General features: G+C 38.8%; 1 protein-coding gene across 2 annotated transcripts; it reads right to left on the bottom strand.

Annotated features, from left to right (window-relative positions):
- Window positions 1-1404: 1404 nt before the first annotated feature.
- ITGB8 (integrin subunit beta 8) lies at window positions 1405-120776 on the bottom strand. Of its 2 annotated transcripts, XM_074268496.1 has the most exons (14): window positions 120328-120776; window positions 86375-86460; window positions 72271-72445; window positions 63467-63713; window positions 61207-61372; window positions 58161-58319; window positions 40624-40719; window positions 37860-37949; window positions 32956-33090; window positions 25347-25752; window positions 17783-18008; window positions 14243-14349; window positions 9354-9514; window positions 1405-9242 (listed from the first exon to the last, which is right to left on the bottom strand). In XM_074268496.1, exons 1-14 carry the CDS (start codon window positions 120458-120460, stop codon window positions 9120-9122), a joined length of 2310 nt encoding a protein of 769 aa, XP_074124597.1. In that variant the 5' UTR covers window positions 120461-120776; the 3' UTR covers window positions 1405-9119. The 2 variants fall into 2 exon arrangements, with proteins under 2 accessions (XP_074124597.1, XP_074124598.1); XM_074268497.1 differs by lacking the exon at window positions 32956-33090.
- Window positions 120777-220582: the final 99806 nt, after the last annotated feature.

The raw sequence follows: 220582 nt of genomic DNA, 5'->3' as shown, positions 1-220582 counted from the left end.
TAGGACCGATTGATAGGAAAATATTTTCTTAGGTAATACTCCCTACCTTCTTGATATAGGTGTAGAAGATTAACTATTCTATTACCATTTTTGATGGATTGATAGGTTTGCTGATCTAATCTTTTTTTCATTTTTCCCCTCTTTTAAAATTTTTTTCTAATAAGTTGAAGTTGGGAGAACAAATAGGCAACCTAGGCAATGCAAACAGGAAATCAATAAAAATTTGTCAAAAAGAAAAGTTTTTTCTTTTCCCCATTTGGAATAGTTGTTTATATATAGCTCACATTAAAAACAATGGCCTCCAGATCCAGAACTGACCAGGATGTGAAAGCATTCTAAGAAAAAGCGACCATTCTCCCTCATCCTCCAATAGCCTCCCCCTTTAATTCCCCTAAAAGTTTAATTTTAGAGAATAATCAAATAGTCCTGAATTTTTCTAAGCTCTTCACCTTCCTTCTTCCCTTCCTTCTTCCCCATTCTCTCTCCCTCTTCCTTTTTTTGGAAGTATGCTAGAGATTAACTGCCCTATCTATGCTGACTTCCATCTCAAGGGATGCTGAAAACTTTTGTTGTCATAATTTCCTTGGGAAGTCTGGTAAAATCTACATAGACTTTCTTAGAGTATGATTTTAAATGCACAAAATAGAATACATAATACTATAAACAAAATATATTATATTTCATAGGTAGATTATATTTATATTTTTCTACACACACACATATATATAGATATATCTCTCTCTATATATAAATAAAAGAGAGGTGGAACAGGTAATAGAGGGAGAGTTCCCACACCCTAAGTTATGAATCCCTTTTTTAGAATAAGCCCAAATAAATTCTGTCTCTGCCTCTGTCTCTCACACACACTGCAGTCCATCAAAAGTTTGAAAACAATTTCTTTAATGTTCCATATTTGTAGGTACAGTATTTTAGAACTGAAAAAGACCATAGAGATCAATTAGTTTAAATGCCTCTTTTTACAGATGAGGAAATTGAGGCTCAGAGAAGCATAAGGGATGTTGCCCGGAATACTACTTGCCCTGTGATAGGTTAGAACTTGGTTAGAACCCAAGTTTTAAATCTTCTCTTTAATTACTATTGCTTATCATGAAAGCAAAGGGCGAATCATCTAGGGTAAAAATTATTCCGAACAATTAATGTTTCCAGGCCCTCTTCTATTGCTTCCCTATGGGTTATCTCCTCACTTGACCTATAATATACATAAATATGTTTTTTAAAAAAAAACAGACAATGTTTATGGTTCCTGATCAGTGCAAGGCACCCTCCTATGTCCAGGCAAGATAATGGATTATCTCTTGGTGTCATCAGTTGTAAAATGGGGAGTGTTGCAGGGAGAGGGGTGCCATAAGTCAACAGTGTATAAACAAAGATACAACAAAAATGCCTTTAGACCTTTATATTTTTATTTAAAAACAGACAGGATTCAATCGCAATTAAACATTGATTTTTAGAATGTTCCATCCACGAAACATGGATCTCCCAGTTGTTATAAGCTCTGTTAGAAAAATAAACATCTCACAGGAAACTACAGTGTCAATTCATTAATAAATACCTCAAAATAGAAGTTAGTAGTCAGCTAGAATTAAAAGTCAGGCACATAAATGACATTAGGGGAAGTCAAGGTAGCCATTGCATTTTTTCATTGTCATTAGAATTCTATAATTTTAAATATCATTAAAAGGTTTAAATGAGAAATTTAATAAGGACCTGCTTCTTTTCCTAGGAGCTATTTTAAATTCAAAATTCTTCCATTAGAAAAAATGAAGAGCTATATTAAATTTATTTTTTACAAAGGTAGTATAGGTTAAAAATGTGAAAATTCAATAGACTAAAAGTTAACCTATTGATAATTTAAAGATATTTATAAAAATAATTTTAGAGGTTGAATTTTAAATTCCTTCAAAACAGTGGAAGTTAAAAGTAAAATAGACTTTAATGGCATATTAAATAGAGCTTCAATGAATTTCTGTCCTAATTTGTGCAAATTCTATTTTTCCATAATTTAAAATTCAGACCTCATATCTAGTCAGCATTCATGGTTGTGATAGATGGCCCATCAGTGCTGTATGCTTTTGCTATTGTGTGAATTCAGTCTTGTAGTCAAGACTACACAAGAAGAATCCATAGATGGAATGGAATTTTAATGAAATAAAAAAGAAATATGTCATGGCTAAAAAGGAGCATGAGGTCAATTACAAAGACCTCCTTAATGTCAAGGGAAGAATAATCATTGACCAATGGAAACTGAAATCATGAAGATCAAATTTGGCTGTAATAAAAGGTATAAGAAGACACCCTCCCTGACATATACTCCTTCCTTGAGGTGCACATCTACAAATGTAGAACATTCCACACAATGCCATTTTTAAAATCCATCCATTTTGTTGAGATTTTTTTCTTATTTTCTTTTCATTTTTAATTTTATGGAATTTAAGAAGGGAGGAAAGAGGAAGAAAAAGACAGGGAGAAGTATAGATAATTTAAAACACAAAGCAGAAATGATTTTAAAGAACCAAGTCCAACTGACAAATTCAATTCAATTTGCTAAATATCTATAAAGTACCTGCTACTATCAGGTACTGGGTTAGACACTGGAGATATAAAGATAAAGAAACCATTCTTGCCCTCAAGAAGCTTATATTCTACTGGGGGAAAGCTCTCTTACCCAGAAATGAATTCCAAGAAGTTCATTGGGTAAAGTCACTTTTAGCTTCTTCCTGCCCAGGGCTCCAGTGCATGTAGCCCATGATTCAGGCATTTCAAATAACCTAAATGTGCGTTAGAAGGAAATGATAAACCAGAGTTGTATCTGGACTGAGGTGGGGGGGGAGAAGAGAGAGGGTAGAAAGAAAGGCTGAGGGGAAGACAGGACCAACATACTCGCCCTGAGTACAGATTCTGTCGTACCATGCTGGCTACCTGTCAACAAAATGGAAGACAAGAGAACTGACATGACATGAAGAAGGGACAGAAGACCCAATTTCCAGTTATATTTTGGCTTTCTGATATAATGGGCTGCCCAAGGAAATCTATCTTAAAGTTTATTCATAAATCAGGTACCAAAAGAGCAAATCTTCAACAAAAACTTAGGTGACCTAACCTAACTCTAACTCTAAGTGTGTGCATTCTATAAATAAGACTGGGAAATAGCTTACATTTCTACAGCATGATAGGTTTTGCAAAGAACTGACTATAACCTGGCTTTGGGTCCTGCTTCAGAAGCCAGTGGCCCTTGAAGAAAATGTTTGACTTAGAGACCAACAGAATTTTACCTAGCATTCCCCAAATTCGAGAGGTGTGACTTTGACCTTGAAATGGGAAATTCTGGAAAGCCAATAGATCCAGAAGAGGCCATGTTCTGGAGGAAAAAATGTGCTACTATTGACACCATTCTCTCTCTAATCCAATGTAGCTTCTCCCACAGTCACCTACAATGGCTTCTTTCATAGCAGCCAAGAAGTAAAGACTCCTGGCATTCTATTCCTTCTTCCCATAAGCCTATTCCAGTTCTGTCATGGGCAAACCATAGAATCTGGGAAATATTAGATAAAACCCATCTGGCCTCTTGACCCATTTACTGCTCTAATCTCTGGAATCACTGTCCCTTCTGGGAAAAATCAATTATTTTTTTTTTTCTTATTTGATCCTTACAATAACCCTGAGAGGCAAGTATTATTATTTTTATCCTTTTTTATTGATGGGTTGAGATGCTAAGTGTCTTTCTCAGTCAAATGGTCGCTAAACAAGCATTTATTAAATGCATACTGTGATATACTAGTAAGCAGATGTCCAGTCAAGCCAGAACCAGAACTCAGATTTTATTGATTTGGAGTCAAGCCCTCTCATGCCTCTATTCCTCCCATCTAGAAAATTTATATGGGATCACAGACAATGGAATAGCTCTGAGTCACCTCCTCTCTATTAGGAAAGGAATGACAATCCTTTGCATTATTTTATTCCTCTGAAGTAGTTATCAGGCAGGCTCTGTGGTGACTTTACAAACATCTTGAAGAGAAATCACACTAATTGTCATTCATATAAAAATAGCACCCCTCTCATAGGGCTGCTATGAGGGTCATGTGACACAATAGGGTGTAGCTCAAATATACTTCATATATATACACATATATATGCATATATGTGTATATACATATATATATACACATATATGTATATATATATGTTTATATATGTATATATATGTTTAGGTAGAAAAATAAATAGGTATTCAAGGAAGAAATGACCCTCAAAGTGAATTCTTATGGAGAGGTCTCAATCTCTGAGTTCTTTTAATAATGTTTCTTCACTTGAATCAACTTAAGCTAGAATGAATAACTGAAAAAAATATGTCTCTGATAAAATATTAAGTACAAAAAACAACATTTCCAAGCTGAGCAGTGTAGTGGGAAGAAGATACTGGCTTTGTTACCTGTGTGACCTTGGGCAAGTGACTCTGGACTTACTTTCCTCATCTATAAAATTAAGATGGGGGGAATGGACTGGATTATCCCGGAGGATCCTTTTGTAATCTATGTTTATGATAGTATGTTTCCTTTCCCAAGAAAGGAAGGCAGAGAAAAAGGAGGAGAGGGAGAAGGAGGAGAAGTTACAGAGGAGAGGGAGGAAGGAGAGAGAGAGAGAGAGAGAGAGAGAGAGAGAGAGAGAGAGAGAGAGAGAGAGAGAGAGAGAGAGAGAGACACACACAGAGACAGAGAGAGAGAGAGAGACACACACACAGAGACAGAGACAGAGAGAGACACAGAGAGAGAGAGAGAGAGAGAGAGAGAGAGAGAGAGAGAGAGAGAGAGAGAGAGAGAGAGGAGTAGAAAGGAGGAAAAAGAAGAAGAGGAAGACAAAGGAAGAAGAAGAGGAAGGGAAAGGAGGAGATAAAGGAAGAAGAGGAGGAGAAAGAAAGGGAGAGAACTAAAAATGTAGATTTCTTTGGAACAAATGTTAACTAACCATAGAAGCCTCCCCTAGGAGAATACTACTTTTGGCTGTGCTTGAGAATTGCTCTCTAATGAACTTTCCTTTGGGTTCAGATCAGCTGCCATTGCAGAAATGTAGGCTTGTGGTGAGAATTTTGAGACAAACCTTTCTGGATGCAGTGCTTCACTGGATCTGTAGTAATTAACTCTAAGTCAGAGCTTTCCCCTGAGGATTCCTTTTCCTTTCAAACCCTGGTTCCTTCCCCCGCCCTTTTATGGGTTTATAAGTAACTGAATTGGACAGTTGGACAAAAATCCAATTCTCTTAGGGACATCTGAATTCTTGAGAAAATTTATATTCCTCATTAAGTGACTTTCAGATAACAAACTGAAGCCTGACTGCATCCCTGACAGAATTCTACAATAAATCTAAGTTAAAGGAAACCTAGAATCATATATCTAGAAGATATTTTTGAGGCCACTGTGCACAAGCTTTTCATTTTATAGATGGGAAAATAAAGTTCTGGGGAGGTAAGAGACTTAACTAAGATCACACAGGTAGTAAGTGTTAGAGGCAGAACTTGAACCCACATTCCCTAGGTCTAAAGCCGAAGCTATCCCAAGCTATTCCTGCTGCATGACATTGCTTTATGTAGTGTGTGTGTGTGAGAGAGAGAGGGAGAGGGAGAGGGAGAGGGAGAGAGAGAGAGAGAGAGAGAGGAAAAAATATTTCTATGGACTTATTTATCTGTAGGAACACACACACTGTGCCATACCAAAACATTCTGCAAGGTCTTTATAAAATGAATACAAAATTTTCATTTCAAAGCAAAGGGTTACTTTTCTTTGTTTCTGTTACTCCTCTCCTTTAATCAGAGATACAAAAGTTTTCTGTGGTAATATGAGTAGAAACTAGGCCCTAATTACATATGGTAGTTAATCTAATAATACCCTGTTTTCCCCTCACCTGTTAAATTAATTAAAAAACATGAACATCTTTTAAATCAAAAAAAGTCTAAATAATTTAAGTAAAAACAAAAATTAAACTAATAAATAATTATATATCTAAAAGAACAAGCATTATAGGTAATTATAAAATGGAGACAGTTAAATAACAGCATTTCACTCTTAAGAAAAATGGCTTCCTTTTTCTTCTTCTTCCTTTCTTTCCTCCCTCCTTCCCTTCCTCCTTCCCTTAATTTCTTCCTTCCATCCTTCTTTTTCTTCCTCCCTCCATCCTTCCTTCCCTCTCTCCTTTTCTTCCTTTTTTTCCTTCCCTCCCTTCTTCCCTCCTTTTCTTCCTTCCTTCCTTCACTCTTTTCTTTTCTGACCCCCCTTTTTAATTCCTTATTATATTTGTCAGTTCAATGAAAGTTTTCTGGTGTAGCTGCGTTTTGGTGCTGAGAGTTATTTGAGTCCCAGGCCCCTTCTTCAGAAGGCTAAATTAACACCATTACCACAACTGCCCAGATCTAGGGGATGAATCTAGAAGAGTACAACTGGCTATCAAATCTCACCAGTTTTTACTTTCAATCAAAGTTATAAGTGAGAACATTCTTTATAATAATTGAGAGTTTTGCTCATTTAAGGGATTTAAACTTTTCAAGAAGCCAACCTGGGGAAGAATTCAACAGTTTGACAAAAAAGAATAAACAAAAATCTAAGATGGAAACGTACTCATATTGGGATGCTGTAGAGATACACTTTGGGGGCTTCCCATCTATAATTCTACGTGATTAAAAATAATACCCACACACACATATTTGATACCATTGACATAATGATTGTCTGGAAACAACACCAATTGCCCCAATATTTGGAAACTCTGGAGTGATAAGATCTTAAGCATTTTTCACATGTTCACCAAGAAGGTTGGTTCTGTGCACATGTGGCCATGAGCTCTTGCCTGGACTTTTGTTCAGTTGAAGATCTGAGCTTATTTTAAATAGATCGGGAGAGCGTGAACTTTTTGTCAGGTTGACAAGGAACTAGAATTTAAAGTGACTCTTTTGTTATGTTTGTTCTGGACCTGTGATTTAGCTGGCACAGGGAATGACTAATAGGCAAAATCCCTGTGGCAATGAATTGCTGCATCGGCCCAGCCAACTGGAGACAGAGACAGACTTACAACCTGGGGCCTGGGAGAAGGCAAGTACCTTACCCAATGTCACCCAGCCAGGCTGTTTTGGGGCAGGAACTGAAGCCAGGCTGTCCTGACTCCAAGGATGACTCTATCCACTACACCATTCTGCCTCATTTGAACATGTTTATAAATACATGAAAGTGAAGGTGCTGTTTCCAGTGAGGAAGTTATTAAGGAGGTAAACAAACCGGTAGGAAGTTTAAGATAGTGGTAAATTCCTTTTGTTAAGAATTATGACTTGAAAGATGCTGAGGTTTTTTCCAATTCTCAAAGTCTGTGATTATCCAAGAGTTTCTCATATATTACAAGTTTTTTGGGGGGCACATGTTTCCCTTATCTCCTTAATTTTATGCATTATTATATATATGTATATATTATATATGTTACTATATGCAATTGTATGTATGTAAATATATGCATACACATACACATATATACATATATACTACCTCTGATAAGGAAATTAAAAAAAAACTATTATATTTTAATATTAATTTAAAAGATTTAGGAGGTAGCTTATTGTACCAAAAGAGAGAGAGAATAAAATAATGAGATTGAGAAGACTTGTGACCTAGATCATATCATCTCTTTGGTTCTTCCAATTTCTAACCAGCAAAATATAGAAAAGGAAGAGAAAGTCCAACTACAGAATCTCTAATATCCTATGGGTTTTTTTTTTTTAAAGAATCTTTCATAAGAAAAGGAAGCTCAGATCCTATTTCGACAGTAGGGAACATCATCAGTCCTCTGGGTAGTTTAGCATACTGATGGGAAAAAATATTGAAATCCAGTTTATATGGCAAAAGTTGACTATTATTTTCTTAAGTAAAATTTTTAAAAGATGCAGTCACTGGCTACTTTGCCTGAAGCACAATTTTCAGGTAAACTGTTGAGGTTCAATTTCACCTTCAGGGCAAAGGAAAGTCTAGTTGATTAGGTAACCCCAAAGCAATGGGAAATGAAGGGATGGCATCCCACAGGAAACGGAAACTTCTATACTGGGTCTTTTGATCTACCATTTAGTTATTCCCAACAAGAAAATAAAAAAAAAAAAAGACAATGAAATTGACACTCAATATCCTTGGTTTTCCCAGTGGCAGTAGCTAAGCACGTCCTTGATCCAGTAATCTGTGACATGCATCAAAATGAAAAGCTCAAAAAAAAATGAGGAGAAACCTCTGGAATTAGAGTTTGTTAAAAACAACAACAACAACAATAACCCCCAAACAAAAGACACTTAGATAAACAAACAAGCAACAGTAAACAACAACACAGCAACAACACCATCCTAGAGTTTAGAAAGCAAAATCACTTACTATGAGATGAAGGTTACACTGACCTACCACCAATTATCTACCATCACCTATCACCCAAATATCAAGATATAGAGTAAACATTTCATTCTGGATGTTTCCACTGTTCACTTCAATTCAGTCCAACTTGCAAGCATTCTTACTGAATGCCGGGCTGTGGGCCAGGCATTAGGATCCAGAAAAAAAATTTAAAGTAGTGCTGGCCCTCAAGGAGTTTACATTCTACTTGAAGTTCAAATATATATAAAAAAAAGTGTAAACACCTGGTAAATGGAATTAAAATAAAAACCACTTTTCATTTGGAAATTTGGTGATGAATGACTATAACCCGAGAAAGGACTGTACCCTTGTAGTATACAGTGACGCCAGAGTCATCTCACAAAGATTGTCCTTTCCAGCAGGGAAAAGGGATGGAGGTTAGCTACCTGTAAAGTGAGATCAGTGCTGTTCAGATCTACATTCTATGCTGTAACTAAATAAGTTATATATTACATTAAAGTGCTACGACAACACTAGTCTCGAACAGTAGTAAGCCACATTTCTCTTTCAAAAAATCAGCAGCTATCACATCCAACGGCCACGTCCCAATATGGAAGTTTCTGCCACTAACGGTGTGACTGAAGAACGTTTGGGCATCTCCTGCGACTTTTCAATGTGAAGACTTCTTTTTAAGAGTTGGTCATGGAGAAGGTTTCTAATGGAGCCCCCATTCCTTTAGAAGTTGCACTTAAAAGTTTCGTGAGGGTGCAATTTACTGATGTCGATGTTTATCTCTTCGGGTTTATCACGGCGATATGTGACCGTGTGCGTGCAAACTGCAGGCAGAAACATCTTATCCTTCGGGAAGAAACCATAGGGATATCAATGAAAAACTGGGATATTCTCTGCAAAAACTCAATGTACATCCCCGCATCCCATCACCCCAATGCCTTTTCCAAAGCTAATTACCTTCTTTGATGTGGACACTCGGTAACTGGCAGATTTCACTTTATTTCTGGTCCTTTGGAGGATGATCTGTCTGATGATGAGAACCTTCAATAATCCAATAAGGAATGTGATGATGAAGATGATGAAAAATATTCGAAAGTGGCTTGGGCTAGAGAAACATTCTGCAAAGGGGAAACAGAAAGTTGAAGCTTGAGGGCCATGAAGACATCAAGAGATGCTACTAAGTCAATTTTTTTTTTTTTGCTTTTTCACCTGAATGTGAATAAAGCAAGTTTATCTATCCCACATGCACCTCATCCATACACATATGTAGTTTCAATTCAGACAAGCAATCATTTAAGGCACCTACTATGTTTTAACCACTCTACAAACCCATGTATCAGTCAATACTAAGGCCGAAACAGAATGAGATGAAGGTTATTATATTTAATAGGTGAGCAATACTAGATAAGTTTCCCTTAAGCTTTCTGAGACTTCCATTTTATTATTTGTAAAATGAGTAGATGGGGCTAATGTCTCCTATATCTAGTTCTGAGACCTTGAGAGTCTGTCCTTTACAACCTTTACCCTAAATTCAGGAGAAAACGTGGGTCAAGAACAGTGACAACAATCAATAAAAAGGGACATATCATGTTAATACTATTGTTATCCATGTACTTCCAAGAGATGAGGGGAGGATCCCGGCCATGTTGACCGGGCAGGGTTTACAGGGAGGAAGACAGGGACAAGGCTCCACAGATGGGAAAGCATAGATGGATCCCTATCTGACTTATTAGAAGGAACATCCATGTGGAGGAAGTCACAGATCCATGGAAATTTTAATAAAAGTCATCTGTTAGAGAAGGCTCTCCACAGTCATGGAGATCATATCTTTCCAACATTTCTCTTTTACAGAATCAGCTGCACATGCCTGAGGCTTTCAACTAAAATTGATGTTAATTATGACCAAATGACAGCATTTGTGACGGTTGTTGATGTTCTGGTGAGTACACAATTACGTAAATACAATCTTGACAATTCTGGAGATTAGAAATTCTCACTGGTTTCTCTAGCTGTGTATTCTCCCTATTTGTTCTGCTTCAGTCATATGAAATAAAGTTAATATCCGAAGAAGCCAAATCAGCACTATTAGAAAAGATTTCTCTAAAAATCTCCCTTGAAATCGCTGTGTCGGTCTTCATTAGTGTTGGCTTCTCCAGTAACTGGGAGGATCTCATTAGGTCCTGCCTGCCAAACCCAGTTCTCTTTGTTCTTTGTCTTTCACTTTTTCTTTGGCAAGAAATGAATTTTTGTTATTTTTTTAAGCATTCACAATCTATTCTTTCAAGAGCAAATGAATACTAACTGGAAAGGAGTCTGCTGTGTCAAGAAGCTAGCCGCGCCGAGCCTCCAATTTAGGACCAAACATTTGGCGTATCTTGTTTGGCAGGTTTTGTGAGGCTCCCGAGCCAGGGCCATCACCCAGATACTCTGAGGAGACGGTTTCATAATACTCTGAGAACCCAGAGGTGGCGTGGAATCCCCCAGAGTGCCCTGAGTTAACTGCTTATCCTGCCTATCCTCTGGGTGAATTCTTGAGTTTCTGGGGGTCCGGGGTTGAGGTTTACTTACTAACTAGACTTCAAGCAAAAACCAGACCACTCTTTGCTGTGTATACTATAGAGGGGGAATCCTTTCATATAGAAATGACACTCATTGTTTCCTAAGATCTCTTCCAATGGATCTATGATTCTGTGATTTTCCCCCTTTCCCCTTGAGAGACTCAAGGGAGAGGATCAATCCTAGCCAGCACAACATGGAGTCAAACCAAACATAGATAGTTTAGGATCTTGAATTATGGGTAATTTCCCTGAATTCTTTGAAATGAATCAGAACACAGTAAAAACAAGATTAATCCCAAATTATTTGGGATTACTTATGATGATCAACTAAAAGACTCAGCTATTCTGAATAACACAATGATCCAAAATAATTCCAAAGGAGGACCCATGATGAAAAATACTCTATCTTCCGAGAGATAATTGTTGGACTCTGAATGTAGGTTGAAACAGACTTTTTAAACTTTATTTTTCTGGTTTTCATTTGCAACATGGCAAGTGTGAAAATGTTCTGTATAACTTCATATGTATAATTAATATTAAATTGACTTCTTAAGGAGGGGAGAAAAGGCAGGTAGGAGGGAGAGGATTTAGAGATCAAAATTGGAAATTACTATATCAAAAACTGTTTACATCTAATTGAGAAATATTTAATAAAATAAATAAAGATGTTAAAAAATAAATCACAATTCAGCAGTAAGGGAAGGGTTGCCTTATCACTGGGCCGTGATTGGCTGCAGCCCAGGGCCTTTGCAAATCCCTTTTAAGAGTAGGAAAGGGATATGGTTAATGGCTGATAGGAAGGAGTGTGCCAAAGTTTGCATGTGATGCTTGATTATACCCTAAGTGACAATTAGCTTTAGTCTCTGAGCTTTCTTTGGGCATGCACATCCCTTCAATCTATGACCCTACAATAATAACAGGCATCTAATAAGTGACATTTCAAGTTTGCAAAGCACTTTATACAAATGAGCTCATTTAATACTCCTAACAACTCTGGGAATTATGTAGGATCTTTGTTATACAAATAAGAAAACTGGGGATTAAGATGAGTGACTTGTCCATATTCCACAGATAATGGATTTCAGAGATGGGATTTGAAACATGTCTTTGTGAATCCCAAGCCATGGATTTCTCCATACAGGAAGGAAGTGCTTTAAAATGCTCACTGAATCAACACGAAACTGACTGGTGTTTCTCTATAGTATGTAAGCTCCTTGGACATTGGGCCCCTGGGTCAAAATAGTCACTTAATAAGTGCTTGCTAAATGAAGACATGTTATATTTGTCAATAGATTGTAACCTCCTTGAAGGCAGAAACTTTGATTTTTTTCCCCTTGAAATGAATATTGATAAATTGGTTAATAGAAGTTGTCGTGCTTGGTAACCAGCTCTTTTACTGATATCTTATTTGGTTCCTGTTCCTGGATTGGAATCCTGCCTGATTTATAACCTCAAGACAAGGAAACCCACTGAATTAAGGCAGGTTGGAGGGGAAATTGTAGTATATGCCAGAGCAAATGAGTGCTCTTTCCTTGTGGGCCCTTTGGTAATGAGCAGAGAGCAGGACTGCATTAGGGGTAGAAGACATTTTCTTAGCTTGAACAGGAGACCTTTAGGATATTGTTAGGAAGGTTATCCATGCGGCTTTGGCTTCCCCCTTGGGGTGGGGTGTCAAGCAACAGCTTTTGCCCATGGCTTGTCAAGAAGAAGCTTTCTGTGGTCACATGAGCCAGGAATATTTGCTTACTTGGTATAATAAATGGCATGGTAATGACCATGAGCTCTGATCTCTGTGTTCTGAACGATAGAAGGTCCAGCTGGAGGCAGATGGAGCTCGTCTTGGAGCCAAGTGCATATTGGGAAAGCTCAGGAGCAGGCTAAAGGCTTGGGGGAGAGGATGTGCCGAGCAATATCTCGGAGCAGAGGGCCAGCAATGCCGTAACACCATGAATGGTGTTTACTTAGTGCTCAAAGGCAGGCGAAACTCTTTGTAAACAACCTCACAAGAACCTAATGCAGGCCTAGAGAGAGCCAGTCTGACATAATGGATAGAGTGCTGAGCTTGTAGCTCTGAAGGCCCAGGGCCCAAGCTTGCCTCAGACACCCCCATTAACCCTTAGCAAATCACTCAATCTCTCTCTACCTTGGCTTGCCCATATAAAAATGGAATTAATAATACTTATTTCACAGAATTTTTAAGAGAAAGTTTTAAAAATGGTATAAAGGGCTTTGCAAACCTAAATATGTTACACGGCAACTATTTTCATGTTTATTTTTCCTCTTCATTTTATAAGTGAGGAAATAAGTGTACAGGGTCACTTAGGTGTCCGAAACAGAAAGCAAATTCAGGTTTATTAATGTCTAGGCCAGTATTCCAGCTCGTGTGTGTTTGTGTGTGTGCATGCATACATATGTGTACTTGTGTATAACTGAGTAACTGAAGGTAACAGAAGGTCAAGGTTTTCTAGTCTTTATGAATCAGTAAAACCTAAGATGAGTCAGCTCTGAGCAGAGTCCTTATATTTTCTAGCATGGAACTGCACATTCTTTTTTTGGACAAGCTTATTAGTTCATTGGCTATTGTTCACTCACAGGCAAAATGAAGTTTTAAGAAAAATGATGCATTGAGAAGACTACTGGAAGTTCTGGGTTGAAATTTTGGCTCTTCTATTTACTACGTGCATGACTTTGGAAAGCAATCTCCTTTCTTTGATGAGCTATTTTCTCTTTTGTAAAAGAAAAGGGGGGCTAGCCTTGACACCCTTGAGATTCCTTCTAATTCTAGAGACACATTCCATGGCCCTAATGGCATATCAGACAATTTATTTGGCCACATCTCAGGGGAATTGGACTTATCAATGGACTTATTAAGTGTCTGTTCCAGGACCCCAAGACAGAAAGTCCTTGCTCTCCAGAAGCTAGAGTTCCAGCAGAGCAGGTAAGCATATAGCACTGTATATAACGGATACTCAATATATGCTTGTTGTCTCGTCTTCCCATTAATGTGGCAATCCACATAAAGAGTTGGGATGGCAACCAAAATTCTCCACTCTGACCCAGCCCAAATCTTTGCTAATGGCCAAAAGGGTCTTTTGGAAGACATTCAAAATAAGGCACTTCCTGGGATGCTCTTTTTTGTACTTTTCTCAGCACCCACTCCATTTAACACGGTAATGAATAAATAAATGCATGTTGATGGTGTGGCTTAGGCGTATGGCCTTGTCTGGGAGATTAGAAGGTCCTCGCCAGCCCCGTGAACCAATTAGGATGAAATAAGGTGTGATTTACCTTCTATTTGGCCAATATAATGGGCTCTTGGAGGACACGAGCCTCTGCATTGATCAATAATAGCTTGAGATAAATTGTTGTGAGGATGGTAGCATTGGACACAATTCCTGCAAAGCAAGAACAAAAGTAGTAATGTTTACACATTTAGAAAAAATTCCACTGCTGGGTTTTTCTTAAGAGATGAGGTCATTAAGAGAGCGCAACTTTGGTATCATGGCTTCCTGATGCCTGAAATAAAGCAAAAAAAATTATTTGTAATCAGGAAAACATGTAGGATCAGGGCTCCATTTTACATCTAAGTGACCTAAATGACCTGACTTATATGAGGATATGAAGAAAAAGAGTTCTTGTGGGAGACCATGCTTTGCCAGATGATTACTCATTGAGAAGAAAAATAGTCACAAAAAAGATCCTATCACCTCCTAAAACTCGAGAAATAGGTATTGACACATTACTATTTTACTTTTCTTTTAAGATCCCACTCAGTTTCTGAGACCTCCAAGAAGACTGGGGGTCCTTAGTATTCCCTCCCTCCTCCTTATTATCATGCCCTAACTCTTCTGTGTAGATTTCACAATTTTTCCTTTTCTTTCTTTCTTTTTATCTTTCTCTGTTCTTTCTTTCTTTTTTTTTTTTTGTATTAACACAGTCTTTGACACTTAGTAAATATTAATGAAAGGCTGGTATATTAAACTGAATTTCCAGCTTGATATGAATGAGACCAATCCTTCAGAAAGATGTGCAGGTCAAATGAATTTCTATGGGAGAAGTTGAAATAAAAGTATTCTGAAAACAGGGCCGGCCATCAAATAAATATCAAAAAACCAGATTCCTAGCAGAGGAGATCTTTGGGGATGAGTGATCTAATCTTTGCCTCTGATAGAGAAGGATCATGGTCTATGAGGTCTAAAGAAGGAAGGGACCTTATTTTAGAAAAGGGAAGGGCCTAAAATCATGGAGGAAGTAAGTGGGACTGGGATTTGAATTGAGGCCCTTTGTCTTCAAAGTCGGAGCTCTTTTCTTTCCTCCCTCAGGAAAAGCCTTTAGTGCCCAGACTTCTTCAGGTGATCTGAGTAAATGCTTCTCAGTTCCCACTGATCCTGTTTAGTTTCTGAGATCAGAGGAGATGGATATAGTTAAGACTGGCATAGCTGTAGATATTCAGGTGAGTATGGCTATAAAAAGAGAATTATTAAATTATTAAATAGAACCATTTCATTTATTTATTTATTAAATACATTTCATTTATTTACTTATTAAATAAATCATTTCTTTCTTTATTAAATAGATCATTTATTTATTAAATAAATCATTAAGGTTCTTAGCCATTATTTTTATATTTTAAAGAGTCATACTTCATTATGGCTTTGATATTTCCATACAAGCATTTATTAAGTACCTACTATGTGCCAATGCTGTGCTAAGCTCTTTATGCATTTTCTCTGTAAAGGAAGGTACTATTGCTATTTCTACTTTGCAGATGAGGAAACTGAGTCAAACAAGGGTTGAATTACTAGCCTGTATTTGAACTCAGGTCTTCCAGTGCCAAGCCTAGCACTCTATCCAGCATTCTATCTCACTTCCTCTTAAAGCTTTTCCAAGAGGATCATGGCCAAACAAGTGGGCCAGACCCATCCATGGACAAGAAGCAGAACAGCCTCACCAAGGAAGCCCATCATTACATTGACTACAAGGTGTCACTGCTGTGACTGTAACAACTCTCAAAGTTCAAGTCAAGGAAACATTGTATTCTCAGCTGTTGCGGGCTTTAGGCTCCCCCAAACAAACCATATCCCAGGCATTTGAAAAACCCCAGAATCCTAAGTTTATTTGGCAAGAGTTTGTTTGTGTCTTCATCTCATTGAGGTTTTAGTCAAAGCTCATGGGCTGAGCCATGGGATTCGGCATCAGCAAGATTTGGATTGTCCTCTTTCCTGAGCTATTTGCTAGCTGGAGGTCCCTGAAGCTTTTTGTCTCTGAATATTCATCTATAAGAGGGAGGTTTGACCAGATGGCTTCCATGTCCTTTATAGCCCTATGAGTCTATGAAAATTAACAGCACAATTTATGGGACTGTGTCATGTGTCCTGTCCTAAAACTGGCACTAAACCATTACTACTTGGTCCTCACTTCTGGCAATGGCCAACTTCATGACACAGTAGAAGCATTATCTTGGGACTTACATTCAAACTCCTTTGAAATTTCCTGAATGACTTTGGTCAAACCTCTTTAACTCCTTATACTTCAGTTTTCTCATTTGTAAAATAAGGGTTTTGAACTAGTTGACTTAGAAGCCTTATCCATCTCAAGAGGAATGGGTAAAGCACTGTTCTGGAGTCAGAGTTCAAATCCAAGCTCAAATATTTGCTAACAGCATGAATTTGGGGACCTAATTTCTCTCTGCCTCAGTTTCTTTATTTTATTTTTATTTATTTAGCTTTTTAAAAAAATATATGCATAGTTTTTAATATTCAAAACCTTGTATTCCAAATTTTTCTTCCTCCTTTCTCCCCATCCCCTCCCTTAGATGACAAATAATCTGTTAAAATATGTAATTCTTCTATACATAATTCCACAATTATAATGATGCACAAGAAAAATCAGATCTAAAAGTCAAACAATGAGAAAGAAAAAAAAAAGCAAGTGAAAGCAATCAAAAGGTAAAAATATTATGTTGCGATCTATACTCAGTTCTCATAGTCCTCCTCTCTTGGGGTGCAGAAGGCTCTCTCACAAGTCTATTGGAATTGGTCTAAATCACCTCACTGCTGAAGAGAGCCACATTCAACAGAATTGATCATCATAAAATCTTGTTGTTGCTGTGTACAATGCTCATTTGGTTCTACTCACTTCTGACAGTATGAGTTCATGTAAGTCTTTCCAGGTTTTTCTGAAATCAACCTGCTGATTGTTTCTTATGGAACAATAATATTCCATAATATTCATATACCATTACTTATTCAGCCATTCTCCACTTGTGGGCATCCACTCAACTTCCAGTTCCTCACCACTACAAAAAGCGACCTCAGTTTCTTCATTTGTAAAATAGGAATAATATTTCCTATTTAGGATGGTTGTGAGCATTAAATAAACCTAATAGTATAATATAAATGCTAACTATTAAGAGTATTAGTTTGTACTTAGAGGTTAATTTTATTGCTAATGTGTTGTACATAGCCACTGTCATCATCACAACAAATCTAAGAAGTTATTGATGAGGGTATTCATGAATTTTAGATTGGGAGAAAAGCTTCTAATTGGGAGAACAGCTTCTAATATATGGTTTATTGAGTTACAGCTGAGTTGACTTCTCATTTGATTTATATCAACAAAGATGTAATGGCTATTTATGCTCCAAGTACTCAAGATAATGAAAGCCAAAAATACAATACTCTCTTTACTCAAGAAGATTAATTTGTCCTGATATTTTAAGGCACTTATTGTTAAAGAAGCTCTATAAAATAAGAGAAAATTTGGATGCTTTCAAATGGCACAAGGCACAAGGCACATGAGGAGTAGGATGGCGATTTTGGAACCTACCGGTTTTCATCACAGGCTGTATCACAGGTGGGGCAATATTCACAGAAACGGCCAACAATCCGAGGATCGGTGCATTCGCACTTCCCACACACACAAGCTCCTCTCCCACTGCACACCTGGCCCTTGGAATTGACACAATGTTGGGCAGAGGAGGATGGACATTGGCAACGGTCTCCTTCCCAACCATGGAAACACTTGCATCGACCTCCTTCACATTCCCCATGCCCTGTGAGGAAAAATAAATTAGGACATAAGTTCTGTTCTCTCTGGCTTTAGGAATAATTCCAAGACATTTATTCCCTTGTATACTCCATGGAAACCCAATGACAGGAAGATGAATGAAGCCAGCCTTCTTTACTATTGGCCTAGCATCAATATTTGCTAGGTCTAGAGAGTGTCTGTTTCCAAGGCCATTCAACCAGGAGTAATCTCATCCTACTTAATGTATTGTGTTGACAAGCGTGAAGTCAACTCTCCGTTAGGTTGGCATCAAGGCTGTTTCTTTCTGGGCCTGTTGGAGTCATTTAGACTCTGCCTCGGCTCAGAATGAGATCTCCTAGACTACTTGATTGGCACTGAATCCTACTTTCGAAATTAAAAAAAGAAAACAAAATACAAGTTTACCAACAAGATCCTGAACTCATGTTAATTATCTGAATTATAACCTGAAAAGTCAGGACATTCAGTTAAAGGTCTCCACGGTATATAGTGTTATATGTAATGTTTGCCAGGAACTGAGAAGACAGGTCCATGAGTCCATGAGTCAGACTTTGTTGGCATCTGGGGATAGATTCTGCAAGTTCTCTGGTTATTGGTTAAGCCTGCTGGGAAACAAAGTTAACTCAGAGAGAATAATAGCTTATTATTAGACTAAGTCCATTTGTTACAGCCAAAAGCCAATAGGGCAATGTTCATACCCACCCACTCTCAACTCTGATATATGCTTTTTTGTTTGAGTCTGTGTCATTTCCAGAGTTTAAAGTCTTAATCTGGGCCACTTGCTTGTAAATGTGAAACACTGGTTACAGAAAAGACTTTATGGAAGAGGGGATGGTCAGCAACTTAAAAACAAAATAAAACAACTTTAAATATATGCCCTCCTGGCAGTGGGTTAAGTTATATTGTACCTCATTTGTATAGGGAAGACAGTACATTGATATTTGAGGCTGAAGAGAAAATAGTAGTGGTTGAAATCAGATTTAGGGTGGGACCACTGAAGCAGTATCCTAGAGTTCAAATTTTGAAGGTGCTGACAGTATTTATACAACTTTATAGAAACAATTACAATGATCAAGTAGTTAGCAAAATACTCAAATGCCCCAAGGAATCTGTGATCCCATTGATTTTGAGGTTTCTTCCAACAATGTGATTTGCAATCAAGAGTTGTTTCCTGATTTTGTGCAGCTGCCATCTTTGTCTTCTTATAAGTTTACCATATAAAAGTCCACCTAGCATGCTGGTGGCCTTCTTGCTAACCAAATGGGGCACTCTAGCCATCCACTTGTCATCCTTCATTCTTGTCATATGATGAAGATAATGATGACAGTGATAATAACTAAATAATAATAGCTAACACTTAAATGGCACCAGCTGTGCCATATGTAGAAGACACTGTACCAAGTATCTTACAAATATATTTGTCTGCTCCTCACAACAAACTGAGGGGGAGGGATGGTTATTATCTCCATTTTGCAGGCAAGGAAACTGAGTCAAATCGAAGTTGTGACTTTCTCAAGGTCACATATTATAAAAATTGGAGGTGAAATTCAAATTCAAACTTTCCTGATTCCATGTATAGTGCTCTACCACTGTGTGACTAGTTGACCAAATCAATTGCCCAATCATTCAGATAAAAACATTATCAATCCTTTCCTTTCATTTTTCAGAGCTCCTCATTGGTTGTATATTGCACCTTACATTCACCACATATCACTCTATTTCCCTTAGGAGTGACTATCATTTTAAATTATTTAAAGACTTGAATTTTTTTTTTTTGCTTTCATGCAAAGCTTGGGGATATTTAAAAAAAATAACAATACTACAGTTGGCTGAAGGTGATCTGGCTGGCTCTTGTTCAATTCTGGACCCAACATAATCTACATAAAACATACAGGATGATAGACATGTTCTGTAGGTTCCCCACTCAAATCCATGTTATAATCTGGAAATAGTCATTCTTCAATCAGTTTGATTTTTTTTCTTTTCTGCTTGGATGATCAGGCCAAATTCATTTGAGAGATTATAGATCTATTCTCAAGAGCTCTGCAGGTTTCTGAGGCTTGACATAATTAATAATTATAATTAATAATTAAACCTACGAGATGATAATCTCATGCTTCTCAAGAAATATGATCCAAATATGATGGAACCACTATGCTTGATGGAGAAAAAGGTTTTTTTGTCATGAATCTTACAAATATTTTCCATTTTTCTTTCTCATAGTACTTCTTTCCTTTTCATCCTTATATGTCCTTGGGATGACTTTTGTTTACTTGCATATCTTACCAAACTTTTTTTTTCTTTTGTTTTTTCTTTTTCTTTTTTTAAAATTTTATAATTATAAAAATTTTTTGACAGTATATGTGCATGAGTAATTTTTTATAACATTATCTCTTGTATTCATTTTTCTAAATTTTCCTCTCCCTCCCTCTACTCCCTCCCCTAGATGACAGGCAATCCCATACATTTTACATGTGTTACAGTATAACCTAGATACAATATATGTGTGTAAATCCAATGTTCTTGTTGCATGTTAAGTATTAGATTCCGAAGGTATAAGTAACCTGGGTAGATAGACAGTAGTTCTAACAATTTACATTCACTTCCCAGTGTTCCTTCTCTGGGTGTAGTTGTTTCTGTCCATCATTGATCAACTGGAAGTGAGTTGGATCTTCTTTATGTTTAAGATATCCACTTCCATCAGAATACCTCTTCATACAGCATTGTTGTTGAAGTATACAGCGATCTTCTGGTTCTGCTTATTTCACTTAGCATCGTAAGTCTCTCCAATTCCTCCTGTTGGTCATTTCTTACAGAACAATAATATTCCATAACATTCATATACCATAATTTACCCAACCATTCTCCAATTGATGGACATCCACTTATTTTCCAGTTTCTAGCCACTATGAAAAGGGCTGCCACAAACATTTTGGCACATACAGGTCCCTTTCTGTCTTTAGTATCTTTTTGGGATATAAGCCCAGTAGTAGCACTGCTGGATCAAAGGGTATGTACAGTTTGATAACTTTTTGGGCATAGTTCCAAATTGCTCTCCAGAATGGCCGGATTCTTTCACAACTCCACCAACAATGTATTAGTGTCCCAGTTTTCCCACATCCCCTCCAACATTCATCATTATTTGTTCCTGTCATCTTAGCCAATCTGACAGGTGTGTAGTGGTATCTCAGAGTTGTCTTAATTTGCATTTCTCTGATCAGTAGTGATTTGGAACACTCATATGAGTGGTTATAATTTCAGTTTCATCATCTGAGAATTGTCTGTTCATATCCTTTGACCATTTATCAATTGGAGAATGGTTTGATTTCTTATAAATTAGGGTCAGTTCTCTATATATTTTGGAAATGAGACCTTTGTCAGAACCTTTAACTGCAAAAATATTTTCCCAATTTGTTACTTCCCTTCTAATCTTGTTTGCATTAGTATTGTTTGTACAGAAACTTTTTAGTTTGATGTCTTACCAAACTTAAACAACAACAACAAACAAATGAGTTTTGACTTTCATTGTTTCTCCCTGCTTTATGAGCAATTGTCTAATCTTTTTCACGAGATTTTACAAACAAGTCTGTGTTCTAACCAAGTACTGCCTTCAGTAGTCATCTTTCCCTTTGGCAGGTAAAGTAGATGTTGCTAAGTAAGGCTCTTTCAAGGCTTTTAAAAATTCCTTTGTTGTGGCAATTAATTTATATTGGTTAAACTTCTGGTTGAAATTATTATAATCAGTGTGGATATCTCTTCTGTTGTCTGTTTTCCATGTTTTTGTCAATCATTTGTATAAATAGTATATGATTAAGATGTTTCAAATGTAAGTCAAAGATTTTTCTCATTTTCTTCTTACTTTTTACTTAATCTTAGTCTTGACAAATTGATGGTTTTCCTGGTCATGGACAGTTCCCTCAGGGCCTACCAATAACAAATCTTTTTTTTTTGATTATTAAATTATGGTCTACTTAATATATAGTATTAGAAGGTATATGCTATGGCTTGGTCCAACCAACTGTTTTCTTGAAGAGAGCACTTGTCTTATAAATGCAAAGCAAGAGATTTGTAGACATTCTTCTTGAGCCATCTGTTTTATATATATATATATATATATATATATATATATATATATATATATATATATTTCCTCTTCCTCTTCTTTTCTTACTTTAGCTTTGAAATGAGCAAGTATTAGAGTATATGTTGACTTAATTTGTAGGGTGTTAAAATTGTTTTTGTAGAATTTCTCTACTACTTGATCTTCAGCAAATACCTGTATCTATATCTATCTATATATATCTACATAAAAGCTACAATTACTTTTGGATTGGGCTTTCTGCAAATATTTACCATTAATATTGCAATATATGTTGGCTAAATACCCCATGAAGCAATGCTTCATGTTGCCTTTAGGAATATGATAAAGCCTATTTAGCAAATGTTATTTTTGCCTCTGCAAGGAGTAACTATAAGCCATCCATTAATTTATCTATAGTGATATAAGGACTACTTTTATTCATAATAATAAAGTTAAGATTGACATGATTCAGTTCCTCATCCATAAGTCCCTTTGTGTTGGTCACTGGAATCTTACACACAAATAATCAACTTGAAGTGAATAAACAGTCTAAATTCTTTGTTATTCTTAAATTCTCTCTACTCATTTCTTGCAAGTCGGCATCCATCACTGGAGAAGTAGGAGACTCCAGAACACTAAATGCCAAATAATCTGTCACTAGCAACAGTCAAACTATAGCAACATGTCCCTCCATCTTTAGCTAAGTTGGTCCTCTGAAAACAAACTCAATCTGTTGTAAAGACTATACTTGAAACCCTTCCATCTTGGTAAAGTCTTCAAATTCTTGTGCTTTATTTGAATAGTTTTGTGAAAATAGTCACCTCTATGCTATGGAAAAGCATAAGAATGAAAAAAAGTGTCAAAAATAAATTACAAAATGATAAACTTACTCCTCCACTGACTATATGTTTAAGTGATTTTCTCCCCATTCTATTCTATTCCCTTCTTCCTTCCCTACTAGGACTCCTGTGTCTTATAGTTATTTTCCTCACCATTTTCAAATGAATTTTCTTTAAAATGTTGACTTAACTTGAGGCCCACTTTATATTCACCTAAGGAATCAAAATGGATGGTTAGGGTCCTGATGGTCATCTAAGTGTTGAGAGACATGATGGCAATCTTCAGTAACATTCTCTCTATGATCTATTCCTTAGAGTCCAAAATGAGATACAGAATAGAAAACCCCCAGCTAATAGGACAAAAGGATGGCTACGACTTCTTTCCTTTCTGAAGCATTCCTACTCTCCCTACTAAAATAAAGCATGGCAAGGTAAATATCCTGAATACAAAACATCTTTAATAAAAAAATGAACACAAAATATACTCTCCAAATCAACATCTATATAAGTTTAAAGATTCATAGAGTATGGCAAAGGTTATTAAATCATGGCCTATGAACTTGCTTTTATTCAAGTACTTTAATAGCAATTTCAACACAATTAGTTTCATTTGTAATCCTTCTATATTTCATTTCTAGCAGTCCAATAAGGAGTCCAAAGGCTTCATCAGACTGTTAGAGATCATTAAATTAAAATGTTTAAAACTCCTTGAATTACTAAAATGGGAAGAAACAGAGAAGCTTGATGATCACTTGTTGGCAGATGTTAAGGGAAGTCTTTTTTCCTCTTTGGGTTGGACTAGAAGAGGCTGTTGAAATTCCTCCCAAACTGAAACTCTTGTGACTCTCTGAAATCATATAGTCCAGCACCTTGATTTTACAGATGAGGGAACTGAGACCTCAAAGTTACACTTCTACTTAGTCCCCAAATCTAGATTCAAATTCAGGTATTCTGGCTCTTGGTCCACTGTAACATACTGTGTTTGTATTTCATATGAGATGTGCCAAAGTTTTAAATCGAGACAAGACTAAGGAAGAGTACGCATCATAGCTTTGTGGCATTTCCCCTCTTCAAATAATGAAATTACTCACATAGTAATTTAAATGAATTAATATCATTTACTATTCAGTTGCTAGATTTTGTTGAAATAAATAAACAGATGTCTTCATGGTAAATGATTTCAGAGAAAACACATAATTTTAATATATTAAGCTAATCACAACTGAAACTTTCTTAAAATGGCACAAAATGGAGTTATTCTATTTCACCCAATAACCAAGAATTTTATCTAAATCCTAGATCTTTTGTCTTACCTCTAGATGGCAGTAAATATGATTAGATAAAGAATTTATTAGCTTATTATAATTTTAAAATGTTATGTTTATGGAGCAAAATAAAGGAACACTTCAAATGAAGTGCTTGACTCATTTTCATGAATATAACCTTTGTACTTGACTATGACATTAGGATGGAAACATTTGGTTTGCATAATATATGTTTTTACACATAGAAATAATACTAATAATAGCAACTCATACTTATAAATCACTTTAAAGTTCCCAAGCTACTTTGATCCTTTCCTCAATGGTATGTGGTGAGAACTATTCCTATTCCCATTTTATGCTTGTAGAAACTGAGGCCCAGAGAAGTTATCTGCAAACAGTCATACAAGAAGCAAATAATAAATAATTATTTGTATAATATGTAATAAGTTATATAATTATTTATTATGCTCACTCATAATATGTGTGCAAAATATCTGTAATTTCATCAGCTTCTCAGGATGAGAGACCTTCCCTCAATATAAGTTATAACCAATTTATATGTTCTAAAGAAGTACCTGATGGACACAGAGATTTCACGATTTGCTCAGGGTGCCACAGTCATTATTTGATAAAGGAGGGATTTGAACTCTCTTCTGTACTTCTTGCTACAGTCTACAAGTCTATGCTTTCAGAGTTATTTATTGGAGACTCAGAATCTGTTTTGTTTTTCCCCAGATTTTTCCAAGAATGAGAAATGAGTTCACTTATGTATAGCTCCCAACAATTCTGAAAGAAAGAACATCCTTTAAACTCTCATGGAGAGGAAATATTTATGTGTGCTCAAATGAGTTGAAGTTAGTACATCTGATTCTGGCAGCCAGGATACACATGTCAAGAATTACTTGGGATTGGCCCTCTTATTTCTTCTCCCTGTAAAAGGCCAGGCAAAGACAAGCGTTCCCATTTTGAAAAGGTTTAACACAAAGATGTCTATGCCTTGTGGTACCTGACATTTTTTTGGACACGTCTCTCATCTTAAGCCCTGACAGTCAGGCCAAATCCAATGATGCTAAATTTACACATGGTAATTTAATGCAATGTTAACACATAGACCATTGCAAAAGAGAACAGTGAAAGGGTAATTAAAATTTCAAGCTCACCAGCACACAGGTTTCCATGGTGATACGGGCAGGAAAAGTCATCCATTTCACAGTATTTTCCATATACTTTTCCAAGTTTAGTTTTGTGACAGAAACATTTCCCACATATGCAGACACCTTGACCACTGCAAATGGGCTGGTTTTTGTGTGCCTTGCAACTGTCTAGAGGAGATTTGTCTTCATCAAATTGGCATTTGTCACCATCACACTGGGGGCAAGTAGGCTCTAAGAGACTCTCATCTACACATTTCTGTTTGGGGCTTCTACCATCATCACATTGGCAGCTACAGTTCCTATAGATGTGGACTTTGGTACTTTCGTTGAAACCAATAGGCTTGATGATGGCATAGTCTCTCCCACCAGCTCCATCGCATCTGTCCATGGTCACAGAGATATTAAACAGAACCTGGGGAAAAACAAAGCATAGTGATGATCATTACAGGTTCCAGATGTCTCTCATCCCCCAAACACATCTATCTCGATGTTCCAACCAAATGTGATAGTGAAAGCGAATAAGTAGATCTTGACTTTTAAGCCAATGCCATCAAGCATTTATTATGCACCTGCTATGTTCCATATGCTGTGCCAACAAAGGCAAAACATACCATCAAAGAGCTTATGGTCTAATGGGCAAGAGAATATCTTAAACTATCTACTCGATATCTCACACTGTAGGTATCTATACATATGTACAGCTTAAACTCAACATTTGCAACCTGAACTCATCTTTTTTGGTCCACCAAATCCTTCATTGTTCCAAATTTTTCTACCATCCTTCAGTGAGGTTTGGAAAGTAGATGTCATCCTTGACTCCTCACTCCCCTATCATACTCAATTTCTATATTTAGTGCCAAGTTCTTTTAATATTGTTTCTAGTTTAATTTCTACTCAGATGTTTAGTTCATCTTCCTACCCAATAAACTACAGTGGATCCCTAAAACTCCCCAAATCCCACCTCTTCCTACTCTTACAGTCTTCTATCTCAACCCACCCCAGTCCCACCATATACATATCAACCCAGTGACAAGAGCTTTTTTTCTATTCCTCCTACAAAACCCTGCCTCTCCAGGCATTTGCTCTCCCTCTCTTCATCTCCTGGATTTCTTGGATCCATTCTAGCATAAATTGAAAATCCCAATTTCTACCAAAAAAAACACCTTCCCCAATCCTTTTTAATGTTAGTGTTTTTCTAATGATGATTATCATTAATTTATCATCTATATAGTGTGGACCTAATAACTTATGTGTTGTCTCTGCTAAACTAGGAGTTTCTTGAGAGCCAACTCTTTGGATTTTTTTTTTTTGCCTTTTTTGTCTTGAGTGCTTATTACTATACCTGGTTCATAGTCAATGCTTAATGAATGCTTGTTGACTCATTGATGACAAACCAAATCAATCCATAAAATATTTGAAGTAATCAACAGGGGAAGGACTTACTATTCCAGGCATCCAGACATGTATCTTGCAGAAGGGAACATTTTAGATGAAGAACGAAAGCAAGGAAGCTAAGAGATAGTCACAAGGAGGGAGAAGATCTCAGGCATATGGGAATAATTGGTGAAAATGCTAGCAATATGGAAATGGGAATGATTGAATGGCTTATTGGGTAGAACAGATGTGGAGGCCAATTTTACTGACTCAGAGAGTGCATGAAGAAGCATGAAGTAAATAAGAATATTTAAATGTAGCAAAGGGCAGGTCATTCAGGGCTTTAAAAGCCCAAACAGTGGATTTTATATTTGATCCTGCAGGTGATAAGAAGTAACTGGAAAGTATTGAATAAGGAGGAGAAAGCAGGATAATCAGATCCCTTTAGGACAATTAATTTGATAGATGAAGGGAGGAATGACGGGAATGGGAGAGAACTGAGGCAGGGAGCAAAATCAGTGGACCATTGAAATAGTCCAAGAGATAAGACAATGAGGGCACCAGGGCAGAGGCAGTAGCAGAAGAAACAAGGGGCCATACATAAGATATCTCATGAAGATAAATCAACAAGATTTGGCAAAAAATAGATACTGGAGGTTAGCTAGAATGATGGAGGATGGGAAAGCATTTATTAAGTTCCTATTATGAGCAAAGCACTAAGTTAATTGTTTTACAAATACTGTTTCATGATAGCTCACAATAGCTCTACCGGGTAAGTGCCCTTATACCCATTTTTAGGGACTGGGAAAAATGGAGGTAAACTGAGGTTACATTATTTTCAGAGCATCACACAGCTAATAAATGTCTGAGGCTGGATTTGAATTCAAGTCTTCTGGATTCCAGGCTCAGTGTTCTCTCATGTAAAATAAAGAGGTAAGGATGACACTTGGGTGAGTAGGAAGTGGAGCCCTTGACAGTAATGAGAAAGTGAAGAAGAAAGGAGGATGGGAGTTAGAAGACAATGAGTTTTGTTTTAAAGACATTGAGTTTAAGTTGTTCTACAAGATAATCGATTTGAAGTGTCCAGTCTGTGAAACTGGAAGTCAGTCAGATAGCTAATTAAATCTGAAAATCTTTGACTCCTTCCAATAACTCAGTATTTGTTTTTTGATTATGTATTGAGAGTGAGGGAGAAGAGATGTACAATGAAAGCACCAGATAATCAGTGCTCTAGAGGAATATCAGAGTTTGGAGGATTATAGATCAGCCTACATAGAACTTTTGAAATCACTTTCTTCTTTTATAGAGTAGGAAACTGAGGACCATGGATCCCCATAGGTAGCAAGTGACAGAGTTAGGATGTTACCTCAGGACCTTTCATGCCAAGTCTGGTACTCTTTCCACAATAACAAGTTACTCTTTAGTTAAAAAGGATATCAGAAACCTTTCAGCCCTGAACATCTCCTCTCTGCTACAGACACAGGAAAGTGTCTTGAAGCTCTTCCTATCACCTCTCAAAGCAGCTTCTTCTACTTGGGAACAATTTTGATTATTAAGGAGCTTTCCCTTACATAATTCCCAGACAAAGATGGCCAGCACCATGGTTAGGTCCATTCAGAAAAGTTAATATAAAGTTATGCCACGGGAATTGAATAGAATAAGAAGGCATTGAATGCCTTGAGATCTACAGTGTTGTCAGCAATACTTTTCCCCCTTTATGAGATCCTGGAAGCCCTGAAGGAAGAACCACTCTATGCTTTATCATGGAGCCAAATTTTCAGCCATGGTAATCTCGGTGCAGAAAGACCTTCCACTGATTTAGAGCAGTGCCTCCTTCATAACTTATGGTTTTAGAGAATTTCCAAGGGCAATGAATAGTGCAGTGAACTGGGTCTGGGCACATTACTGGGTTGCACCAGAGGCAAGCCAGCCAAGGCTGGTTCTCTCAGCTCAAATGATATGGGCTCCGCTGAGTAATCACCTCTAGGTATTACTCCCTTTGTGACTTGGAGTCAGTTATTTCAGCTCCCTAAGCTTCAAACTATTCCTCTATAAAATAAGGGGGATAGATTTAATGGCTTCTGAAGTTGCTTCCAGCTTTAGGGTTGGCTCCTATACTTTCTATTCGCAACCCCTTACTATTCTGGAGCAACAGATTAAGAAGAAACTATTGGTGTCCTTCCTTCTCATTTTGAAATTAGGTGGTGACTGCTGTTTTCTGATGGCAGCGTTCTTACTGACTCATGAAATCCAGCAAAAGAGCTAAAGGTCTGTTAGTAACTCATATCATGTCATGTGACTGGGCCTGACCTTGGGTACTTGCCCTATTGCTTTGGATAATGTCATTTCCCATGCACTTAACAGTGCCTGGCACATAGTAGCTACTTAATACATGTTTATTGATGATGATCATTGAGGATGATTTCAGAGGATGCCCTTAGAGACAGACTGAAGTCAAATCCAAATCTCTGTGCAAGAAGTCTTTCTTGGTCTTCCTTTATTTAAGTGCATTCCCAGTTACCTCCCATTTAGCCTGGGTAGGTCGTGCATGTAGATAGATGTTTACAGGTGGTCTCCCCATTTTAATGGGAGCTCCTTGAATGGGAGCATTGTGATTTTGACCTCCTTTGTATTCTCAGTGATTAGCACAGTGGTATAGCAGGTGTTTAAGTTTACAGATGAGGCTTTTATTCCATCCCAATAGGTTATTATAAACACCAGCATAATGATCCATAATAGACTGAATATAAGGAAATAACAGGAAGATAACTTGTTCTGAATGCTTCTGTCTGAACTCCATTAAAAAGGATAAACATAAATTAATAATAAAAGTTACCATAGCGATCACACCATCTTTCATTTCTATTGTACTCTAGGAGACTTCTCATAGCAATCCTTTGAAGGAGCTGTCCAAGTGTCATTAACCGAGAGGGTGGGATGGTGGATCATAATGGGCTAAAAGGCTGGTTATCGTAAGTCCTGGCTTGGCATTAAAATTAACCTTCTTTATTTTGGGGAAATGACTTCATCCCCCTCCCCGAGCCTTCTCTTATTCATCTGTAACGCAAAGTGGGTGGACTGGGTGACCTCTAAGGTCCTTTCCTAACTCTGAGTTCTCTGAACTTTGGAAGCATTAAGTGACTTATCCGTGGGCACAGAGCTGGTATATATCCAAGCTGGGATTTGAACGAAGGCCCCCTGGCTCTGAGCCCAGGGTTTTCTCTACTCAGCATTCAGAACTCGCCTGGGTAAAATGCAGGGTCATGGACTATTTGGTGCAGTGGATTGCTTCCACGGGCTAAGGTGGAGGACTGTTCCCCTGTGGCTTCTCCAGTTGGCTGAGCAAAATGCTCTAACAGACGTTCCTTCTGTTCTTTTTTTCCCAGAGGCCTGGGAGGAAGGCTAAAAGCCCCCATTTTCTTCTCCTATTTTGTGCCAGATTAGGGAGAAACCTCTACTTTCTCTTCATTGGGGAACAAAAAGAAGTAGTTTCTCTTGTATAAGAGCAAGCCTTGTTTCTCATTTGAAATGGGAGTGAAGCTACTCTGGAAGCTCCAAAGACCTCTTTTTTTTCACCTCAGAGAGCCCCAGGTAGCATGGGGGAAGGGAGAGCAACTGTTCTGAATGGCTTCATCTCCTTGGTGGGCATTGCTAGGCCCGGAGGGAAGTATTTGGGATTGGCATGAATCAGGCATCCTGTCATGGCTTTTTCTTGCCAGTCTCCTCCTCTTGGCTATCTCCACGGGCTCCATTGTTGGCTCACCCTTAAGCCTTCAAACCTTTGAGCAGTGCTGGAAAAGGGAAAAATCCTCTTTGCCGGTCTGGCTCCCACTACAACTACGGTGCACAATTTTCTTTAGTCTTTCTTGTTGGTCCATAGGCCTTATATTTAATCAAAGATTACAAAACTAAACCTACTCCATTTAAAATGTGTTAGGTTGACAGAGGCTATTTTTTTTTCTTTTTGGATTCCTTGAAAAATCACCAGAGTTAGATGTTGCATTTAAAAGGCTGTATTTTTTTCGTATCCATGAATCCTAAGGATTAACAGATGTGTGGGGGCACAAGAAGGTTTGTAGCATAAGGTGCTGCCAACATTAATAGCGAAGTCTAACTAAGGAGTTTATGTAATGAGGAGGTCATCTGAGTTTTCCCGAGAGTAATGCTGTTTGTACTACTCGGCTGAAGGAGAAAGAGAAAAAGAATTAGACAAAGAGGAGGAAGAATGAGAACGAAGGAAAAGGAGCCTGCCAAGCCCCAACTATTGAAGGAGGCTTGCATCTAAAAGGTTAACCCTTCCTGAGCGAGGGCATTTCAAGAACGTCTTACTACATATCTCAGTTGTTCTTTTCCTTTCAGAAAAACCTGTTTAACAGAGTTAGAATTTGAACTGTTGCAGTTGAATGAGAACTAGAAGATGAACCTAATACAGCCTTCATTTTCACCTTACAAAGGAGGCAGCTGAGGCCCAAAGAAAGAAAAGCACTTGTTCAGGGTCATATGAATTTGTTGGTGGAGCTGAGAATAGAGTATGAAATCTTCCAGATTTACAATTGTTAGAAAATAATAAAAAATATAGATGGTGATCAAAGAATAACCAATAAGAATCATAAAACTGCAGGAATTTTAAAATATATACACACATATACATGTGTATAGCTATTATATTTATATAAAATTTTTGATGGAGCTTGGAATGGTCTGTAACATCCAAAGATTCTATACTTTCTGGCCAATCCTTGGGGAAATTATTTAAGAAACGAAGAACAAGATTCCTTCTAATGAAGTCTAGATGTATTCTCTAAAAAGAAAGGTGAAAATAAAATGTTAATAGTACATTCCCAGGTATCAGGGTCACCATTTCACAAAGACTTTCATTATAAGTATTAAAACATAAAATAGCATCATTTGTACAAAATACTTCTTTGGAAATATTGAGGAGAGAAGGAAAGAAGAATAGAGAGAAAAGAAGGAGGGAGGGAGGGAGGGAAAGAGGAAGGGAAAAAAAGGGGGGGGAAAGAGAGAACTTTGCAAATCATCAATTCCAAATTTTATTGATAGGGAAACTGAGGTCCAGAGAGTTTCATCAACTTAGACAAGGTCACCCATGTATATAGGGGGTTTCAGAAGTTTTTTTTCTATTACCCCAGTATTTTCCCTTTATTCGCATGACGCCCTTCCATATGAATTTTATTTTCTTTCCTTTTCCCTTAATCATTGTACCAGTAATCTATTTAGGTAAACTGGAATCAGGGCTATCAATAAAAATGATCTGAGGACTTAAATCTAGTTTCTGCTAATTCTTGACCCTTTTTTCATTCCCACCTATATTTCAAGAGATTTGTCCTCGTCTTGTAGAATTTTCAGAGTAGAAGCTATCAAAGTGATAAAATAATGAGATTGATAAATCACAGACAAAGATTTGCAGCTGGAAGGATCCATGGAGACAACCTAGACCAATCCCAGAGCATATAAGCTACTTGAGGGCTGCCTTCATGCACTTCGTGAAATGCTTGTTAACCCAAGGCCAGTTTTTTCTTTTTATGGATGAGGAAACTGAGGGAAAATGAAAATGACAGAATTCTTCAATGTCATGAGTAATAGGCCTTTTCTGCCTCCAAATCCAGTGCTCTCCTTATCACACTACTGATCAGAAGACATTAGTGAGTTAAATTTTCCAACTGACATGGAATGTTAGAAAGGCTCTCGTCCCCAAATTTGGCAGCAATTTGAAGAATATATCTATATTGGCTCTTAGGATACAAAGACAAGGACTTTGGGAGTTCAAGAAATCATTTTATGTAACTCAAATATACAAATTCCCTCAAAAATAGTGTGCCTTCCAAATTCTCCATATTGCAGTAAAATCTGCCACTTTATGAAAAAAATGTGTCTCCAATTTCCCCAATGGGATCAAGATTACTTGGGATGAGACAGAACCTTGTAGTAGAAAGTGTCCCAGCCCAAGTACCAAAAGACCTGGATAGAAGGCTGAATTCTGCTGCTGGCTAGCCATATGCCCATGAGAAGAAAATCAAGTATTTATCAAGCACTTAAGATGGACCAGCACTGTGCAAAGCAGTGAATGAACATGTACATTTCTGTGAGCCTCAGTTTCCTCAGGGGTAAAATGAGGACAAACAATCTGCGAAGGCCATCTCCAAGGTTCCTTCTAACTTTGACATGCTTTACTTGAATCCCCTGAAGGGGCTGCGAGGGGAGGGTCCCAATGTCTACCTACTTCATCGTTGCTGGTCACATTTCTGCATCCTTCCATCCCTGTATGTCTGCTCCCATCAGGACAGATGGCTGTGATGGTAAAATGGACTCCTTGTATCTGATTCTCCACCTGAATTCTCACTTCGGAAATCAGTTTCTGCAAAGGACAATACCTTCAATTACAGGGCCCCGAGAGTCCCAACGAGAAGTGAAGAAGCAGTCGAGCATATTCAAAGCATGCTTGACTTTATGGTTCTAGCACAATCAAAGAAAGACTGTCTGTCTGCAACAAAGGAATGAATAAAAGCATTGTTTTTCATCACAGAGACCCAATTGTGCCCCAAATGCATAGGGGAGAACAAGTAACTCCAAGGAAAAGGATCGGGACACCCCCGTTTTGATCGGTCTCTTCGCCAATTTGTGTGCCTTAACAATAGTTTTGCTCCGTCTGGATGTTCTCCAGATGGGCATTGTTTCTTAATACTAATGCTTCTCTTTCCGAGTATGGCTCCAATAAAACAGTGGGGAGCCCATCTATCATCATCGAGGGTAGAGAGCCTTGACAGCTGGAAATCTGGAGCCCACAGCTGCAAAAGAAAACATTTCACTTTCACAGACTTGAGCCCGTTAGAAAAGCTCGTGGACTTGATTGACAGAGATTTGACAAGAAACTTTCCTTACCAGGACCATTTCTACTTGTTGCTGCCTCAAGAAGGAGATGTCTGCACTTGCTCCCACCTTTTTATTTCATAATTGTAAGTAAGGGATTTGGGAAAACCTCTGGTGCCTACCATTGACTGCCATGTCTGTTTAAGCCTCCCACCGTGGCAAGGTCTCCGACGGGGTCAGAAACATGTTTCTCGAACAAGAGCGCTTTCCCCCATACCACAGACATGAGTGCCAGTGGATTCTAAGGATCTTTGTAGAGTACAAGGCATCTGCATCTGAGATACTAGAGACTACTAGCATGATCCATAAATCCTAAATCCAGGAACTAAGGAAAGGAAAACAGAGGGAAGGCAGTAAAGCGAGGAGAGGAAATAGCAGGTGGAAGAAACCCCAAACAATTTCTCAAGGGGAAAAGGGGCAAAGATTTTAGTTTTCCATAGCAGTGTCACAAATAATGACCAAATCCCATGACTTAATACCAGGATGGCTTGGGTTTGAATCATTCAGAGGGTCACTAGCCATGTGGCTGAATTACGTAACCTCTCTGCCTTAGTTTCCTCATCTGTAAAATGAAAAGTTGGATTCAATAACCTCACCCTTCCCTTCCAGATCTTAATCTATGTGCCATGAAGAATTGTGAGAAAAGTAGGGGAATATTCCAACTGACTTCATTTTTCAGATGGGGAAAGCAAGGTCCCAAAAAAGTAGTTAAGTTTCCTGTAGTGACATATCTAGGAAGGAACACTTGTAAGGAGGTAGGTTCCCCTGGATAGAAGATTACTTAATAAATGTTATTGATCTTAATTGGATTCTTTGGGTAAATTTAAGAGGAAAAGGAACTCCTCTCCTCTCCCCAGTGGTCCATGAGAAAAGAGCCTGAATTCAGGCCTGCATTTACTGCTTTTGAATCTCTCAAAGAACTCATTTCTGTTTAAACATATAAATTGATGGGGAGATGAATCAATGAAAGCTATTGGTTTACACAACTGATTATGGACTTGTGGGTGATCAGGATCACCTAGAGGAAAGGCCTTCATTCAATCAGCTTTCTCAGGCTATCTCGTGACTTACTTTCTGACTTGATAAGCCAAACAATTTTAGAGGATGGAGCAGAATGTCTCCCAATCCTGGAATATAGAAGTTAACCCCGACACTGTACACAGTTTCCTTTTCATGCTGCAAGTGTTATGCAACCCAATTAGGAGTGGGCGAAATTAGTCCATAGTAACTGAATTTCACATTAGGAAAGGACACCAGAGGCTATCAAGTCAACCAATCCCTGAGCCAGGGACAACCCACTCACTGTTGATCCAGACTTAATCCAAAGATCTCTTCTTTCCCCTCTGGCAGATCACTTCATTTTTATCTACACTAAATCTGCCTCCCTGCCATTCCCACTGCTTTTGTTTCTTTCCCCCAGAGTCAATCAGAACAAGATTAACCCTTCTTCATACCCTATCATAACTCTTCCACACTCAACAGTTCCCTTTCCTTAAATTGATTCTTCTATGAAATGAACTCAAGGTCTTTTACTCTCTTGGTTGTGCCTTCTCTGGATAATTGACTCATAATACTCTTAAACTCAGCCAACTTCCATGGCCCAAACTGAGTAGAACACATCAAGTGTGCTCTGAGTAGGGCAGAGGACAGAAGCACTGCCTCGTTCTTCATCCTGGACATTGAAGCCTTCTTAATTTAGCCTCCAATGACAAGAACTCCCTCAATGACAGAGTGTACTTCACAATATGGTTTGCCAATGGATCATAAATATTTTAATTTTCAAAATTGTTTCCATTCAACAAATATTTATAAAAGCACCTACTATGGGCTTTAAGGAACTATGGGACAATATGAATCAAATTGACTTTTCAAAAGCTTTTGCTGAACACAGACATGGATATAAGGAAATAGATGCCCGATCAATAGTCTGGATTGGCCTTTCTGCCAATGAATAACAGTTTTTCAATTATGATGTCTATTTATGTGACTCATGATATACTATATAGGACATCGGAAGCCTAACAGACTGCTTGGCAAAACTGAGTTTTATGAAGATCCTGACATGCTAGGAGACTTGCAAAACCAGTAAAATGGCATTGCATAGTGTAAACTTTCATATATGGCACAAGAAAATCTTGAGATCAAGATGGAGGAGTGGGAAGGAGATGTGCTAGAGAAAGGCTAGATGATTTTAGTGGCCTAAAACCTCCATAGAAGTGAGTCATCACTGGACTGTGATGGCCACCAAAGTCCCAAATCACATAGCTTGCTTTAATGGAGGTTCCATGTCCAGATCTAGAGAAGCGATGCTCCTGTGGCACACTGCCTTTGGCAGATTTCATCTTGATGCATTTAGTTTTGAGGGGCACAGTTTGAGAAGGCCCATTGACAAGCTAGTAGAGGGTCCCGGGGATGGGGAAGGAAATTATTCTCTATGAGAATCAATTGAAGGAACTGAAGAAGTTGAGCCTATAGAAAATTAAAATGGCTCCCTATGGGAAACTAAGGCCAATTATAAAAGACAGAGGATTTTATAATTGGCCTTGGTTTCCCATAGGGATCCTCTGTCTTTTTAAGTCCTCTATAAGTTAATTTTCTAGTATCCTTACTCCCTATTTCTTCCACATCCTCTGTGTCCTAGTGACACTGGCCTTCTTGCTGCTGCTCACACACGACATTCATAGCTGGACATTTTTTTTTCTGACTGTTCCCCATTCCTGGAGTTCTCTTCCTCCTCATCTCCACCTCCTGTTTCATGAATTATAGCTTTATCTCAGTGTCTGGTACATCGTAGGGATATATTAAATTCTTCTTGATTGATTAATAAAATGGGTGACATCAAGAGATGGCCTAAAGAGGATAGAACTAGGGCAAAGCTGGTAAAGAGGCAATTTTGTACTTGATAAAAAAATTTCTACAATTTCTAAATATTTAAAAATGGAACGTGCTGATTTAGGAGGAAAAAAGCTTCTCCTCTTGAGGCAGAGGATAGAAGGACACTTGTGAGGTATGGGCAGAGGGAAATGGATCACAGTTAACATGGTAGACAGTGTCCAATAGAATGCATTCTTACAGGTTTATTACAATTATGGAATGAAGAAAAGAATACTTCTGGTGAGTTATCAGACCAAAGAATTACCAAAGTTGAGGACAATGATTTCTCAACTTTCTTTGCTTCTCTCCGCCATCACACAGTGTTCATCTTGGCCATATCTGTCTACTTTCTTATTTCCACCTTGGTGATCTTACATGAGCTACCCACTCTCCATGCATCAAATACTCTTCCCCCCTCACACCTTTCAAACCTCTTTGATCCATGTAAGGCTTATTGAATATTGGTATTTAATCTCTGCTATTTTACATAATATTGTTCTGTATTAATTTTCTCTCTCTATATAAATCTCTATAAATGAGTGTGGGTCATTTTCTATGTCTGTGTTGTTTACCCCTTGCACAATATATAAACTCCTTGAGATCAGGAATTGTGTAGATTTTTTAATCTCTCAGTGCTTTACAAATTACCCAATAGGTACCCAATAAATGCTTATGGATTATTGAATTTCTCTTTTAGGAAGTCACTGGTTTTTACATTTTGACTGAGATGGCTCGTTGACTCAGGCTAAGACCTTTTCAATTCAGTTTAAGGGAAGTGCAAATGGTTTAACTTAGTTGGCTTTAAACAATTCTTCATCTACCTTCTCCTGTGGCTCAGGGCAGTGCTTGGCTAAGTAAACAGAATGCCACAAGCCCTTCATTATATTCTTTTCTAGAATCTTTACTCCCTACTTCCCTCCCCGTCCTCTATGACACTGGCCTCCTTGCTGCTACTCGCATATGACCCTCATGATGGGACATTCTCTCTGACTGTTCCCTAAACCTGCGCTTCCCTTCCTCATCGCCTCCACCTCCCATTTCATAAATTACATTTTTAGTCCTATTTCTGGTATAGAGTAAGTTTATAATAGATTCTTCTTGATTGATTAAGAAAATGGGTGACACAGAGAAATGTCCTAGAGAGGACAGAAGTGGAGCAGAGGTAGGGAAGAGGCTACCCTCAATGAGAAAGATGATAGAATATTTTCTGGAGTTTTTATAATCTGTAAGTTTGCAAAGTTTATCATTAATTGAGGGGGAGTCCTCAACTGTTGCTGTATTATCCATGCATCTTGCCTTCTAGCTCCTTCTTTGCCTAAAAAAATGTCCTGAAAACTCTCAAATAAACAAATAAAGAGAAAGACTTGTGCCTGGTCAACATACCTGATAGGCATCCACCACCAAGTTGTTGAGGTTTGCTGCTTTTGATTCAATTTGGCCAGCCACGGTGCCAGGTAAGAGGGGCAGGAGATCCTGTAACAACAGACACGCACACGGCTATACGAGAATAATTTGTGATGGGTTCCTGAGTATCTGTGGGGCATTTCCTGAGTGTCTGGTGTTGGGCTAGGCAGAGATCTGGGGACCTGATGCCAGCAAATTGGAATTGAGTTGGAAAAATAAGACATTCAAATAATTCATGAACATGATCAGATTATCGATATATCTGTTTTTGTTTTGCCCATGGTCAATGATGATGTTGGGAGTCATTTGGGAGGCTTCTTGATTTCTTCCCTGAATAAATACCATATCCTAAATCTGATTATGTGTCAGAGGTATGTGTTTGGGAATGAATGAATGAACAAGTATTTCCCTGGTATGTAGCATAAAGCACTGTGCAAAAGAAAGGAGACATGACTTGAATGGACAGAGAGACTGCAGGAAAATGACTGACTTGACCCTAATAGAAATAGGAGCCTCCAAGCTATGAGCAGCAGCCAGGTTGTAAAATCAACAGAACACTGGAAGATTTAGTTCAGATACTGTCCCATTTACTACTGTCTGATCCTGGGGAATTCAGTTACTTAAATCTGAACCTCAGTTTTTCATCTATAAATGGAGTGATTAGATCCTGGGGAAATGAGTTACTTAACTCTTCATCTATAAACTGAGTGACTTGATGGCTATTAAGGTCCTTTCTAGTTTTGTCTGGTTCTATGATTATTTTTTCTCCCATCAAGGAGGAGGAAAGCAGGGTAGTGGAGACAACAATAATTCTTGGAAAACTAAGGTGAATTAGTGGATTAAGGAGTAGCTGGGAAGGAAATTTATTGCTATGCAGAAAGGTGAAGCCAAAAGATCTACAGGGTTATGATGACCTCCTCACAGGTCAACTTCTCTGGTCTCAGTTTAGAAAGCAGAAGATGGTGCTGTATTTCAGAGCTGGACCTTGCCCTGGCCACACCTTTGAAATCTGCCTATTGACAGCTCTGATTTGCTCTGGACTTCATTTTCTCTAAATGTAAAATGAAGGATTTGAACAGATGGCTGCTGGGATCCCAGAGAGGTAAAGTAAGTCAATTGCACATGTCTAGTAGCGATAGTAGTGGCCAGTGAGAAAGGGACCACTTTATGACCACCTGACCCAGTGACTCTAACCCAGTAATTTCTACAGGGCTAGTAGCTGTCCTGGCCCTAAGTATAAGAAATAAAATATCATGGGAGGTAGAGATTTTCAGAAATATGTGAGGGTAAATGGCATCAGAAGATGCTAAGGTCATGGAGGGGAGGCAGTTTCAGTAAGGTGCTGAGGGAAAAAGGCAGCTTTGGGGGTGTTTCTGGATCATACATTGTACCCTAATGTCTTTTCCTCAAAGACACACTGAATAACTTATTCTACATTACTTGGGTTTTCTCTCCTTGCACTGCTCTGTTAAAGACAGGTACTTGGTTCTCAAAGGAGTGCAAGGAAAAAAAAGATGAGGCACTGAGAACTGGGGAAGTCATACCTCAGTGATCCTACAATCTGATTTCTTCATTTTAGATATGAGCATTAGGGGCATGGAAAGATTAGTCCAAAGTCACAGTCACAGTAATAGAGCCACATTCTGAACTCGGCTCTTCTGATGTCAAATCAAAGGCTGTTTGCACTATTTCCCTCTCATTCACACCTCTGAAGCACACATCAATCTGTGTTCTCTCACTACTATGTAGTTTCCTCAGGGTATCCCAACTGATCTTAGATCATCTTTTAGGCAAAGGATCTAGGGGAGGCAGAATTAATTTGGGACATGAGCCTGGTGAATCTTGGCTTGGTACAAGACTCAATCTGTGTTAGTGAAAATGAGTTGAAATTTGTAGGGTACACCATAATTGGATCTAGTCAGATGACGCCATATTCTCAGAGTTTATCTCCCCATCATATTGTATGGTCTAAACCAGGGGTTCTCAAACTATGTCACGTGGGCCAGATGCGGCCCACTAAGGACGTTTATGTGGCCCGTTGGGTAATAGCAAATGGGCTGAGGGGCGGAGACAGAGTGTGAGCTTTTGTTTTTACTATAGTCCGGCCCTCCAACAATCTGAGGGACAGGGAACTGGCCCCCTATTTTAAAAAGTTTGAGGACCACTGGTCTAGACCAACAATGACAAGGAATGACAATGAGAACTAAAAAGGTAAAGCATGAAACCAATGGTTATCCAGTTCAGAAAATTCTTCTCAGAAATGAACTTCCTTTAAAGTGTCCCTTATTATCTTGGAAGTCAGAATAGTACAATGCTGAGAGTGTAGGATGTAGAATCTAAAGAACTGAGTTCAAATTCTGGATCTTTCACTTAATACCTTTGAGATTGTGGACAAATCATGTCACTTCTTGGGGTCTCCATTTCTCCACTTGTAACAGGAGAGTGTTAGTGTAGGTGACCTTCAACTTTATTTCTAGCCTTAAATTTGGGATGCCATGATTGCTATTTTGAATTTATACATAATGATGAAGAGAAAGAGGCGATGGAGGAATCATCTGACCCCAGTCTTTCTCGAGAGTATATACTAGCAAACATGATGAGTGACTTAAGGAGGGTCAAAACTGGAACCAACAATCCGCAGATTCTCCTTTGTGGTTCTAAAGCAGTTCTTCATTTCAGAAATACCACTAATTTGATACATGAATACAATTTCAAAAGCAAAAACATTTCAGAATTTTCCTACCTTGTACCAATGAAACTGTTTTCCTTGGACTGCAAAAATAACATTAATATTGTTGTCTATTAATTTTTCTGCAAGTTGACCCAGTGAGGGATGCTCCTGTAAGACAGAAGGGAATAGAAGTCACATTCAGGAAATGGGCCTCAGGTCTGTGGGTTCACATTGAAAGCAAACAGGACTCTAGATTTGGAATGGAAACAAACTTCAGAAGCTACCTAGTTCAATTTCCTTGTATTATAATTGAAGAAATTAAGTCCATTTAAGTGACTTGCTCATGGTAACAGAGATCCTTGCCCAAGTGTCAGAGGTGTTGGCAAAGCCCAGGTCATCTGACTCCAAAGCCAGCATGATTTTTCATTATGTGAGCCCTTTGAGGACACATTTTTCATGTTTTGAATCCCTAGTACCTAGAAGAATACGCTTGATGTATTGTAGACACTTAACAAATGCTTATGGAATTAGCTGGGCAGAGCGCAGTGTAAGAGTTCCTGTCAAAAGAAAAACACCATGGTCATCTTTATATCATGGAGGTCACTGACGATAAATAGCTCTGCTCTGATGGTGGAAAGTCACCATCCAGAGCATAAAGAGAAGGCATTTTATCCAATAAAGTCATATTTAACACATCTGTAGACTAAATGGGGGAATTAAAGTAGTGGGATTTCAATAGTGTCCGACTCAGAAGCCAAAACTCATTAATAGGAATTCCTTCTTGAAGAGATGGGATGGACTAATGTAAAATAAAGAATACTTGTGTATCTTGTGTGATAGAATTTATTATTAATAAAAGACAGCCTTTCAGTTATATCATGCAAACTGGAAACAAGACCTGTATCTCTCAGTTCCTTCGCCAGCACCTTAACCATTAGGCCAGACTGACCCTGCGTAGTCAAACAGAACCTATGCTGTGAGCTATCCTGTTTCCATAGCACCACTTCTCATGGAGTTTTCCCTGACAAATCTGATCCATACCCAATCCCTTGCTGATGGCTTAGCAGAAGGGAGAAGGAAGAAAAGTTGAAAATTTTCAAAATGAGAATGATAACAAAATGTATTTTTGCTTAAATTTTTTTAAATTTTTGGTTTAAAATCAAGTAATAGGGTATGAAAATGAAAAGGTGTAAATGGTCTCTCCACTGATAGGCAGTATTGACTATAAATGAGAAAGTGATAAATAGGAAAAGAGATAAAGTGATAAAAATAAATGATAAAAAAAGTGATAAAAAAGGAAAAGTATAGCTGCTGAAGAAAGTGAGTGTGATTAAAAAGCTGGCTTCTTGACCTGTTTAAACAAGTGATTGAGTTCTCCAAGATATAGATGCAGAAAATATGTATAAATTCACCAGGGAGAACCTCAAAAAATAGATATCAAATGGAAGCAATATGTAGGTGGTTCTATATTAATCCCTTCTCATTATCTCTTTTCTGGAGGGAGGCATTATAGGAAGTAGAATGCAAATTTAAGAAGACAAAGGTGGCCAGAACAAGGAGATTAGCCCAAGTATATGCGAAAGCAACTTATTTTCAAAATATTCCTATTTTAAAGGTTCCCAGGAATCAATTTTCAAGTTGTCTCCAAGCAGAAATGATACCAAGAGAAAAGCAAAGTTTCTACAGTTTCAGCTACTTCCTCTGCTCCACAAATCATGGTGAACATGGTCTAGGTACTAACTAATGGCATCCTTGATGAAAAATACGTGAAAACAATCATCTGGTCTTAAGAGGAGATTTTTCTGTAGCAGACCCAGTTGTCGTAGAAGTAAAACAAATCTAATATATTGCTACATATATTTTTTGTTGTTTTAGAAGTAGTTTTGACTGGGAAGAACAACATGAATCTAGAGTGTCTCGTGTAGATGCATATTAAAATTATGCAATATTCTACAACAGATGGCATCACAGAGATAACTTAGTCTACAATGAGCCTCTGAGTACCAGCATCAAGTGAGGTAGCAAATATAAAGATTGTTCACTTTGAGTGATTGTCAGCATTGTAGAGATTATCCTGTACAGCATTCAAAGAGATGGATGCGTCCACATCGATAATGGAATTCTCTAGATATTCATGTCTGTGCACAATATTGTGCTCACGTTCTCAATCTTTCGGATGCCCTTGATGAAATAACTGGTTGATGGAAAGAGATCATGGATAGCCATCCAAAGAGAAAAACAAACTGGATGAAAATATCTATTACCAAGATTTTAACTCAGTTAGCTTTTTAGTCCATTTGCTGTTATTCTATCAATATCAATATTTTTATAAATTGTAAAGGGCTAGAACTGAACAATTTACTTGGATAACAAAGCACGTGAGACTAATGACAGGAATTAATAGAAAGAGAAGTGAAGACTGGGTTGCATTTTGGAACTGTTCAGTGTTTTCAGTGATTCAAACCTGTTCTCTGACAAAAAAAAAGTCCTGTTTTTTAGCATTGGTATTCTCCTAGTATTGTTTTATAAATAACAAAAGAGTGTTATGAAATTTGAAGAATCAAAAGTTTAATGACTGAAAGTCCCCTCCTCCCACCAAAATGAGCATGTCCTAAGTAGTCAAGGGTCCAAAAAGACTTGGACAAAAATCACACCATTTTTGACCACTACTATTAGAGGGAGAGCCTACACCAATGAGATACAGACTCCCAGTAATACTGAACTGGCAATAGATTCTCACTCTTTCCTGAAAGGATGACAGTTTACACATCATTTCTTTCCCACAATCCCTTACTTAAGTTGAAGATCTGAGAGAGAGGGAGGTGATCTACTTTGCCAAAGGTTATCGAGCTGTAGTGTCCAGACTGGGTCTCTGGAGGATCTCAGGTCTTAGTGAAGGAGTGAAGTGTGCGGGAGAGCTATTAGGATGGTTAAAGATCCAGTCCTCTCAGACCTTAAATACCTCAGTATGATTACATCATTATAGCACACTAAGCACGTGCCAACTAGAGAACCATTTTATCATCACATCACACTGAGCAAGTGCTAACTATAAGCACCCTGCTATGTAAATGCCTCTTACTGTAAGTATCCCTTGCTTCAAGTAGAACACAGGTGGTCACACCCTCCTTGACTTCTCAGGAAGGATGAGAACACCAAAGGGAGGTGATCACACTCTCTTTAACTTCTCAGGAAGAGTAAGAGCACCAAAGGGAAGTGATCACGACCTCCTTGACTTCTCAGGAAGGGTGAGAACACCAAAGGGAGGTGGGGAGGCAAACCAGACATTGTCAGCAGAATCCTTTTGGACTGAAGGGTCTTATACCTTACCCAGAGTTCCCCCACTATCTAACCCCTCTAATCGAGCTATCATCCATGAATCTGAGTCATATATACTCAGGTTTTCTGCCATCAAACCCAAATTGTTTTAAATCTATAAGAGATATTGTATATATGTTTGCTGAACTGAATTGCATTTCTCTATCCTTTGGCTAGAACTCGGACCCCATGGTCCTACCCGCCTGCCCACACATGCAGTAGTATAGCGCAGTGCTTAGCACAAATGGAATCCTTTTGCCTTTTTTACAGAGTTGCTATGAGCCAAGTTCATCTTGTGATTAAGATTTCTGTCACTAATATGATTCAAACTCAAATCAAATTTCAGTCATGAGTCATTGCAGGATAAGAATTGAAAAACACTGCAAATTTTTACTTACAGCTTCTATCTGTGGCTCATATAAAAAGTCTCATCTATCTGGATAGCAGATAGATGGTTGTAAGGAGTGCATGGTGAGGGATCTCTATCTCTCTCTCTCTCTCTCTCTCTCTCTCTCTCTCTCTCTCTCTCTCTCTCTCTCTCTCTCTCTCTCTCTCTCTCTCTCTCTCTCTCTCTCTCTCTGTTCAGGGTCATACCTTTTCTGCAATTTAGTCTTTTAAAAATAGTATTTTACTTTTCCAAACACATGCAAAGATAGTTTTCAACATTCACTTTTGCCAAACTTTGTGTTTCAAAATTTTCTCCCTCCCTAAGACAGCAAGCAATCTGATATAGGCTAAATATGTAGAATTCTTGTAAACACATTTCCACATCCATTATGCTAGGAAAGAAAGACCAGATCAAAAGGAGAAAAAAGGGAAAAAAATCCAAGCAAACAAGAGCAAAAAAAGGAGAAAATCCTATGCTTTGCTCCACATTCAATATCCAAAGATCTCTGTCTATGGACGCAGATGGCACTTTCTGTCACAAGTCTATTGGAATTTCTGCAACTTCAAAAGTTGCCTTCAATCTTCAAGCAAGGCCGATTTCCCCAGGATCATACAATTATTAGGAGTCAAGCCCTGAATTCTAATCTTCCTAACATTCTGGCTAGCTTTTTATCCACTACCTTTTTATCTACTACCCTATTCTGCTTCTCCAAACATACATGTGAAAGACAAACAAATCCAACTGTGTTAGTGATGTGACTATACACAATACTTCTTTCCTGCTTCCAGGGTTTTTTCCAATAAAAAAAAAAAAGACAAATCAATATCATTTATTTGTTTTGGGTAAGGGCAGCAATTTCAAATGGCAGAAAGACAGAACATCACTTGGCCTAGTCATTACCTACTGAAAATGACCCACGGAGCCAATTTTATTGGTGAAGTTAGCTCCTAGAAATAAAGAACTGCAAACTGCAAATATAAATAGCTGTTTCAGGCCAATTAAGTAGCTGATTAGACACATCTTTTAGCCTTGCACCCAATGGAATCGATGTCAAATGAGTACTTCGAAGTTGCTTAACAAGCAACATGCCTAAGGTTGGGTAAATCTAATTGTAGTTAGGATTTTTTTTCAGCTCACAACTACTTATTGAATATGTTTGGTTTGCAAAATTGGAACACATTTTGCCAAACATTGCCCCCCACCCTAATTCTTAATTTTTAAACTCATGTGAATTTGAAGGGAAATTTCATCCATATGTTTCTAACTTGTTTACATTTAACTCATCATAACATTGGTTTTGAAAGAGGTATGCACAATTTAAGCAGCCTTCTGGGGCTTATTAATGCTCCCTCCTCGACTGCCCCTACAAACAGGAAATCACGTTGACCAAGGATGCATCAACTCCATTTTGAAAAGCACTTGTCTGGTCAGCAGATTAGGAAAAGAGGTTCAGTTGAGTTTTCAAACTTGGCAAGACCCCCTGAACCCCTGAGGGGAGGGTGGGAATGGATGAAATGTTTTAATAGAAAATTCCAAGTATATTGGGAGAGATTTTCTCTTTCATTACAAACTTAGAACAGATGTTTCAATAAGCCACTGTTGACAACCAAATGGTGGATGAATTGCCATGACAGAAGCCCCCTTCTTCTTCATGCAGCCTACTATCATTACCGCCTTTTATCTTTCCTGTCTCCCCTTTCACTAGCCAAGAGAAAATCCTCCCTCTTGACTAGAAGGCCAGGTCGAGTGACATCATTACTCTCCCAATGCACTCTCCCCCTCAAACTAACCTACTGGAGACTGTTTTTTTAAACTTGGAAAATAATTAAAAGTGATAATACATATTTCAGGGGCAGCAGGGAGTAGTGAAAGGGATGGGTTCAGACAGTAGGTAATTACTTAAGGGTAAAAAGACTGACTCCTCTGCTATTTCTCTTCTTCACTCACACTTTCTCAGAGACCTGTGGGAAGCAACTCATAAAAGTCTGAGAAGAAGGGGAGGGAAAAATGATTCATGAGGAGCAACGTCAGGCACAGAGATAGCTGAGAGGAGGGAGGAAGGACAGACTTTTCATACCTGGCACGCCATGGTAGATGGGAAAAGTGGAGCAAATCAGTGTATATTTTGATAAAAGGAGATTCATAAACTACATTTGTAATAGCGCCAAAAATCACATTTAATAAGTGTGAAGAAAATCATATGCCATTGTAAGATTAGAAAATCACCTTTTAACCAGCCAGAACCTCTACCTTCAGTAAATTATTTTATATTCTATAACATAGAATATAATATATAATAAGACAACATAATTTTAGCATTTTATCTAAAGAAGAAACTCATTTCTTGGCACAGTCAATAAAGGCATTATTGATTAAAGTAATTAATTGGGTTGACTGATTTCAAGGGAGGTCACATGATTTATATACAATCAATACAATTTATTCAGGGCCTATCATGTCCTGGGGGAGAGAAACAAAGAGACTTCAAGGAGGAGAGAACATAACAACTAGAGATATCAAGAAACATCTTGAATAGGAGCGGCCATCTAAGCTGTATCAATTATGGGCACTGGGTAGCCATTGGTGATTCAGGGATAGAAATGATCCTGGATCTCAAGAAGTTTTCAGTGTGGTGAGAGTGGCGGACAAAAATAGTAGAACACAAAGAATATGGTAAAGGCAAATAATATTAGGTAACAAAGCAGGAAAGATCAGTCTCCACGAGGGAACTAGAAAAGGCTTTCGGGGAGGAAGTAGGATTTCAATAGGTCCACATATAAGTGTCTAAAATACACAGCATACTGAGATTGAAGTAAATTTTTTGAAAGGAAAATTTGTGATTTCTTGTTTAAACTGTTAGTGTTTGTTGGTACTTTGATCAAAAAAGGAGATATATCTGAATTGCTTTTTTTTTTAAATCAAGTAAGAGATATATATTTTAGCTTCTTCTTTGAACCATTTCATATTTAGAATAATAATAAACCAAATAATGTAAATATTTTTCAATTTGGGAGTTATTCTAAGCTAATGTGTAATATATTGATTTCTAAAACGATATTTCGGATGTTCAGAGATTAAAATTTACTATAGAATCTTTTAAAGATAATTTGCTCTCTTAGAAAAAAATGAATTACTTATTGTGAACTCACTTTTTCATGTGGGATATTTTGTGCCTTTTATAAATTTAAGAGTTGTTATTTTTATATTCAGAACTTTAAATGGTTGCTATACTTCTTGTATCCTTTGCCAACTTAAATAATTTGATAAACTTTACAAAGTAAGAAACAGCGTATCAATGCTTTTGAGAGTGAACATGAGTAAACATGGGGATTGGTGAAAACAAGAAAAACTGGAAGACAGCTGGCAAGTCTGTTCAGTGGAAACTTATGGAAGCTTGAAGACAAGTAAATGGCATGAATTAATTCTGAAAAGCTAGACAGGCCACAGATAGGTGACAAGTTTTACTCTGAGGATAAGGAGATGAGAATTTAGCCTATGGACCATAGGGAGCCACTGGAAATTTCTTAGTAAGTGAGCACCACAGAAATCTGCATTAGGAAGATTTTCATTAGATTTTCATTCTTAGTAAGTGAGCACCCTTAGGAAGATTTTCATTTGGCAGCTATGTGAAGGATGAATTGTAGAAATGAGAGACTGGTTTCAGAGGTAAGGAGGCTTTTGCAATACCTCAGAACAGGAATGAGCTCCTGAGATAAGACAGTGGCAATGTGAGTGGAGAAAGCAGCTGCAGGCAGAATCCTGCAATCATATATTTTCCCCGATTTGCATTGATTTTGTTTTTGTTTGAGTTCCAGAAGCACAAAGGGTAGTGGAAAGGAACCAATTTAAGCACAAGAAACCTGACAGGCATCCTAGTGAACTTCACCGTTAACTGACGTGGATTTTAATACTCAGTAATAAAAGACTGCAGTAATGTAAAACTGTGCCAGTTTAGCACTCTGCTTCCTATCCTGTGCTACTTGGGTATCCTTCAGACTGAGCTAGTCTTATTAAAATGGCTCAAGTGCTGCAAGTGCTTCTTCATTTTATGAGTGATAAAAATGAGCCTCAAAGTGTAAATAACTTTCCCAAGGTCATATACTCTAGTTGGTGGCATATTTTGGACTTGAACATAGTCACTTGACTCCCAGCCCGGTGTTCTTATCACAGTACTCTGCTTCCTAATTTCAATTTGGGTCATTTCCCCTCAAGTTGTAGACTAGAACACAACTATATTCTTCCCTTAAAGCAGGTTTCTCTGTGAGCCTGGCTCTGACCTGGATACAATGCTGATTCTTTGAGTTCACCGACAGAAACATAATCAGCACTGAAGTATATTAATGAGATCAAGGATGGTAAATACCGAAAATGTTCGAGTCTTCTACTGAAGCTTTGGCTCCACTGCCATTTGCTTTACTAAGTCTTTCTTGGTCTCTCCAGGCTGGAAGAATTATTTGCTTCCTTCCACTCCCCTACACAATGTTGGTTCTCTTTTAGGCTCTAACCATTGTCCATCCTTCATATTATCCTGATCTGGTATTTGTCATATTATACTTCTGGTTCAATAGGATGTGAATTCCCAGAGGGCAGAGACTGTTTCTGTCTGTATTATTGATGCCTAATAGTTGTAATAATAATAATAATAGCTATAATGTATATGAAATTTTCAGATTTACAAAATACATTGATATTTTTGTCAATGCTTGTGAATAAATGATTGAGTCTCTAGTTCAGCATCCTCTATGATCATTTAATCAATTATGATACTTGATGATAATTGATTATTTTAACAGTGGTCCCCAGCTAGAAGGGGATCCTTGAATACCAAGCAAAATTATGTTTTTTAAGGTAGGGATATATACTAACATTTTCACAAGATTTTTCAACTAAAATTGAAATGAAAAGGCGTTCTAATTAGTAACAAGTTAGTCAGAAAATTCAGTTAAGTGGAGCATTCCCTTCCTTCAGCATTCTGAGTAATTGTGTTTTTTTGTGTCAACCTCATGGAATACATTGTTCTCACTCATAGGTATATAGTACATAGTTCAACTACTCTGTATATTTATAATATTCCAGTATTATTCTAAAGGAAATGTAAGCCCATCATCAATATTATTGGAAAGCCTTCCCTTCTCCCCTCCACTATCCCTGTTCTTCTTATTAAAATAAAGTAGTCATAGTTGCATGAATTACCCTGGCTGACTTTCTCAGAAATAAGAACTGACAAGTAAAGTCTGAAAAGGGCTAGTTCTTTGAAACTATTAAACAACTTTATGAAACAAACACTTCTGATATTATTATTCTAATTTTACAGATAAGGAAACTGAGACTTAGTGAGGTCAAGTGACTTTTTCATATTCACATGTTAAGTGTCAGAGGGAAGACTTGAACTCATGTCTTCCTGTGCCGTTTAGCACTCTGCTTCCTATCCCGTGCTGCTTGGGTATCCTTCAGACTGAGCTAGTCTTATTAAAATGGCTCAAACATCTTCCTGGAATTCATAGTTTAAAGTTTATATGCTAGAATTTCATGGACTAAGGAGCTTAATTAGATTTCTGAAAAGTACTCAAAGTACAAGAGTTAAAAGAAGGCTCATGGACTTCAACTGAGAACCTTTAGTCCAGCTTTTAAGCTCCTTCCCTTTTCTTGCTGAACCCTAACTCTTTCTTCCTCCCTTCCTCCCTTCCTCCTTTCCTCTCTTTCTCCCTTCCTTCTTTCCTTCCTTCTTTCCTTCTTTTGTTCCTTCCTTCCTTCCTTCCTTCTCCTTCCTTCCCTCCTCCTTCCTTCCTTTCTTCCTTCCTTCCTCCTTCCTTCCTTTCTCCTTCCTTCCTTTCTCCTTCCTTCCTTCCTTCCTTCTTTTTTCTTTCTTTCCTTCCTTTGTTCCTTCCTTCCTTCTTTCCTTCCTTCCTTTTTTCCTCCCTTCCTTCTTTTTTTCTTTCCTTCCTTCTTTCCTTCTTTTATTCCTTCCTTCCTTTCTCCTTCCTTCCTTTCTCCTTCCTTCCTTTCTTCCTCCTTCCTTCTTTCCTTCCTTTCTTCCTTCTTCTTTCCTTCCTTCCTTTATCCTTTCTTCCTTCCTCCTTCCTTCCTTTCTTCCTTCCTCTTTCCTTCCTTCCTTTATCCTTCCTTCCTTCCTCCTTCCTTTCTTCCTTCCTTCCTTCCTTCCTTCCTTCCTTCCTTCCTTCCTTCCTTCCTTCCTTCCCTCCTTCCTTCCTCCTTCCTTCCCTCCTTCCTTCCTTCCTTCCTTCCTTTATCCTTCCTTCCTTTCTTCCTTTATCCTTCCTTCCTTCCTTTCTCCTTCCTTCTTCCTTCCTTCCTTCTTTTTTCTTTCTTTCCTTCCTTTGTTCCTTCCTTCCTCCTTCCTTCCTTCCTTCTTTCCTTCCTTCCTTCCTTCCTTCCTCCCTCACTTCCTCCCTTCCTTCTTTTTTTCTTTCCTTCCTTCTTTCCTTCCTTCCTTCCTTCTTTCCTTCTTTCCTTCCTTTGTTCCTTCCTTCCTTCCTCCTTCCTTTCTTTCTCCTTCCTTCCTTCTTTCCTTCCTTCTTCCTCCTTTCTTCCTTTCTTCCTTCCTTCCTTTCTTCCTTCCTTTCTTCCTTCCTTCCTTCCTTCCTTTCTTCCTTCCTTCCTCCTTCCTTTATTCTTCCTTCCTTCCTCCTTCCTTCCTTTCTCCTTCCTTCTTCCTTCCTTCTTCCTTCCTTCCTTCCTTCCCCCTCCCCCTTTTCTTACTTCCTTCTTTCAACTGAAATCCCAGCTAGGAATCAAAAAACAAATTCAAACTTGAACTCTCTCTGAAACTTTCTATTAGCAGAAAGTAGATCATAATTTTCAATTGTAGATAAAGAAAGTGAGGCTCAAAGAGTGAGGTCATATACCCCCACTTATTCATAGTGGTACAACCAGGATCAGAAGCAGGATTTTTGAGTGAGATCCAATTCCTTAAAAATTTTAACTTTCACAAATTTCATGAGAGTTAATTTGCTTTAGAAACTAGAAGAATAATTTGGAGAAGAAAAAAAAACCTGTTCCTAAGTAAGGCTCATGAACAAGCGTCACTCTGGAGACGTGCTGGTGAGCTCCTTGGGGTCAGAAGCTGCTTTAGATGCCCGGGCCCAGGCCCAGTACCAATCTTGCCTTGTCTCAGTAGGAAGAAATGAATATGGAGCTTGAGAATTTCTACCTCTGGACTATTTGGAACAGCCAGGTAAATCATATCAAAGATGACCTTTAAATGGACTGGATCTCAGTATAATACCCAGGGTGTGCCAGATCTCAAATAGCAATTAGGTAAGGATGGCAGAGATGTGTATCTGTGTACATGCTGGGGCTTCTAAGACAGAGAGTAAAAGAGAAATCCACTTAAGGATTTTGCAAAGCCTGTGAGGTTACTTTTAATTCAGAGATTAGTAAATGGGCTCACCAAAGAGCTAATTAATCTTGATAGTCCATCAACATGTGTTTATTAAGCATTGTCAGGCCTCCTGCAAAATGCTGAAAGACAAAAACATGATCCTTGCCCCGTGAAGCTCTAGATCCAATGTGAGGGGGGGGCCTCTTACAAGAGATAAGATGGATCCAATGGGCAGAGATACATCTGTCACTTTCTAGGCTCTCTTGAACGACGGCCTCGGAATCCCCTTCTTTCCAGTAGCACACCCCACTCCTCTTACTGGATGTTAGAATTAAGGCTGGAAAGGATCTTAGAGGCCTCCAGAACAACACTGTCATTTGACATATCAAGAAACTGAGGATCACTTGACATTTATGATGGGACTCATCCAGACTCACCCATGGGATTCTGGCTGGGGAAAGAGTTCAATCCAGATCCCCTGAATGTAAAGTCAGGGTTCTCTTTGCTGTCTGTCCCAAGCTTCTTCCTGTCTTTTCTCCAGGACCCATTTAGACAGATGTCTGCCTTAGGTTTAAAAACACCTTTTTTGCCACCACTTTAAATTGAATGAATACACACTGACTCTGAAATGCTTCCTGTGGTCCCTTGCTTTAATCATGAGTCAGTTATCACTTGGAAATTTATGTGTTCCTGTTGGGAAATGGGTGTGGGCAGCGGGAGATTCAAAGACTTCAGTGGTATCATTGATTGTGCCTGATGGTGGATGTTGGGAGTGGAGGGGGGAACTCCTCTGGTTGGCTCTGTCTTTCCCAATATTATTTTTTAGTTAGCTTCATTTCCCAGAAAAGGGGAGAGATTCTTTGAAGTTCTCCAAGGATGACTGACATCGTAGTCGATTCATTTGAAGAGGAGCTATGGTTATTATTCTATCTCTGTTTATATGTGTTCACACGGCTTCTCCCCATAGAATACACATGCTTTTTGAAGGCTGTAAAATAACTCTTATCACAGAACCTTGTATATAGTCAACACTTGATAAATCCCTTTTTTTTTCCTTCCTTCTTCCCAGGACATAGCAGGCACTTAATAAATGCTTATGAATGAATGGCTCTATTCAGTTCTATCTTTCCCTGTGCAGTCATCATTACCATTAATTTCAGCCATTCCTCTTGTTGTCATTGGCTCCTGTAACCTTCCTTCTTCTATTAACAACGTGACCAATAGTAGAATAGTTCTACAAAGTGGGGTGCAGAGCGAGGGGTCAGCTGGGGTGGGATGACAGGCTTGGGGCTGGAGATTAAGATTCCAAAGTGAAGGAAGGAGAGGTATGGGGGCTGGGCCAAGTGAAACCCAGGCCCTGGATCTTAAATTCCAGTGCCTCCCCCAAAGGTGAGTCAGTTGTATGGGAAGACCACTGGATAAAGATTTGAGTTCAAATCCCAGCTCTGTTAATATAGCCCATTACCCAGATGGAATTGCCTCCAGGTTTATTTACTGACCCTAGAAATTTAGCAATGGGAATCAAAGACAGAAGCAAACAAAGACAACACAAGAGCTCTAAGAAAAAAGCTGGAGAAGTGATTGTCCTTTGAGTTAGCAGAAGAAATTTATTTTTTTTTTAGTAATGGAAGATTCTATTTGTGTTCTTACCAAATATACATGTAAATAGTGGTTTCTTATTTGTAAATTGTGCTACACGGAGTAATCAGCTTTGGTTTTTTAATTTGTATAAACCAGCTCTTGTGGTTTATTTCTTCCTCCAATAAGAATGCAAACATCCAGAGAGTTCAGTCTGAAATGGTCCTTAAGAAGAAAAACAGCATTCTTCTTTTAGTGAAGGCTGCCTATGGAAGCCAAGAGCCTAGTGAGTTGGGAGCAATGGTTCTACGTGTGCATGGCTGTATGTTTACACGTGGGCATGTATGTATGTGTACATTTGTGCTTACATCAAAAATCAGCTTCATATACATGGATGAAAGGTCTTTATCAGTTTCTTCCTTTCAAAAGTGATGAAACATTGATGAAGGAAGACTGAAGCTATCCCACACTCAAAGTGATCATTTTGACTCAAGGCTAGCCCATTTGCTTCTTTGAGAACAGAACGATAGAAAATCCCCAGTCTGGCCTTGAAATCCTTCCGTAATCTGAGCACATCCCCCTCTTTATTCCAGTCTAACCCAACAATCAACTATTCCTCATATAAGACATCCCGTCTCCAACCTCCTTTCCTTAATAGGCTTCCATGTCTGCCATGCACTCCATCCTCACTTTTGCCCCATAGATTCTCTAGCTTCCATTATAGCAAAGTCCACAAGCTTCCTCCCAGAGGTCTTTCCTTCTCCTCCTCTTAATGTCCTCTCTCATTTTCTCTCAAAATCACATCCTACAAATTTGTGTAGACTTTCATTCTCTGTGTGCTTCTTTCTACAATAAGATGTGAACTCCTTGAGAGAGGCGGCTGTTCCCTATTTTATTTTGTGCCCCCCATACCCAGACCACACCTTGCCCATGGTAAATGTTACAAGTGAACAGGAATAAAAATATCTGATTCTTTATGTCATCTTTTTATTTCTTTTAAAATTAATGTGCTGTAGTTGAGTAAGGGAAGGCCGGCTAGTTCACTGTGGTATACATAAGCCTTAAAGAAACGTCTTTTTAATTGAAATAGACTGGATGGAGCTCATCTAAATTGAGGCTATCAAAGCTCTCCCAAAAAAATCCTGAGCTAAGCCTTTCTTAAGATAAATGTGTGTCTGGCTTCCTTCAAATCTCACCTATGTGCGGCAGTCCCTCTCAAAGCCAGGGCTTGCTTTCGAGTCATTAACTCCAATTTATCTTGTCTCTAGCTCGTTCCAATATGCTTCTTTGCATGTTGTCTCCTACATTAGACTGTGAGATCTTGGAGGGAAGGGATCATCTTTCATGTTTCTTTGCATTCCCATTACTTAGCCCAGTCCCTGGCTTACAGAAAAGCCTTAATCTTAATTAGTTGACAACAGACTTAGTAGTACTTGTTTATTCACTGCGGGGTGCTGGCCCATGGAAAACATAGCTTAAGTAGAAAAAAAGGGTTCACCTACTAAGGAGTCAAAACATTTTGGAGGAGGTGACATTGCCCAGTCAAGGGAATCCTGCCAAGGCTGGCTAGATGGTACACTGGCCCTGAAAGCAAGAGGCCCTGGGCTCAGATACTTAATGCTTACTAGCTGTGTGACCCTGGGTACTTAACCCCAATTATCTCACCAAAAATATTAGGGATCATTGAGGTTTTGTGTTTTTTTTTTGGTCTTTTTAAAGATATACACTTTAAGTAGATGACAACTTCTTCACTACAAACAATTTATGATTCTTTGTGAGTGCCTATTAAGCATATTGCTTAATAAATTCATGTTGGATGACTGGCAGAATTAAAATTACTAAATATTATGGTTTCCTTTCCATATTAATGGCAGTGGAAGGAGTTGAAGACATTTTCAGGACACCCAGGATGTTCTGTGTCATTTTAAAGGTCCTGACTGTGGTGAAAAGCTAAAGAACCTGAAATCTTCCCAGATACCCTTGTGTCTGCAAAATTAAAATTGTAACTCCCTCCCTCTTTATCCCTTCTGAGGATTCACTTTGCTTTTGATGGCCATGGGAATACATTCCTTGCCTCCATCACTACTAGAGTTCAGAGATTATGTGTTACTCTTATGTGGATCCTCAGCAACTAAACAGGTATCAGATCATTAAGTACTGAATGAAGAAGTCCCTAAAGTAACATATTCATTTTGCCAAAGGAAACTTTGTGATGAGAAGAGGGTTTTCGAGTTAGAGCACCTAAGTCGGATGACCTGTGTGACTGTGTGGACAAGCCTTTAATTTTCCTGGACTTCAGTTTCTTCATCGGTAAAATGAGAGCATTAGCCTAGATCCAAGAACTTGAGCTGAAAGACTATCTAGTCTATTGCCCCATTTTCAGATAAAGAAACGAGATGCAGAGTTGTCCAAAAACTAAGACTCAAGGCTAGTATCTAAGACAAGATTTAAACCCATCTTAACTTCAGATCTAAGAACCTATGCGGCATTCTGGATTTAAGCATGATGCTGGGATAGCTAGGTGCTGTAGTGGATAGAACACAAGCCTGAAGTCAGGAAGACCTGAATTCAAATCTGGTCTCCAACACTTAAAACTTCCTAGCTGTGTGACCCTGGGAAAGTCACTTGATCCCAATTACCTTAGCAAAAAAAAAAAACAACAAATAAATAAATAAAATATACTGATGATGCTTTAACCTTATTGCTCTATAGATATAGGTTCAAAAAAGAGATGAATTCAGTGATGTTATAAAAGCCTCCACAGAAGAATGCCAGTTCCAAATAGGCCATTTGCTTTGCAGGAAAAACAAAAAAAATATTTGCATTAAATATAAACGGAAGGTCTACAGAGCCATGTGCTGACCTCATGGTTGTGTGCCTGTGAACCTGGACAGTCTACTAGTGTCAGGCTAAGAAACTGGATTACTTCCCTTCGAATTGTCTTAGGAAGATTCTGAAGATCCCCTGGCAGAATCGGGTACCAGACACTGAGGTCTTTTCTCCAACTAAATAAACTGCTAAGGATTCAAACTCTATTGTAGAGAGCGCAACTCCATTGGGTTGGCCACATTGTTCAAATGGCAAATGTATGCTTGCCCCAAAGACTATTTTATGGAAAACTACCACAGGAAAAATGCTCACAGGGTGGTCAGAAAAAGCAATACGAGGACACGCTCAAGTTCTCTCTTAAGAACTTTAGAATCGATTATATGCCATGGGAGACACTGGCACAGGATCACCCAGCATGGTGTGCCCTTGTCAGAGAAGGTGCTGGGCTCTAGGAGCAAAGCAGAATTGCATTAGCTCAGAAACCTGAGATGGGCAAAGTTATAGAAACCATCCCAAATGTTCATAGGGACTATTTGTGGCCAACCTGTGGCACAGCATTCTGACCTGTATTAGTCTGATCAGCTAGAGTTGGACACATTACCTTGACTCTAACATAATGATGTCATTTTGATCCTCTTTGAGAACAAGGGACAACATCCAACCAACTAACCAAATATAAGAAAGCTCATGGCCACCAAAATGTGTGGGGCAAGAAAACCTTCACTAAGAAATGACACCAGAGCAGCTAGAGAGTGGATAGATAGCAATGGATAGAGCACTAACCCTGAAGTCAGGAGGATCTGAATTCAAATCTGGCCTCAGACACTTAACACTTTTTAGCTGTGTGACTCTGAGCAAGTCACTTAACTTTAATTGTCTCAGCAACAAACAAACAAACAAGCAAGCAAACAAACAAACAAATAAGCAAATAAATAAATAATTGAAATCCAGTATATCTTCCCAGACAGAATGCAAGCTCATTGGGGGCAGGGACAGTCTCTGTCTTTGTGTCTTTAGTACTTAGAAGAACAGTGCCTGGACAGAGCAGATGTCTAATAAATCTTTGTCCATTGATTGATGGCTTGGTTTATCATAAAGTAAACAGATAAGAAAGTAAAGCTGATTAAATTGGCTGGGTTAATCTAAGACACATGCCCTTTGTGGAGAAGTCAAGGGGAAGATCCCTTCAGAGAGATATCTCCTAATGGCTGATCTCACACTGAAACTCCAACTGTGGTTTTTAATCTTTATAGGTACAAATGAAGATTGCAAGTAAATAACCAATTAATCTCAGAAAGATTGTGCATGAAAATTATTTTTTTTCTTCTTGTTGTCAAAACTTATCCAGACTTACTGGTCAGATCAGCTGACTGAAGAGTTAATAACTAGAAGACAGGAAAATTCTGGGGTCAGTGCTAAGATTCTAAGGTATTCGTGCAAAACACTAATTCTGGTGTCACTGCTAGGATTCTAACACAGTCTTTCGAAATACTCATTACCCAGATGTCAACGCAATGAGCTGATAGATTTGATACTTTGCACGTTTTCTGTATGTAGAATTAATCTGTGCTGGAGATGACTGACAGCCAGGAGTCTGCATCCAGAGATAGGATTCACAGGAGTCTGGGTGATTCATCCCTTGCTCTGAACTCAGGAGCGAATTCAAATGTACATCACCTCTTCATTTCAAAGTACCTCCCATAGGGGAAGGAAGAGAAAGGTACAGAGTGTTCAGAAAATAGCTCTCCACTAAAATCTTTCTCATTTCTCATATATGAAAATACATTGGAATCAGTGCTGATTTTCTAATGCTTGGCCAAGCAGATCCTTCCAAACAGCCCAGATTTATTTACATAAAGTAAAGGCTGATTCCTTTCTCTTTTTAACAAATGTAAGTGATCCATTATTTAAATTATACCCTGCTTTTCATTACGTGCATGAGTCAGCTACTAATGATTTCCTAAGATACTTGACTCTATATTTTACAAATCACCATTAAGAGAAGTTATTATTCCTTAGGTCCTATCTCATTACATTTCCTGGCTCTATCTTCTGTTTGTTTGGGTCATTTCCACGTAGAAGAATAACTGAGTTGCCCACGCTTGAGACTTTAGCCAAAGGGCAGAGATGAATCATGGGAAAATGGGTCCTTACCATGGTTGTGGACTTCACGTAGACATTGTCTTTTAGGTGGCATTTTCCATCATTCGGCACCACGATCCCTGCAAGTTTGCTGTCAAGGGCAAGGTGAGAAGTCTGATCTGTCATCACAAGAAGCAATCTTTTAGCTTCCTTGCGCCAACCAATATGACTCTAAAGTAAAAATAAACATTCGATCAGACCTGAGCAAACCACTTAGGATCTGTGCTATGGACCTTAGCTTTACATATATAATTAATGATAACGGGTCATGAGAACTGTTGAGTGGGTGAGGAAATAAAAAACCACTGGTATGTCATCCTAACATTTATATTTAATTGTATATTTCCTTTTCAAATCTTTATTTTTTTAAACAAATTCAATAGTTAGATTTCAAGGTTAAAAAAAGGCTGGCTTTTCTTTAATGTTTTAAATTTTATTTTAAAAAAATAAACATACACAAGATTATATTTTGAGTAATACTTTGGAAGATAAAAACAATATATAGATCCATTGGAGTTGAGGTCCTAATTCCAAATTATCTTTGGATTAATTGACCAGAAGCATTTTGAGAGAAGAAAATAAAAGAAAAACTTAACATAGACTGGGCAATTAACAAGTCTTATTGATAATTGATTGTTACTAGTGTAGACTTGGTAATCCTATTCTTGACTTCTGGCTTTATTTCTCTATCTAGTAAAGAATAACAAATTCATTTGATTTCTTCAATTTTACTTTTTCTCATCTGTAAAATGGGGCCGATAATATTTATAAAACCAATAACATAATGTTGCTGTGAAGAAAATATTTTAAGAAGGGTAAAACACTATGTAAAGGTAAATCACTTTTAATGACTTGTGAAAAGTCATATCATACCTATGGCAACTATCCTGGAAGGGCAAGTTAGTAAATACTTGGATGAGTTTGGATCCCTAAAGTTCTTGAATTGTGGGGACAATCTAATAAGCAAAAGTCAAATATTTGTCTTTGTTGATAATATTGGAGAAATATCTTTTCAGCTATGGAACATATTAAATGGTTTTTAGAGTCCCTCCTAACTGAATTTCTATGATTATCACCTGTTTAGGCTAAGCCCATGTAAGAAAGACCCTTTTGAGGAGTGCAGAATTCCCACCTCAGGCAAAGCCCTTAGGAGACCATGTATGAGTTAAGTAACCCCTATAGAAAGTGAATCTGTTCTGTCTTAATTCTTCTTTCCACATCTTTCTTCCCTATTCCCTAAACAACCTAATCCATATCCCAAAAAGAAAGTGACAAGTTACTTCTGGCAGACAGATTAGGATTCAGAAAATCAGTGTTTGGTATCTACTGTCATAATTTACTCCCTATGGAGATGTTAGGACCTGAGCTCCCTGAGATATATATATAAATACACACACACACACACACACACACATATATATGTATATATATAATTATTATATAATATATGATATATTATTATATAATATATTATAATATGCTGTGATAATATTCAATAATTATAATATAAATTTTAATTATAATATAAATAAATATTATATTATATAATATATGTTATAATACAAAAGGAGAGCCATATTCCTTTCTAACATGTTTTTGTTCTTAACTCTCCCCTGAAATCTTTCAAGGAAAGACTTGCTGTGATCCGCTGGATGGGGAGGGCAGCTTTGGCTATGTTTTCCCTTCTCATCCAGCTGTCATAAATCCCCAGTGCATGATGCCTTTTTTTTTTTTTTTTAACTCTCTTTAGACTTTCTTGATCTTAGATTATTGAGCATGTAGGGACAAAGGGATGACTTAGTGGCTTCAAGAGTTCAAAGGACCACCAGAAGTCCAGGAATTTGGGCCAGGAGCAGAGCCAATGGCTAATAGTCCTGTCCAATGGGATTCCTGAGGAGGGATCTGAGGCTCAGTCATGAATCAGTCAGACAATTGAGATGTACATAACAGATTCACTTCTATTAGCTGGGACACATCTAGAAGGAAATGTGATGGGGACTCCACCAGGAGCTAAAAGGAGTCCCAAGGCTAAGAGCTATCCCTTGGCTACATGGGTTCTCAACATGTGTGTTCCAAGATGTTTCTAAGTTTGACTTTTTGTATGTGTAGGAAAGAAAAGATGCCCACATGAGATGAACTTTAGAGTTTGAATCCACTTTCTTCAGGGACTTGTGTGCAGAAGGGGAAAGCATGTCCTGCTCTATTTTGTGAGGGATATGTTTGCAGTTCCACTCTTAGAATCTGGGCACAAAGGGCCCAGAGTCAGACGTAGAAAACCTAGGCTTAAGGATTAGCTCTATCACTTGCTACCGATATGACCTTGGGCAACCACCCCAAGCTTTGGCTTGTTGATCTGTAAAAAGAGTGGATTTAATGTCTTCTTATGTCACTTTCAGCAAAAAATCTAAGACCTGTTTGTTGTTTCAGTCATGACACTTATGTCCAAGTCTTTGTGACCCCATATTGGGTTTTCTTGGCAAGAATACTGGAGTAGTTTGCCATTTCATTCTCCAGGTCATTTTACAGATGAGGAAACAGAGAAATGATTTGCCCAGGGTCACACACATATTAATTGTAAGAGTCCAGATTTGAACTCAGGAAGATGACTCTTCTTAATTTCAAACCTGGTGTTCTATCCACTATACCACCAGTAAATATTTGTTTCTGACTCATTAGTATTAGAAAGATATTAATTGGTAAATAATATCATGGACCTCACTGGATAAGGTATTGTGAAAAATGTCGTTATAAGCCCTCAAATTTCCCCTTAAAACTCAGAGGAGAATAGTCTGCCATCTCTAAGGCCTGAATTTGAAAGGTAGCAGAGTGAGCAAGAGGGCAAAGGGCACATCAAAAGAATTGAATTAGATACAAAAGTCTTTTTTCAGTATAGTGAATTTTATTTTTTTATCCCCAATGTATTCCAAATAATTTTAATTTCGTTAGACTTGGCCCAGTCTGTGAGACCTGAATTTACACTTTCTACATTTGGCTCATTCTGAAATCAACCTAATCATTGAGAGTTTCGCCATCACTGATTACTCAGACATCCCTTTACCTGGCAAACTGCCGCCTGGAGCATGGCATCAAAACCGCCTTCGGGTGTATCGATATTCCCTGAGATTTTCTGTCTGTGAACCGCTCGCTCGAACTCCGTGATGTTCTCCGTCAGAGACAGCACGTGAATGTAGCCATGAGGTGGCATGCAATCTAAATTGTAATCGCTGCATGGGGAGACAAAACATGGGGGTTAGCTTCTCCACTTTTCAAAAATGAGTCACAGCTATGGGGATGGGGAGGTCAACAATCCCAATTTTCCATTAATTACATTTTTTGTATTTTTTTAATTAAAGCTTTTTATTTACAATATTAATTATATTTTGAAGGAAGAAAACCTATATTGGAAAATCCTTAATAGACAGTATACAATATTGTTGAATGTTGTGATTTAGAAATAAACACCCAATGGGATAAACAGAGAGATATTGGAACTCTGACAATTATAAGAGCAGTGACAATTTCTCTGGGCCAAATGATAACCACTCAATTGAAACCATGTCATATAGTCTGGCAAAGATTTCTTCACTACCAATAAGTACAGCATCCTCTTATGTGAATACTACACCCATTTACGAGGATCGCAGGTCCTGCTTGCCTTAGGCCAGAGTCTAGATGAGTTAGGGTGTCACTGCATGAAAGTCAAGAGGAGTATTTTTCTCTCACTCTGTGTGTAAGTGTTTGTGTGTATGAGAGAGAAAAAGAGAAAGAGACAGAGAGAGAGAGACAAAGAAAGAGAGAGAGACAGAGAGAGACAGAGAGAGAGAGACAGAGAGACAGAGAGACAGAGAGAGAGAGAGAGAGAGAGAGACAGAGACAGAGACAGAGAGAGATCTATTTATAACAGGAATTCTTAACTTAGCGGCTGTAAATTTTAAAAATACATATATTTTGAAAAGTATATTTCAATATAATTTTGTCTTTTATGAACCTGAAATTATTCAATTAAAAACATTATTCTAAGAAGGAGTCCATAGGCTACCAAGAACAGAGGGCCATGGATAGAGTGAGAGACCTGAAGTCAAGAAGGCTCATCTTTCTGAGTTCAAAACTGAACTCAGACACTAGCTGTGTGCCTCTGGACAAGTCACTTCACCTGGTTTGCCTCAGCTTCCTCATCTGTAAAATGAGCTGGAGAAGGAAATGACAAACCACTCTAGGATTTCTGCCAAGAAAACCCCAAATGGGGTTAGGAAGAGGTGGACATGATTAAAAAAAACTGAACAAGAACAAGATAGCTATGAGTATATATGCATATAAAATCATATTTCTGTTTATAACACACACTGTGAAAACACATATATGTATATAAAATATGCATGGAAGTTTATGTGCACATAAATGCAATATATTTGTTCAATGTGCATATAAACACATGCTAATATGTAGATGGTGTGCAGGCACATGCACACAACACACATGTGTGTATATATACATATGTCACACAAATATATCATGTTATATAGAGAGAAGATGTGGCATAATCTGAAGCCATATGTATGCATATTTATATATTTATACATATATGTAGATATTTGTTCATAATTTATCTATATGAACATACACATATCTATGCAACAACAATGTATATATATGTGTGTGTGTGTGCATATGCTTATATATATATTATTTTATATAGAGAGATATAATCATAGATCTGGGGTTCTAAAATATTTGTGTGTATCATGACCCCCCTGAATTTCTCACTTTCTTAAAGCCTATGGCTTCCTTCTTAGAAGACTTTTTTAAATGCATGAAATTTTTTAAAAATAGATTTACAAATTTAACAAATTCTAATAAACTTTACTTATTTTTCCATCTCTGTCTCTCTCTCTGTCTCTCTCTGTCTCTCTCTCTGTCTCTCTCTGTCTCTCTCTCTCTCTCCTCTCTCTCTCTTCTCTCTCTCTCTCTCTCTCTCTCTCTCTCTCTCTCTCTCTCTCTCTCTCTCTCTCTCTCTCTCTCTCTCTCTCTCTCCAGACTTCAGGTTAAGAATACTTGTCATGGATAGATGATATAAGCTTCAGTAAGTTGCATTGGGTCACAACACTAGCAAGAGAGGCAGGATTTGAATCCAGGTCTTCCTGCTTTCAAAGCCAGCCCTTCATCCTTTGTGCCTGTTCCTTTGTATTTCTGAACAGGAGAATGGCAGCAATAACTTCAATACTGCAAGTATTGTGTGGAGTACTTGAACCAGCCCCATAGCTACCTGCCTTGGCCACTCCCTCCCCCAGCATCATGCAGCTTGCTCACACCCCAGGTACCTGCACTGGTTGTGGATTCTGCCAGGGTGGATGCTAATATAGGGAGACACGGTTTTATCAACGTAGGATCCAAATCCAAGTCGAAAGTCGTGGGAAAAAGGTGCCATTTTCTGAGATAAGTCATTTCCAACAGAGTTTAGTTTTTCGATATTATTGTGCATGGAGGCTGAGACGTCAACGAGATAATAAAGATCCACAGGGTATTTGTGTAAGGGGTGGATTTTCAGCATAAAACTAGCTTCAGCTCCTAATTGAAGGAAAAAAATACATAGGTTCATATAATCTTTCTTTTTAACATCTGAATACCTATTGGGTCAAGTGAAGAGCATAAGTTCTTAAATTGGAGTATCTCTAATAACTTCATGGGGTTTTCTTATCCAATAAATAATTAATCATGATGTCATTTAAAGAAGTTGTTGAAAATGTCTCCAATGCATTTGCCCAACTCTCCTGTGTGCAGATGGATTCTTCTCAATCACCTGTTAAAAGCATTTCATGTGACTTCCCATTGGTTTCCCAGAAATGACGGTATGTTAGGCAATGTGGGGGTATGACTCATGATACCATTCTTGGCACCCCAGCAAGGCTTCTATACTCAAATACATCTCTGCTTTGCTAGGCTCCTGGTATCATGGAGAATTTTTCCTTTTAGAGTCCTAAAACTCAACGTTAATCATGTTACTCTCCTCTTCAAAGAATCCTTAGGGGCTCCCTATTGTCTTTAGGATAAAATAATTTCTTATAGCTTCATAGCTAAAGCCATTTGCAATCTGGTTTACTTTATTTTTCCCCCAAATTTATTGAACATTACTTCCTTTCATGTACTCTCTGTTCCAGTCAAACTGGCTTACTTACGACCTTGAATTTGGCCTTCATAAAGTTTCAGATTCCATTATTAGAGAGTCTGCTTTGGGCTATGTGAACAAACACTATCTATTCAATGACTATTTATTAAGTGGCTTAAAAAGGAGCTAGTAGATGATAGAGCTCCGGGCCTGGAGTAAGGAAGAGTTGAGTTCAAATCCAGGCTCAGACATTTGCTAGCTGTATGACCTTCAGCTATTCACTTAACCTTGTTTACCTCAGTTCCTCATATATAAAATGAGCTGGAAAAGGAAGTGGCAAACCACTCTAGTATCTTTGCCAGGAAAATCCCAAATAGGGCCCCAAAGAATTGAGCATGATTGAAATGACTGAACAATAACAACAACACTGACCTATGAATCACCAATTTCCCTGGTTATAGTGTATCTTTGTCTGTTCATTAAAGGAATCCCCTAAGGACTTCTACAAAGTATTGCTTCAGTCTTCCAATTGTTGTACATGATTGAAAATCATAACGTGATTTCTTTGTTTTGAAATTTGCATCATACTTTAATAGAAAGAAGTTTTGAGCCTGAGGACTTGGATTTAAATCTTGGAACTCTAATTTCCATGCTAACTCTAACTTTCTGACTTGAACCCTAATTCCACTTACTATCCATGTGACTTTGGGAAAATCATTTCTGCCATCTGTGCCTCGGTTTCACAACCTCACAGACGGGTACTGGATTTGAAAGTTGGAAGGGACCATAGTGAGCATCAAATCTAAAACTCATATCTGAAGGAGATCCCACTGTCATATGGACAACTGATTCAAGCCAACTTGAAGACCTTCAATGACAAGAAGACTACCAGCTGTAGAGGCAGCCCATTCTCTGTTTGGACAGCTCTAATTATGTGAGGCTGTTTCCTGAGAAGGAAATTGAGATCTGCTACCTGGAGCAGTAAAAATCTGCATTCAAATTTTCCCTCAGACACTTATCTGCTGTGTGATCCACATAACAAACTACATGACCTCTCTGGACCTCACTTTCCTCAACTATAAAGGAGAAATAATAGGACCTACCTCACATGGCTTTTGTGAGGATCAAATAAAATAATGTAGAAAATATCTGTCTCTTCCTCTCTCTTCCCCTTGTTTCTCTCTTTCCTTCCCTTTCTCTTCCTTCTATCTTGTTATTGTTGTTGCTATTCTTCTTCTTCTCTTCCTCCATCTCCTCCTTTTTTTCTCCTTCCCCTTTCTTTTTTCCTATTCTTATTTCTCCTCCTCTTCCCTCTCTTCTTCCTCCTTTTGTCTCCTTCCCCTTTTCCTCTCATTCTTTCTCCTACTCTTATTCCTCCTCCTTTTCCCTCTCCTCCTCCTCCTTTTCTACTTCCTCTACCATCACTCATCTTGTTACTTTGTCTTTGCATCCCCAAACTCTCTAGGGCTATAAGTTGTAGAGAAAGTGCAAATCTATTTGATATAAAAACTAGGAATTCCCTATAAAAATGAAATAACCAGACCAATTCCTATTCCTATATCCTTTATTTCTATCCATGGTTCCGAAACCAAATAGGAGCCTAATACTTATCAACTGAATGATTGAAAAAATCATAAAGTTCCAGTAAACTTCTACTCTTACCTTTTTGAGCTTGAAAACTACAAGTGTCATGTGCTAGCAGACCAAAGATGCTCTTTGGGTTCCTCTGACCACCACATACAAATTGTTAATTGGGGCTATAATGTGGATGACTGGTTTGCTCTAAATCATCAGTGCTTCTTAGAAATGACTGCTAAGGTTCTATTAACTGCAAAGCTTCAATCTTTTGTCATGGTTAGCGCTGTCACAAAGTGGAATAGGAAAGCTTCCTGGTGTCTTTCAGAAGAGGTGGGAGGGCTTCTCATCACAAAGGCTTCAAAAGGGATACCTGTTCACAGCTAGGTTGAACTAGATCACATTTAGGCTAGTCCCTCAAGGATCTAAGACTCTGGTTATTGAGCATTTTACTTCTTTGTGATCAGATCCAGGAGTTTAGATATTCAGATGAAAACTCTCTTAATCTAGCTTACTTGTCTGTCTCTATAAAGCAATTAATTTCGTTTTCTTCCAGAGCTCGGCTTTTCTGAATAGTTAGATCAGAGGTTCTCAAACTACGGCCCACAGGCCAGATGTGGCCCACTGAGGATGTTTATACAGCCCCCTGGGTTATGGCAAATGGGCTGAGGGGCAGAGACAGAGTGGGAGCTTTTGTTTTTACTATAGTCCAGCCCTCCAACAGTTTGAGGGACAGGGAACTGGCCCCCTATTTTAAAAGTTTGAGGACCACTGAATGAGATTGACTGAAGTAGGTTAAGGGATCAGGTAGACAGTTGTCTTCATTTACTTTCCTGGTGCCTTTTTCAGTCACAGGAAGTGTACTCAGACATTCTTTGCAATGGAAAACAAATTGCCTCAGTTGTTTCCTCTTCATTGAATGTTTTTCCTTCCTCTCATCAACATTCAGTTTTACTTCTGAAGACTAAATGAAATCTATTATGTATTCATATACATATATGTTTTATAGTGTACCATTATGCCAGATTCACAGAAGAGGAAGAATGATTGGCACGCGGGACCACAATCAATAACTGCCATCTCTCTCCAGGCCATGGCATCATACCAAGCTTAAGGGATCTTATACATTCTGTCCAGCTCTTCAGGGAACTCTGAGCATCCTGGGTATCTATTAGACAGCCCTTCAATATCTCTACATCTAACACTCTACATCTAATATTTGAAAAATACCCTTTCAAATAAATGAGGTTACAAATAAAAATGGAGGTCTAACGATCCAAATGGATAAAATCAAAGTCCAGAAGATCAAGATTGATGTTGAAGATATTTGTTTGTGGGCAAGTAAAAGAAACTTAAATTCTAACATCACTAGATAATCTGACTTTGTGAGTTATTTTTTGTTCTCTCACTTTTAAGAGTCCTCATTTTACTATAAGGACAGTACTGGATGTCTTACATGGCTCTGCATTTAAATACAAAATTTAATTTATGTTTTAACATAGATAATTCATACAACATGAGCTGGTTTTTATGAATTAATTTAATACCTAAATCAAAAGAACCATTGAATTTTTAAAACTGCTTGAATTCTTTAAGATCACTGTCTTATTGGGTAGGAGAAGACCTGGATTGTACAGAAAGTAATAGAGACCCAGGATTACCAGATGGATGTAATATTACCTTGTGCAAAGGGTAGGGAGGAACAGAGAAAGGAACAGAGAAAAGTGTTGGGAGAATCATCCAAGTGGGAACACTTGGGCAACCTCTTGTGCCTCAGTTTCCCCAAATGTAAAATTTGATGATTTTAGGATTCCTTACAAATTTACATCTATGCTTTCATGATCCAAGATCCTCTGAATTCCAAAAAGTAAGTTTGGATACAAGCTATCCCAAGAAGAGAAGGAAAATCCTCAGTGAGTTCCTGCAGACTCAATGTTAGATGTTTCTTAAATCTTAGAAAGTTGACTTGGTGAAAGGTCAAGAAAGAAGAGGGATGGGGCAACTAGATGTCACAGTGGATAGAGCACCAGCCTTGAATTCAGGAGGACCCGAGTTCAAATCTGGTCTCAGGCACTTAACACTCCTTAGCTGTGTGACCCTGGGCAAGTCACTTAACCCTAATTGTCCCAGCAATTAAAAAAAAAATAAAGAAGGGGGATGCAATCAGCTCATCCAAGGTGGGAAAATGAGGTGACTACTTCATAATCTGATGTAAATGGTGATGATAAACTTACCTGCCTTAAATATAATATTATATTCATTTTATTATATTTACCATGTCTAAACCTCCAATCGGACTCGTGTCATGAAAAATCCAGAAATGAGATCAGTCTTTGGACAAAGACCTCCCCATTGCTGAGGGGAAATGCAGTCAGTCATGCCTGCCCAAGTGCATTTAGGCAAGACCTTTTCCTCTTCATGGTTAACAGGTACATTGAATAAGGCTTTTTAGATACCTTGAAGACAGGGTTCAGACTTGAAAGGGACTTTAGAACTCATCTAGTCCAATTTCACCATTTTATGAATGGGGAAACTGATCCCAAGAGAGGGGAGGTAATTTATTCACTTATGTCACAGAAGCAGGATTCCAAACATTACTCAAAAACCTTTATTGTTTCCACTCTATTATGCTGAGCAATGAGGATCCGGGATGACACATGGACAACCCCACTATAATATTTCTAGGAAGTTGAACTAGCTTCTGCTCCCTAGCATATCTAGAAACTATTCAGCCATCATCACCAATCAATTCTTGTTTTTTAAAACATGAATACTTGAGAAAGTATTAGCTTATCAGAATATTGAAGCTGTCAACCAACAAAGCCTGGAGGGAAAAGGACACAGGTTAGGAAAGCTTTGATGGATGACAAGAAAAATTTGGGAGCAACAGGAGGCAGGGTTAAGAAACAAAATAAATACTTCCCAAAATTCATGTGGGGATTTAGCCACATCCCTGTTATTCCCAGTCTGTCTGGGGCCAAATGAAGCCAAATATAATCCAGTTGCGATGAGTGATGAGCAGCTGTTTTGTGTTAACATTGTCTGAGAAGAGACTGGGAACTTTAGGAGGAAAAAAAAAAGCCTGAAAGAGCAGGTGGCTCTATGGGTAAGGCTTGATGGGAGACTGAGTCTGCCTAACGATGCTGCTTAAGAATCAAATGAGTTTGAGATTATAAATGAAAGGATCTGGGATTTTGTAACTATGGGGGACTTCCGAGAGTGGGAAATCCCTATGCCAATGCAGATTGCAGATCAGAGTGGAATCCACATCTGTGATTTAGTAGACAAATCTCCGAGTTGCCTGAGGCATTGCACATGGTCACATTAGGCAGCATGTGTCGGAGGAGGGATTTGAACATGGGTCATGCAGAGGGCAAAACCACTAACTTTTCCTCTAAAGTAGGATTCCTGTACTTTAGATTAGACAAATGAGAAAGGAGAGCCTGGATGAGATGGCAGAGCTTAGGATAGGACCTGGTAATAAATACCGTTGTCATCTAATTGTCAGGATAATTAGTCTACTTGCCAGAGCACTGGAAAAAGAAGATAAGGCCAATCAATCAGCATTTATTAGCTGGTTGGTTGTTCATTCTCCAAGAGGAGCAAAATGAACTCACTATGTTAGAGTGGAATTATAGTGTGTCCGACTGTGACTGATCAGACTGACATGAGCTCAGATTGCTCTGCCACAGGCCGGGCTCAAATAGTCCCTATGAACTTTTGGTGTGCTTCTCTAATTTTGTGCATCTCACATTTCTTTTGGGCTAATTCAATTTTTCTTTGCTCAGTGAGCATAGTATTCTTTGATGAGAGCACGTCATGCTGGGAAGTCCTGTGCCATTATCTCCTATGTCATACAATCAATTCTAAATACTAAGTGTCCAGTACTTTTCCAACTGCTGGAGACACAAAAAGAGGCAAAGATAGTTCCTGTCCTCAAGGAGCTCCTAATTTAATGAAAGAGACAACAAGCAAACAAACATGTACAAAGTATATGCTGGGTAAATTGGAAATAATTAACAGAGAAACGGTTCTGGGATTAAGATGGGGTAAAGAAGCCTTCCTGTGGAAGATAAGATGTAATTTAGTCAGTGGTCAAAGCTGAGGAGGGAGGGCATTCCAGGCATAAGGATGAGAAAAGGCCTGGAGCCCAGAAATGGAGTGACTTGTTTGTGAAGCAGTCAGGAAGCCAGTGTCATTGATGGAGAAAGTAATAGCTAAGATGGCTGGGCAGACAAAGTGCTGAAAGTCTGGCCATAGAAAAGGAGATGGTTGGAAAGATGAAGTAGACGATGGCTCTTGGGTTTTTAACCTTTTCTGTGGCATGACCCCTGTGGCAGTCAAAAAATGCGATGTCCCTTAGCAGAATCAAGTTGAGAAACAACCGAGAGAAATATTAAATTTTAGATAGTTGTTAGTGAAAATGAAGATGTAATTTTTTTTCTCCATTCAAGTTCATAAAGTCCTGAAATCTATTCACAGAATATTCTTGGGGAATCCATGAACTCAGGGTTAAGAACTCTTGATCTAGAGATTGTCATTGAGTTACATACCTGAGGAAATTAATTTAAAAGAACTAGTTTATCAAGATATTCAGGTAGTTGGAAGAATTCTCCTGGCCTTGAGTAAAGGGGAAATGTTTAGGAAGCAAAATAACATGAAGGATGTGAGCAGTACTAGCTTGGGGGTGTGTGGAATAAGACAAGACTGGAAGAATGAAGATGGGCAAAGATCATGCAGGAAAGAAAGAACAATATAGCTCTGTTTCACAATTATTTAAACCAAAATCAAGGAAGAATATAAGATCTAAAGAGTGATCAGGAAATCACAATGGGTCATTCTTTCAACCGAGGCCAGCAGAAGGGAGACATCCAGAGGCTAAGGAGAGGTCATGATCGGGATGATATAAGAGAATTATGATGTTCTCACCTTATGAAGACTGAGACTAGAACCTATCAATCAATGGCAGAGCAATAAATGGAGTCCTCAATAGAGCAAGGACAAGAGTAAGTCTGCAATTATGTTCCTCTGATCTTACAGCAGCACCCCAGATTCAGCCCATATACCCAAGGTGATAGGAAACTCATACCATGGGTAAGCCAGAATTTCTGTTGCTCTGAACTTAGAGAGACTTCCAGAGAGCTGAAAGGGATTGGAATCAGTAGCTGTCAACTGGAGCTCCAACCAGGGGCAAGCTTGGTAGGTATATCATCAAGATATCACTCAGAGCCTATAAAGAGTGAAGGGGATGATCATACTTTACTCTATATTAGATCATGTAGGTGATTGGAAATTTGCAGGTCTTTTGTTTTAGGTCCCCTGATATTCTCAAAGAACACAGCATTTAACAAAAACTGCAGGAGAAACTAGAGAATATAGATCAAGCTCAAATAAAGCCCAGACATTCCATAAATAAACATTCTCTCCTCTACATATAATCTAATTTAGGAATTGAGGTTAGAAGAGTCAGTAAACAAAAAAGATACCAACGATGAAGGATTATTTTTGAGCTAGAGATATAAAAGATACAAACTGACAAGAGAACAGCTCCAAATCATCAAGTCTCAGAGAAATATATAAGTTGGTCAAAAGGTAAAGTAGAATTCCTGAAAGAAATGAAGCAAGAGTATTATAAATCAAATGAAACTCTAGAGGAGAGAAGTAGAAAAGAAATGAGAGCACTAGGATAAAGACTTGGTTTAGTATATGAGGTACAAAACTTTAGCCAAATAACAAGTGCCTTAAAAATGATTCAAACACAAATTAATAACTTCATGAAACATGGTATATTTTGCATTTCTTTCTCTGCATACCCATTATTTTCACTAGACAGAACATGACATCCTTCAGGGCTGAAACTGTTCTGTTTTGGTCTTTACATCCTTAGCATCTACTTTAGAGATCAGCATAAACACTTAAACAATGTTTGCTGAATGCAATTGATAATTCCCATGTGTCAGTCAAAGCCTTCCCAACCAAACCGGCAATAATCCCTGCCTTTATCCATCTCCCCCCAATTTGGTTTTTAGTATATTTATTACCATTCTCACTCTATGTATTATAATAACTCTTATTAGTTACTATTCCTCTATGTACTGTTTCCCTATCCAGCTAGAATGTAAGCTTCTTCAGGGATGGAGACTAAGTTTTTTTCCTTTCAGCTGCTATCAAAACTACTATGATGACTTAGAACTAAAAGGGATCAGGGTTAAATTCAATCCGGTCACATACGGGACACTGCTGTTCAGATAGATGAATTAACTTTTCCAAGGTCACAATCCAGTGACGACAGATCTCTCATTACAGGCCATTTCTTCTCTCCAATAATCCAGAGCCTTTTACGCTAGACCACAGTCCCTTTCCCTAAGTCAATAAATAAGTAAGCAAGTTAAACCAAGGAACTTCAAAAGAATATGACCCAAGGAACAGTTTAAATGAACAAACCTGGTCGCAGCTGGATGAGCACCTCCCCAGGGCTGACTTGAGTATTCACTTCACTTCCCGTGGGTATCGTCACAGCAACCGAAGGGGATTCTATAAAATCGGACAAGCAGCCTTTGCTTACTAAGTTGGAAACAATGTCACAACGTTCACTCGCTGCTGCTCCAGCCATGAAATCCTGTTAAGAAGCAAAAGCACTGGTGGTTTGAAGGCATGCAACATCTGTTGGACTCAAAGAAATCCAGATTAGCCTTCCCAGAAATGGGATAAAGATATATAACACCTGGAGGATGCAAATGGCTAAAGAAGTGAATTTACTTTCATTTAAATCAATTCAATTCATTTCAACAAACATGGTACCAGACATTTGACAAGAATAAGAGTTTCTCTCCACATAAAGATTACATTCTATAAGGAATCCACAATAGGCATATGTGGTGGAGAAAAAAAAAGGCAAACCCATTATATTTTTAAAAAGAACAAAAATGGGAATGGAAAAAGGAATAATTACTGAATTTAATTGAACTGAAACATTCTGAATCAGCCAAATTTATAAGAAATAATACTAAGTATGTCAAATATTACTAACTAGTCACAGTAGAAGATTATCTTGTTAACACTTCCTGAATATTTGCCTGGGGAAAAGAAATGTAGCCAGAGTGGAACACTTGTTCTTTCCAAATATCAAACTGGATTTTCAGGGAATCAAATTGGTCATTTATTATAGCTCATGGTGTTGGAATACTCTATCATGTGTCCAGAAAGCAGACACCAATTTAAATTGAAAAAGTACGAGGCTGCGTGACATAGGCTAAGAAGTCTCTAGTAGGGTGAGTGAAGGCCCAAGGTGTGAGGTTCAAAGATTACTGTGGCATGGGGAGGAAAGAAGTTGGAAGGGTTATAACTAGAGTCTAGGGCAAACAAGTGTGCCATGTAGGGTCTGAATGCAGGTCTTCTTAACTGGTCCAAGCTGCATTTTTGAAATGAAGCTCACTTAACTTCTTGGTCTCAGTTTCCTTTATCTGCAATAAGGGGATAAAAAAAATGTGATTATGTTCATCTTATAGGATCAGGATGAGACTTAAATGAGCAGGCTGCAGTGCCAAAAGGAGCACTGGATTTTTAATTAAGGGTTGTGGGTTTGACATCTACTTTGGTAATCTACTAGTAACCAGTAGCCAAATTACTTAAACTCCTGTACCTCACTTTCCCTCTATAAAATGAAAAATAGAGATCTGAATGGTGTAAGAGGTGGATATTCAAACAATCTTTGCCTCTTTGCTCTGATTTTAATCCTGTCTGTTCTAGCTAAATCGTGACTTTTTCCATCCCCCTTTTCTCAGATTGACTATGCAATACAAGCTTTCATGACTGGCTCCAGAGCTCGCTCTCTATAAGACAAAATCAAGATCAAAGAAACACTTGGATAAAAGAAGTGAGAAGAAAACATGGCAATGCCTGTTATTGGACAGACATGGTGAAGGGAAGTTGGCAAAATAATACAAATTTTGGACCTTTTCTCAAGCTTCAAAGAGCTCACTACAATGGGCGCTTTACTTCAGTTCTTGTTCAAGATGCTTGCAGAGAGCTAATGACAAGCTTAGACTCCCTCCCTCTCCCCCCTTCCTTTTTGTGTCTTTACTCATTGCCCCTGTGCTGCCCCCCATCTCTAACTTAGCCTATTGAGTCTGAATATGGCTGAGGAATCCTACCCACTATTGAAATTGCTTAGCTAATATCGTGCCAGCTCTATTCTTCCAGTCTGTTCTCGCAAATATTATATGGACTTTGAAAAAATGTCCAAATAGTTTACTTTTTTAAATGTTGCTTTTTCATTTATTTTTGTATTATTTTTTCATTTATAAAGCATTTATTGTTTCTCTCTTCTCTTCATTGAAAAAAGAAGAAAAACAAACAGGAAACCAAGACAAAATATAACAAATTGACATAGTCAAACAAAACAAATTCCATTGGTGGTCAGGTCCAAGAATGAATATCTCATTCTGCATCTTGAGTCCATCACTTTTCTCTCTGTCAAGAGGTGGAGCAAACTTCATCATTTGTTCTCTGGAGTCATAACATAGCATTGCTTCGATAAAGAGTTCTTTCAGATTGTTTTTTCTTTTCTTTCTTTCTTCCTTTTGTTTTTTCCTTCCTTATTTTCTTTATTCCTCCCTTCCTCTTTCCCTCCTCCCTTCCTTCATTTCTTTCATTTCTGTTTTTCATTTCTTTCATTTCTGTCTTTCATTTCTTTCCCTTCCTTCCTTCCTTCCTTCCTTCCTTCCTTCCTTCCTTCCTTCCTTCCTTCCTTCCTTCCTTCCTTCCTTCCTTCCTTCTTTCCTTCTTTCTTTCTTTCTTTCTTTCTTTCTTTCTTTCTTTCTTTCTTTCTTTCTTTCTTTCTTTCTTTCTTTCTTTCTTTCTTTCTTTCTTTCTTTCTTTCTTTCTTTCTTTCTTTCTTTCTTTCTTTCTTTCTTTCTTTCTTTCTTTCTTTCTTTCTTTCTTTCTTTCTTTCTTTTCTTTCTAATTTTGTTCTTATAGTATGAATTCTCCCCAGTTCTATTCATTTTATTCTTCATAATTTCATTATGAATCTTCCTGGGTTTTCCTGAAACTATCTTTTTTATTATAGTTTAATAGTATTTCATTGCATTCATTTACAATAATTTGCCCAGTAATAATCCAATGGAGGGCATACCCATAATTTCAAATTTATTACATATCTATCTATCTATCTATCTATCTATCTATCTATCTATCTATCTATCTATCGATCTAGAGCTGATATAAATGATCTTTGCATATCTGGGTCCTTTCCCTCTCTCTTTGATCTCTTTGGGTCACAGGCCAGTAGAGGTTTTGGTAGTCAAAGAACTCACACTAAATATGACTTTTGGACCAAAATTCTAAATTACTTTCTAGAATGCCTGAACCTCTTTACAACTCCATCATCAAAGTATTAAAGTACCTCTTTTCCCTTTGCAGTCCTGGGAATATTTATCATTTTCCAGTTTTGTTAGCTTTGTTAATTCACTGGATGTGAGGCAATACCTCAGTCATTTTTACTAACTTTTCTGTAATTATTTGTGACTTGGGAGTATTCTTTCATATGGCTATGAATTGCTTTGACTTCCTCCCATGAGAATTGCTTGTTAATATCCTTTAACCATTTATCAATTATGGAACTGATCTTTGTTCATTTGTTTCAAAGCTCCCAAGCATGATTTAAATTCACTTTCTTATTTAAAGACTCAGATAAATCCCTTAGAAAGCTGAGAGAGAATCCTTGTCCCTCAAAATTACAAAATCCAGAATGCCAATTAAGCTCACAAACTGCTTTTACAAAATGATTTGATTAAATTGCCATTAAGATTCCTTGCTGTTCTAAATTTATGATCCCATGAATATATATGTATATATATATTGACAAGCTACATATTTGTATATGTATACAATGTTCATATTGTATATATATGTATATATATACATTATATCACTTTATAAGCTTTAAAGACCTACATAAATGTCAGTGAAAATAATTTATATTATTATTATTATTTTATTGCTTGCCACCATCATCAGATATAATAGCTCATAAATGCCTGAGGGCAAATACTGCCTAAGAAAGTCATCTTTATTATTAACTACATATATATTAACTATTTCATGTTCAACTCTAGATCAACTATCCTAAAGTGGGACAAAATGCTACAATATGGTAGATAGAAAGAAAATACCCAAGGAATTTAAAACATATGAATAATTCAGATAATTTGGGCCCAGAATTACAAGGGAATATGACTATCTCCTCCTCTATCCCAACATATATCTTTCCTCTAGGAAAAAAGAAACACATCAACTATCCAAGTTTTAGATATTTTCTCCCAGTTCAATGGCATGGAGTAGAAAGTACATTAAGCTTTGAGTCAAAAGACATAGATTAAAATCCTAATTCTGTTTTCTACTTGTGTGATGTTAAGCTAGTCATTTCAACTCTGTAGACCTCAGTTTCCTTCTGTTTAAGGGAGAGGGTAAAATGAGATAATATCTGGGCTTTCTTCCAGCTCTAAAACTATGATCTTATGGGCCTTGAAGTAATTATGGATGACATTGGAGACTTTTGCCCTGTGTCTCAGCTGAGGAATCGTTAGGTTGTGGTACAGGATGTCACCATCATTGGAGCATTAGAAACCTTGTCGTTCTTGGCAGGAACTATTCACTTGTAGATGAAGGGCATGGAGTGATTCTTGTCAAATGCATGTCACAAAGTTTAGAAATCAGGAGAAGTAAAAATGATGGATCAAAAGATTTGTTTTCCTTGACATTGGTACTAAGAGAAATGAACAACTGGAGATGTCTCCAGATAATCTATAAGTCTTTGTCAAATCCTCAGCCTTGCCTCTAGTAGCACTGGGTACTTTTCTCCTTCTGGTCTCTTTTTTACCTTGTTGAATGGACCATTACTCTTCCCTGATTCTACTCCAACCTGTTTGACTAGTCCTCCAGAACCTTCTCTAACTCCCTACTACTTCAGCTTGCATTTGTCTCTTTCTCTTGGTGATCTCACCTTTTCCCAGGAATCAATGATTGATTTTATTTAAATTGCTCAGCATATCTAGCCCAGATTTTTTCCCCCAGGCTAATTCCCTCATATATCCTTCCTCAATATCTCCTTTCAGCAATTTCTGCAAAACAACTCATTTCCCACCCCAAATTCTCCCTCTCCATCCTATTTCCCTACTTCTCTTGACTCCATTTCTACCTCACAGTCACTCAAAACTGAAACCTCAGTCAGTCTTGGATCCTTCTTCCTTTCCCTCCCACTGCTCCTCTGACAACAATCAGGTGTCAAGTCTTACCAATTTCATCTTCTTAATGACTCTGACACCCACTCCCCTTTTTCACTCCCACAGCATCACTGCAGAACAGATCCTCATCACAAAAATCTATTATAATAGTTTCCTAAATGAGCTCCTTGCCTCCAGGCTCTGCTCTCCCCCAAACTACCAAAATAACTCTCCTAATGTACAAGGCTTGCCATCTTTGCCTCCTACTAACCATCATCAGTGGCTCCCTATTGCAGGATAAAGCAAAAAAAAAAAAAACAGTCCTTAACCTGTCCCTTCTAAAATTACCTTTTATCAACCTATATTTACCAATTCATCTTCAGGTCTTTTATCCATCCCTTGGAGCATGAGCTCCTCAAGTGTAGGGACTGGTTTTGCTTTTGCTTTTTAACCACAGAAGTTGGCACAGAACCTGGCACACAGTAAGTGCTTAATACATGCTTCTTGAATAATGGATTATCATTTAAAGCTCCAAATTTTGTTTTCCAGACTGTTTCATCTATTTTCTATTCTTCCTTTGCTATGACTAACTGTCCCCTGATCTAGTCCATTATTCTTTCTATGTAACCCATTTTCTAATTCTCTTTCACCTTCTCTGCCTCTCATAATTCTGATCTCCCTTCAAGGTCTAACTCAGATCCAACAAGATCTAACTCCTTCATGAAGTCTTTCCTCATGACCTCAGATTACAGTGACCTAGATGGAATCAAATCTCCCTGAAGTTCTCATTTTGAGATCCCTTTCATTATGATGTTAGGTGGAATAGTAACTAGAAGACTGGGCCTTTAGTTAGGGAGAATGGGGGTTGAATCCTGCCTCAGCCATGAGCTGAGGGATCATAGGTAAGAAAATTTTACCTGCCAGATTATTCATCTGTGAAATGGATATGATAATCCTTGTATTTTCCACTTTTTGGAACCATTGTGAGAAAAGTGTTTAGAAAGTATAAAGGGCTATAGAAATAGGAGCTATGAGTAATGACAACACCTCTCTCCCAAATCAAATGGCCCAATAAAAGTATTTAGCGTAGAGCCTGACACATAGCAGGCACTGATAATTATTTACTATTATTGATTTCCTTTATATGGTGACATATATTTTATTACTTTTCCAACTCATATGCAGATTTATCTCCTTCACATATACTCCTATCCTCCTCAGTGAGTTTTCCCTTATAACAAAGATTTATTTAAGAAAGCTCCACAAAACCTATTAATATCAGATACTCCATTCTATATTCATAGTCCTCTATTTCTTCAATGTAAGATCCTTCTCATTCAATTGCATGTATGTTCAAAGGCAGCTAAATGTATAGTGGATAGAAAATTGGGCCTGTAATCAGGAGGACCTGCATGAAAATCTAGCCTCAGACACTTCCTAACTGTGTAACCTTAGGCAAGTCATTTAACTTCTTCCTCAGTTTCCTCAATGTAAAAATGGAAATGACCCAGTAATAACACTTTGCCTCCCAAGGTTATTGGGAAAATCAAATGAAATAATGCTTATAAAGTGCTTAACAGTGCCTGGAACATAGTAGGCATTATTCAATAGTATAATTATTATGATTATCAAAGACTCTAGAAATGGGAATTATAGTTATGATATTTCCTCAGGCTTTGGTTAAGTTCCAAAGCTGCAAAACATTTAAGTCCTGGCCTCTGACTGTTGTCTGAGGACTAACCCAGAAAGGTTAACCAACTCATTATCAGAAGCTTAATCATCAGGGATAATGGAAGCATTTTTAGCCTTAACAATTGAGAAAAGCACCTGCAAAGGCATAGAAAAAAGTGGGTCTACAATAGTCATCCTCACATGTAAGAAGTGATAGATCTTTTGAAGTAAGAGAAACTAGCTTTTTATAGAAATGCAAATAAATAGTATTCTGATAAAAAGATTGAGTCTTTGATTTCAGAGATGCTTTGCTTCAGTGACAAATGCAATCCATCTTCCTCAGTCAAGTTCCCTAAAGCTCAATATTTTCCCCAAATCATAAATTTCCTAAGATAGAAACAACCTCCATAGCCATCAAAAAGCCCAGGGCCCCAAAGGCCAGGACCCAAGTGCCCATTTTGCCATTGATGTTTCCTGCCTGAATGCATTTGGCCAAATCTTTAAGCATTCTCGGTTGGGTGACTTGATCTCTGAGATCACTTCCCTACCTGAAAAAGTATTCCCTCTACATACCAGACCATTCTGATACTATACTCACTTGCTTGAATAACTCTACCAATGATGGGGAACTCAGCCACTTCTGAAGCAGTTTATTCCTCTTAAAGACAGCCCTAATTGTTAAGAAGTTTTCCCTCATATTAAACATGTGCTTCTCCCTCTTCCTTGTAGGAGTTGCCCCAAGGGCTACAAAAGAGTCCTTTAAATAGCTGAAAATATCCCTACTCTCTCTGCCCCCACAGTTTTTATCTTCTCTAAGCTAAGCATCCCTTATTCCTTTAACTATTCCCCAGAAGGCCTGACTTTAAGATCCTATTCCATCTTGGATCTCTTTTTGGTTGTCCGCAAGCTTATTTTTGTCCTTCCTTAAATGGGAAGCTCAGAATTGGGGGGGGGAAATTTCTAATACTGTTATTAATATCTGACCAGAGTAGAACATAGCCTCCAACCAATCACCTCTTGATTTTTGGAAAAAGAAGGTGAGATTGTTCAGGGTCCTAATATGTAACTCAATGTTGTCTTAGTGCTTAGCACTTAGCACTTAGCACTAAGTTAGCACTTAGTAAGAACCTAACATTAATGCTTATAAGCATCAAGGCCAGGATTTGAATCCAGGCCTACCAATCTCCAGAAAAGTAGCATTCTATCCACCACTGCCAATCCTCTTGACATTATCATATATATATATATGTGTGTGTGTGTATGTATATGTATATATATATATGTGTGTGTATATATATATGTATATGTATATATGTAAATATGTATATATATCATATATGATATCAGCATATATCATTTATAGACAATATCTATCATTATAGAACTTTCAAAACAACCATCACCACCAAACAAAAAGAAGTCAAGCCATTTCAGAGGGTATCAAACAAATGAGATCTTCCACATCTGAGAGCAGAACATTTCACATTTTACAGATGGCAATGGACATCAGCCGAGTTGTGAAACTTTGAGCAGAGTTCCTATCGCTTTCACTATCTTCCTTTTTCTCCTCCTTTATTTTGAGGCTTTTTAGGGGCTTCCCCACAGAGAGCTGCAGAACTGTGTGATGTCATGGGAGCCACTAGTATGTTCAAGAAATCCAATCTGAGTGCAATCTCAATATTCCCCATTCCCTGAGAGAATTCCAGCTAGCTCAGGGAATTCATGCGGGACATATGGTAAATGTTAATCCACACAGCATTTTCCTCTCAGGAATTGTATGTGATTTGTAAACAAAATCATCTGGTATCAGATGTTCCAATGAAGTATTGTCTCCATTAGTAAAAAAAAAAAACACAACAACAACAAATAAATAAAACCAGATGAGATGGGGTGACTGGAGAGGAAAGCATTCAATGCCAGGACTACATACCATGAAACATCTGAATGGAAATGGGGAATTTCAGTGAAAATGAAGGTACTCAGACTAGAATAACCATAACTAGTTAGATTTGAAAGTTTACAACTAACTAGAAACTTGGTTTCAAGAAGCCAGTCTTAATTTCTTTCAGATATTTGCTAATTAGTCACCAGCAAACCATCACTAAGGAAACCAACTAACCCAATAAACACTTCACTAACCAACCAACAGACATGCTGCTCTCTATGTTTTAATAAATCGATTCAACAAGCATTTATTAAGCACCTAGTAAGTGTAGGGCACTGTGCCAGATGCTGATAATGTAAAGTCAAGAATTAAAAAAAAATCTTGACTGTCCCCTCAAAATGCGCATTCTATTTCAGAGACACAGTGTAAACAGATGGGGATGAAGTAAGGACTTGAGGAGGAAACCAGAACTTTGAAGGAGTTATCCAATCAATAAATCCACAGCATTTATCAAGATTCATTTCAAGGCAATTGGCCTGGGAGCTGAAAAAACCTGAGTTTAAGTCTTGTCTCTGAAATATTGGCTGGGGACACTGGGAAGCTCCTATAGGTGAAGAGGAAAATGTATCTATATGTCCTGGTTGGGTTGAGAGAGTTTCTTCAATCTGGGAGTCACTTATATCAGTGACATCAGAGGGTCAGTGTTTATCCTTACCTCTATGCATCAGCTACAGTGACAGGGACTAGGGATACAGAGGCAAAACCAAAACAATCCCTACCCAAGGAGCTTACATTTTTACCTCCGCATATATGTGCTATCTCATTGCCCACCATGCACTTCTCCAGGCACAATTTGGACTGAGGCCAAATAGGAAAGGTAGAAAGGATACTTCAGTGTGTTCTCATATCTCCCACATCTCCAGAAAAAGAATAGAAAGAACAAAAGAACATCTCAAAATGATTTTAATAGCATCCCTATATTTTCCAGTTATAGTTATTTCACAAGCAAAGAGAAAAAGGAAATCAGCAGGGGGTGGAGAAGTGAGGTAAAAATATTTTCACATGATTTCCATGTTCCACAACTGGAATCTCTTTTTAAATGTGTTATTGTAATCTTGTGCTTTAAACTAATATTTGAAAATTAAATGTGCCAGGTCTATAGGATTAGAAGAGATTCAAATAGGACGGTCTTCCTCTTATCTGTGAAGAACAGAGCTTCCCTTCCACTTCTCCCCTAGGGTCACCCCATGCCAGTGTACTTGGTCTTTTTCTCTCAATGGCTGGATCGAACAATCCTCACCTCTATCCATAGATACTTCCCCTGCCTTATTAGTGCTGACTCTTCTGGTACAAGATCTCCACTCATTGCAGAAGTCTGAGGCCTCTCTATGCAGGGTAGGGGCAGGAAATTAGAGAGAAGACTTCTCTCTCTTTTTTCATTGACTAAGCCATATGTCAAAGCTATCATGAATAAATAGCTTTGGCTTCCGAACTGAGCAGGAAACAAGGGGCCTCATACCAGTGTTTTGACCATTTGAAGTTGAGGTTTTACCAGAGAAGAGAAAGCTTTGTGACAAAATCAGATGTGTGATGTCATAGGGGAGATATTCCAGGATAATATGAGTCCACAAATGGGAAAGCTGCTCTTATTTGGGAAGATGGGTAGGGCTAGGTAAGGAAGGATACTTGTCTTTCAATGTTTTCCTTGGATCTCCAGTACTCAGCACTTAGTAGGTGCTCTGTAAATGTTTATTGACTAAACTGGACTATAGTTAGAGGGGAACCAAAGCACGTCATCTAGTGTTTTCTGGGGGGGGGTTGGGACCAGATCTCTGATTTTTTAACTGACTTGTTGTTTGACCTTTGTTCTCGAAGAGGGTCATGATATCAGGGAGGTGATGCCATAACATGCAAGTGAAGTTGGATTTAGGTGAGAGGACTGTACAAGGTCACCTGCCTCACTTTCTCCTCCAAAGCCAAGATATAAACCAAGATGACTGGAGATGGTCCTCGATGAAATGGGAGATCTTGCCTTTTTTAAGCTAAGATTATGCTAACAGGTTTCAGTTCAGTTCAGAGATTAAAGCAATTGAGGCAAAGATTTTCTTCTACCTTATCCAGAAAAAATATAAATGAATGAATCTGGGAGGGGAAGACTCTTGGGGTTTCTGTCCAAAGTAGAAATGACTGCTATTTACATTCAGGCTGAGTCAATCAGGATCCAAACAATGACCAAATGGGGCTTGGCCTACGACCTATTGGTGGCCAATGAGAATCAGATTGGTTTTGGTTTAAGGTCTGGTCTTTAAGAGAGAAATCTAAAAGTAAAACCCAAGATATCTTGGGAGGATTTAAAGATATAAAAGAGAAAAAAATGCTTATAAGAATATCTGTAGATAAGAACATCATGTGCTCTGTGGATAGAGGGAAGAAAGGAGGGAAAGAGTGATGGACAGAGGAATCTCTACCAATGTGGGTTGATGCTTTATCTGCAATTCATAATCACATAGTAGCCTCAAGCATTGCACGGCTAGAGTGTGTCAGAGGGGTGCTCTATGCAGGAGAGAGCACTGGGACTGGAGTTAGGAAGATATGAATTCAAATGTATGACCCTGAGCAAGTCATTTAATCTTATTTGCCTCAGTTTCCTCATCCAAAAAGTGATCTGGAAAAGGAGAAGACTAACCACTCCAGTGCCTTTGCCAAGAAACCTCAAAATGGGATCACAAAGAGTTAGACCAATTGAAACAAATGGGAAACAAAATGTGTGGGTACGACGTGAACTAGACCTTTCTGACTCTGATGCTGGCTCTGTCTCTTATTCCACGCTATCCATTTTTGGTTGTTTCTTACTTTAGTTAGTTTTGTGCGTCAGGTGCTAATCTCAGTTATTTCTGAGGGCGAGGGACTTTAAATGTTATCAGAGGCTTAGGGCAAAGACCCAAAGGCCCTGCCCTAGTTCCAGCTCTGCCATTTCTATAGCCCTCATAATCTGGCTAGGAAGAAATTTGGCCGAGAACTGGAATTTATATCGAGTTTTCAGTCTCTCATGCCAAACCACTCTGGCTAAAACATACCACAGCCACAGCTGATAGCCTCCTGGCACTTGTAACAGCTCTCCGGGAATATTATTAAAGCACTAGAACAGGAAGCAAAAGCCATGGTTTCCATTAGAGTCTGGAACACTTGCAAAAGGCCCTGCATTGGGAGTGGGAGAAGCTGTTGGAGTCTCGGATTTGCCACGTGCTACCTGTGCGATCATGGGCAAATAACATCATCTCTTCGGGCTCACTTTTCGAACCTTTGAAATAAGAGAATTGGGATAGAGTGATCATTTTAACCTGGGGAAGTATGGTGCCTCAAAATCAAGAAAGTCTGAGCTCAAATTCTTCCTTCAACTCTTACGAGCTGTGTGATCTTGAATATGTCTTTTAACTCTGATAGCTTTAGCTCCATTATCTATAAAGAGCAGAGGCTGTGCTAGGTAGTCCCTGATGTTCTTTATGGGTCTACATCTCCGATCCTACAATCCTAGAAATACCGCCTACATTTGGTAAGATAGTGGTGCTGCTCTTTCTATCATTGTCTGCTTGCATTTTTGTTTTCCTTCTTGGGTTTTTCTTACCTTCTTTCTACATCTGATCTTTCTTGAGCAGCAAGATAACTGTATAAATATGTATACATATATTGTATTTAGCATATACTTTAACATATTTAACATATATGGGAAGACCTGTCATCTAGGGGAGCGGGTGGGGGGAAGGAAGGGAAAAGTTGGAACAGAAGGTTTTGCAAGGGTCAGTGTTGAAAAATTACCCAGGCATAGTTTTGTAAATAAAAAACTATAATAATTTTTTTAAAAAAGATAGTGGTGTTGGTTTGGGACACGTCCAGCAAAGTTTCTACTCTTCCTCACTCCTCGGATTGATTTGAAAACTCAATATGCATTCAGCACCTATTACATGCAAGGCACTATGGTAAGCCTTGGGAAAAAGAAAGACCAAACCAATTCATTCCTGTTCTCAGTGACATTTTACTTATTAGAGTGGAAACAGCAAAGAGAAAGGCTTCATGTGATCTTAACCCTATTTGTGAAAAAGGGCAAATCTAGCAATAAAGAAAAAGGAGGAGGGCAGTCAGCTTTAGGGACAGTAGAGACTCAACTCTTCCATCCCCTCCTCTGTCCCATGCAAAGGTGAGGTGTTAATGGGAGCCAGTCACCCTATGTGAGTATATGAGGGATTCTGCATTGAGAAGTAGGGATTTGGAAATGGCTGGCAAGTCCTGTGCTAGTTGGGCATATACCAATCTGCCTGCTTCCATCTTCAGAACAAGACCTCCTTCCCAGGAGAAGCTCATCCCATCTAATCATACTACCATGCTGCTGACTCTAGCCTTGACTGACAACACATCCTCAGCCTCCTTTCCTCTCTGATTGGAAGGAGGGCAACTGGGCTCTTCCCAGTGCTTTTACAGAGGGCAGCAACCAGGCTCCCCAGTTCCTTCTGCTCTACATTTATTACCATATCAAAAATGTAAACAACAACTAACATAATTTTTTCTTTTGTATTTTATACAATTAAATCTCGATTCTCATAAAGGGTCCACAGGCTTTACCACCAGACAGCTCAAGGAATCTATGACACACATACACACACACACAAAAAAAAAACAACAACAACAACAACAACAACAACAACAGCAAACAAAACAACTTCAGAATTCCAATTCTGGAGTCACGTGACCTTTTACTTTCAAGAACCCCATGGATGCTCACCCTACCAGCCATTCATAAATACCTAAAATTAACCTGGCATACATGGCTCCACAAGGACAGACACCCAAATCAGCAGAGGGTTTTAATAAGGCAATAACATAATGAATAAATCTAGTCCATCTCCATCCATGAATTACCAATCACACACATAGAGATGATGACCCCAACTAACTGAAACACTCAAAGACCCCATCAGGATTTGCTCCTTGGGGATTTCTTAGTGGTAGTAGGCTTTGGAATTCTGCTATTTGTAATAAGCTGATTTTGGCAGAAAGCAGAAATACAATTCTTATGACACACAACGCTCCAGGACCTGGATCATAACCTCTCATGATAATTGACAGATCAGCTTCACATATCAGAGAGAGACATAAAGAGAGGAAGAAGACAGAAGGCAGAAGAGAAAGGGAGAGTCACACACTGAGACACAGAGATAGAGAAACAGAGAGACAGAGACAAAAAGAAAAAGAGAGACAGAGACAGAGAGAACATATCATTTTTTCCATTAGTTACAAAGGAAATGCTGTACCATGCTGCGTAATGGAGAGCGGGACTTATCTCCAAGTATTTCAAACAAAGACAAATGAAACACAACTAATAAATTAGCTTGTTGACATTTAATAAGCCTATACATGAGCATGATTCAGCTTGGAAATATAATTAAATGCTTAAAATAAATGAGGGCCGGCACACTGTGCCAAAGTCGGCTGAGCCTACAAAAAGGGACTATCTCTGTCTGCCAATGCTGTCTATGGACCAGATGGAAAACATAAAGTGGTTTGCACTTTATTTTTAAATTACTGTAATTTTCCTAATAAAAAGGTTACACTTTATTTTCATAAAGCCAGATAGGCTGTCTCCAATAATAAGGTCTAGGAAAATTGTCCCGATGGCCCTCTCTCCCTCCCTCTCTTTCTTTCCATTGGGTATTTCCTCGACCCAGTTGACTAAGGTCATGAAGTCCAGTTTAGAAACAGACCACGAGCCTACCTCTTGGGCACACCATCCACACTCTGGACCCAGCCCCAGGCACTTGGTACATGTTGCTGCATTGGAGCTGATACATCTGTTCTCTTCTGTAATCAAAGACAAAATAGTGAGTTATTAATAAGCTCTCTTCCTTGGGAAGTTCCCTACCATTTGACCCTTGACAAATGGCCTGGCTAACAAGATTTTGAAAGACAAACACTTTTATACTGGAGAAGGCAGAATTCATTGATTTAGGACTAGAAGAGATTCTAAGCATTCTATAGTCTCTCTCCCTCTCCACACTTACTTATTTTATAATCAGGGAAACTGAAACCAAGAAGATTGAATGATTTCAGTCAATCAACCAACCACTCAATTTAAAATCATTTATTATATTTATTTATCATTTATTTATTCTATTGATTTTTCATTTATTTATTCTATTTATTTATTATTATAAATAATATTTATTCTATACTTGTTATGCAAGTACCATGTTAAATACTTAGGGTATAAAGACAGGAAAAATCATTCTCTGCCCTTAAAGAGCTTACATTTTAACAGAAGGGGTAGATAATATTTATCAGCTGCCATAAAACTCAATACATGCAAATATACAGAAGAGAGGATAGGTAATCTTGAAGAGTCTTCTGGGTAGGAAATAAAGCCAGAGTTTCTATGCAGCTGCTAGACTCCAAAGAGAACCATTTTTCCCCATTCTACAATGTCTCTCTTTTTATCCCACATATTTTAGCCCATCAATATGATGTTTGCCCAGAGTTTTTTTTTTTTGACAGAGAAGCTTTTTATTCTTTATATCTGTATTATTAAAATCTATACCATCAATATCTAAATCTATATACTTAAGAGAAAATATGGATAAGAAGCTAGACTTTTAATGAACAATATAAGTTACAGGGCAGGTGTAGACCTTCACTGGTAGAAGAGAGGATAGGTAATCTTGAAGAGTCTTCTGGGTAGGAAATAAAGCCAAAGTTTCTATGCAGCTGCTAGACTCCAAAGAGAACCCTTTTTCCCCATTCTACAATGTCTCTCTTTTTATCCCACATATTTTAGTCTGTCAATATGATGTTTGCCCAGGGGTTGTTTTTTTTTTTTGACAGAGAAGCTTTTTATTCTTTATATCTGTATTATTAAAATCTATACCATCAATATCTAAATCTATATACTTAAGAGAAAATATGGATAAGAAGCTAGACTTTTAATGAACAATACAAGTTACAGGGCAGGTGTAGACCTTCACTGGTAGAAGAGGATAGGTAATCTTGAAGAGTCTTCTGGGTAGGAAATAAAGCCAAAGTTTCTATGCAGCTGCTAGACTCCAAAGAGAACCCTTTTTCCCCATTCTACAATGTCTCTCTTTTTATCCCACATATTTTAGTCTGTCAATATGATGTTTGCCCAGGGTTTTTTTTTTGACAGAGAAGCTTTTTATTCTTTATATCTGTATTATTAAAATCTATACCATCAATATCTAAATCTATATACTTAAGAGAAAATATGGATAAGAAGCTAGACTTTTAATGAACAATACAAGTTACAGGGCAGGTGTAGACCTTCACTGGTAGAAGAGAGGATAGGTAATCTTGAAGAGTCTTCTGGGTAGGAAATAAAGCCAAAGTTTCTATGCAGTTGCTAGACTCCAAAGAAAACCCTTTTTCCCCATTCTACAATGTCTCTCTTTTTATCCCACATATTTTAGCCCATCAATATGATGTTTGACCAGAGTTTTTTTTGACAGAGAAGCTTTTTATTCTTTATATCTGTATTATTAAAATCTATACCATCAATATCTAAATCTATATACTTAAGAGAAAATATGGATAAGAAGCTAGACTTTTAATGAACAATACAAGTTACAGGGCAGGTGTAGACTTTCACTGGTAGAATTTAAACTTATTTTTTTACTTCACTGAAAAGACTGTGGCCATCTAAGATGCACTCTCTCAAATCCATTAATCTTGTGTATTTCTCAGCATTAATGTCTCAAGTTGTCCCTTTGGTGTCATCTTCTCTTGCCTTCTTCAGAAACTGGTACCCAAAATTACCCTCTCCATCTCACGTTTCTCTGCTTCCCCATCTTTTCACAAACACACTCAGTTATCTTATAGCTTTAAAAAGTGTGTCGTTCCTTAGCTCCCATCTTGCACTCCTCTCTCCTCCAAATCATTTGCCCAGGGTTTTTAATGCTTATATGGAAAGAGTAGGAAATATTGACTTTAATTTTATATTTGATAGTTTTAGATAAATCCTTTTTTAAGGAAGGCAAGGGGAAGGGACTCCCTGCCTTATCATCTTATCTGAGGATATTACATCAGTTATGTGTGGTTGCCTTGAGTGTGGGAATTCTCTCTGTCAGAAAAGATATTGGCTGTTTATACCTCATAGATAAATGTTAGGGAGTTGCTAGAGATTCACACCCTTGCTCAGGTTTGTATAACTTCTAAGTGTCAGAGCGAGAAAAAGGACCTAAGACTTTCTGATGATAAGGCTGCCTCCCTATCCACTGTGCAAGCTGGAGGAAACCATTGTAGTCATCTGTTTTAAATCCCTCATTTATAGATGAGTGAACTGAAGCCAAGAGAGAGGAAGTATCTTCAAATAAATCAGGTTACTATGTGACTTGAGTTCAATGCTCAACCCAAGTTGAGAACTGAGTAATACAGACTGTTGGATTGTACTCAGGAAACACTTAGATTCAGCTCTTGGCTGTAGAGCTTTCTAGAGAAGTCACATGGACAAGTCCCTTTATCTCACTGACTCAGTTTCCCAATTTGTAAATAGAGACAACTAATCCCTGAAGTACTTTTGGTAAACCTCGCAGGGTTGTTATGGGGATCCAATGAAATTATGTTTGCAATGACCACCATGAATCAATCTTTCAGTTCTCCAAATGTCAATGATCATAATTCTTTCTATACCAACATTATGTTGCTATGATAGCTTAAATGAAAGGTCTCACTTGGTCTGCCCCATGCCTAAAAACTGGGTATGAATGTTCTAGATGGAGAATTCAGAGCTGGAATGACCAGGAGTATATTTTGCTATTGGGATTCTGACTTATTTAGTGTCTTTAGACACTTCGTCTATGAACAAACAATTTTCAGATAAAGAAATTAAAACTATTTCTAATCATATGAGAAGGAGCTCTAAATCATTATTGACCAGAGAAATGCAAATTAAGACAACTCTGAGATACCACTACACACCTCTCAGAATGGCTAAGATGACAAGAAAAGAAGATGATGAACGTTGGAGGGGATGTGGGAAAATTGGGACACTGATACATTGTTGGTGGAGTTGTGAAATGATCCAACCATTCTGGAGAGCAATTTGGAACTATGTTCAAAAAGTTATCAAACTGTACATATCTTTTGAACCAGAAGTGTTTCTATTGGCCTATATCCCAAAGATACCTTAAAGGAAGGAAAGGGACCCACATGTGCAAAAATATTATAACAGTCTTTTTCATAGTGGCAAGAAAATGGAAACTGAGTGGATGCCCATCAGTTGGAGAATGTCTGAATAAGTTATGGCATATCAATGTTATGAAATATTATTGTTCTATAAGAAATGATCAGGAGGATGATTTTAAAAAGGCCTGGAGAGACTTACAGGAACTGATTCTGAGTGAAATGAGCAGAATCAAGAGATCATTATACACGACAACATCAATGTTATGCAATGATCAATTCTGATGAATGTGACTCTTTCCAACAGTGATATGATTAAAACCAGTTGCACTTGTTCAGTGATGAAGAGAGCCATCAGCACCCAGAGAGAGGACTGTGGGAACTGAATGTGGATCACAACATAACATTCTCACTCTTTTTGTTGTTATTCACTTGCATTTTGTTTTCTTATTCATTTACTTTTCTTTTATGATCTGATTCATTCAGCAAGAAAATTGTATAAATATGTTTATACATGTTGTATTTAACATATATTTTAACATGTTTAACATATACTGGATTGCTTCTCATCTAGGGGAAGGAGTGGAGGGAAGGAGGAGAAAATCTGAAACACACGGCTATGCAAGGGTCAATGTTGTCAAATTATCCGTGCATATGTTTTGAAAATAAAAAGCTTTATTAAAAAAATAAACACACTTCCTCTTTCTCAGATCCAATTTGCTAATCTATAAAATGAGGGCCTTGGAATAGATGATCCTTATGGTTTCTTTCAGCCTGCAGTCAACGAGCCTATAAATGCTTCCTTTGACACTTACAATCTGTGTGAACTTGAGCAAGTTATTGAATTTCTTTGGGCTTCAGTTCCATCAGCTGTAAAACAACAGGTGGTTGCACAAGGTAGCCTGTATCCATGCCTAAATTGGTGAGTCTATGAATGTACCTTGGACAGCTCCTAACTGTAGGACATTGCACAATTCACTTCTCTAGGCCTCAGTTTGCTCATTTGTAAAATTAAGAGATTGGGTTAGACGAACTCTAAGATCTCTTCCAATATTGGATCTGTGGTTCTTTTGGAGCAAAAAGGACTCAGCCAACAAGTCATGGCCACCATCAGTACTGGAACTTTAGAAGTTGACTCAGATGACGTTCTGTCTAAGCTCCATGTTCTGGTCTCTTCCACCCAGCTCAGCTTAAGTGAATATTCAGCTGGATTTTCATAGACTTCCACCCTTAGCTGTGATATTCAATAACACCATTTTCCTCTGGGAACTATTTGTCTCCCTCCTCCCAAACTATATCCTCCATCCCAACCCAAGCACTACTATTTAAGACTAGGAATAACAACAACAAAAAAATAGACTCAAGAATGATTCTTGACTGATTTCTTCATAGTTTGCAATCAAACTATAGTGTCTTGAAGCTGATCAAAAAAGCCATTAACCCCTCTCCCTGGTCATGAGCATCATGTTCTGGCTGATGACTGCCATCACCTGAGGCCAACATCACTCACCAGGCACATCTCCCACTCAGGCCCACTCAGGAGACACTGATGTCACCCTGACCCAATGATAGTTCAGTCCTCCACTCACCATCCTGTCCTTGCTCATTCTAGAATTATCTTATTCATTTTGAAATCTTGTGTTTAAAAATAGATTTGAGAATTTGGGCAAGCAGAGCAGACTAATGGATGCTGGGAATGTAGTGAGACAAAGGGGTGACTCCTTTGACCCTTTTCCTCTCTGACTGGCCCTGATGCTTCTGTTTCCTGCTCCAGATCTGTTTCAGCCTTTTGGCAGCACCTCTTGAGAACTCAGAAAATAGTTAAAGTCTAGGGGATAGGATGGGGAAAAGCTAAATGGAAAGGGTGTAAAGTAAGCATCTCTCCTGACATTTTCTTCTCCTCCTCTTCCTTACATATTCTTTCACTGAATTTTATATATCTCCACCCTGACTTCCAAGAAGTGGTTGCCTTGAGGTCCAAGGTTTGTGGTCCTGAGCTATACAATGAAGTGGCTGCCATAAGCCAAGGGGGGCACTAACTCTATACCTTAAGTACTTAAAGGCAAACATTGCTTGCTAAGAAATTGGTTTGTATATATTTATATTTAAATATATCTTAATATATTATTGATATGTTATATATAATATATAATAATACATATTTAAATATATCATAAATATATTTAAAATTTGATTTGACCTTAGACATGGAATAGTTGAAGCTCTTTTCCCATTTTGCTGATGAAGGAACTGAGGCAAAGCTCAGTGATTTGCCTCGGACTATACAACTCTTAAGTGTCTAATGTGGGATTTGAATTTAGGTTCTTTTAATACCAAGGGCAGCATTTCATCCAATGGGCCATGTTGCTCCTGGAAGAGACTGCCATCTTCTCTGGATAAAGAGATTGACATCCCCAGAAAGTAAATCATTTGTCCTAGGTCTCATGTACAGGAATCAAACTCAGGCCCTTCAATGCTGAATCCAGTGCTCTCTAAATCTTGAGGTCTTCTATGTCTTTAGGGCCAGTAAAACTGACTGAAAAGCTGAATCCAAGCATGCTTGTGTGTCTGAGTTTGCCTTTGCTGAAATTCGACCTGGGACACAATCACAGAAACGTGGCCCTGGGCCGGGCCGTATTTTCAGCCTGATACCCAGTCAGTCAGACTTTTCTGCTGCAAGTTGAACTTGCAGAGTACTGGGAATAGTGGAATGAGGAAAAAGGAGCAGGGATGTGTTTCTAAAGTTAGTCTTATTGTCACATTGGTTAATTCTCATTGAACCTGAGGCCAGGGAACTGTGCAACTTGCAAAGGAAGGAACTCTATTTCCTTCTGCTTCTATCATCTCTGCCCTCCATCCTTGGCATTTGGAGGGTCAGTGTCCATTTTGGAAATTCAGGGACCCACCCAGGCCTGATGGGTGACAGCTTGAGAGGTCACTTTGGCCCCGTCAGGGGTCAGGATGGACATATTTCTGAAGCCTCCCAGAAACAGGGGTTTGGCCTCAGATGCTTTGGAAGAGGAGGAGTGTTTTGTGTTTCCTCAGAAGTCAGGGCAGACTCCAGCCCTGGCCTCCATGGGAGCCATGTCAAGCCTGCTGCTGGAGAGTGTCATGGTCAGATTCTCAGAAGACAAGCCAGATAAACTTTGGCAAAGATAAATTTCAGGCTTTCATTTTTCAAGTTGAAACAAGGCTATGCAAAGGGCTAGATGGAGAAAATTGGTCCTGCCTGATACATTAGAAACTGAGGATTCTTTTTTGCCTTTGATAGTCTTGGCTGGTCAGAGCTGGCCTGAGGATCAGTTCACTCAGGTCCAGCTCTGAATAAAGTCTAAGGCAGCCCTGATCTGAGCTGAAAGTGACAGAGGATTCATGGAGGCTGAATAGGCTGGGATTGGAGATATGTCAGAAGCAGCATAGACTCCCTTGTAGAATGGTGGGAGAGCCATGTGAGATGATACATGCAGGGGTAGACTTGCAGCCAGGAAGCTCTCAGGTTAAATCCTGCCTCAGTTTGGCTCCTTTCAATGATGATGATGAGATGATTCAGGCCAGTTCTGGTGGACTTGTGATGGAGAGCACCATCTGCAACCAGTATGGGGATTGATTGTATGGGTCATGACTTGGTGTTTTCACCTTTTGTTGTTGTTGTTTGCTTGCTTTTTTTCCTTTTTCCATTTTTTCTTTTTTATCTTATTTTTCTTGGGCAGCATAATAAATGTGGACAATATTTTTAAGAGAATTGCACATGTTTAACCTATATTGGATTACTAGCTGTCTAGGTGGGGGTAGTGGAAAAGGAGGGAGAAAAATTTGGAAGACAGGGTGAATGTTGAAAAGTATCTTTGTATGTGTTTTGAAAATAAAAAGCTATTATAAAAAATTAAAACCTAACTCAGACTTTATTATACTTTAGACATTTAACTTTTCTGATTCTTAATTATCTGAGGAGAAGCAGGATTAATGTTTAGTAGGCCCAAAGACCTATTTTACAGGGAGTGATGTGAGTTTCAAATGGGACAATGTTTGTAAAGGCCTGTAAAGCATCACAGAAATCTCTGTTATGAGTCCTGTTCTTTGTCCCCATTCGGGTCTGGTACTTCCTGGTTCTCTCCAAAGACATTCAAACTACTGTCCCTTGCACTAAACTCCACCAGCTGCTGAAAGGCAGCTCACCCTACTCAAATAACTCCTAGAACTTGGCCCAGACCTTTTCCTTGTCCCAGACTAAGACAGTGTCCCTTGGGTCAGAGTTATCTGGATATATATGGCTTCCTCCTTCACCCTCCTTAGATTGTAAGCTTCTTGAGAGGATTTCAGCCCTGACTGACATTCAGTTTCCAGGGTTGACTACAGTGTTTTTCCCATAGAACACATTGACTGAAACTGAATTTCAATTGGTAAGGCTGCTGCACAGCATCTAACTCTGAACTTCTTCTTATAGATGTTAAAGGTAGGGACCAAGAAATTAAGAGAATTTGGGGCTAGAAGGGAACTCAGTGGTCACCTACATCAACTTGTACCCATAAGGCCCTCCTATTATAAATGTCTCTAACAGTGCCTAAAGGCCTCAGGTAAAGGGGAAATCCACCACCTGTCAGCTTTCTTTCCCCCACAACCTTTGACCGGACTTTTCAATCATCTTCCCCCTCATTCCCTTGTTGGAACTCTCTTTGTGCTACAATGGAAGCTCCTTGACTTTTTGGAACTCTCTTTGTGCTAGAATGGAAGCTCTTTGAGGACAGTGGATGTCTGTCTGTCTGTCTGTCTCTGTCTCTCTGTCTCTCTCTCTATGTTTCTCTGTCTCTGTCTGTCTCTGTCTCTCTCTGTCTCTGTCTCTGTCTCTGTCTCTCTCTCTCTCTCTTTTTAAATTTGTGTTTGTATTTTCAAAGTTTACAATGCCTGATACACAGTAAGCGCTTAATAAATGATTACTCTCTCCTAAAGTAATCCATTCACCTTCTTGACTGCTCTAAGGGTTAGGAAGATTTTCCTGATGTCAATTATTAAATCTGCCTCCTCCCTGTCTTCTGCTCCTGTGGCCTAATCCTGGATGTGCTCTAGCCTGGGAGATCTCCTACAAATTATGGATGGACTAATTGTAAGAATGTGCTGGTTACATAGATTAAACTTGCTCCTGTCTCTGCCTTTAGAGAAAAATAAAACCAGTTCCATCCCCTTTCTCCATGATAGCCCTGCAAATAAATGGATACCTCATCATGCCATATGTTATATGATTGACTTGGGGGAAATCATTTAACCTCTTGAGGACTCAGTTTTTTCATCTATAAAATGGGGAAGTTGGACTAGTTTCTTCTAGTTTTAAATCTGTGATCTTATTATATCCCCTGGCACATAGGAGGTGCTTTGTAGCCTCTTGGTGACTTGACTGAATCTCTTCTCCTCCAAGCTCAACCTCTTCAGTTCCTTCTTAAAATGAAAATAATGACAGCCTCTCTCCTTTAGGGTCGTTGTGAAAATCAATTGAGTCAACATATGTAAAACATTTTGGAAAGCATTTGCTATGCAAATGATAGCAATCCTCATCAATCAATAATCTGAACAACAATTAATCATCTTAATGCTATGATTGATTAAGGAAGATGATGTGGTCCTTGCATGATTTGGACTCAAGACTCCCCCCCCCCCCATTAAGCCTCCATTATTCTCTGTCTAATTCGCTAATATCCTATTTGTCTCCCTGGCACTAAATACAATTTAACCTGTGCAAAGGATTATGGGACTATCTCCTCCTCATGACTGGGAGCGATTCCTTAATTCAGGCTCAATGGCATTCATTTTGTGGTATCTACAACACAGTGCTGACTCCGCTGGTCTTCCAGTCCATCAGACTCCTAGATGTGTTTTAGACAAACTAATCTCTGCCCATGCTTTCCCCCTCCAGAAATTGGGAAGGTAAATTTGATAGGAGCTGAAGTGATTTTTCCCAGGGACCCAGATATCCCATAGGATTTCTGTGCTTCCTACTAGGTCTTCTCCCTTTAGATATCGTTCTTCTCCAGTATGGTGCTACAGTTGGAGCTCTGTGGTTTCCATGAGCTTCCTGTTGGCGGTGCCAGAAGGCTGTCTAGTAGAGTTTGGGGAGGGGGCTGACTTTAAGAGAGTTAAGGATGATGATAGAATAGTCACCTTCTTGACTGCTCTAAGGGTTAGGAAGATTTTCCTGAAGTCAATTATTAAATCTGCCTCCTCCCTGTCTTCTGCTCCTGTGGCCTAATCCTGGATGTGCTCTAGCCTGGGAGATCTCCTACAAATTATGGATGGACTAATTGTAAGAATGTGCTGGTTACATAGATTAAACTTGCTCCTGTCTCTGCCTTTAGAGAAAAATAAAACCAGTTCCATCCTCCCAGAATAAACCATCTGAATAGCTGAGAAGAATAATGGGTACTCATCTACTCAGTCTTAAGACCACTTCTCTAACCATTCCATCACACTGCATTTCATTTATGACATCTACAAAATGACCATTTAACAGCTGCATATGCAGAAGATGAATAAAGACTAACAAAAGTCCACAGCGTAGAGCTCTAAGAGAGCTTTGAGATCATCATCTAATCCTGCACATCGAAACTGCTCCATGAGAACTTCTTGTTTGGAATCAATGGAGGGGATGGTAAAGAAAAGAACACAGTCATCATCCTCAGGCACTTTGGTGGTTCTCTCCACTGGCTGCCCAAGTCACCAGTCATCACCAAGTCAGCCAATGATGCTGATTACCAACTCTTTCCATGAGTGACCTGCTGGAAAGTGGGGATGGTCAGGGTCTCCTCTGCCTACATGATTATGTGGCCCACAACTACTTATGGAGCTCATTCATACAGAATTCCTTCAGAGCCCTGCCTCTAGGGAAGAAGTCACGATGGCTCGCCCTTTCCTGGTGTTATTTCAAATGAAAAATGATAAGGAGCTCAATTCTTAAGAGAGAATATGGCTTAGTGGATAAAGAGCTCAAAACCAGCAAGACGTAGATTCAAATCCTGCCACTGATACAAACCGGCTGTGGGACGCTGGGCAAGTTACTTCACCCCCTGGCACTCCAGGCCAAAGCTTCTTAAACTGTGGATCATGTAACTGAAGGTGGGGGTCATGAAAATATTGGCAACCGTAAAAGCCGTCAAACATTCTGCCTCAATTTAATATTTCATTTAAAAACAAACAAGTACATCCCTCTTATTAGTATGCAAATTTGCTTTTCTCTTTAATAGATGATAAAATGATATTCACTTCAAAGAATTGTTTTAAAATCAATTTCTTTGTGATTTACTATCAGTAAATGTTTGATTTGTATACCTATTTTACATATTTACATACATGAAATATTCTCAGGCAAAAGAGAGTCTTCGGTGGAAAAAGTTTAAAAATCACTGCTCTGGCAACTCTCTAAGACTATTCGTGACATAAAGAATACTGAGCTGATTGACAGTGAAGGGCATTTTGTCCCCTTAAAGTTCTGTACAGCAATGAAACTACAGATCCAGTCCCCTATCCTATTCTCTGGCCCTGGGACAATTCTGACAATTACAATTCCCATTTATAGAGGACTTTTAAGTTTCTCCAATAGTCCCAGAATATGAGCCGGGAAGTAGAAGGATTGTTTTCCATTTTATTGATGAAGAACATGAGTTTCTTTAGGACCAAACAATATAAAGACTAGATATGCTCTTGGAAACCAGTTTTTTTTTTTTTTTAATTACAATTACTTGGCTATTTGTTACAGCCTGAGTCTAGGCAATCTTTAAATTCCACAGACAATCATGCAAAAACAGAGCTGAGATAATAAGAAAACAGATGACATAATCTGCCATTATTTCATCGCCAATGGCAATTGTTATTGGGTAATTAGATGGTGCAGTGGATAGAGCATTGTCCTTGAATTTAAATCTAGACACTTTCTAGTTGTGTGATTTGATGGTATTCAGCTAACTTCCATTTTTCTCAGTTTCCTATTCTGTAAAATGGGTCTAATCATAGTACCTACCTCCCCGGATTGCTGTGAAGATCAAATGAAATAATAATTGTAAATTGCTCAGCAGAGAGCCTGGCACATAGAAGGTGCCATATAAATGTTAGTTGTTATTGTTATTAACACCAGTCTTCTTATTACTTTCATTCTCATTATCTGATGTAGCTTGGTTTTTCTTGACAATAGAAGCTATGGTGTGGCTGATAATTGGTTTGTGGGGCATGAAGATGACTAGCCATATAACCTGAATATTGGACATGCTCCAAGCCCTTTGGCTCGGTTGTGTGGGGAATCCAAGTGCAATCCATGGCCTCTGTTCTTTCTCTCTTAGCAGAGAGTCATTTCTCCCACTTTCCTGAGAAGAGGCCAGCTAGTGGCTGAAAGCCTCATAGACCCATGGACTCTGAATTTCAAGGAAGCTCAGGCTCCTTCATTGCAATGCTTTTGTTTTAAAGTTAAAAACATGACTTACCCAAGATCCTACAGTTAGAATGATAGAATGACTTCCCTCAGTGATTTACTCTCACTCAACCTTGAAATCTTTCCATGTCCTGTTCCATACTCCCTTGCCATTCAGATTCTCCTCTCCTCTCTCAGACAGAAGATGTCTCCCTTCTTAGCTCTTGAGCTAAGTCTTTGCTATTTCTTATATGACCTTTCCCCCAAAATGACCCCCTGCCATATTTTTGCTTATTGTTAGGATTATTACTAGGTGCTAAGTCGGTTGTCTGGTACTTAACAATTCTCTAGCTCAGAGTTCACACCTTTAAAGGAGTTCACACCTTTATCCTCTAACAGTTGCACTTCTTTTCCTTATACCCTATCCTCAAGCAGCCTGTTCTTGCCTCTGTTTTCACCCCCAGGGTTAGTAATCCTCTCTCTCTTTTGCTGTCAAACTTCTAGAAAGAGAGCCTCTTCTCTGTCCACAGGCTCTGGTTTCTCCCCACCCCCTTGAGGCTCAGCCCCTCACCATCTGGCTTCTGTCGCCATCACTCTGCAGAAACAACTCTTGCCAAGGTGCCTGACGATCTCCAGATCCGTACAATCAATGGCTTCTTTTCAGTTTCCATCTTCCGTGACCTCTGTGCAACAAATGACCCTGTCGTTCGCTGCTCCTTGCCATTCTCATACCTCACCTTACATGGCTCCTAAATCGATGGTGCCTTCATTATCCTTCCTGTTGATCTCCTAAGATTCTGTCCTTGGTTTTCTCTTCCATTCTCTCTTGATACAAATATATCCCCTTCCAGAACTTCAGTCACCAGCTGGAGGCAGAAGCTAGCCCTGTCTATGCATCAGGGCTAGACTTTTTCCTAAATATCCAGCCTCCCATTTTGCCTGCTGCCCAGCTCAATTTACACGTCCAATCAGCAGCTCAAAGGATTATAGATTCAGAGGTTAATAGAAACTTAGAGTCTCTTGATTTTACAGATTAAGAAACTGAGGCCCACAGAGTTTGAGTGACTACTTGTCCAAGATCCTATACACCATCAGTGTCAATGGCAGAATAATACCCCAGGTGTCTACTGCCTTGTCAAGGCAGTTCTGTTCTCTTTCCCTTGTACCATAATATCTTTCAAGGATCAACTTCAAACTCAATGTGGCTAAAGCTAAACTCACCTCCCCTAAGATCATCCTTCTCCTCTAATTTCTCTATTTCCATCAATAAGATCACCATTCCCCAGCCCCAATCTGGTCATCCAGGCTTGAAATCCTAGAGCCTTAACAATAACAATGACTAACATAGACAAACCTCTAAGATTTGCAGAGGGCATTAACATAATATCTCATTTTATCCTCAATAGATAGATATTGTTATTCACACTTTACAAATAAGGAAACCAAGGCTAAATGGCTTATCTACCATCACACAATAGCAAAAGTCTGAGACAGGATTTGAACTGAGGCTTTTCCATCTCCAAAACCACCATATTGGCTTCCACACCACCAGATCCAATTGTTTTCCCTCATTCACCATCTTGCTAACCCCAATCAGTTGTCAAGTTCTATCAATTCTACCTCAAAAACATCTCCCCCATGTGTACCAGTCTCTCTACTCTTACCCCAGCCTCTCTAAGCACTTGTCCTTTTCTCCTAGACTACCGTAGAAGCCTCCAAATTTAGTCTATTTTCCCTCTGATTTGTTCTTCCTACTACCAGTCACATAAATTCTCTAAGGACTGGTCAGATCACATGATTCCTCTGCTCACACTATTTCCAGGTCTTCCCACTGTGGGCCAAATTAAAGCTAAATCCTGTCCAATAGAATGTAAGCTCTTTGAGGGTAGGGCCTAACTATTACTTTTGTCTTTATGTACGTCTAGTATTTGATTAAATGAGTGCCTGGCATATGGATACTTAATGCCTATTGATGAATATTCTGGCCTTCAAGGTTTAGAAGTCTAGAACCAGCCCAGTTTTTCAGTTTTGCTTCCCACTGTTCCCCTCCATGGACTCCATGTTTCAACCAAACTGGGCCATTCACTTCCCTGGGCTTCCCCTGGTAAAATGCAAACCCGTTGAGGGCAGGAACTATTAGCTTTTTTCCTTTTGTTTCTCCAGGGTCTTGCCTAATCCTCTCCTAAGGAGGAGCATAATAAATGTTTGTTGAATTGAGTCTTATCACTAGGACACACTATCTGAGAAAGTTTTCTTGATCTAAGAGAAAGGGAAAAAACCCCCACAGAGAGAAGCCAGAATGACAGTAACTGTGGCCACCCATCAGGATATCTCCCTGAGGATGAGCCCGCCTTAGCCCTGCACCTCTGGGCCTCCAAAGCTCCCTGATCCAGGCGTTCCTGGCTGCCCGAGGGCAAAGCCCTGCTCAGAGCTGCTGAGGCTGGCCTGGAAAAGCCGGACTGAACATGTGCTCTGCTCCTTGTTTTAACTGGAAAGGTTCCATGCATTCCAGCTGTCTTCTTTGGGAGGCACACTCCCTGTTTTGAAAAGCCAAAATATTCACCAGTTTCCCACTCTGCCCCTCCAGATAATGTTTTCAATATAACACATTTCATTAGTTTCAGGGCCTCTTCCTATTTTCCATTCCAATTCTTGGCAGGTAGGAATCTCTCTTTCTCCCTCCCCCCCTTTCCCTTTTTCTTTTCTTATATTCTTTCCTTCACTTTTCTCTTTCTTCCTTTCTCATTTTCTTTCTCCTTTCTTCCATTCTCTTTCCTTCTTTGCTTCCTTCCTTCCCTCCCTCCCTTTCTCCTTCTATTTCTTTTGCCTTCACTATTAAACAGCTGCTCAAAATCCCTAAAGCTTAAAGAAATTCTTAAAGTATAGACCACAAAGAACTTAGATGCGCTAAATAAAGCTTCTTTGAAATTTGAAGACCTCTTGCTGACATGGATTTTATTACATGGCCAGCAAATCAATATCAACTCTTGAAAATGGATTTATTCTAAATAAACTTCCTTTCCTCTTGTGTCTCTTAATGTTCCAAGCCTCTTTCAAGGCTCACTCTGATGATCTCTTCTCCAGGAAGACCTTCCTAATCATAGTTAGAATTTTTTGCTCTTCCTCTTCTCTCTCCCTTTTCTTCTCCTCCTCTTCCTCTTCTTCATCACATGCCCTTCCCAGTAGAAACTACATTTCTGTTTTATTTTTTGTAATTCTGGGACAAAGGCACCATAGTAGATGCTTCATAAATGCTGGTTGATTTCGACTGTTCCATGAGTTCATAATGCTAAAGTAGGAAGAAACTTTAAAGGTAGCTGCCTCTAATTCTACCTTTTCATTTTAGAGAGAAAGAAACTGGGCCCAGGAAAATGGAAGGGACTTGCTCAGGGTGACATCAGTAACAAACAGTTAAGCCAGGGGTCAAAGAGGAATCAATTGGGATCACTTTCTAGTGTTCCTGCTTCAATTCACATTTTGCACACTTGAACATGGTAAATGCTTAAACTTTTGGTGACTGATCAACTGACCTACTACTTCCACTGCCATATTGAGAGGTAGCTTTGGACCATGGAAAGAGTCAGAAGGTGGAAATCACCTTTCAGCCCTGGGACAGTGAGACTTACATCTCTTCTCTTTGGACATCACTTTTCTCCACTGGGAAGTAACAATGTTTGACCAGATGATCTCTAAGACCATTTCCTTTTCTAGAGCTACATATCTCTATATGATCACCGTAGCTCTATGTTTAATCAGCCAATCAACAAACCTTTATTAAGCATTGCTGAGTTCCAGGCATTATTTTAAGTGATAAGTATACATGTCCCTTTCCCTATAAAATAAATTCCAGACTTTTCCTATCATTTATAAGACCAAATACAAAAGGTTCTGTCTGATATTCAAAGCCCTTTATAACCCAGCCCCTTCCTACCTTTCGAGTCTTCTTATATAATACTCCCCTGTATATACTCTTAAGATTTATTGACTCTGGCTTCCTGGTTGTTCCCAGAAAAAGACTTTATTTCTCGCCTCAAGGAATTGTCCCCATGTGTCTGGAACGTTCTCTTTCTTCCTCTTAGTGGATTCCCTGGCTTTCTTTAAGGCCCAAAGAAAATGCCATCTTCTACAGAAAGTCTTGGCCAAGCACTCTTAATTTTAGTGCCTTCTCTATTAATTATTTCTTATTTATTCAGTAAATAATCCCTTTCTACTTGAAGACAGTTTTTTTTTTTTTCCTTCTTTTGTATTTCTAAAGCTTAGCACAGTGCCTGGCACAAAGAAGAATATTCATAAAAGCTTACTGACTGATTGAGAAAGGCAAAAATAATCCATGACCTCAAGAAACTTTCAAAGAGAAGCTCTAAGTTGACTCAGCAGAACCCATAATCATGGAATCACTTAGCCAACTGAGGAAGATTACAGAGGACAAAGGAAGGAGTCTAATATAATCAGATAGTTGTCTCTGAGTTCCTAAGGAACTTACTCTCCTGACCCAAGGAGGAGGTACTTCTGCTTTTTCCTTTGGGCTTTTCCAACCACTAGTCTCAGAAGAGATCTCAGAAGCTGTTAAGATCACTTTTCAGCTTTGTACATCCCCAACAGGTGGGAATCTTCAGACAAGATTGAGAAAGCTACTACCTCCTAAGAATGCCCCAAGTATACTAGATCATAGAGATTTTTTTTTAATCAAAGCTTTTTATTTTCAAAACATGTGCATGGGTAATTTTTCGACATTAACTCTTGTAAAACCTTGTGTTCCAATTCCTCTTCCCCCTTATCTTCTCCCCTCCCCTAGATGACAAGTAATCCAATTGATGTTAAGCATGGTAAAATATATGTTAAATCTAATATAGGCATGCATATTTATACACTTATCTTGCTGCAAGAGAAAAATCAAATCAAAATGGTAAAAATGAGAAAGAAAACAAAAGAGTGAAAATGCTGTGTGGTGATCCACACTCAGTTCCCACAGGCCTCTCTCTGGGTGTAGATGGATCTCTTCATCACAAGATCCTTGGGACTAGCCTCAATCATCTCACTATTGAGAAGAGCCACGTCCATCAGAATTGATCATTACAAAATCTTGTTGCCAAGTACAATGATCTGCTGGTTCTACTTACATCACTTAGCATCAGTTCATGCAAGTCTCTCCAGGCCTTTCTGAAATCAGACTGATAATGGTTTCTTATATAAAAATAATATTCCATAACTTTCATATCCCATAATTTATTCAGCCACATCCCAACTAACGGGCATCCACTCAGTTTCCAGTTTCCCACCATTACAAAGAGGACTGCCACAAATATTTTTGCACATGTGGGTCCTTTTCCTTCCTTTAAGATCTCTTTGGGATATAAGCCCAGTAGAAACACTGCTGGGTCAAAGGGTATGCACATTTTGATAGTCCTTTAGGTACAGTTCTAAGTCATAGGTTTAGGGCTAGAAAGGACTTGAAATGACATCTAGACTGGCCATCTTGAATGTATAGATGAGAGAGCTGAGCTTTCAAACAGGTTCAATAACTCTTGGGACCACACAGACTTAGAAAGAGCCAGAGCCAGGAATTCAGCTCTGGCTCCGAAGCTAATGAATAAACTTGTCTACAAGTTGAGTGGAATGCAATTATGAAACTGGGAAGAGCTTGAGAAAGATGACATAAATGGGAAGGAAAATTGTAATTTCTAACTTTCACATCCACTCAAGAATTTCTGGCTATCTGGAAGCTTTGCCAAGGAGATGGGACCACTGAAGTCCACTGAATTACATTAAGGAAACTAAATTTGAATCCTTAATCTGCCATTAATTTGTCATGTGACTGAGTCAATTGTGGAAGTCTCTCTAGGCCTCAGTTTTCCCATCTATGAAAAGAGGATAACAACTAACCCTTCCTAGGGTGGTTTTGAACATCAAGTCAAGTGATGAATTTGACAACTTATGAATTGTAAGAGTGTGAGCTGAATGATCCACAAGCCTGTCCTCTTAGCTTTTCCATCAGTTCTTAGAAGTTATCTCAAAGAATCAGGAAGACCCAGTTCAATTATTAATTTGTGATCTTGGACAACCCTTTCAGAATCTCAGTTTTTCCATGAGTACAGATAGAAAAAAACCACTACTTGTCTGCCCTTCCACACAGAGAGATTATCAGGAAAGCAAGGGCTTCATAAAGCATGTTCTTATTAATGCAGAGAATCAGTGGAGTAATGGAAGTCCAATTGATTCAGATGACCTAGGTTTTCTGTTGAGTAGCTCTCTATCCTTGAATCAGTCACTTATTTTCATGGTGGCTGGTCTAGAGTGTCAGCTTAAGAAACACATGCTTGTTGGTCAATTAATTCTTTGTGCTTCGGTTTCCAAATCTGTAAAACTCTGTTCATAATAACTGAACGTTTCAGGGTATTTGTTTTGAAACTCAAAGGAGATTAAAGCACTTTTATATTTAATAAAGTATGGTTTAACCATCCACTCTTTCAGTATTATATAATCCTTCTTGGTTCACTAAATTTCAACTCTGAAGCGGAAGAGGAGATGATGACATTTGTTTTGAGGCAATCACATGTCTTAGTAACCTACAGGGATGAGAACTACCAGGAATAAGACATCATCTGTAACATGATCTTCAGTAGAGTCTTGTTCCGATGCCTCCCTTGGGCATGGGTGTAACCTTGGGTAGCGAAAGACTATGCCAGGGCTGCCAGTCCAGCTGACAGCTGCTACTGAGCTGAAGAGGCTTGAATAAGAGCCTGATGAGGGACTATTAGCTACTGTCCAATGGTCCACCTAGTTAAGTTAGGAGAAGTTCATCATAATATTGGCCACAAGGGGGACTAATTTTTCAACTTTCAAGGATGGACCATCTATTAAGACATGGCGAGTTATGACTTATATTGGTGGAGAGAATGGATACCCCTCTTGGAGTCATACAGAAGCTTAAAATCAATCTTACCTAGATTTAATTAATTTATGGGATTTGCTTCTTCTATTATAGAATTAGGATTTTCAGTTACTTGTTTGGACATTCAGATGTTTGATAATGTATAATTAAAATGCTTTAAATTCATATTTTCATCTATTTCCTTTCAATATAACTAGGAGATATACAGGGAATAGAGAGAAGCTACTATTAGAAAGGTGGGGATAAAGCAACAATAACCCTATAGTCAGAGATAGGAAGCCTTTCGAGCTTTACCAAATGAATCAGTAACTCAGAAGAACCAGAGGTCAGGACTTAGGACTTTGCTTTCATATCACAAGGTGGGCTAATCTCCTTCTATACCAAGTTCATTATCAATGGCGTATCTTCACTAAGCTCTGCCCGTTTGTATCACAGATTAAAAAAAATGGCAAAGTGTCTAGCACTTGGTTTGACAAATGTTTTGTAAGATACTAGACTAAAAGGCACCCCTTTCGGTACTCTAGCACTGCAAGAAACTTCAGGAACCACCTAGTTCTACTCTTTTTTTCCAGATTAGAAACACAAAGTCAAAAGAATCAAGTTACTTTCCTGGGCTCATGCAGAGAATTTCTGCTAGAGTCAAGATATTAAAATCCAGGTTCCACAGATCTGGTGTCTATTGCTCTTTGTTATGTTTAGTGCTCTGCTGCTTGCTTACATCACCCACTTTCTCAGCTGCCCTTCCCCTCATTTTTCTTCATGGTGTTTTTCTCTGAGCCCAACCTTTGAAAACTAGAATAGAGCCCAGATAAGAACTTGAATGTTTTCAAGTCCAGGAGAAATCTGTTTTTGTGTTCTCAATTGCAGGGAAAACTTTCCATGGCTCCTCTCTCTTCAATTCTCCTTTCTCCTCTTTGGGGTCAAATGGAAGTTGCAGCAGAGAGCAGTACCAAAAAATGGTGAATTTGGTCAGAGAGTACTCCAGTGTTGTCAGCTCCGACCCATATGTCCTGGGCCAAGATACATCACCTCTACTGTCTAACATGGTCAGGCATTGAACATGCTGACCTTCTAAAGGGCCTTGTAGCTCCAGAGTTCCCATGATGCCATGGGTCAAAGAGGGACAGTGAAAGTTTTCAGGGGGATCAGCGTAGAAGGACCACTTGAACATATGGAATGTTGTAAAAAAAATGGTGTTTTATTTGGGAACCAAAGAGGGATTTGAAAAATACTTTTTAGAAGAACTTTTTTTCATGGAAATGCTTTCTATAATCACTGCCAGCACACAAACAAATATTGGCTTTGGGCTGAGTAGGAATAATGAAATATTTTAGCAAATGGCTTAATGCATCACTTCCACAAAACACACACACACACACACACACACACACACACACACACTCACAAACTTGTTACACAATGTTAAGTATTTGAAGAGCTATTTTTCTGTGCTTGGCAAGAAGACCAGAAGTAGAAGCAATGTTGCTAACAAGGAAGCCCTACAGAAAGTGTTGCTTTGGGAAGGGGTTGGGGCTTAATCTCTCAGGGGTTTCAGGCAAAATCTGGATTCTCATTTTCCAGCTATGGTCTAGTGAGGATTCACATTTAGGTGTTGCTTGGAATTGATGGCTACTCAAGTTCCTTCTGGCTCTGAGATTCTAGGGTTCTGGGATTGTCAGGCAAAATTTCTGCAGAACTGCAGCATTTACTCCATAGACACCCAGGTAAATACACTGACATTATCAGAATGTAAGCTCCTAGAGGACAAGATTGTATTTCTCTTTGCTTCTATCTATATCCTCAATGTTTATCATGGGCCTTGGCACATAGTAGGAGCTTAATAAATGCTTCTTGTTTTAACTGGTTTCTTGACTGTGATGTATTTTCCTAATTGAAAAGTTTAGGGTCTATACGCTTAGGTTTTTTGGCATATCAGTAGGTGGCTTGATTTGAAGCCTGGAAATCTCAGTATTATAGGGGAACATGCCATCATGCTCTTTGCAACTAGTTTACTGTGAAGGTCTGACTCCTTTGGGACACCGTGGCTCTGTACAGCAGGGGGAAGCTTACATAAGCAATTCATCATCAGCTAAAGCTTATATCTGAGGGCTACAAAGAATATTCAACTAGTATCTGGAGCTCTTGCAGGGCTTTTCAATTTACAAAATATTCTCTAAATATTATATAATTTGAACTTCAAAAAAATCACTCCTGGAGGTAGAAACATTTAATTTACAGATGTAAAAAAATCAGGCCCCGAATAGTTACATGACTTGGACAGGATCACACAGCTATTATGTGTCAAGAGTTCGAATCTGAACTTAGGCTTCTCCTGGCTTCAAGTCTAGTGCCCTCTTCACCTTATCACTCAGCCTTACATTAGTAGCCTGGATCAAAGAGGTAGAGAGTATGGGGGTCATTAAGCTTTCTTGCCATCTCCCTTTACCATGACTTTGTCAAAATGTAAAGCCATATAGATCATTTGATTTAGGTGCCTAGACACTGACCAATTAGTAAAGAGTCTTCTTGTTGGTGAATAATTTTTTAGTCATATCCAAGTCTCAGTGAACTCTTTTGGGAGGATTCTTGGCAGAGATACTGGAGTTATTTATCATTCTCTTCTCCAGCTCATTTTACAGATGAGGAAACTGAGGCAAATAGAGAGTGACTTGCCCAGGGCACACAGCTAGTACATATCTGAGGCCACATTTGAACCCAGATCTTCCAGATTTCAGGTCCAGTATACAATCCACTTCACTTCCTAGCTGCTCTGTAAGTAGTCAACTAATTAAAATCGTTGTTTGTTTTTTTGAGCAAAGAATACCTCAGCTTATCTGAAAATCAAAGTAAAGAACCATTCAGTCAACACGCATTAATTGAGAACTTATTTTGTTTAAAGTACTCCCCTAAGCAGTGAGAAAGACAGCATGTGGTCACTGCCTTCAAGGACTTCACATTCTAATGGGAGAAATGAGTAAATAATTATGCAAGATAGATACAGTGTAATGGAAATTACAGAATCTAAAAGCTAGGAGAGATCTCAGAGGTCATTCAGTCCAACCCAAACCCTTCATGAAATCCCCATTTTAATATACTCAAACAATGGTTTTGCATTTCCAGTCTGTGGGCCTCCAGTGAGAAGCAATCCATGATATCATCTCCCAGTGATTGTGTAGGTGTAAAATCTGAATTTTAATCTAACCTAAAATTTTAGGCATAAAAATCTGAAGTTTGGAGTAAAAGGCCTCTGAGTTCCCTTTCAGCTCTTGACACCACTTTGAATTTTTAGATGGAATCTTCCAATGCACTGACACTCCTTTCAACATGTAACCTTTATATATTTTATCGTATATTATATATTTATATATAATATAACATATTATATATTTCCCCAGTGCACTCCTTCAAAGATCCAGCTGAAAACATAGCCTTGATCTTTATACAGAGGAGCAAGGTGGAAGAATCCAATATTCCTAGCATATCAATTGGATAATCCAAAGCAGTTCTCTTTCCAGAGGGAGTATCCACTATTTCTGCAAATTATTAGACTGTAAATTTCTTGAGAGCAGGGACTATCTCTTTTTCTCATCTCTATCCCCAGTGCTTAAAATAGTGCCAATCACAAGGTTAGTTCTATAAATAAACAATAATTGTTTGAATTGAATTGAGTGAGAATCCTCCTATCTTAAAGACCACCGAGAAGGAGGACTCAGAAATAACTACCAGAAGAACCTCAGGCTGTGTCCCACCTCCTCTTCCATTGTATCCAAAAAGGTAAAGGAATAGCAGCATCATTTTATTGGTAGAGGAAAACCATTGTTTTCATCCAGAGTAAAGAAGTCTAATTTAGACATAAAAGCCTCAAAAATCAGTCATAAGAAGACAGTCCACAGAAGACAAAATGAGATTAGGAAGCCTGATTTGCTATCTTTTTTTTTTCTATAAATAACTTTATTTTTGCAATGAAGCATAAAGATGGTAGCTCTCCTTTGGAAAGCGACAATCTTGGCTCAAACCACTATTGCTGGATGGGCGATCAGGAAGCACTGAAAGATTAACAGGCTACAAGAAGCCATCCAGGGAACTGACCTTTGCTATGGATTAAAAGCCTTTTTTATCTCTTGGGATAGCAGCATCTGTGTCAGGCAAGTGGGGCTAGAGCCAAGGATGACCCAACTGATCAAGTTCTCATATCACTTATTCATCAAGAAAATTGTAGAGAAGGTTGAGAAAAGATGCTTTAAATGAATGACTCTGTTTCTGCAACTTCTGCAAGGGGGCTTGGTTCAAAGAGGGCTGCTCTAACCACTTTTGCTTAATTATAAACAACATAAAGATTATACTACAAGTCAAATACATGGTTTCTCTATTTCCAAGGAACATGGCTACTTTTTGAGAAATTCCATGCCAGAGATACTCATTTAGAATAGTGGGGGGAGGGATCAAAATGCTGGCTTTAAATTGTCAATAAAGTGACTTTGGGTAGGAAAAGAATGGGGTTGAAATAAACATCTACATGGTACACATCTAGCAAGAAGGCTAAATGATTTTTTGGGGCTGAGGACAAATCAATATAAACAGGTGGGTTTTTTAAACTCTCTAATGGCTAGGAAATATTATCATTTTCCCCAAATATTTAATGTCTTTGGAAGAAAGTTTATTGAGAGATGTCAAAAAGAAACTGGAAAAAATGGCGCTGGATTTTTTATTTCTTGATTAAATATTTTCTTTTTGGACTTAGCAAAAGCAAAGCTAGAGGAAAACTCAACTTGGCAGCCAAAGCCCTTCACAGTCTGGCCCCAGCCCTCCTTTCCAGGATCATTACACATTATTCCTCTTCCCACATTCTCCATTCCAGCCAAACTGGCCAAGTTGGTCTTCCTGAACTCAACATCATATCTTTCAACCCCAGGCATCTGCCCAGGTTGTCCGTTCTCAGTCAGCCAGCTAGAATCCTAAACTTCCTTCAGGGCCAGTTCCAAGAGGAAGACTCAAAATCTTCTAGTTTTTAGAGCCCCTTCCTTCTCAAATTATCAGATACATTTTTAGCTGCATAAATGTAACTCTCCCAGCTCATATCACTTAAAAACTTAAGAAGGAAAGAGCTCAGATTGTATTTTGTATCCTTGGCATTTATAACTATTCTCTGAAAACTCTAGGAGCTTAATAAATGCTTTTGGGGCTTGATTATCTTTTTTAGGTACTTTGAAGATTAAGTATAGATTTTTCTTTTGTACTGTTTCCCTACATCTATTTAACATACTAGCTAGGTGCAATTCCTATCTAATAATGTACTTTGAGGGAAGGGAAATTTATTTAAACAATAAGTCAAAAGAAACAATTATTCATAACGTAGACACATATGTAGAGGCAATCATGTTAATCAATTCCTAAGTTAAATCCAAAGATTGGATCTGATTTGGGAGTGGAGAATGTGCTACAAGTCTCCCCCACCCCACTATCTCTGCAGCTATTAGTACCTTAGATAAGAGTTGATGATATGTAATCCCACTTTTATCAAGGCCAAGAGGAGATAGGGATACAGACACCAATATTAACCAAGAAGATGCTCTGGTAGTTCCTTTCTTGTTTCTGGTGAAAGTGCTATTGGCTATTTTCTCTAAAAAATTGTTGCTTGACCTGGAAAAACTTAGCTGAACTGAGGCTGAGTGAAGTGAACCAAGAGAAAACACTGTATATAGTAACAACAAGATTATGTGATAATTAACTATGATGGACTTTGTCCTTCTCAGCAAGGTGATGATTCAAGCTAAAATCATGGGATGGAAAATGGCATCCACATCCAGAGAGAGAACTATGGATCCTGAGTACAGATTAAAGCTTAATATTTTCACCTTTTTAATGTTTGTTTGATTTTTCTTTCTCGTGGCTTTTTCCCTTTTGATCTGATTTTTCTTGCACAAGACACGTTTGGAAATATGTTTAAAAGAATTGAACTTATTTAACCTATATCCGATTGACTGCTGTCTTGGAGAGGGGGCAGGGGAAGGGAAGGAGAAGAAATTGGAACACAAAATTTTTTAAATGAATGTTGAAAACTGTCTTTACATGTATTTGGAAAAATAAAATGCTATTGAATTTTTAAAGTTGTTTGGTCTTTTATTTTTGTTTATTTCTTAGGGAAAACATAACCTATATTTTTTCACTTTTTTTGAGTCTGTATTATTAAATCCAGTGCCTGATATATAGCAAGAACTTAATGCTTGTTGACCTGACTTGATTTATTTTGTATTTCTTTGGAATTTACTAAGTTCCAACATGGGTATTGATGCTGTGATTTTATTGGTCTCTTCATAGAGTGCTCCCAAGTGAGGAACTTCCCTCTGCCAATACAGAAAGCATCTTCTCTGCAATTTAGAAAGTTATCTTTAGATCTCTGGGAGACAAGTGCCCCAAATCATACAGATATGATGTGTCAAAGGGAAGACTTGAACTCAAGACTTTCCAACCTCTCTATTCATAATACTTCCTCTGTGGACCTTTGATTGTTCCATTGATGTTGTATTACTTCCTAACAATTTAAGCCCCTTGAAGGTAGGGACGGTTTCATTTATGTTTTTGAAAGTTGTGTCGAATTGAGCTGGATGAGAGAAGAGGGAAAATCTGATTTGAAGGAAGACAGACTCTGTTTGGGCTTGAGGAGCCATGAGACTCTGATGACAAGATTGATAAGGAAACTAAGGAACTCCAGCCCCAAAAGAAGGTGTAGATGTGACCGTCCTGTGGCAACAGCTGTCTGTTGAATAAATGAGGGACCATATGCTTGAGAACTGCCGTATTTACCTTATGTTCATCTGCTCTTGCCTACATAAATCCTCATGTCCCTGGCTTTGAGCCTATGAAAGATTGATTGCACGTCCACCATTGTACGAATATGAGCGATGTTTCAAAAAAAATGATCTACCCAGCCCTGAGTAGACAGAATATGTGTGGCCTCCCACCTTGTACTGCTGAGCCAGCCCGCCCACCTTCCTTCTCCTGCCAGATGCCCAGGCTCTCAGGATCCTGCTCAGGATCTGTCTCTGGGGAAAATAGCCTACTAAGCTAATTCACACTAAGGTGTGAGTGACCATGCGTTGTTTTAAAGGGGAATTATCTAGAGAGAACAACACATAATTGATCTCTAATGTTGACATTTGGGAAATAAAAGGGACATTTTAGTGTTCCTCAAAGGACTCGCTGGTGATGACTATCCATCTTTTTACTCAGGCAAGGTCTCTTAGCTTATCAAACACTCTCTACTTCTGCCAACATTTCAAACAAAAGACTGTTCTTCTGAAAGCCTGTTTTAGGTAGCTTGTTTGGAAAGCTAGAATTCCTCAGTGTTGCCTTTCAAAAAAGACCTTTGTCTTAAGGATGCCCAGACTTCCAAGAGCTAGTAAAGAGACTCTTAAATGCAAAGTTAATGAGCACAGTTGTTGGAGTCCTAAGTCTCCAGGCACATGTATCTGGACCTTGCCTGACACAAAATTCTCTGCTTTCATTCTCACTTATCATTGTTTTTTGTTGTTGTAATGGTTGTTGTTTAGTCATGTCTGATTCTTTGTGACCCCATTTGGGGTTTTCTTGGCAAAGATAGTGAAATGGTTTGTCATTTCCTTCTCCATCTTGTTTTACAGAGAAGGAAACTGAGGCAAATGGGGGTGATGTGACTTTCCCAGGCTCACATAGCTATTAAGGGTCTGAGGACAGATTTGAAGTCAGGAGGATGAGTCTTCTTGATTTCAGGTCCAGTTCTTTTTTCTTCTTGTTTACATGTGAGAAACTGACTATACAAAAGGAACCCTTAGATGGAGTGAAAAGAATACTTGTTGGGCACCACAAGTCCTAGGTTCAAATCCTGACTCTGCCATTTGCTTCCATTTAGATTATCTATCATTTAGATAGATTACCCGTTTTTTTTTTTTTTTTTCTTTTTTCTGAGGCTGGGGTTAAGTGACTTGCCCAGGGTCACACAGCTAGGGAGTGTTAAGTGTCTGAGACCAGATTTGAACTCAGGTCCTCCTGAATTCAGGGCTGGTGCTCTATCCACTGTGCCACCCAGCTGCCCCCCTTGCCATTTGCTTTCTATGAAATCTGGGATACAGCCCTTCCTTCCCCCATAGCTTCCTCATTTATTAAAATTAAGAAATTGACTAAAATGATGTTGTAGAACCTTTCAAGTTCAAAACAGATGAATGAGAAAGGTCATTGTCAAGAAAGAAAATAGTTTGGTCAATGACTATAATATGACAAATGATCAGCCAAGGAAGGAAAAAATACCATTTTGCCTGAGCTATCCCAGCATTCTTTAAGGAAATGACCAGTTCTGAAATTCATGATTTTAAGACCTCACATACAAATAGCATGAATACTTTGGTATGACAAGTACATTACCCAATTTTACATAGACTATTGGTGTACATGTTTTATTTCTGAAGTTTAGCTTTACCATAATATTCATCTGATGTCAAATATATTTAGCAAGCAAATAGTCAAAACAGCTTTTAACATGTATTAGCTAAATTTCAGCCATGAATTAAGTTGCACATTAACTATTTTATAGTTTTGGTGTTTTTCTCATTCTATAACTTTGACTTAGAGAGAATAGAAAAAAATAACATCAATGAATGATCCAGATTATAGACATTTGATGAAAAGATCCTTAAAAGCCCATGAATTCTTTGACTGTGAATCTCCTCAGAGCCAAGTACAATGTTCTCCACATCCTAGATAATCTGTATTTGTTGAGTGAGTTATTATTGTTTTGAAGAATAATCTCATGTCTATTTTATAGGATGGATTCATAATCCTGTGAATTCTAAGGATCAAGACGTGGGTAGGATCTTTAAGTCATTTAGTTCCAAAGTGAGACCAGGGAGCTCTTTCACTCTCTCTCTCTCTCTCTCTCTCTCTCTCTCTCTCTCTCTCTCTCTCTCTCTCTCTCTCTCTCTCTCTCTCTCTCATTAATTGTTTTTATTTACCAGATATATGCATGGGTAATTTTACAACATTGACAATTGCCAAACCTTTTGTTCTAATTTTTCCCCTCCTTCCCCACCCCCCACTCAGATGGCAGGTTGACCAATACATGTTACATATGTTAAAGTATAAATTAAATACAACATTATGTATGCATGTCCAAACAGTTGTTTTGAGAGCTCACTTTTCTAAGATAAAAAGGTAATAAAGGGCAGAGTGTGGATTTGAATTTTAAATTGTGTTCTTCACTCTATTCCCTACATTGTTCTTACCCTCTAATCTGATAAATAAATCCTAACACAAGTAAATTTAAACAAGAGAACAAGCATTTGTTAAATACCTACTTTGGGCTATGTACTTTACAATATTATTTCATTTGATCCTCACAATAACCCTGGGAAGTAGCTGTTATTATTATCTCCATTTAACAAATGAAGACTTTGGGGCAGAAGGAGATTGAATGACATACTCCAAATCACACAGATACTAATTGTCCGAAACCAATTTAATCTTATATCTTCCTCATTTCAGGGGCTGTGTTCTCTTCCTTGTACTATCTGGCTGACACCTATTTACTAAGTATAAATCATATGAATTATTTTGACTGATTGATTTCTATTTAAAATCAACCCTAGGATTTTATTGATGTGGAGCACTCTGTATAAGAAATCCCCTCTCACTGCAGATCAGCAACTCATCTCCAGTGTACATTTTGAGGGAATTACTCCAACTCTATTGTATCATTTAATTGACTGATTTCTTTTTTGTTTATTCATTTGAATTATCATGAATCCTTGAAGTAAATTACAGAACTGGAGTAAATTGATGAATACTGAGGTCACCAGATGAGGCAAAGCAGTGGATGGAATAATGGACCAGGACTTCAGAAAACCTGCATTCAAGTTTCACCATTGACATTTACCAGTAGGAACAAATTAACTGACTGAACCTCGGGCAACTAAGAATAGAATTAATTTAAAAAAAACAGGTCTAGAGGATCATAGGAATGTATATTAGAACTGAAATGACATCAAGTGCAAAATCTTCATTTCACAAATAAGAAATTGAAGAGCATATCATTCTGTACAAACCTTCACTTGATTCTTCCTTCCCTACTATCACTCTACATCTCTTCTTCACTTTGTACTAAAATACTCAAAAAGTGCCCATATCACAGGACTGGTTAAGTGAGTCAAGACTTTCAATGAGATCCTTTGATTTTAAATCTAGGGTTCTAGAATATACTACTTAAAGTTTTGTTTTTATCTTTGAATTCTCTTGGCAAAATTCAGCCTAGGATAAGAGGTTAATAAAAGCTAGTTATATTGAATGGAAAAGGTGTTATCTGCCTTAGTTGAGAGAGTTTACCACTAATATTCTCTTTGAAATTAAATTAAGTACCTGGCACATAGTAGGTATTTAATATTTACTGATTATTAAATATATACCTCAGGACCTGCAAGTCTACAGTCTAAGTATTTCAGTGTACTTTGATTTTGAAATTCTAAAGATACATAGCTATGTTTATTTTAAGAATTTCGAAATTTCCAGATGATGCATCAACATAACACAGTGAACTGCCTCAGAGCAAGAAAGATTTGGATTCAAGTCCAGCTTCATCAGTCAGTCAATAAACAATTGAGTGACTGCCTACTGATATAAATGTGTGTGTGTGTGTGTGTGTGTGTGTCTGTGTGTGTGTGTCTGTGTGTGTGTGTGTGTGTGTGTGTGTGTGTGTGTGAGAGAGAGAGAGAGAGAGAGAGAGAGAGAGAGAGAGAGAGAGAGAGAGAGAGAGAGAGAGAGAGAGAAGCTAGATATAGCTTAAATAGAAAATAATTAAGAGAGGAAAGGCACTAAAATGGAGAGCACTGGGGAAACCTGTAGAAGAAGGAATTTTAGTTCCAACTTAAAGAAAGCTAGTAGAAAGAAATGAGAAAGGAAAGAAGTCAGAACATGGAGAAACTGTCCAGAGCTGTGAGAGATGGAGTATCTTGTTCATGGAACAGCCAGGAGGCTGGTGTAACTAGATGGAAGAGGACACATTGTGGGGTAAAATGAGAAGGCTGGAAAAGTAACAAGAGGCTAGGTTATGAAAGGCTTTGATCGCCAAACAGAAGGTTTTGTACTTTATTCTGGATGTGTTAGGAAGCCCCTGGAGTTTTCTGAGTAGGGGGTGGAGATGTCATGGTCAGATCTACCCCTTTGTTGGCTGAATGGATAATGGAGTGGAGTAGGAAGAAGCTGAGGCAGGGGGAACAGTGAGTGATTATGGTAGTAATCAAGGCTTGGAGTGATGAGGGACTTCATCAGGTTTAGAGAAAAAAGGAGCACATGTGAGAGATGCTTCAAAGGGGAAATTGGTAGGCCTTGACAACAACTTGGACATAGGGAGTGAGAGATAGGAAGAGTCCAGAATGACTCTTAGAATATGAGTCTGAAAGACTGGCAGGACAGTATTGCCCTCTATAGTGTTACAGAAGGTAGGAGGTGCGAAGGGATTTTTTCATGGGGGAGACTATCAGGTTCCATTTTGGACTTTTTAAGTTTGATTTGTCTATCTGACATCCAGTTTGGGATGTTGAAAAGTAGCTGCAGGAGCAAGAAAGCAGATAGTTAGGGGCAGGATAGGTAGATAAGAGAATCATCAGCCTGGATATGATGATTAAAGCCATAGAGACTAACAAAATCACTAAGTGAAGAGTGGGAGAAGAGAACAGAGTCCCCCATGGGATACCTACATTTAGCAGGTGTGATCTGGAGGAGGAACCAGCAATGGAGCTAGAGCAGGAGTATTCAGGTAAGTAGGAGTGTTGCTGGGGAGCATTTGGTTCCCAGGCAGAGTGAGAACACTCCCACAGGAATCTCTTTAAGTCTCTCTTTTGTTTCACCAAAGCTTTTGTTTCACCAAAAAGCATAGGCAACTAATTGGCTATTAGGGTTGGGAGAAAGCAAGCTTTTATATCAAAATTCTGGCTCTAAAGTATGTTAGGGATATGAAAGCTGCTAAAAACAGATTCTTTTTTTTTCTTTTTTCTTTCTTTTTTTTTTCCCCAGACAGTAGCCTAGCCACAGGATCTGTTAAAACAGAGTTGGTCAAAACAGCAATTGGTTGCTTGGGTTCAAGGAATAGCTTATGGGGCAAGTGTTCCTTCTGTGGGCTCAGCAAATATATATAAATATCTATATATTATCTAAATATTTAAATATATAATATACATTATATATAAAATAAATATAAAATATTTTATATATATATATATATATATATATATATATATATACATATATACACTTATCTTAGTGATTTGGGAAAAGGTTTCTGTAAGTGATTTTCCTAAGCTACTCTAGGGACCACAGTCAGAGTCCAGCATGTCCCCCACAGGAAGAAAAGTAGGTTAGAGTGGTTTTTGGAAAACCTTGAGAAAAAAAAAAAGAGTATCATGGAGGAGAAAGTAATCAACAGTATCAGGAGGCAGAGAAGTTAAAGAGAACGAGGACTGAGAAATAGCCATTGGATTAGTTGAGTAAAAGATTGATACCTTGGGAAAGAGCAATTTCTATAGACTGGGGAGCTAGATTGTAAGGGGTTAAGAAGAGAATGAAAGGAAAGAAAGGGGGTATATTTTAGATGCATTTTTTGAGGATTTTAGTACAAAGTGAAGAAGAAATGTAGAGTGATAGTAGGGATGGAAGAATCAAGTGAAGGTTTGTACAGGATGGAGAAAACATGAAAAGGATTTTAGACAGCTAGGAAGTGAGCCAGAAGGGAGGGAGAGATTGAAAATAAGTAATCGAGGAGAGATGCCAGAGGAGGCAATCTATTTATGGAGATAGGTTGAATGAGATTGCTTAGACCTGTAGAGGGGTTAGCCCAGTAAGGAGTAAGGCATGTAAGACAGAGGGGAAGGAGGAAAAAGAGGCAGAAAGCATCTGAGTGATAGGGTAGAAGGGTTTGAGCAAAAGGGGAGCAAATAGCTTCAAAGTTGTTCCATAAAATCTGAGGCAAAAATCTTAGTTCCAAGGATGGGTAGGTGAGTTTGAGGAGGGATGAGAAACTTTAGCTCTATGTCATATTCTGCTAGTGTCCCAAATGACTGTAAGATCATTAGATATAGAGAAGGTGCCCATCTTCATTAGGAGAGACAATTCCTTACTAAAAACTCCACACACACACACACACACACACACACACACACACGCATGCACGTACGCACACCAGGTCCCCTTCTCAAGCCCTAACCCTAAAATATAGATCTGCAGATCAGAAAACTTTTGCACACTGTTAAGAGTTATGGATAGAAAGCTGTGGAGAGGTTGAACATACAACCCAGTCATCAACAAGTACTTCTTATGTTTCAGAAGGAACTTGCTCAAACTACAGGTGCAAGGGATCTCAGTGACAGCATCCAATATCTCAAGGGGCTCCCAAAATGATCCTAAGGTTTGCAAAACACCTAGAGTGAAAATGATGGAGAGCACTAATACATTTCCTTCAACCAAACAATTAACCCCTTCTCCCCCTCTAGCCCAAGTGACCTTGACTTTATGGGCACTCTTCCAAGCTTAGCATGTTTTTACATGGAAAAAGTCACCTTGTTAGTGTCTCTTGAAATGGAACTGAAAGGTAGTATGTGGAAATACACCCTATTTTCTTTCATTGGTTTGGTCATCAATTATGCTGAATGCTGTACTTTTCCTCACTCTATAAATGTTATTTTAAAATCACAGAAGTAGCCCCCCCCCAAAAAAAAAATAACCACAAGGAAAAGCCATTTTAATTGCCATTTTTTATATGATGCTGGATGGAGGAGGAAATCTCAGGGAATAAAATAGTCCTCAATTATAGCTGAAACTATTTAGGGAAGCTAAACTCCCTAAAGAAGACTAATGGTGATTCCATTATAAATCTCATTTTATAGGGTTAAGACTTGGTCATTTTAATTAGCTTCATGCAGAAAACTTGGCAGAGTCCAAGGGTAGGAGTTGATTTTATTCTACAAAATAACTCCCATTAACTAAGCATCCCCAGCTCTTAGGAGGTCAATGGAAGGTGCTCCTGGGACTGCTAAGTAAAGGTTAACATCAAAATTCAAAAAGTACACCCTGGCAAAGTTATGACTATAAATGAGACCAACTTAATTGTTTTTAAACCATAATTGAAATGTGGATAAAGGAAGGAGCCAAGAGAGCCTTCAGGTCTCGATATTAGGATTTAAGACCGGAAACCAGGTCGAATTGAAAGGGGAGTCTTTCCTATTCACTTCACTGAACCTCAGTTTCTTCCTCTGTAAAATAGGATATTATTAATATGTGTGTTCCCTAGTTTATGGGATTCAGGGAGGTTGGAGTGAAGGTCCTTTGGAGAAAGAGAGCAGACAGTAAAGTCTGCCCTAGTCCATGAGAATTACTGTGTCAGACTTGCAGGGGTTCGAGGGACAGATTAGGGATTGTGGGTAGGACTTTGGAAGTCATTTATCCACCCAGTCCTCTTCCAGGTGAGCCAACTGAAGGCCAGAGAGTTCAAAGTCACTTGCCAGAGGAATGAGTGAAAGCCAGGCCTTCCGAGTGCAGCCAGTGCTGTTCCCTTCTCCCCCGCCCCCCCCAGGCTCGGCAGTAGTGTGCTTATTAGGGTGGATATAATGTTGAAGTGACAGTTCTCAGTTAAAAGTCAGAGCAGTGAAGTGGAAAGAATGCTGGATTTGGAGGCAAAGCTCGTGGGTTCACTCCGACTTTCCCCCCGAGGATTTAAGGCATTTCCCCTCACTGAGGCTCAGTTTCCCCATCTGTAAAATGAAAAGGCTTCTCAGATCCCCTCCACGGATGGATGTAGGGCCAAGGACAGCGGCCGAGTCCTCAGCCCCGGGCTCAGTAAGTGAGGATTGGGGCCGGGAAGCTAGTGCATCGGTCTCCAGGAGACCCGGATCGGCTCCCTAGGTTTCAGGCGCTTTGTCTCCCGAGCAAACAAAGCTGGCCTCCGGGCTCTCTCTTCGTGCCCTCCCCACTCCCCGGCCCCGAGAGAAGGAGACCCGCTGCACCTGGCCCCGTGGAGGCACCTGTTTCGGGACCTCCCGGGCTGGGGGGGAGGGGCGGCGCAAGCCAGGGGCCAGCTGTGCAGCCAGCCACTGGGAAGCGTGTCCCGAGTGAGTGGCGGTGGCTCGGGCTCGCCCCCGAGCGAGCGAGTCGCTCCTCTTTACCTGGCGCCAGTGCCAGCGGACTGGCAGGGAACGCGCCCCCCCGCGCCCAGGCTGTGCCACGCTGCCCGCAGAGGCAGGCCACTTACCACTGCCGTGTCCCAGTCCGAAAGCCACGGAGATGAGGCAGGCGGCTCCCAGCACGGGCCCCGGAGCCGGGCGGCCCTTGTGCAGGCACAGCATGCCGGCGGCGGTCCAGAGCGCCAAGGCCGAGCCCCACATCGCTGGCAGCGCCCGGCGGGCGGCCCCTCCCGGCCGCTGCCTTCAAGTCTCGGGACTCGTCTCCCGCCTCGGGCCGGGACAGCCCGGCGGGGAAGTCCTCGGGCCAACTTTCAGTCCCGCGTCGCTTCCCGGCCGCGGCGGGGGTCGGTGCCTCGCGGCGCCCTCTGGGCAGGGAGCGGGGCCGGGGCCCGAGCGGGGCACAGCATGTCAGGACGACCGCAGGAATCCGGGCGCTTCGCACAATGGGCTCGGGAGCTTGGCCGGAGCGCGAAGGCGAGGCGGAGGCGGGGGGCCGGCGGGGGCGGAGAGGGGCGGCCGGCTCAGCCCGGCCGGGGCCCGCGGCGGCGGCGGCGGCGGCGGTGGCAGCGGCGGCGGAGGAGGGCAGCGGCGGGCGGTCCCGCTTCATTCAGAGCGAGCCGCGGAGCCAGCGCGCGGGGGCCGGCTCGGCTGCCCGCGCCCCAGCCCCCGCCCGGCCGGCCCGGGACAAAGGGCTTTTGTTCCGAGCCTCTGCCCGCGGCCGCCCCCGACGGAGCTGCAGCCGCATAAATCAGCTCCGCCGGGAGTTGGCCCCAAACAAAGCGCCCGGGGGGAGAGGCGGGGGGCCGCGGGGAGAGGCGCCCGGCAGATGGGGGGGAGGCGGGGGCGAGATCTCACCCAAGCGCAGGGAACGGACCGTCCGCGGCTGGGGAAGGGAGAGGCTGCGAGCCACAGGTGGGCAGTCCCGCCAAACTTGCGCTCCTGCTGCTTCTCGGCCTCGGGGACCCTGGCGGAGGGAAGGAGCGCCCCCCCAAAGAGGAGCCCGGCTCGGGCGGGAGCTGCTCAGGGCGGGCACGGAACCGGGGGCGCCTCCGGGCTGGCAGCGGCGGCGCGCAGGACCCGCTCCTGTCCAGGCGCCCGAGCGGCCCGACGGCGACTGTCCGGGCAGGCGGGCGGCCGAGGCTGCTTTGGAGCCTAGGTGAAGGGGGCGGGCGCGGGGGGTGTGGTGGGGCGAGAGGGGCCCCGGGTACGTCCCGAGGGGAGAGGTAAGAGGAGGCTGGGCTCCCCTCCTCCCCCCCACCCCCTTCCTCCTCCTTCCTTCGCGCCGGGAGCGAGAGAGAACGGAGAGGCGCTCGCGCTGTCCAGGCGCACTAGCCCCCAGCGCCCGGGGGCCTGAGCGCAGCTGGGGAGGGGGCAGCTCCCGCAGCGGGGGGCGGGGGGGCGGGGCTGCTGCGCGGGAGGGGCTCGTGGCTGCGCCCAGATAGTCCCGTCCCGGCCCCGGGCGGCCCGGGACCCGGCGACTCCGGCGGCTTGGCAGTTGCTAAGAGACGGCGCGGGTTCCACCGCGACCCGGAGATCTGGGCTGGAGCAGCGGCGGCCGCGGGCGCGTGGGCGGGACATTGGTGAAGCATGAAGTCACCGGCCCACACTCTTTCTTTGTTTTGCTCAGCCCTGCCTGTGTGTGTGTGTGTGTGTGTGTGTGTGTGTGTGTGTGTGTGTGTGTGTGTGTGTGTGTGTGTAAGAGTTTTCTCTCCCTCCCTCCCCCGGCCCCCTCTCCCCGGGTCTCCCAGTGGCTGGACTGTGGCCACCCGGCCCCGGCAGCAGCATCTCCCCCTCCGATCCCGCCGGCTTCCCGGAGCCTCCTGCCTGAGGGGCTGCAGCCCGCGTCCCCGCGTCCCCGCCTCCCCGTCCGGCCGCCGCTCGGATGTACTCACTGCCTGGAGCCGCTCCCCCAGGCAGGGGGCATCCCGACCGCTGGCAACGTGCCCGGAGTCACACCGAGCGCCCCTGCCCCCCAACGCCGCGCCTCCCAGCCCGGAGGCCGGAGTGGCCCGGGACAGAGGGCCCGCTCTGCCCCGCCGGCAGCCCGCCCCTCCCCCTGCCGGCCTTAGGCCCTCCGCTCCGGGCCAGCCCGCGCTCCGGCTCCGCGCCCCTTTTAAAGCTGGCTCAGCCTTGTCCTTCCCCCCCCCCCCTTCAATGTAGCCCGAGATCCCAGCGGCCGAGGGAACGCGGAGCTTAGAGACCCTGCCTTGGCCGTCAGGGGAAAGAGACCTCAGAGGGACAGACAGGCACAGACCCAGAGGGAGACTGAGACTCAGAGAGAAGCTGCTGACCTTTTCAGTAGGCTGCGGAGAGAAATGAGGAAGCTCTGTGAATGCAGCCTGTCCCCGAGCCCTTTCGCCAGCACCCTCCAACTATGGCCACGGTGGGAGCCCCCCCTCATTCCCCACCAGTTGTTTTTCTTCTTTTAAAGGTATCAGTTAAATAGCCTTGTCCTGTACCAGGTCCCCCAGCCTCTTAATTGACTGTCTCCATCAAAAGCTTTTGGGGGACCTCTTGGAGCAGGTCAAGAAGAAAAGCTGTTAGTTCTCTATCCCAGCAATCTGGTGAAGTGGAAACCAAGGAGAGTTGGAAGCGGCAACCTTGCCCTTCCTTCCTTCTTCCCTCCCTTCCCTTCCCTTCCTTCCTTCCTTCACTCCCTTCCCTTCCTTCCTTCCTTCCTTCCTTCCTTCCTTCCTTCCTTCCTTCCTTCCTTCCTTCCTTCCTTCCTTCCTTCCTTCCTTCCTTCCTTCCTTCCTTCCTTCCTTCCTTCCTTCCTTCCTTCCTTCCTTCCTTCCTTCCTTCCTTCCTTCCTTCCTTCCTTCCTTCCTTCCATATCAATGCACATATGACAATTCAGAAGAACATAGTTTTCCCTTTATCCCCCTCAAGAATCTTGGATCTAATTGCTTTGAAATCTCCCTTCAATAATAAGGAGCCCAACTGACGGATGGCTTCTTATGCTCTTCACTCTTCTCCATGGTCTCTCCTGGGCCGCCCTCTCAAATAGTGCAGGTCTCCTTCCTAAGTCTTCCTGAAAATCAGAGTTCAAAGTAAATAGAAGGTGAGGGGACCTAACAGGTAAGGGCACCTAATAGGTCCCTGGGAAGTAACACTTGAGTTTGAGTCTTGAAGCTACTTTCAATAGGGTCATAGAACCTGGAACATTAAAAGACTCTAGAGAGCATTTAATTAAAGTCCTTCTTGTTTTCATATGGTAAAACTTCAGGCTAAAGAGATCCTGTGCCTTGTCCTAAGGAAGGACTGGCATCTAACCCCCGGGGCTGCTGAAACTTCAGTCCACTGACTTCTCCACTCAAATATGATGCTCATTTAAAGCTTCTGTTTCCTCTGGAAACTGGACAAATTTCTGGAAAATGAAGGGGTGCAGCTCTGTGATCACGGAGCACCCTTGGAGCTCAAAGCCCCCGGCTTTATGACCAGAAGTTTCCGCACTGGTATTTGGAGGTAATTGCTAAGTAGGCGGCTCTGTTTTCTCTTGCCTAATTGCTAACTGAGAGAGTGGAAAGTACCAAAGTAAGTGGCCTCCTGCCCAGAAAAGTCCCCCAGTTCAGGTGTTGTGCTTTGTGTCCACAAAGTAGGTGAGAAAACAGAAGCCAAAAGATGCTTGGCAATAGGTCCCTCATGAGCCGTCACAAAGGGGTTACAGTGAAACAGGTGTGTAGCTTTTCTTCCAAATCAACCCTTCTTCCTAACTTCCTTTTTTTCTGTAGAAGGCACCCCCATTTTTCTCAGGCTCACAACCTGAGAGTCAGACATCTGCTCTTTATTCTCATCTACACCCCCTACCCAATCAGTCATCAGGTCCTGTCCATTCTGCTTCCAAAATTCTTTGTAGAATTTTCCTACCTGCTCATCTATCCCATTTTCTTTACTCACTGGGCCCCGCCCTAATTCAGTCCCTCATCAGTTACAATAACCTCCTAATAGGTGCCCCTGCCTCTAGTCTTTCTCCTCTCCCCCTTACATCTGCCCATTTATTGTCAACTTTCTACCAGCTACCATGCTAATTGCTCAGGATACAAACAGAAAAAATGGCAGAGTTCTTGATCATCAGGATCTTCAATTCTATCAAATGTTCTTAAGTATAGTTTTATATATAATTTATATTTATTTGCTTAATTGTGTGATCTTGTTATTTTTTCCCCTATAGCAGAGTGCAAATTGCTTGAGGCCAACAGCTATTTAACATTTCTCTTCTAATTTTTTCAATGACTAATAAAGTACCTGTCACACAGTAGGTATTTAAAAATGCTCACTGGATTGAGTTGAAATAAACAAACTTTGAGTGGCGGTTCAAATTTTGATACTGTTCCAAGATCGCCCTAATTTTAAACCTCACCCAAGGACACAGATGCTTTGTCCTGGCACTTGGGCAGACTTAAAAATCTCATCCAAAAGAGGAAAGCCTTCATCCTGATCTTACAAGGCAGCATGCACACTTTCCAGAGAACCGTTTGCAGACCTTAGGAATGCAGCTACCCTTGAGACTCTCCAGTGCTACAATTAGGAAAAAGCATTGGAATTCATAATTCCCAGGAGGACCATGGGTCTCCAAGCAGGCTCAGCAATCAAGACAAACACAGGATTGGAGCAGGTCAGTTCAGTGCAACAGAGCAGACTTTATGGGCATCAATTTTCAGGTTGGATTGTATAAATCAAAAGTGTCATGTTAGTCACAATATAAATTCAAATGAGTAAATTCAAATTCAAAAATCATCACTAGGGAAATGTTAACAATGACAACCAGCTTTTAGTGAAATCGATAAGGTCAAAGCTATTTTCTCTTAAAAAGTTTTTTATTTATACATTTTTCTTTCTTTCTTTCTTCCTTCCTTCCTTTATTTTCTTCCTTCCTTCCTTCCTTTCTTTTTTCTTCTTCCTTCCTTCCTTCCTTCCTTCCTTCCTTCCTTCCTTCCTTCCTTCCTTCCTTCCTTCCTTCCTTCCTTCCTTCCTTCCTTCCTTTCTTTCTTTCTTTCTTTCTTTCTTTCTTTCTTTCTTTCTTTCTTTCTTTCTTTTCTTTCTTTCTTTCTTTCTTTCTTTCTTTCTTTCTTTCTTTCTTTCTTTCTTTCTTTCTTTCTTTCTTTCTTTCTTTCTTTCTTTCTTTCTTTCTTTCTTTCTTTCTTTCTTTCTTTCTTTCTTTCTTTCTTTCTTTCTTTCTTTCTTTCTTTCTTTCTTTCTTTCTTTCTTTCTTTCTTTCTTTCTTTCTTTCTTCTTTCTTTTTCTTTCCTTTCTTTCTCTTTTTCCCCCAAGTGTGACTTCCCAATAACTACCTCTCTTCATCAAATACACATTCCTTGTAAGAGATAAATAACAAATAAACAAAATGACCAGGCTCCCAAAAGACTTGCCTTACTCCACACCTATGGGCCACCATCTATATTTTGCCATCAGTCATCTGAAATCACAACTTAAATTTTCTGTAACCTTGTTTCTTTGTGATGTCTCTCTTTGTTCCTCCAGAGTAACTGAGTATTGCAGGGGAATAAAAGGAGCTTTATGGATCCATTTCACATTATTCTTTAATATTAGAAGAATATTGATCCACTGTCTTCTGAAATGAAACAATGTGTTTTTCTCCATTCATATCCATACAAACTAAATTCTTTTCTCATCTACACCACTCAGAACTTCATTTCCAGGGTCACTATTTCCTGTGACATCTATTTTCTCAATCCCTCAACAGGGACAAATATTGCTAGAGCTAATTTTGCCTGTAACTTTTCTCCTTAGTCCATTATCTGGATTCTACTAATCTATATGCTTGTCCCGATTGCTTTCTCCTTCCTCACATATCCTTGAGGGCAGAAACTGTTACTGTTTTATTTTCTGGGGGAGGGATCCCTTAAGGTAGATTAAGAGTCATGGTAGATTGGGTCATGCCCAATGATAGGGAGAGTTAGGTGCCCATCCATGACTGTACAAAGGCATGATGTGAACCCCTCTGTCTATTGGGGCATGTTACATGTCACCTTGTCCATAGTAAATATCTAATATGTGTTTGCATTAAAGAATTTCTCAATTCTAAAGACTAAGACAAGGAACTTCTGTGACTAATGTCCTTAGAACACTAAGATTACAAAAGGAAAAATCCTTCCTGGACATTGATCATCTTCTGATATTACATGCCATCAAAGTCTCAATAAACTTTGGATTTCTTAATTTTGGGCAGTTAAGATGCAAGTGAATTCCCCAGAAAACTCTTTGAACTTCTGAAGGATTTCCCTAATCACAACATAGTAAGTCAACCATCTAAAACTTCAGAGCTTCAGCTGTCCCATTATCAGAATTATTATTTCCTCCACAAAATTCTTCATAATGTGATAAAAGTGTGAAAATACTCATTTTCAGAAAAAGAACTGAGAAAAAAAGGTGGGAGGAAGGAAACCTCAGTCTTACTGAGTACAACTTTTATTTTGAAAAAAAGAAAAAAAAGAAAAAAAAAAGAAAAAACAACAACTAGGTATTGTTAAGAGTACTTTGGACTTGTATCTACCTTTTGTATTTACTAGCTTTTAGAGTATAGGCACACCACTTCAACCCTCTCTCAATCTTAGAGGTGTTCATTTGTAAAATGAAAATGGTGAAACCTGTAGATCTTACTTCACCATCCTGAGTGAGAGAACTGATACAAGGATATAAATATCAGTTATTTTTTATGTGAAACTTGCTTTGTTTGTTCTAGCTCATTTTGTGCACTATTGCTCCCAATAGCCCTAACTAGCCTCTTTAACTTTTCAGTTCAATCATTTTCATAGATCTCTGCAAAGCTTTTCTACTGTTTATCAAACACTAGGATTACAAAGATAAACATAATACTGTCCTTGTAGTCAGCTGTTCACTTTTATGATGTCAGTCAAAAATCAATAAGCACTGGGGGCAGCTAGGTGGCACAGTGGATAGAGCACCAGCCCTGAATTCAGGAGGACCCGAGTTCAAATCTGGTCTCTGACACTTAACACTTCCTAGCTGGGTGACCCTGGGCAAGTCACTTAACCCCAGCCTCAGAAAATAAATAAATGAATAAAAAAATCAATAAGCACTTATTAAGCAAGAGGGAGAGACAGAGGGAGAAAGGCAGATAGACAGAGACAGAGAGAGAAGCAGAGACAGAGAAAGAGGCTGAAAGACACAGAGACAGAGACAATGAGAGAGACAAAGGCACAGAGACAAAGAGAAAGGAAGAGAGAACATATGGTCATATAAATATATGTGTGTATGTATGTATATACATGTATATATATATATATATATATATGTATATACATATATAAAAGCAAAGACAATAAATTTTGGGACAATCAGAAAAAAAACCTCATGTAGAAGATGACAATTTGAATTGATCTTGGAAGGAAATGAGGGAATCAAGGAGTCAGGAGTGGGGGGGAGCATTCCAATATAGACAGTCCATCAAAGTTGGTCATGGATTGTGAAAATGCTTTGGCTAAGGTATTATCGATTGCCTTTGCCAAGTTCCTTTGTGCATTTCTTTTTGCATACCTCATTCATGAGCTACACATTGATGAGAGTTTTTTTTTCCTTTAAAAAGAAAAAAAAAATTCCATTAACAATGGTATGTCTTTAAAAAATGATAACCATGGGAAATTCATAAATGTATACATATTGAAAAAGGCTGACTTATTAGCACAAACCTAATTTTAAAATCTCTTTAATGCTACTGAGCCTTTAGCTTTCCTTTACTGATAATTTAGGAAGTTTTTGCCCTTGTAGAAACCTAGAGGTTCATAAAGAATGTTAAGATCATAAGCCCTTATATAGATGATAGAGATTCATGTCCCTTAAATTAAAAAAAAAATGTCCAATGCCTTTTTAGACCAAGACAACCTTTCAAAATTTTACATGTGATGATATAAAAGTATTTACATAATCACATATGACACATATACATGTGTCATATACACACACACACACATATATATATATATATATATATATATATATATATATATATATATATATATGAAATACTTAAGACATTCATTTATCTAATAAATTTATTTGGCTAAAGTGCATCTGTAATTCCACAAACAGAGCTTGGTGCAGGGAAAAACTTTACCTTTTTAATTAAGTTCAAATTTCAACTTCTCACCTTGTAGCTCTTGCTACTTAGAAAAGTCACAACTTCTCTGAGTTTTATTATCTTCACCTTTACCTTTATTTTCATCCATTAACTGAGGGGGTGGCACTGAGTAGCGTATGAAGTCCCATCCAGCTTTCCATCTATGATTCTATGAAGTGCCAGCTGGATTCTAAAAGTTGAAAAAGAAAAGAAGAAATGCAATAGTCCTTGTGTTCCCCTCTCTCAACTTCCAATTCACTGGAGACATTGCAATGTCTTTGCAGATTATGATCTATTATATATTACAGATATATCTATTATTAAGTAGAACAAATGAAGGAGACATTTTAGAGAAAAGATTTCTCCAAAGATTCTGTTCATCTGTTAAAGCCTGTGAAATGTGAAAAGGATCCACCTTAAATCAGGTATTCATTGCTTAGGATGCTTAGTTATAAATAGTTGGGTCATAGCTAAACATCTACCCACCGTGACTATATTCTCGTCTTCAGGAAATCCTGAGAAAGTGAAACTTCCTTTGGTTTTATTCTTTATGTCCATATGTGTGGTCCAAGTCTGTGTTCTGTGTTCCAGCCTGGAGAAGAACCAATAAAATTAGTTGGAATTATCAGTGAAATCTTAGTGGATCATGGGGGGATTTTAGAGTGTAGATACATAGTTCAAGACGGGCAGTGTTCCAAGAAAGGAGAGAATTCAGAGGCAAAATATGAATGTGAGTAAAAGCCCTGGTTTCAGACAGCAATAAGGACATTGTATGACTAGAGAAGAAGGGATTTACTGGCAAATAGAGATACAAGAGGACATCATCCATCAATATCACCCTTTGAGATTCAAGATGACAGTATTGGACTTGACAAGATTAGAGTTGGGCTTTTAACTTCTATAAGGGCAGAAAGATGACAAATGAAGTGTTTAAGGGACAACAATTATTCCTCTTAACTTCCTAGTTCTTACTGCTCCCCTACATCCTATATGATGTAGGGGATTATATGGATATAGTTTTTATTGGCATCGTCACACTACTTGAATATAAACACTTTGAGGGGACCCCTGCTTCAGACACAGTCCTCCCTCTTCCCAAATGAAGAAAGTGAAAACCAAAGAAGTTAAATGATTTGACTGCACCCAAACAGTCATCAAGTGACAAAGGTGTGACTTGAATTCATACATTCTGGTACCAAACTGAGTACTTGTTTAACTTTGACCTTCCTGCACCATCTAGTCTAGGTAATCAGGGCTGGACAGAGTGGTAGCAATGAGAATGGAAGAGAAAGAAGCTCTCATCTTAGCAGGAAAATGGGCAGGACTTGGTGTCCCATTGGAGATGAGCAATGAAGGAGCCATAATCAAAAGTGACTGTAGATTTTGCCTTAAGATTTAGACCATGATTTTCAGAAATCAGAAGGAAAATCAGTCTAGATTTGTATTTAGGGAAAAATGGGCATCATAAAGAAAGCCTCCTTGGACTCTTCTTCCAAATTTCCCTTAAGAGGAACTTATATATTCAATATTCTGGCAGAGACTAAGTATCTAATTGAAAGCAGACTTGAGGAGAGCCCAGTCAGCTTGATGTATGGTCAGCACAAAGTGGCTGCTTTTCCTCCCTCCCTTCCTCCCTTCCTTTCTTTCTCCCTCCCCCTTTCTTTTCCTTCCTTCCTTCCTTCCTTCCTTCCTTCCTTCCTTCCTTCCTTCCTTCCTTCCTTCCTTCCTTCCTTCCTTCCTTCCTTCCTTCCTTCCTTCCTTCCTTCCTTCCTTCCTTCCCTCCCTCCCTCCCATATTTTCTTCCTCTTTCCCTTTTCCCTCCTTCTCTCTCCTTCTCTCTCTCTCTCCTTTCTTTCTTTGTTTCTTTTTAAGAAGTTGAGTTTAGAAGAAATTGCTAGCATTAATAAGATCACAGAATCATATCTTTGAAATGGAAGAGACCTCAAGTCAACCCCTATGAATTAATTTTTTATATGAGTCCCAGAAAAGTAAACTATATTTTTAATTTTTAAAAATTAATTATATTTTATTTTTTCCAAAAAACATGAAAAGATAATTTTCAACACAAGGTAAAATGTCTTATCCAATATCCCAGCAATGATGGAAAGAGTAGAAATCCTGATCTTGATCCTCTGTTATTTGAATTTGAGATGATGCTGGTATCTAAGTTCTACATTAGAAGAAGTTAGACAATCTAAGAGGAGATGAAGGAGTCAATTCCAGGCACATGGGGAAGTTTATGAAAAGATGCAGACAAAAAGATATTTTTAATTCAAAAACAGAATTGTTAGCCGCCTATTTTAATGATCAGATTCATCCATTTAGCAAGAAATCCAAAATCCATCTTTCTCAATTCATCCTATGGAAGAAATGCTCATTTTATGTAGATATTTGAGGGTAAATTAAGTTCATAATGCCATAGAATATTTACAAAAGCACAAAGGTATAGAACTTTTAAAAAATGGAAATTCCCATTCTTGGTCAAGATACAAAATATGAATGACTTTCTTGTATATCCCAACTTTGTTCTTCAACTATACATAGAATCATTAAATTCCATTTTTATGTGGGAAGAGAAAATTATGATGACCATGAATAATTAAAAACATTTAAATTATATTTGGTTCAGGGATATAATCAATCATCAGGGTTTTATTAAGCACTCACCATTTCCCAGAAATTTTGTTGGTAATGGAGATTCCAAGGCAAAAAAAGACAGTCCTTGTCCTTAAGGAGTTTACGTTGTAATGGACATGTAGGGTTTTAGGCTTGAAGTCAGAAAGTCAATCCCAACTCACACACCTATTACATGTGTGATCTTGAACGAGCCACTTAACTTCTATTTACTTTTAACTATTTACTATTTAACTATTTTACTATTTACTATTAACTTCTATTATCTTTTCTTCTGTAAATTGGGAATAATACCAGCAACCATCTTATGAAATTGTTATAAGGACCAAATACTAAAAACATTCTATAAATATATTATTATTGTTATTATCATCCTATGAATACATACATATATGTTTATTTCATTCCAATTATGCCTATTGCTGGATCCTTCCTGACTTATTCCTAATTTTAAAAATTTGACCATCTAGAAACATAAATGTCACTTCAGAAGATGGATTCAAGAAAGGCCTTTGGACTTGACCTATGTAACCACAGGAAAAAACTCATACTGGAAGCAACCCAAGTTTAAAATCATTTGAGGATTGGTTCACAAAAATCTCCCAGAGGGCAAGATAAATACTTGCTAAACTGAATCAAATTCCAAAAGATTGGAAAAGGTCACAATGTGGGGAGAGGGCTAGGGAGTTTACAAAAAATTTAGACCCAGAAAGCCATCCATTGATATATATGCTTTTCTTAGAAGAAATCCACTTATTTACATGTAATCAGGAAATGATGAATCAATCATCCCAAATTGCTTCTTAAGACAAAATCCATCTTTTAATTACAAAATTCTCCCAGTATTGTTGTATATCTGTGCGTCATGGACTCTTGAAGTTTCTTTAGGATTGAATGGTTTGAATGGGTATTGGGGTGTGTGTAGGGGGGAGAGGTGATAGTTGTTGGAGCAGGCTACAACACATTACCATGGAGTAATGAAATTGTGACAAGGAAATGTATCAATCAAAAAGCCAATAGGCTTTTGAGTGGGTATAAGATATAACCAATGGAGGCCTTATGTGTATTGTTATTGTCCTTTTGATGTCAAGAAAAATGCAAGTGAGCAGATAATTTTAGGTGAATTTTTTGGTAAGACAGGGAATTGAAAAAAATGGAGGAAGTCAGGAATATATGGTTTGTCATCTGTATTGTTGATGGGAATGTCTAGGGGAGGCAGCAGGATTCTGTGAGGAGAACAGTGACTTTGTGGTTGAAGGGCCTACCTTAAAAAAACTAACCCTGCCAATGATTGTAATTAGGTCTTTATCTCAGTTTCCTTAACTGAAAAATATTAAGATTGAAGTAGATAATCTCTGAAGGCAACTCTAACTCTAAAATCTCTGATCCCATGAAACCCCAGATCTCTTAAAACATTTGATTATGGCTTCCATCAAGCTAATTAGTTTTAATTATTTTTTTAGGCAATACAGACATCACATGTGTTGGGCATATGATGCCATTTGTTATGTATTACCTGAGGTCATCATTTATAAGTAAATATTAAATGAAAAACTTAGAGAAAAGGAACCTTAAAAAAATCGAAAACTAAACCAGATGAGTTGATTAAGTCAACAAAAGTTTGAATGCTGGATTAGTTAAAAGGAAGCCTCAGCACAGAGGAAGTTTATTTGGTCAGTGTGAAAAAAAAAAAGAAAGAAAGAAAAACAAAATAAAACAAAACAAAACAGCTGCTCTGATGGTTAGTCATCTGGGGAGACTAAGGCTTGATAAGGCTTCCTGGAGGAGAGGAGAGGGTTAGCTCAGGACAGGGAGGAGGAGGAGGTGAGAAGAGAGAGAAACGGCTTCTCATGATTCTGAAGAACTATATCATAAATATCTCAGCAGAAAAAGCAAACAAGATTTTCTTAGTATAGCATGTGTATTGGACACAAAAGAGCAAGTCTTGACACAGGAAGAATAACCCTCTTGTCAGCCTCCCCACTCTCCTCTTAATCAACAAAATCTTGTTGAATTTCTGTTGTTACCCTGGCAGTTTTTCTGACCTCATTATCATCACACTGGAAAACAAAACAGAACAATCATTCTTAACCATCCCTCCAACTTTTGATTTCTTTAGCATCATAAAGAACCTTTCTGGTTGTTTTATAGGATTTGTGCTTTAGGACAAATGGCTTTATTGCCCCCATTTCTATATCTCTGTACAAGCCATGGAATTTCTGTCTTTGGTGATATCCTAAATTATTTCAAATCTTTCCCCGATCCTATCATTTCTGGTTTAGTTATAGAGAATTAATATTAAAACATTATTTAAATATCGATGTCCCAGAATAAAGTTGAGAATTTGGACACTAATAGAAAACTGTCAGGATTTGTGTTCCAGTCTTGGCTTTGCCAGGGATTTAATTAGCTACATGGGGAGCACCTCATCATTATGTAATCTGGTAGCATAGATCAAATCTGGTTTCTAGACCTATTCAGTGTACTTGTGGAATGGATTAATGGGCAGGAGTGATAGAATTAGAGGCAAGAAGCTCTGAATTCAAATCCCACTTAAGCTACTTTTCTAGTTTTGTGACCCAGGAAAGACTTTTAATCTTGTCTCCATTTCTTCATCTGTAGAATAGGGATAAGAATATCAATTACTTCCAAGATTTGTAAAGTTCAAATGAGATAATTTATACATGATGCTTTATAAACTTTTAAGCTGTGTCTTCAATGCTAGCTGTTATTATTATTATTATTTACCATGTTGTAGGTTTTACAAAGGGCTTTCTCCATATCCAGTTTTTTGTTTTGTTTTGCAAAGGACATCATCTCTTTCACGGCATGGACTTCCATGGTGGGTTATAGCTGGTTGTGGGTAAGAGATTCTCCTGTTCTCATGCGATATAGTCCAGCTAGACCAGTTTTCTTGATTTACTTATGACATCCATCTCCCAGGTCTGCATCTTGGTCCTGCTGGTTCCCTAGGCTTGAGATAGAATCAACTTACTGTATCTTGTATTTGTTTTGCATGTCCTTTACATATTTTTAATTAGGTATAGATTGTCTCTGCCAATAGGATGGAATCTTCTTGAGGGTAAGATCCATTTCTTTTGTCTATACATGCATACTTAGCTAGTTACCTGGCCCAGAGTGGACACTTGATAAATGCTATTTGATGGATTGACTGACTGAGAGTTCCGTGATCTGAAAAAGAATGGGTGGGTGACAGTTTTTTGATTGATCTGTGCTTTCCAAATATGTGCTGAGACAATTTGTTTCCAATTTTCCCCCAAGGGAAAGGAAGAAAATGGCATGAATACAGTTTCACATATTTTAAAAATAGCATGTACAATAAAAGTACAACTTAGTGGTGAGTATAATGAATTGTTTTTCTTTCCTTCTTTTCTTTTTTCTTTCTTTTGCCAAAGAAGTGCCTTTAATACAAAACTATTCTAACTTGTAAAAGCTTAGAAATATAGTTTTGTCATTGTGCAATTTAAAACAAAATTTTTTAAAAATCTGAGTTTTAAAGAAAACAAAACCTGTAACACTAGGGTGTTGTTCTAAAACATAGACAAAGACATACTTTCGTGTACAGGTAACTAATAACAGTACATGTCATATCTACTTGTATTTCCTACCCAAGAAAATGAAAAATGGTTTTATGAGTGAGCTCTTTCAACTGAGAAACAACAGGGGATGAACACTAGACTGAACAAATGATAAAGTTTTACTTAAGGTGAGCCAAGTTTTGAAATAAATTCATCTGAATATCATTTTATTTTTAACATACTTTTAGGGGGTCTATGTAGGAAACCAATTGAATTTATTGTTAATTTGTCAAGAAGCATTTATTAAGCATTTCCTATACGCCTGACATTGTGTTAAGGCTCCCCAGCCCCAACTTTTGATTTCTTTAGCATCAGAGGGAACTTTTTTAGCTGTTTTATAGGATTTGTGCTTTCAGGCAAATGGCTTTATTTCCCCCATCTTTATCACTCTACGCAAGTCATGGAATTTCTATCTTTCATAATATTCTAAATGATTTCAAATCTCTCCCCCAATCCTCTCATAAAACTATGTACTTTCAAGAGTTACACAATGCCACTTTCAGAGGGACATCACCATCTTCAGTGGAGACACTGAAAAAGATATCTTACAGAAATTAGAAGAAACCAAGAAGGGAAGAGACTAGGAGAGATGAGCCTTGCAAACAAAGAGTAACTTATAGATACACACAAATGTAGATATGTATGTGTGTAGAAGAAACCAAGAAGGGAAGGGACTGAGAGAGATGAGCCTTGCAAACATAGAGTAACTTATAGATACACACAAATGTAGATATGTATGTGTGTAGAAGAAACCAAGAAGGGAAGGGACTGAGAGAGATGAGCCTTGCAAACATAGAGTAACTTATAGATACACACAAATGTAGATATGTATGTGTGTGCATATATATGTGTGTATATATGAAAAGATCAGAGGAAAACTGAAAGAGCTTTGAAAGCCAGAGGATTTTATTTTAATATTAGAGGTAATAGGAAGCAATTAGAGTTTACTGAATAGGGGAATGACATGATCATATCAGCATTATAGGAAGGTCACTCTTGCAGGTGGGTAAAGGAAGGCGTTGGGGAGAGAAAACCAGTTAGAAAAAAGAAAGGGACATAGAAATGTCATGTGAAGGAAGAAGTACAAAACTTAGAACAGATAGGGTTTAGGACATGAGCATAGGTGAGGAAAAAGGAAGATGCTGAGCTTTCTAGCCTGGGAGACCAGGAGGATTCTTGTTACCTGGTCATTCTGCATCATTGCTTCATTGGGAGAGTGGATAAAGCTTTGGGTACAGGAAGAACCAAATTTGAATTTGAACTCAGATACTTACTACCTGTGTGACTTTGGACAAATTGCTTAACCTTGGTCTTGTTTAATTATTGCCCTTTGAATGTATTCTTAATGAATCAGCAGTGAATTCTCTTTCTTACCTCCCAAATTCATGTAGTTGTAAAATATTGTCTCTTTCAGTTTCACAACAAATCTTTTTAATTCATTTCCCATCACATCTTTATAACTTTAATTCAGCCAATCATCAGCTGTCTTCTAAACTATTGCAATTCTTCTGTCATTCTTACATTACTCTCCTTTTCAGTCCATTCTCCGAATGAGACCAGGATTGAGCATTTTCCCCTACTTGAGAAGTCCCAATGGCTTGCTAGAAATCAAAGCATAAAATACAAGGTCTCCTCTATATAGTTCCATTCCTCCTCTTTGGGTTTTTTGAACATTACACTCAATGACACACTGTCAACATGCTAATATGGGTAGCTGTGTGAGGATGGGAATTTCCATTATAACTCAATTAATATATTCATAGGAAGTCTAGACTTCTTAGTTTAATCAATCACCCAATAAGTAAAAACTGTAAACTTGGAGAAACAAATTCTTAGCCAATTTGATAAAAACAAAGTACTTCATTCACTCAATAAAGAAAGATGATGGCAAGATAATTGTATAAATATGTATGTCTCTATTGAATTTAACATATATTTCTACCATGTTTAACATATATTGAACTACTTGCCATCTGGGGGAGGGAGGGGAATGGGAAGAAAATTGGAACACAAAGTTCTCCAAGGGTTAATGTTGAAGAATTATCCATGTATATGTTTTGAAAAATAAAAAGCTTTAATAAAGAAAAAAAAAGAGAGATTATCTTTTCTTGTCACCAATGGAAAGGATCTGAGCAATTTCAGGTTCTATTGTATAAAATAATGAACAAGTATGGAAGGTTCCAGATTCCAGCTATAGGCCAAGACTGTGGTGAAAGGGCTCCAGCCAAGTCCCTCAAAGGAACTCTGCTCCTCCCCCATAGGTGACTGCAGGCAGTAGTTACCAAAGTGGTAGTAGCCAGGGCCTGAAGAAGAGCCTGTAGGTAGATTTAGACAGTTACCTAAGAATGATGGGAGCTTCAGAGAATGAGAACTGGCATGGTAGAGAGAAATTCTGGCTGGGTACACTATAGAAGCATCAGGTCTCGGTTTAGAAATTGCACTGGAGGAATTTTGGGGGATTCTTTAAAGAGAGAGAATAACCAGTAATCAAGAAAATTTAATTGGTTTGTGAAGGACTTTGATGATATTATTATCATCATTATTATCATATATATTATCATCATTATTCCATATTACTATGGAAGGATGATATAACAGAAGGGAATCTAGAATTAGGAGGGACATTCTGATGGAGTATGAGCTCAATATTCTTCTGAGGGACAGCAAGGAGTGTGCCTATCTTATAAAGTAGGTAAGAAATCAGATGGAAATATGAACTCTCAGGTTGTACTGATAAAGGACATAAAGGAGTCCATGAAAAGTTGAGTCAATTCCTAGTTAAAGCATGCCATATAGGTGTCAAAAAGGCAAATTGCAGCGCCTTGATGGACACCCCTTAACTGTTGAAGATGAGGCTGGGAGCAGGTAACACATCTGGCTCCTTCCAGGGTCATATGACTTTATACGTCCAAAACAAAAATGGCAGGTAGCACCGGCCATTGGTCTCACACAGAATTAGTATGTCTTTTGAAGGGAATGGAAAGAAGGGTGTGAGTGAAAGCTAGGACAAAATTACAACAGTCATGGGCAGAGAGGAGGAAGCTAAAAAGTAGAGATATTTCAAGAAAGGGAACATCAGGAATGACCTAGAAATCCCAGTATCTTTTTGAGGGGGCCTAACTTAGGCAAACTAGCAAGGTAAACTTGGAAAATACTACTCTTTATTCAATTTCTTTGACTTGCTCCAAACAGTCTATGATATTATTAATAAGAATACAAATGACAAAAATTGCTTTTTTTTTCTTCTTAATAACAAAAACTCAAAGGTTAGCAAGTATGCACAGTTGTTTTGTTGTTTTTTTTGTTTGTTTGTTTTTTAGCAACCTTGAAAGTGCTCTACAAATATCAGCTATTATCTACTTTTTAAGGATAATGGAGGCTAAAATATTTAAATTAAAAAAAAAAGAATCTCAGTGTTGGAAGGGACCTCTGCTGGATTAGATCTAATCCAAACCACATGGGAACCTGAACCCTTCTTCAGTCTACTGGACAAGTGGTCAACCAGCCTTTTCTTGAAGACCTTCACCAAATGGGAACTCACCACATCCTGAGGCCATCCATCATTCTTTAATTGCTAACAAGCTTTGTTTTGTTTTGCCAGGAAGCTGAAATTTGCATCTTTTTCTGCTCTTTACTCCTCCTTCAGATCTTTGGGGTGAAGCCGGACACATCTCTGGCTTCCATGAGGATGCCCTTAGCTCATGATGACAACTTTGATTATATTGTTTATGGGGCAATCTGCCTGAAATGGGCAGTGATTATGATCCAGAAAGCATACACAGTAGGTCTCATTGGAAGCAAAACAAGAGACCTTTAGGTGGCAACCAAGAGCTGTGGTTATGAATTGCTCATTCTGCTTTTATGAGGATTTTATGGTCTCTGGGTAGAAAGTGTTCTAAAAATGGATCTTTTCAGCCATACACATGCTGTACACAAAAACTGGAAGCAACAAAAATAGGCCCTGAAAGAGGCAACTCGCAATTTTAATTTGTACTAAATGATCAATTAGGATCTTATTTTTAAAATAATGGGGCTCTGATCATGAATATGGATTAATGAAAGCCCTGGGAAAATAATTTCAACTCAAATTGAGTTATGGCATTCATTATCCTGAACACTTAAATAATTATTTTAATCTTCAAAGCAAGCCATATTCCAGCTAAGTGTTTGGAGGGTGTAATAAAGATGTCAGATGTGTCCAAATAGTCAGCGTATCATTGGAAACTTGAGCAAAGACAACGCAAGGCCCCAGAGAAATAGGTTGATTACCTTGCTCATTTTCCAATCTGTCAGCTGCTGACATCCTGGCGGATGTGCATGTATGTTGTCTGGCCGGCTTTTCATCACTCCTTCAAATGAAGATTTATGAATTGCAGCCATCTTGAGTTTTTTGGCTTTGTAGAAAGGAAAATTGGGAAATCTTTTTAAATAACTGGAAAGGGGATTTTGTTAACACATGCTCCAATTCTCTTTACTGGTTAGGTCTTTTCTCCTATGATCCTTTTGCATTCATAAACGTAATTGAAGAAAGAACTGTGGCAAGCTTCCGTGCCCAAGATTTCTCATACATTCTTCCTTAAATGTTTTTTACAAATTGATATTTATTCATCTAGCACATATAAATATACATATATAATAAACAAAATATAAATGTATATATACATGCATATTTATACACCTATGTATATATACACATGTGTGTATACACACATATACATCTCTATCTCTATTTGTCTATCCTTACAGCCATTCATTCATCTATTTATCTATCTTAGACCCTTCTTGATGAAGAGTCTGGTAATTCCTACTAAATTTGAATGTTCTATATATAAATATACATATAATATATAATAAACAAATATAAATGTATATATATACATGCATATTTATACACCTATGTATATATACACATGTGTGTATACACACATATACATCTCTACCTCTATTTGTCTATCCTTACACCCATTCATTCATCTATTTATCTATCTTAGACCCTTCTTGATGAAGAGTCTGGTAATTCCTACTAAATTTGAATGTTCTTCCCCAATTTATCAAGGCTTCAAGTTATAGATAAGTCTCTCATTCAATGCTCACCTATTGAGCTCTTCTTGTGTACAAACTTCATTTTTTTGGAAAAGAAAAGAAGATAGATTCTGCTCTGGAGGATAGAACTATGCTGGCCAGGGAACTGGATTTAGAGTCAGGAGGATGAATCCAAATTCATCCTTCGACATTTCCTTACCAGTTTTCTGACCTAGGGCAAATAATTAAACCTAAATGAGAAGCCAGTGGTTTCTTATTTTTCTCATCTGTAAAATTAGGGGATTGGATTTGATGACCTCCAAGGGCCTTTCCATCTGGAAATCCATGATACTATCTTATGAAACACTCAGATATATATCAATTGATAACTGGCATCTATCATGATCCTTCCAAATGTTTTCTTACCTGGTCTAAACATCCCTAGTCCTCCAGCTGATCCCATATGATATGATCCATCACCATTTTAGTTGCTTTCACCCCTGTTTATCTTGTTTGCATAGTGAAGATTCTTTTTTGTTCTTTAAGAAACAAAAAGTAACAACACAATCCATTTATTTATATTTAAGGGCATCCATAGAGATAGGACTAGTTATGATGGCACACCCTGGATGGGCCTATGCTCTCATTGGTCCTTCCCTTTCCCTTCATGCAACTCCTTCTGCATCTGGGAAAGAACTGATGGGAATACTCCCCTAGGAGCACAGGCTAACTTCCTGCCATGTCTGTGGTTGATTCTGATACTAACCCTAACCCTAAATTTTGTTTCTGACACTATGCTAGGCACAGAAAATTAAAAGGAAATATTTCCCACTTTCTAAAGTTTCCGAATCCACCAAAAGTCCCAAGAATAATATTAGACTGAAATCTGTAGCTGCTGGACCTTGACGATTAAGCCACTGTCACTTCATGGAGAATCAATTGGTTGGTGTTTTTTAAGCACCTACTACATTCTGAGAACTGTCCTAGATATATAAGGAATATGAAGGCAAAAGGAAAATAATCTTTGCTCTAACTTTGAGGCTTTGAATTCAGGGCTTCTGAACTCCAATGGCAGTGCTCTATTCACTGATTTTCAAGTAGCTACAATTTTGGAGAGAAGGCACTTGAGAGAAGGAAGGGCTAGTATATCAGGAAAGGACTCATGGAGGCAGTGGTGCCAGAATTGAGCTTTGAGAATGTTCTTTGTCTCCACAATATCTGGATCCATAATCAGGAGTAAATACCGAGTGACCTTGTGTACCCTTTTATCTTTCCTTATCTGAAAGCCATCACTCTGTTCTATTTAGCCCAAATACATTCAGTAGGTGAGAACATTTTTCAATTGCTCACTAGGTATAAACATAGCTCTGGTGTCTCCCTGGGGAAGACAGGAAGTACATTTGTATTCACCAGGGGACTTGGTCATGCCATCTGAGGACAAAAATAGCAGCTAAGCTCTGGAAACCTAGCCTTTCAGTGAGAATGGATTGGGAAGTGGCTTAGGTAGAGTATGTGCTACATCTAAAATGGCCAGATAAGATTAAATGGGCCCCTACACTCCCTGCAGCTTTCAAATGCTATTTTCTCTGGTTTCTATGCATTCAACAGCAAGCTTATCTTCCACAGGTCATTAAAACATCTTGGAGAAAAATCTAGTCAAAGGTAGACTGATTGGGATGCTATGTCCTGTATTCTGTTCCCACAGCAATGTGCTTTGCTCTTTTTTATTATTAGAGCTTATTATTTCATACAGATTGGACATTATGAAGATTTAGCATGGGGACATCGACTAAGTATTTGTTCTTAACCTTTTAGGGGTAGTTGTTATGTCAGGATAAAGGTAAATAATGTTTTGTGATGATACATCACAGTTCAGTAGAGATGGCTGGCTGAATTCTCAAAGACATTGTAGTAATTTGTATTTGTCATAAAGGATTTGTTCTTTATCAGTTAATAGAGAATATCATATTTTTCATGTATAGGTGTTAGAACAGGCCTTTCTAGGAAATTAGAAGGTACCTTTTGCAAACTGCAATGATATCTTGAATAATCTCTCCTGTTTCTTTGCAACATCTTAAGAAAAAAAAAATTAGTCATCAGAAGAATGAGTTGGTTATACTATTGAGCAGCACTAATTTGGTCTTGCTGAAGTATTGTTATTATTCTGACATTTTTATAAAAAATAAAAATGCAGCTTCTCCTCTTCCCCTTCCTTTTCTTGTTTTTTTCTTTTCTTTCTTTTTGTCTTCCTTCCTTCCTGCTTTGTCTTCCTTCCTTTCTTCCTTCTTTTTCCTTCCTTCCTTCCTTCCTTCCTTCCTTCCTTCCTTCCTTCCTTCCTTCCTTCCTTCCTTCCTTCCTTCCTTCCTTCCTTCCTTCCTTCCTTCCTTCCTTCCTTCCTTCCTTCCTTCCTTCCTTCCTTTCTCCTCCTTCTTCTTCCTTACCTTCCCTCTCTTTTGCTATTTTAGAACACTCAAAAAATGAGAACTTTTTCTTTAAAAATTCTCATAGACAAATTTGTGACCCAGAAATGACATTACTTCTTTAATTATTTCATCATGTTAAAGAAAATCTTTATATTATTTTATTCATTTAAAATAGGTGGATGAAGATATATATGTCCTACTGAGAGAAAAAAACAACATGAATATATGAATGAAAGAAAGAGTACCAAAGGAGAAATAAAAGTAAAAATTCCCCCTGAGATGAGAAGGATCAGAAAAGATTTAGGAAAATGTCAAAATGAGAGAAGTGGTAATGGTAGGTTTTGCATGTGGGGGAATGAAGTGGACTTGTAGAAATTTATACACACATATATGTATATATATAAATTTATATATATGTATTATGTGTATCTATATCTATATACATTTCTACAATCCCCCTCCATATATATGAAAAAATAGAGAAGACAATGAGAAAAAGAGAGAGAAAATGGAATAATAGTGAAGAAAATTTAAGTGGGCAGGAGGGGCACAAAGGCCAAACAAAGGAGGCAAGGAGACGTAAAAAGGAGAGGAAAGGGGAGGGAAAGAGGAACAAAGAAGTCAGGGCAGAAAAAAAAAAAAGAACAACAAAAAGGGAGAAAATGGTTGAGTCAATCCAATAGTAAATGGAGTCAGGAAAGGGATACAGGAAGAAGCTGCAGTGGAGTCCCTGGATTTCATTTCCTTTTGGTTTGGCCCTAGGACCATTTGAATGAAGCATGTAAATTGATGTAAATGTTTAGGTCCCAAATCCATTGAGGGAAATCTGCTTGGTTCAGTGGAGGACCATGTGCTGGTGCCAAGTATCTTGGAATATTACAGTCATTCTTTGAATTACTGTCTTCCATAAGTTAATGATATTAAGTATTTGCTGAGGATGGTTGCAGGAGCCAAAGGATTTTGGAAAATGTTTGGATTTATTTGTTCACAACCTTATTTCTTTGATTTAAATTTTGTAAAGCTGATTTTAATAAATATATTGGGAAATTTTGTTAGTATTTCAGGAATTCTTAAAATACACAAATAAAAAAAATAAGGGTGTGTGGGGGGGAAGTAAATTCTCTTCTCAAGAGTATTTTATGGTTTATAAAACATTTTGCTAACCACCCTGTGAAGAAGAGAGGTATTATTCCATGTTATAGATGAGAAAAATAAGGATCAGAGAGGGTAAATGAGTTTCCTCAGCTGCAGTAAATATTGGACTGCAGAGGAGAAACTATCCTGAGTCCAATCAGGTAGAACTTTTTTTTCCCATCTAGCTGTCTTTTTTTCCCTTGCTGTAGCTAGAATCTTATTAGTGTGGGATATGGGAAATGATCCCAATTTACCCACAAATTATTAATAGTTTTTTTTTTTTCTTTCTTGCAGAGTTAGGTGCCTGAGCATTGTGAGGTTAAGCAGCATGCCCATTGACTCAGAGCTGGGTCTGATATAAGACTTGAAGCCAGATGTTCCTCTCTTTAAGGTCTAGCCTTCTCTTTCCTATGCAGTGCTATCTCTTCATATTGTAAATCATTATTGAAATCCTCAATTAGATTCAAAAAACCACAGCTCCAGTGCCATAGAACAACACCCTTAGTATAAAAATAAGTGTATATATGAGCAAATATATGCACAAAATAAACATTAAAATGATTTTGGAAATTTTCCCTTCATAATGCCCTTCAAGCCATGAAATTTAATTCACTCCATGAGAATTCCAAGGAATTCTAAACTGTGACATATGCAGGGAAATGAAGCGTGTGCATGTTTAATGCCTTTGTTTTTAGCCAGTTCTCCTCTCCAACAGTCCTTGAGAAACAGAATCCATGGAGTGAAGTTATATGTCTTCAACATCAAATTCTTATTTTTTCTCCAAGTATTCATCTTTGTTTCTCCATGGGAACAGGTCTGTTGTTATGGAAACTGAGTAGAGCAAAATATAGCTGGAGAGAGCCTTATAGGAGGCACTCAACTCATAGTACAAGTTAACTACTTAGAGTATCAGCTGGCTTCCTGACATTTAGCAGATTGTGGTCACCCAAGGAATATTCAATTGAAATGGGCCTTTTGGGACTAGGAGTGAGTCATGTCAAGACAGTAGAACAGGCCAAGTTGGCCTTCTGACTGTTTTTCACATATGACACTCCATCTTCTTTCGTCCATTTCTCCATCTTTGTACTAACATTGCAAGCTTGGAATGATTTTTTTTGCTCAACTAGTCTTCTGAGAAGTTTCCTTCTGCTTCAGAGTTGAGTTCTGTGTAAAGTTCTACGGGGGGTTGTTCTTGATCCACCCCTCCTTCCAAGCTTATACTTCTTCCTGCCCAAATGATTCTGTTTTTATTTTGCATGTTATATATTTACTTAAGAGCAAGTTGTCACCCCCATGAAAACGCAATGTCTTTAAGGAGAGGGACTCCTTCTTTTCGATCTGATTCTTCAGATCCTTACAGAATATATAGTAGGTGCTTAACAAATCTTGATTGACAAGTCTTTTAAGTGAGAATTTCCTGCCTTATCAAGTGGTTTTAAGTCATTTCTTATTCTTGGTGACCATATTTGGATTTTTTGTAGCAAAGATACTAGTGTAATTTGCCAAATCCTTTTGCTACTCATTTTACAGATGAGGAAACTGAGATAAACAGGGTGACATACTTGCCAAGGATCACATAAAAAGCAAATGTCTGAGGAACAACTAGTTGGTGCAATGGATAGAGCACCAGCCTTGAATTCAGGAGGACCTGAGTTCAAATCTCGTAACATTTCCTAGTTGCATAACCCTGGGCAAGTCACTTAATCCCAATTGCTTCAGCAAAATAAAAAATAAAATTAAAAAAAAAAGTAAATATCTGAGACCAGAATTGAATTCAGAAGGCTGAATCTTCCTGACTGGAGAGCTGGTACTCCGTCTATCCCTGTATCTCCTACTTGCCCCAAATGGTAATGAGGGTATATGAAATTATGCTTTAAAGCACTTTGAAGACCTTCGTTTTCTTATTATTATAGATTGTTTTTTACTTTTGCTATTGCTCTTGATGCTGAGAATACTGATGCTTACCTAGAAGAAAATGGGACAAATACAAAAATGTCATAATTAGGGGAAAACATTTTCCCAAACATTTAAGAGCTTCCTTGAGAATTCTTAAAATATTCAAAATGGGACAATCCTGAAGAGATTAAATAAAACAGAGATTCCCCCTGGAAAAGGTTCACCAGACACTCCTTTGTTCAATGAGTGAGCACCCCTGGTACATGCATCCTTTCATTTGGACTCCCTGCCTTTCCATGTTACTTTTCAGAAGTAAGAGGCAGCTCAGGGTCGAGAAGACTTGGGTTCAAATTTTGCCAGTAACCTGAGCATCTGTCCTAGGCACATACTTTAAACCTTCAGGGTTCTAGGCAGCTCTGGAGAAGCTGCCAACCTGCCCTAGCCTCAGCTAAGACTTTGGTACAACAATGAAGTTCAAGGTCTAGCCTATCTTATTTAGAAATTCAACCACCCTTGTATACGATGAAGAACAAGGAGGGGAAAAGCATTATTCAGGGCCATGGAATGGACACGACAGCCAAAAATGGGCTCTTCTATGTTCTATCACCTTTTGTTTCCTTCGCCCACTCACCAAGTAGGTTGAGCTCTAGACTTAGGGCTAGAGTTTGAATGTCATCTCAAATCCCGGCTGTGTGACCACAGAGAAGTCACTTAATACCTCTGTTCCCCAGAAGCTGCTCTGTAAGATCCTCATGGCAGCTAATGTGTCCTTTTTGTCTCTGTAGCCTCAGTGTTTAGCACAGTGTCTGCCAACATTAAGCAGGTATTTGATAAAAGCTTGGTGATGAAATGATTTGTGGTTGTTAACTGCAGAAAAGTAGCCAAACCTCATCAATAGAGGTAGATATTTTATTTTATTAAAGCTTTTTATTTACAAAATATATGCATGGGTAATTTTTTCAATATTGATCGTCACAAAACTTTCTGTTCCAAATTTTTCCCTCCTTCCCCCCATCCCTTCCCCTAGTTGGCAGGTAATCCAATACATGTTTAAAATGTTAAAATATATGTTAAAGCAAATACATACACATATTTATACAGTTATCTTGCTGCACAAGAAAAATCAGTTAAGGAAGTAAGAAAAAGAAAAACTGAGAAAGAAAACAAAATGCAAGGAAACATCAAGAGAAAGAGTGAAAATGCTATGTTGTGCTCTACACTCAGTCCCCACAGTCCTCTCTCTGGGTGCAGATGGCTCTCACCATCACAAGATTATTGGAATTGCCCTGAGTCATCTCACTTTTGAGAAGAGCCATGTCCATCAAAATTGATCATCATATAGTATTGTTGTTGAAGTATATAATGATCTCCTGGTCTTGCTCATTTCACTCTGCATCAGTGTGAAGACCAAGTTAGCCGCCTGGATACCTTAGAATCAGCTGGAGTCAGGATACGCAAAAGTCCTTGGTCTTTATTCTTGATCTTTAGGTGTAGAAGTGAAGGAAATGGACACAGGATCTCTGTGACTTCTCTTTTCCTCTTCTATCACCAAAGTAAGTCTGGCTTGTCTTACTCCACCCCCTAATCCTTCCCACAATTCTCTGCATACACCAAACGATTGGGCCAGCACAGAATAGTGGGAAGGGCCATTTTCGAAGCATCTTCTAATAGAGAATTGTCCAATCAGTAATTAGCCTTAAGTGCTCTGAACTCAGTGCATCAACTCAGAGTTTCAGTCCTTTACACATCAGTTCCTATAAATCTCTCCAGGCCTCTCTGAAATCATCCTGCTGATCAGTTCTTACAGAACAATAATATTCGTTATCATTCATATATCATAACTTATTCCACTATTCCCCAACTTATGGGCAGCCACTCAGTTTCCAGTTTCTTGCCACTACAAAGATGGCTGCCAAAAACATTTTTGCACACGTGGGTCCCTTTAGAGGGAGGTTTCGATGTGGGAATCCCTAAGGTGATGGAACCCAAGATTGGAGCCCACGTTTCCTCAACTCTTAATTGAGAACATGAAGCTTGACTTATCTACCTCACAGGGTAGGCACATGTACATGATAGTTTTTATTATTAGAATTTGATAAACACCAACAAGTAGCACTTAAGAAACGCAAGGCTCAGCTTGGTGGAATAGAAAGAAAATTGAAGTCTGAGTTAGGAGAAAATGGACTTCAGGTGTGACTTTGGATAAATGCCTTTACCTCTCTGTGTCTCAGTTCTCTCATCTGTAAAATGGACAACTTTGTCTCCTAGAGAGAATTAAAACAGCTCATGAGAAGCACGTTGGGTGTGCTCCAGTGATGATGAGGAGACCTCTCTTTGGCCAGCTATGAAGATGACCATTGCAAAAGATTGGGGATGATAAAAAGAAGTAAAGACTTTGAGTAATTAGGAAGGACTAAAAGAGAATAAGCTAAAACCCAGTAGCATTAAGGCAAGAAAGAAATGGGGGCATCTGGATGTAGTGTCCTGGATCTTAAATCTATAGGAGTCCGATTTTGGATCATGTTCTGTTTCTTATTAGTGGTATGACCTTGCTCAAGTCACTTATCCCCTCTTGGCTTCCTTATTTTGTAAAATGAGAGGATCCTACTAGGTTTTCTCTCGGGCCTTTTCCAGCATTAGACCCTGTGGAATCTACCCTCTGTGCACAACTTGGTCAAGAAGTGTCACCCTTTGGGTACCTTCAAGGGTTGCAATTTTGGGTATCTCTAAGAAGAGAACAAACTCATCAAGTAACATTGCTGACCTGCTTTACAAGGGCTTAGTTAAACTAGACAATGATTCAGTCATCTAAGAAATGATCTCAGAAAGGTTCCTTTCAATTGGCAGAGATTATCAGGGATGAATATCCTGGATAGATACTGGGAAGGTTGTCCTATGGGCAACACACCAGGTCCAAGACTAGGCTAGGGGTAGAACAAGACTGCCCACCTGGATATCAGCAGCCTGTATTTTTCTACAAATCTGACATTTATTTAAAAGAGCATGATCTCTAGAGTCTAAAAGAGGGAATTCTTCATTTAGCATTCTTTTTTCAAGAATCAGAATAATACAGTACAACAGATGGCTTTTATTTATTAATTTTGGAGGGGAGTTGGGGTTAGTGAGAAAGATACTAATAATAAAGGAAGAAATGAAGTAAAAAGAGAGGCATTGAATCATTAGAAATAAACAACAAAAAAAGAAGTTCAGAAGGAAATTTGGATAAGGAGGGGAATGTTGGCATTACCATGTAAAGTTTGAAAAGGTTAAAAAAATAGAAGAAAACTTATTAAAATATAAAAATCTCCCTCATTTTTTTTTTCTAAACAGAGTAGCTCAAAGATCTTATTATCTGTTTAAAAACAGCACCAGAACTCTTGGGACACCTGGTACATGACAATTTCATTTTTGAAAGGAAAGAGCTTCAACAAGCAGGATCGAAAGAGGAAATGAGAAATGTTCTCATGCACTTCCTTTTGGTGTTGCCAAAATGCAAAGCCTCTGGGACTGCAAAACCTGAATTACAGAATCATAGAATTGGGAGGGGCTCTGGAAGCAAGATGAATAGACAGAAAGGATCTTAAACTAGAGCAGGAGGAAACTCAAGGCCATTTAGTCCAATCCATCTGGGCTCAACAATCTTTTTTATGGCTTTTCTGAGAAGGGCCTTTCTTGATAAGCTTCAGTAAGGGGACTTGGCTCTCACCCTCCCCTAGGCAGGTTCTCTTTATCGGTTTCCCTGGGTTGGACTTGAAATCATTTTTTTCTCTATGAATTTACACCCATTTCTTGGTCATACCACCTCAGTGCTGGCTGATGGATCAAGGAGAATGATTACATTCCCTCTTGCCTAAGGCAGCCCTTCCAATATTTGAAGACAGTGCTCATATCCCCTCTCTCTGTCTTCCTTTCTTCATATTAAACATCCCTAGTTGCTGAAACTGATCCTCCCATGGGACAATCTCCAAGCCTGTCAACATCCTCGCTCCTCCATCTGCTGAGGCAACTGTCCTCTCTGCCTTTGTGTTCTCATTCATCAAAGCACGTACAAATTGCATTTTGAGCTGGTTTGTTATGGAGCTGAAAAGAGGAAATGGGAGTTACCATAAAAGTTTAATTTCTGATTTTCCACATGAGGAAAATAAGGGTTAGGGAGTTAAGGGACTTGTAAATTTCTTCTTCTTCTTCTTCTTTTCTTCTTCTTCTTCTTCTTCTTCTTCTTCTTCTTCTTCTTCTTCTTCTTCTTCTTCTTCTTCTTCTTCTTCTTCTTCTTCTTCTTCTTCTTCTTCTTCTTCTTCTTCTTCTTCTTCTTCTTCTTCTTCTTCTTCTTCTTCTTCTTTTCTTTCTCCTTCTCCTTCTCCTTTTCTTTCTCCTTCTCCTTCCTTCTTCTCTTCTTCTTGTTCTTGTTCTCCTCCTTTTTTCCTTATTCTTTTTCTCCTCCTCTACTTCTTCATTAATTTTGGTGTTAGTTTTGGTAACAGTGGGAGGAGGATTATATATACATACATATGTATATATTTATGTAAATATAAATATATATACATACATACAGCTACACACACATATATACGTACAAAGAGATATACACATACTTACAATCAGTCCTCTATTAAAGGTAACAAAGTCAGCATTTTGTCTGGATTTCACATAACCAGTATCCTATCACTATACAGGCAAAAGTGACTCTCCTTTTGAAATAAAAATCATATTTTGGAACAAAACTTCTTTTCTGCTTTCCTCTGTGAATCTCTCTTCTACCTATGTGCCAAACTGATATTTAAAAAAAAGAGAGAGATTTCCTAACATTACTCCCTTATGCAAAATTCTTCAGCAGCTCCTTAGAGTCTCTCGGAGAGGTGCTCTTTATCTTGTGTAAAAGACACTCTTTTGGCAGTTTCCTCTGGATCCCATCTCAGAATCATATTTTAAACTTCACAAAATAATAGGATTACAAAGGAAACATTCTATTGAAATATAGTGACCTAGCTATACATACTTACATCTATGTGTACTTTACATATGTATATATATATATACACACACACACACACACACACACACACACACACACACACACACACAGTAGTATGTATATGGTTTTTAGTCTTTTTTTTTTCCTGAGGTAATTGGGGTTAAGTGACTTGCCCAGGATCACAACAGCTAGGAAGTGTTAAGTGTCTGAGGCCAGATTTGAACTCAGGTCCTCCTGACCTCAGGACTGGTGCTCCATTCACTACGCCACCTAGCTGCCCTCATGTATGTGGTTTTTTAAAACAAATTCACAGATCTCAATTCAAGGACCCGCTAGAATAAAATATTAAGTCCTTTGCTTATTATTTCAAGCTCTTTCTAATGTTTTCCCCCAACTACTTTTTCCATGTTTTATATCTAATAGCTTGCCTTCATGCTGCTTTCGCTCCAGTGAAATGGTTTCCTGAACATGACACCTATATTCCACCCTGAAATCTGTAGACATAGTCCCCTATGGCTGGTATCTCTCTCCTTAGTTTTGCTATTTAGAATTCCTAAATTGCATCAAAAGCATTTATTGTGCATGACCATTAGCAAAGGCAGAATGATCACAGCTTAGTAGTTAAAAAGAGTAACTCATAGAAAAATGTATCCTGTGGATTATAAGCATTCAATAATTGTATTTGATCTGAAACACTTTACTATCTAAAGCAAAACAGTTGACAGTGAGGGCAGATTAGGACCCAAGGACTTGCCTGATTCATCCAACTGATCCACTTGACTTCTTGGTAGAACTTTCTATTATTTTCCTTATATTGTGTTTTTATTTACCTGTGAACATGTTCATCCCCAGCAGCAAAATGGCAACTCCTCCAAGGCCAAATAAGCTTGCACCTCCTGGCCTCTCAAAGAACACTGTTGTTAGTAGGGACTTAATTATCAGATTTAACCGAGGTAGGTGCCTTTCTATGAATTTTCTTCTCAAATCAATCTCCTGTTTTGCTTTAGATAGAAAAGTGTTTCAGATCAAATTAGGGACAATTATTGAATGCTTATAATCCACAGGACACATTTTTCTATGAGTTACTCTTTTTAACTACTAAGCTGTGGTCATTCTGCCTTTGCTAATGGTCATGCACAATAAATGCTTTTGAAATTGGCTTTATGAGCTAATGATTGAGTAAGTTGGAAAGATTTAGTCTACAGATCCAATTGTGTTAAATATGGGGTAAACCATTGGAAAGTTTTGTACAAATTTATTTTTCTCCAGTTTTCGTATCTTTTCTTCCTAAAGGATCAATTTTAGAAATGTAATCCTGTTTGAAATTATGATTATGACAGTTACATTATATTATGAGATAAATAAGTTAATGTTTTATTTAAAGCTCATCTATTTAAATGCTACTCAAGAGAATTTCCATAAAAAGAGAGAATGTTTCCATTGGAAATTTGATTATTTTATCATTTAACAAAAACAGGACCTTTTTCTTCCCTAAAATTTTGATGTAATGATCTGGGATTTTAATGTCTAATAAAGAGTAGCAAAGGCAAAATCATGGATATAATACTGAAGTCTAACTATATGATAATTTATATGCATGTGTTTTGTTTACAGAACACGAGTATATAGAAAGAGAATTATTACTCAGTATCTCTTTTGTTAATTTTAGTACTTCCTTCAAAAAATTATGAGTCATATCCTTTGTCTGGGTATTGATGACTGGTGCAAAAGTCCAGGCTGCGCTGCTGAGGTCACCCAGGTCTGCTTCAAACACGGAATCGTTTCCACTTTCAGACTTTGAACTAACTCAAATTACTTCATTTATGATGACAAATGAGAAGGTGATATAGGTATAACTCCCCAAATAAGATATTTTACTCCCCTTTCTCCAACTCAACCAATAGGAAGACTTGAGTCTTTTGTTTTACTTCACAATTCCCCCTCAACCATGCAATTGAGATAAACTCAACCAGATCCATGTATTTTATATAAAATCTACAGTTGTTGTCCAGTACAAGATAGGAGAAAGATGGCTAGACTGTGTGTGTTCTGGAAAAAGAAAACAAAGCAGAGAGATTGGTCTACTTTTAGTGGATTATAAATTCATAAAAAATCAAAAATGAGACAAAGACTGGGGAGAAGCCGTGGAGATCTTATGTTTCATTTGAAAAGTCATGGTGTCCAGGAATAGAGATGTGAGAGTGTCCCTAAGTTACACAATTATTCAATCTCATTTTGAGGACTGTGTTCATTTCTGGGTGCCATGGTTTAAGAAAGGCATCTGATAAGCTGGAGACTGATCAGGAAGCTGGGAAGGCCTGGAGGTCATATCAAAGAGGGATCAGTTGAAGGAACTGGATAATTTGGAGGAGAGAAGAAGGGATGGTCATTCCAATTATGTGAAAGAGGGATTTCTTTCCATTTTGCTTCAAGTGGAAAAAATCATGATGGGAGTTGCAAAGGGACAAATTTAGTTTTATGTATAAAAAATTAGGCATCTAGGTGATAAGGGAATAGGGTACTGAGCCTGAAGACAGAAAGACCTGAGTCCAAATATAGTGTATTTGACACTTATTAACTGTGTGACCTTGGACAAATCACTTACCCTGTTTGCCTCAGTTTTCTTATTTGTAAAATAAGCAAAATGGCAAATCATTCCAATATCTCTGGCAAGACAACTCCAGATGGAATCATGAAGAGATGGATATGACTGCAATGACTCAACAACAATAAAGAGAAAGAAATTCCTAAAAATTTAGCTATCTGAAAGTAAAAGAGTTGGTATTAATTCCCTCTCATTGGAGGTATTTACTTGGAAGTTCAAAGACTATATATTGGCAATATCACAGTGGAGATTCTTTATCAGATATATATTAGACCTGATGACCAGTGAGGTCACTTCTAATTTTTAACTCTATAATACAACAAAATGCAAGGAAAGAATATAATACAGTAAAATCTAGGTGGTACAGATTATAGAGTACTGCCCCTAAAGTCAGATTTTAAACATATACTAGCTACATAACCCTAGAAAATCCCTTCTCTGCCTCCATTTTGTAAACTGTAAAATGAAGACAATGATAACATTTACCCCCCATCCCCATCCAGGGTTGTTATGAGGCTCAAATAAGATATTTGTAAAGTGCTTTAAAACATTAAAGTACCATATAAAGTTATTATTATGGCTATTTCTATTTGTAGTAGGAGTGGTAGTAGTTGTAGTAGGAGAAGGCAAGTTAACTGGATTTCAAGAACAATTCCAATGTTATTGACTAAGACTGGAAGAAGGTATAAAATGGCACCTACTTCCCAGGGTTGTTTTGATTATCCAATGAGTTAATGACCATAAAATACTCCACAAATGACCATAAAATACTCCACAAACCTCAAAGTGGGATATAAAGGCTGAGACACCAGTTGTCCAAACTTAATATCTCTAGAGATCCATTCTCCTACAGGGAACTCTCTAAGGGATGTTTCAAATTGGATGTTCTGGAGATGTCTCACACTCAGAGCCAAGATTCCCCTTCAAACTGACTCCTTCAAAGAACTTTGCCATTTTTTGTCAAGATCGCCTTTCAATTCTTTCAGGTTTAGCACATTGGAACTGTCCTTGACTCCTCCCTGTCCTTCACTCTATAGAGACAATATGTCATCAAATGTTACCTTTCTTTGCTAATTTCACAGAATTTCTTGCCTTTAAAAATTTTTTAAATTAATTTTATCATTATAACATTTTTGACAGTGCATATGCATAGGTAATTTTTTTAATAATATTATCCCTTGTACTCTCTTCTGTTCTGAATTTTCCCCTCCTTCCCTCCACCCCCTCCCCTAGATGGCAGGCATTCTCATACATATTTAATATGTTATAGTATATCCTAGATACAATATACGTGTTCAGAACTGAATTTTTGTTGTTGTTGCAAATGAAGAATTGGATTCAGAAGGTAAAAATAACCTGGGAAGAAAAACAAAAAATGCAAACAGTTGACACTCATTTCCCAGTGTTCCTTCTCTGGGTGTGGCTGATTCTGTCCATCATTGATCAATTGGAACTAGATTAGCTCTTCTCTATGTTGAAGATATCCACTTCCATCAGAATACATCTGCATACAGTAGTGTTGTTGAAATGTATAATGATCTCCTAGTTCTGCTCATTTCACTCAGCATCAGTTGATGTAAGTCTCTCCAAGCCTCTCTGTATTCATCCTGCTAGTCATTTCTTACAGAACAATAATAGTTTTATGTATAACTTTCATATACCATAATTTACCCAACCATTCTCCGATTGACGGGCATCCGTTCATTTTCCAGTTTCTAGCCACTACAAAAAGGGCTGCCACCAACATTTTGTCACATACAGGTCCCTTTCCCTTCTTTAGTGGGATATAAGCCCAGTAGTAGCACTGCTGGATCAAAAGGTATGCACAGTTTGATAACATTTTGGGCATAATTCCAGATTGCTCTCCAGAATGGCTGGATTCCTTCACAATTCCACCAACAATGCATCAGTGTCCCAGTTTTCCCACATCCCCTCCAACATTCATCATTATTTGTTCTGTCATCTTAGCCAATCTGACAGGTGTGTAGTGGTATCTCAGAGTTGTCTTAATTTGCATTTCTCTGATCATTAGTGATTTAATTCCTTGCCTTTTCACAGAGCTATTGCCTTCATTCAAGCTTCTACACTTCTGATCTGCTTTATAGTGAAGACTTCAGAAAAGAGCTGCCTGCTTTAATTCTCTCCTCATTCAAATCCAATAATCACACATCCACCAGTAGGATTTGGTAAAGTGCACTTATGATGGTGTCATGTCCTTTCTCAATAAACTTATATCTTTCCATTAGCTCCAGGATCAAAAATCAACTCCTATGTTTGTCTTGAAACATCTTTCACAACCTGGATCTACCCTACTTTTCTAGTCTCATTATATTCCTGCTCCAGCTCCCACAGGTTCACATACTTTTCATGCTCAAGATTCAAGCAAATTGCTCTTCTTACTAGTCCTCAAGTCTTCAGGCCTTTGCATTGGCTGGCCTCTCTGCCTGAAACATGCCCCCTCCTGCATCTCATAGACTTCTCTTTCTTTAAGTCAACCTGAGGACATACTTGATCCCTCACTGGCTGGTTCCCTCTCTCCCAACCTGCCTGCTACTCAGCTATTTTGTTTCTCTATATGAATAACAATAATAATGGTAATAATAATAATAGAACAACAATAGTAATAGGAGCTAGTATTTATAGAATGCTTTAAGACATATGAAAAGTACTCGACACTTGTTATTTCATTAGATTCTCTGTGAGAATCTAACCTCACTTTACAGATGAGGCAACTGAGGCTATGATAGTATTTGAAATAGGATTCATATTCAAATCTTCCTGACTCTATCTGCTCTATTATGGAACTTATTTTAGAAGGAGTATCACCACCTTCATATTGCTTTTGCATCCCCTGCACTCAGCTCAATGCCTGACACATGCTATTAATCAATAAATATTAAGTACCTACTATGTGCTATATGATAAAGAAATGTTTGTTCATTGATTGCTTACGTATATTTGGATAAGACTCATCTATCTCACTGAACATGAAAATACAAATTGTTATTTTTTTGCAATTGAAGAAAATGTTGGAATGTCAGCTTATATTCTGTAGGTTTATTGACACTCTAGTAGCAAATAGTGATGACAGCTATGACTGCATCTCATCCTATTCCTCAAAAAACACTACAGTTTCCATTTAAGTCAATATTTTAAGAGCTTTTCATTCAATGTACTTCAGAGATTATAAATAGAATGGCTGTACCTATTTAAAATGTTGTTCTTAAGTTTTCATGGGTCAATGTCATGTCTGGGAAATGGCGAACAACAGTTTGGCCTATAATAATGGTCTCGTTTCAGAAGCATTTATTTATTGAATTCTCAAGGATATTTTCAGGCATGTATTTTTAGCTTGGGAATTTGCCATTGATTAATTTATGAATATTAGAGAGCTTCTGGTCACATGATCATGCCTTTTTGAATTTGTGATAGGTGTCAAAATGTTATAACTTTTAGTTTCTACTATTTCCTTGAAAAATATGCATTTATTATTATTTTTATTATCTCATGATTCTCTTATTCAATGAAGTTCAGTTAGAAATGGTTCTGGTATAAGTTGTTCTTTTGTCCTCCTTATATCCACATTCATACATATACATACATGTATACATACAGATCTGTTTATATATATATATACATGTACACATATGTACAGTGAGGTCTTGTATATGCTTAGACTATCTAAAGAGCTACTTCTCTGTGGAAGACAGGAGGAGACACATTTTTCAGAGACTGTAAGATTGGAATAAGTGTATTTTCTTTGTATTGGTCTACCATGTCTCTGAAGGCAGCCTTTTCCCATTGGAAAGAGCTATTGGCCTTTTAAAAATGGCCTTACACAACACTGGGTGCCTTTTTCCTACATTTGCTTCTCAGATTGAAGGAATACTTTACTCACAACAAGTAATGCCATATGTCTAGGGGGAAGACGTTACGACCACCTCTTCTCCTTGCCTTTGGCCATTTGACCCCCAATTTGGCCTAAAGTAGGTATAGGGAGTAGAGTTTGTGGTTTGATAGAAAAGCTTGAGCCATGAAACCTACCAGTCCAGGAAACCCGGGCAGTGTTGTATTCAGTGACAAGTAAAGCCTAAGGTTCAAAGTTCCTAGGATGTCAGTAGAAGACATTTGGAATTGACCTTGGTAGGATTCATCATATGTAGGAACTGAACTAAAAAGTAATAGCTTCCTTCTGCTCCTTCTTCCTCTGTATCCAGATAGGCTTATACTCTCCAGGTCCTTGTATGTGTTTTTTTTGCTATATCTTAAACTAAATTTCCATTTATAAAGCCTAAACTGTTATTAAGTGCTTATATAGAATGGGAGTAATCATCATTGGACCCTAAAATATGGGAATACAATAGTTAAGGGCTCAAGGCAATGTCATAGAAGAAAAAGATCTCTCCAACCCTTCAGGTACCCAAAAATATTAAGAGTATAAAATGTCACAGGCCTGCCTTTCAGAAGATGGGCTCAGAACAACCCAGGTCATTTATAGAATATTCTGTATAATATTAACCTGGTGGACAAAATGGTAGCTAAAAAAGCATTGAATGATAGCATTAGTATATCAGCTCATTTTTGGTGGAGTCACTAAAATATGATTGGGAACAGAGAGAAAAAATCTATTCCTTACACACATAATCCCTATACATATACTTGCATGAATACATACACACATGTGTGAATGCATGCAATATTCCAGATCCTTAATTTTCTCATCTTAAATGAGATAATAAATATTTGCACTTCCTACTTCATTTGCTTTGGTTTTCAAATGCTTTGTAATTTTTTTTTTTTAATTATCAGGTAGAAATAGTTCAAGGACAAGTCATTATCCCACTATTATTCTTTCATATTTACTATTTTGTGGGTTATTGTAGATAAAACAATTGCTTTTTAAATTTTAGTTAGTGGGGCAGCTAGGTGATGCAGTGGATAGAGCACCAGCTTTGAATTCAGGAAGACCCGAGTTCAAATTTGATCTCAGACACTTAACACTTCCCAGCTGTGTGACCCTGAGCAGGTCACTTAACCCTAGCCTGGGGGGGGGGGGAATTAGTTAGATAAAATAATCACTTTTTTAAAATAGTATTTTAAGAGAATTGGGATGTACATTTATGCTCTACACACTCATAGAATTGTCAGGAGAATTCTAGGAGCAGGCAGCATGACAAGGATGACATGGAACTCCTTGGCTTCTCACATTTTATGGGAGGATGGTAAATTTAATCCAAGTACCTATTTTTAATATTCATTTAAACTTGCTTCAACATAGTTTTATTTTCTTCCATGAAGTATTTATACTGTGAACACTTTTCATTCCATATTATTTGAAGGTGACAAATATCTAATATGGTGACATCTCTTAAAAATGTTTTTCTTGCACTATTTACCAGGATAAGGGCAAAGTGGGTACGTGATTTAGAGGGTGAGACAATAAACAAACTAAAAGAGCAAGGAATAATCTACCTGTCAGACTTATGGGGAAGGGGAAAATTCCTGATCAGACAAGAGATAGAGAGCATTGTGAAATATAAAATAGATAATTTTTATCATATTTAACTTAAAAAGGGTTTATATAAAGAAAGCCAATGCAACCAAAGTTAAAAAGAAAAGGGAAATCTAGGAAACAATTTTTACTGCAAGTATCTCTAATAAAGGTTTCATTTCTCAAATTTATAGAAAAACTGAGTCAAATTTACAAGAATATAAGCCTTTCTTCAGTTGGTAAATTATCAAAGGATATGAACAGGCAGTTTTCCAATGAAGAAATAAAAGCTATCTATAAGCATATGAAAAATTGCTCCAAATCACTTTTAATTAGAGAAATGCAAATTAAAACAACAATGAGATACCACCTCACACCTAGCAGATGGGCTAATATAACAAAAAAAATCAAAGTGATAAATGTTATAGAGAAAATATATGGGGAATGTAGGAAAAGTATGGGAAAATTAGGACATTATGAATTATTGGTGGAGTTATAAATTGATCTAACCATTTTGGAGACCAATTTGGAACTGTGCCAAAGGGCAATCAAATTGTGCATGCCCTTTAATTCAACAACAGCACTACTATGTCTGTATATCAAAGAGATCATTAAAAGGGGGGAGGGAAGTCTACATCTGCAAAAATATTTATAGCAGCCCTTTTGGAAAACTGAATGAGTGCCCATTAATAGGGGAATGGTGGAATAAGCTGTAGGATATAAATATAATGGAATGTTGTTGTGCAATGAGAAATGATGAACTGGCAGTTCTTGAGAAAGCTTTGAAATACTTGTATGACTTGATGTTCATAAAATGAGCAGAACCAGGAAAACACTGTATACAACATCAGCAACATTGTATTACGATCAGCTATGAGAGTCATCAACTATGACTCAGTCCTTCTCAGCAACATGCTTCAAGTCAAATACAAAAGGATTCACAAAATAATACTATCCATAACCAGATAAAGAACTGACGGACTCCGAATGCAGACTGAAGCATATTTTTTCCACTTACTTTATTCTTTCTTATGGTTTTTTTTCCCTTTTGCCCTGTTATTTCTTTCACAATTGTAACTAATATGAAAATGTTTTAGATGGTTGTACATGTATAAATCATATCAAAGTGCTCAGAAGAGAGAAGGGGAAAGAGGAAGAGAGGGAGAAAATTTTGAATTAAAAATCTTGTAAAAATGTTAAAAATTTTCTGCATACATAATTGAGGGAAATAAAATGCTATTAAAATGTATGGATCAGTGTTCTGTCCAAATGTTAGTGTGCAACAGTTCTATCTATAATGGTTCTGGTGCCTTTTTTATTTTTCTTATAATCATTCAGTATAAAAAGTTGTAGTTGGCTGAGATTGGACTGCAAGAGAATATTATTGTAGAAGAGATCACAGGACCATCGGAGCATTAAGGTTGCTTTCTCCTTTTCACTTTAATGGTGTGTGATGGAATCTTCCATCTTCTCACAGAGAGTAGCAGCTTTCTTGTGTTTTCTGCCTCCTCATTGCTGCTAAAGCCCAGTCACTCACTACTGTTTCATATCCTCTTTCATCCTCAAAGCACCTGACTAGAAGGATGAGCGTTGATGACAAAGCAAAATAATATCTTTAAGGGCAAATGGTCAAATTAAGACATAAAGCATTTTCATTAAAGGGTAGAGACAGGGAAGGAAAATTCAGAAAAAAGAAATGAAAGCTGTTGACTTTTTATGTTGCATGGTAAAGTAGATGCTTCCACTGGAGATGTTTGCCAAAAAGGGATATGAGCTCAGATTGTCATGCTATCTATCACTCAATCAGCAGAAAGTCATTGAGTTCAATCTTGCAGCAAATACTTAATGAGTCTCTTGTATGCACAAGGCACTATGCTAGAAGACTCAAAAATGGTACACAGATGCCATTCTTAAGAAGCTTCAAGTCTAATGGGGTTGAGGATGGGGGAATTACCCAGCATGCAAATAAGTTTGATTCAGAGCAAAATGAAATCATGGCAAAAGGGAGACTCAGACAAAATGCCACATGCAAATTGGTGGAGAGAGATCTTATTTTTCAGCTAGTGACGATCAGGGGCAACTTCATGGTGGCACTTCAGCTTATCCTTGAAGAAAGGACTTTTACAAATGTTGATGAAAAGAGAGTGCTTACCAGGCCTAGGGGACATGAGGAGTATGAGAGTTTGGACCAGGTGAAGGACAGTTAGTGAACTTTTTTGTGAGACCTGGCTCCTGGGAATTTGGAAGCCAACATCCAGATGAGACAGATGTCCTAAGATTCCAGATGAGGACTAAGTCTCCTCTCTTAGTTGTTTTCCCCCCTCTCCCTTTTGTTATATACCCAACCATCAAGTATGTATTGGTAGTTTCTCACTGACATTCTCAGAAACCACCTCTCGTTCAAATAGGGGTTAACAATTATATTTGGGATACCCTTCTCCAATAGGTCTCCTCAAGGAACTAGTCACTGGGCAATGTCCTGTGGCTTCTCCTCTATTGATTATAAGTTTCTTTCAGGACTTCTCCCTTTGGCCAAAAGGGAGATGTTAAAATATTTTGGAGATTCTCTGTTTCCAAGAGCTAAGGCCCAGCAAGCAGACTGTGTCCTGAGCTTGACATAACAATAATCCTTTGCACTATATAATGTATGATATTACCCTCTGCCAAAGTATATTGGACCATCACCAGGTATCCATTGAGGGATTTAATTCCCCATTTTTAGAGCCATCCACTGCATTTTTATAATCCCTGTTCTTTGTACTATTGTTTTGTTGCCATCATAAAACTCTGTACTCCACAGAATAATCATGACTCCTAAGATTTGAGATAACGACTGTTTCCATGGGACCCAAGAATGCCTGTATTGTACCAAGAAATGCTGACCATGAGAAATGTCTCAATAAAACTGTTTTGAGGGACAGTTCCACTTATGAATATAAATAGCCCAAGCAACAGCAACATTAAACCCTCTTTCTTAGGAAGGAGGTGTCCACCTGCAGGGGGTTTCCTTACTCTAAAAATAATTCAATTTCCATATGTGTCCTGACTCACCTATCTTCGGCCTGCCTCGTTTCAGCTTCAGCCACCCACAAGTTAGAGGTTGATTCCAGTCTGATTAATAGATTAGATCATTTCTAAGGTCCCCTGTGGACAGCTAGGTGGCGCAATGGGTAGAATACTGGACATGAAATCAGGAAAACTCATCTTTCTGCCTTCAAATTTGGTCTCTGACATTTCCTAACTATGTGAACCAGGACAAGTCAATTAATCTTGTTTTCCTTAATTTCCTCATCCATAATATGAGTTGGAGAAAGAAATGGCAAAACCACTCCAGTATCATTGCCAAGAAAATCCCAAATGGGCTCACAATGAGTTGGACGTGATTGAAATGACTCAACAAGCTCATCAAGGTCCCTTCTAGTGCTCTGTACTCTGGCTTCTCTCTGCCTCTCCAAATTCCTTAAATGTTCCTTAAACTCTTTTTTGTGTAGTCTAGCCATCTTAATCTGCATGGAAGCAAGTAGATTCTTCAATTACATAATCCATTTGTTTTCTTTCTGTCTTGGCACTGTCCATCATTTCTGGAAGGCTATTCCTTATTCCCTTTGACTCTAAGGATCCCCAGATGTCTTCAGTTTTCACCTCAAGGGCCACTTTCTGTATGAACTCTTTTTTAATTTTTTCTTCCCTAGAGCCTTCTCCAAGGTTCTCTCTCTCTCTCTCTCTCTCTCTCTCTCTCTCTCTCTCTCTCTCTCTCTCTCTCTCTCTCTCTCTCTCTCTCTCTCTCTCTCCATATATATGTATATGCATATACATATACAAACACACATATATGCATGTATGTGAATACATGTATCCTCACAATACACATATGTATATATACATACACATATACATCAGACATGTACATGTGTGTGTGCACACACATGCATGTGCATGTATATGCTGTTTATGTCTCTATGGCCTCCATCTAAGTCTTGATTGGGTATTACCTCAGTCAAAATGTGACCTGTTAAAGATCTCATCTTAAAAAGGTCAAGGCCTCCAAGTGTATCCAGGGCCATCTTTCTCTGTCTTGCCACTGGATCCAGATGGCCTCAGGGGAGAAAGTCAGGCTGATGACTTTGCACAGCCTTCCCTCATGTCAGTCTCTCACTTGCATGTCATGGCGTCACCTCCCTGATGCTTCCTTTGAAAAGAAAGACCAAGTAACAATAACAATGTTTCTGTAGGTACTCTTGTTTCCCCTGTTGGAATATAAGTTCTTTCAGGGCAGAGACTTTAGAATTTTTGAGTTTTTTTATTATTAAAAGTTTAATAATTGCTTGCTAGGTATTGATTCTAGTTATTAATCTCAAACTACCTGAAAACTTAATCATTCCATAAGTGGTATTCCTTCTCTGTGAAGTGAATTTAACTTTTCAAAACAAGGATAATGAGTTTGTTTTTGTTTGTTTTTAATTCAGGAATGTTTTAAAAGGGAAAAAATATACTATTAAAATTTTGCTTCAGTGGTTAGGGGATTAGTAAGGTTTCTTCAAAGAACATTTTTTGTAAGAAAAGTGAATAAAAAGTCAATCAGTATTTCTTGAGATCCTGTTATGTAGTCTACAATGTGCCTCTGTACAAATCCTATAGGAAAAGGTCACCAGCTGTTCTCAGAGAGCTTCTGCTCTATTGGGGAGAAAAGAAAAATAGACACCAAATGGTGCTACTTAGGGCTATGCTGGCCTATCTGCTGTTCCACTCACATGATGCTCCACCTCCCATCCCTGTGCAGTGGGAGATAATACCTACCTCATAGGGCAGTTGTCAAAGGTAAAGCCTTGGGTCAACATCAGAGTGCCTTTGAAAGGTCAGAAATTTTCATTGTCGAATGTTTTTCTTCTATAATGGTGAATACAAGAGGGGCTGGCAGGTGGGTATTATCACTTATGTCTGCTTAAGTCCTGTCCCAGAGTCCTTTGGTGTGCGACTCTTTCCTTATTGGTGGAGAGAAAGGGCCTGCCCTGAATGAGGAACCCAGTGTGTCAGAGTTGAGAGAGTCACATTTTCATTAGTGACTCTTCAAGCTTCAAGCTTTGAGCACTCCTATCTTCCAGCTTTGTTAAAGAAAATAGAAGAGACCAATCCTATTTCCAATTGCTGAAGGAAAAGACCCTGGCATTCAGAGGAGCTGGCAGTATCCATTATGTCCATAGCCAGTTTGCCACATTAGAAACTTCTAGGAATTTTCCCCATAAGTGAGATCAAGGACCCTCCCTTGTGAATGAACTAACGTCTTTCATCAGGAGAGCTCTTTTGCTTTGTATGGTTCGGCTCTATGTAGATCAATCATAATTTAGCTTATTGGACTTTCTCACTTCACTTGCCACATGGTCCTTGCCTTGGTTCCCAGGCCCTACAATGTATGGATGAATTCTAGTTCCATCATTCTGCTTTGTTGTCTTAACAGGGGTAACTAGCTGGAGGACATGGGTTGGTTGATCTCACAAAGATCTTTCTCCTCTCTCTCTCTCTCTCTCTCTCTCTCTCTCTCTCTCTCTCTCTCTCTCTCTCTCTTCTCTTCTCTTCTCTTCTCTTCTCTCTCTCTCTCTCTCTCTCTCTTCTCTTCTCTTCTCTTCTCTTCTCTTCTCTTCTCTTTTCTTTTCTCTCTCTCTCTCTCTCTCTCTCTCTCTCTCTCTCTCTCTCTCTCTCTCTCTCTCTCTCTCTCTCTCTCTCTTTTTCTCTTGACCTTCTGATTCTCCTGTATTCTGCTAGAGTCTTTTTTCCTAAATCCTCTGTCCATCCTTGGCCCCAAGCCAGGAGGATAAAGTTGACACCAATGATCAGGGTTGGTGACATTGGGAGGGCTGTACCCTTGCATTTAAAAAAATCTTTCTCTTTCACTCTCTAATTTCCCTAGTTTCCCTAAATCTGGCATTTTGAATTCCTATTTATAACAGGAAAATTAATTAAGAGAAAAAGAACTATTGGCTGAAACTTCTCAGGATAGCTTTTAAAAAGGATTGTTGTAACCATCCAGGTGTCCATCCCAGAGTCCTCTGGATTCTGTATGGACAAATGCAATTATTAGTAATGAAATGCTTAATGTGATTAAATGACTAAATGCTTAATCACCACCATCATTCTTAAAAGCTTACAAATGATCTTTTGTTTTTCTATCACATTATTTTCCAAATATGTCCCCTACATCCAGAGGCTCTCCCTTGTAGCAAAGATTAGAAGAAAAAAAATTCAGCAAAACTCATTTACCTTTCATCTAAGTGACAGTATATGCAATGTTCCATACTTACGGTCCCTTTGCCTCTTCCCAAAACAGAAAAAGGTACCTTTTCTCCTCTCTTCTTTACAGTCAGTTTTGGTCATTCTAATCACAGCAGGTTAAGTTTACATGGGTTTAAAGTTGACTAAATAAAACGTAGTTTAAGAGACAAAGTACTAGTTTTATAGGGCCAAAAATCTGAATTCAGTCATCTCTGTGGAGTGAATGTGAGTGAGAAATTAAAAATGAAATTAAAGATTTAAAGTTGAATAACTGAGAGAATAGTAGTGTTCTTGGCAGTACTAGAAAAGATGGGGGAAAAGGACAATTTAGGATGGAAGGAGATAATGGGTTCAGTTCTGGACTTGTTGAGTTTGAGATCTCTATCAGATATAGTTTGTGTGATGCATGATATACTGATTTAGAAATGCTCAGCATGGAGATATTGATTGAACCTAAAGGAGATGATGAGATGATCAAGAAAAATAGTCTAGATAAATGAGAGAAGAGAACCCTAAATGGGTCCCCATGATTTGGAGAAAAAAAGGCAAACTAGTCTAGTCTAGCCTAGTATCTTTGCCAAGAAAATCTCAGATCAGGTGACAAAGAATCAGACGTGACTGCAATGACTGAACAACCAAAAGCATACCCTGACCTCCTTGTATATATTTGGATGTATCTGTATATTGATTTGGATGCATTTTCTTTACATTTTTTCAGTTTAGACTTACATAGGGGGTTAAGGCCATGTACGCTTATAGTTTGGGGAGTCAAGTATAAGATGGAAGAATCCCTTCCAAACTTAGGGGCACCATCGCCAAGATAACAGAAGCCTATGCCATTGCCAAGTGGGTCAGAGGCTTTGCTGGAGTTTTCGTTCCACTCTCCCCTTTGAAAATGTTGAGTCATCCTCATGCTACCATGAAATACAGGAACCTATCCCAGAGAGACCAAGTCAAGCTTTAATTCATGACAAGGTATTATGTCACCAAAACCCAAACCAAGATCAAATTTTCCTAAATAATAGCAAGTCTAACACCTACAGTTATCTCCACCAAAGCCACAGGAGGTAGCAGAAAGGGAGTCCTATTTCGTGACACCCAGAAAAACCACATTTTTAAAAGGTTGCTTCCTATTTCCAGCCCTGACTCATGAATGGGGGTGAGATAAATCATATTTAGGTGACAAGACACAATCAGATTAACATGAGATGAAGTAGCAATGGAAGTTCCACATTGAAAAATCCAGAGTTGGAGGGGGAATATACCTCCAGTTAATACAGCTTTTTTGTTACACAATACTTAGCAGATAGATTAGTTTTTCCTCTTAAATTTACCCATACGCTACTCAGATGGCCCCTCTTTTTCTGGAATTTGAGATCTTCCATTCATGGTTCTCAAAAGGCATAGCCTCTGTTTAATTCTCACTCCAACAAAGTCTTTGTGGTGGGAAGTTTCACTTAGTTTCTTTTTGTTACTCCAGTTGCCACATGGTTCACCATGAGGGTTTTTTGACCGCCATCCTCAGACTTTTACGATAATCCCAGGGCGTTTAACTCATCACTACAACAATCACTGACTGCTACTTCAGATGGATAATGAATTGGGCCTGGATGGTATAGCACGAGACTACCTTGGAAATCATCTAAGTGGATTCCCAGCTCTCTCCTCCCCATGATATGTGCATGGGATTACATCTTGTCTTCTCCATCACACTGTGACCTTCTTGAGAGTCGGGACTGTTTTTGCTATTCTAGGTATCAACAGTTCCTGGTACATAATCAGTGTTTGTCAATAACTTGAAAGGACTGCCCTCTGACTATCATGTGCTTTTCTTTCTCTATTATCACTTTCTCTTACCTCAAACTCCAGACTCTGCACCTTGGCTGCACTAGGGGAATTTTTGTCTTTCCTTACCTCAAACAGGCCTCTGTGCAATTTCCTAATCTTCTTCTGGAGGTCAAGGAATATTTTGTTTGCTTATGTTTGTATCCCCAGAATTTAGCACAATGGACTGACACATAGAAAGTTTTTAAAGAAATATTCTGTCTCTGTTTTTCTCTCGATCTCTTTGTCTCTCTGTGCCTCTCTCACTGTCTGTCTTTCTCTCTCTTTCTTTCTGTAATCTCTTTGTGGCTCTTTGTCTTTGTTTCTGTCTCTCTCTGTCTCTGTCTTTCTGTGTCATCTCTTTATTTATATCTCCCTGTTTCTGTCTCTCTCCCTCTGTCTTTCGGTCTCTCTTTGTCTCTGGCTCTCTTTCCTCTCTGTCTCTGTCTCTTCTTCTTATCTCCACTCCTCCATATGGAGAAGCAGAATAATATGGAGGGTGTAATTTTTAAAGCTCCATACAATATCACAGTGGCAGTGCACCCATTCTTTCCCTTCTCTTCAGTTTCTAGCCCAACCTCTCATCCTTCCATGCTGCCTTTCCAAGACAAATGTCCTGATGGACCAATCCTGGAAGCTCCGCATATGGCTGCAAGTCGTAATCCCCAGGGGGGATTTGAGGCTCAGAGTGAGGTTGCAGTAGATCAGAGATATCAAACACCATCATGTTGCCACAATCGCTCCTGAGTGTAGAGAACTGGTAGATTAAAGAATAATTGGGAAATATTTAACAAAGAGGGATCCTTATATATAGTTTACTGGTCCTTTCTTGTATTTGACTTTGACACCACTGAAGTGAGCCATCACTAAGCCCCCCATCTCTTGCTAAATCTGCCATCTTTTGATGTTTAGAAATTACTAATAACATGTGGCTTCAAGAATCAGCCTTATATCTAATTCAGTTCCAACTGCTCAATGATGGCCAGAATCAGCCACACCCAGAAAAGGAACACTGGGAAATGAGTGTAAACTGCACTCTTTTTTTTTTAAATTTTTATTTTATTTTATAATTATAACTTTTTTTTGACAGTACATATGCATGGGTAATTTTTTACAACATTATCCCTTGCACTTACTTCTGTTCAGATTTTTTCCCTTCCTCCCTCAACCCCCTCCCCCAGATGGCAAGCAGTCTTATACATGTTAAATATATTACAGTATATTCTAGATACAATATATGTGTGTAGAACCAAATTTCTTGTTGCACAGGAAGAATTGGATTCAGAAGGTAAAAATAACAGTTTACACTCATTTCCCAGTGTTCCTTTTCTGGGTGTAGCTGATTCTGTCCATCATTGATCAGTTGGAATTGGATTAGCTCTTCTCTATGTTGAAGATTTCCACTTCCATCAGCATACATCCTCGTACAGTATTGAAGTGTACAGAGATCTTCTGGTTCTGCTCGTTTCACTCAGCGTCAGTTGATGTAAGTCTCTCCAGGCCTCTCTGTATTTCTCCTGTTGGTCATTTCTTTCAGAACAATAATATTCCATAACCTTCATAGACCATAATTTACCCAACATTCTCCAATTGATAGACATCCATTCATCTTCCAGTTTCCAGCCACTACAAAAAGAGCTGCCACAAACATTTTGGCACATACAGGTCCCTTTCCCTTCTTTAGTATTTCCTTGGGATATAAGCCCAGTAGTTAAACTGCAATCTTGCTTTTCTTCCCAGGTTATTTTTACCCTCTGAATTCGATTCTCCCTGTGCAACAAGAGAACTGTTCGGTTCTGCACACATAGAGTGTACCTAGGATATACAATAAAATATTTAACATGTATAAGACTGCTTGCTATCTAGGGAGGGGTGGAGGGAGGGAAGGGAAAAGTCGGAACAGAAGGGAGTGCAAGGGATAATGTTGTAAAAAAATTACCCAGGCATATGTTCTGTCAATAAAAAGTTATAATTAAAAAATAAAAAGAATCAGCCTCATGAGGCCATCCCATGTTATATGGCTAAAATCTACAAACTAACAGAAGTACAAAATAAAATGCTTCATTGACCTCACAATACCTTGAGCTAATCCCTACATGCATCATGATCCCTATTTTATGATGAACTACTCAGTCTCCTTGCCTCCAGCCTCTCCTCACTTCAACCCATTCTTTAGTCTGCTGCCAAAGTATTTTTACTCCAGTTCATTTCTGACCGTGCTGTTCTCCAGAAACTGCAGCAGCTCCCTCTCATCCGGGACCAAATGTAAACTCTCTCATTTGCTCATGGATCACTTCACAGCCTGGCCCCATGATGTCTTTCTAATCTTATTCCACTTTACTCCCCTCTGCACCCATATGGGTTAGTCAAATCTTCCTTCTTGTGCTTCTCACCCACAACACACCATAGTGTCTTTGCACTGACCATACCCCAAGTTTGGAATTAATACACCTCATCTCTGCCTCTTAGAATCTCGGGTGTACAAGACTCATTTTCCAACTACAGCTGGTCTTTATTAATCCCCCACAACCTCTCCTTAAAGTTCCTTTGAATGTATTTTATATATGGTGCATATTGCCTCCCCACTCCCCTTCTTTGATCTGCCTGAGTTTACACAGTGCCTGGCTCAAATGCTCATTAGTTGGCTGATTAATTGATTGAACACGCACACACACACACACACACACACACACACACACACAAAACACACACACACACCCCTGAGACTTGGGGAAATGAAATGATTAGAGTTGTAGAACCAATAGATGTCATGGGAAGGGTTTAGGTCCAGGCCCTCATACTCACAGCCATGCAGGCTTTAGATAAAATCCTACAGACTTTCTAAGAAAAATGGCATCATCTCACTTTCCCATATGGCTTGGTAGTTTCATATTTTCAGCCACCTTAATGAGGAAGTAGTAAAGTATCATGGAAAGTACCCAGGTTGGAGAATCTGAGGACACCTGGCTTTAATTCTTGCCTCTGCTGTATCCTTAGGCAAGTTAGTCAAATTTGCTGAGCCCCAATTTCCTCATCTGCAAAGTGAGATGAAACCAGCCGGCCTCTGACTTTCCTTGGAACGCCAACCTATGGCCCTGGGATCTGACTCAAAACAATCCTATGGGCAGAGGAGATATGATAATAAAGTTTTAAAGGAGCAGATTGAGTCATGGGAGAAGGAAGGGGTTTGGCTTGGCGGTGCTAATCCTTTTCTTTGGGGATGGGTGGGTAGAGGGGCCCCCCATGTGGGATTGTGCTTATATGCCCAAACTCCTTTTCTGAAACCTGGATCCTTAACTCCTTTATAATGCATAGAGAATGGCTTGGGTTGGAATTCTTATTTTGATGCTTGCTACCTAAACTCCATAAGCTTGAATTTGGTCATTTGTAAAATAGGGCTAACTGTCAACGACAGTCCATCGCATCATATTTCATTCATTAAACTGAAATAATAAAAAATGATCTGCAAATCTCAAATTGTTATGTAAACATAAAATTCTATAAAAGTCAAATTATTATAATTAATGACAACCCTCTCCCCTGACCTATGACTGATTGGGGCAGAGAATGACACGTGGAGACTTTCATGGTCACTACTCTTCACCATAGTGTGTTAGAGAGGTTGACTTTCTCAGATTCATAAAACAATATAATTCAGGTGGAACACGCACCAAAGCCTTCCTGATTCTGAACCTGGTGCTCCAGCCCTTGCTCCAAGCTGTGATTTCTTATGGGCTCAAGGAGAAGCCCATAGAGGAAGAACTAGTCATCATCAACAGAGGGAACTCCCAGTGTGGGTGGAAACACTCTTTGCCAACAGGTCAAGGGTACAGAAGTTAGGTCTCAGGGAATTACCAAAGCCACGTGGAGATTAAATGTGTGGTCCAGGACCACTCTTAAACAGAGATGGATAGAGACTCAAGGACTGAAACTCAGGTCTTCCTGATGCTAACCCCAGGCCTACAGCCATTATTTAATATCGCCTCTCAAGCCAGATAATAGCCTAGTAAGAATAACATTGAAGTGGAAGGGAAATTCCACTTCTGGTCAGGAACTCCATTCCTATCCTCTCTGATTTCTGAGCTGCCAGGAAAATTGGACAGAAGGCTTGCTTTCGAACAGGGAAAAGGAGCCAGAAATGAAGCAGAAGTGTCCAGACCTGTGGAACCCGACAACAATCAAACTCAAGAAACCCAACCACTCATGCTCTTCTTTCAGGTCTTTTTACTCCAAAGCACTTTGCTGACCTTCTACTTTCTCTTAGGGTTGTTTTTGTTTGTTTGTTTGTTTTTTGTTTTGTTTATGAAGTTTTAGGCATTTAATTGAGTTTTTGCTATATATTTTTATGATGTAATCAATGGCAAGGAACCATCCTTCTGAAACTAGACACCAAGTTGGCCTTGAAAAATCCTTTTGAGCTTTCTCTTCTCTTAAAACATAGTCTTGGACATCATGTTCTAGTAAATCCCAGTGGGGGCTAATTAGATTCTGCTTAGCAGATAATTTCTCCATCTAAGACCTGAAGTTGGGGACAATTTTCTCTCTAATTCCCTTTTCAAGTTCAATTCCACATTTTTGAAAACACATAGGAAATACACTAAATATGATGAACTTCATCCCCATCCCCTAAAGGAAAAAAAAAAGAAAAGAAAGGTGTCAGGGGGAAGCACTTTTCCATTCTATTCCTGGAAGTCCTTTGACATCTCAACTCCATCACCTTTGGCACATGACTAGGACGTCTCAGAATGGCATTGGAACCCAGAATTTTCTTACTCTTAATGCCAGCATTCATTGCACTGGAGCCACTCTGGCTCTGAAACCATAAGATAGTCTATGTATGAGAATTACATTATGGGTGACATTATTATTGTGGCTATTAAACCTGTCCTCTGCTCAGGGAATAAAGAAAATTCTATTGGCTTCAGAATTCCCACCATAATTGTGTAGGAGTGAAGGCAAAGTTTTGGGCAGAAAGTATGAACAAAGTATGAACAATGCACTCAGGAAATTCTGTCCCTAGTCCATTTTTTTTTTCAGGAAGATGCTCCCACTCACACCCTCCATTGAGTCTTTCTTACGTCTTAATTTTTGTTGCAATTTATTTATATTGAGTCATAAAGTAACAGAAGTGGCGAGCCAGGGGAGAGCCCTGGTAGTGATGGAGTTCAGTGCATGTTTGAGTAAACAGACTCCTTTTCAAATTCTTGATAATTTCTTATCTGGTATCCAACTGTGAACCTCCAAGGAAGTAAACCCAATCCACTGGAGGTAGCCTATCCCTCCTTGGGATAACTCTCCTGTTAGAAAGTTTTTCCTGATATCCAGCCTCAATTTGTCTTTTGTGCAACTTGGATCCATTGTCACAAGTTCTGCCCCTTGAGGTGTACTGGCACAAGAGAAAGATTATTATCTCCAAAGTCAGAAGTTCTGAGTTCAGATCTCTCCTCTGAAATGGTAGCTTGGGTCATTTTGGGCCACTTACTTTACTTCTCTGGCCTCAGTTTCCCCATCTGAACTAGATGGTCTCTAGGTTCCCTTACAGCTCTAGAGCAACGGTCCTAAATCTCATCTCCTTTCCAAATGATAATCTTTAACATATTTGAACACAACACTGTGCCTTTCCTTTTGTCCAATCTGACTCTTCCCTTCTCCAGGATAAACACCCCCAGGTCTTTCACAGATCATAAGCTATAAGCTTGTATTTATTGTGTGCTTGGGGAGGAAAGCATTGCTCCAAGAAGTGACTATTTGGGGTATCAGACCTTTGGTTTTAGGACTTACTATGCTATAAAGATGGTATGGAGCCAACCTTGGGGGAGGCCCAGAGTTAGAGTTGACCTTGAAAATCTTTGGGACCTTTTCTCTCCCTTGAGATGGATCATGGGACAAATCTCCTAGTGAATTTCAACATGGTATAATTAGATTCTTCTTATCAAATAGTTTTTTGGTCCAAGGCCTGCTTCTAAGAGAAGTTTTCCCTTTGATACTGATCTTGATCTCAATGTTTCTATTTCAAAAACACAGAAGAAACAAATAGAGATAGTTAATGAACTCTATGTCCTTAGCAGGGAAAAAGGGAAAAGGAAAGAAAAAAAAAGGAAGGTGCAAAGGAAGGGAGGGGAGAGAAGGAAAAAAAAAGGGAGAGAAAGAAGAGAAGAAGAATGGAAAGGAGTGATTTAGGAAAAGAACAAAGGGAGGAAGGCTGGAAGGAAGGAAAGGAGGGAGGAAAAACAAATTCTAGCTTCTTTACATTCTTTAGTTCCTTTATTCATTGTTCAAATTTGACAGCTAGGTGGTGATTTTTTGAGCAGTTCACTCCATTTGCTTGACATCGGTCCCCTCATCTGTAAAATGGGTAAAGGAATCTCTGCCTCCCCTAGCTTCCAAGGTTGTTGTGAGATGGGGTGGGCAAAGCAACTTAACGAGCTATGTTTTCTATTATCCCTTAGTTTAGTTGCCTTTGGGTATTAGAACAAACAAACAAAAGAACTTAAATCTAAGCCATCTTCGTTATTTTTTCTTACTATCCCACCATTTGATTTCCCTTCTTAAATCAAGTTCTTCTCCACATGCACACGCACCAGCACCCTTGTTTGTTTGTAAAACTCTCTCTTCTTACTGTTTCAGAACCCTCCCTGTTCTTCAAGGCTCAGTTCAGATTTCCCATCTCAGACAGGCTGATCAATGTCCCTGATGAGTCCCACTCAAGTACTTTCCCTTCAGGTGGGGAAGCTTCCTGTGGTTTTCTTTTGTGTTGTTTCTCCTCACTGATAACTTTTGTTGCTGTATCTTTATGCATTGATATTTCTTTTCTACACCAGCCTCACTTGAGATGAGTCCAGAAAAACTTGGTAAGATTCTGTTGACCTTGTACAATTATGGATTGGAAGGAGTGTTTCAGTCTCGCCATCTGCGGTAGGGCAAGAACCTCACCCAAATTTCCCAATTTAATTTTGGTGAGCTGTTTAAGAACTGGGTATCATGGATGCTATTGAGACTTTGACTCAAGGCACTGGGACATCCTATAGAAAGTGAGGTACAGAAATATCAAGTGACTTTTCAGCCACTGAGAGCTCTTCCAAGTCCCTAGGGAGCTGGTCCATTTTGGAGGGAAGCATGGATTGATTCAGAGGTGCCATGGTACCATCAGGTAGGCTTGTTTTGAACACTGAACTGGGGGGACTGTAATGGGAGATGGGGAGTTCTCTGACTGTACTTAGGAGGTGAATCTGTTGGGGCTCCATTTCTCCATTCCATAATCACTCATTTAAGAGCACAAAAGTCCATCTCCCCCCTCTCCTTGGAACCCCATGAAGATGGACTTCAGTGGGGCTACCCTCTCAGCACCATAATTTAGACTTCTGGGAGGAGCCTTTTTTGTTGCTCACTTCCAATGGAGAGCTGCACACCTGATTTTTGGGTTTCTTTTCATCATTTTCATTCTATTATTCTCTAGGACATAAAGATAGTGGTGGTGGATACATGGGATATATGCTTCTCTTCTCCCCTATTGGGAGCCATTTTGGGGAGAGACACCCATGGGAGCCAGATGTGTGCAGTGACACAGAAAAGGAGAGGAGACCTCCTGGCCAGCTGCTGCCTTTTTCTTTTATTCCTTTCAGCACAGCCCAGAGATCGAAGACTTGGGAGTGGATTTTCCCAGCCCAATAGATTGCAACAACCCTTGAGATCCTCAAGGGAGCTATATGAGCTTGTGCATATGCACCGAAGAGGAGTTCATGGAAAATGTCATTCCTGAATTCTGGTCTGTAACTTAGGGCTGGGGAGATTGGGTGTTCTAGGGAAGCAGGGACCTAGAATGTCAACTTCTACTCAGAGAAGGGAGATTCCTAGGGAGGTGCCAGCCTTGGGGGTTGCCTCATATGAGTAGCCCCAAGTTGAAGAGTTCAGAGATCTGGCCTTCTCTCTAGAAAAGGGAATTTCCCTGGAAAGAGAAGAGGGTTTGCTCATGGGACCCTCTCAGCTGGAGGAACTTGAAAGGACTAAAGCTATGACTTAGGAAAAAGACATGTGGGCATGAGGCAATCATTGCAATATTGTGACATTGTCCCTCTGGAAATGCCATGTTTAGTTCCTTTCTAAGAAAAGAAAAGTCCAAATATTGGGTGGGTTTTAGTAATGACTGTAGGTTCCCATGGGAAAATGGGACCCACGAGGGAAAAACTTTTTAATCCTTTCACGTGTTTTCTATGCTCAGAGATTCTGTGAGTATTTTGCATTTTGTTTATTTCCTCTGGTATGGAACGAAGGTTGTTTTGTATCTGTTACTTTTAGTGCATTTAAATGATCTGGGGATCTGCTTATCCATATTCATCTTACTCATATCCTTGGAAGCGTTGTATTTCCCAGAGATTTCCCAGATTACAATCGTGATGGAGACATAATGATCCAGAAAGAATTTTTTCTATTGGCTCAGCCCCCAACATGTCCCAAACAGAACCCATGATCTCTTCCCCAAAACCTTCCCCTTCCCTTCTTCTCCATTACTATAAAGTCCATCCTTCCATTACCTCAGGTTCACAACCAAGAGTCATCCTGAATTCTTCACTATCTCTCACTTCCTATATCCAAGCTGATTTCAAGGTCTGTTGACTTCACCCTTTCAGTATCTCTTGCATATGGTCCCTTCTTTCCTCTGACACTGCTCCCACCCTGGTGCAAGCCTTCGCCACCTCAGGGCTGGACCATTGCAATAGCTGCTGTTGGCTCAGCCTGCCTCAAGTCTCTCCCTATTTCAGTCTGATGTAATATAATTTTGTGGTCCCCTGATTTTAGGGGAGGCTTCTGTTCTGGCAATAAGTCAGCGATTCTAGATCCTCTGTCCTTGGAGTCTGCCAATGAAAACTCCCACACCCAATCTGTCTGATAGCTTCTGGCCTCAGGACAGTCCCACAGATCAAACTCCTGAGACAATAGTAAGTAGACCACTCCTCTCAGTTCATTGCTTGCTGACTGTCCGGTAAATAATCTGGAGAACCAAGTTTGGGAGACCACTCCTCCTTCCTACCTATGAGCCATAGAATTAGCATATCTCTGACAGAAGCTGGATAAATGGGTTTCCTTGCTCTGTTTCTCTGCTGAATTCTCTTAGACTTTCAGCCGGCTTTGTAATGGCGTTACTTTGACTAGGAGATGGGTTCCAGCCTGTGAATTTTTTTGAGATACCTTGTGACACCAATCTGTGACCCCAAACTTTTGGGGTCCCCCTTTCTGAAGCTCAACAAGGTCATCTTCCCTTCAGCCACCAAGGTGATTTTCCTAAAGCTTAAAACCTATATCACTCCCATTTATTCAATTTATCCAATTGTCTTTTAATCTCATCCAGGAACAAATGCAAATTGCTCTGCCATTCAAAATCATTTATATCCTAGGCCCCTCTTATCTTTCCAGTCTTTTTATGCCTAACAACTTAACAAGTACTTTTTAATTTAGTAAAACTGCCTCTCTACCCTCCCCCCCTTTTGTTTTTTGGTTACCCACTAAACCTTTCTAGAATTTTCTCTGGCTGTCTCCCATGTCTGTACTTCTTTCTCTCCTTTATTATGATTGCTGACCTATCTGGCTTCCTTTTAATTCCTGAGTCCTCTTCATTCTAGTATCTCCTCTCTTAATTATGTCTTCTTTATTCTCTATATCGTTTGTTATGTTGTTGTGTATCTGTGTGTATTTTTAATTGTCTCTCTCATTAGATTATGAATTCTTGGAGAACAGGAATTGTCTTCTGACTCTTTTTATGTCCAAGGGCTTAGATCAATACCCGGCACATAATAGGTGATTAAGAAGTGTTTGTTGGCTGACTGATTGATGTGAGTTTAGAGCTTGGATGAGTGATTGATGTGAGTTTAGAGCTTTTTTCATTTCATATAAACACAAGAGATAAGCTGAGTTCCCTTTTTCTGTCTTTTCTCATATCATCAGTGCTTAGAAAATAGCCTTGGACATAATAGGTGCTTAATAGACACTTGTTGAGTTGATTGTGATTTTAGCCACACCTGCCATCTTTTTTTTTTTTTTCCCAAAGCTGATACTAAATTGGAGTTTCTGGCTGCTAAAATCACACACCATTAAATCTAAAACCAGAGAGAAAAGCTAATATCATGAGTGTGTGATTCTGTAACACCCTAAAGGTCAAAACAAGAAGATAGTACCTGGAAAATATGATAGGCTTTAAGAACTGGCCAAGTGGTTCTCCCTCAGTCAATGGCTTCTAGCAAGCTATGTGATTACTTTCTAGATATATCATAGGAAGGTTTATTAAAAATGGGTATGAGAAAATGGCCACTGAGATCCCTTCCAGTTTTGAGATTCTGGCCTTTCATGCCATTAGATTGTCTTCTGATTCTCCAAAAGGGAAAAGAGAGAAATTAAGTAAGTGCTGTGTGCATCTGTGTTTTCTTTTTCATGTTTATTTTTTGTACACTGCAGTATGTTTATGCTTTAGTAAGAAACTACCTCAATATGGAGGCATTTAAAATACCAAGGGGATTTTTTGGGGTGCTCTTTTTACCAGAAATATCAATTCCTTGCTCCTCTAGAAACAAATACAGATTAGGCTCAGTTAGAAAATTTTGCATTAGTACTTAGAACTATGTAAGCATCCTTTCATCTGCCAAAGAACAAACCTTACAAAGCATTAGTGAAACTTCAAGGACACACATTGTTGGGGTAAACATTAGACCAATCATTTGATTTCCTGTTATATTCTTGGAATAAATTGAATTTCACATCTGGATTTTCCCTAAGATTCCATCGGTCTTTGGAAACATCTTGTGATGAACAATTATTGATTAAACCCCCTCTCCCCACAATGCAGCCCTCGTATCTCATTAGATCAGCTTTGATACATGAGGAATATTTGGGTTTGTGGTTTGGGGATTATAGTTTCAACAGATTTTCCTGACCCTATTCCAATATGAACCCTTAAAAGTCTTGATCATGATAATTAAGTAAACCAGACCAGTGGAAAGATTCTGCATTTGCCATTAAAATCAAGACATTGGTTTGAATCTTAGATCAAGGTGGTCCAACTTGTCCAAGTATGATTGATGGCCTCTTCATAAAGTCTGAAAAATGGCCACACACATTATATGACAGGATACAAACATTAGCATCACTGTGAAGACAAAAGTCTACTTACTCTGAAACTTTCAATAGCCAACTCCAAAAGGATTTTGCTTAGTCTTTGTCTTTCTGAACCTCTCTCAATGCAATAACCCCAAGCTCTTCTTGCCAACTCTTTCTTATTTGGATTTTTGAATCTTTGGTCTTTCCTCCTGCCTCCTCTGTTGGATCATTGTTCATATCCCTCCTTCTTTATTGGGTGCACTTCAGAGCTCTGTCTCGGACCTTCTTTCCTCTCCACAATTCCTTTCAGAGACTTTATGAGTTCCTATAGACATCCAGATTTTACCTCCAAACTTAGGCTCTCCTGTGTTCCACACACACATTCCCAGTTGTTTATTGGGAAGACCAAAAGGGAAATCCAATTGGCATTTCAAATCCAATAGGAATTAAACAAAACTCATTATCTTTTCCTTCAAATATACTACTCTTCCAACTGTCCCTCTTTTTGTCCAGAGCACTGCTATTGCTTTAGTTAACTTTGATCATCATCCTAGTCATCTTTTCCTTCTCCCTTTCTATCAGCCCTCATCACCAACCAATCAGCTTGTCCCTGATTAATGTCCCCTTCTCTTTCTAAGCTCATCACTTCTCAGCTAGATTTTAACAATGTCAGAACTCTTTTCCTTCTTCTTTCTTTATCTAAAGTAAAAAAGAATACATGAGTATTGGAGACACAGAGAAGCTTAGTGAGCAGTCAGGAAGACTCAAGCCTTGCCTTTGACTCCTATTAGTTTGTGACCCTGAACAAGTCTCTTGCATTAGTGCTCCAGGCCTATCTCTAAGTTATACATCAGGGACCATTTTATACCAATATGATCACAGGCAAGAGCCATGACCTCCTTCCTTCTCTCAAACAAACAAACAAATGAAAGGCACATTACTATTTATTCAGCCTATGGGACAGATGTTTGCTTATTGAATTTCCATGCTGTCAATTTTGCCAGTGCTAAGAAAATGCAAATGACAATATACCTTGTGTATAGACTTGTGGTTTTCATTTAAGGATTTCAAGGCAAAGAGAGAGCATGGGCCAGGAGTTGGGGGATTGAAAAGTAGAGAAGAGGTGTCTCATATTGTTCTAGGTCAGCACTGAACTTAGATTTGGGGGAATAGATTTGGAAATGCCATACTGCCCAAGGGAAACCTAATTTTTCAATTTTGTTTTCTGCCAGAATTACAAACTTAAAAACAAATTGTGTAATAAAGACAATAAAATGTAAGCGCTTTTGTATCTTTAGGGAAACATTCTTTTGAAAATATATTGGGAACTTGGTGTTAGAAGGAATGTTTGATAACATTACATTGTGCTTTCCTTTCTTCTTTTTTTTTTAATTAAAAATTTTTATTTTCAAAATATCTGCATGGATAGTTTTTAACATTTGCCCTTGCAAAACCTTGTGTTCTAATATTCTTCCCTTCCCTATCCCCTCCTCTAGATAGTAAATAATCCCATATGGGTTAAACATGTGCAATTCTTCTATATGTATTTCCACAATTATCATGCTGCACAAGAAAAATCAGATCAAAAAGGGAAAAAAATGAGAAAGAAAACAAAATGCAAGCAAACAATAACAAAAAAAGTGAAAACACTGTTGTGATCCACACTCAGTTCCCACAGTCCTCCCTCTGGGCATAGATGGTTCTCTTTATCCTAAGATCATTGGAACTGTTCTGAATCCTCACATTGTTGAGAAGATTCTCATCAATCAAAATTGATCATTGTATAAGCTTGTTGTTTCTGTGTATAATTGATTCTATCTTTTTGAGAAACAGGAGAAAAATCATTAAAGAACTCATGCCTTATGTGCTAACAATCAATCATTCCCCTATTGGGCATGGCCTTTAAGGAAGTCAAAGACCCTAGACCAAGCATTCATAGCAACATAGCCTAGAATTCCTCCAAATAAAGGGGGTTGCCCATCAACTGAGGAACAGTGCTATTTGAGTGTAATTGAAGATCATTGTGTGGTGAGAAATAACAAAGTGATAAAGAGGAAATTCAATAAAATTGGAAGACAGCATAGGCGATGGAGGAAATAATGCCCATTATATACATTTTTTAAGTATAAAATATACACAATGACTCCAGGAATTCAGATGTAAGAAGCTGAATTCTAATTCATTTTAATAAACAATTATAGTCTCAGAAATCTGAAAAAGGAATATCTCTTCCCAGGACTATTGATGATGGATTCCAAGTTTTTTCTTGAGGACATGGAAGAATTTAATGGTGATGGGTTGTGGTGGTGAGACACATCTGGTTAAGGGGAAATCATTATGATGTAATAAGAAAAAGCAATAATTGAAAGAAAAAAAATTAAGAAAATGTTTGGGGGGAAATGGTGTTTTCTACCTCATTATAAAATGGAATTTCCAGAAATGCTTAAAAAATAATTTCCCTTTTTTAAGGTTTGAAAAAGAAAGATCAATATGATTGTTCAAAAATGAAAACAAAATCATGCATCACTCTGGAAACAATTTGAATGAACAATATTTATGGGGGAAAGAGATAATCCTAATGCTATTTAAAGATGTTTCAATTCTATTAATGTTCAGAATGGCTTATTCAACAGTAAAATGATTTTTTAAATGACATTTTGCTTTACTAAATTTGTTGGGGTTTTTTTGGAAATTAATCACTGACTTAACAGTTCTTTAAAAAGTTCCTAGTTGTTCAACGTTTGTTCAAACAATGTTTGTGTATTAAGATAAATAGAATGCATTTTGGGGGGTATTTACATTTAATATAGGTATTTCAGTGAATAGAGTATTAAGCCTGAAGTCATGAAAATTCAAATTCAAATCCATCTTTATTTATTTATTAACTGTGTGACCCTAGCCAGGTCACTTAACCTGTTTATCTTAGTTCACTGGAGAAGGAAATAGCAAACCTATCCCTTACGTTTGCCAAGAAAACCCCAAATGGAGTCAGAAAGACACAGACATCACTGAGTGGCTGAACAACAACAAATAGGTATTTCTTAATAAGTTAGGATCAGGGGTTTGACATGCAACTTCATTGGCTTAGAAAATTCTCTGGTGAGAAGACTTCTACAAATGTAAGACTTTACCTTTTCTGAGAGAGTTGTTTGGACCATCTTGAAATTAAATGACACATTTTGGGTGCTACAATCAGGATGTGTCAAAGATGTGGTTATTTATCTAGGACCTAGGATTGTAGAGTCACATATTTTGAAGCAGTTTTATCGATGAGGAAACTGAGGCATGGAGAGATGAAGGGAGCTGTCTAAGATCAGTCATAAAGCTGGTAAGTTCTTGAGGTCGGCATTTGAACCCCAGGCATCCTATCTTTGAGACTATATCTCTGCACCAAAGTGACACTGAACAAAAAGAATAGTAGTAAGAACAGTAGTAAGAGTAGTAATAATGTTCTACAACCTCCTTGGGTGGTGCTAAAAAATGACTCAATTTATAAACATCTCTCTCTAAAGGACATTGGATGAAGATATATTGATGGTCTCTCTTATTTCCAGAACTGCTAGACCTCTTTACTAGCTCCAGGAGTCCAATATTTTGCATGTAGTAGACCAGGAAGCATGTCAGGGACTTCCCAGGCCTTTTGTTCTTAATCCTGCAGTGGGGATTTATATTGATTTCCCCAAGGTAAGAGATCCCAAGTCTTACCTTCACTCCTGGGGAAGCAATGAAGAAATTGGTGGGACTGTCCCGACAAGAACAAAGAATCTAGGATGACCAAGAGCCAGGGGACATCCAAGGGGGCTCCCCATAATTCTAGGGAGTGTCCTGCCCCACCTGGGGAATACCTGCAGTGCTGCAACCCTGCTTTCTTAATCAGTGGAGAATTATGTTGATATGTCTTAGGACTCTAGCAACGAATGATCCCACTTTTCCCAGATAACTTAGGATCGGATACATCCAAGATGTGGCCTTCCCAATGGATAGCAGGCATTCTGACCTTCCTGTTCCTCACAATGTTTTGGTATCTTCAGGCTTACCCGGCTCCAATCCACAACCCAATTGCTGTTTCTTCAAATAGAATTGTATCAGTTGATGTGTTTTTAATAGTGAGTTGACAAGTCATCAAAGAGTGATGCATGAGTCATTTTGGCCTAGATGCTAAGTTTTAGTATTACTCAGCTGATCAGCTGTTTGACCTGTAAAACTACTCTGGATTCCATAGACAAATCCCCTAAATACAAAGGGGGAAAATAGCACGTTTCTTCAAGTGTATTTCTTGCTCAGGTCCCCTTGGGTGGTTTTGTGGCTTTGTGTGAGTTGAATTTCAAAACTAACATAAACCCTTGGATTCTCATTGAGGCAATGAAGCTCCAGCCCAAGTCAGAACTAGGAATCAGGGCTTTTTATACATCATGAAACAAGATCTCCTCAGCTCTAAATCTGTGATCCTATAACCATGTTCGGCTGGCGTGCCCAAAAGAGTAGCCATGGGCTTGGAGGCGGGGCATTAAATTGAAATGAAATCCATCAAGTTTTATCTTTGAACCCCGATGGGTGGTATTGGGTCTGGTTTTAAGTTTCCAAGTGAAAAGCTTTCTCACAACGCTGCGGTAGGGTCCTTGAAGCTCTGATAATGCTGTCTATGTAGCGTTCTCTTGGCAGACGGGGGGCATTCCTGAGGATTCATATCAACAGTAAATTATTCTAACCTTAAAAATTCCCAGTGCAATATTACTTCTGGAAATGTTTTGTTTTCTTGTGAACTAGAACTCTGGGAAGAAAACAGGATCCTATTTGCAAACTTGACTCTGAATAAACTTGTTTTGGCATATCAATGAGGGCTAAATTCCTGGCAGGGCAGCCTCATGTTTTATGCACATGAATTTTAACATACTAAATAGTGGGATAAGCTGCCATACAGCCCTGTTACAGAGTCTAAAAATAGAAGAGCATTGACTATACTGAAGGTCACTATTCCCTGGAGTACCTCAGCCTCCCTTCTCTATATTTCTTTCCCTCTTTCTTTTTGTGCTTCTTTCTCTATCTCAGGATCTTCTTCAGCCTTTGCCCTTCTCAGTTCCCTCACCCTCTCTGTTTTTCTCTCTCTCGGTCTCTGTTCCTTCCTCTCTACTTTCAATGTCTTCTCCATATCTCTGTCTCTTGTCTCTCTTTCCCTTCTTTCTTCCATATCTCTCCTTATTTATACTCCAAAAGAAGCCACTGGGAGGCCACAATTATTTTCTTCATCTGAAAAATAAAGGTGTTGGATTTGATTGCTAGATTTCCTTCTACCATCCCACAAATTCCCCCAACTTGCCAGTACCAGATTTCTCTCTTTTGACACTCAAGATTTATTCAGTATTCTTTCACCTAGAAAACTACATGGAATCATAGGGTTAGAACCTGAAGACCTTCAGAAAGTGCCCCATCTAAGCCTTAATTTTACAGAGAGATAATTGTGATCCAAAGAAGAGAAGTGACTTGGGTCAATGGTCATAGACACACTGCCCTGTCTTATTGTGATCATTTCACCTTTCTTAGCCTCAGTTTCATCATCTGTAAAATGGTTTAGAGATGCAGTCTGGAATAGTAGAAAGTCAGAATCAAGGAAGAAACCTGAGTGTCTCCCTGTGACATGTAGTGACTGAGCAAGTTACTTAACCCCTGGAGTTCCCAGCAAATTCTCTAGATCATTGTCACAGAGCATGTTTCTAGGTAGAAGAGGTTCCTTCTCTAGGAGTTTCTTTGCAGAGATAAATTGCAGAAATCTAGGCAGAGCATTAAATCAGAAGAGTCAGAGTTGGAATATTATATTTGGTTAGGACCAAGAATGGATGGTGACCAGGCAAAAAAGTCAGCTACTGTCACTGCCATTGGTTGACTTATTCTAGGAAAATAATCTTTTTTTAAAAAATCTTTATTTTTCTGAGTTACATGTAGAAACATCTTTTTAGTTATACATACAGATTCTTTTTTATATATCTCCTTATGAATAATGTTGGGAGAGAAAAATCAGAACAAAAGGGGAAAACCACAAGAGAAAAAAATGATGAAAAAACAAGTGAACATAATATGTATTGATTTATATTCGGTCTTCATAGTTCCCTCTCTGGATTTGGGTGGTGTTCTCCGACCAGAGTTTATTGAGATTACCTTGGATCATTGAACTGCTAAGAAAAAGCAAATCCATCATAGTTGATCATTGCACAATCTTGCTATTGCTGTATACAGTGTTTTCCTGGTTCTTCTTGTTTCACTCAGCATTAGTTCATGGAAATCTTTTCAGGCCTTTCTAAAATCAGCCCCTTCATCATTTTTTATAGAACAATAATATTCCATTACTTTCACATACCATACTGTATTCGGCCATTCCACAACTGATGGAAATCTTCTCATTTTCCAGTTCTTTGCCAGCACAAAAAGAGCTGCTACAAACATTTTTGCAAGTGTGGGCCCTTTTCCCTCTTTCTTTTGAATACAGATCCAGTGATGGTACAGCTGGATCAAAGGGTATCCAGTTTTGTAGGAGAATAGCATAATGATTTTCAATCTGGATTATGGGTTGGTAAAATATGATTCATATTCTACATCAGACAAATCTTATCTGTGGGACCTTGCACCCCAGACATGGAACTCTAGAAGAGGTGCTTATCTGGGTGGAAAGGAGGAACTTCCTCATAGCAAATTCCCTCAGTACATCCCACATATAGGAGGGAAAATGACATTTGCACTCTGCCTAAAATCAAGTTGACAAACATTGATTATGTGCCTAGTGTGTATCAGAAACTGAAAGCTATAGACCAAAAAATGATTCTTCCCCTCATGGAGTTTACTATTTTTTGCAAAGAATCATATACAATGTGCAAGAATATCTGTGGCAGCCCTCTTGGTAGTGGCCAGAAACTAGAAACTAAGTGGATGCCCATCAACTGGGGAACGGCTGAATAAATTGTGGCGTATGAATATTATGGAATATTATTGTTCTGTAAGAAATGACCAACAGGAGGATTTCAGAAAGGCCTGGAGAGACTTACAGGAACTGCTGCTGAGTGAAATGAGCAGAATCAGGAGATCAGTATTACATGGCAACAGCAAGATTATATGATGATCAGTTCTTGCTGGAACTCTATCTTTCCAGAAATCAGCAGGAGTCAGGATCACTAAACGTCTTTATTCTAGATCTTTACCATCGCCTCCAACGCCAGGTCACGAGTGCCAGTGAGCGTGAGTTCCACCACCCAAGTTTCTCTTACTCCTCCCACACAAGTCACTTCCCTCTCTTTGTCTCACCAATCAAGTCAGCACAGAACAGCTGGGGAGGGTCAACCTTAAACAAGTTAATAGGGAACCGTCCAATTGGCAATTAGTCTCACGTGCTTCATCATCCAAGTGCATTGCTCAGTTCTAGCCCTTTACAAGTTCTGATGGACGAGGCCCTCTCCAGCATTGAGATTAACCAAATCAGTTCCAATAGAGCAGCAATGAACTGAACCAGCTACACCCAGTGAAAGAACTCTGGGAGATGACTGTGACCCCTACAAAGAATTCCCAATCCCTCTAATTTTGTCCGCCTGCATTTTTGATTTCCTTCACAGGCTAATTGCACACTATTTCAAAGTCCGATTCTTTTTGTACAGCAAAACAACTGTATGGACATGTATACATATAGTGTATTTAACTTATATTTAACATATTTAACATGTATTGGTCAGCCTGCCATCTGGGGGAAGGGGTGGGAGGAAGGAGGGGAAAATTAGAACAAAAGGTTTGGCAATTGTCAATGCTGTAACCCATGCATATATCTGGTAAATAAAAACTATATATAAAAAAGAATCATATACAAACAAATTTCAGACAGTAGAGCTTGGAGATAATTGTCAAGTTAATCAGTCAGCAAGTAAATACTTACTGTGTGCCAGGTACTTTGCTAAGCACTGGAAAATCAATTACAAGCAAACCGTGCTTTACTCCCCAACTCCCAAGCACCTCTCCTGCACCCATTTTGTTCCCTTTTATGTGTTGTCTTTCTCTGATAGAATGAATATAAGTTCTCTGAGGGGAAGAAGGTCTTTTTGCATGATCACCATGAGATAAGTCCTGTAGCTGAAGTATCATGGATATAGGGAAATCCTTAACGAAGAAACTCTCTTCACCAAAGCCATTGGTATATTCCTAGTAACTGTCACTCTTGGGGAGTTGCCTCAGGTCCCACAGCCAGGTTGTAACTGAGCAAGGGCCAGAACCAGAATCATCCTGGCTCCGGAGCTTGCTCTTTGTCCTATATGTCATGCTCCAAGATCATCAGTATCATGATAATCACTTATTATTATTCCTGCTCCCCAGTTTTGCCTTCTCTCAGCAGCTGCAGAGACTTGAAACCTCTCTGGGGACCAACATAAGATACATAGCCAGAATCTCGGGACAAGGTCAGACAATGGAAAATGCCAGCCTCTGATATTGAAACTATGAGAACCAATAGAAAATATGTGAGATTAGAATTCAGGGAAAACCTTCCCAGAAAGTAAGCCTCCCTAAGAGAGGATTTGTAAAGGTTGCGGAAGAGACTCAGAGATCTGGCAAAATTTATCCAAAAATGCACTGTAGCTGATGGAAGCTGAGCAGTTATCTAAGCAAAGAATGGATTGTCTCCATTGTACGAGGTTGTTTTAAAAAGATCAGATCAGAAGATCATAGTGATGGAGCTATCAGGGATCTCAGGGGTTACTCAATCCAACTCCCCTCAGTTTTCACACGAGGAACATAAATTCAGGGAAGTTTTGCCTTTGCCAAGGTCACCAAGGCACATTTGAAATGAGATCTTCTGACTCTAAGAAGGACCACCAATGAAGGAGAGATAGAAAGCAGATAATTGGTCATTTCTGTGGTGCTTTCCAAGAGGGAGGCTCCAGAGGAAGTCAGTTTTTTATGCTGGTCCACTCATAGGCCCAGGTATCTCTGCAGTGGGTAATGGGGAATCAAGAAAGTCAGAGCTAGGATCAGAAATCCCAGTATAAGAAAGTTGGGGTTTGAAGAAACCTTAGAGATCAACCTGATAATTCAGATACATTTAAAAGCCCTTTGATTATGTCAAAAAAAAAAAAAAGAAAGAAAAAAAGAAAGAAAGGAAGGAAGGAAGGAAGGAAGGAAGGAAGGAAGGAAGGAAGGAAGGAAGGAAGGAAGGAAGGAAGGAAGGAAGGAAGGAAGGAAGGAAGGAAGGAAGGAAGGAAGGAAGGAAAGAAGGAAGGAAGGAAAAAAAGGAGAAAGGAAAGAAGGACGCAAAGGAAGAAAAGAAAAGGAAAATAAGCAGAAAAAAAGGGGGAATGCAGGAGACTTTTTCCTCTTAGGGCCAGCCTCATGTTTAGCTGCAGGTCTGATTTTTATTGTTTTGCCTTTAAGTTGTATACAACTTATTCTGTAAGAAAAAAACCCAGAGTTGTTTAAGGGCACAGAATAAAACCCCCTCAAAACTCTGGAGATACTGGCAACAATCAATTAGAAAGAGAAAGCATTACATTTTATCTTCTTGGTTGTCATTTTGTTGCTATAGGATTGGGAGGTGGATAGGATAGAACCAAAACTAAGTTTATACTCGATACAATTTCCAGAGTCCTAATACATAGTATATACTGTAGCCACACCAAAGTCTGAGGAAGAAGTAATGGGAATTTAAAAACTATTCTGAAACAAAATTTACATGTCAATGGAAAAAACAAGCAGCAAACCCCAACAACTCTCAGTGGGCAAGTCTTGCTAGAGGGAAAATGTTGCAGCCAAAGTCTATTTGATACATATAACACTTTGGATTTAGTTACAAAATAAATAATTCTGAATCTAGGCTATTCTGGGGAAGAAGAATTAGAATTGGTTTCATAAAGATTAGATGCAGTCAGTCTCCTAAAGCCAAGGTAACTTTTATAATACTTTATGAACTCGAGATTTTATCTACCAATCAACAAGAATGTAATGAGCATCTGGTATGTGACAGATTTGGGATACACAAAAACAACAAAATTAGTTTTTGCCCTCAAGAAACTTACATTCTGTTATGGAATATTATTGTTCTGTAAGAAATGACCAACAGGAGGAATACAGAGAGGCTTGGAGAGACTTACATCAACTGATGCTGAGTGAAATGAGCAGAACTAGGGGATCATTATACACTTCAACAATGATACTGTATGAGGATGTATTCTGATGGAAGTGGATATCTTCAACATAGAGAAGAGCTAATCCAATTCCAATTGACCAATGATGGACGGAATCAGCTACACCCAGAAAAGGAACACTGGGAAATGAGTGTAAACTGTGAGCATTTTTTTTTGTTTTTTTTGTTTTTCTTCCCAGATTATTTTTACCTTCCAAATACAATTCTTCCTTTGCAACAACAACAACAACTAAATTCGGTTCTGCACATATATGTTGTACCAAGCACATACTATAAGATATTTAATATGTATGGGCCTGCCTGCCATCTAGGGGAGGGGGTGGAGGGAAGGAGGGGAAAATTCAGAACAAAAGGGAGTACAAGGGATAGTGTTGTAAAAAAAAAAAAAAAAAATTACCTATGCATATATACTGTAAAAAAAAAAGTTATAATTATAAAATTAATAAAAAAAAAAAAGAAACTTACATTCTACTCCTAAAGGTAATCCTTCCAATGGGACATCCACACTTGCCTGGTCATTGTCTATACTCACCCCAAAATCCTCTCTAGAATGTTTTGGTGACCTTTCCTTAGATGTCTTGATATGACCAGCTAGTAGTAGAATGAAAGCCTCCTGGGGATAGACACTATTTTCATTCCATTTTTGTACCCTTTCACCCAAAATAGTGCCCAGAATTTAGCAGTCAATAAATGTTTGTTGAATTGGGTTACAGTAGAATTTAGTGGCTGTCCATTGTTTACCTTCCCACCCCCTTTGGATAGTCTTGTCTCCTTTTCTGCTCAGAAATCTCTCTGATAAATCTCTTTATTCCATTTTTCTGAGGGGATCCTTTGTTGGTAATGTGTGGCAACCCCCTCACACCCATCATGCACCCACCATTATGCTTAGAGTGATCCTTGACTTGGTGAAGCCTTTGAAATTCTAGAACTCAACCTGATAAATGATGTTAAACATTGTGCTTGATTTCAATAACTCTGGACTAAGCCCTTCAATGACCTATTGACTGAATGAAAGAATTCTTTATTAAGTGCTTTACAAAGTTCTAAATGCTAGGAATAAAAATGCAAAATAAAACAGATCCTGCCCTCTTTTCAAAGACATGACACTCTTATAGAGAGAGAGAGAGCATAGATATAAGCTACTAAGTCATCTACAGAGAGTGGAAAGACATTGGACTTAAAATCAGGATTAAACTCTAAGTGTGATTTAAATATGAGTTGTGAGGCCATGGATAACTGGCTTTATTCCTCAGATCTTCAATCTGTCAGTCAGTAAGCCCTTATTGTGTGTCAGGCACTGTGCTAGACATTGGGATACAGACTGTTGTTGCTCATCCTTCTTGAAGAGAACCAATGACATCCTAGGGTTAGGCCTTGATTTGCAAATGGATTGGATTTAAGTGAGGCAGACCTGCCTAAGGGCTTCAGTCTCACTGTCTTCCCCCAAAATCATGAGTTCAATGGTAAAACAAGAATTAAGATGGCTAGCAATACCCCGGTATTAAGGATTCGAGGATAAAAGTGAACAGTTCTTGACTTCAAGAAACTTACAGACTAGCTGAAAGAGACAACATATAACAGATATAAGCAAAAAATATATGAAACATTCAAGGCCATTTTGAGGGAAAAAAGTAGTTTGGGAGATTAAGAAGGTCTTAATGTAGGATTGGGCACCTCAGATGAGCCTTGATGGAAACTAGGGGGTCAGAGGCACCAAGGTGTCCAAGCAGAGCAAGTTTTGTCCTCCCTATTGTTCAAGCAATAAGGTTCCAAATCAGAGAAGTTAAATGACTTGCTTCCAGTTATATTGTTAAGTGTTTAATATAGGATTTGACCCCAAGTCTTCTACTTCCAAGGCCATCACTCTATGACACCCCTTCAAAGTAGTCATTGCAGAGCATATTCCTCACTACAAATTGCTCTATCAGCATTGTCTAGGAATTCTTGCTAATTTTTTTTCAGGAGTTTAGGTTCTCATATGACTTGAAGGAAATTCAGGTCCTTAATAAACCTCAGAAATGACCTTGTTTCTCTTTTAAAAGTTTGGAGCAGAAGGAAAATGTGACCTGTTTTTAATTATCTAATTGGGAATAAGAATGGGGAAAAAACTTAGCTAAGTGCTCAGTGGGGAAAGAGGGCTAGAAGTAGAGTCCAAAGATCTGGATTCAAATCCAGATTATCATTTGCTATCACATGTAACATCCCCTATCCCCAGCCTTGTTGTTGATGGCTCCCAAATAGATGTAAATTTATGATAAAGTGGTCCATAGAAGGCTGTACTCAGAGTTGATTGTTCTACATTCTTGAAGAGAGTACCAGTGGCATCAGTAAGTTAAGGTCAAGGTACAGTGTGTCCGACTGTGGCTGATCAGGTCAATATGATTTCAAAAGGCTCTGTCACAGGTCAGGCACATCTCCTGGTTCTTTTGAGTTACTGCAATTCTGCTTTGCTCATATGAGCTCATAGAGCAGAGCAACTTCTTTGATATGGGCCCGCCATGCTGGCTGGCCTTTACCAGTGTCTTCCATGTTGCACAATTGATTCCAAAGTTCTTCAGAGAGACCTTGAGATAGTCCTTGTATAAATTCTTCAGACTTCTATGTAAGCTCATGACTTGTGTGAATTCTCCACAAAAGAGTCTCTTAGGCCCACCTATGTTCTGCATTCAAATAATATGGCCAACCCACTGAGGTTATGCTCTCTGCAATGTAGCCTGAATGCTTGGAAGTTTAGTCCAAGAAAAGAGCTCATTGACTTCCATGAGCTGATGCTGAGAGAAGTGAGTAGAATCAAGAGAAAATTAAATAAAAATAAGAAATAAGAATAAGATTATGTGATGATCAATTCTGATGGACATGACACTTTTCTTTTTTCTTTCTTTCTTTCTTTCTTTCTTTCTTTCTTTCTTTCTTTCTTTCTTTCTTTCTTTCTTTCTTTCTTTCTTTCTTTCTTTCTTTCTTTCTTTCTTTTTTTTTTTTACTATCAGTAGTTACTTTTTTAAAATAGTTTTTATTTACCAGATATATTCATGGGTAATTTTACAACATTGACAATTGCCAAACCTTTTGTTCTAATTTTTCCCCTCCTCCCTCCCCTCCCAGATGGCAGGTTGACCAATACATGTTACATATGTTAAAGTATAAATTAAATATAATATATGGATACAGGACATGGCACTTTTCAACAGCAACATGATTCAGGCCAGTTCCAATGATCTTATGATGGAGAGAGCCATCTGCACCCAGAGGGAGGACTGTGGGAACTGAGTGTGGATCACAACATAGCATTTTCACTTATTTGTTGTTGTTGTTTGCTTGAATTTTATTTTCTTTCTCATTTTCCCCCCTTTTGATCTATTTTTATCTTGTGCAGCATGATAATTGTGGAATGGGCACATATATCAAACACACTAGTACTAAGGTACATCTTCAGACAATGCTTGTGACCAACTTAGGGCTCCAATGGTCTTTCATCATAGTGTCCTCTCATTACTCTGTCAATGCAAGTAGCATCTGTGCTGAGCAGGTCCCTCATCTATACCCTGTGCCTGTTTCTTGCCCAAAATTAGCAGGGCTAATTCTGTCTTGAATTGATAGCTGGGTCCCTTCTCTCTGCTGCAAGGGATCATTGTCCTTGGAACTATTTCCACTATTTGAATTTTGGCTTCATTAAGAGATGTATAGCTTCCAGGAAGAGGGAAATGAGATTCCCAGTGTCCTTTGCTCTCATTGGTTGTCCTCTTAAGAACCATTATTGATAAACTGGAAAGAGTCCAGAGGAAGGCAACACAAATTTTGAAGGAAATTGAGTCCCTTGAAGTTAGGTGAGGATGAAGGGAAGGGACTGTTTAGTCCAGAGAAGACTCAAAAAGGATAGTCGTGTTCAAGCATGCAAGGGTTTAGCATGTTTTAGTTCCTAAGGACAGAAGTAGGAGCAATAGGTGATAGTTGCAAAGAAGAAAAAGTAAGTTTGATGATAGGAAAAGAAATTTCCTTGACAATTAAAGCTCTCAAAATGTGAGATGGCTGGCTCAAGAGCTGGTAGGTTCCTAGGTATTAAAGGTCTTTGACATATTTGTGTTAATTATGCACTCTGCATATAAGACTCTGGTGAGAAATACAAGATTCAAACATTTTTCCCAAATGATGATTTCTATTTTAGCTGTAATGATTTTGTGTTTTCAAAAGTATTTTAATTATACTGTGTCCCAAAAATCTTAGTGCAGTTTTTATGATCTAATAGCTTTTGTAAGCTTTGGGGATATTATAATCCTTCCTTTTCCTTATTTGGCAAGTGATTCTCACTAATCATTGCTATGAAAAACATCTCCTTCCATTCTTATCATTTTCAAAAAATGAAGTGATATTTTAAAGTGTAGCATGAGAAATTGCAAATGTTAATGAAGAGACTAAAAATAAAATTTTATGTTTCTCTATAATAGCTAATCATTAGCCAAGCATTGGATCTAGGAAAGTTAATACTGCCTGCAATTATTCTATAGACAACTCACTACAAAAAGCTAGATGCTTTACAGTCTGCAGAAGAGGGAGAGGAAGAAAATGTAATTGAATTTAACTTGTGATAAAAAAATAATAAAAGTTTTTCATGTTATCTTTCTTCACTATTGGCTGTTATGTAAATTTTAATAAAAACATTTTTTTTGGCCTTAATGATTTGGAATCTCTGTTTTCTTAAGGAATCTAACTAGGTGGGATGACTAAGGTTTTAGAGAGGCAGTCTTCCTCCACCACCATGTTCTGGTCAATTGCTCTACTATCTTGGAGTTCCCCACAAAACTCGTGTCATGGCCCCATCAATCTATAGTAAGATAGCACCTATATCCTCATGCTGACACATTTTTTTTCTTCCCATTTTTATTAAAGGGAAATTAATTTTTTAAATTTATTTTATTTTTTATGAATTTTATAATTATAATATTTTTTGACAGTACATATGCATGGGTATTTTTTTTTTACAACATTATCCCTTGCATTCCTTTCTGTTCCAAATTTTCCCTCCTTCCCTCCACCCCCTCCCCTAGATGGCAGGCAGTCCCATACATATTAAATATATTATAGTATACCCTAGATACAATATATGTGTGCAGAACCGATATATTTTTTTATTGTTGTTGTTGCAAAGGAAGAATTGGAAGAAGATAAAAATAACCTGGGAAAAAAAACATAAATGCAAACAGTTTACACTCATTTCCCAGTGTTCCTTCTCTGAGTGGCATGCTACCACATTTGATGATGACATGTCTTTTCCCTACAGTCTGATGTCTTTTCTATATTTCCTATAAAATGACCAGGATTGGTGGAGATGACTGTGTGAATTTCCTGACTCTACTTCCTCCCTTGAAACAGGATTTGCCAACATTGACTGCAACTTATGGCTTATGTCAGACTCTGGGAAGTAATGGGAAGTTCCTCGCTCAGCGTGACTGCACCGGATCTCCAGTGCCTCAGTGTGTGCTTTGAAGATGATGGCTGGTTTGATGGCAGTGGGATCTGGAGGTCTTCTAGTGATCCAGATGAATCCTATCTGGAATTCATGAGATTTTGCCTCCTTGGAATGATTCTCTGAAACTCTCCTTCAGTGGATCCTCACACTAACGTGAACCAGGTTGCACCATGATTCCTACCTATGTCTCTGCCTTCTGATAAGACCTCAGGATGTCCAGTGACCTTTGGTGGTCTGTTAGCTATTTGCCTCACTATGGTGCCTTCTTCCTGAAAACATCTTCCAGAAAAAGAACCTGACTGGGGTCACATGCTCTTTGTTAATTATTGGGCTCACATAAGAAAGGCTGTTTGAAGCTAACTCTGCCAGAGAGGAAACTACTTGAACAGAGGCCTTTAGGAAGCAATGAAGTATCCTTGGTGCTGGGAATGTCATGTCTCTTGGTAATCAAGTGTGGGGAAATAACTTGAAGCAGAGAAGACAGTTGTTTGGAATCAAGTAGAATTACATATAAAAATGCCTCAGAAACCTTTAAATGCTATATAAATCCCATTATAGTTGTTACTTTTATTATTATTCTTACTACCCTTACTACTGCTACTATTATTCTGGCATTATCTGTTTGTACCTTCAATGGGTAGGAATAATTCGATATTCATCGGTATCCAAGGGAACAGAATTAGATTTACTCAGCCTGCTCCAAGGAGACTGATTCGATTGAATAATTTCCAATTTCTTTTCAGTAACATAGTCCCTGACACAATGATGGTTAGTTACTGACAGGACCAGTCATTTGTCTTCTGGTATGAGCGAGCTCTAGCCAGACTGGAAAAAAAAAAAAAAAAAAAAAAAAAGGGAGACCTTCCCAGAGAGACGTGGGAAAGCACAAACTTGGTCACTTAGTGTCTGAAATGCATTCCATTTGGATTAAAACCTGATGCAAAAAAAGGCCTTCCGGGTTATTTCTTTAGAAAGTAGCATACATATATATGTGTGTATATATGTAGGCATGTATATTTTTTTCCTATAGAGGTCAGTAACATGTAGTTCGTTAAATTTGCAAGATGGTTTTCAGATTAAAAAAAGAAAAATGTCCCTTGACCAGAAAGTGGAGAAAAAGGAATAAACTTCCTTCATGTGAAAAAGTTTCATTTACCTGATGGGAAAATTCAACTTTTTTACCCAGGGGCTGAAAGGACTAAATTCAGCTCTAGTAGAAAGCTGGGCTTTTCTTTGTGGTGAGTGATTCTACTGCAGGCACCCAGTGTGAACTGAGGCAAAAAAAGGGAAGGGAAGTGAGGAGGGGGAGGGGGATAGACAGAGACAAAGCTAAAGAGAAAGAAAAAATAGAGATGAAACACAGTGTGAGGAGGGAGGGAGGGAGAGAGAAAAAGAGAAAGAGACAGAGACAGAGAGAGACAGAGAGAGATAGCGACAGAGATAGAAGAAAGCAGAGACAAAGACAGATAGACAGAGAGAAGGAGGGAAGGGACAGACACACAGAGACAAGAGAGACACAGAGACACACAGAGGGAGAGAGTGACAGAGAGAAAGAGACAGAGATAGAGTAAGACAGGCAGACAGACAGAGACAGCTAGAAAGAAAGAAAAGAGATACAGAGAAAAAGGGAGAGAGAGAGAGACAGAGACAGAGAGACAGAGAGACAGAGACAGAGAGAGAGACAGAGAGACAGAGAGACAGAGAGAGAGAGAGAGAGAGAGAGAGAGAGAGAGAGAGAGAGAGAGAGAGAGAGAGAGAGAGAGAGAGAGAAACATACAAACATACACCCAGACAGAAAGCATAAAAGGAGAAGTTTCCAAATCCCACATTGAATTTTGGGCTTCAGTGGCAGCATGGTCGAGCAAAGTCCCTCTGAGATGCTGCTTAACGGGATTTGATCTTTTTCATTCTTTCTCACGTTGGAACCCAAGTTTCCCAGATCATTAGAGGAGAAAGAACAAACTTGTCTTTTCTGTTCCCACATAATGAGCTTAGCTGTCTCCCTCCCTCCTTCCCCCAGTGAATGATTGTCTCTGTGTTCTTAGGCAGAAGGAGGATGGGGCCAGGCAGGATTACCACAGCCCCCTACTTCCCCCCACCCACCCCAGGAGCCAGGCCTGCCTGAACAAAGGAAGAAGGAAGCCAAGTTCTCCTTTTGTTTCCTTCCTTCTCTCTTTGCAGCCATCTTCCCCTCCCCCTCCCCCTGGTCTTTTCCTGCCCCCTTCATGCTACAAATACACCCCACGTCCTCAGCCCCATCCCTTTAGCCTTTTACTTTCAGAGGACTGCTAACTAATCCCAATTAAGTTAAGTTATCAGCAGTAACAAGTGAAGGGATTATACTTCTCCAGTGTATTCATTCAATAGCCTGAATTGATGAATAGTTGATTTCTTGTGGACCTCAGCTGCTGGGCAGTTTCACCTGGGATGGGGATGAGGAGTGCAAGATGAGGGGGAGAATGGCCCCAGAGGATCCAGTCATTCAGGAGGATCCTCACAGTCACTAACCTGGAGCTGAAGGGGACCTCAATGCTGTCTCATCAAATTTGCTACTTAAGTCAACTGAGTCATTTTGATCAGGCTGTGGGATGGAGACTGGGAGTTGTGTGGAGATGGTGTGTGACCACACTTTCTGTAACTGAGGCAGAAAATCTGAAAGGCAGCCCTTTAAAAAAATTAAATACAATATATGTATACATGACCAAACAGTTATTTTGCTATACAAAAAAAAAAATCAGACTTTGAAATAGTGTACATTTAGCCTGTGAAGGAAATCCAAAATGCAGGCGGACAAAATTAGAGGGATTGGGAATTCTTTGTAGTGGTTCATCGTCATCTCCCAGAGTTCTTTCACTGGGTGTAGATGGTTCAGTTCATTACTGCTCTGTTGGAACTGATTTGGTTCATCTCATTATTGAAAATGGCCACGTCCATCAAAATTGATCATCATACAGTATTGTTGTCGCAGTATATAATGATCTCCTGGTCCTGCTTGTTTCACTCAGCATCAGTTCCTGTCAGTCTCTCCAGGACTTTCTGAAATCATCCTGCTGGTCATTTCTTACAGAACATAATATTCATATGCCACAATTTATTCAGCCAATCTCCAATTGATGGACATCCACTCAGTTTCCAGTTTCTGGCCACCACAAAGAGGAAGGCAGCCCTTTTTAAAATCTTCATTAGTAGTATCTTTTGATACAAGGTTCCATGGATGATAAAAGGTCCCTAAAATTATGAATGGACTAAAGAGGAGACAGAGAGTGAAAAAAAATAATTGGGAAGTTGCCTTATTGTTACCAAACAAAGCAACATAAAACAAGAGTGCTCCCCTCCCCAGGGTACCAACTGCCCATAGAGACCTTCCCCGTTATTATGAAGGACAGCACTATCCTCCCAGTTTCTCTGGTTAGAAACCTTGGATTTGACTTGGATCCTACACTCTCTTTCACCCCTAAGTCCAAGCTGCTGCCAGGACCTGTAGGTCTCACCTCTGCCCCAGCTCTCAAATATGCCCCATCCTTCCTTTACCATTGTCACCTCTTGGGTCCAGGAGCTCACCTCGTGCCTGGACGATTGCAGTAGCTGGTGGGGCTCTGCCTGCCTCATTGCTCTCTACTTCAATCCATCCCCCTTCAGTCACCAAAGGGATTTTCCTTAAACATAAATCTGGTACTTCTGCCCTCAGTAAGCTTCAGTTGGGATATGGAGTGTTCAGGGAAGACTAACAGCTCTGACAAGAGGAAGCCCCACCATTTTTGGTGTCTACCTTTCACCTACCTGTCATTTGTTGGATCCAAGGCCATAGCCTTTGTCTCAGCTGATCAGCCAAACCATGATAAGGGCAAATGATGGTCCCCTTGGTGAGTTGGGGGGTGGCTACCCCAAGAACATAGACTTCCTCTGTCAGAATGGGCAGATGAGAACAATTTGTTCCAATGGCCATGAAGGAGCTGAGGCAGGTGTTATGGAGCACTTGGAGCTTGAGCAGACACGGAAGATGCCAAGGTCATCCATTGCATCCTGGGCCATTGCCATTGCGACTGAACTTTAATTACTCAAGGAGAGTAAGGCTGAAGATTTTGCCTAATTCTGCCCACTTATATCTAAGTCATGTACAAGTCAGAACATCACCCACCATGATGCCATTGGTCCTCTTTAAAGAAGGAACATAATTACAATAGACTCAATGGCTTTCTATTGCCTCTAGGAGCAAATGCAAAATCCTCTGGCATTCAAAACTTTTCATAATCTAGCCTCTTCTACTTTTCTAGTCTCCTTAGGCTAATGTGTACTCTTTGATCCAGTGACACTGACCTCCTGGCTATTTTGAGAACAGAACAGCTCCCAGTATCCTCTCTGGCCATACCCCCTACCTGGAATACTCTCCCTCCTCTGTTCCACTTCATGACCTTCCTGGCTTACTTAAAATTCTAGTGATGAGGTCTTCAGTTTTGGATAGAATTAGTAAAATAATTGATAAAAAATTAATCCCTGAGGCCTGCATGGAGAAGGCACTGAGAGAGATCAGTTTAGCTTCATGATCCCACTCACTGGGGAAATCATCCAGTCTGAAAGCCAAGTTATATCAAATCCCTGAGACTTCTGCCAGGGGTCTTGGGCAGCCTCACCTTGCTGGGCCCTGTCAGAATTCCTAGTCATGTCCCTGAGATTAAATTTTCCCTATAAAATCTACTTATTTCCCCCCTCCTTTTTGTATCACCAGTGCTATCTAGCACAATGCCTAGAACATAGTAAATGTTTAATAAATATTTATTGATTGACTATTGTGCATCAGGACAACCTTCCCCCCCAAAAAAAAAAATTTGTAACACACTTTTATGCAGTATGTACAGGGTCTAGGGGACATTGAGTTCAAACTTTAGGTGCTGTTTCCATTTTGCCACCTATTTGTTGATTATCAGTCAACCAGAGTTAATTAGCTTTTAGAAAGGGGTAGGTACTTAAGTGGTATAATTGGTATAAGACAACCTTCCCCCCAAAAAAATTCTGTAACACACTTTTATGCAGTATGTACAGGGTCTAGGGGACATTGAGTTCAAACTTTAGGTGCTGTTTCCATTTTGCCACCTATTTGTTGATTATCAGTCAACCAGAGTTAATTAGCTTTTAGAAAGGGGTAGGTACTTAAGTGGTATAATTGGTATAAGACAACCTTCTCCCCAAAAAAATTCTGTAACACACTTTTATGCAGTATGTACAGGGTCTAGGGGACATTGAGTTCAAACTTTAGGTGCTGTTTCCATTTTGCCACCTATTTGTTGATTATCAGTCAACCAGAGTTAATTAGCTTTTAGAAAGGGGTAGGTACGTAAGTGGTATAATTGGTATAAGACAACCTTCCCCCCAAAAAAATTCTGTAACACACTTTTATGCAGTATGTACAGGGTCTAGGGGACATTGAGTTCAAACTTTAGGTGCTGTTTCCATTTTGCCACCTATTTGTTGATTATCAGTCAACCAGAGTTAATTAGCTTTTAGAAAGGGGTAGGTACTTAAGTGGTATAATTGGTACAAGACAACCTTCCCCCCAAAAAATTCTGTAACACACTTTTATGCAGTATGTACAGGGTCTAGGGGACATTGAGTTCAAACTTTAGGTGCTGTTTCCATTTTGCCACCTATTTGTTGATTATCAGTCAACCAGAGTTAATTAGCTTTTAGAAAGGGGTAGGTACTTAAGTGGTATAATTGGTACAAGACAACCTTCCCCCAAAAAAATTCTGTAACACACTTTTATGCAGTATGTACAGGGTCTAGGGGACATTGAGTTCAAACTTTAGGTGCTGTTTCCATTTTGCCACCTATTTGTTGATTATAGTCAACCAGAGTTAATTAGCTTTTAGAAAGGGGTAGGTACTTAAGTGGTATAATTGGTATAAGACAACCTTCCCCCCCAAAAAAATTCTGTAACACACTTTTAAGCAGTATGTACAGGGTCTAGGGGACATTGAGTTCAAACTTCAGGTGCTGTTTCCATTTTGCCACCTAGGCGCTAAATAGTATAAGGCAATAAGTCCATTAAAAGTCATATTTTGAGCATATGTGAAATAATAATTGTTGGGGATAAGAAGAAAAACAAAACACCAAAACAACCCTTACCACAAGGAGTTCACATTATAATGCAGAATGGCAAATGTGGCTTCTATGGAAAGAACCAGATGAAATAATGAGAAATGAAGAAAATAGAATGAACTGGGATAAGATGATTTAAAGGAAAAATAATACATATCATATAGGAGTTAGGTACAAATAGAATGGGACGAATACAGAAGGAGGCCTTTATAAAGCATTACAAAGATTCAGTTTACATGGTTTTTTAATGTACGCTCAGTGGTTTTTATAGTAATTTAAATGCACCTTCTTTTCTTGAAATAATTTGCTGGGAAATCCAGCCCATGTGGTCAATGGTTACTGTGTGTATTGTGCAATTCTGAAAGCTGCCAGCTGGGATGTCCCAGTTTATCAGTGGCTAATTTTTCTTTTCATACCACATGAGATTGGGGTTCCTGGGAGAAGTGCCAGCCCGGCCACCCAGGAGGTGCTGAGTTAGTCCCCAGCTGAGGTAGTTTACCCATTGGCCCCTTTGTCCCACCATCACACTGTCAGGAAAATTTTCCCTCAATGATTCATTGAAACCCTCGAATCAGGCATCTTTTCTCTTTTTTTTTAACTTCTCTTTTCTTTTCTCCCCAAAAGTTCATGCCCTTATGAAACAATTCCCTCAAATTCCCTTCCACTCTCTTGCTCTCTTTGTAGCAAATCTTTGGAGTCAATGGACAGAGGCAAATGTGGAGCTTTGGGGTCATCAAAAGCCTACTTGGAGCCCTTCATCCCTTTAGTTTACTATCAGACCTATCTATGGATGATTGGATAATGGATCTAGAGCTAAATGTCAGAGGCAATCTTCTCTGACCTCATTTTACAAATCAGGAAACTGAGGCCTAAGATCAGAAAGGTGGTCAAAATCACATGTGAGCTCTCCAGGGCCTCTGACTTCAGAGACAGTGTTCCTTTGAGTAAGCTATGAATCTCCTTCCCCATCTTTTCCATTCTCTTCAGGCTGGTATTTGTCATTTTCTGAAAATCTTTAGCAATTATGAAAAGAAGAAAGATTTAGAGAGCATTTTTCTGACAGTGAGATGGTGATTCCTACTTCTCCACAGTTTTATTATAGTTCTTAGTTTTGAATTTAGAATGAAAAGGTTTTCAAGGTCTTCCTGCATCTGTCACCCAGTTGCTTAATTTTTCAATGTTCAGTTTTCTGCTCTGAAAAATGGGAATAATTTTAGCCCTGTCTCTTTGGGAAGAGCAAATGTGCTCGTTTCTATTAGGAAAAAAATGAGCATATAATTTCAAGGCATTATTTTGTTATTGTCATTCTGGAGAGGAATATTTCTATTCCATGTAAAGGAAAAACACCCACATATACATGCACACATATACACAAACATACACAGATACAACTGGACATATACATACACAATGCACATACAGATTCAGCACACAAACATGTAACACACATGCATGGACACAAATTTACACACAATCCAAACACAACACAACATATGTATACAACATGCACACAAACACACAAAGCATATACCCACACACAACATACATATACACATGCAAACATGTTTGTATACAAACCTACATGCACACACATATAATATACACAAAACATTCATTTATATACACTATATACACATACACAAACACATTAATATAATATAAAACTGTAAACACATATACACATACATACAAATGTACATACATATATATATATACATTATACATGCAAATACTACATACATCTATATTATACATACAAACAATACACTGCTACAAAATACAAATACACAATATACACACATATACAACCACACATAGATACATATACACACACTAACGACCTCCCCATTGCTTTCTCCGGTGCAGTTATTTATCATCATCTAGGCCATTTAAAAATATAATAATAATAATAATAATAATAAAATTGGCTAAGAATGGGAGTCAGAAGATACTTGAAAGAAGTGGCAGTCACCAGGGGCCCAGTGGAGTGCAGACAAAGGCCTTCTTCAATGGTTTCTGCTGAGCTCTTTTGGGCCAGGCCAGGCCGGTTCTCAGCTTACTTTCAGAAGTGATTTCTTTGGAGCCTGCCTCTGTTCTGAGAAGAGGGTCACCCGTGGCCTGTCCTCTCTTGGCAGGAGCCTGGCCATTCTCTGACTTTCTTTGGTTCTTGCTGAGGCCGGTGCGGCCGACAGCTGAGCTTTCTTTGTGATAAACCTGGTTTTTCTCCCACTAATGAACTGACTCAAGTATCAGTTCCTTTGACAAAGAGTCAATAAATACTTTTATCAGAGTTGGCTAAAACCTGAGTCTGAGTTTCAAAAGGGAACTCGGAGGTGGAATACAGCGTAATCTATGGCAAAGTTGGGCCAGGAAATGGTGAGGAAGGCCCAAGGGATGGAAGCTCAGACAGAGTCCAAAGGATCACAGAGCTGGAAATTCACACAGAGGCTCTGCAGCAAAAATCCATAAATACAAAGATTCTTGTTAACAATTCTCTATGTACCAGGCGCTGTTCTAAGCACTAGGGGTATGAAGAGCAGAAATGAAATAGTTCCTGGACTCAGGGAAGTTACATTCTATTGGAAGAGATAACATATACTTCTAGGATATATAGGATACAAGTGCATACATATAAATATTATATATATATATATTATTTAATATATAAATTATATATATTTAGATACTATTCAGCATTATATGATATAATATAACAAAATATTATGTATAATAGTATAACATACATGGAATATATATGTATACACAATGCAATAGCACATATGCATACATATATGGATAATTATATATGCATATATGTGTGTATGGGAGTGTGTGCGTGTACGCACACTGAACTTTAAAGAAAACTTGGTATTCTTAAGAAAAGGGAGAGCATCCCAGGCATAAGAGTACAAATGAAGGAAGATGTGAACTGAGCTGTCACGTGTGAAGAACAACGAGAAGACCAGTCTGAGTGGCCCATAACTTGTGGGAAGGGAAGAAATGTACAATGAGAGTGGAAAGTCAGGTTGGAATCTAATTGTGAAGTGTTTTTAATGTCAAATGCTGGAGATTGTATAGTCCAATACAGACTTGAAGTAGTAATCTCTTCAATATCACTGACCAAATTTCCCTGATAAGTAACGTCACAGACTCCATTTGAAGGACCCCAGCGATATTTCAGGCTCCACCCCTGCTCTTTTTTTTTTTCCCCTGGAAGTTGAGCTTTATATCAAACTGAAGGAATTGGTGAATATTTCCCAGGATTGGTCATATATAGCATCATGATTGAATCTGTTTCTTGCTTCAAACCCGGCTCATGTGCTGCTTCTCTATTGGACCTTTCCAGATGACCCTGGCTTGTTAATGCATCTCCTTCTTGAAATAATGTGATGCATATTGTCTATCCTTGGAGAATTTAAGCTCTTTGTGAACAAAAGGTGCCTTGCTTTTATATTCATTTTCATAGCTCTTAGCACAGTACCTTGGACAAGTCATATTAATAACAGTAATGATGATGAAGATGATAAAATTTAGATACTGAGTCAAGATTTGTACGTTATCTCATTTAATTCTCACAACAACATTACATTATTACCCCCCTTTTCAGAGTGATCCTTATAAAGCCAAGTTTCACCCAGTTTGTGTCTGAAACAAAATTGAACTTAATCCTTTCCGCATCCCATTTACAGTGTCACTTGGATTGATTTGAATTGGTTTGCAATAATCGATTAAATTTTTAAAAATGATATACTGATGCCTAATGTCTTCCCTTTTGTTTCTCAAAAATACTGAGAGGTTGATTTTTGGTCCTTTATAAAAGAGATTCAGTAAATACTAAAGGAGAACAAGTTTGTGTAAGCCATGTGACAATGTAGTCCTTAAGCTATATTAAAACTAGAAACTTCTGTTGACCTTCCTTTATTAACACTGCTTGGGGAGATTGGATTTTATTACTTGGAAATACTTCTGTCCATCACATCCAAGAGCAGACACCAAGAAACAACCTCTGGAGGGGAAGAGAGAAGTTTTAGATTATACAAGGTCACACTAGGCCAGATTCCTAAACTTAGCCTTGAGGAAATCTAGGAACTGAGCTGATTTTTAACTAGGGAGTTAGGATGTTATTCCTTTCCAAGCTATATATTCCAGACACCGATGACCATATTGTTAAAATACGGAGTAGGGGACCCAAACTTGTCTACTGTAAATATGTATGGGCCATTATGACTGAAACAGAGAACTGGTTGGTTGAATAGACATGAATAAGAGGTAGGATCCACAGTATCTTTTCTTCTAAGTAGCAATAGGGAGAAGCAGAATATTTTTGAGCAGTTAGTGCTGCTACTGCTATTGTTATTGTTCTCTGTCCTTCATATTCAAAGAGAACCAATGAGGATGACTTGCACATGATGTGGATTTAAGAGAGCCAGAGCTGCACAAAGTCTTCAGCCTCACTGTCTCCTTCAAAGTCATTAGAATCCATTGGCAAGACACAAGCAAAGACCACTGGCAACGTCCCCAGATATTTTAGGAATATTACTTTGGCAATGATGTGGAAGATGATCCCATTCTTTCCTCCTTTCCTTCTCAAACAGGCAGGAAGGGGTCTCTGTGCTCCAAACTTTGACTATAATGGTAAAACTGGGTTTCCTTTTCCTTGTGATAAAAGCAGCTTGAACTGGTACATAGAAAACCAATCTGAAAGGCAGGAAAATCTGGTAGAAGTCTCAACTCTGACCCTGCTAGAGGCAGGTCGCTTAACCTCTTAATATATCCCCAGGCAACTTTCTGCAAGGCTTTAGGTAGTGGGGCTGATTCAGTTCTGCCTTAGTGTATGAGACTTTCCCCACTAGGAGTTTCCCACACATTTGAAATTCCACATCTGGGCCAAAACAAAACTCAAAAAGATTGCATATTTAATAAGCTATATCAGGTGACACAGTAGGTACACTATTAGGGTTGATTTCGAGTCAAATCTGAGCTCAAATCCTGCCTCTGACACCTTCTCCTATGTCACATTGCCCTTTAACCTCAATTTCTTTATATGTAAAATGGAGAAAATAATAGCCCTTTAACCTCAATTTCTTTATATGTAAAATGGAGAAAATAATAGCCCTTTAACCTCAATTTCTTTATATGTAAAATGGAGAAAATAATAGTGTCTGCTTCATTGTTATGCTCATTGTTATGAGGATTAAATAGATAACATTTTGTAACCTATATAAATGCAAGTCATTATTATTATTGTCGGTCCTTGTGACCTGGCCATCAGATGTATGAGCACTCCTTATTTGCTGATTACAGCCATCAAACATGTATGGCCATTTACAAAACGTGGGCATCCTTATAAATACTTAGCTTATTGTTATTAGTGACTGGTATTGTGATTTTGGCCATGAGATGTGTTAAAAGCTCCTAATTGTTGCTTATAGGATTATATGCCATAGAAAGGCAAGGAATCATATGACTGAGTTCTTATGCTTGACTGTAACTGTACTAGATAAGGCCAGGTTTCCTTGTTTTCATCTCCTTTACTCAGTTGAATCATTAAAATTGTAGCTTTCTAGGATTTGGGCAATCGTGAAACTTGGATATTTTGATTGGATCCAGTCCCATGCAAACAACCCGAGCATCACATTTGCTCAGCAGATAGGCATTTTGACAAGCATCTCTAGACATGAGAGGCGCATTCCAGGGAGACTGGTTCTTGATGTTTTTGATTCCATTCTCTTTGGACGGATGTGATTTGTGTGCTTCCATAAATATGTCAAGCATTTTCCGACGCTTGCATGACACGTACAAATGGATCGCGTTCATATCGTGGAATTTCGGGAGAAAAATGTGGTGTGATGCCTCCGAAGAGAAGGGACGATCAGTCATCTCTGAGGCAAACTGGAATGTGCAAATGAAGGGGCCCATTGAAGAAGACTTTGGACTACTGGAGAAGTAAGCATGGATAACAAGGCAATAGAATCTACTTCCAGGGAAATGCAGAAGCTGTAAACTGCCCAACAGAATGGGCACAGACCCAGTTGTTTGCATGAAATGCTAAAAGTTCGTAGCCCTTCTATGTGTTAGAAATTTTCCAAGTTTAAGACTCTTCTCAAAGAGACCAGGTCTTAATCTGATTCTTTTGGCTCTTCGGATAGTCCCTTATGTTCCTGAAGGGCATGGGATTAATATGCTCATATTTCGCAGAAAATAGGTGAGGATGAAGTAGGATCCAATGGACACTTTGAAAAGTTCCCTAAAGGCTGGTTTATCCAATATCCTATCATCTGTAAAGCTCCCTGACAAACCTTTGGCTACTGACTGACTGGTGATAATTTCTTTTCATCAAGAGAGCCCTGGGACATCTATTCCACAAGTCAGAAGCTTTCCACAAGGCTTAGTTCATATGCTATATATCATAGGAAGTCTTTTCCAATTCACTTGTTGGCTGGCGCTTACTTCTTCCTCAGGGGTCTCATATACACGCCCCTCTTCACAGGTTGAATTCCTGTAGTAAACTATACACTCCTTGTGGCCAGAGTGTCTTTCATTCTGTTATTATAATCCCCAGTACCTAGCATGTGTTATATATACCATACACATGTTGTATATTAGTTGGAGTCTAATCCAACTTGCATACACTACAGCAGGGGCACTTGTCTTTATATCAAAGTTATCCTTCTAGAAGAAGCCTATCCAATTTAGGTTGATGATACCTTCTTTTTTAAAAGTAATCATTTCTAGTCTAAATTAGTTCAAAAGATTTCACCTCAAACTAATAAAAATCTACTATTATTTGCAAAACAATTCTTTTTGGTTGCTGTTGCTAGTATAACCACAGCAGCAGCAATTGCAGCAATAACAGCAAACAAAAAGAATTGTTTATTGACTCGATCTGCTTTGGAAGAATTTCCTTTCTCTTTGGGAGTTCCTTTTATCAATGAAATCACAAGTGTGATTAAAAAACAAACAAACAATAAAATGAACACAAATCTATTGATGAGTAAATTCAATTAGGCATAGAATCCCATTTTCCAACGATCCCTAATAAGAATTTATTCTACAGAGTGAGTGGTCACAGGAGACAACAGAAAAAGGCGGAATGTGATTGCAAAGTCAGGGCTAGCTATGTTATCTTGGGCAAATCGTTTAATTTCTCTGAGTCTTAGTTTTCCCCTATGTAAAGTGGTGGTAACTTTTTTCACTGTCTAACTCACAAGGCTGGTTGTAAAGGAAATGCTTTAGAAATATGTATCACAGGCCTATCAAGGGAGTTTGGAACAATCCATGGACAGATTGTGTTTGTTCCATTAAAACCTGCCCCAATATCCTTAGGCCTAGGAGAAGGTCAGAGTCAGATGGACTCTAGGCGATGGATTTGGGGGAAGACATGAGCACATCATATAAGAGTAAATGAGCTTCCATAGGTTGCTTGTTGAATATTTTAGGTTTGACCTTTGATATCTTGAGTAAAACACCGGTTGCTATCTAAGAGTGGGATTTTTATTTTTATTTTTTTTGCATTTCCATGATGTGGATTTTGGTGAAAGGGTAGAATGCCTGAAGTGGAAGGTATGGCAACTAAGAATAGTTCAAGACTGACTGCTTCTTTTGACAGACAACAGCTGTTTCCCCAGAACTCGATTATCTTTGATATTCAATGAATTAAGCAGATGTCAAAACAAGCCTGAATTCTCAACTCCCATGACTTCAGCCCCATGACATTATTCAAGGCACAAATGGAAATGAAATTTGGCTGGACTTTTTTTTATGAGTTATTACTCCTTGAGGGTTACACTGGGCCAAGGGGAACATGATTATCCTAGACATTTTCAGATCCCTTCTAAAAGCAAAATAGAAACCCCATCCAGCCAAATTTTCTAAAGAGGTGGACATAGGAATGACAACTCATGCCCTGGCCGCTGTGGGTGGAAACAGGAGGTTCTTTAAGACCCCAATGCAGCAACAAATTGGTGACCTCTGGCTATTATATCCTGGCATAGTGCCTAGAAAGTAATCACTGGAGAAAACCCATCTCTCTATACATATTGATGTCTATCTCTAGGCATCCAGCAAGTTGATTAGTATTCATTTGCACCTCCTCTGTCTCTATGTAAATATTCCCACACATATGACATGCCCTCACAAATCATACTTCAGACACACATACTGACATGTGTCTGTTAGAACGGCAGAATGACTGAGAGGAGTGGACAGGTGAGTCAGCTTGACTGAAGCAGTGAATTAAGAGTTCTGAGAGCAAAAGAGGAGTTGCCAGGTCCCAGAACAGTCAATCCACTGTCTAGTATTACCTCCTTATATTCACCAGAGGAGAAAACACAGGATCTCAAGCTCAAGAACCTCTCCCCTCCCTCCCTTTCTTCCTTTCCTTCCTTTCCTTCCTTCCTTCTTTCCTTCCTTCCTTCCTTCCTTCCTTCCTTCCTTCCTTCCTTCCTTCCTTCCTTCCTTCCTTCCTTCCTTCCTTCCTTCCTTCCTTCCTTCCTTCCTTCTTTCCTTCCTTCTTTCCTTCCTTCCTTCCTTCCTTCCTTCTTTCCTTCCTTCCTTCCTTCCTTCCTTCTTTCCTTCCTTCTTTCCTTCCTTCCTTCCTTCCTTCCTTCCTTCCTTCCTTCCTTCCTTCCTTCCTTCCTTCCTTCCTTCCTACCTTCCTATCTTCCTTCCCTTCTTTCCCTTCCTTCCTTCTTCCCTTCCCTTCCCTTCCCTTCCTTCCTTTCTCCCTCCCTTCCCTTCCCTTCCTTCCTTCCTTCACTCCCTTCCCTTTCTTCCTTCCTTCACTCCCTTCCCTTTCTTCCTTTCCTTCCTTTCTTCCCTTCCTTCCTTCCTTCCTTCCTTCCTTCCTTCCTTCCTTCCTTCCTTCCTTCCTTCCTTCCTTCCTTCCTTCCTTCCTTCCTTCCTTCCTTCTTTCCTACATTTCTTTATAAGTCAATCTTTTTCATTAATATTTTGAAGGTGAGCATGGCAGAAATCAAAATTTTTAAGGCAAAGAAATCCATGAGAATTTAACATGATTAAAGCATTGTAAAGAAGGATTTCCTTCTCCACCCCCCCACCCCCACCCCACACCACTGGGAAGGAATCTATAGAGGGGAAAGTTGAGGCACAGAAATTCATTTCTAGCAGGAATTCATTTCTTCTATTCTCTAATAATTGTCAAGGCCAATCTAGTGCTGGCCATCCTCATTTAAACAAAGCTATTATTAGTCTTTCACTTTGAAAAATTGAAAATTTATATTCATAATATAATTTCTTTTTCATTCAGATCCAGAATCTGTCTAGCAGCTTAATTGGCCACACTCACATATATTCTCGTTGAAATAATTTACATTTTGCGTGAGATTGTCCTTTAAATGAAAACTCCCGGACTTGAATTATTGCTAATAAGTTTATAATAGGACTTTAACACAAGTGAAATGAGAAAATAGGATATCCTTAATGAGACAATATCTTCAAGACATGAAAGATTTCTTATGCCTTCCTGGTTGGGTCTTTAAATATGTAATTGTACCTAGGATTATAAAATCCACAAATATCTTAGTGATTTTTACATTTTAGGAAAAGATACCTTTGGATTTAGAATAATTAGTTAAGTAATTTAATTCAAGCCAAATTAATAAATACTTATTAAGTTTTTACTATATACTAGTATGGTATTGGGAAGGCACCTAGGAACAACAACAAAAAAAATACAGCCTGACCTCAGAGAGCCTACATTCTAATAGCACATAAAATGAAGGTCAAAAAAGAATGAGGTGGTCCCAGGAAGATAATCTTGCAAAGATATAATAGAGAAAAAAGTTAGAGTCAGAAATTGAGGCCAGGAGGAAATGAAGCAATGCGTCTTCTGGTCAGAGATCTTCCTTAAAATGGAGTTTCTAGGATCAACTGTCCAATCTGAGGAAAGGGCTAGAAGGTGGCGATATACTTCAGGATGAGAAGACTGCTAGAGATGGTTCAAGAGTGAGAAAGCTCCTGAATATGATGCAGTAAGAAGGCCAGAGAGTCAGGACTGCACATCAGAGAGGACGGAAGGTGTATCCATCCATTCATTTAGTGAGCACCTATCAAGGATCCACTATATCTTGGAAAGATTCAGTTACTGATTTATGTTTATATCCAATTTGAACAAAGAGCTTCTTTTAGAGAATGATCCCTTCCCTTCTTCCATATGGCATCAAAGAGCAACTATGAAAAAGTCACTGTCCCTGAATCCCGAGGGTTTTTCAGTGAATGAGCTTATGGTGATCATGAAGTGGGGAATAATTCATACCAAATGCTCCCATTTTCAAGGAAGAATCAGACTCAATTAACTTGTCCATTTATGGTAGGATAAATGACAAATGGTTATCGATGGGAGGAAAACAAAACATGAGACTCTCAGCAATGTTTAAAGGATATGCCCATGGTATGGAATTTTGGGAAGGTGTTGCTAAGTCTGCAGTCCTGGTGACAAACTAAATACTAGCTAATTAGCATTTTTATGCAGTTTTTGTGTGCTAGATAGAGCTTGTAGTGATTTGATCAGCCATAGGAGGACACACTGTATTTTGATTCCAATATAGTGATACCATTTTGGTCTTCTTCAAGAATGAAGGATGACAGCCAACCAATGTGCCAGATACTGTGCTGAACTCTGGGAATACAAAGTCAGATCAGAAGACGGATCCCTATTATTGAGCTCTCTCCATCTCAAAGTAAAGACAATATGCAAACAACTTTGTCCAACTAGTCTGGAGGAGTGTAAAGGCACATCTTCCTCAGGTTTCAGAGGCACCTCTTCAGTAGGTTGGATAAAATATGGAGACATATTTTTGTCCTGGTGGATGATTTCTACCTCTATCTGGAAAGGAGGATCTGATCCGCTCAACTTTCCCTGTTTAAAAAATGTCATTAGAATGGGGGCAATTGCATGGTAAGTATAATAATAAATTTTTATTAGTGACTAGAAATCACTAGGGATTCAAAGGTGCAGAATGAAACAGTCCTTATTTTCAGGGACCTTTTATTCTAATGGGTAAGACAGAATGTATGTATTTGAATGCATATACACACATATGTGTGTGTATATATATATATATATATATATATATATATATATATATGTATATATATAGTTATGTAAAATAGGTGAAAGGAAATTTGAGGAAGGGAGGAGATTCCAGCATCTGGAGAAATCGTGAAAGTTGGAATTTGAGCTGTCTGGGAGGAAATACAGGCTATGAGAGACAGAGGCATGTTGGGGTATCTTCCAGTCCTGGGGAAAGTTTAGCCCAAAGGGGTAATGCTAAGAAATGATGTATTGTTTTCAAAAATAGCAGGAAGATTTGATTTGGTTTGATTGGATTATAGAGTGTATGAAGTGAAGCAATATACAATATGTGGAAATCCAGAAATCTGGGCAAAGTGAAGAGCTACAAATGCCAAACAAAGGATCATGATGGTTCATGGGAGAAATTCTCAGGGGGCACATTCTGTATAAACTCTTAACTCTTTTTGTGCCATGGAGAACTTTAAAAATCTGCTGAAATCAATGGATCATTTCTCAGAATGATGTTTTTTAAAATATGTAAAATAAAATACATAGAATATTCAAGGGCACACACATACACACACACACACACACACACACACACACACACACACATATATATATATATATATATATATATATATATACACACACATATGTATATATATATATTTGGTATCCAAGGGTACCAATTATGTTGAAATACATTTATTGAATATGTTAAAAAATCTCTCTCCATGTGTAATGAAGACAATCATTTGTTGAGGTCTTTTAAAAATTTAAGCTTAGGAAACATTTGTTTGCAAGTCAATGATTGAAAGAATAAATGAATGAGGGAAAACAAGATTAGGTGGAAGGAAGAGATTTGAGGCAAATGAAAGAGGAAATAGCTAGTTTGTGATGCTTCTGAAAATAGAAGAGTATTGAGTTGTCCATTTCTTTATTGTTGCAGGCTTGGTATGCTCTGAGGTCATTGGTTGGCTTGAGAATTAATGATGAAGGATCTTGTCAGCATCATCTCTAACTTAGGTTCACATTGACCCAATAAATTTAAGATACGTCATTAGGTGGTAGCATGTGGGATGAGAAGAAGACCAGATGCTTGGGGAAGTCAGAGGGGATCAGGTCCACCATGTGGCTGAAATATGATTTAGTGAGAATTTGAAAATAATACACTTGAAATTTTAAGTCTGCATAAGTTTATAAGATTCAAAATCTATAAAGGACCTTATACTTGGCTTCTGGAGACACAGTAATAACAGAAACTGAGTTAGTGTTTTAGGAATTGCAAAACACCTTGTGTTCTTGAATCCTTCCAATGACTTCCTTAATGAAGGTGATAGACATATCTCCCTTTTATGGATAAGTAAAGGGAAGCTAAGAAAAGATCATTGATTTGCCTGGAGAAAGAAATGGAGTTGATTGATATAGGAGGGAGAATTCAAAACTCTCCTTTTTCTAGTTCTATTACTTTTTTCATGTAGGATAAATGAAGGGCCTTGTTCTTTTCAAAGGTCAAGGCTTCCAAAGCTTATGGTCTAGTGGAGTCATCGAATGTCAGAATGAGCAATGATTTTAAAGTTTATCTGATCCATATCTGCCATTTTGTAAGCAAGGAAACTGAGGCTCAAAGAGAAAGAATCATTTGCTCGATTACATTGACAATAAATTGAAACCATGACCTCTGGGTCTGACCCAGTCTTCTTTTTGTTAGATTACTTTGAGGTAATTCATAGATTGGACTCAGCACATGCATATTTGTAAAGGTTTGAAACTTTGAGTAGGTGCACTGTATTCAGACAACCGAGCACTTATGGCTAATTACCCATTGGACAATACTCTATTAGCTTATGCTTGGAAAATGGCCCTTCCCACTATTCTGTGCTGGTTTAATCTTTTGGTATATGCAGAGAATTGTGGGAAGGATTAGGGGGTGGAGTAAGACAAGGCAGAGTCACTTTGGCGGTAGAGGAGAAAGAAGATTGTGGAGATCCTGTGTCCATTCCCTTCACTCCTACCCCTAAAGACTAGGAACAAAGACCAAGGACTTTTGCTTATCCTGACTCCAGCTGATTCTAAGGTGTCCAGGCTTCTAACTCAGTCTTCACACATATTAAAAACCTTGTTGGCAAAATACCATCCACTGAAGGCTGGCCATCCATGCTGCGAAGACACAGAGCTGACCCAAATTCTGGGGAATTCTTCCCATCTCTTTTTGAGGCTAGGCTAGCAATTCAGATGGTATGGCGAATGAGAAGAGCTTGGGACCAGCGATCAGGGATATCCTGTGATAGAAGAGATAAACCCAAGTCATAGTTTGTATGTGTATGTATATATGTGTGTATGTATGTGTCTTCTGGGACTGTAATAATGATTCCCAGACAGCACTGAATGACACCAATTATGTAACATTTTTATTCTGAATGACCAGAAATGGACTCTTCTGCAGGTGTTTTTAATATTTTCCTTGGATTCCATTTCAGATTGACATGGTTCATGCCAACTTTCTGCAAAGTTTCTGATTGTCAGAGGGCCAGATTCTCATGGCTTCTGGTCTTCCAAGCTCACTTGTGGTGACTGATCAAAAATATTTTCTTCGAGTGACCATGGGTTTTAAAGCACCAGAATCTTGGACCAGTTTCAGCTCAGAGGCAAAAAGAAAGTCCAAGAATGTGGAAGCCAGAAGGGACTTCAGAAAGATGCAGGTAAAACTTTTCACTTTTCAGATAATGAAAATGAGATCTAAAGATTTGAAGTGACTTATCCAAGATCAAGTAGATATTGACTTTGCTATGATCAATGGCCCCAGATTTTTTGCTCAGGAACTGGCACAAAATAGGAGTTTAATAAATGTTTATTGACCTGATTTAGTCTCTATTCTGAGCTGGAGATGAAAGTACCTACAACAGCATAGAATTTGCTTATATTCCTTGGTCAATGACAAAAAAAATTCTATAATAAATCAGAAAGCTCAGATGTAATGTATCTACTAATTCTCGCTTATGGACTTAAGAATTCAAAAGTCAAGAGTCTATGACTAGGTCAAATACACTGGATTTAAGTATTTAATTCATTAATGTTAAGTTAATTGATTTAATTAATTAAGATTGCTGTTTGTTCTGGAAGAGAACCAACATGACCTCACATTTGAGTTACTGAGTGTCTGACTGTGGCTTATTAGATCAATATCAGTTCAGAATGTTCTGCCACAGGTCAGGAACAAATAAGTGTGAACACTTTCCATGGATTCTCTAAATTTGTACATCCAACATCTCTTCTGGGCTAATTCAATATTGTTTTGCTTGGAGAGCACAGCACTGTCTCTTTTGAGGGCAAGCATGCTGGGTAATCTTGTGCCAGTAATTCCCATGTCATTCAATTAATTCTTAATTCTCTTTTCACATTTGTGCTTTAAAATCCATGGTCACTCGAAGAAAATATTTTTGATCAGTCACCACAAGTGAGCTTGGAAGACCAGGAGCCATGAGAATCTGGCCCTCTGACAATCAGATATTTTGCAGAAAGTTGGTATGAACCATGTCAATCTGAAATGGAATCCAAGTAAAATATTAAAAACACCTGCAGAAGAGTCCATTTCTGGTCAATCAGAATAAATTAATTCTCTTTTTGAGAGAATCTTTGTATCATCTTTTTTTTTCTGACCACTTTGTGAGCACTTACCATGTATGAGTTTCCTATAAAATAATCTTTCTGGCGAGTCTCTCCTGGAGTATAGATTCAAATATTGCTGAGAGTTTAAGTGGATAAAGATATGGTCAATCAAATGTATCAACAAAGTCCTGAGATAAACCTACAACTTCTATTGAGAGTTCTACTCAATGCAAAGCATTTTACCATATACTACAGAGAATTCTAAAATAATTTTCCAAAGGGAGAGGCTTTATGAAGTCATTCCTCAGCTCAAAAATTTTAGTGGATCCTTATTACTTCCAAGCATACAACTGGATGATATGGTAAATAGAGTGCTACCCCTAGAGTTAGAATGATTCATCTTCCTGAGTTCAAATCTGTCCTCAGAAACTTACTAGCTGTATTATTCTGGGCAGGTCACTTAATCCTGTTTACCTCAGTTTTCTTGTCTGTAAAATGAGTTAAAAAAGAAAATGGCGAACCACTCTTTGCCAAGAAAAGGTCCTGAAGAGTTGGACATAACCAAAATGATTGAACCACAACATTACTTCTGAGATCAAATATAAATTCTTCATCCTTATACTTATCGAACACTCTAATTGAACTCTAGTTTTTAGCCTTATTTTCCATCACTTAATTTTAAAGTATTCTCAGTTCTGGCCAAAATGACTGAGAAATGTCCCACAACCTTACTAGAGCTTTTCCTAAGGGAGTTTATGGGTATGGCTGTAACAACTCAATTGAGTCAATCAAAGTTTAGGCTAAGCATGAGTTAGTTCTTTATCAGTTGGAAAGGACCAAAGTGTTGACTCATTGGATGAAGATTGAAGATCCTCACCAAAAAAAAAAAAAAAAAAAAAAAAGGATTAGAAATACCTCTGGCCTACTTCTCAAAATTGTCTGTCAGTCTAGCACTGTTAGTCACATGATGAACTACATATTGGGTCAAGGGCCTAAAAGGAAATTGCCTTGGGGAGTAGGGTGGGAGGAGAGTTTCTTTCTGTCTCCCAGTCTCTGCCACCTACTTTATGCCCCATTGTTTTGAACACTGGATTAGGAAGAGAAAACATATCCAGTCATAAACAGAGGGCAAAGAAAATATGTCTAGGGCAAGGGAAAGGACAAATATTCTTCCTCATTGAAGATATCACAAAAGTCATGAAGGTCATGAAGGTGTCAATCCTCCCACCTTTGAAATCATGTGTTTGAGAGTAAATGAAATACTTATTTCTTGTGTGTTTATTCTTTCTTGATTAGATAAACAAGCATTTCAGATGGGATTTGCCAAAGGACCTGCTAAATTTGGGAGATCCAGAGATCTTTTGGGAGGCTCCCCTAATAAGTAGAGGCTATAGTGGTGACCGATAGATGGCTGTGGATAATGACAGAGGAGACAATGGCAGACAGATGTGAGAAGACTGCCACTGAGCAGTGAAAGTTTCAGGAAATGAGGTCCATCATTGCAGGAAAAAAAATGCAGCCATGGGCCAACTCTCAAAGTCTTACAGAGAATTTTACACCTAAGGGGAACTTCATCAGGGCTCTGTTTTGGGGAGATTAAAAAAAAAAAAAAAAAAGGATTTCTGGATCCTAGGAGTTGTGACATGCAAGTCTCTAAGTTCAGGACTCTTATCCCCTCCCACTGTGGATATTTGTGGGAGAGTGTGCTTTAGCCTTGGGAGGAAAGGTTTTCTCCCAATTCCTTTCATTATGGAATCTTAGTAAACATCCTTTCTAGAACTTAAGTTTGTCTGGCTAACAATGGGAGGTGCTGTAGAAGAATTTTGTACCAATATTAGAAATCCATCCTTTCAGAGTTAACCAATAGTACTCTAACTATAAGGAGTGAGTCTATATTTGGGACCCTAGGCTGTCCATTTGAATGGGAATTGGGAAAGTAATTCCAAAGTAGGTGCTGCTTTTGCAAGGACCCTCAGGAGAAATTCTGCATCTGAAACCCTCATTCTTGGATACTTTAGTTTTGCCTTTAGGCATCCACTGGGGGTTGGGGAATAGCAGTGGGCTAATCATTCATCTGTTAAATTCTGAAATAATCTGAGGCTTTATTGTATAATTCCATATGTCAAAGGAACCACAGGTAATTTTGCAAGAAACTGCAAATTCCAAATCCCAGGAGAGAAATGAATAAGGTTTGAGAACTGACTGGAATTCTGGAATTTATAGTTTAGAGAATTATAGCTCAAGCATTACTTCTCAGCCTTGAGAACAATTTAAGAATAGTGTGGTCTTTGAACCAGAAAGGTAGATTTGAGTTATGCTTGGGAATGCTTAAAGGGGTGCCACACTCAGCCTGCAGTGTCTTGAAGAAGACCGATATAATTCATCTAAACTGTGTCTATTTGCAGCTGATCAGACCAGTACAAGCTCAAAAAACTCTACAACAGCTCAGACACAAATAGTCCAAGTGATCATTTGGGGTAGACTCAGTAAATTTGCATGTCTTGTGTTTCTTTTGGGTTAAGTCACTTCTGTTTTGGTTTCCCGGAAGCTGCCCGGTGGGTCATGGGAATAACGCCGCCGGATCGCTAGTCGGCATCATTTATGGTCAGAACTAGGACGGCATCTGATCGTCTTCGAACCTCCGACTTTTGTTCTTGATTAATGAAAACATTCTTGGCAAATGCTTTCGCTCTGGTCCGTCTTGCGCCGGTCCAAGAATTTCACCTCTAGCGGCACAATACGAATGCCCCCGGCCGTCCCTCTTAATCATGGCCCCAGTTCCGAAAACCAACAAAATAGAACCTGGGTCCTATTCCATTATTCCTAGCTGGGGTATCCAGGCGACTCGGGCCTGCTTTAAACACTCTAATTTTTTCAAAGTAAACACCATCTACTCTAATGAGGGCACGCCATGCTGAATGGCCTTGGACCAATGTCTCCCATGTTGCATGATCAATTCTAAAGTTCTTAAGAAAAACCTTGAGAGTGTTGTTATATTGCTTTCTCTCACCATGTGAGTACTTGTCATGTGAAAGTTCTTCATAAAATAGAAATTTTGGTGAACATACTTGGGCATTTGAACAATGTGAACAATCCATTGGAATTGTGTTTTTTGAGTGAAACTTGAATGCTTAGCAGCTTAGTTCAAGAAAGGATCTCAGTTTTTGATATCTAATGGAAACAAATGGAGCAATTTGGTTTCCTGGCATGGTGCTGGTGTACTTTTCAGGCTTTATGGGCATAGAAAAAATGAGGTCAGTACAATGGCCCTGTAGACCTTCAGTTTGGTAGTCAACCTAATTGCTCTCCTCTCCTTTCCTTTGGAGTCTCCCAAACATTGAGCTACTCAGGAATGATCAACCTCATTATTAATGGTTACATCCCTGCAAAGTCTACTACCAAGATAAGTAAACTATCCACAGCATCCAAAACTTTTCCATTTCCTGCAACCAATATGTTCCACAATATAGATGATGTCTAGTCAGTAAGAGTCCCCGTGTTTTCTTGGTGATTGTTATTAGGTCAAAATTAGCTGCAGAACAGCAGAAAAACACTTGAATGTGTTGATGTTTGGTAGCCATTTTGCCCTACTTTTGTTGAATGTGAATATTTACTTGAAGAAGAGAAGTCTATGATCTCTGAGACACATTGCCTTCATAATTCTCACATTTTATCTCTCTCTTCTCCCACATATCTATTAAGTGTCAATTTTGTTGTAAGGGTGCATCCATGAAGTTTTATTGCATTTAGGTAAATCAAAGATTGGTGCTGATGATGAGAAGGTCATGAGATACACAAATCTTCCTTAGTAAATGATCACAGCTGTTTCCAACTCCATTTCTCCCAAGAACTCTCTGCCATATCTATTAGTCTGAGCCTACTCTAGCATGAAAGTCAGCCAGAATTATATACTTGTCCTCTTTTGGTACATGATAAGGGTGTCCAGGTCTTCAGTAAATTTTCCTTTGATCTCATCAGGGTTCATCATGATGGGCTCTTTGATGGTGACATGGAGTTTTCCTTCAAATGTCAATTGCATTGTCATGAGCCTGCCATACACTTCTTTTGGAAGGCATGTGGTCTTGTTGACTAGATTAGTTTTGATTGCAAAACCTATACCAGCTACATTGTGCTCCCTTTTATAGCAGCCACTCCAAAAAAAATGGGCATCCAGATTTGACTTCAGCAAGGTGCCTTTCATTTGCCAACCTTGTTTTACTCAGAACTACTAGTAGATGTGACCTGCTCAGTTCTATCACAACAAGAGCTGTTCAGCTTTCAGTTCATGGATGTGGTCTATCTGTAAGTGTGTGCAAATTCCACGTACTGCTGATGTTGTGTGGAATCATTTTTGCAGAAGTTTTTGTATGTTTTTTTTTTTTTTATTGTTTTGACTACAGGGAAGTATCTCTGTCTGCTACAGTTATCAGGCTAGGGTTGGATGAGCAGACAATTTTTAAAGCATCTTTTCTATCCCCTTCCTCACACCAGAAGTTGAGTGATGTGAATCTTAAAAGACTTCTCAGACCTCCAGAGGCTGCCGAATGTCACTGCTGCTTCCCAGGAGAAGACAATCCTCTAGCCTTGGTGACCTGTGTGCACGGTTGTGATTACAGCTGGATGTATATGCCCCTGTGCTTCCTCATTGGCCTGTTGTCAGGGCTTTGCCATAGATAGAAATGATGAAATGGTATGGATGGTGTTTTTGAATTTGGGAGTAAATTGGATTTAAGTGAGACAGAGTTATCAAAGTCACTCATTTTACTTTCTCTTCCAGAATCATCATAGTCCTTTGGCAGGACAGAATCAAGATGACTGATGACTTAAGATGCAGTGGATGACTTTGGGACTGTTGTTGTCTAAACAAGCTTTAAATATACCAAAGGACCTGTTTCAACTGCCTTGGTAATTGTTACAAATTGTTCTCATCGAGGTTGGAGACACTTACATGAACTGATGCTGAGTGAAATGAGCAGAACCAGGAGATCACTCTACACTTCAACAACAATGCTGTATGAGGATGTATTCTGATGGAAGTGGAAATCTTCAACATAGAGAAGAGCTAATCCAATTCCGGTTGATCAATGATGGACAGAAACAACTACACCCAGAGAAGGAACACTGGGAAGTGAATGTAAATTGTTAGCACTACTGTCTATCTACCCAGGTTACTTATACCTTCGGAATCCAATCCTTACCATGCAACAAGAAAATTGGATTTACACACATATATTGTACCTAGGTTATACTGTAACACATTTAATATGTATGGGATTGCCTGTCATCTAGGGGAGGGAGTAGAGGGAGGGAAGGGAAAATTTGGAAAAATGAACAAGGATAATGTTGTAAAAAAAATTACTCATGCATACGTACTGTCAAAAAATTATAATTATAAAATTAATAAAAAACAAAAACAAAAACAAAAAGAAACAAATCATTCTCATCTATCTGTTTTACCAGGGGAAGTAACTACCCTATCAACTCAATGATGAGTTCGAAACTCTTGAGATTTTTTCAACCTACCTGAGACATGTGCCAAAGTGGCTTACCCGAGTATGGTCACTGCATGCTATAGATTCTTGGAGTCACAGGTGAGAGTTAGGTGAATCAGGTGGTCACTAAAAGTGGAAGACAGCTCTGAAAAGGACTTGACAACCCTCAGAGCAGAGCTACTAATTTCCCCTGAATACCCTATTCAGCCTGAAAGAAAAAGAATGAATGAAAGGAATAGGGACCACAATAGTTAAACAGTGGGGAAGAATATCTCCAATCTTACCCAAGACTTCATGATCCTGACTTGAAATGCTCAGGAGCTCAAGGGCAAGAAGCAAAAGAAGAAATAGAAAAGATAGTTTAGCTGTGCTGAGAAGGGGAAATTGAGGTGCCACCTCCTTTAACAGTATACTCCTGCTGAAGCTAGAGGTAGTACTTAACTTCTTCCACATCTTTGGAAAGGAAGTTCTCCAAAAAGTCTCTTTTTTTTCTCCAACTTTCCCTTCTTCTAAGTATGTTGTAATAGATTCTGTATTATATCCAGTTACTTTCTTTTACCTAAACATTTTAGTGCAAAGAAATTTTACCTCAAACATGAAGAGGTCAGGGATTAGCTAGAGATACACAAAGCTTTGAATGATGACAGCCAGTCATACGGCTGTCTGATTGTTAGGAATTCCTTGACTGAGAACTTTGAGCTAGCACAATTGTATTGATAATTTTTCCTGTGTCATAAACTTAATAAAACAGCAGAGAAAGGGGTCATATGGCCTTGAGGGCTATTATAATGCCACTAAGTTAAAAGTCAATTAGTTATTATAACAGGATATGACTAATTAAACAGAAAGTCTACACGTGCATAAATATTGTTTATTAAAAATGGTTTAATCTTAATAAATAGTGTATAAATCTTGTATTTAGGACACATTTTTGTAATTTGACCTCTCTAACCCCAAACAATAATGTATAATACTCTCTCTCGAGCTATTTGTCTGTCACACTCTCATTTTCCCAAGGGTGGCTGATTATTGTTCTCATTGTTCTAGGTATCAAACTGAGGAACTGGATTTCTGATATTTAAATTGATACTAATGTCCTTTCTATCAATGACTAGTAATCAGACTCCAGTAGAGTTGAAAATACATGTTTAATGAATATTTGTATAGTAAGCACAATGGGTCCAATACATCTCTTCCAAAAGTTTGGTGTGTGTATTTTCCACATAACATATATGGGAAGACCAAACTAAGAGAAAGAAAAAAGGTTTTGAGGAGAGCAGCTAAGTGGTACAGAGGATCAAGAACAAGACCTGGAGTCAGGTAGAGCTGAGTTCAATCCCAGGCTTTGTGACCTTGGGCAAGTCACTTAAATTCTATTTGTAGCTTTTCCTTCTACTGTAAAATGGGGA

The sequence above is a fragment of the Sminthopsis crassicaudata genome, chromosome 5 (genome assembly GCF_048593235.1).
Source record: "Sminthopsis crassicaudata isolate SCR6 chromosome 5, ASM4859323v1, whole genome shotgun sequence".
In the NCBI taxonomy this organism is placed as follows: domain Eukaryota; kingdom Metazoa; phylum Chordata; class Mammalia; order Dasyuromorphia; family Dasyuridae; genus Sminthopsis; species Sminthopsis crassicaudata.
This window is presented reverse-complemented; position numbering and strand designations above follow the sequence as displayed.

Bases quoted from the DNA above. Each gene is read 5' to 3' on its own strand.
- ITGB8 (XM_074268496.1), bottom strand. From the start codon at position 120,460: ATGTGGGGCTCGGCCTTGGCGCTCTGGACCGCCGCCGGCATGCTGTGC. The intron at 40,720-58,160 runs GTAAGGACCCAT...TCTGTCTTACAG, and splicing joins ACGTGAAGTCCACAACCATG to GAGCATCCCTCACTGGGTCA. The intron at 37,950-40,623 runs GTAGGAAAATTC...CTGTTGTTACAG, and splicing joins AACAGTTTCATTGGTACAAG to GATCTCCTGCCCCTCTTACC.